The 249,315-nt window shown below is 53.0% G+C and overlaps 5 protein-coding genes, 2 long non-coding RNA genes and 1 pseudogene across 9 annotated transcripts; 6 read left to right on the top strand and 2 right to left on the bottom strand.

The window, feature by feature from the left end:
- Positions 1 to 19,230: 19,230 nt before the first annotated feature.
- RAMP1 (receptor activity modifying protein 1) lies at positions 19,231 to 57,667 on the top strand. Its single transcript, XM_055300695.1, has 3 exons — positions 19,231 to 19,351; positions 30,016 to 30,154; positions 57,131 to 57,667. Exons 1-3 carry the CDS (start codon positions 19,300 to 19,302, stop codon positions 57,384 to 57,386), a joined length of 447 nt encoding a protein of 148 aa, XP_055156670.1. The 5' UTR covers positions 19,231 to 19,299; the 3' UTR covers positions 57,387 to 57,667.
- A 38,196-nt stretch (positions 57,668 to 95,863) lies between these two features.
- On the top strand, positions 95,864 to 150,537 carry UBE2F (ubiquitin conjugating enzyme E2 F (putative)). The gene is made up of 10 exons (XM_055300162.1): positions 95,864 to 96,006; positions 100,207 to 100,340; positions 109,447 to 109,476; positions 113,459 to 113,524; positions 129,847 to 129,914; positions 137,621 to 137,691; positions 141,916 to 141,973; positions 144,557 to 144,589; positions 147,045 to 147,107; positions 149,870 to 150,537. Exons 2-10 carry the CDS (start codon positions 100,223 to 100,225, stop codon positions 149,918 to 149,920), a joined length of 558 nt encoding a protein of 185 aa, XP_055156137.1. The 5' UTR covers positions 95,864 to 96,006; positions 100,207 to 100,222; the 3' UTR covers positions 149,921 to 150,537.
- Positions 150,538 to 151,275: 738 nt separating this feature from the next.
- Positions 151,276 to 159,133, bottom strand: LOC129493721 (uncharacterized). The gene is made up of 3 exons (XR_008661196.1): positions 157,487 to 159,133; positions 155,717 to 155,804; positions 151,276 to 152,888 (listed from the first exon to the last, which is right to left on the bottom strand). It is a non-coding gene; the product is annotated as an uncharacterized LOC129493721 (long non-coding RNA).
- Positions 159,134 to 159,920: 787 nt separating this feature from the next.
- Positions 159,921 to 201,554, top strand: SCLY (selenocysteine lyase). Of its 3 annotated transcripts, none has more exons than XM_055300160.1 (12): positions 159,921 to 160,062; positions 164,921 to 165,033; positions 171,957 to 172,057; positions 176,580 to 176,760; positions 183,178 to 183,305; positions 183,557 to 183,721; positions 184,556 to 184,662; positions 194,181 to 194,217; positions 196,749 to 196,832; positions 197,854 to 197,956; positions 198,925 to 199,000; positions 200,561 to 201,554. In XM_055300160.1, exons 1-12 carry the CDS (start codon positions 159,968 to 159,970, stop codon positions 200,712 to 200,714), a joined length of 1,344 nt encoding a protein of 447 aa, XP_055156135.1. In that variant the 5' UTR covers positions 159,921 to 159,967; the 3' UTR covers positions 200,715 to 201,554. The 3 variants fall into 3 exon arrangements, with proteins under 3 accessions (XP_055156135.1, XP_055156134.1, XP_055156136.1); XM_055300159.1 differs by having other exon boundaries at positions 164,918 to 165,033; XM_055300161.1 differs by lacking the exon at positions 159,921 to 160,062 and adding an exon at positions 171,440 to 171,537 and having other exon boundaries at positions 164,918 to 165,033.
- On the top strand, positions 162,057 to 163,802 carry LOC129493718 (eukaryotic translation initiation factor 4E type 2-like; annotated as a pseudogene).
- LOC129493722 (uncharacterized) lies at positions 165,594 to 173,490 on the bottom strand. Its single transcript, XR_008661197.1, has 3 exons — positions 173,253 to 173,490; positions 169,413 to 169,510; positions 165,594 to 166,731 (listed from the first exon to the last, which is right to left on the bottom strand). It is a non-coding gene; the product is annotated as an uncharacterized LOC129493722 (long non-coding RNA).
- Positions 201,555 to 202,546: 992 nt separating the features above from the next.
- ESPNL (espin like) lies at positions 202,547 to 227,048 on the top strand. The gene is made up of 9 exons (XM_055300309.1): positions 202,547 to 202,840; positions 203,825 to 204,015; positions 205,495 to 205,681; positions 206,312 to 206,494; positions 214,669 to 214,800; positions 220,276 to 220,387; positions 221,392 to 221,501; positions 222,219 to 222,413; positions 225,249 to 227,048. The coding sequence occupies exons 1-9, from the start codon at positions 202,547 to 202,549 to the stop codon at positions 226,857 to 226,859; spliced, it is 3,015 nt and encodes a 1,004-aa protein (XP_055156284.1). The 3' UTR covers positions 226,860 to 227,048.
- Positions 227,049 to 232,908: 5,860 nt separating this feature from the next.
- On the top strand, positions 232,909 to 242,855 carry KLHL30 (kelch like family member 30). Its single transcript, XM_055299934.1, has 8 exons — positions 232,909 to 232,962; positions 234,741 to 235,565; positions 236,898 to 237,033; positions 238,767 to 238,853; positions 239,364 to 239,519; positions 240,251 to 240,439; positions 241,143 to 241,288; positions 242,601 to 242,855. Exons 2-8 carry the CDS (start codon positions 234,792 to 234,794, stop codon positions 242,850 to 242,852), a joined length of 1,740 nt encoding a protein of 579 aa, XP_055155909.1. The 5' UTR covers positions 232,909 to 232,962; positions 234,741 to 234,791; the 3' UTR covers positions 242,853 to 242,855.
- Positions 242,856 to 249,315: the final 6,460 nt, after the last annotated feature.

The following is a 249,315-nucleotide window of genomic DNA, read 5'->3' as shown; positions in this document are numbered from 1 at the left end:
AAATTACCTAATCTCTGCATCTGAGCTTCCTCGTCTTATAATGGGAGTAAAAGTTCCTACTCCACAAATGTTGTGAGGTTTAAATGAGTTTGACACAGAAAAAAACCTTAGAAGAGTGCCTGCCACAGAAAATGCACTCACCTAATGGTAGCTATTACTGTGGTCTAGCAGTGATTTGGTTCTTTCTTGGAAATCTCATCCTTTCTGTGGTTTGAACTCACTTAAACTACTGGATCCCAAACTCGTTTGTGTTCAACAGTTATTGCATGCCAATCGTATACATAAACATTCTGGGCACATTCTGGGAAAGCAGCACTGAACAACACAGCGTAGAACTCTGTGTTCTTGTATAGTGAAACCTACTAATGTTCTGATGGGAGAGAGACAGTAGTTCTGTATCTTGCCCAGTCTGTTCATCTAGACTTTAAAGTCTCAGTTCTTCCTTTAGTTTTCACTTTTAAGGGATATATATAGTGGTTTCATACCATTTATAGCCTACTTGCATGGTTAATGGTAATTAATTAACCATTTTATCTGTTCAATTGGATTGTAAGATTCATAGGTGGAGGGGGTTCTGTTGTATATGACTAGTTTTCCTTCCATAGTATGTGGTCCAGTTCTGGGCATATAGTTTGTATTGACTACATATTTAGTAAATAAAATGTAGAATACTTATAATTACTATGTAAACTAGTGTTTCTCTGTCAGGTAAGAGAACTAAGCCTCCATGCTATAAGCCTAAGATATCCACTCTATGTAGTGAATTAACCCCTCTCCTGTGCACTGAGAATGGAACTAGTTACGTCCTATATTTAGAGAAATTGAGAAAATAGTTAACACCTGTGTTCTGTGGTTCAGATAAGTAATTCCAGTTGAGAAAGGCTAATTTAGACATAGCTTCAAATATTTTGCCACTGTTAGAAAACATGTGTGACTTTTTAAAAAAATATGGCTCTGAACATGGCTCAAATAAATCTACTTGGTATAAATAATCCCAAATCAAAGTAAATTTTGTAGGAACTTTTATTTTACCATTTGTAATTTTAAATTTTATTTTAATTAAGCCAAAGTATCTATTGGTCACTGATTTTAAGAAAACTTTAAATGTTTATTTAGGGTGTCAAGAAGAATTGTAAACAGATTGAATCAACTAAATTAATACCTGACCCACCTATTCAATTCATACCTCCAAATACATTGAATCTACGTAGCTTTACCAAAATCATGAAGAGACTGGCTGAACTACATCCAGAAGTTAGTAGGTAATGGCTGCAATTCTATTTTAAGTGGTTTTAATATTTTTATGTAAAAATATAATTTGGTGTGATAACTTACCCATATTTAGAATGTGTTACTTTGGAAAGAACAAGTGCTTATGTGTGTTTTTCTTTCGTACAGAGAAAATATTATAGATGCTCTTCAGGAAGTAAGAATAAATCATAAAGGTTTTCTGAATGGCTTATCTATTAATACCATTGTGGAAATGACTTCGTCTGTTTTGAAAAATTCTACTTCCAGTTTGGAATAAAGGAAGCAACAAGAGGTAAATCAAGTATATCTTTTATATTTAAATATTACTTAAAAATTTTAAGCTATTGATTTTTTCAAATAAAAAATAGTATTAAATTTAAGGTAACAAAATAAGTATAAAATTAAGAAGCAAACATAATGCATTAGTTAACTATTAATGCAAAACCTTTTGCCCAAAACTTAATTGCTTAAATGACATTCATCATCCCAGAGTTTGCAGGTCAGGATTCAGGAGTGGCTTAGCCGGGTGGTTTGCCCTTAGGAACTCTTGTGATGTTGCAGTCAAAGATGTTGCCTGGGCTGCAGCCATTAGAAGGCTTGGCTGAGACTGGAGGATGTGCTGCTAAGATGGCTCATTCACAGGGCTGTTGGCCACACAGGCCTCCATTGGGGCTGCTTAAGAGTCTTTACATTGTGGCAGCTGGCTTCCCCAGAGAGAGGGAACAATATGGAGGCTGCAGTGTCTCCGTGACCTACTCACACTTCATGGTTTCTGTCACATTTTAGGTGTGAGTCCTTGTATGCAATCCACACTCAAGGGGAAGGGAATTAAGCTCTACCTATTGCAGAAAGGTGTACCAACGAATTTGTGTATATATTTTTAATTATATGCACAAACATAGCATTCTTTGTTATAGTGAATGCGGATTTGTTTTCAGTTATTGCTATCTAGGTGATTAAAGCCAACTTGCTATAGAGAACAGCTAGAAAAGCTGTATAAATGTAAAGAATATCTATTTAAACAAGGCACTGGAGAGCCATCCAGGTAATGATGAATTAGTGGGCCATGGGACAGAGATGAGTCTCAGGGAAATATGCCCAATATTTGGGACCACTTTTCCCCTGGTATTACTTGCAAGACGGGTAGCTAGTTTAAGGAGTCCTTCTGATAGCACTGAAATGAGGGAGATGGGGCCTTGGTGAACTCTTAGCAATGGGTTGGAACTCAAGCAGGTTGTACTCTAGTAGTAACTATGAACCAGAAATACATAGTTCCTCAGAGGGACTGTAACTCAGCATTAGAATTTATTGCCTGAGTTGGAGTGAAATGATCTATGGTTATTTCTGACATGCACCTAGCAGAAAAGAAAAATTATCTGGAATAAAGTAATACCATTTTAGGCTTCAAATTATTTTTTACCAGTAATTTCACACATATTAGTTATTTGGTAAATAAGAGTGCACCATCAAAAATAACTAATACATGAAATGAGACCACATAAAGGAAAACTAGCGTAAATGCTAGACAATAGAAACTGCCCACAGGGACTCTAGATATTTAAGTTATCTGACACTTAAAAGAATAAATCGATAGACTGTTTGCAAAAATGGACATAATTACTCTCTTCCCTGCATTTGTGACCCTTTGCAATGTGATTTTGAAGCTCCTTTCATCAAGATGTAGAGTCTGTTTTCCCACCACTTGAATCTAGACTAGTGTTTTGATTCGCTTTGACAAGTTGTGCCATTTCCAAGTCTAGTCTTCAAGAGGACTTGATTACTCTGCTGTCTCTTGGAAATTTGCTGCAGCCACGTGAAGAAGCCCAGAAAGTCTGTCAGAGGATAAAAGATTACATGGAGCATAGCCAAGGCATTCCAGCCTATAGCCAGCTGCTGGTAAACATGTGACGGAACCTGGCATAGATCAGGAGGTCAACCCACCCAACCTGGCAGCTGTCCATAGAGTCATGAGCAAGCCCAACCAAGATGAGAAAAATCCCCCATCTGCCAGCCTGTTGCTAAACTGGCAGAATTAGAAGCTTAAATAGATGGTCATTGTTTTAAGCTATGAAGTTTTGAAGATGACTTACTGCACAGCAAAAGCTAACTGATTCAGATGTATTATATTCAGGGGGACAGAAGACAAGATTGAGAGTTTCAATATAGAACTGAAAATATTTTAAAAATGGAAATTCCATTAATGAAAAATAGAACAACTTAAATTAATAACTCAGTCAATAGGTTCTACAGCATTTTAGACAAATAGTTGGAAGTGAGAATTAGGTCAGAAGAAACTGTAGAATGAAGCACAGACATAGAAAAGGATAGAAAACAGAGAGAAGATGCGGAGTGAGAGGTATATGTATGCAACTGAGTTTTAACAAAAAGGGAAAGAAAATAGAACAAACATAATTTTAAAAAAAAAGATGGCTGAAATATTTTTTAAGTGTTGAGAAACATCAAGCTGCAAAGTCAATAAAACCCTTTCAGATCCCAAGCAGGAAAAATAAAAAGACATCAGTATATCAGAAAAAAAAAAAAAAACAAAGCTAAAAAGAAAATCTATACAGCAGCCAGAGAAAAAAGAATTTACCTCAAGAGTACAACAATTAGATTAATACCTGATTCTTAACAGAAGCCATTAAATAATTCTGCAAACCTTGGGTTCTATACTCACAAAGAGCCTTCAGGAATAAATGTGAAATAAGTATATCTTTACTCCATAAAAACTAAAATAGCTTATTACTTAGAAGAAAACTCACTATAGTAAAGAAAATACTCTCTAGGAAGAGTGTTCTCTAGGAAAAAGGAAAGAGTGTTCTCTAGGAAGAAGGAAAGTGATTTAGATGAAAGGTCAGAGGTGCAGGAGAAATGAAGATAAAAATGTGGTACATATCAATTAGTACTGACTGAATAAAATAAGAATAATGGCATTTTACAGGTCCAATAAAAATGTATGGTAATGGTAGGACATAATTTGAAAAAGTAGATTACTTACTATTCTAAACATCTTCTAGATTGGGCAGAGGTTAAAATGTACTGTTGGGCATCCCCAGTACTTCCTCCTCACAGGCTTTGATTCACTTGGAAAACTCACATGACTCAGTATATGGTTGTACATGGCTATGATTTATGACAACACAATGATACAAAACAAAATCAACTAAGTGAAAAACTACATGTGGTGCTGTCTAAAGGGGACCTTGCTGTTATAGGCTCCCAAGAGTCCTGTTCCAGTAGAGTCACACAGGGTGTGCTTGTTTCTCAGTAATGAGTTATGTATGACAACACATATGAAATGTTGTATACCAAGAAAGCACGTTGGAGAATCAATGCTCAATATTTTTATTGGGGGCTGATAACATAGGACCCACTGCCTAGCGCATACCAAAGTTCCAGACTCTAAGAAGGAAAGCAACTGTTCAACATAAGCCATATTGTTCATATAGTACAGTGAGCCACTCTTACCACTTCTGGGATTGGTGGAAACCCTTTCAAAATCCAAGTTCCTAGACTCTAGTCAAGGGCTAGCGTAGCAAGCAGGTCTTTCTAAGGAGAGCAGTCCCAGCTCTGCTGTGTTAACTCTCCTCCTACACATATATCAGTTGATATCAGACTTTGGTAAGTAAAGGATGCGTGTTGTAATCTTTGGGGCAATCCGTAAAAGAACAATCTTTTTTTTTTTAAGATTTTATTTATTTACTTGAGAGAGAGCACACACATGCTCAAGAGCAGGAGTGACAGAGGGGGAGGGAGAAGCAGACTCCCGAATGACTAAGTAGGGAACCCGATGTGGGGCTCAACTGCAGAACCCCAAGATCATGATCTGAGCTGAAGGCAGACACTTAACCAACTGAGCCACCCAGGTGCCCCTAAAAACAATTTTTAAAGCATACACAAAATGAAGTTGGAGCCTTAACCTACATACAGAAACTAATTCAAAATGGATCAAAGACCTAAACAGAGGAGCCAAAATTAAAAAACTCTTAAAACAGAGGAAAAGCTTCACAACACTGGATTTAGCAATGATTTCTTGGATATGAAAAGATAGATAAATTAAACTTCATCAAAATTAAAAATGTGCATCCTAGGACACTCTCAACAGAGGCAGCTCACAGAATGAGAGGAAGTACTTGTAAATCATTTATCTGATAAGGGTCAATATCCAAAATATATAAAGAATATCTACAACTCAGCAACAATTTAAAAAGCCATAATTTTAAATGGGAAAAGGATTTGAATAGATATTTCTCCAAAAAGATATGCAAATAGCCAATAAGCACATAAAAATATGCTCATTATCACTCGTCATTAGGAAAATGCTATCAAAACCACAACGACACAGCACTTTGCATCCATTAGGATGGTTATTACCAGAAAACAAAAACAAAACTCACCCCCAAAACAAAAAACCCTGCACAGAAAATGACAAGTGATAGTGAAGAAACTTCATGCATTGCTGGTGGGAATACCACCACTACTATGGAAGATAGTAAGGCAGTTCCTCAAAACATTAAACATAGAATTACTGTATGATCCAGCAGTTCCACTTCTGGGTAGCTGAAAGAACTGAAAGCAGGGATACAAACAGGTAATTTGTAGACTCGTGTTCAAAGAAGCATTATTCATAAGAACTAAAAAAGGTGGGAGCAGTCCAAACATCCATCAGTGGATGACTAGACAAAGTGTGATATATACATACCATGGAATATTATTCAGCCTTGATGGGAATGAAATTCTGACCCATGGAGCAACATAGATGAACTTTGAAGACTGAGAGAGGTGAAATAAGCCAGTCATAAAAGCACAAATACTGCATGAAACCACTTCTACAAGGGACCTGGAGTAGTCAAATTCATAGAGAGAAAAGTAGAATGGTGATCACTGGGCTGGTGGAGGGGGAGAATGGTGTTCCTGTTTAATGGTAAGAGTTTCTGTTTAGGAAGCTGGAAGAGTTCTGGAGATCGATGATGGTGATGATTGCCGAAAAGTCTGAATATACTTAATGCCAAAGAACTGTACACTTAAAAATGGTTGATTTTATGTTATGTATATTTTAGCCACAATATTTAAAAACTTACAATACCAATGCTAACATAGGGGGTATGGATTAATAAAAGTATTTTTTAACCTACAAAAGTATGTAATAAAGGAGAGTGAAAAGAACACATTAGAATAGGCAGAGCAAATAGGAAGCACTGAGTAAGATGATGAAAGCCCAGTTATGTCAATTTTTAAATATGAATGTGTGAATGAACAAAAAATTTTTATGAAAGACTCATATGAGTCTTATGAAAGACTCATAAGACAATCTTATGAAAGATTGCCAGATTGGATTTTTAAAAACCAACTATAGAATATCTCCAGAAACACGTCTTAAAAATATCAGGCTATCAAAACATAAAAGGATGGAAGGACACCTGGGTGGGTCAGTCAGTGAAGCGTCTTCCTTTGGCTCAGCTCATGATCCCAGGGTTCTGGGATGGAATCCTACGGGGCTCCCTGCTCAGTGGGGAGCCTGGTACTCCCTCTTCCTCTGCCCCTTCCCTGCTTGTGCTCTCTCTTGCTCTCTCTCTCTATCTCAAGTAAATAAATAAAATCTTAAAAGAAGAAGATAAAAGGATGGAAAAAGAACCATGGTATATTAATGTATTAGACAAAGTAGACTCTAAAGCAGTAAAATTACTGAAGAAATATTTAATTGGCCAAGAATAAATAACAGTTTGAAATTTGTGTGCATCTGGTAAAACACCGTGACGTATATAAAACAGATATTTCCAGAACTATCAGGAGAAATTGCCAAGTTTACAATTATAATGGGAAATTTTAACATACCTTTCTGGTAGAAGAAGCCAAAAAAACAAAAAACAGGGATAATATAAATGATTTGAACAATCCAAATAACCATCTTGACTTTCTGGACATCATATAGAATGTAAGGCACATCATAACTGCAACGTTAAGTCTCTTCGGGTCATCTGAAATATTTACAGAGTTTGGCCATATGCTAGACTGTAACGTAAGTCTCAATAAATACTAAAGGATTGAAAAATCCTTTGTTGTCTGCTTACAATTTAAATAACCTAGGAATCAGCCGAAGAAAGATAAATAGGGAATCACTATGTTTGGCAATAAATGTCTAAATAACCAGTGAGTGGAAGAAAAAAAATCACATAATGAAAACTAGAACATAGATTTTAAAGGATGATAATGAAAATCCACACCAAAACCTGAGGGATGCTCTTAGAGCTTGGTAACTTGACATGGATAGCCTTAAATTCCTGTGTCATAAAAATGACACAAAATTCATGAGCAGAGTCTGTTACTCAAGAAGTTAGAAGAAAAAACAAAAGCAATGGCCCCAAGGAAGTACAAGAAGTATGAAAGCTACTGAAGTAAGAACAAATATACAGTAAGGATGAATAAACCCAAAAGTTGATTGTTGAAGAAATATAATAAAGTTGAAAGACCCCTGATGAAACTGATAAAGCAACAACAAAAAAAAAAAAAAAAAGAAAGAAAGAAACTGATAAAGCAAAAAATGTAAGAACAAGGTAAAGAATATTTTTCACAAAAGAAATATCACTACATATCTTACGTCATGGAAGAGATGAGAGGACAATTGTGAGTGACTTTATAATATATTCAAATTTTTATGAAGTGGGCAACTTCCTAGGAAGATTCAATTTAACAAAAAAGTATAGAAAAATTTTACTAGTCTTGTATTTATTAAAGAAATTGAATCAAATAAAACTCTTCCCCCAAAATAAAATTCAGGCTCAGATGGCTATATGGCTATATTAATGAATTCCTCAAACATTTAAGGAAGAAGAAATACCAGTCTTAAGGTTGTCAGAGAAATCCATATAGTCATGATACCAAAACCAGACCAACATTACAAGAATAGAAAATTATAGAACAATTTCATGAACGTGGATGCAGAAATTCTTTTAAAAATATTAGACTGAATCCAACAATTTGTAAGAATAATACTACTTTATGGCCAAGCTGACTTTATTTCAGGAATGGAAGTTTCCTTTAACATTTGAAAATCAGTGTAACTTGCCCTGTGAAGAGAACAATGGAGGAAAATTACCTTATTTCAGTAGATGAAGAAATTGTTGATAAAATTCACCATCCATACGTGACCAAACTCTGAACAAGCAAGAAACAAAATGTCAAATCTTTTCTTCTCATGAGAACTCTCAGGGCCTTGAGATTTCATCTTACGTGCAAACTAATAAGTTCGCTTGCCATAGTTTCATTAATGCTGGCAAAAGACATGAGCCTCCTGGGACAGAGACAGAGGAGTTCTTTCCCTGCAGCAGTAGCAGTAGGCAACCCAGTGAGGACCAGGTGATGCCACACATACAGCGGGTTATGTTACAGGAAGAACCGCAAGCTTAGGGAACCCAAATATTTTAGTATGGGCTGCAGGCAAACCGGCCAGGCCTTCGCCGTGGAGGGAGATATCTGTATTATACTGGACATCTTTGTTTTAAAAATAATAAATTTCATGTAGTAGGAATTCATGAATAAACCAGTTCATGAGTCTAGCTGTATGATACTAGCTGAGGTACTTCATAGGGAGTAGAACAGATTTAACATCTCACGTAAGTGATTTTTTTTTGTTCACGACATTGCCACATTCTTACCACGACGATACCCGGTTTTCTCTGTTGAAACAGTCTGAATAGTTCTCTGTGGATATGATATCTGGTGGCCTGTTTGTTTTGATGCAGTAGTGTTTAGCGATACGCTTCATCAAGGGATAGAATTTAAATGAGTATTTTTGATATTCGTAAACATGAAAAATAAGTTAAATGACGATTGGTTTAGTAGCAGAGTGCCCTGATAAATAACTACAGTAGTCCCTCCCTGCTTCTCTTCCGGGGATACCTTCCAAGATCCCCGGTGGGTGCCTGAAACCACAGATTGTACCAAACCCTACATGTATGCTGTGCTTTTTCCTGTACACACAAACCTGTGATAGTTTAATCTGCAAACTAGGCACAGTAAGAGAGTAACAACAACCACCAATAATAAAACAGTTACAACAACATAGTCTAATAAAGGTCATGTGAATGTGGTGTGTCTCTCAGATCACACTGTGCCTAGCCTCCTTGTGGTGGTGTGTGATGGTAAAATGCCCCCGTGATGAGACGAGATGAGGGAGGTAGGTGACGTGGCGGTAGGTGACCACTGATGACCTCCTGACAGGACCTGAGACGGAAGGTCGTCTGCTTCTGCTCCTGGGCTCTGGTGGACCTCGGGTGATGAAGCCTCGGGAAGTAAGAGTGCAGAGAAGGGGGGACTTCTATAGATCTTTCTGTGGAATATTGGAGTTAGTATAATCAATATGTTTTATGATTGATTTCTCCTTTCTTTTTCTTGATCTATATAGACTTTCCTTGGAAAGGACGAGTTCCCTCCTACAGAGAATGTTCTGCAACACTTAGGAAAAAGTTGTGGTAATAGCAAGGTGATGTGATTAAATAGGCTTATTAATAAGTGGATTTAGCTGCAGATATTATTCTACTTTATAGCCGCCTCTTCACATCTAGCAGCCGTTGTTTCTACCTTATAACAATCTTCTCTATATTAAAAAGATAATTTTAATATTTATGAGCTTCATATTTCAGACTTATTATTTAGAGACTTCAAGCTGCATATTTTGGATTAGAGAAAATGGTCGTGTCTGTTTTTAAAATTAGTGACCAAGAGAAGGTTTATTGTTCGAGTCCATGAAATAATTTCTGCACATGAAGAATATAATTTACCTGAACCTCTTTGTTTCAGTTTTCAGTTGTCTTAAGACTCTTAGATTGGACCACAGGATAACATAAATAAACAATTTGATTTCATAGACACATAATATCTTGGAATGTGTATATTTTTAAACTTCCAAGATAATTAAAGTAATGCCGTGATATATTTAAAGCATTTTTTACTTCAGTATAAAACATTTGGATATATTTTCCCTATTTTCACTAGGAAGAGGAACCCTTCTGTGCTTTGGTAAAGCACTTAAATTTAAATAGTCACCACGTTGCTTATTTTTGTTTTGTACCAAGCTCTGCTTTGTTAGGTTAAAGTGTAAATAACAACAATTTTCCAAGACTAATTGTATGTCCTATAAATTTCTTTAATGGTTTACTTTTTAAAAGTCACATACTGTTTAAAGTTGCAGCTTTACCAATATTAAGATGAACATTTAAATATGTGTTTTCTTCAACTGTTTAAAATGTTGAAAGCATTCAGGAGTTGGTATTGCTTGATTAAAAGTTACTCATTTAACATTTATATTTGATGTATTTGCATTTAATAAAGGCAGAATTTATAGTACCATTGTAAATGTAATACCTTCTGCAGGTTTGATGGCATTTCCAAGTGTGAATGAGCCTCCGGGTGTTTATGTGGAATACACGTGGATGGGAAGGCTAACCAGCAAACTACTGGATATCAAAAGTTTCCTCCTTTAAGGGACTTTGGGTTTTTATTTCATAGATTACTTTATCACCAGGTATTGGCAGAATCACCCTACGTGTCTGCCAGGAATTGGGTTCCAGGATACAAAAGAATAATTTGAAAGGATTCTTAAATGAGACTTGAGAATCATTGCTTTTGGCCATATATCAAATTAATAGAATCCGAGAATTGTGGAGATTGTTTCCCATTTGTTAAGTCGCATGGTTATTCGTGTTAAAAGGCTGCATTCAGAGTTAAGGTTGAATCAAGTTGAAACAGGGACTAGACCTCATTTTCAGCCTGCTGGCAACAGTAAGGAGTATACCCCTAGTCATTTGTTTCCAAACAGCCCTGCTGAAGCAGAATCCCCTTTTAGAATACAAACAGACCAAGTTACTGCATTCAATTTGGAGGAAAATATAGAAGGGATCATTTGAGATTATAATTTTCAGGGTTTTTAAAAAATAAATATGTCCTGTTCAGAGACTAAAGGGAGGAGAACCCTGGGTGGTGCAGCGGTTTGGCGCCTGCCTTTGGCCCAGGGCGCGATCCTGGAGACCTGGGATCGAATCCCACATCGGGCTCCCAGTGCATGGAGCCTGCTTCTCCCTCTGCCTGTGTCTCTGCGCCTCTCTCTCTCTCTCTCTCTCTCTCTCTATCATAAATAAAAAAAAACATTTAAAAAAAAAGACTAAAGGGAAAGCTCAGATGACATTTATAGATTAAAAAGTTATGACCAGTAACTGATGACTGTTGTGAAGCCTCCCAAAGTAAGTGGAACAACTGGAGTCACTGGTGCATCTTTTGGAACAAGTGAAAAATCAATATTTATCTTACTTGCTAAAATCTCTAATTTGACATTAGTTAATTATGTAAAACTCTTGTAGAATTCAAAAGACTGTTTAAATTGCCCAAGTTTTCAAATATCTCAAACTAGCCAAGTTTCAGATAATTTTGGCATTCTTGTATTATTGGTCAGAATCACTTTTCTTTCAGACTATAGTAATTGGGATGACCAAGAGTGCTTTAGCTATGTCAACTAGAATATACAAATAATTATGTTTGGAGAGCATCAGAGGCCTGGAATGTTGCAGATGCCCTAGGATTATCACCAGAACCTCCCAGTGGGCTGTCTGACGCCAGTGTCGATTCTGGTCAAGGAAGATGAAGCCCAGTATAATCAGTAGTTTCTTTTTAAAGGAATAGTTCTCCAGCCAGGGTTCTGTGTCTATTAATTTTGCGACTTTTTCACTGTTATATCATTGTTACTTATCAGGTATTTATTTACCTGGCACATAAAATGCTTAATAAGTATTAGTTCCTGTGGTCAGCAGAGTAGTGAGCCCCGAGGCTGTCCTGTCCTCATCCCCCAAAACATGTGAATGTGCCACTTGGCAAAGGGAATTAGGATTGCAGAAGTAAGTAAGATTGCTAAACAGCTGACCTGGAAGATGATCCTGGGTCATCTGGGTGGGCAAAAGAGGAAAATCAGGGAAATAGCCTTTCTAGAAGCATCTTTACCTGCTCTTGCTGGCTTTGAAGATGGATAAAGGGAGCCAGGAGCCAAGGAAGGAGGGTAGCCTCTAGAAGCTGGAGAAAGCAAGGAAACAGGCTGTTCCCTAGAGCCACCAGAAGGAATGTAGCCCTCCCTGCCGACATCTTGATTTTAGCCTAGTGAGACCTATGTCGGACCTCAGATCTCCAGAAGAATAAGATAATAAATTTGTTTGAATCACCAAATCTGTGGTAATGTGTTGTATCAGCAATAGGAAGCCAATACGGCTGTAATTGTCACCTCTAGAAAACTGTCAGGAACTGTGTAAGATTGCTTTCAGGTTCCGTGTGTCTTTGCCTAAGTTTTTACTATTGGAGGGAAAGCAGTTGTGCATGAGCTGTGAGTGCTATAAAACTCCTCAGCTGCTATTATTTATGTAGAACTTATATCTTAGTAACAGCATGAAGTTAGGGCTGATAGTAATAGTCTCCCGACACCAGAGAATCTCGTTACTGTACTATGAGTGCCATAAATGACTTTGCATTCATTGCCAGGAAGCTGAAAGCCTCGTAGCGAACTGTTTAAGAATGCAGGCCCTGAAGCCAGGTTTCCTGGGTTCAGATTCCTGCCCCAACTCTGTTAGCTGTTTAGCCTTGGTCAAGGGAGGTAATCTCCCTGTGCCTCGGTTGTCTGGTGTGTAAAATGGAGGTGAGTGTCTTCCCCCGTAGGGATGGCGCAAAGTGAAACACAGTCCTTGTTACAATAAAACAAGCATCCAGTCGGTGTGCTGCTGATGGTGATGCTGTCGGCTAGTGGGGTGCCATGGTGCTTCTTTTTGTGTAGTAGCTTTACTCTGGCTTTGCTGTATCTCCTGCTGCTTTATTTTCATTTTGCTTTCTTGATTTATGTTTATTCTCTTCTATGAGCATCTGTAACCTGCCTCAATATGTCTTAGGATGAAGCAGGCCATAAGTTAGCATATTAGAGGATACTCCACTACAAATCATAAAAATACAAGTCTATAACAAAAGCAAAAAAAAAAAAAAAGAAGAAAAAGAAAAGAAAATCAGCTTATAATTGACAACTCCAGGAATGAATTCAGGCGTGGCTGGATCTAGAGGCCTCTGCCTTCATCTCTCTCTCTCTCTCTCTCTCTCTCTCTCTCTCTCTCTATCACACACACAATCTTGAAATAATTAAGAATGGTTGTAGCATTCACCAAGAACTTCTGGGAAACAGGCACATGGGCAGTGCTGAGAATGAGTACTTGGTAAACAACTGTTTGACTTTTTATCAGCACTTAGACTTACAGAGAAGTCGTGGAAATAGTACAGAGTTCGCGTGTGCCCTTCATTGAGCTTCCTCTGGGTTAACAATTTATTAACCATAGCAAAATTATCAAAACCAGGACATTAACATTGGCCCAACGTTCCTGACACAGATCTTAACTCAGATTTCACGAGCGTTTGCCCCTCGTGTTCTTTTTCTGCTTCAGGACCCAATCCAGTATTCCACGTTGCATTCTGATGTTTCCTGTATCCTTTCTAGTCTATATCAGTTCCTAAGTTCTTTCTTGTCTTTCATGGCCTTGATGCTTTTGATGACTGTTGACTGGCTACTTGGTAGAATGCCTCTTGATTACAGTTAACCAGCTGTTTTCTCCCGACTCGACTGAGGTGATGCATTTTTTGAAGAGTACACAGAAGTGCTGTGTCATCAGAACCTCGTGTGGGGGTACCTGATAGGTCTACAGGTCATGTCCTTCACTTGGTAGTGGTGGCCTCTGCTGCATTTCTCCACTGTAAAGTCACCAAGTTTCCTTTGCCGCTGAGGGAGATCTTTGATAGTATGAAAACCCCTGTTTCTCCTAAAACTTTTGTTCACTGGTTTTAGCATCCATCAGCAGAGCCTGCCTGAAACGAACAGTCTCCTGGTGTTTGTCTCATGGTTGTGTATGTCTTTCATTCCATTTATGTTTTTTTTTTTTTTTATGATAGTCACAGAGAGAGAAAGAGAGAGAGGCAGAGACACAGGCAGAGGGAGAAGCAGGCTCCATGCACCGGGAGCCCAACGTGGGATTCGATCCCGGGTCTCCAGGATTGCGCCCTGGGCCAAAGGCAGGCGCCAAACCGCTGCGCCACCCAGGGATCCCTCCATTTATGTTTATACTCAGAATTTACCTGTAAGGAAAAGCTGTCCTTCTACACCATTTATTTAGTCAAATATTTATATCCATGTGAACTCACTGATGTTTACTTGGTCTGTGAGTTAAAGTACAATACTGTCATCTCTTACTTCATTACTCATTATTCCATAAGGAATTGGGAGCCGTCAGCCCTTAGAGATGAGCTTTGTTAGGTTGGGTTCTGGCTCTCTGAAAACCGCCATCCTTTCTCAAGAGTTTGGCACCACAGGGCATGTTAGGCTCACCTTGTATTGTCCTGCCCTGGAATCAGCCTCTTCTCCAACACACTCCACTTTCTTTTACTGGAGAATGCTATACAGAAGCCAAGATCGGGTCAGCACGAGTGCTCACTGCTGTCGGAGTTGGCCTCAGGCCCTGTCCGCAGACAGAGCCGGGAAACGGGCGTATCTGTGAGTCCATGCACACAGACTCACCTCAGTGTGCTCATTCCTGGTATACACCTGAAGGCATCACAGCATTTCCAGACCATGGCCCTGTGAGAAGTACAGCATTTGCATACAGTGTCTTTAGCCTCACATTGTGCAATGAAAATATTGACTTTTCTAAATTTACTCAGGTGCGTCTTATTCCTGATCCCCTCCAGTGTGGTTATGTTATGCATTTGTAATAGAGTCTCACAGAGGCTGGTGGGTCCTCAGTTCATGTGTGTGAAATCTTATCTCATTTTCTGCGGTAGCTCTGGATAGATTGACTTTTCTCTTATCAATGTATATAGTATAGGGATATTTGGAAAATTGTTTTTATTTCTTGGAATGTTTTATGGACATTACGATTTAATCTTAGGGCCTTCGCCAGCCTTCCTCTCTTGCCCCCCACCCCCCTGTTCTCAAGCTCCCTTGGCTCACTGAGGGCAGATGAGGTGCAAGAGATCACACACTGGCATTTGGTGACTTTCCTCTAAGTTATTTTGCAGCTCTAAAATTCTCCAACTGATGCTGCCAACGGAGTTTTTACGCAGAATTTACTTTTCACTTGTTTTTTGTTTGTTTTTGGTGAGAGCATTTTGGGAAATCAGAAACTATGCAAGCACTTCTCAGCCACTTCCAAGTCCCAAGTGTTGGGGTTTTACCAGCAGGATTTCCTTGGGAGATTTGAAAAACTAAAGCTTGATGAAGCTAAGTGCTGCTGAGAAACAGCTGTTTTTGTTTAATGCCTTACAATCGTACTACGCAAACAAATCCCAGAACTCCGTTGTTAACTGCTTACAAACGTAACATTGGAACCACTCATTCATCACTGATGACTAAAACCTAACCACTAAAAGGCTAGGCTAGTGGTGAGGACACCAGCAAAATCTTCCCTTGTTTTTATCAGCAAATCATTTAAAAACTCTACAGAACTTTTGTTGGTTTTTCTCTTCCAGTACTTAACGCTGCCGCTCCATCCCCGTGTGGTTGGCCCTGTTTCCCCTGAGAACTCTCCTGGCATCTGGATCTGTTCCTCGGTGTGTAATGTGCTTGTCTGGCTGCTTCTAAGATTTTTTCTTTATTACTGATGTCGAGCACCTTGGTTGTGATGTGCCTTGGTGTGTTTTCTTCTCCATGATTCTTGTCCTTGCGGTCCATCCATGTCCTTGGATGTGTAGGTTCACAGAACAGCCTCCACTGAGTAGTTCACGCATTCCTGTCCCGCAGGACTCCCACTCACTCATGCAGTTGCCTTAGGGTTCCCTGGTGCATTGTTCCTTTTTTTTTTTTTTAAGATTTTATTTATTTATTCATGAAACAGAGAGAGGCAGAGACAGAGGCAGAGAGAGAAGCAGGCTCCATGCAGGGAGCCCAACGTGGGTCTCGATCCCGGGACTCCAGGATCAGGCCCTGAGCCAAAGGCGGTGCTAAACCACTGCAACACCCGGGGTGCCCTGTTCTTTAAGTGTCTGTTCTTGGAAATTGTTTGGTTTTGTCTGTCCTTGCAGGCGCTGCGAGGTGGCCCCAGGGCAGCCCGGGTGGCTTTTCCTGCCTACCAAGGCGGTACCCTGCTGGTTACCGGCAGACGCTCTGCTCACCCCCAGACTGGTGGGAGGCGCCATGTGCCCCTCGGTTGTTGCAGCCTGTGCCTCCCCGGGTGCTTCTCTGCCTCAGGTGGCGGCCTCGTGCGCCAGTGTCCGTGGGCATCAGGCTGAGGCTTGGCTGAGCGCCCCGCAGACCTGGCGATAGGCTGGAGCCTGAGCCCCGCCACCCTGGGGCCTTGGCCCTGTGTCTCCGCGCCGTGGCCAGCAGTGCCCGGGCTCCCGCCGCCCCAGGGTTTGGAAGCTCTGGCCCGAGCCGTTGGGCCTACCTCACTGTCCCCGCGTGTTCCAGTGTGACAGCTGTGGCGTCGGCCCCGTCCCGTGTCCTGGGTTGGGGGGCACATCCAGTCCCGGTCACTTCGTCGGCTGGAAGCAGAGGCCTTGTTCTGCTGATTTTGAATCTAGTAAGTTGAGCAGTTCTCAGTGAGTCCTGGAGCTGGTGCCTTCAGGTCGCCGCGCTGTCACTCAGCTCTCCGTCGTGCATCCTCCCGAGCGCCCCCTGCCGCCACTTGGAAGCAGTAACTGTTGCACAGACTTTAGCCCGGGCAGAGCCCCGACTCTGTGGTGTGGCAGCGGGGCAGGTGTCCCCTCGCGGGGGAGGGAGCCTGCAGTAGTTGCTGGGTGTCCCTCACCCAGACCCCGGGGCCGCGGGCCACAGGGTGGCGGCTGCACGCACAGGCCAGCGCACACGCACACACTGGGGCACTCTCAATGGTGAACCTGCGAAGTACCTGAACCGACAGGGCACGCATCTGTTGGGAGCACGCGAGGGCACACGGAGAGGGGACACCCGTGGTGCCCCACCCTGACCTCGCATCCTCTCGGGGGCGGTGGAGGTGCACAGACAAAATGTTGCCAGAAAACGCCTCGTGCTCAGCCTGCGGGTGACAGTGCGGGAGCGCCCAAGAGGTCGCAGAGAAGCAGCCGAGCCTGATGAGTGGGGGAGCCCCTGTCCGTCCCGGCGGCCGCGGGCCCCAGCACGGTGCCTTCGCCCGGCCCGAGACGTCCTACGGGTCAGCAGAGCCCAGGGCCCAGCCGTCTCGGCGGCTCCCGGCCCGGCCTCGGAAGCCCAAGTGAGGGGCCCGCGCGTCCTGGGGGCTCCTGCCTGTGAAGTGAAGGGGGCGGCGGCCGGGAGAGCCCGAGCCCGAGCCCGAGCCCGAGCTCCGCTGCCTCGCACCCGCCAGCCGCCCTTGGCAGCAGGGCAGGCCCCGCCCCCGCGCCCCGTGAGCCTCGGGCACTTTGAGCGCTCCCCTTGCCCTGCGCGTTGGAGGCGGCGCCCGCGCGGGGGAGGCCCGGCCGCCCGGAGAGCTTCACCTCCGCGGGGCCCTCCGTGCACCCGGGGAGCCCTTCCCCTTCCTCCCGCGACACCCCCGAGGTCTCCGGGCGCCCGCAAGCCCAGGTGGCCGCGCCCCGGGCAGGGGCAACGCCTCCTCTCCGCTCCAGAGGCGGGGGCCTCTCCAGCCGCCCTAGGGCGCCACCGCTGGGCCGCCTGCAGTCCCCCGGGGCACCCGGCCGGCGCCCCCCCGCCCGCCGTGCCCGCCCCTGGGTCCGCGCACTCAGCCAGTTCTCCCGGGGCGGCCTTTCCCGATTAGCTCGGGGCTCGGTTTGTCCCCGCGGGAGCCCCGGGGTCCGCCCCTCGGGGGAGCCTCGGGGCTGACCCCGGGCAAGGAGAGGAAGAGGATGGCGCTCGGGGTCGGACCCAGGTGCCCGGTGGCGGAGAGCCTCCCTGCTGGGCGACGGCGACGGCGGCGCGGGGCCTCCCCGGAGCTCCAGCCCCGTGCGCGCCCCGCAGGGAGGGCCCGCGACCCCCAGCTCGCTCTGCGCCTGCCCGCGGCGCGCACGCCCACCACCATCACACCATCACCGCCGCCCCGCAGGTGCCCGCCCACCACCATCACCACCACCACCCCGCACGTGCCCACCATCACCCTCACCCCCACCATCACCGCCGCCCGCAGTCACCCTCACCCCACCATCACCGCCCCGCCCGCAGGTGCCCGCCCACCACCATCACCGCCCCCCCCCGCAGGTGCCCGCCCACCACCATCACCGCCCCCCCCCGCAGGTGCCCGCCCATCATCACCGCCCCCCCCGCAGGTGCCCGCCCACCATCATCACCATCATCACCCCCACTCCCACCATCACCATCACCCCACCATCACCCCCCCCGCAGGTGCCCGCCCACCACCATCACCGCCCCCCCCCGCAGGTGCCCGCCCACCACCATCACCGTCGGACCCCCCCCTCGCAGGTGCCCGCCCATCACCATCACCGCCCCCCCCGCAGGTGCCCGCCCACCACCATCACCATCACCCCCCCCCGCAGGTGCCCGCCCATCACCGTCGGAACCCCCCGCCCCCCGCAGGCGCCCGCCCACCACCATCACCGTCATCACCCCCACTCCCACCATCACCCTCACCCCCACCATCACCCCCCCCGCAGGTGCCCGCCCATCACCGTCGGACCCCCCCCCCGCAGGCGCCCGCCCACCATCATCACCATCATCACCCCCACTCCCACCATCACCCTCACCCCCACCATCACCCCCCCCGCAGGTGCCCGCCCATCACCGTCGGAACCCCCCGCCCCCCGCAGGTGCCCGCCCACCACCATCACCACCATCACCCCCACTCCCACCATCACCCTCCTCACCCCCACCATCACCCCGCCCGCAGGTGCCCGCCCAGAGGTCCTCCCGCGGGGCCGCCCCTGGAGACCCGCCCCACCCCCGCCGCCCCCCCGAGCCGCGGTGGGCAGGGCCTTGCGCGCGCCTCCGCTCCCCGCCGCGCCCGCGCCCGCGCCCGCCCCCGCCCCCGCCCCCGGCGCCGCGGCGGCTCAGTGTTCGCAGGCGGCCCGGCTCCGCTGCGCGCCATGGCTCGGAGCCTGCGCGGCCTCCCGCGACGCAGCGTCTGGCTGCTGCTGGGTGAGTAGGGCCGGGTCGCTGGCGGCGAGGGCGGGGGCGAGGGCGGGGGCGAGGGCCGGCCGGGGCTGCCGGGCACCGCGCCGCCCCCCGCGCCCGGGAGCGCACCGGCCCGCACCTGTGCCCCCGCCGCGCCCCGACCCCGGCAGCAGGCACCGTGCGGGCGCCCCCCCCCCCCCCCCCCCCCCGGCTCAGGTGCTGGCGAGCGGTCGCAGGCAGCTGCGGACCTGGACCTGGACCTGGACCTGGACCTGGACCTGGACCGGGCCCCCTGGGACGTGTTTGCGAACACCAGGGCAGCCTCCAAGCCCGCTTGCTTGTGAGCTGGGGCCTCTGGCTCGTAGAAATTCAGGGAGGGACTCACCCTCGGTGAGGAGGCTTTCTGCTTGGAGACGGGCTGTAAACCGGGCCCCGGGCCGGGGCAGCAGGGGCAGGGCCGTGCACCGACTTCGCCCGATTTCGGCGAAATTGTCCTCACGGCTTTCCTGTCGCAGTGCCGGGAAATCTTTCCAGACCGCTCCGGCCGCTGGATCCATCTCCTGTGTGTAGGGCCCTTGAGGGGAGGAATCCAGCAGCCCCGGGAGGAGGGGGGTCAGCCTGCGGCTGCTTCCCGCACCTGTGGGCTCTCCCCGAACAGGTGATGTCGGTGATGTCGGGCAGAAGCACCTGCAATGCAGGTCCCCCCCCCCCCCAGTGCTGCTGCTGGTGGAGGGTGACCGCTGCGCTGGCTCCTGGGGGCCGCAGGGCAGATGGCCCGGGGCCACCTGAGGACCTGGGCCCGCAGGGCAGGCCGGCCGGCCAGGCTCGGCAGGAAAACCCTTCGCATCTGCTGGCCCCGTAACGACTGGTCTTGCCCCTTAAAATGTTTGGCTGAAATTCTGCATAAAGCAAAATCTTAAAATAGTATTCTGTCCTTATGTTGTTGGGATCCCTTTGGCTTGACGTGGGATTTAGATTTACCGTGTTAACCTCCTAAGAAATGAACGTTTCTCTGCTAACAGGGCAGGGAGCTGGCTTGTGTCATTTTTTTTTTTAAACATAACTGACCAAATACATACTCTCTACTGGTGTAGGAGGCTGCACCTTCTAAAGCCTGTGTAAATAAACACCACGTCATGAGAATATATATAAAGACCTTCCTTGTCGACCGGGAAAATGACCCACATTCTGGTGGAAGTCCAAAGTCCGATAATCTTAACATTAGTCTGAGGAGTCTGGCTGATGTGATAGCTTTATTTTTATTTTTTTTTCCAAATAAACACCACTCTTACGAGGTTATCAGTAAATTAATGTCATCAGAGCCCAGCAGCAATTAGTAGAATTGTGGAGCACGCAGGGTTTTCTTCCCGAGTTGTTCATAGGAGCCACGTCTCCTTGGCGGTGCAGATTTCGCTACCCAAAATAGCAATGTGGAATTTCTCTTTTCTTTTTTTTTTTTTTCAAGTATGCGAGTCCATAGGTTCAAGAACTTATCTGTAACAGTTTTACAATGAGGCTCTTGTAAACCTGGGCTTTGTGCATATTCTTCTGTTCACGGAAGACTCTGAAATGACCACATGCATCTTATAAACTCCGTATATAGCCACTGAAAAGTTTTTTTCTCCATCAGAAAAAAAAAAAAAAAAGGATGTTTCCAGAGGACCGGGGTGATTCTGTGATGGCCAGGTCTGTTGTGAACTCTTGTCGGGAGCCCGCCCCCCACTCAGGAGCGCTGGCTGTCGCTGCCTCCTGTGAGCTGTCCCCTGGCCCGGGGGACACGCGCCTCCCCCGCGTGCTGGGGCGTCGAGGCTGTTCTTGCGAGGCCGCTGTGTCCACCGAGACACGGGACTCTGCATCATGCACGTGTAACTGTGTGGGACCGACGGGGATGCCACGGGAAACGCAGTGCATGTGACTTCAGATGGTGGTGCTGGCTTCAGTCTGGAGGCTGGTCTCACCCTGGAAGCCAGATCCGAAGGATTCTTATTTATTTATTTATTTATTTATTTATTTATTTATTTATTTAATTTATTATAGTCACAGAGAGAGAGAGAGAGTCAGAGACACAGGCAGAGGGAGAAGCAGGCTCCATGCACCGGGAGCCCGATGTGGGATTCGATCCCGGGTCTCCAGGATCGCGCTCTGGGTCAAAGGCAGGCGCCAGACCGCTGCGCCACCCAGGGATCCCCAGATCCGAAGGATTCTTATTTGTTCGTCATCTCAGGGTGTTTGTTTGCATTCCCTGGGTATTCCCCTGTACAGAGAAATTTCTGGGGTTTTGTCTCCCTTCCACAGACGCTTGCTGGTCAGTCGTAGGCCAGAGCTGCTGAGACACGCTTATGTCCACACTGCAAGTGGGAGGGAGCAACAGGCCCAGGAAATGTTCTGGGTGGAACCCTCCCTTCAGGCAGAGAGCTATGTCTCTTCTGCACCCCCCGAGTTTTTTTTGTTTGTTTGTTTGTTTTTTGTTTTTTGTTTTTTTCTTCTCCCAGAATGAACCAATTCCACAACTTCTCTGTAGTTGAAATTTGGGTCTGGCCGAGTGTGGTTGCCACTTGTGATGTGAATTCCAGTGAAAATGCTGAGCCGCCAAGGGTGGAACCCCCAGGTTTGGCTGCCAGTGTCTCCCCCCCCCCCCGCCATCAGGGGCAGAGCCCATCCTTCCCGAGGACCCCCTGGCACGGTGGGCCTCCTCCCCGGGGACCCCAGCTCAGGCCTGGCCACAGGGCGGCCTCGGGGACGAAGGGGAAGCCCCGTCCCAGCCTGTGAGCCGCCGGCTGGGGGACCAGGACAAGACAGACAGACAGAGGTCTCCTGGCCCTTCTGGAGCCTCAGGGGGAGCCCGCGGGTGGAGGTTCCACCCCGTGAAGCCGCCGCCTTTGCAGGGCAGGTGGGGAGGGGCAGGAACAGGCCCCAGAGCCTCCTTCCCGCCCCGGCCTGGGCCCGCCCGCCTCTGCGTGGAGCAGAGGAGAGGACACTGTCCCCCTGACACGCACACGGAGCCCCCAGCGCCGGCCTGTCACCAGTCCTCCCGCCTCCCTGACTGGGCGACCGCGGCCCGAGGAACAGCTCCAGAGAACTCCCCGGTGCCCGGGACGAGGGTTATGTCAACTCCGGGCACCAGGGGGGCCCCCAACCCACACAAGACCTTATTCATTTTAACATAATGAGGTTATTGTTGCCCGTGGACGATTCTTTCGCCCTGACATTGTTTCATCTCCGTGTTCTCCTCGACACGGAAAGGCCCGGGCGGCCCGGTGGCAAGCAGCCCTGCGGAGCCGGGTCCCCGGGGGCCCAGCAGCCGGGACTCGGGGGGCGGGTGCCCGTGGGCCTCGGGCGGTTCCCACGGTGCCTCCTGGGAGCAGAGCAGAAACCAGCCGCCTGCTCTCCAGCCCTGGCCCCGCTCCCCCCTGCGCCCTGCCCTGCCGGGCCGCCCCCGTCCCCCCCCCCAGGTGCCTGCCTGCTCCAGGAAGCCTTCCCTGGCTCCCCAACCCCCCCGTTGTCCCTCAGGTGGGCCCCCTTCCCCCGCTGGTCACTCACAGGAGCTGGGGTGCAGCGGACACTCCGGGGCTCTGCACCCCGTGCCCGCAAGGCCCACCAGGGAGGAGTCTCCTGAGCCACACGCACCTGGGAGGCCGAAAGGCAGCACTGGACCCGAGCAGATAACTGGACGCTGATGACTGCCCTGTCACCCCTTCTGACCAGTCATCAGCCCGAATAAGAGCAGTCACGTATCCAAGAGCAGAACCCACGTCAGGGGAAGAGGTCTAGAAGGCATAATCCCTTAGGACCTGTGATGCTGACACCCACGGTCCGCTTTCTCGCTGCCTGCTTATTGCCTCTGGAAGATGCTGTGGGTCTGTCTGTGAAGGAAGATGCTGCTGGCTGCGTAGATGGGAATATCAGGGAGCTTTGGGGAAAGACTCAGCTATTTTCTTATTTTTGTGAAGACGTTATTTATTTATTCATGAGAGACCCACAGAGAGAGAGAGAGAGAGAGAGAGAGGCAGAGACCCAGGCAGAGGGAGAAGCAGGCTCCACGCAGGGAGCCCGACGCGGGACTCGATCCCGGGACTCCAGGGTCACGCCCTGGGCCGAAGGCAGACCCTCCACCGCTGAGCCCCCCAGACGCCCCCATCCAGGCACCTGCTGACGGACTCCCGGCTCGCTCCACCTTCCCGGCCGCTGTGACCACTGCTGCCGTGGCCACAGGTGTGCACGCACCCGTTGGCGGTCCCGCTCTCCGTCCTCCGGCGTGTGCGCCGGGACGTGGAACTGCTGGGTCACGCGGTGGTTCTGTGTCGTCACACGGTGTTTACCAGCTCGGGCGCCTGCCCTACCGCCTCCTGCCACGACGACAGCGGCGTGGGTTCCCGGCAGCGGCGCCCGCGGGTCCCGTTTCTCCACGTCCTCCCGACACGTGTCCTTGTCTGGGTTTTGGGCGGTGGCCGCCCTGACAGGTGCGAGGTGCCATTCGTGCCTTCTCAGGTGGACTTTAACTGCGTCAGGGACAACGCTGTGGTTTATCGCTTCCTAGTCTCGCGCTGGACGGCTCCACCGCCCACGCTTTGGATGTTCCGCGTCACTTAGTTTTATTTGTTTTAACCAGATTCAGCGTCCCGTCTTCTTATGGATTCGGGGACACTAACGGGTGCCCCCGCAGCCAGCACAGAGCGGGCGCGTCAAGGAGGGGGCAGGGAGGCGGGGTCCCTGGGCCAGCAGAGCAAGGGGACGGTGAGCGGGCTCCGCCCGGAGGGGCACAGGCCACGCGCGGAGAGTCTGATGAAGGCCTCGGCGCGAGTGGGGGATGCCAGGCCGTGGGCTGAGGGGACCCTTCCTCTCTCCCCTCGCCTGGCTGCCCACAGCGGGGCGGGAGCGGGAATTCCTCCTGCTGCGGATGGGGAGCCCCTGGGGCCTCCGGGGGTGGTCTGTGCGCCCCGTGGGGATGTGGGGAGGCAGCTCCCGACGGAAGCGCTCGGCTCAGGAGAACCAGGAGCAGCAGCCCCGGGACGCAGGAGCCGGTGCTGGGGCGCAGGGGAGCCCCTCCCCTCTGGAGCCCTTGCCTCCAGGCCTCCTGGCCCCCACCCGCCCTTGCGTCCCCGTCCCGTCCCCCTGTCCCCGGCGCTCCAAATCTTCCTTGTAAATGCTCCGCCTGTGCCGCCCCCGGGTGTTACTAAGCCACTTCCAGGCAGGCTTCCTCAGCTGGGAGCTGTGGCAACTAGTTTATAAAATTGTGAAAACCCTCTTGCCCTCCTCTGGCGGCAGCACGCGTCCCTGCAGGACACCCGGGAGGGCAACGAGGGCCACGGTGGAGCGCCCCCCACCCCTGGGCCTCTGTTCTCGGCCGCTGCTCCTTTGCGGGAGGGGTCCCCCCCGTGAGGGCGGAGGGGTCCTCCCTGGGCGGGGGGCGTCCTGCACCTGCTTCCCCCGCCCCTGCACGCCGCCAGGCGCCCCCGTCTTAGGAGCAAGACCCCCCTCGGCCACTCCTGGGAGGGGGGCCCCGAGAAAGCCAGGCTGCAAGGGGCCTCCCTCGGGGCCTCAGAGCCTGTGCAGAGGTCGGTCCTCCCAGGCTCGGGGGCTGTCGTCTCGGGCTTTCACGTGGCCGCCGCACGGTCCCTGCCGTGTGCCCGAGACGGCCGGCGTCCTGGCCGCACCACTCCTGGGACGGGTGCCTGTAGGCGGCGACGTCGCTCCCCCCCCCCCCCCCGCCCTCTGTCCCCCTCTACGAGATGAGAGCGTATTTGCAAGGCGCGAGCAGGCTACTGCCCGCAGAGGGCTAGGACGGGACTTGGGCCAGGCGGGGTGTGGCTGTCGACACCCTGGCAGCGTCCCCGGCCGGCAGCAGAGGGGGGCGGCTGGGGTGCCACCGACCCGGGGCCAGGTCTACATTCTATCCATCCGGACCCAGCTCGCTCCCCAAAAGGGCACGCACGGTGGCTCCTGACAGAAGCGCAGGCCCCCCAGCTGCCCAGACCCGCGCAGCACCCCCTGGGGGAGACAGCCGGCTCACGAGACCCCGGCTGAGGCCCAGACCGCTTTGAACTTTCTAGAAGCCGGAAGAAGCCTGAGAAGTCGGGCTGGCTGGCACAGGCGAGGCGTGGGAGGCGTCCCCCCAAATATTCGCTCCTTCACTTCCTGTGCAAACTCCCCGAAGCCTGCTGCGGGCGGGGGTGGGGGTGCACACGTCCCAAGGTCCTGCGGTCGGTCGGTCGGCGGCCCAGGACAGCCCCTGCTGGCGGCCACAACGGCGTCAGAGGAGGGCCGAGCGCTGGCCAGGGCGGGAGTTGGTGACAGCTTGTGGGGCCTTGAGGGCCAACGAGGCGTTTTTACTGGACGCACGAGAGTTTTGATGGTTTTTTTTTCCGTTGTTTTGGTTTTCGTTTCTGTTTGTCCAAATAGGCTGAGGGCAACATGTTCAATCGGGGTTCTGTGTCCGTCATTCTCCGGGCCTGCAGCTTCCTGGGGATTTGGCTCCCCGGGGGCATAACCAGGGCAGTCTTGGCGGTGGGTGCTTCTGTCCCCGCGGCCCGCGAGCGGGAGGGGACTCGCGCCTGCTGCAGGACCTTGGAGCGAGGCGTTTTCTGATGGGGAAGACCTGGACAGAGCACAGGGATCACACCTTATCAATTCCAGGCTTGTCTAACCCGTGGAAAACATGAAGGACCACAAGGCAAAAAAAGTCGAGATCGTCTAGAATCACCCCACTCACGGATCTTGGCGTTTCCTCCGCATTTATTGTGTTAAACAGCTTCACTGAGGTGGGACTGACAAGGAGTAAGTGGAATATACGGGACGTGCACGATCTGGAAGGTTCTGACACGTGTATACGCCTGTGCGGACTCAACAATGAGCGTATGTGCTCCCCCCCCCCCGCTGCTCGCGGCGCCCCTCCCCATCACCCCTGCTGGCCACCGGGGTCGGGCCCCGAGGGTCCCCGGAGTCCCTAAGGGGACATTGGCTCGTGTTGGAAACCCCGCGGAGATGGGCCGCCCCTCCTGAGGCAGGAGGGATCCCTCCGGGGACAGCGCACCCTCTGGAGGGCAGTCCCTGGGCCACCCGCCGCAGGGGTCTCACTTCACAGACGGGGGTGAAGGAGGCCGCCCTGCCCCAGGGGGCCTCCTCCGTCCGGGGTCCCTGGAGACTCCTCCCCCAGTGCTCAGGCACCTCAGAGAGGCTGAGGTGTCCCTTAGCCCCCCGCCACCGGGTCACCCCGTGAGAAGGCTCACCCCCGACCTGTCACCCCAGCCGCCTCCCCCCTGGGCCCCGGCTCTGCAGGAGTCTGGGCTCCTCTCCCTGCAAATACCAAATAGGCCACAGAGGATGGGCCCTTCCTGCCGATGTGCAGCCACACCGAGGACCCATAACGGGGGCTCATTTGAGGTCTCAGTGCAGCAGCCCCAGAGCCCCGATGTCCCCATGGGGAGCCCCGACGCCCCTATCTTTCCGGCTGCCAGTCGTTTGGGGGGTGTCTGAGGGATCCTGCCGCCTTGTGTGGCTACAGGCCACCACCCCCCCTCCTGCCAGGGCTGGTTTTCTGCTGTGGAGGGAAGGAGGGAGCTGTTTCTCTGAGCCCTCCCTGAAAGGACACCTAATTCCCCGAATAATGCACAGGCCCCGGAAGGCTCCTGCCCTGACACGCTGCCGAGGATGCTGCTGCTCCCAGCCCCCGCGCGCAGCCCTTTAAAAACACGAGTGATGAGTGATTACCTCTGCAGCCACGCGGAACGGAACCCACTGGGCCGCAAACAGCTGCTTTTAAAACTCCTGGCAATTTTAGTCGGTTTAAATAAAAATGTAAGGTACTCTCGTTCCGATGAAAGAAACCCCGTGAGACTCGTGTAAGAAGAACCTTAAGGGTCGTCCTCCCGGACGTGAGAAAGGAAGCTGGTTTCCAGATCCTCCCGCAGTCTGCCCTGCCCATCGCAGCTGCGGCCCGGCTGCCCTGGGACAGGACGCAGGGACAGGACGCAGGGGCGGCGGGGCGTGTGGAGGCCTCTCTGACCCCGGGGAGCAGCAGGTGGCTCCCGGAGAGGTGGGCGCTGAGGCACCCCGAGGTCCAGCCCAGACGCGGGCCAGGGTCCAGGCTGCCTGCCCAGGGAGGTGCAGCTGGCTGGACTGTGGCAGGGCCGGGGGCTGCACACGGGGACAGACCCCTGGAGGTGGGGACGGGGCTGTGCTCTGCAGCCCGGAGACGGCTGAGGGCACCCGCCCCGTATGCCCCAGGTGGTGGCGGACACCGCAGCAGGAGGGACTGTAGACGGGACCTGCCCTCTCCGCTGGGGACCACCCCCCCAGACTGGCTCTGCTGGACGGCGCTGCAGCCTCCTGCCCTGGCTCCGCACTGTCCCTGTCACACTCCCCCGCTGCTCACGGCAGTCGCGTCCCAGCCCAGATGCCCATTGGCCTTCATCCACCCTGAGCCTGACCTTTCCAGAACCGGCTCGGAGCCGGCAGCCGGAGCCCCGTGCTGCTCTCGCACGACGTCCACAGGCCTTCTGCTGCAGTCGGTGACTCGACGTCTGCGGGCTCCGCGTGCAGAGCTGGGGGGCGGGGAGTGCGAGAGGAGAGGCCGAGACCGTTGCTCTGAGGAAAGACAGCCGCTCCAGGCCCTGAGCGAGGCTGGCGGGGTGGGCTGGGGGCAGGGGACCCCTCGGAGGAGGAGGCACTGGCCACTCACAGGCCACGTTTGGGCCTGGGGTTCCCTGGGGAACAGCGTCTCTGGTGGGGAGACAGGCAGGGGCTGGGGGTGCGCGGGGGGGAACCAGGGGGGCGGGGGCGCGAAGAGGGGCCCTTGGACTGAGGCTGGACGGCAACTTGGGAATCCTGAGTCGGCGTCTGCACCCCGTGAGCCCCGGGGACCTCACCTGGCCACAGCAGGTGGGCTTTCTGAGGGGGCATCTTATGGGGCAGGTGTCACCCCTTCCCTGGGCCTGCCCAGATGGCCCTGGGTGTCCTCTGCAGCTGGTCCTCGGGGTGCGCTCGCTGTGCCGGGGTGGGCTCGTATGGTGCACTCCCGCCCGTATGTGCTCCGTGGGGCACACCTGCCTATGAGGGCTCTGTAGGGTACACTCACCATGCTCGTGTGGCTCCATGGGGCACACACCTGCCCGTGAGGACTCCATGGGATGCAAACCTGCCTGTGAGGGCTCTGTGGGGCACACCTGCCTGTGTGGCTCCATGGGGTACACCTATCTACCTACCCACCCGCCTATCCAATAACTAGCTCTTGAGCCCCTAGGAGGTACGTTCTGGAATGGCACTTCACAGCCTGCTGTCGTCACCCCATCTGTGATCCTCCATCACCCCCTACATCATCTGCCCTCTCCCCCAGGTCTGCAGCGAAAGACATGTCAAGTCCTCCACTGTCCTGTCCAGCGTCTTGCCTAGTCCTCAACCTCTTGGGACTGGGCATTGGCTGAGTGTGGGGCCCCAGGTAGTTGAGACGAGTTCACCAAGCCTACACCTCCATTGGTGCTGGGACCCTGAGTCAGCTTCTGAGCCCCAAAGCCTGTTGCCCCCTCTGGGAAGTGGACGATCACCCTAGGACCTGCCTCCAAGATACCTGTGCACGTGAAGACCTTTGGGTGGTGCTCATGTATCGTAGGGGCTGGAGTCCCAGCTCCTCCTTATTTTACTCTAGGAAGATGGAGGCAGGGGGCATGGGGCAAGCTCACTCAAGTACATACCCCCTTCTAGGCCGCGTTCCAGAATCTACACACAATCCGTGTCCCCAAGGTCGACCACCCTCTCCTTTTCCCCTGCCTTGTGGGCTCCCCAGGCCCGAGAGCTGCAAGGGGCAGCTGGGCATCCGCACATGTCCATGAGGCCCAACAAAGAGTCTAAGAGTTCCTGGTGTAGCCCTGGCTTCCCAGCTGCAGGCTTCATCCAGGAATTTGGAAAGGCCATGATGGTAGGGGTGCGGCTGGGGTGCCCTGCGGGCAGCGGGCCTGTATGGTCTGGGGGGCAGTAGGTGGGCCAGGCCTTGGAGAGGGAATGTGAAGGACCCGCCCCCTGGCCCTGCGTTGTCCCATTGACAGGCAGTGTAGGCACACGTTGAGCCTGAAGAGGAAGAGGAGGGAGGCCTAGGGGTGGGGACCCAGCAGCCACCAGAGCCAGTTGTGGGCTTAGGGGGAAATGAGTGTGTTTTGATTTGTGTGGTCCCTTCCTTGACTTTGGAGCTCATATTTGTCAAGTGAGAGCCGAGAGCACATTTCACATCACAGCCTGTCAGCTTGGTTTGTAACAGGAGAGGTGAGCTGGGAGCTCCTCGAGGCTGCAGCCTGAACCCCACATTCTGGCTCAAATCAGCCATAGGCCGGTGGCTTCGAGGCAGAGGAGAAGAGGTCCTCAGTGCAGAGGTCCTCAGTTTCCCCACATGGGACGTGGAGGTGCTGGGAAGTGCATCGGGGCCCGACGTGAGGATGGAGTGGCGCCTGAGCATCAGGCCCTGCGCCTGGCTCCGGTGGGCATCCCGCTCCTGATGGTCGGTGCCCACAGAGGGGAGTGCGATCCCCTGGCCCGTGCGCACGGAGCCCTGGGAGGCCCCACCAGGCCCTGTGGCAGCAGGCAGGGCCTTTGCTGGGTTGTGCTGGGATCCGTGAGCCCCAGGCTCCCTCTCCACGTGGGCAGGCCCCCATGCGGGCCCTGGGAAGACAGGGGAGGTGACGCTGGGGACACTCTCGTTGCAGTGCACCACCTCCTCGTGGCCACGGCCTGCCAGGACGCCGACTACGGCGCTCTCCTCCAGGAGCTGTGCCTCGCCCGCTTCAAGGTGAGCATGGAGGCCATCGGGAAGACGCTGTGGTGCGACTGGGCCAAGACCATCGGGTAAGTCTGTGTCCCTTGGCCGCAGGGCCTGGTGCCAGGAGTCTCTGTGAGGGCTTCTTCATCAAGGTCAAGGTGACAGAAGGTGGCCGTGGGTGGGGGACAGCCTACGGGTGAAGGAGGGCGCAGTGACAAGTGAGAGTGGACGGAGCAGGCTGTGTCCGTGATGACCGGGGCCAGGGTAGACAGTGGGCCTTGTCCGGAGGCGGCCCTGAGGTTGGAGGACTCTGTGTGGGCCGTGTCCCTCTGAGACGCTTGTGGGCCATCCCAGTGCAGGTGCTTGGGGGACAGCAGAGAGCTCCCAGGGGAGCCCGGCTTACAGGGATGCCACTGCAGGCTCCCACCGTCCCCGTGGTCAGGCTGAGGCCTCCTTCCCCCCATGCAGGCCTCCAAACTGCCTGGGATGAGGGTGCAGCCTGCCACTGGCAGGATGGCCCACGAGGCCCCAGGGACGGCTGGCACGAGCCCCTTCCCCTGTGTGACTCCAGTCTTCCCACTGGGCTGGTCAGTCCGCTGCCTCCCTGGGCCTCCGGGGACCCAGGCCCTCATCAGCAGGCCCGGGCTCTTGGCCTTCCAGAACCAGGACTGCGCTTCGGGTACCTTCCCTGGAGGGGGCGGCAGGTTGCTAGGATCACAAGGGCCTGTTCTTTAGGGTAATCCTCCTTCTGCTCCCGCAGAGGGATTGGTGTTTAAATTAAAGGACGCCTGTTAATAGGCTCCCGGGACCACACTGGGGAGCCCCTGAAGCAAAGCCTCTTCCTGCCTGTCCCGAATAAGCAACCTCGGACGAGTGTGGACAGCCTGCAGACAGGCGGCCCAGCAGTAGACAGGGTGACGGATGCCACTGAGGTCCCCAAAGATGCAGGGGTGACACGTTCTTAGAGATGGGAGTCGGCTCCTGCCCACCCCCTGTGGGCGACCAATCTCATTCGTTTCTGGGTCTTCCTTCTTGTGCTGCTTTTGCACAGGTGAGCAGGTGTGTGAATGTTTCTCTTAGATGCTCCTTACATGACGTATATCATACCATGGGTATTCTCTTACTGTGCTTACTACGCTGGACCATGCGGTAGATACTCTTATTTAAAGATTTATTTAAGAGAGGGGATCCCTGGGTGGCTCAGCGGTTTAGCGCCTGCCTTTGGCCCAGGGCACGATCCTGGAGACCCGGGATCGAGTCCCACGTCAGGCTCCCGGTGCATGGAGCCTGCTTCTCCCTCTGCCTGTGTCTCTGCCTCTCTCTCTCTCTCTCTCTCTGTGTGTGACTATCATAAATAAATAAATCTTAAAAAAGAAAAGAAAAGATTTATTTAAGAGAGAGAGCATGAGCCAAGAGGAGGGGCAGAGGGAGAGGGAGAAGCAGATTCTCCGGTGAGCAGGGAGCCCGACGCAGGGCCCCGTCCCAGGGCCCCGAGACGATGGCCTGAGTGGAAATCAAGAGTCGGATGCTCAACTGACTGAGCCACCAGGCGCCCCTGCGGTAGATATTCCTGTACGGCGCTATAAATGTTCTCATACTATTCTACGCTAAAGATATTCTTTCATCGTACTACACTGTGGATATTCTTATCCTATAGATTATTCTCGGACTGCGCTCTGCTGTAGATATTTCCTTTTTATTTAAATTCGACTTAATTACCATAGAGTGTATTATTAGTTTCAGAGGTAGAGTTCAGTGATTCATCCCTTGCATATAACACCCAGTGCTCGTCCCATCACCTGCCCGTCGCCCAGGGACCCCCATCGCCTCACCCCTCGTCCCCTCCGGCGACCCTCAGTTTGCTCCCGAGAGTTAAGAGGCTCTTACGGTTCGTCTCCCTCTTGGATTTCGTCTTGTTTTCTTTTTCCTTCCCCTCTCCTATGTTCACCTGTTTTGTTTCTTAAATTCCACAGAGGAGTGAGATCATAGGGTGTTTGTCTTTCTCGGACTGACTCACTTCGCTTAGGATAATACCCTCTAGTTCCATCCATGTTGGTGTAAATGGTAAGATCCCGTCCTTTCTGGTGGCTGAGTCATACTGTGTATAGACCACGTCTTTATCCATCATCTGTCAGTGGACCTCTGGGCTCTTTCCGTAGTTTGGCTCTTGTGGACGTTGCTGCTGTGAACCCTGGGGGACAGGTGCCCCTTCTCACCACTACATTCATATCTTTGGTGAAATACCAGCAGTGCAATTGCTGGGTCATAGGGTGGCTCTATTTTTAACTTTCTGAGGAACCTCCATACTGTTCAGAGTGGCTGCACCAGTTTGCATTCCCACCAACAGCGCACGAGGGTTCCCCTTTTTCCGCATCCTTGCCAACATCTGTCATTTCCTGATTGCTAATTTTCGCCATTCTGACAGGTGTGGGGGGGTGGTATCTTGTTGTGGTTTTGAGTTGTATTTCCCTGATACCCAGTGATGTGGAGCATTTTTTTCATGGGTCCGTTGGCCATTTGTAGGTCGTCTTTGGAGATGTGTCTGTTTACGTCTTCCACCCATTTCTTGACTTGGATTTTTTATTTTTGGGGTGTTGAGTTTGATAAAGTCTTTATAGATGTTGGGTACTAGCCCTTTATGTAGATACTCGTTTTGCACTTTTTTCCACCTACCAGTATATGCTGGAAGTCCATCCTTATTGGTGCATAGAGAGCTTCACCACGCATTTTTGCAGCTGGATAATTTTGCTCCGTGCATAATTTTCCAATTTTCCCAGCACTTCTCCATCAAGAGGCAGTTGGTTTTCCCAGCATTTTCCGATTTCAGGTAGTGTTGACAGGAAGGACCCTGCATGCGTGCGTGCTGTTGTTGGCTCAGCATCCCCAGGGCGGCTCCCTGGCGCAGGTCCACGGGGCCCCCAGTGGGAGGACACAGTACTGAGCACCACCTGTTTACCTCCAGGAGGGCGGGCAGCAGACCTAAGGGAGCTGCTTCCTCCACACCCACGGTGTCAGGCTGGAGTCCTTGCCGCCTGCTCAGCAAGGAACTGTGTCCCTGTGGTGTGTCAGCCTGCCTTTCTCCAGCGACCAGTCCATCTTCTGCTCTCTTTCCTGTGAACGTTTTGTTTGTGTCTTTTCCCATTTTCTGTAGGGTTTCTGGTCCTTTTTAAAGAGTTCTTTATTTTATTCTTTTTTTCAAGATTTTATTTTTAAGGAATCTGTGCACCCCAAGTGGGGCTCGAACTCGCCACCCCGAGAGCAGGAGTCATGCGCTCCGTCCCCCGGCCGGGCCAGCCGCCCACCCCCAAGAGTGCCCTGTGCTAAAGGAGACAGACCCTTGTCCGCCGTGCACGTGAGACCTGTGCCCCCAGCTCCTTGGTTGTCTTTCCACTTGATTCCAGTGTTTCTGCTGTGGTGTAACCTGTTTTCACGTGGCTGTATGTGTCGGGGTGTCAGTTACCCCCCGGCTCTGCATCACAGCTGGACAGCCCCTCCCCACGGGGGGGTTCGAGAGCAATCCACCCGTGGTTTCCACTCCAGGCTGTGGGTTTCAGGTGCCCATCCCAGTCTGTCACTGCTACGTCTTCATTCTGGCGTGAAACGCGCTAGGAAGCAAGTTCTGTCTTCCAGATGAGCTGCCCAGTTGTCCTGCATGTTCAGGAGCCTGTCTCTGCCCCCAGGGAGCCCAGATGCCACCCTGTCCCATGTCATCTCCCTCTACACTTTGCCCACTCCCCGTTTCAGACCTTCTTCGTATTCCCTGCATCTACAACATCAGTTTCTTCTCCAGAACCGTCCAGTGGGTCTTCACTGCCTATGAATGCTTACTTATCACTTGCCTCATTTTTTTTTAAGATTTTATTTATTTATTCATGAAACACAGAGAGAGGCAGAGACAGAGGCAGAGGGAGAAGCAGGCTCCATGCAGGAAGCCCGATGTAGGACTCGATCCCAGGACCCCGGGGTCACCCCCTGAGCCAAAGGCAGATGCTCAACCGCTGAGCCCCCCAGGTGGCCCTCACTCGCCTCATTGCAACAAGAGTTTACTATTGCAGCCAGCATTTATTAAGCACCTACTATGTGCTGGGCATTGTGCTAATCACTTAACATCTGTCATCTCCAGTAAGGACGCAGCACCCTCAGGAGATGGTAGGATGGTTGTAACTCCTACCTAATCTGCTCAGGGCCACATCTCTTTGGGTCCGAAGTCTCAGTTCTTGACACTCCCCAGGGACATGGGATGGCTCCCTCCTGATTCTCAGGAGAGGTGTGGGGATGCCCTGTCTTTATAGAAGGGGGAGGTGGATGACGGCCCCCAGTGGCCATCTCGGCCCCTGCCAGCATCCAGGGTGCCTGGTGGGGTCTGTTTGCACTGAGATACCAAGGCTGGTACTCAAACCCAACCAGACTTTCTAGAGCCTCCTGGAGCAGAAGAGGTCTGGGAAGGCTTAGGGCAGACAAGCTTGTCCAAATGATTGGGTGGAAAAGGAGAGAAGAGGGACCCAGAAGAAAGACGAGGCATGGCCAGGTGTGGAGGAGCAACGTGGATTGGCAGGAGGGCCACCACCGACAGAACAGAGTCCCACAGAGGACCCCAGGGTAGAGCATCAAGACACAGAGACCCAGGCAGCAGGCTGGTCCCAGGGGAATTCTCCAGCCTGGGGGGGAGGACGGCAAGCTGGGCAGATGTCTGACAAAGGGTGCAGGTGCCGGGAAGGACCCTGCCCTGAGCCAAGTGTAGCCACGGGGCTTGTTGGTGGGGCGAAGGTGGCACCCAGAGAGCAGGACTGGGCAGTGTCTGGGGTCTGGGATCCAGCCCTGGGCTGCAGCTGTGGGTGGAGAACTCTGAAGGCAGGAGGCCAGAGGTACCCAGGGCCTGCTACCTGAGGTCACGGCTGTCCTCGCAACTGGGTTGGGCCTGCCGGTAGCTCCGAGAGGGCAGCTGGGAGCTCCGGATTGCACTCCGAAGTCAGAGGAGACCTACCTTCCTACTGAGTGACAAATGTGAGGCCGCCAGTCTTCTGTGGGATACACACTCCAGACAAAATGGGGAGAAATGCAGTATAGGGCACTTGGGGGCTGCTGGTGCCAGCTGGCTCTCTCCACCCGGGCCACAGTTCCCAGGTCAGACCAGATGGAGCGGAGGGCCCTCATCGGCCCGGCTTCACTTGGGGCAGTGGCTGGAAACACGGCTCATTTCACAGTCCTCCTGGCAGCACTGGGCATCGTTGCTCAGGGAGGGAGACCTCAAGAGCAAGCAAGAGCTGACAAGAGCGCTCAGGCCACATTCCAGCAACAGGACAATGATCTGCCATGAGACGGTGGGTCTGCGTGGTTTTTGCATTTCAGAGTTTGTAATGGAGCTTTTCCTGGGGCCTTGGCTGGCCAGCACAGTTCTGCATTTAAATCGATCCGTGGTCCCCGGACCCTGACCCCTGCTCCTCCATCGTGCGGGTGGCTTGGGGGCTCCTCCCGAGGCTGTCTCGTTTGGGGATGCTGGGGATTTCTCAGATTCCCCAGGTGTCTGTCCTGTGTCTGCACGGGGTCCCCTAGGGGCAGATGGGCTCAGCAGGGCAGAGGCGCCCCCGCCCCCACCCGGCACCAGGCCGAGCCCATGACTCCCTGGGGCTTAGCTTGTTAAACTGCAGGCCTGGTCTGCTGGTGGAAATGTAACGTCATTTAGCGTATTAACTGGGAATAGAATCTAATTTGGGGAGCAGCAGAGAACATGGGAAAATGCGTCCTCAGAAACTCTCCTCTCCAGAGACGTTCCTGAGGGTTCGTCTCTGGAGACGACGTTCAGGGCGGGAGAGAAAGAGCAGAACAGAGGAGGAGGAGGATCTCGGCTTTAAAATGATGCGTATGGGATTTTCTGTCCAAGACAAAAAGTAGGGGGTGGATTGAGTCCCGAGAGGTGGCCCAGTCCCCGGGAGGGCTCTGCAGCCCTGGGAAGGGGGGGCAGCCCATGTGGTAAGTGGGGGACAAGGCGGGTGTTTCGGGCACCAGCGGAGCCGCGGGGACCTCGCCCAGGGACCGCCGACCTGGCCAGGGCACCTCGGCCCCCCGCGGGCTCTGTCCCGGGCCCCTGCCCTTCCCTGTCTGCCGCTGGAACAAAGAGCCTTCTTGTGTGTCTCCCTCCAAAGTGTCAAGTCAGGAAATTCTGCAGGACTGAGCAGCAGCCCGGAGCAGCTGCCTTTGTGATGAGTCCCAACAGGAACGAGAGGGAGGCAGCTTCTCCGGTGCCAGAGGGCTCCCAGGGCAGCGGGTCCTCCGTCCGCCCATGTGGCTGAGGCCAAGGGCCGGGCCTTGCCCAGGGTGCTCGGCTCGCCCTTCCCCGGAGCCCCAGGGCCGCCTGGCATCGGGGGGCCTCCCCGAGTGTCCCTCCCACACGGCTCCCCGAGCTGGCTCCTGCTCCCTCGCCGCCTGGGCCCTGGAACCCACCCCCTGCTCACCAGGGCTTGCCCCTTCCTGTCGGGGGGCCCCGCACAGCTGCCCAGTGCCCCACCCCTCTGCCCCCCCGCCGGCTGGGGGGTCCTTCAGGTGTCTCCAGAGCACAGGCTCATGCCCTCCAGCCCGGGCGCACAGGAACCCCAACTTTGGGGGCCTGAGGGGAGGGGCTGTGCCTGCGGGATGGCCCAGCCTGCCCCCCGGAGCCATCTCTCCTGCTCCCCAGCCTGGGGACTAGGCTGGGGTGCCCCGGCCCTGCAGGGAAGAGGTGCAGACACAGCTTCTCAGGGCCGGGGCAGGTGCTCCTGGGCGAGGGTGTCTGCTGTGGCCCCCCCAGCTCTCCGCGCCTCCCAGCTGTTCCACGTGTACCTCCCCCTCCGGTGCTCTGGGTGTGCAGACCCGGGGGGCGGGAGGTTCCCCCGAGGCTGGTGTCGGCGGAGAAGGACACCTGAGCTGAGCCCGGAGCCCCCGGCAGCCCGCCCCCAGCATGTGTTTGGCCAAGGCTGTGACAGGGAGGTGGCGTGGGACTCAGAGTTTGCTGGGCAGGCGGGTAGAGGAAAGCGGGGACACTTTTCGTGCCCTCACCCTCTGAAAGCCAGCGTCCTGAAGTCCCCGCCTAGGTGGCACCTTGGCCGAGCTGCTCCGGTGGAGAAGTGTACTGCGTGCACCACCAGGACCCCACAGCAGCCATGGAGGGAGGCGGGTCTGCGAGCGGGCTGTCCGTGGGGGCAGCGAGGGTGCCCTCGACCGTGTGTCAGGAGCCCAGCCGCTGACCTGGGGGAGCAGATGGAGGGCTGGGGAGGTGGGGCCAATGCTGTGGGAGCAGGGCGTGCTGGGGGAGGGAAGGAGGAGCTCTCGGGCTTTGAGCACCCAGATCTGTGCTTGCAGACAAGCCGGGGCTGGGGGTGGAAGGCTCTGGAAATCCGCTCTGCACACCATGCACCCGGATCCAGCCCCGGGCAGGTCCATGGGGGCGGGGGGGTCACCCACAGACCGTGGCTCACAGCCCCACACTGCCCCAGCTGCATCACCACCGCACTGGGAGGTACCCCTCTGGCTGTGCCCCACCGGCCAGGGGAGCTGTCTTCATTTTGGGGGGTGGGAAGTGCTCACGGGCGGCAGCAGCATTTTGGGGCCAGCATTTCAGCTGTGTGTCTGCTCCATGGGGGATTCTCATGATGGTCCCCCAGTGTCGGTGGATGGCCACCTGTGAGACTGGAGGCTTTTAGGGAACAAGGAGGAAGAGCCCCACTTCCTCCTTGAGGAAACTTCCAGAAACGTGTGTCTGCAGAGGCCAGAAACCCAGCATCCTCTGCGGTGGGGGAGGCTGGGAGCCAGAGAGCGGGAACGCTGGCCCTCGCACCTCCACGAGGCCTCGGCCTCCTTCACCTCCGGCCACGGCCCGGGTGCTTCTGGCCGCTGGAGAGGGCACGGGGGCTGCCCCAGACCCGCACTGAGCGGAGCCGCGGCACCGCGCCTGCTGTGACATCTTCCCGGCAAGTGATGAACTGGCCCCTGCAGCACCTCCTCCGGGTGAGGATGAAGCCAGGCCCGCGTGTCCTGGTGTAAAAAATCACCAGGAAGGTGACACGAAGCAGATCCTGGCTGGGAGCGGGGGTGCAGGCAGGTGGGACGCATCCTGCTGATGGTGACGCCCGCCCCCGCCTTGGACACGCCACTGCGACTCCTCGCTTCCCCACGGCCAGGAAAAACCCCGGAAACGTCCAGGCTGTGCAGACAGGAGGTGGCTGTCCAGGGAGGCGGGCCAGGCTCGCTCACACGGAGCTGCGCCGAGCCTGCTCCCAGGCATCTCCCCGGGGCCATCCACACCGAGGGGGCAAGGAGCCCGGGTGGGAGAGGTGCGAGGTGGGGGTGCAGCACCCCGTGTGTCCAGGTGGGCGTGGCAGGGTGGGGGTCACAGCAGCTGTCCCCTCCCACTGCTCACCTTCAGCCTGGCACGCTCCCACTGCCCCCACGGTGTCCCCGGACCCAGCTGGTCACCGGCTATTCTGTTGGTGGGTGCGTTTGGAGCACGCCGGGGGCTGGCGACACCCGGGCCACCGTGGGAGGGCCCCGGGGGCTGCGGTGCAGGTGGCCGTCGCCTCCCCCAGGCCTATTTCAGGAACAGCTTTCTCCCCCGGTGGCTCATAGGACTTCAGCCCTGGATGCTTAGGCACAGGGTGCCCTGTGGGAGTGGGACACGCTCCGGGACGGGTGCCTTTGAGGCCTGAATTCTCTCTTCTCCCAGCTAGAAAAACGGAGGGCCCACTTTCTTAAAAAATATACTCCCTTTGAGTAGCAAGAGATGAGGTTACGCTCGCAGCTCGGGCCAGCTGGATGCAGCCCAGCTCAGTGGCGGGAAAACCACATTAACACGTCCCGATTTTTGCAATCGTGTCACAGCGAGCCTTTGCCAGAATTTTGCTGCTATAAATGACGCAGCTATGAGAACTTCTGTACGTACAGCCTTCTTTTTTTGATTAATTTCTATGAACTGCAAACGGAATTACTACAGCACATGCCAGGAAATTCTGTAGTTCTTTTTTTTTTTAATTTTATTTATTCATGACAGGCAGAGAGAGAGAGAGAGGAGAGAGAGAGAGACAGGCAGAGGGAGAAGCAGGCTCCGTGCAGGGAGCCCGATGCGGGACTCGATCCCGGGTCTCCAGGATCACACCCCGGGCCGAAGGCAGCACCAAACCGCTGAGCCAAGTGGGGCTGCCCAAATCTCGTGGTTCCTGATCAGTTTTTGCCCAGTTGCCCTTGGATTCTATTTTATTACTTTATTTATCTTTTGGTGCAAAGAGGTGGTTCTATTAAAGTGTGGGGACAAGACCCGAGGGCAGGGAGAGCTGCTCTCCGCTTGCCACTTTAAAGAATTGTACTAATTTATATTACCAGCAGCATAGGAAACGATTTATTTCCTCATATGCTCCTGAGTATTGGGTTTGTAGAGATTTCACTTTTGCAGGTTGAATGAAATGAGATTTCCACTTGTTTAACTCGCCGGCCTTTGGCGGTTAGGAAGGTGAAGCTGTTCTTCTACAATTGTTTGCGATTTCTTTTTTTCTCAAGTGCACATTATCTGACCATAGCTTTAGCTCCTCATCTGTTGAGGCCTTGGGAGTATTATTAATCTTATTTTGCAGACTCTTAAACACGGTAGACGTTAGCCATTTGTCGTTTTGTTCCAGATATTTTCACGTTCCCTTTGTGTTTATTTTGGTGGTGTGTGTAATATATTAGTTATCTCATTTACACGTGTGCCCTGACTCACTCCTCGGAGGGCTGTGATTTGGGCACAGTCCTATCTGTTCCAGAAATTCAATTGTCGCAATTTCGAGGGAGTCATCTGGCCACGACATTATGTTCTGTTTCTTTTTAGCTGTTATGTGTTTTTGAAATAACACTTATCTTCTTAACCCAGTGAATATAGTTACATTAAGACATGAATTAATATTTATTTCCTTCCTACTTCAATTAGGCTAACATGATTTGTCAAATAATACTTCCTGCCTCTGCTGTTGGGTTGTGCGTAGCTTCATACATACTGCGTTTTGTGTGCATTAGAATCCGTCCAGGTAATTTTTACTTATATCCTGGGGCCATACCCCCCCTTCCCATCGCCGTGGCTCTATAATATTTTCTACAGTTTAGAAGATCTCATTATCTCGTAGCATGTCCAGCCTCATTCCATTTCACATTATGTTTTACTTCCTTTCTTTTTCTTTTTTTTTTTTTTAAGATTTTATTTATTCATGAGAGACACAGAGAGAGAGGCAGAGACACAGGCAGAGGGAAAAACAGGCTCCCCGTGGGGAGCCCGATGCGCGACTCGGTCCCAGGACCCCGGGATCACAGCCTGAGCCGAAGGCAGATGCTCAACCGCTGAGTCACCCAGGGGTCCCTATATTTTACTTTCTTTGATATGTTTTCTGCCTATTTTTCCAAAAGAAGGAAGAACCATTTTGCCAAGGTCCATGAGAAGTCATATCGAGATTCTGATCGAGATGGCCCATCTCCAGTCACCGAGGGAAGTTCCGCCTGTTGGCAGGAGTCCTTCCCCAGGGAATCTCTGGCGCCTGCGTCCTCCATTCCAGAGGAATGGCCAGCAGCTGGCCTGGTGGCCTGACGGCTTGTTACCTTCAGACGCTGTCTTGTAGCAGTTAGTACGAAGCTATCACGGTGAACAGAGCTCAAGTGGGTCTCCCCTCACGTGAATCCTGCTAATTCATCGCCGCTTAAACTCCCTGGGCCTCTGCGTCCTCCCCAGCAAAATGAGTAGAAAAGTGTTTGCTTCTTTGACATCTCCTGATTTCCCTACATAGACGTTTCCTTGACGTTTCAGGATTAGGGTCACATTCGCCTAATGGAATACATGCGCTTAGCTGACCAGAGGCGTCAAGGTGGGAAACCACTTACCTGACGTGATAATTATTAATTCCTTGCAAATGTGAATGAATTCATCACTGAAACCATCAGATCTGCGTGTCCGGGGGAAGGATTGCTTTTTTCCAGTTTCACTATTGATGAATTTGGGGGCTATTTCGTGTTTAATGTTTGTATTTCAGTGATGTTTGTCGGGTCTGTGTTCTTCGCATTACTCCCTAAGACGTAATGATGTAGAATATGGCCTTGATGTTTCGTATCTTATGTGTTCAAAATTCTGTTTAATCTTTGTGTTTTTCTCACCTTTTGTTGAAATGCCGCCTCGGTCAGCAGAGGGAGATGAGAAGGCCCACTTTTTTAGTTCACTGTGTGCATTCTTACAGGTCTTTAGAAAACTGGCTGGGGGCATCCCCGGTGGCTCAGTGGTTTAGCGACACGTTCAGCCCAGGGCGTGATCCTGGAGACCCAGGATTGAGTCCCACGTCGGGCTCCCTGCATGGAGCCTGCTTCTCCCTCTGCCTGTGTCTCTGCCTCTCTCTCTCTATCTCTGTGTCTCTCATGAATAAATAAATAATAAACAAAATCTTTATTTAAAAAAAGGAAAAGAAAAGAAAACTGGCTGGGAGGGTGGGCGCCTGGGTGGCTCAGTTGGTGAAGCGTCTGCCTTCGGCTCGGGTCACGATCTCAGGGTCCTGGGGTCGAGCCCCGCGTGGGGCTCCCTACTCAGAGGAGAGCCTGCTTCTCCCTCTCCCTCTGCTGCTCCCCCTACTTGTGCGCCCTCTCTCTCTCCTCCGTCTCAAATAAATAAATAAAATCTCAAGAAAACAGGCGACGTTTTACATAACAAGATCTTCTAAAAATGTTTTGGCTTTAACTTACATCATTCACTTTTCCCTCGTTTTACCTTTCTGAAGAAATATTTGTTCCATTCACGAGACAGAATTTAGGTGCTTATTACATCATCATTTTTTTCCTCATTTTTTTTCTTAACCTAATAAAGGTATATAAGGCCCCGTGGTTTCTCCCCAGGGGACCTTCTTTGCCACATCCTTCAGGTTTTGGGGTATCTGTGTTTTCATTGTATCAGACTTTTTTTTTCCTTAGGCAAGTCTATTTTCTTTTTTTCTTAAAGATCTTATTTATTTATTCATGAGAGACACAGAGAGAGAGAGGCAGAGACACAGGCAGAGGGAGAAGCAGGCTCCACGCAGGGAGCTTGATGCGGGACTCAATCCCGGGCCCCCAGGATCACGCCCTGGGCCGAAGGCAGATGCTCAACCCCTGAGCCACCCAGGCGCCCTGGCAAGTCTATTTTCATTCTCAAATGTTGTATTTCTGTTTGGTTCTTATCTCTTCTTCTCTCGACAGAGGGAGAGAACACAGAGTGAAGGGTTCCTGCTTTTGTGTCTCTGTTGAGATTCTCTTTGAGATCTCGCACACGATGACCCTCTGTAAACCCACCACCGATCCTTGAAAACGAAGCTTGTTCTGTTCGTTCCACCTCGTTCCCACCAAAACGGCCCCCAGCCCCGCACCGCTGTCACCCGCGCCCTTCCCATGTTTCTGATTTTCTGGGTACTCGATAACGGAGTGGGGGGTTCCTCGGGCCTGACCGCGCTGCCGTCCTTTCTGCTTCCTTTCTCTGGCAGGCGTCTATGCGCAGCTCTTGCCCTGTCCCTGTAGCGTTTAGATGCGGCGTTATCCTGCGGGTGTTACCGACCGGGAGCGGCGCTTCCGACCCTCGGACACGTGATGGTTTCGCCCTCCGTTATTCTTGGCCTCGCGTTAGCATCGCAACACGGGTCTGCACCGCCTGACGTTTGCTCACACGTCCCCTTACTCTTCTGCCGTCTCTTGCAAACAGCTTATTGCCGGATTTTGTGGTTCCACGGGGAGAGCGATGAGCCCCGTAACCGAGAAAATGACCTCGTATTGGTCCCTTGTGTTCAACCTTCATGCACTCCGGTGTTTTGTCCCTGATCTTGATCTTTTTCCAGTGATTTCTTTTCCCTCCGTGTTGTTGAAATGGGACGTCTCTTCTCTTTCAGCTGAGGCCGACTATTGGAAAACTCTTTTTTCACTCGAGCAGCCGTGAAATGTGAAACACAGTTCTGATTTCTGTGTTGGCTTTCTTACGTGTCAGACCGCACACTCTGGCCTCCCCTCGAGGAAAAGAACCAGAATCCCTGAGTTTTTGGATTCCTCGAATTTTGCTTTGTGTCTCTCCCTCTGTCTCTCTCTCCTGATTGATTTGAGTTAATGTTCTAAAACCTGCTTCTCCTTTCCATCCTCTATTTTGTTTTCATTTTTCACACCGCGTGGCTCGACTTGTGTCAGTAATAACCCTTGGTGCGATGGGGCTCTTGGCCACTCATCTTTGCAAATAGGCTCTTAATTCAAGCAGGTCTTATATTTTTAACCCATCATTCCGTTTTCACAGGTATCTTTTAAATTCAGGCAACTATTTCAGTAAATCCTAGAAATAAGCTGTATGATTAATAACCTTCTCAGCGTGGAAGACTTCTAGGTGGCTTTCCCACATGAGTGGCAGCTCGGCAGGACGATGCATCTGTGATGAACCGCCTTGTTTTCTGAAGTTGGTGTAGCTGGTGTCCATCGTCTCTGAGTTTTTATGTCCTCAGAGAAGGCAGAGAGCTTGTTCCTTCTGTTTTACATTATGACGTCTTCTTTCCCGTGTGGTGGCTTACAGGTTGCTAGAAGCAGAGACTGGGAAGGGGCGGCCAGGCTGTGAGCCCGGAAGCCCGTGACTGCTGAGGGGCTGCCTTCCGGGAGCCTTTGGGCAGCTTCCAGGACAGACCCCCAGGCCCTGGGCAGCCAAGCCCCCAGGGACATGGGCTGACACGCGGCACCAGGGCCTGACTCCCCTCCTCCAGCCTGTCCTGGTGCCGGTAGGGGGGGTTTCAAGACCCCTTCCAGAAAGCCAGGTGGTCTGCGGGTCCTTGGGACATGTATTTCTCTGTTTGCATCCTCCCCGGGGTGCTGGGCTTGCTCTGTGGTGTCAGCTTTGTCCCAGGCCAAGTGAGAATCACAGAGATGCAGCTGTGGCTGGAAGCTTCTCCCTTGCTGTGGGTCACAGCAGCTTCCCTTCCTGGGTGAGCACGTGTTCGCAGGGAGGTGAGCCAAAGTATTGCCGGGCCAAGCCAGGCCAGGGGTGGGCCCTGATTGTGGTTCTTCTTCAGAAAGTTAGGGGAGGGCACGTTGGTGCCATGAAGGAGTTCGGAGGATTGAGGATTTCTCAGGGGCTGGGTCAATGTTGTGGCTGGTGGGGGCCCAGGGGGCTGGACCCCCTCCTGCAGCCACAGCCCCATAGGGTTTAGGCCTCAGGACCTGCCCGCACCTCCTTCCAGCACTGTGGCTGCTGGGGAGCCTGTTTCTCCCTCAGCATAAGCCCCAGTAGCAGGGGGAGACTGGCCCCCCAGCTCCAACCCTCCACCCGGTGTCAGGTTCACCCACAGGAAGCTGACAAGCCCTGCCTTGTCGGCCGGCATGGCCTTCTGCCCAGAATGAGGACAGGGCACAGAGAAGCCACAGCCCTGAACCCTCACCTGGTGGTTCGGTCAGCTGACCTCAGACAGTGTCACCCTGCCTGGAGGTCACCTTCATGGGGAGGAATCTAGGCTCCCCCTGAGCCACTCGGCTGGCCCTGATGGAGTCATGCGCCCTTCACTGCCTGAGCGATGTCTTCATGGGCCAGGAAACCAATGGCCGGCTGCAGAGCCCGCTCCCTGACCCCGTGCCGGACCTCCTCACCTGATGTAGAAACCCAGACCTGAGCCCGGGACTGGCCTCTCTGCCTCCTGAAGACGGTCCCGGGCTTTAACCTGCAGTCATGCCTGCCTTTCCCGGGGCACCAGCGGGGTGTGTGCCTCAGTTTCCCAGTTGTCACTTCTGGCCCCGTGGCAGCCCCTCCTCCAAGTCGAGCCCACGGGTGCTGTGCTCCAGCCCCCCAGCCCGGGTTTCATTCCGTGGAGCAGGCCCGGGGCGGTCATGCTTTGCGCTCCTGTCCCACCAGCCTGCCATCCTGCACAGGTGACAGTGCACGCGGGGTGTCTCTGGCATTTTCTGGCGCTTGTTCTGTGCCAGGTGCATGTGAGGGTCCACGTGTGAGGGTCTTGTGCTGGCAGGTCTCAGTGGCCCCATCAAGTCAGGAGAGAGACAGAGGCCAAGCATTCCCTCCTTCCCTCGACCCCACCCCCTCCAGGGGTTCCAGGAGACAGATGGCGCCTGGCCCCCCAGGTCTTCCAGGCCAGAGGCAGGGGCTCCCTGACAGCTGTGAGGTCCCGATGGCCAGGGGCCGTGTGTGCATGGAGCGGCCACCGTGGTCTCAGCTTCGCCGGCAGCCAGGGACCACTGTGCCCCTCTGACAGGGGAAGGCACCGCACTCAGTGCTCACCGCCAGGCAGACAGCGCAGTGTAGAATGTTCCACGGCCCTGCCCATCCCCGTCCTCTCAGAGTCACCATGAGCTCCGAATTCAGTAGGACTGGGGCAGCAGAGGCACAGATGGCAGGGACCACCTGGAGGAGACAGTGAGTGGGTGGGATGTGGGGGCCCCTGCGGAGGGGGGGGCAGAGTGGGGTCCCTGCAGAGAGTGACAGAGGGTCTCCGGGGCAGGACGAGCGGAGAGCAACGGGACCAGGGTGGGTGGGAGGGCAAAGCCCCTCCCTCCGGTGGTCTACGTAGCTTCACAAGGATACTGTCCCCGGGTGTCGGTGTCCACGTATAGCCCCCTGGCTGTCCACCTAATCCCGGGCCTCAGACACGGGCACACCGCATCGCAGCGAGGGTGGGAGTGGCGCCCCCCCCTCCCAGACCTGGTGTCTGCACGGAGGGTCCCAGACCTTCCCGGGGGGGGGGTGACAGGAGGACCAGCACGGGGGCACAGCTCACTGATCCCCGCAGCTCCCTGGGTTTCTGAGACGCCTGCTGAGTTTTACAGCTGCAGCTTCATCTCCCTGAGCTCAGGGCCCGGAGCCTGGTTCCTGCCCCAGCCTGTTCGCCTGCCCGGTGGGCCCTCTCCGTGGGGAGCCTGCGTCGGCGGCACCCCGGGTCATGTGTCTGGTGCCAAAGCAGGCTGCGCACGGAGCCAGGAATGGATTTAGAAACCTCTGCTTCCCCCCCGGTGTGAGCAGAGGCACCAGAAGCTTCCAGGCACAGAGCCATAGGTCGGGAGCGGTGGAGGGAGGCTAGGCCAGGCCCCGGGTGGGGACGGGGTGGCCAGGCTGCCTCCTCCCCACAAGGGGCTTCTGGGGGCAAGCAGGGGAGGCAGCTGCCTACGTGGAAGAGCAGACATGGGACCCCTGGGCCATCACCCCCCCCACTGCCCCACTTGGGTCACCCACATGGGCCATCTCCACAGCTTCCTTTCCGTAAGGATCGGACGGGAAGGCCGGCTCCTGAAGCTGCTTCGAGGAGGAGCATGTCCGTGGGACGTGTCCTAGCGCCTGCTGTCCTGCGAAGAGCAGAGCCGGACCGTCAGCCCTGGTGCCCTCGGCTGCGGGGCGCGTGTGGTCCTCTGCCCCAACCTGAGTGGGTCCCCGCTGTGCATGCCCACAGCTCCCTGGATGGCTCCCGTGGGGGTGTCCATCGCTCCCTGGCCCCCACTAGGTCCCGGCTCTGACACCGGTGGGTGTGTCTGTGCAGGCTCTGCCTGTCGAGGAAGCTGGGGGGCTGGTGAGGAGCTAGAGCTGTGTGTGCAGACCCCGGCGAGGAAGAGGTTCAAGCCATGCTGTGGCCTGACTGGTGCCAAGCTCAGGAAGCCAGGGCAGGGCCTAGAGCCACCCGGTGCGGTGGCAAAGCTCTGGCCACCAAACTCTGCGTAAACCTTCCAGAAACAGGAAAACGCTGGTCTTCCTCTGTTGATCGTGGTTGCTTTGAATGGGGCTTCCCTGCCGGGCCTGGGGTGTGGGGGCCTCATTGTGCATTGGCTCCCTGGTCTCCAGCTGGGCCCCAGGGGGTTCTTCTAAGTGGAGATGCCACAGCCCAGACGCCGAGTCTCTTGCCCAAGGACACACCGCACAGCTTGGCGGGTCGTATCCTGCACGGGGCAGCTGGTCGGGGCGCACCCTGCCTGGAGGAGGGGACACTCTTCCCCGTCCCACACATGGCCCCACGCATGGCCGTTGCCCCACACGTTGCTTCCAGGTGGCCCCAAGCAGCCTGGACGCAGAGCTGAAGAATCTTCCCAGGGGGCCTCCTCCCTGCACCCCCAAAGTGCTGCTCTGGGTTCCAGGCCCAAGGGCAGGCTCCGGGGCTAGCACAGGAGCCCTGGACTGCGGGTCTGGGGGCCTTAGGGCCGCTGTGGACCCCGTATCCAGGCAGGGCCCCTCCGTCCACCTGGCGCCCCAGGGCAGCCCAGGCTGGGAGGAGCAGTGCCCTCCAGCACCTCTCCCTCCCTGCCCCGGCTCAGGGCCCGGGGGCCCGGAGTCGCCCTGTGCACGCAGGGGCCAGGCGTCCACAGGGAAGTGAGAGGGAGGAGGTGCCCTGCGCTCCCCGCGGCACAGTCCGGCAGGAGCCAGCCAGCCAATGTGCAGCTGCAATTGGATGAAGAGGGATGGGGTGAGAGGAGAGGAGGGGCGCCACGGGGCCCCGAGTGCCAGGCCTGAGGCCTGACTTTGAGGAAACGAGTCCACAGGCGGGGGGCTGGGGGCGGGGAGGCTCGGGGGGAGAGCCCAGGGCCCCCTCCACGCTGCCGGACAAGCAGGGGTGGAAGCAGCCACTCCTCTGCAGAAGAGGAACCGTGAAACCCTTTCCGGCCGAGAGGCCAGGGCACAGGCTGTCCCCGAGTAGGTCTCGAGAAGCAGCCGCACCCCAGAACGTGTGAGGGGCAGGTCAGGCTCCCCAGGCTGAGCGTCTGCCACGTGCTGTTGGGGCGGGAGTGGGGGGCAGTCCCCGGGGGCCGTGTCCGTGCTGTGTGGCAGGGCGATGCCCCCCCGACAGCCTCCTCCAGGGCCAGCGCCCGCGAGCCGCAGTGGAATGACCCCAGACCCCCTTCCTGCCGTTCTTCCTCCTGGAAACATCTCGGGGGGCGGGAGAGCAGGCTGGCTTCAGGCCAGGACAAGGGAGGCCGGAGGCCCAGTGGGGTGGGAAGGGGGCCTGGCCGAGGAGGCCCCAGAGGCTGCCCCGTTGGCCGGAGTCCCCGGTCTGCCGGCTCCCCCTGCCCCCCTGCTCTGTAGGAGCTGCCGCACGTCCTGGGGGGGCTGCGGTGGTTCGGAGGAACGGCGGCCTCGTTGCTGTCAACAAGCCGGCCCGTTTCCATCTGCCTTCCTCTTCTTCCCCGGAGCCCTCCCGGGGCCGTTTGTTCTCTGTTCTGTTCATAATCGTCACTTTCTGAGAGAATGTGGGCGCCCGGTGCTCGGGGAGGTGCGGGGCAGCCGGGGAGCTGGCCCACGGGCGCGACGTGGGTATTACCTCCTCCATCAGCGGGCCCGTGTGGGAAGCCCGTCGCCTTGTCTCGGGTCTTTATTGGCCGGAGTGTTGGTGGGACCTGGTGGTCTGTGCAGGTGAATGCTGCGGGCCGCTCCCCGGGGACACGGGTTCGCCAAGACGCCCAGGGTCCCTGTGTGCAACATCAGGAGATAAACTGCCGTGGAAACCTTGAGTCTGCGTGAACGGTCACGCTAACGTCAAAGCCGCCTTGTCTGGGCGCTGCTGTAGGTCGGAGCCCTGGGGTGTCGTCGGAGCCCTGGGGTGACGGGATCTGTGTGACCTGCCTGGGTAGGGAGGGCTCCGGCGGCGACCCGCAGGCGTGTGGAGCGAGTGCAGGTGCACGGCTGGCCCAGCAGCCCCAGAGCCACGCCGCCCGCTCCCCGGGCCCAGCACGTCCCCGGGCCGATGCCCATGAAGCATGTTTTTGATCATTCACAAGACTTTCCTGTGTCTCCCAGCATCAAGGAAAACAAAAGCTGCCCTGTGCCCTGGCCCCCGGCGCGCCTGCCCACGGTCCTGCCCACAGTCTGCAGGAGAAGCAGGGCACATGGGCGTGGTAGCCCCCGCCAGGGCCCCGGCCCCTCCTGTCTGTGGTCAGAGGCCCCTTGCAGGGATGAGCGGGCCTGGCACGCCAAGCCTCATGCAGGCCAGGCCCGGCCCCTGCGTGGCTTTCTGTCCCCAGAGGAAGTAGCCCCAGCAGTGGCCGGCCCCGCCCTGCCTTGGAAAGTCTCCGCGTGACAACCCGGTCTCGGGTGGGAGCCCCGACCCCTGAGGCGGAAGCCACAGGGGAGCAGACCGACGTGACCGCTTGAAAATGAAGTAAGCGGATTCCGGCCTGGAATGAGAATGCCCCCCCCCCCCGGGTTCCCGTGGTCCGCGGACGTGTGCCAAGGGCACGGGAGAGGGTTTTATCCCATTAAGAAAAGAACCTCTTCGTGGATTCACGGGGTTGTTTCTTTTCCATCAGAAACAAGTGTTGAATTTTATCAAATGCCTCCTCGGCGTGCACTGAGACGGCCCAATGTCACTTCCCGCTGGCAGCTTGGAGTGTGATTTTGTCGCTAGTTCGAAGCATTCCTGAAGTAAACCTGGCTCCAGGGTGTTCTGTGCGCCCGGCTTCAGCCTGCTGGCGTCCTCCTGGCACTTCTGTGTGTGTTTATGGGTGCGGGGAGGCCACCTGCGCAGGCTGTGGCTCCGGCCGGGCCTTGCCGCCTCCAGGGGGTGCGGATCAGGGTTTTGTTAACTCTTTAAAGGACCTGGGGAGCCGCTCGGCTGCTCCTCTGAGCTCCAGGATTTGAAAGAACTGCCTGAGTCTAGCATCTCCTTTTTTTTTTTTAACATTTTATTTATTTATTCATGAAAGATACACAGAGAGAGGCAGAGACACAGGCAGAGGGAGAAGCAGGCTCCACACAGGGAGCCCGACGCGGGACTCGATCCCGGGACCCCGAGGTCACGCCCTAGGCGGAAGGCAGACGCTCAACCGCTGAGCCACCCGGTCCCCTTACCTTTTAAAAATAGTATTGCTCTTGCGTTATAATCATCGCATGTGAGCAAACCGTCAAGTTCGCGCTTGACCTCAAGGTTCTACAAGCGACGTGATATTAATTTCTAGAGATGTGATTTTTTTTTTAATTTCTCCTTTTCTTACTAATTTCTACTTTTTAATATTGTAAGAATACTGGCATAGAATTTCCATTTGGGGAATGTGTCATTTTTCTTTGTTGTCTAAATAGTGGCCTTTGAACAGGTTGTTGATTCTCTGTGGAGCAGACACTTCACGTGCAGTCACTGAATCCGGCTTAATTCACTTTATGCTGGTTCTAAGCTGCTTAGCCCTGAAAGGGGTGTTCAGGTCTCCGACGTGACGGTGTGGTCGACTCCATCTGGCATGACGCGCATCCGCGGGCTCTCCGTGTACCGTGGGGCTCTCAAAACACCATCGGCCGTGAATGCCCCACTTGCTCTGCACTGGGCCCGGCCGCGCTGCTGAGGCCGCCCCTCCTGTGGGCCTCCTGGCCCACCTTCACTCTCCCTCCAGCGCTGGCTCCCCTTGGCCTTTGAGGTGACCCCAGTGAGCAGGGTAAGTGGGATTTTATCTTCATCTTACGCAGTCCCCGTCCTCATGGAGTTTGCAGGCTAGTTGTCGAGACCCACAGCAAGCGAATCAAAGTACAAAGTGAGACGTCTGTGAGGGGAACCCCACTTTACCAGGAGGCCAGCAGGCCTTTTTGAGGCAGTGACATTTGAGAGATGAGCAGAGGTTGGCCTGTGGAGATGGGGTTAAGAGCCTTCCAGGAGAAAGAGCGGCACGTGCAAAGATCCTGAGGTAGACGCATCGACCGGCACAGCTAGCCTGTGGCCCGTGAGAAGGAGAGGATGTGCTTGAGGGTGGGGGCCACACCAGGGCTTTGAATTCAGCCCAGGGGAGCATTGAAGGTATGAAGCAAGGTGCTAAGATGTGAGCGGCACACAGGGGGCTGGGGGGTGGGCAGGGGAGAGGCAGCCAGTAGTGGACTGCGCACAGCGGTGCAGGGGAGAGGAAAGCAGGGAGGCCTTCGATGGCTGCTCCCGACGAAGCCGAGAGGCGGGCCCCAGAGTGGGGGAGGAGAAGAGGTGCAGAGAGGCCAAGGCCCCCGCCCCAAACTTAGCGCAGAAAAGTGGAAGCTGGTGTTAGCAATGTGGGTTGTGATAACCCACCGAGACACGTCACTTCTTCCTGTCCTGGGCAGACCCCTCTGGAGGAGTGTGGATGGCACACGGGCCGCGCAGGGTCTCCTGGGGGCTGGGGCAGGGCCAACCTGGAAGCAGGTGTGTTGGCCGCCAATGTGGACAGGTCCCCGCTGCACGTGGGGATGAGGAAGGTCACCACCAGCCCAGGGGGCAGGGAGCCTGCAACCTGTGGATGCCCCACCCTCGTAGGGGGGCGGAGGGAGGACAGGGGAGCCTCAGGGTGCGGCAGGCCAGGCTGCTGATGGAGGGGAGGGCCCAGGAGCCCAAGGGAGGGCCTGCCCCCCCGCCCAGGCTGCAGGGGAGGAGGCGGCGGGCAGGAAAAGTGTCCTGTCCCGGGGGAGGACACCAAGGGGAGGCAGGGCCCCGGAGCGGGGGCGGGGGGGAGGGGCCCTCTGGTGGCCTTGCCCTTCCTGACCGGCGGCCGCGGGGGTGCCGGGAGCCTGCAGGAGAAGGTGCACACGGAGGGAGGCCTGTCGAAGCGGTGTCTTTCACCAGCGTCCAGCCGTTGGCTGCTTCTCATAATTACAAACCTGCAGTGAGCGTCTCCTTACATTACTTTTGTCTACACTTGATGTTATTAATTTGGGATAATCCCCCAGAAGCAGAACTACAGGGCCAAAGGGTATCCCCGACCATGAGGGCATCGACCCGTAGGGCCGAGCGGCTTTGTGGAAAACGTCCACCGGTTTATCTCCTGTTAGCGATGACACAAGTGCCTGCGTCATTTCACTACGCCTCCGCCAGCGCCGAGCGGTCTTACGCTTGAAGCTGGATGTCTGCTGCTTTTCTTTTTAATCCCGAGGTTGACCTTCTCAGACCCGCATTGGTTGTTTGTATTTGCAGAGGAGCTGCTTCACCAGGAGCACCGCGGGCAGCTCTCTGTCTGCGTCTTGCACCCACCCACACACCTCGCCAGCTCCCTGGAAGCCTCCCCCCAGGTCTGCTGGCGTGTTGACAGGCCCCACCCGTCAGCCTGGCGGTCACGTCCCCCGTTGGCCGCTGGGACTGCCAGGCCGCCACCTCCCCTCCCCACGGCCGCGTGCAGAGCCACGAGTGGTGCGTGGCCCTGGGCAGGTGGAGGCGGAGCCTGATGCAGGTGGACTCGGCCTAAGTCCAAGAGTGGTTCCTCCTCAGGTGTTGGAGGGCCCGGACGCACGCTGCCTGGTCGACTTTTGGTCGAGTTTATTATAGATCAAGAAGTGCCTACTTGGCGAGCCACATGCCAGCTGTCTGGAAGAAGCGATGAGATAACCTCCACTTATTGGGCACCTGCTGTATGTTGGGCCTTGACCTCATTTAACTTGACCCACCTCGTAACCCTGCCGGGTGGTCTCCCATTTGACTCTAAAGAGGCCCGGGCTCGCTCGCACAGGGGACATGCGATTCAGACAGGGGCCCTGAGATCCCCAGGATCGCTCACGGTAAGCGGTGGAGCTGGGATTTGAATCCAGGTCTGTGGATGTCAGGCCCCAGGCTCAGGTCCCCCGCATCAGGGTCGGTCAGACCTAACTGAGGGGACACCACGGTTGTCCCCAGAGCAGACAATGTGCCTGGGGCATCAGTGGGCATCGGCCCTCTTGTCAACATGCGTCATAGGGACCCAAACTTATTGGAAACTCCCACCATAGCGTTCGGGAACATTCCAAGAAAAGTTTGCTTAAGGACCCAGAATAGAAAGTCTCAGCTTAAAAAAAAAAAAAAAAAAGGATAATTGCTTGGTTACGTGAGAACTGAAAATGGAGAGTTAGGGGAAGAATATTTGTCATGATTATTCTGGGCCCTTCAATCAGTTCGATGTTCTTCTCAAGAGAAGAACGCACGCTGAGGGAAATTCTCTTATCACACCCTTGCTGACAGGGCTCAAAATATTTATTGAAAGTCTCAGCTGTCACTTCTGTATAAATAAACAGGATATGGATGGCCGACTGCCTGTTGGAGATATTTTTAGACGAGGGTGGCTCTGCAGACTGGAGGGATAATGTTTCAAGGAGAAAGCGCCCGATCCCAGAATAGTCCCCATCAGGCCCAGCCCCTGCGTGGCCTGCGCGTGGGGCCTGTGAGTCCCCGTTCCCTGGGTCAGGGCCTCCTCCCCGTCCTGCTGGGCCAGCCCAGAGAGGGCAGCACCTCTTCCCAGAGACATCCCAGCCCCACACCTCAGGCGCAGAGGATAAGGGACCGTGTTTGGGATCAGGGTCTGTCACTGGTCCCGCCGTGAACACCACAAGTTAGGCGGGTCTGGTGGACCTGAGGCGGAGGAGAAGACAGCCACTGGGACCAGCGCTTGTCACCCGTATCCCGTGGCTGGTCAACAACCAGCCCAGGAGGCTGGGCTTCGGGGTTTAACAACGTGCGACACATCCAGCTCTTACCTGTGCCAGGCACCTGATACATGCTAGTGAGGCCCGGCCGGTCACGTGCCTCTTTCCGCTTCTGTTTTTACTTGAAACACGAGTCCTTGTTCACTTGGGAAAAGCGTGCACCCCGGAGGGCACGGGTCCCACACACGCCTGCTGCTGGGGCCTCATGCACCCCACGCACCCTCCCACATGGACTGAGGGGGGCCCGCGGTCCCCGTGCACTCAGGGAGGGACCCAGAGAGCAGCCAGGGCAAGAAAAACAGTGACTTAGTGATTTATGCTTTTTTAAAAGACTTTATTTATTTATTCATTCATGAGGGACACAGAGAGAGAGGCAGAGACACAGGCAGAGGGAGAAGCAGGCTCCCTGCGGGGGGCCTGATGCAGGACTCGATCCCGGACCCCGGGGTGACGCCCTGGGCCGAAGGCAGATGCTCAACCACTGAGTCATCCAGGCTCCCCTGACTTAGTGGTTTAGAGGCCATATGACAGGAGTGGTGGTAAGGGGGGTAAGGGGCTCAGGGGTGCTGGAGACCCCCGCCTCTTCCGTGCAGCCTTTCCAAGCCTCCGTGGGTAGCTTGTTGATCTGTGGCCTCTGCTCCAAACTCACGTGTGAAAGCTATTTTTGCTGGGCACGGGATCCTGGGCAGACGGGGCTGTGTTCCCACCACTGCTGCCAATACTTCGTCACCCCATTGTCCCCCAGCCTGCACGGTCTCTGGTAAGAAGTCTGCTGACATCCTATCATTGCTCCTCCCTAGGTGTCTTTTGTCTCCACAGACCCTGGGGGGTTTTTTGTTTTTGTTTTTGTTTTTTTGACCCTGGAATTTTTTCTCTTGGATTTTCTTTTTTTTCTTTATCTTTGGTGTTCAGCTGCTTGTTTGAACTTGACGTGTCTAGGTGGTTGTTTCTCGGCTGTTGCTGTTGCCTTGGTGTTTGCCCCGTTTCGGGTTCCCTGACTTCTTGGGTGTGCAATCTGATATCTGGCTGTTTGGGGAAAAATTTTTCAGCTATTATCTCTTCAACTATTGCTTCCACCCCATTTCTTCTCCCTCTTCTGGGACGCAGAGTACAAGTTGGAGCTGAGACCATTGACAGTGTTATTCATTCACCACCGGGATGCTCTCTTTTTTTTTTTTTTTCCTCTTTGTGTTTCTGTTTGAGTAATTTCTACTGACCCACCTTCAGGTTCACTGATTCATTGCTCGGATGTCAGGTCTGCCGAAGAGCCCATCAAAGGAATTCTCTTCGATACTGAGACTTGGCTTTATTTCTAGTATTTCTCTTTGGCTTTTGTGAGCGTGCATCTCCGCAGAAATTCCCTGTTGCTGTATGTCATCTGGCTTCTCCGCCCGGACCCTTTATCACACTCATCTGTTTGGTAGTCCCAGCATCTCAGTCATCCTGGAGTCTGATTCTGTTCATGGATTTATCTCTTGACAAGGGGTTGCTTGGTTTCTGTTGCTTTTCAATGAAAAGCTCGTGATTCTGTACTGAATACTGAACTTTCGTGTAGAGGACAGCAGAGCCTGGGGTAACTAGTGTTCCTATCTGGAAATGGGTGGCCTCTTCTGCGAGGCTGTTAGGGTGGGGTTTGAGTCCATCTTGTCGGGACTTACTGAGCTGGGTTTGGGGTTTGTGGCTGCCATGGTTGCCTTCAGAGCACCACAGGCCTCCCTACCTCAGGCAGCGGGCTGCCATTGCCTTGTGCTCGGGGCCGGGGCTGGTGAAGTGTCCTCAGTGCAGCGTCCCACCCCGCATGCCTGTGCCCCAGACCGCGTCTCTCTCCACCTTGTCTGGGCAGCAACAGCTCCTGCTTGCTATTCCATGCCAGGTCCGTATGAGCTCAGACAGGCCCTGTGTCTCCGAGTGGCCAAGCCCTGCCCTGTACCTGTGGGGTCTTGTCTGGCAGATCCCTGCCCCTCTCCCAGTGACAGGAGACCTCTGTTTGGTATCATGCAGGGTCCTAGGCCCAGGATGCATTCCTGCTGCTCTCCCAAGGGAGAAGAGTCTTTCCCTGTCCTTCTGTGGGCCACAGAGCATCTTGCTCGTGCCCTGGGGCCGACAGGCTGACCATCCCTCTGTCAGCCGCTTAAGGGGTTTGCTTTCCAGGAGATACAGGGCTGAGAACGTCGGAGGGGCTAGGGTCTGTTTGTCACCATTCACTGCTCTTCCTCCAGCCGTCTAAGGCTCTGCAAAGTATTCAAGGAACATGTGGTGTTTGGGCCTGGCCCCAAGCGGCAGCTCATCTGCTCGCCCCCCATCTTTCTCATGAGCTCATGACCCACTGGAGCCTCATGGGAAAAACGGGTGAGTCACAAAACCGCCAGCGTGTCTAGGGCCCCAGAAATTCCAGGCTGACCTTCTAGCCCACAGTTGGCCTCTGGCAGCGTGTTAGAAGTGGATTTCTCCTCACGACTGGTATGGCGGCTGTGTCTTGTTCCCACGCTCTGCCCCAGGTGGGGCCGTCCCTGCGTAGCTTCTCCTTGAGATAAGTCACGTCACTGCTTTGCAGCCTCTGCTCTCTGATGGACTCCAGGAAACAAACCCTTCTGTAGTTTCTCTGGCGTTTTTTGTTATCGTTCAGGTAAGAGCAACACTCTTTGCAGCAGAGGGTTCTTCTGCAGTTTCCAGGAGCAGAAGCGACTCACCTACTACATTTTAATTTCCCCCAGTGCTGAATCTTGAGTTATTAAAAAGTGATTTATCTCAGAGTATTAACCATAGATCCACCGTATCCGGCAATTACGCTTCGGGGTGTACGCCCAAAAGAATTGGAAGCAGGGTCCTCTATGCTCAGGGAAATAAACCTGTCACAAAGAGACAGAGATTCTGTGATCCCACTCACGCGAGGTCCCTAGGGCGGTCACACTCGGAGACAAAAACTGTGGAATGGTGGGTGGGGAAGAGGGGGATGGGAAATCAGTGTTTCCTGGGGACAGAGTTTCTTTTTGGAAAGATGAGAAAGTTGTGGAGATGGACCGTGCTGACGGCTGCACAACAGTGTGAATGTATTCAATGCCACGGACCTGTACACGTAAAAATGGTTAAAATAGTAAAACAACATTGTTATTTAAATTTTACCACAATTAAAAAAAGAGAAAAACCGATTTACCGGTGCCTGCCCATGTCAAGTACTCTTCGCTGCCCTGGCATTACAGAAGTGGACAGAAGAGACCAGGTCCCTGTCGTCGTGGCATTTAGAGCCAATAAATAATATAAATACGTCACTCTGTACAATGAGGGGTGAAGAGCACTGTGGGAGCGCCAGTGCGGGTGGAAGGATGGGGCCCGGGAGATAAGGCCTCAGGGGGAGTCCTACCTCCTAGGCTGAGGGGCGTGCATGGGGTAGGGGGGGTGGACAGGAAGGGGCTGGAGAGGCCGCGGATCTGGGCACAGACCAGGCCGCCGTCTGTCCCCCTTTTCGGCTTCCCTTGCATGTGGCATCCCAGTCCCTGGAATCCCAGAAGTGGGGAGGGACGCCCCTAAGGCCCAGCTCACTCTCTGGGACATCTAGGGAGCCCCCACAACACCGTCGAGGGTCTCCCCCTCCTGGAGTAGGGCCGCTGCCGTCGGGCCTGGACGTCCAGGGTGCTCGGCACGGTGGGGGACAGGGTGAGGAGCCCCGCGGGGTCCTGCCTCGGGCCCCTGCTCGCCGCAGGCTGATGAGCGGCCTTCCCATCTGCAGGAGCTACGGGGAACTCACGGACTGCACCCGGCACGTGGCGGACCAGCTGGATTGCTTCTGGCCGAACGCCGCCGTGGACAAGTTCTTTGTCGCCGTGCACCAGCGCTACTTCAGAAACTGCCCCGCGTCCGGCAGGGCCGTGCGTGACCCTCCCCGGAGCATCCTGTGCCCCTTCATCGTGGTGCCCATCCTGGTGACCCTGCTGGTGACGATGCTGGTGGTGTGGAGAAGCAAGCGCCCCGAGGGCATCGTGTAGCCAGGGTGTGGCCGCCCGCCGAGGGGGAGCCCTGGCCTGGCCTGGGGACAGCTGCTGCGCCCTCATGGCAGAGCCGGGCCCCGTCCCCGTACTTCTCCCCAGAAGGGCCATCAGGAGTTCGGTGTTAACCTGAGAGCCCCTGGCTGGGGGTAGAAGTGACGGGGGGGGGGGGAGCATCGCTGGCTCTGTTCCCGGGGAGGGTCCCGGGCTCTGCCTCCCAATGTTCCAACCTCAGGCCGGACTGTGGCCAAGTAGTTTGTGATTAAAAGGCCGTCCTCGGAGGTGGCAGCGTCTTTATTTCTGGGGGTGGGGCTGAGAGAGGAGGCGGCGGGAGAAACACTCGCCCATCGGGCTCCACGCGCCATCCCGGGGCCTCGGGAGGGGTAACGGACGGCCGAGCCCCGAGTGGCCCGCAGATGCCCCCGCCACTGTCACCTCAGCGCGGGTGCTAGGACCGCGGCTCACAGACCGGGGAGGCCCCTCCTCGATGCCCGCCAGCCGTCGGGGCGGCGCGCGCCTCCCTGCTCTCCCCGAGGGCCCACCGGCTGTCTCCAGGCCCCTGCTCTCTCGCTCACTATTTTTTTCAAACTCTGCTTACGACCGCCTTCCGGAAGGTTCTGAATCCCCAAAGGGAGCTTCGGCCCTCTTCCTCCCCATGTCTTCTGAGTCCAGGCCTCTCCTCTGAGGTCCTGGCAGCCTCCACCCCGCCCTCCCCTCCAGGGCCTCTTGGCCGCGGCCCTGCCCCTCCAGGACCACGGACCCGACGGCCCGTCCACACCCGCGGCCTCGGCCTCTGCCCTGTGGGCCAGCCCACCCAGGCCCTGGGCCCGGCAGTTACCCCTGGGATCTTCGGGGGCACCCAGCACCCCGCTCAGCTGAGCAGACCCCACCCCCGTGCCGGCCCCTCCCTGGCACCTGCTGTCGCACCAGGGCCAGGCCTCTGGTCTGCTAGCGGCTTCTGTGATGGCCGTCCTCAGGCCTCTGCGCCGAGCCACACCTGGCAGGAAAGGAGCCCAGGCCGCCCCGACGGCGGGGTCGCCACCTCAAGGACCAACGGGCGCCCGCATCCACGCGTCAGGACGTGGGCGCCGCTGCGCAGGCTGCGGCGTCGGGCCCGGCTCCCCTGGGCCCTCGCGTGCTGTGCGCCCGGGGCCACGGGAGCTGGGAGGACACGGCGGTGGGCTGCGCTGGCCCGCGTGCCCCGAGGAAGCTGTGGCGCAGGCACGTCGGGGCGAGGGCCCGACGCAGGAGGCAGGAGTCCCGGTGCCGCGGATGGCCCAGATCTCGGGAGCAGCGGGTGGCGGGGAGCAGACGCTGCGGGCCCGAGGGGGGTCTCCATAGACACCGTCACCGAGAGCAAAGGCGACAGGTGCCACGGGGCCGGGGACAGCCCAGCCTGACCTTGCCAGTCAGTGGTCCCGACGTCAGTGACTCTGCCGAAGGCACCGGCCTCGTAAGCCCACGGGTCCCGCTCCCCTCAGTGCTGCCCAGAGGCCATCCTCACTGGGTCCCTCTGGCCCAGGTCACACCCCTGGCGGCAGGGCCCCGGGACCCCAGCTGCCGGGGTGCCCCGTCGTCTTCAGGCCCTGCAGCTGGTCACGGCCCCACGCAGCCACTGCCTCACCGGGGACAAGGCCCCCTCTTCATCCGAAGTGCTCTGCCGGCCTGAGGGGTGTGTGTGGTGTGTCTCTGAGGTATGTGTGGGCGGGGATGGTGCGTGGGTGCGTGGGTGCGAGATGTGGATGTGTGGCGTTTGTGTACTCTGTGTGCACTTGTGTACATCAGTGGTGTGTGCGAGGTGTAGGGGGTGTGTGGGGTATGTGGCCTGTGGGATGTGAGTGGGGGTGTGCAGTGTGTATGGTGTGTAGGATGTAGGTATATGTGTAGTGTGTGTGTGGTATGGGTGTCTGGTGTGATGTGTGCCGTGTGTGGGTGTGTGAATGTGAGGTACGTGTGGATGGGTGTGTTGTGTGAAATTTGAGTATGTATTGTGTGTGTGGTTCTGTTGTGGGGCTGTGAGGTGGATGTGGGGCTGTACGGTGCACGTGGTGTGTATGTGATGTGAGTGGGTGGGTGTATGGGAGGTGTGTGTGGTTTGTATATGAGGGGATGTGGGGGGATGTAGATATGAGGTGTGTGGTATGGGGGTGTGTGGTATCTGTGTGCATGGTGTGAGGAGGTGCGTGGTGTGCATGAGGGGGAGGTGTTTGAGGTGTGCACAGTGTGTGCGTGTGCGAGTGCATCTGCGAGTGCGAGCGCCCAGCACGGGCCGCAGGGCGGGCCAGTCCCCCGGGCGTCAGCGAGGAGTCGGGGAGCTGGGCTGGTGGGACCCGGGTCCGCTCTGCGGGTTGGCGCCGCTGCTCGCGCAGCCCGGCGCGCGGGTGCCCTGGAAACACCGCCACGTGCCTATTTTTAAACCTTCAAAAAATGTGTTTCGTGTCACCATCGCTGTGAAGAAATAATTGCGGGAACCCTGGGGGAGCACCTTCCCACCGCCCGCGCCTCGGCCTCCTGGGGGCGAGATGGGGCCACAACGGGGTCTCCGCCGAGGGGGCCGCAACAGCCGCGCCGGAGGCCAAACCCGGGGGGCTGGGGGTGGCCCAGGCGCCCTGAGCTAAACCCCGGGCCAGGCCGGCTCGTGCGCACTTCTTCGACGGCAGCGCCTTCCGCCCTTCCGCGGGGCAGACGCCGCCCCCGTTAGCACTTGGAAGTCCCTCAAGCTAATGGGAGAGAACAGGATGACTTCTCAGTATTTGGGGGGTGGGGGGTGGGGAAGCTGTATTCAAGCGCACAAAATTGGGTGTTGACTTGAGACAAAATCCTTTTTTGCTAGATAATTTCTTTATATGTTATTTATTCTAAGATTTTATGTATTTGAGAGAGAAGAGCGCGGGAGAGGGAGAAGCAGACTCGTCGCACAGCAGGGAGCCCAACGATGCAGGACTCGATCCCGGGACCCTGAGATCATGACCGGACCCGAAGGCAGACGCTTCACCGACTGAGCCACCCAGGCGCTGAGATAGTTTTATTTTTTATGATTTATTGGCACTTAACGTAAGGTCTACGGCCCTGACGCATTTTAAGAGCAGATACAGGAGAGCCGCCGTAGGTCCGTGTTGGGCGGCAGAGCGCGGGCACCTTAGTCCATCCATTGGGGCCTCCCTTGTCCCAGGTGGTGGATAATTTTTTGATATTTAGGTTTGACTTTGGGACGTGTGTAAGTACATTTGAGGAAACGTGCACCTGATCTGGAAGTTTCCTTCCTGTGAGACAGTTGTGCTGTGAGGGAGCCAGAGAGAGCGCTCAGGTGGCCGCGCTTCCTCGCCGGGTCGCGGTCCGCGGGTGAGGCCAGCCGGCTGGGATGGGAGCAAAGCCCGCTGTGGCCAGGCGCGGGCCGCCCCGTCTGGGTTCATGGCCCAGCGTCTGCACGTCACAGGGCGAGGCCAAGAAGCCAAATGCCGGCAGGTAATGTGCTCAGTTTGGATGACGAGCGGCAGATTTTTTATAGCATCGGCACGATTGAGGCTTCGTTCTCAATAAACAGCTAAATAAAAAATAAAAGACTTTGGTGATTACCCTCTTAGGGCGCCTTTAACAAATTGCCACAAACCAGGTGGCTTAAGGCACAGGCCTTGTCCTCTCGGGGTTCTGGACCCGCGCTGCTCCGAAGCTCTGGGGGGCGTCCCTCCGGCCTCTCCCGGCCTCTGCTCTTTCGGGCACTCCCGGGCCTTCGAAGGCTGCCTTCGCTCGGGCTGCACACCCAGTCTCAGCTGGTTTCCTCCGTCTGTCATGTGAGATTGGGCTCCCCCTCCCCCCCCCCGATCCCCCGAACCCAGTAGACTTCATTTCAATTCGAAGAATTGTATCTGCAAAGACCCTGTTTCCAAATACAGTCACGTTCTGAGGTTCCAGGTGAACACGAATTGGGGGCACCCCGTTCCATCCGGTGCACTCGGCAGACTCAAGACGGGGTGACGCCTCGGCTCTCCCCTTTGCACAGGCCATGACGTGGGACAACTTTGGGAACCGACAATGACCCGCCACAAAAGCTGTTTCCAGAGCCCCCACCGGTCGGGGGGCAGAGCGAGGCCAGAGGTCTCGGGAGCTCCCGGGAAAAACGCTCTGTTCCCAAAGCTACACTGTGGGCCGTTGTTCCCACAGACGGTCTCAGTTCTGGGTTTGTGATTGATGATTGATTGATTGATTGATTAGACAGAGAGCATGAGCAGGGGGAGCGGCAGGGAGGGGGAAGCAGGGAGCCCGATGTGGGACTCGATCCCAGGACCCCGGGATCATGACCTGAGCCGAAGGCAGACGCTTCACTGCCTGAGCCCCCCAGCCGCCCCATGGGTTTGCCTTTTAAAGCCAAAACCAGGTCTGTGTGTGTGTGTGTGTCTGTGTGTGTCTGTGTGTGTGCGTGTGTCTTCACACCTGGGGGGTGGGTGTGCACATGTGGGTGCCTGTGTCTCTGTGTCTGTCTGTGCACCCACGTGCGCACCCGTGCGCCGTAAGAAGAGGCCTCTGGCAGCCCCGTCCTGGGCCCTGGCCCCCCAAGGCCAAGGAGGGCCCCGTGCTCGCTGCGGGCGCAGTGGCTCTCAGCCGTCTGTCCCAATCCCTGGGCGCGGGGCATCGCTAAGGACACGGTTGACACCTACAGGACGGGGTTTCTAGGATGCCTGGGACATCTCTCAGGGCCGCAGCCTCCGGACACGGGCAGGCGGGAGCGAGGGCATCATCGGGCATCTGGCCGGCGGTCGCAGGAGGCCCACGAACCGAGGTCGCGTCCAGGGACCAGAGGCCCCAGGGCTGTCGCACACAGCAGCAGCGGGCCGTGGTCAGCTGACGGATGGCGTGGAGCTCCTCGCCCCGACCCCCCCCAGGCTGCCCCTCCAGTCTGAGGATCTGCTCTGCGGAGGAGGGGGGGGAGCAGGAGCCGAGGGGCTGCTCAGGCCCAGGGTGACCCAGGGTGACCCCGGCTGGGCCCCACGCTCTCTCTGCCCGCCCACACCTGGCCCGTCCTCGGGAGTCTGCCCCAGGCTGCCTGGCAGGTACCGAGGGCCGGTGGCCGATTGGGAGCCCGACACGCGCCACCGCCCTCCCTGCGCCCTCATGGAGGTGCCCGGCGGGAGGGACCCGCGGGGCCGGGGAGGTTGGGCAAAGCTGCCACCCTCCTCTGGGCACCCCTGACGGTCCAGGGCGGGGAGCCCACAGAGGGCCGGCCTGGTCACGCAGCGGGTAGGGGCTGGTTGTTCCCCGCAGCCCGCGTCCCCGTCGTGGCCTCGCACGGCCCTCCCTGCCACGGAGTCCCGTCCCCGCGGTCGTGCTGCACTCACCCCCACTCACCCCACTCACCCCACCCCCACCCCCACCTGTACTCACCCACATCCCCACAGTCACCTGTACACACTCACCCCCACATATGCCACACTCATTCACACTTCTGCATGCATAGCCATGAACACACTCACCCCTGCACACTCACACACCCACCTGTACACACCCCACACCACTTGCACTCATACCGTTGCACACACTCGCACATTTACCCCCACCCTTACACTCACACAAACTCATTCACACACACCCTGCACACTCCCACGCAGGCTCATACACACACTCACCCCCACACACTCGCCCCGCCCCCACCCCCACATACTCCACACAATCCTACTCATGCACACTCCCACACTCACTCCCATTCTGTCACACTCACATACGTCCCCACACTCACACATCTACACACCCATACATTCACAGCCCCCACGCACGCACTCACACACACATGCACACTCACACACTCATACACCACGCCCCAAATGGAGACAATCTTCCTTTCCTATTTTGTAACCTGCCTTTTTCAATTAACTATACTGTGAGAAAAGTGTCTTAAGTATTTATTTTTAGGAAACTCTCGTCCCGTCATCCGGATGTAATCGAACTGCGCTGTCCACAGCGGCTGCTTCCACTCGTTTGCTCTCATAGATTGACCCTGGCTGGGTCCTTGCACGGCGCTGAGGAGGGAGACTACTGGGATAAAGGATAAACCTGTAAGCTTGGCAGCGCGTGTTTCTGACCCGTCCTCCGTGACGACTGTCCTGGCTCTGGCTTTGGACGAACCCGAGGAAATTTCATCTCGGAGGAGACTGGGTTTTCCTCCAGGAGTGCCAGGTGCCAGCCGGGGTCCCCAGCCCCAGCCCCCCCACAGTCTCTCCTCTGCCTGCCCCCTCCCTCCCCGCAGCCTCCCCCTGCCTCCCCACAGCACTCTCCTGTCTGCCAAGAGCCGCCCTTCACAGCCGCCTGCACTTTTACCCTGATGGGCTCATTATAGGAGCCACTCTGGGAACAGTACAGATTTGGCAAAGTGTATTTCCCAAGTCCTCTTCCCTTGGGTATTTTTGGGGGGAGGTTGACTTCCAACCAATTCTTTTTCTATGGATTTCCATGACAAAGGTCTGGAGAACGGGCCCTTTCGCCAGCTCAGGACACAAATAAAACTAATTAATCTTATTTTTCAGAGTAGAGCTGTTGTCAGCTTCCCCAGCCAGCTTAGCGGGGGTGGGATGAGTGGGGGTGAATGTGAGGGTGTGGGTGAGCGAGTGTGGGTGGGTGTGGGGAAGCGTGGGAGCTAGTGTGTGATTGTGTATGAGTATGTGGGAGTGTGGGGTAAGTGTGTAAGGTGAGTGTGCAGGTGCGTGAATGTGGGGGTGTGTTCAGGTGAATGTGGGGGTGTAGGTGTGTACAGGTGAGTGTGGGGTGGGGTGTGTATAGGTGAATGTGGGGTGTATGTACAGGTGAGTGTGGGGGTGGAGGTGAGTGTGTACAGGTAAGTGCAAGGGTGTGGGTGACTACAGGTGAGTGTGTGGGTGTGGTTGAGTGTGTACAGGTGAGTATGGGGGTGGGGGTGAGTGTGTGAGTGTGTACAGGTGAGTGTGGGGGTGGGAGTGTGTACAGGTGAGTGTGGGGTGGGGGTGGGGGTGAGTGGGGGTGAGTGCATGTGTGAGCACCTCCCCGGGCCCTCCCACCTGGGTAAGGTCGTGCGGTAGGACCCCCAGGAGCGGTGACCAGGCCACAGCATGACCGCGGGGACGGGACTCTGTGGCAGGGAGAGCCACGCAAGGCCACAACGGGGACACGGGTTGCTGGGAACGACCGGCCCGACCCGCGCATGACTTTTTTTTTTTAATACTTTTATTTTTTTTTAATTTTTGTATTTATTTATGATAGTCACACAGAGAGAGAGAGAGGCAGAGACACAGGCAGAGGGAGAAGCAGGCTCCATGCACCAGGAGCCCGATGTGGGATTCGATCCCGGGTCTCCAGGATCGCGCCTGGGCCAAAGGCAGGCGCCAAACCGCTGCGCCACCCAGGGATCCCCCACGCGTGACTTTAACCGGCTTCTCCGTCTGTCTCCCACACGGTTTTCCGTAGTTGGCAGGATGGCCCGGGGGTCACGCGCCCCGGCCCCGTCCCTGGGTGCTGCCGCAGCTCCGAGGGGCAGGCTGGTGGCCAGAGGCCTGGTGCGTGTGTCTGGGGAGCGGCGAGGGAGCTCGCGTGCAGGAGGACGACACGCAGTCGTCGGGGCTCGAGAGGGTGCGAGGAAAGAGGCTTCAGGATGCTTTCTCTCCGGCTCCACAGAGAACACACTTAGGGAAGACCTCCGTCCTTTTCAAGGCGTCGTTGGAGGTGGCCTGGGATCTGGCTTTGGCCTGGTCTTGGGGGGGGCCACGCCGACCCGCGAGGTTGCTGTCCTCGGGCAGATCGCGGAACCGCCACCTACAAAGGGCGCCGGGCTGAGGGCAGTGAGCAGCTTGCGCTCACCCCATCCCTCCGCCCTCCCCTCCCCACGCACACAAGCCCCATCCCTGAGCTGGGGGGGCCACCCGAGGCCCGAGACACACACACCCGGACTGTTTTCTGGGGTGGGAGGCCGGCGGCGATGGCACGTGGCCACTGCTTTTCATCCAGCGTATGACCCGTGGTGCCGCCACCCAATATCAGCACCTGCTCAGGCTGCCCAAGGGCGCACAAGGGGGTCACCCAACTCTCCCCCTGGCACCCCGTCCACACAAGAAATAGTTCCACGTTAAAAGAGAAAACCAAGCTGCCGCCTGAGGCCATGGCACCACGTTCCCGGCCCTGTGATGACTGGAGGTGCTGCAGGGGGTCGGTGTGCTCCACACACCACCAACACTTAACCTGGCCCCGATGATGCACGTTCGTGCAGAACCAGGGACCCCGGTGGCTGCGCCGACCGTGACAGCCCGTCTGGGTTCCTATCGTGTCTCTTGGTGTGGTCCCCACCCCATCACACAGAGGGCAGGAGGCGAGTCCAAGAGACAGGAGTGTGCTGATAGGAATAGGGAGCACTCAAGTGGGGACATTTGGGGATCCTCTCCCATTCCTGGGGCCCATCCTGGGCAGCACAGAGCAGGGCTGCTGTAAGGACCACAGACCCGGCACCTGGACAGCAGACAGGGCGCTGTCCCTCTCAGTCCTGGCGGCTGAAGTCCAAGGTCAAGGTGTCATCGGGCTTGGTTTCTCCACAGGCCTCTGTCCTTGGCCTGAGGATGGCCGCCTGCCCCTGTGTCCTCACGTGGCCCTCCCACTCCCACTGTGTGTGTCTGTGTCTCGTCTCCTCTCCTTACAAGGGCCCTGGCCACACGACATCGGGGCCCACCCCGGTGACCTCATTCCACCCTCATCACCTCCTTAACGACCCTGTCTCCAAATAGTGTCACATTCTGAGTTTCACTGAGGGTTCGAACTTCCCCCGGGACTGACCGGGAGCAGGGACCCGCTCGGCCCACAAGAGCCCCCCTCCGCCAACCCCTGAACAGCCCTCCGACGGCGGCCTCCTTGTGCAGCCCACCTGAGCTGCAGGGTAAGGAAAGCGCTGGGACCCACCACGGGAATAGGAGAGTGAGGAGAGAGGCGGAAGGGAAACATCCCGTCCTGGCTGAGAGAGGACAATGTTAAAGGGACGGACGGGACTGCAGAGCCAGGCTGCTGCGAGCTGGGGGGTTGGGGGGGGGTGGCTGCACGCCAGGCCAAGAAGGTACGTAGCCCACGGACGCTCACGGACTTCCCTGTGCTCTGCTGGCCTGCACCTGCACCGGAGCTCCTGTCCATCTCGCAGATATAGAGACTGAGGCACGGAGAGGCAACAGCTCATGCCCGGCAGCTTATGCTCAAATGTCCCCAAATGTGGGTGCCAGAGCCAGGGCTTGAAGCCAGGGCCCTCTGACCCCCCAGACCTCCAATCTCCCACTCACCAGGGCTGCTCTCTTGGTCCCCCAGAGTGGAAAACTCAGGAACTGGGGGTCCGAGGAGGGTGAGGGCAGGGAGAGGCGGTCACCTCCAGCCATGTGTGGGTCCAGGCAGGTCACAACGGGTGTTTACAACTCCAGGTGTCATAAGTCCGGGCAGGCTTCCCTCTGTGCATCCTCCAGACCAAGCCGTCCTGGGCCACCTCTGCCCCCGTGGGGTGCCCGACGCAGCAGCCTCCCAGGACTGATCCCTTTGGGAAGCCACCAGATGGAGACCCAGTTGGGGAGCCCCTGTCCCGTGCTCTGGTTCTCCACAGCCGGTGGGGTTCAGGGGTGGCTCTGGGTCTTGCCTGGGGGGAGAAAGTGGGCCGGGGGCTGGGGGTGGTCCTAGAGTCCTCCACTCTACCTTTCCCCAGAGTCGACTGGAAGGGAGTGGGGTCTCTAAGGCCCCCGCGGGCCTGACTCCTGCCTCTCGGCCTCAGGTGCCTTCAGGAAGGCTGTGGGACTGAGCCTTCCCCTGGGGCCGCCAGGACGTCCCATGCTCAGGACTGTCGCCTTGTGTTCCCAGGCCAAGGCCTGAGGCCCCAGGCAGAGCACCACAGACCCCGGGGCCTGCTGCCTCTCAGCTCCCACCTCTGCTGGGCTCACAGCCCTCAGCCTTGCCAAGGCTGCCGACAGCAAACCAGTCTTCCCAGCACCCTTCTCTCTCCCCAACCTCACTTTTTAATTTAAAAAAAAAAATTCGGGGCGCCTAGGGGGCCCAGTGGGTGAGTGTCTGCCTTTGACTCAGGTCATGATCCCGGGGTCCTGGGATCGAGTCCCGCATCAGGCTCCCTGCGAGGAACCTGCTTCTCCCTCTGCCTGTGTCTCTGCCTCTCTCTGTGCATCTCTCATGAATAAATAAAATATTTTAAAATAAAAAATTTTCAAAACTGGTCCCAGTATGGCAATGAATTCCTATTGCTGGGTTTGGAAGGAGGATTTTCTTAGTTCATAGTTTCTTTCCTCCTGATTTTTAAAAGGTACCTGCTTTCCAGGGGCGCCTTGGTGGCTCCCTTGGCTGAGGGCCCCCGACTCCTGATGTCAGCTCAGGTCATGAGCTCAAGGTCATGAGACAGCCTCTGCTTCTTCTGGGGCTCTGCGCTCAGAGATTCTCTCTCCCTCTGCCCCTCCCCCTGCATAAATAAATAAATAAATAAATAAATAAATAATAAATAAATAAAATAAATAAAATCTTTAAAATAATAATAATAATAACTGCCTACTAGTTGTCAGGTCCTGGCCCCAGGGAGAAGGTCACACACAACTGGAAGTGATTTTCTGGATTAAGAAGTAAATCGGACAGATGCCAACCCAGGCGGCTCCCAGTGCCTAGGGCGCCTTTCCCGGCCCCCTTTTCAGCCTGGAAGGCGCTGGGCTGTCACCGGCTGGGCTGGGTCCCGGAAGGCTCTGGAAAGAATGACGGGGTGCAGCTGAGCCAGTGCCAGGAACCCGCGCCCCGGGAAGACCTTGCAGCAGGCGCTCGGCCAGCCACTAGGGGCGCACGCAAGTCAGAGGCCCAAGAGAGGAGGCTCCCAGCGGCAAGAGACAGGGCACCTGCCACCTGCCCAGCCCAACACCGTCCTTCTTTCTCACACCACTCCCTCTCCTTTTCACACGGACAGCACAGGATGGCCACAGAGCTCCCTAGTGCTCAAAACACTGCCCGCACGTGGAAGCTATTGGAAGGGGTTTACTGAATTCATTCACTGTACGTAATAACTCCATGAACTGACTTCATCAGCCAATCCTCTTTTATTAGGCATTTAATTTGTTAGCAGTTTCCCTCAATTTCTTTTTTTTTTAAGATTTCATTTTTAAGGGATCCCTGGGTGGCGCAGCGGTTTAGCGCCTGCCTTTGGCCCAGGGCGCGATCCTGGAGACCCGGGATCGAATCCCACGTCAGGCTCCCGGTGTATGGAGCCTGCTTCTCCCTCTGCCTGTGTCTCTGCCTCTCTCTCTCTCTCTGACTATCATAAATAAAAAAAAAAAAAGATTTCATTTTTAAGTAATCTCTGCACCCAATGTGGGACTTGAACTCACAACCCCCAACTCAAGAATTGCATATTCCTCCGACTGAGCCAGCCAGGCACCCCTCCCTCCATTGCTTATTTTCATGCCAAATGCTATTTAAAAATAACTTCTTGGCCCCTCTCTTCCTCGGGGCTGCCTGCGGAGGGGGCAGCCATCTGTTCCTGGGCGTCACGGCCGCCCTCAGACCTCTGGTGAAGCCCAGGATGGCTAAAAAGAGGACCAGGAGGTTCATCCGCAATAATCAGACATCCACATGTCACAATGAAGCGCAACGGCAGCAACCCAGGGGCACTGACAATAGGGTACGCAGAAGACTCAGGGGCCACATCTTGATGCCCAACGCTGGTTACGGGAGCAACAGGGAAACAAAGCCCGTGCTGCCCAGTGGCTTCTGGAAGTTGCCAGTCCACAGCGTCCAGGAGCATGAGGTGCTTCTCTTTGCAACAGATCTCACTGTGCAGAGATTGTTCACAGCGTCTCCTCCAAGAACCACAAAGCCACTGTGGGAAGAGCAGCCCAGCTGGCCATCAGAGTCCCCATGCAATGCCACGCTGCACAGCGAAGAAAATGAACAGACGGCTTATGTGCACATCATATTTGTGTTAATAAAACCATAAAACTACAATAAATACGGGCACCTCAGTGGCTCAGTTGGTGAAGCATCTGCCGTCGGCTCAGGTCATGATCCGGGGTCCTGGGGTCTGCTCAGTGGGGAGTCTGCTTTTTCCTCTTCCTCTGCTGTTCCCCCTCCTTGTGCTCTCCTGCTCACTTGCTCTCAAATAAAAACATTATTTAAATTATAGAAGTAAACTAGACACTGTAGAAAATACCGGTAAACAAAATAAATAAGAAGCATTAATTCTTACCATTCAGATAATTTTTAACATATAGTATATATGGTATACAGTCTTCCAAACCGCAATTTATACCTAGAAACATAAATGGTAGATTTTAAAAAAAATGGCTCATTCTGTTTTGTAAGTGACTTTTCCAATCTAAGAAAAGTCACTTTGAAAAAAAAAAGAAAAAAGAAAAAAAAGTCACTTTGAAAAATAACCATACACACACACACACACACACACACACAACTGCACAGTCTTTATCAGCTCCTAAAGGCAGTGGTTTTGTCTGTTTTGCTTATTGCTGTATATAACGTTCTGATGGGCCCATCCTTATTTTCTTCCTTAAAAACAAGTGCTCAGAAATGGAATTTTTGGGGTAAAGGGATCCATAAATGTTCTTTCAATATTGCTAGATCCATTATGAGCGTGTGCATCCCTCCCACGCACCAGCACACACCAGTCTCTGCTTACTCACACTGCTGTTTGTGTTCCAGACATCTGATTACAGAGAAGCCAGCCTTCCCTCCTCTGGATTCTGGCTAGAGGTGTCTTCTTCACATTTCCGCACAGGCCCTTTGTCCATTAAGAAATTATTACACTCTACCATAGCACTCTGCTTGCACGATTTGATGGGATACACGTGTTCAGGGATGTATTTTCTGCACAAAAGGCTTCTATTTCCTTTTTGCATGTGTACTCATAAATGAGTCTGCAGTTTTTCTCTGGAGTATCCTCTTTTCAGGATTTTGTGAGCTATCAGGTTTTTGTGTTACCCTTGTAAAATGAACTGGAAAGCTTCCATCTTGTTCTACGCCCTGGGATGGTTTATAGAGCATGAGAAACCCAGAGAAGGAAAATGGTAGTGTATGAATAAACATGAAAAGATATATGACAAATATAAGTATAGAAAAGACGCCCTTTCTCAAAGCAATCAGGGAAATGCAAATTAAAGCAATAATGAGATACCTTTTTTTTTTTTTAAATATCATGCTGGCAAAATTTTAACAGTGGTAAAATCCAGGATGACGATATTAATGGAGATGTGAATAATTATAGGCTTTGGGGAGAACCTATTAAACTTTTCAAGTCACCATATAATCTGGAAATTCCGCCCTGAGGGGTGTGTGTGTGTGTGTGTGTACTCAAGAGAGCAGAAAATGTATATCCTTGTAAATACCCGTGCATGAATGTTCATAACAGCATTATCCATAATAGCCTAGAAATGGAAACAATGCAAATGTTCAGCAAGTCGTGAACGGATAAACAAATGGGGCATAGCCATCCATTACCATGGACATTATTCACCCATAAAAAGGAACGAAGCACTAATTATCTGCTACAACGGAGACAAATCTTGAAGGCGTGCTAAGAGAAAGAAGTCAGACACAAAAGGCCAAATGAAAAGGATTTCATTTATATGCAACGTGCAGACAGGCCAATCCATAGAAACAGAAAGTAGATCAGTGGTTGTCAGGGGTTGGGGGAAAAGGCGAACGGGGAGTAGCTACGAGGGCGTGCAGGTTTCTTTTGGGGGTTATAACACAAATGTTCTAGAATTGGTGGTGGTGGCTGCATAAAATCGGGGCTATACTAAAAGAAACTGAATTGGAAGGGCGCCTGGGTGACTCAGTTGGCTAAGCTGCTACCTTTGGCTCAGGTCATGATCTCAGGGTCCAGGGGTCAAGCGCCCGCATCGGGCTCCCTGCTGAGCAGGGAGCCTGCTTCTCCCTCTCCTTCTGCCCCTTCCCCCTGCTTGTGTTCTCACTCTCAAATAAATAAATAAAATCTTAAAAAAAAAACAGAAAAGAAACTAAATTGGATACTTTAAAATGGTGGGTTTTATGTTAAGTGGATTGTATCTCAATTTTCAAAATTGCAAAAAAAGAAAAAAAGACAGCTAATGGTAAAATAAAAGTCACTTGACAGTAGAGAAATCTGGCAAACAGCAGGACAGCCAGGTGGTCACTGTTAACGTCATAAGTGCTAAGTCGTGTTGATAGCATGTACTGTCGGTGTGACATGCCAAGAATGACACTTCACCTCTGTGGTCCTCCTCCCAAGAAACCACAGCCTCTGTCTAATCATGGGGAAAACACCAAGCAAATTCAAATTGAAGGTCATCCTACAAAATATATGACTGGTCCTCCTCAAAACTGTCTAGGTCATCAAAAACAAGGAAAGTCTGGAAAACTATCCCGCCAAGAAGAGCCGCAGGAGACACGACAACTAAATTCATGTGGTGTCCTGGGTGGAATCCTGAATATAGAAAGGACATCAGGGGAAACTAAGGCAATCTGAACAAAGTAGAAACTTGAGTCATTGCTGATACGTAGTCGTATTGGCTCACTAATTGCCAGTACAGCACACTAACGTGGGATGTGAGGAACGTGGTTGACAGTGCGGGGAAGGTGGGAACTCTCTGCATCTCTTTGCAGCTGTTCTGTAAATCTCAAACTATTCTAAAATAAAAACATTTATTTTAAAAAGTTAAAAACAGTGGCTGCCCATCTCCCACCCGTCTTTGTGAGTCAGTGTCCCTGTAGATTGTCAAATGAAAATATCCAACGCAGCAATTCAAATCTGATGGCAAGAGATGATGGTGGAGGTGGTTCAAAGGAGAATGATTTAAATATCAAAGGGTTGAGAAAGGCACCGTGGAAAACTGATCAAATACTGCTGCAAAAATGATCCTCTTTCTTGGCAAAGTCGAACCAGCAGGGCAGGACGTCGCATCAAGCTAGCTGTCCTCTGGGCTTCTGAAACCCCACCCCCGCCCACCCCCGTCAATACTTGATGGATTCTTTGTTCTAAGAATCAGCATGTGGCACCAGCCCTGGAAGAATGACGGGTCCTAGTTCCTGGAGCTAAACCTGCGACAGCCTGGCAGCCCGAATCACTTGAAGCCATCCCGGGCTCCCTGTAGGAGGGACACCAGGGCCCCAAACCCCCACGGCTAAAGGATGGCTCCAGACTCTGAATATACAGCCAGTCACGACTTGAAGAAGAAAGACTTCTCTGTAGATTCTATAAAGGCTTTCTCTGGCTCTCTGGGGAGTGAGGGAACCTCCATAGTTACGAGTGAACCCCACCTGGGGCAGGGAAGAGACTGGACATATGTGTGTGTGTTGAGAGGGGAGGACGGGGTGGGGGGGAGATGGGAAGGGATGGAGCTGTCCATCCTATGCAAGTAGCAAGCAGATCTCTCTCTCTCCATCCCCCCTCCCTTTGTCTCCCCTTCTCTTTCTCTCTCTCTTTCCCTCCACCCCCCACCCCAGCCTCTCCTCTAGGATGGAGATAATCAGCTCTGAGGTAGCCTGTTTCTGTGCTTTGGGAAATCCACTACCACCACCTTTGGTTACAAAAGCCTCAGAGCTGCTCCTGAAATATTTCTTGGATATTAGCCCGGCCAGCAGGAGCCTTACTTACGGGTGCTGGCGTCGGGTGGGCTCAGGTTTGGCTGAGCTGGAGCTGTGTCTCGGGTGTCTTGCTCTCCTTTCCCAGGTGAGGGTAGATGCTGTTGGCTGTGTGTGCTCTGAGACAACCTTGACCTTTTTTTTTTTTAATTTTTTTATAAATTAATTTTTATTGATGTTCAATTTACCAACATACAGAATAACACCCAGTGCTCATCTCGTCAAGTGTCCCCCTCAGTGCCCATCACCTATTCACCCCCACCCCCGGCCCTCCTCCCCCTCCACCACCCCTAGTTCATTTCCCAGAGTTAGAAGTCTTTATGTTCTGTGTCCCTTTCTGATATTTCCTACCCATTTCTTCTCCCTTCCCTTATATTCCCTTTCACTATTATTCATATTCCCCAAATGAATGAGAACATACACTGTCCTTCTCCGATTGACTTACTTCACTCAGCATAATACCCTCCAGTTCAACCTTGACCTTGAACTGTGGTTTGTTCTGGAGGATCTTTGGAATGTGACTCCCAGGCAGGGTGAAGCCGGGAACACACAACCGCCCACACAGCCAACCATGAAGCCACTAAAATGAATTGGCAGATGCATCAGTGCTGATAGGAATGGTCTCCACCACCTTCTGCTAAGTGAAAAGTACCTGATGGTGTGATCCCACGTGTCCACGGAGAGTTTCTAGTAGGTCAAGCCAGAAATTTAACAGAGGCTGCCTCGGGAGAAGGGTACTGAGGACTCGGTTAGGAAGGAAGCTTGTGTACCCTCTTGAACTGTGCGGATTTTGACTGCACTCGTGTGTTATATGTTTGTGTGTTGCCTAACATTTCGTGCCTTACCCTGTGATTTTTAATGGCTAACCTAACCAAACTGGGTCAAAAAGTTACAATAACAATCCTTTTCACACCAGCTAACTGTACTATAGCATTCCAAACAAATATCCTTGTCCATAAGCCAGGTTCCAGCCTTGCCTCCCCCTGCGACTGCTGCTGCTGGGGCCAATCGTGGGTCCCTAGGTAGCCTATGGATTTTAACGTTCCGTGATTCCCCGTGCACCTCCAAGACACCCCAAGTAAGCACATAGCAGAACACAGGATAGCACGTTTACCACCTGAAGACAAGTCCCCTTCCCTGCTGAAGACAATTTCTCCTCCCAAGGGAACTATGCTCCCGAGAGCCCCTGCACTAGTCATCTACTGCTGTGTAGCCAACTAAACGAACTCAGCAGTTTAAAACAACAGACGTGTCTTATCTGCCCAAGAGTCCAGGGACGGCCTGGCCGGGGCCTCTGAGGCCACAGGGTCTCGCAAGGCCATAACCCAGGGGTTGGGCAGGCTCACTCTCCTCTGGAGGCCCAACTGGGGAAGGACCTGCTTCCCAGCTCATTCAGGCGGCTGTCAGATTCATCCTCTCTCAGCTGAGTGACTGAGGGCCCTGGTTGTGGCCTGAGGTCCCCCTCTGGTGCTCGCTAGGTTCCTTACTACGTGAACTCCCACAACACGGCTCCTTACCTTATCAAGCCAGCCAGGAGACTCTCTAGTGTGTTAGTGCGTGCTAGTAAGACGGAGTGTGCTTGCTTGCACTCTCTCTCTCTCTTTCTCTTTCTCTCTTTCTATATATGATAAGGTAATTATGAGAGTGACATCTCCTTACCTTTACCATATTCTGTTGGTTATAAGAAAGTCACAGGTCCACCACACTCGGGGTGGGGAGGATTACGTATTACTAGGTTATGAACATGGGGCCATGCCTCAAGAGTCTATCCATGCACCCAAGGGTCTGTCTACCATATCCCCCAACGAGGAGATTTTGGAGCTGTCACCGGCAGGGCCCTTGGGCTAGAGTGGTAGGGTGCCACATTGCCAGGATCAGGGGAGCCTTATAGGGTTTGTGTCCTGACAGGCTCTCAGATTCCCAGTGGCTAGTCCAGAGAGACAAAGGTAAAGCCAAAGGCCACAACCCTAGGCAAAGCTTGGCCAGGTATGATTATGTATGACATTAATGGTAGCCCTTATTTGTGCAGTGCACACCTGCACAACTCTACACAGCAGCCCTGATTCACACCTGTGGATGAGAGCCTTCTTCTGGGCAAGATGTCACTGAGGATTAATATCTGGTGCAACTCTAGGTCCACCAACAAACCATATGTCTATGCAGCAGAGTTGACCTTACACTATACCTTCCTTCCCAGCTATTCCTTGACTTTTCTATTCCTCAAACACATCCAGAATGCTTGCAATATTTTCTCTGGAGTTTTGTTTTTGGGTTTTTTTTGTTTTGTTTTTTGTTTTGTTTTGTTTTTTTGTTTTTACTGTTTTCACCCGAGGCCATTTAAAGTTCCTATCTTTTGGGACTTGTTTGTTTTCCCACGATGCTGGGTGGTCTCTAGCAACAGAGTATCCAAGTCAGCTGGGGTTTCAGAGGAGACCCTGGTCCTTCAAGGGCAGTGACTGTCACAGCTGTCACGTGGTGGGGACAGCCTGCCCACTACATCTCAGTTGCCAAGTCATAGTTACACATCATGGACACACCTCTGACTATTAAACAAATTCCCAGACATCTTTGGCACAGCCCAAGACATAGAACAGAAGGTACTGAATTTCAGAATAGCTATCATTTATTTTGTGTCGTTGCTAGCTCTTTTTTTTTTTTTTTTTGAGAGAGAGAGAGAGAGAGAGAGAGCACAAGTATGAGTGCAGGGAGGGGCAGAGGTAGGGGAGAGGGAATCCCAAGAAGGCTCCTCACGCAGCACAGAGCCCCACACCGGGCTTACCCTTATGACCCGAAGTTCATGACCTGAGCCAAAATCAAGAGTCAGTTGCCCAACCTACTAAGCCACCCAGGCGCTCCTATTGTTTATTCTATAATTCATAATGCAATACCATCTGTTTATTGAGCACTTTCCATGTTTTACATATTTCACCCATTTGCTTCTTCTCACAGTCCCCTGAGGCAGGTACTACTATAATGATGCCCAACAGAAAGAGAAAAAGAAAACAACTGTGGATTGGAGCAGCTTACACCCCTGTCAACTAAAGGTCAAGCTGGGATGGCACGGTCTGCCTGGCACAGAAGCCTGGCTGTCACATGTGGGACACAGATACCTGTGAGGTGTAAGTGAGAATCCCTCACCTGGACCTGTCGGGGACACCCTCAGATTTCACTACTGTTCACAGTGCCTGTGTTAATGCTCGACCTGTGTCTCTCCAACACAATAAGTCAGCCATAGGAACTCGCCCCTACACACAGCCAGTCGTGAACCATGGGAAACCACAGGGAATGCCTTTAGCTTTCATGAATTAATGGTGCCTGCTTTGCATTTCCTTGTACGATGACAGTCTACCACTGCTTACTTCCCTTTGGCATGTGTGATGCCGAATGGAAACAGGCTCAGGAAAAAAGCAAACCAAACCTGGCCCTCAATTTCCCAAGCGAAATTTCCATTTTAGTTTTGCCTAAGTGGACTCCTGGCCTTTCATAACTTTTGTGTGGTTGTCTTTGACCTGAAGACAGACATGCTGATGGCCGACAGGGCCGCCGCCACCATGCCCCCTCCTCTCCTCTGGCAGATTTCCTCCCCCTGGCCGTGGGGTGCTCTCCCTTTGGTCTGCAAGCCCACTCAGTCCTTGGCTTCCACTCATCTGATTCCTCTCCCACTTTTGAGAAGGGAAAGGAAGACTCCCATAGAGAATCCCAAAATAGCAATTCCTTGAGCCTTGGCCTTAGAAAAGAAATGAATTCTGTGCTCAAAAATGTCTGCCTTGCCATATGTCCAGTCTTATAAAACCAGGCATCCCGAGGAGGGCTGTCTGTGCCTCCCAGAGCTGTGGTTGGGAGCCAGTCCTCTCTTGGAGTGCTCTGGAAGTCTTCAGTCCTGCTCACCTACCCACCTGCCACAGGGTGATGATTCCACACCTTCTACTCCCTTCTCTACTCCTCCACCTCACTCTCAGCTGATGGCCTTGCTTCCTATGATGCTGACAAACAGAAAGGAACTTCCACGTGCCCCACCCCTGCATGTGCCACATGCCCTGCCTCCTCGTCCTCCCCCCACAGATATACTATCCATGCTCCTCATCAAAGCTCCACCTCTCGTGTCAAGGACATCCCGTAAGCAATGACCTTCTACCTCTCTCTGGTATCATCAGCATTTCTCTAATAGGATGATTCCTTCTAGCCTACAAACACAATATAAAACCTCTACTCTTAAAAAGACCAAACCCCCTGGATCCCTCCAGGTACCTCATTCCTCTGCTATCCTTTAGAGCGAAATCCCTCAGAAATGTTATCTAAATGTCTGTCTCTGACTCCTGTCTCCTGTCTCCTGTTTTCTCTTGAATCTGGTGAGGCAGGCTTTCATCCCCACCACTCTACCTGCAGGGGCACCAATGGGCTCCCTGACGCCAAACCCGGGGCCAAGGCTCATGGCATCTCACCTGACCAATCAGACACCTCCAATGTGGTTCCACTCATCTCTGTACACTTTCCTCCTTAGGCTTTCTGCCGTCGCAGCCTCTTGTTTCTTGTTTCGTTGGTCACTCTGTCTCAGTCTTCTCTCCAGGGCCCTCCTCAGCTCACCACCTTCTAAACTTCGAAGTGATCTGCGGCTTGGTCTTTGGTCTTCTCTCAGATCCACTCTCGGTGGTGATCTCAGCCATGCTTATGGATCTGCTGAAGACTTCCAAATCCGTTCTCCTGGTCTGGACTTCTTCCCTGAATTCCAAATAAGCATGTCTAGCCATCTTCTCAATATTTCCACTGAGATGTTTGCTGAGCATCTCAGGATGCTTCTGGCCCTGGCCGACAAGTAGTAATGAGGACCTGATTTACACTGCTCCCTGGAACAACAGAAACAACAAAATCAGACAAAAATCTATGAAAGAATGGTTTTCAAGACATAGGACACCAGAAAACAGGACAGTGAGCTCTGAGAGGTGGGTAGAAAGGAGATTACCTGCGCCCTACACTGTCCTAGCTGTCTGCCTGGAGAGCTTCTGAGCTGCTGCCCAAGAAGAGGCCCTGCAGCAGAGCCTGACAGATGCCCTGAGGCAAAGAGATGGAGCTGAGGGCCTGGGGCGACCATGGCAGCTGGCATTCTAGGGACAGAGCACCGGAGAGGAGTGGGCTGCACTGTGAGAGCTCCAGACATCTGGAGGTGGGAGAGAGGCAGAGGGAGAGAGAGCCTGAGCAAAGCAGTGAGTGCTCAGCGCATGTGTGTGAGGAAACTACTTGCCAGAAGGATTAGAGCAAACAGAGCCGAGAGCTCACTTTCACCTGGGAGTAGCACCTGTTCCCGCCAGCAGGACTGGAAAGTTTCGACTCACAGACACAGCAGAGAGTACACAGAGGGTTTTGCTTAGAAGCGGAAATAATTAGCCCTAAACAGCACACTGTTCTGGTGCAACCAACACATCTTCAAAACAAGACCCAAAAGAATCAAACTGTTTCCAACTGACTTCGCTGCATCCCAGAACAAAGTTCAAGGACATTTATAGGAATACAGATAGCCACCCAAGCAAAAACTACCAGGTGCACAGAGAAACGGGAAAATATGACCCACGATGAGGACAAACACTAATCACTTCAAACTAATGGAGAGTTGACACAGATGTTAGAATTCACAGACAAGAACATTCAGGAAGTTATTATAATTGATGCTAGTAACCAACTTATCACCTCTCAGTCCCAAATTCACCCTTCAGTACCCGCTCTGTGGGAATGAGGTGAATTCCTGTAAGTCTTTCCCTGGCAGTGAGTGCAATGATAAGCTCTCACAGCAGAGCACACTGGAAGGACATTTCAAGCAGAAGGGTTTCCCTACTGTGTCCAGCTGCTGCATGGTGGGTCAGTGGGATGGGTGTGAGAACACGTGGGTGTGAGAACGCAGCATGTGTGCCCAGAACCCATGGATTCTCAATGCTCTTGCAGTCTGACATGGTGACAATCTTCCTATGACCTTTCTGACACAGACATTACACACTCCAGGCCTCCTGCCTGCACCAGCACCCCGCTTGCCTCTGCTCATCTCCATACCTAGCCCCCAACTGTGGCTCACCTCCATCTGCCTGCACAGGCCACCACTCCTTCCTCATGCCTATGTGCCTGAGCATTGGCTGATGGCCTATTCCCAGCCTGAAGTCTAGGGAATGGGTTTCTGCTTAGCCCCAGTGGCTATAGACCAGGTCTGGCCAGGATGAACCAGTAGACTTCTCTGCTTTCCAGTGGGCTGTACCTACAACCTCTCCAATAAGGTCCAGACCCTAGCCTTGGAGAGGGTTCTCCTAGAGCCCTCTCCCTTAGCCCCAGAACACCATACAGAGCCTTTTTGTATTTTATAATCATTCTTTTATCAGAATTTAATACCTCTTTATACTAAACTTTCCCTGTTTAAACCACTGGGTGTTTTATATATACTATTGAACACAGACTGATATGTAACCAATTCCATATGTTCAAAAAGCAAAGTAGTGGCATGGAAGATATTTTAAAAGACACAAATCAATGGGGTACCTGGGTGACTCAGTCAGTTAAGCATCCAACCCTTGATCTCAGCTCAGGTCTTGATCTGAGGGTCGTGACTTCAAGCCCTATATCGGGCTCCATGTTGGGTGTGGAGCCTACTTTAGAAAAAAAAAAAGACACATATCAAACTTTTACAGATGTATATCACACTGTAGGAGATGGAAAATATACTGAATGGGATTCACGGCAGATTTGACCCTGCAGAATAGATGATTAATGAACTTACAGACATAATAGAAACTATTCAAAATGAAACAAAGAGAGAAAAGATTTTTTAAGATTTATTTATTTATTTATATTTATGTATTTGAGAGAGAGCACAGGGGAGGAAGGGGCAGGGTGGGAGGGAGAGAGTTTCAAGCAGACTCTGTGCTGAGTGCAGAGCCCAATGAGAGGCTTGATCTTGACTCTGAGATCATTCACTACCCAAGTGCTGAAACCAAGAGTTAGACATTTAGCCAACTGCACCACCCAGGTGCCCCAGAAAAGAGAATTTTTTTAATTTTATTTATTTATTCATGAGATACAGAGAGAGAGAGAGGCAGAGACACAGGCAGAGGGAGAAGCAGGCTCCACGCAGGGAGCCCGATGTAGGAATCAATCCTGGGACTCCAGGATCATGCCCTGGGCCAAAGGCAGGTGCTAAACCGCTGAGCCACCCAGGGATCCCCAGACGAGAATTTTAAAAGGTGAGCATCAGTGTGCTGTGGGACCAACTTTAAGTAACCTAATATATGTGTAATTGGAATCCAATGGAGGAGAGACCAGGGGACAGAAAAACTCTGAAATAATAGCATAAATGTTTCCAGATTTTATTATAAATCCACATATCCATGCATCTCCACAAACTCCAATTACAAGAAACATGATCAAAACAAATGATAAAGAGAAAATCTTAAAAGCAGCCAGAGGGAAAAAAAAGACATGTTACACCCAGCGAGAGAAGGGAAGGCAAATTTTTTACCAGAGACAATGCAAGCAAGAAGATAGTGAGCAACATCATTAATGTACTGAACAAAAATATTGTCAACCTAGAATTTTGTGCCCAGAGAAAATATCTCCAAAGTTAAGGCAAAATAAACACATTTTCAGATACAGAAAAATTAAAATAAGTCATCACCGGCACATCTACTCTATAAAAAATGTTAAAGGAAGGACAATTATACTGATGGATTGGGTGTATGGACCCACACAAAGAAATAAAGAATGTTAGAAACAATAATGATGTGGATAAATATATAAGATTTTTGCCTTGTTTTATGTATATATAATTTGCAGTTTTGCTACTTAAAAAAATCACACAGCTCATCCTTCTTCACCTGAGAATTTGGAAAGAGGATATGAATCCCTATAGCTGTGACAGGGGAACTCTGTGTTAGTAGCTGGATGCTGACTGAGGATCCTGTGTATTATCTTACATTTTTAAATGTTTTAGGAGCCTTGATTTTTAATGGTATGGCCCTTTGTTGTTTTATGATCCCTTATTTAAAAGGGTCTGCCTCTGTTTTTAACTTCATAAGAAATTATAATAAAAGGTATTTTCTTTTAAAAATGTATATATATTTTTAGGCTATATTTTATAACCTAATATATAGGCTATAATTATAAAATATATAACATAATAATATACTGTATTAATATAATGTATTATATAAAACTATATAACATGACATAAAATTATATAATTACATATTATAATACTAAAACATACAATATATGGTCATATAATCATATAATATAAAGATATATATCTTTACAGGTGCCTGGATGGTTCAGTTGGTTAAGTATCCAACTCTTGATTTTGACTCAGGCCATGATCTCAGGGTTGTGAGATCAAGCCCCAAGGTGGGCTCCATGCTGGGCATGGAGTCTGCTTGAGATTCTCTTTCTCCCTCTGCCCCTCCCCCTCCTCTCTAAAAAAAAGACATGTATACATTTTTAAAATATTTTACTTATTTATTTGAGAGAGAGAGAGATCACAAGCAGGGGGGAAAGGCAAAGGGAGAAGCAGAATCCCCACTGAGCAGGGAGCTCAATAAAGGACTCGATCCCAGAACACTGGGATCATGACCTGAGCCAAAGGCAGATGCATAACCAACTGAGCCACCCGGCACCCATGATTTATATCTTTAAAATGTGATTTTCTATGTAAAAATCCCAAAGAATTGACAAAAAGACTCCTGGAACGAGTTAGTTGATAGCGAGATTGCAGGATGCCGGTTAATGTCCACGAGTCACTGCTCCCCTACAGGTGTTCTCACTGGGGAAGCTGTGGGACCCCAGGAGAACACAGGCTGTGACCAGAGGATCTCACTGCCCCAAGTGCCTGAAACAGCCCCACTGAAGTAGGTGGGGGATAAGGTGCTGAGCTGAGTCACATTGGGCATGAGACTAGAAGTGAAGGCACATAGATTCTGGAAACCAACCAAGTCAACGGAAGGCAAATTCTCCCTGTTGAAATGAGAGTTCACACAGAAGCAAGAGGAAGAAGCTAGAACCGACCACGTGGTGGTGGGTCGGGCCGCACTATGAACTCATGCTCAGTCTAACATAAACCCAGAGGGCTACAAATGGAAATAGCTATAGGTGCCTGCTACCGGCGACACGTGTGACACAGGCCAGTATAAACACACGTGTTTGTTCTTCCGTCAGCTGACGGGGTCTAATGGAAGCAACACCCAGTGGCAACGAGCAGGCTTAGCACCCAGATGTTGGGCTCTAATACCACCCACCCTCCAATCAGAAGAAAAAAGCTTTTCGGTTACACTAGTGTTTGCCCCCACGGCTATCTATTGCCTCCGGAAGTAACAACCAAAATATTTGCCTGTACATACTTGCCGCGATGCCCCTGCATAGTGGCCTTGGCACTGGGTGAGGCCCAAAATAAAGATCAATCTGTTGAGCTGGTGTTTCAAGGAGTCACCAAACAGTTCAGGTAATAATCCTTCGTGAAGGAGGTCTCTCTTCTCCCCCCGCAGTGTGGGCTGTTATTTTTGTAGAAATCAACAGACCAACCCAAAGAGAAGAGCGAAGGCTTCTTTTGTCAGGACTTACTCTGGCAAGGGAGTCAGCCACCATCCGCTGGGTTTGGGCAGAGACTCGCAGGCAGGCAGAGGAGTGGGAGAAATGGAAGGTTCCAGGTGTGCCCTGCTGGGAGCCTGCGGGCTGGGGAAGCTGTAGGCGGCCAGCTAGATGTGGGGTGTCCCATGTGACCAGTTAGTATGTTTTGGCCTCTCTGGCTGGTCCTAACCTGCTGGTGGGGACAAGACTTGGAGAAGGGGTCAGTGTCCAGTCCCAGCCATTCGAGGCAGAGAGACTATTAGAGAAATAATACATGCTGGAGACAGCAGTCTGGCTCCCTGCGAGTCTGCCTTCCAGCAGGCCGGCCTCCTGGGTTGAGCGTGGTCGGTAGAGGTTAGTGTGCTGGGCAGGCGGCAGCAGCTCGTGGGGCAGAGTTCTACCTGCATGCGTGGTCTGGCCGCTGTCTGTGTTTCAGTCTCTTATTTCCAGGCCGCTGCTGGGTTGGGAGCAGGGGATGGGACCAGAGTAAGTTATGACATTGCAGGGTCTGCTGTTCTTACGACGATGCAGCTGCTCTTTGATAAGCCCTTTCCTGAGTTCTTGCAAATCTTTGGTTAACTTCCGGAGTTCCAACGAGTTGACTCTGTTTTCACCAGTTTTTTATTGCTTTCTGAAAGGGACAGAATTTCAGAAACCTTTACTGCAGCTTCACTTGTGTCACTTGCCATATTTGGTGGGGGGGGCGGTTTGTAAGATTTTTATTTGTTTGAGATAGAATGCGCAGGGGGAGGTGGAGGGGCAGAGGGAGGAGCAGGCTCTCAGCTGAGCAGGGAGCCCGATGCGGGGCTCTATCCCAGGACCCTGGGATCATGACCTGAGCTGAAGACAGATGCTTAACTGACTGAGCCACCCACGTGCCCTGCCATATTTGTTTTTAAATGGTACAAAAAATGCTCATTTTATAAGTGGAGAGAGGTTATTTGCCTATCAGCTGACTTCTGCTTTCCCATCTAATTGTGTGATGCTGGGTAATGAGTTCCCTCTGGGTTTGTATCCCCCCAGGGATTTGTATGCGGATAATCTAGTCCTCTGCGATTCCCATCTAGGGCTGCCCAGATCCCATTAAATTGTAAACTGCCTGCCCCCAATGCCTTCGACAAGAGCGGAGCCAACCTCGTCTCTTTATCAGCATGGCTGTTGTGCCTAGCGCAGTGTGGCACAGGGTGTGCTCTTAATCAATTGGGTGGATAGATAAACACCCTCTTGGCTGACCCAGCACCCACTGGTCACTTGGATGGTCGTGGGAGCAGGGAGGCGTTCCCAGGCTTTGCACAAGCAGAGGGAGCCTGAGGAAAGGGAGTGAGTGATAGAGAGAGGCAGGGGTATGCGAGATCACGAGGGTGCCACGTGGCACCCAGAAATTTCCTTTCCTGAATGCCTTCCAGAATCCTGACCCTTGCCACCAGACCTGCCCCTAGTTAAGAGATGCCAAGTTTGGAGCAAGTTTGGAGCAAGTTTGAGAGGGTTTCTGTGTGCTGCTACCAAAGAATTTTGACCACAGCAACATGGATTGATGGCGGGGAGAAAAAAAGGGCAGAAGTGTCAATACTCTGCATGGCCCAGAGGGGAGCCGTGTTGGTGTTCACGCATTATTGTCTGCCCTCGGATTCACATGCTCAGACCCTCGAGCCCCCAGAAACTCCACCTTCCCCTCTCCCACTGCTAATGCAATGGAATAATTGAACATGCACAGAACCAGTATGCAAGACGACCACACATGGGGGTGGGGGGAGAGGTGGGTGGGAGTGGAGGTGGAAGGTTCTGGTACAAAGGAGGCACTTGATATGCTGACAGGAGAGGGCCGTACCCCCCCCCCATCTCAATTAAGCCAACTGGTAGATAAAGAGAATCTTCTGGACTCTCAGATGCCTGCTTCTCTGAATCACTTCCAAGAACCCGGGTTGTGCAAGAAGACAAAGGGAGCTCTCTCCCACCTGAGTCAAAACCATGGGGCAGCCCGGGGGGCTCAGCAGTTTAGCACCGCCTTCAGCCCAGGGTGTGATCCTGGAGACCCAGGATCGAGTCCCACGTCGGGCTCCCTGCATGGAGCCTGCTTCTCCCTCTGCCTGTGTCTGTACCTCTCTCTCTGTGTGTCTCTTATGAATAAATAAATAAAATCTTAAATTAAAAAAAAAACATGTGAGCAGCCTTCCACACACAACTCACACACAAGATCACTCTAGTGTCAAGGGAGACAAAGCCGTTTGTCCAGCTAAGAGTCAGGGCTTTGTCACGGAGAAGGAAGAGAAGGATGGATGTTGGGGTAGCAACTAACGTTGTCCCTGCCCCGCTCTGCTCTGCGCATCTGTGCGCAGCGCCCTCTGCAGCTGCCCGCCGGGGAAAGCGTGCCGCGAGTGTGCATCTTCCGCCTGGAAGACTGACCCAGGCTGCCCATGCCCTCTCCCTTCTAAGGCAGAGCTAGCCACTCGGCTGTGCCCACAGCCCGCGAGCCATACCAGGCATACGGCCCCCACTACCGGCAGGGCCGGGAGGAACGTTAGGGAGCATCACCGCCTCTGCCGGCGAGGGCAGTGTCTCCCTATGTGTGTGTATACAAGAGACCTTCAGGATCTGTTGCTAGCTGGGAAAAAGGGGGGAAAGCCAGCTGCCAGGCGTATGTAGAATGTGATCCCAGAAATGTTCTGATGCGGACGCAAGGCTGGATTCATCTGCTCTGGGTGCTGTTGCAAATGACCACAAGCCTGGTGGCTTCAAACAACGTTTAATCTCGTACGGTTCTGGAGGGGAGAGTCTAACATCAAGGTATCTACAGTGCAGGCTCCAGGGGAAAATCCGTTTCCTTGCCTTTCTCGGCTTCCAGAGGCCACCTGTATCTCTCGGCTCATGGACCCTTCCACCAACTTCAAAGCTAGCAGCAAGGGTCTTCAAATCTCTCTTTCTCTCTGACTTCTGCTTGCATCTTCACAGCTCACTCACTCCGACTTCAACCCTCCGGCGTCCCTCTTATATTTATAGTTAGAGCCGAGTTGGGGCACCTGGGTCGCTCAGCTGGTTAAGCAGCTGCCGTGGGTTCATGTCATGATCCCAGGGTCCCTGCTCAGTGTGGAGTCGGCTGAGTCCTCTCCCTTTGCCACTCTCCCTGTTTGTGCACACTTTCTCTCTCTCTCTCTGTGTGTCAAATCAATCAATCAATCAATCAATCAATCTTACAATTAGGGCCCATTTGGATAATCCAGGATAATCTCCCCATTTCAAGATCTTTCTCTTAAAAAAAATCTTTTTCTTAATCCCATCTGCAAAATCCCTTTTGCCATATGAGGCAACATATTCAGATTCTAGTGATTAGGACGTGGACATCTTGGGGCATGTGGGGGAAGCATTATTCTACCTATCATCATGCCTATAGAAACTTCTGGAAAGGTTTGTCACACAGTTGGGAGGACTGTTCTAAAAAGTACAATCAATTATGACCACAAAGTTTGGGATAAAAGTAAATATTATTTAGAACAAGAAAGCAAATTGCAAATACCAGAAAACATGAAAAAAAAAACAGAAAAAGATATGTCACACATATAATTTTATTTCACATTATGTATTATATATAATATTATATGATCACATTTTTCTGGGTTTTGTCATATTTATAGTATTTATTATTTCTTTCCCCACTCTAGATAAATACTTTCATCTCTACCTCTGTATTCTTTGAGTATATTTTGAATAGTAATTTTATACAATTGAGTATAATCTTTCTTAAAGAGAGGCCCCCCCATCCATATGTCAAGACTTAGACCCCTAAAAACCTGGATCTGTCCCAGACTAGAAAATATTTTTCCAAAGAGAATATAATTGTTTTCTGAATTAAGTCAAGATCTGCTATGTCATTCAATTGAAATCTGCTAAAAATCCGGAAAAAAAAAAAAAAGAACTAGAGAAACCAATTCTAAAATTCCTGTGGAAGAGTAGAGCTCCTAGAACAGCTATTTCTGGGGCAAACAGGAATAACGGGGTTTGTGCCACCTGAGTTCAAGATTTATTAGCGAGGGACAATCATGAGAAAAGCATGTGTTGGTGGAAGAAAAGAGAAGTAGCTCATCGGAACAGAACAGAGTCCAGAAACAGGCCTAGGCACATTTGGGAACTTGACATATGGTTGCCATGACATCACACCTGGGCGGCGGCAGGGGGAAGAAGGGACAGCTCCTTACAATACCACTGGAACAACTGGTTTTCTGTATTTAAAAAAAAAATTGCAGTTATATTCCTACCAAGCAAAATACCCCAAAGTAAATGCCAGATGAATGGAAGGATTAAACACTCAAATATTGAGAATAAAACTATTACCAAAAAATAGGAGAATTTCATGTATGATCTCAGGGAAGAGGAGCTCTTAGTGAAAAAGCTCAAAAAGGAAAAGACTGGTGGATTGGGCAGCCTCCACATTTAAAACTTCTCTATGGCGAAGAAACCATAAATGAAGTATTACCAAGCCACTGACCAGAGGAGATTTCACACCCTCTATGATACATCTGGCATATCTGACGTAGGATTTGTTTCAGAATGTATAAAGAACTTCCACAAATCAACAAGAAAAAGACAGCTCAAAAGAACAATGGGTAGGGGGATCCCGGGGTGGCCCAGCGGTTTAGCACCTGTCTTTGGCCCAGGGCATGATCCTGGAGTCCCTGGATCGAGTCCCGCGTCAGGCTCCTGGCATGGAGCCTGCTTTTCCCTCTGCCTGTGTCTCTGCCTCTTTCTCTCTCTATGTCTATCGTGAATAAATAAATGAATAAATTTAAAAAAAAGAACAATGGGCAAAGGGTATGGACAGGCATTCCCAGAAGGAAAACTCTGGATGGCCAATAGATGGGGCGGTAAAGCACAAATTGGCCATTCAGGGACATGCAAATTAAAATCAAGGAGAAAGATCATTTTGTTCCCACCACATGGCAAAAGTCACTGAGTCTGTCGGTGCCAAGAGGTACAGGGAAACGCAAACTGTCAGGTACAGTTTGTGAGCATGCAAAGTAGTATGAACGCCTGGAAGTCCAATTTAGCAAGGTTAGCAGAGTGGAAAACGAGGTACCCACCAGCCAGCAATTTTATTTCTGGGGATCGGCCTTGGAGAAACTCCACACCTGGGTCGCAGGTGGCTTTTCCCAGAGTGTTTGCTGTAGCAGCACTGTTTGTAATAGCAAATAATCGAAAGCAACCTAAATGTCCAGCCACAGGTAACTGGATAAACAATTGTGAATTATTCTTATGAAGGAATAACATGTGCCTATTACAGTGAATGCTGTGGGGACACCTGAGTGGCTTAGTCTGTGAAGTGTCTGCCTTCGGCTGAGGTCATGATCTCAGGGTCCTGGGATCCAGCCCTGTGTTGGGCTCCCCGCTCTTGTCCTTTATAGTTAGTTCATCTCCCTTATTCCCTTTTAGTTTTCAGTTTCCACTTGGATGTTCCCAGGAGCTGATCTCACTGTCTCATTATGTAGTGGTCATGTTGCCTCCTCTTTTCTTTTTTTTTTAATATATTTCTTTTTTTATTTTTATTTTTATTTATGATAGTTACACAGAGAGAGAGAGAAAGAGGCAGAGACACAGGCAGAGGGAGAAGCAGGCTCCATGCACCGGGAGCCCGATGTGGGATTCGATCCCGGGTCTCCAGGATCGTGCCCTGGGCCAAAGGCAGGCGCCAAACCGCTGCGCCACCCAGGGATCCGTGCCTCCTCTTTTCTAATAATCCCATTCTATTTCTGGTGCCTGCCTTATTGAGTTAGCCAGGACTTCCAGAATAATACTAGGTAAGCCGGTGAGGGTGGGTATCTTTGGATCTGTCTTCATCCTACTGTCTGTGGCCCTTCCATCCTGTTTTCATCGTAATCTGTGCCAGGGGACCCCAGGGTCATGCTCCCAGCCTCTCCGATGGAGGTACTGTCTGCTTTTCCCTTTAGTGTGTGTTCGCGGACTGCCGTGAAGCAGACTACATTTCCTGTAGAAAATGTACGTTGTGGGGCACCTGGGTGGCTCAGTCGGCTGAGTGTCTGACTTTTTTTTTTTAAGATTTTATTTATTCATTCATGACAGACACAAAGAGAGAAACAGAGACATAGTCAGAAGGAGAAGCAGGCTCCCTGTGGGGACCCTGATGCGGGACTCGATCCCAGGACCCTGGGATCACAACCTGAGCCAAAGGCAGACACTCAACCGCTGAGCCATCCAGGGGTCCCCGGTGTCCGACTCTTGATCTCAGCTCTCAGGATCTCAGAGTTGTGAGTTCAAGCCCCGAGTTGTGCTTTATGCTGGGTGTGGGGCCTGCTTAGGAAAAAAAAATGTACGTTCAGAATTCCATCAGGTGGACCTGAATGTACGATAGTGCATGGAGGGGCAGTTCCACCGCCACATGGACTTGACCTAAAGCTAATCTATCATCTCCATCAGTCACCATTCGGTTCAAAGTGACTGTGTCTTCTGGGAATTCAGAAAGGCTTTGGAAGCATGGTATGGATCACCTGTTATTTAAATATTGTCTAGGGACACCTGGGTGGCTCAGTGGTTGAATGTCTGCCTTCGGCTCAGGGCATGATCCTGGAGACCCAGGATCGAGTCCCACATCGGGGTCCCGTGCATGGAGCCTGCTTCTCCCTCTGCCTGTGTCTCTGCCTCTCTCTCTCTCTCTCTCTCTCTGTCTCTCATGAATAAATAAATAAAATCTTTTAAAAAAACTGTCTAGCTAAGAAGTTATGCTTCTTTGTATTTGTTTCTATAATGAGTAGCAGCCTTAAAGCCACTTAGTTGGTGAGACCTGTGCTCCAAGTGAAGGATTAATCGTGTTTAAAGGAGACCTTCGTATTGCTATGAAGACAATAAGTGAAATAAATGAAAGCTTAAAAAAAAAAGGAAAACTCAAAGTCCTACGACCTTGACACAAAAATCATGTTCATTTTTGTTCATTTACAAAATGAACATCTATTTGTCTCTGCCCATCTATTTGTCTTTTTTAGAATTACAGGCATTGAATTTCTACAGTCTCTACAATTCGAGCATTGTTTGCTTCATTTAATCAGTATGTTCGTGGTTCTACGTAATCTGCATAATGATCAAGCTGCACCGCTGGGTCAGTTACCAGTTCCCTAACAGAGTGTGTGAGGTCGCTTCCAGGTTCTATCATACGCGCACGGTGACTATTTTGTGCCAGGGCTTTTTCTGTTTTGGAATTACTTCCTCAGGCCAATCTCTAGAGTGGAATTCTGCATCTAAGGAAGGTAAGTCTTGGGGCTCCTGGTGCTCAGTTGGTGAAGCATCTGCCTTCAGCTCAGGTCATGATCCCAGGGTCCTGGGATGGAGCCCCACGTTCAGGGCTGGAACGAGCCCCTGCTCAGGGTTGGGGGTGTCTGCTTGTCCCTCTGCCTCTGCCACTCTCCTGCTTGCGCTCTCTCTCTCTCTCTCAAATAAATAAATAAAATCTAAAAAAAAAAAGGTAAGCCTTGTAGGACTTTCATTACCCTCCTAAAGGGTTGTGCTGGGTCCTCTGATGCCAGCAGAGTCAGAAGCGGCCCAGGTCCACTCTGAATGGTGGCTCCTTCTCTTCACTCCTAGGTGTCACAGCATTGTTGTCACCAGAGTTCTGGAATAGGGTTTTAGTTATGATGGTTTGGAAAGGAGTCACCGTCACCAGAATGTTAGCTCTTCACTCCGGTCTCCAGCCAGAGAGAGCTGTGGCCACGAGGGGAAGGGCTCGACACGGAGATGAGACTGCCTTGGGTGACTCCAATGTGGTCCTAGGAGTTACAGCCCGCGATGCAGAGACAGAGCGCGACCCTGGACTCTTATAAATGCTCAGAATGTTGTAAGTTTGCTCCTGATCCTATTGCTGCCTTGTCCACTGGAGTGTTTATATAGACTCTAACAAGTAAACACTTTCTATTATGTTTGAGGGAAAAAAGTGTTCTGTAGCGTTTTGCCTGGAACACTCACCGAAGTGGACAAGGTCAGATACCTAAAATAATGAAAACTAGAGGTACGCTACAAAATATTAAGTCAAAGGCAGCAGGACTTCACTGCAAGGGTGGGTTCAGCATTCTGACTCCCTGAGGATGTGCCATGATGAGCCCTGACCTGATGGCACCCACCTTGGTCATATCTGCAGGGTCCATTTCACCATGTAAAGCAACACATTCATAGGTTCCAGAAACTAGGACGAGGCTATTATTTAGTCTACTGTCCATGGGCACACACCAGCCACACCCGTGCATGCACGCAGGCACACATTCCTACTATTGAAGTCTTCTACCAGAAGTAACTATTTTTTAAAATATTTTATTTATTTATTCATGACACAGAGAGAGGCAGAGACCTGGGTAGAGGGAGAACTCAATCCTGGGACCCTGAGATCACGCCCTGAGCTGAAGGCAGATGCTCAAGCACCGAGTCACCCAGGCGTCCCCAGAACTAACTTTAGAAGGTAGCACTTTGCATCAGCGGCCTAGAAACACCTGAAAATATGAATCAGCCTTGGTAAGGGACTAATACAAAAGAATATGAAATGATATAGGCTGGTGGCCATTTCCGTACATTTCAGCAAGAAATTATAAGCAAAAGGCTTTGGAGGAAGTCAGCTTCACTCTGAGCTTTGCCAGCTTTGGGGCCTGATCTGATGGGCAGCCTGGAGGCGGGAAGAATCACATGAGCACAGCCTGCAGGGGCAGCAGGGGGGCCAGGGGATCCTTTACAAATGTCTCCATTCCAGGGGCACCTGGGTGGCTTCGTGCTTGAGCGTCTGCCTTTGGCTTAGGTCATGACCCTGGGGTCCTGGGATCGAGTCCCACATCGAGCTCCCCGCAGGGAACCTGCTTCTCCCTCTGCCTGTGTCTCTGCCTCTCTCTCTCTCTGTACATCTCTCATGAGTAAATAAATAAAATCTTAAAAAAAAAATGTCTCCATCCCAGTCACAATGCACAACCCCTGTTAAAATGTGCCCAGTGTTGCTTTAGGGTGAATGAAGAAAATCTCAATCCTATAATATTTAAAACACTACTCTGTCTCAGTCCTTTTCCAGGACAGCTGTCACAGACCCGTTTTATTATATTTCGAAGGAATAAAAGGAAACTGATGTTCTCCCTGGGGGCTAGTTATAAGAGCAGTCAAAAGTTAATTATACCAGATATGTAATTAATGTCACAGTACTTAGACTCTAATTGTCTGCTGTCTGGATACATCATCATCATCATCATCATCATCAGAGCTCCCATCTGGCCCAAGGGCATGGAGCCTGCCCCCTCCCTCATGCCACGGAGGATCCCAGAACTGGGTCAGCAAAGCTGCCCATGGGTCTTGGTTAAGACAACTCGCCCAGGTCCCCATAATCACTTCTAGCCACTCTGTCTGAGCTCATCTCTGCCTCAACTTCCCCTCTCCAGATTAGACCCAGGGCATTTTCACCCTGAAAGCCCCAATAAAGCTTTTTAGAAACATGGAAGCTGTCTCTAAGTACCCCTGGCTCCACCGTAGGCAACAGAAAGCACCAGCAAGGCCTTGGGTTTTGTTGTCAGCCTTTGCAGCCTCTCCAGTTGGATTCCAAGGCAAGGGGTATGGTCAGCAGAGCTGCTCTCCAGCATTCTCCTCCCATTAGCCTCTAAAATCCAGTGGGACAGACGGGTCTCCTTCATGCAGAGCAAACCTCAGGCATCGGTTAGACACCTCCCCCCTCCCATCTGTGGTATTTACCTACTAGTAGTTCCCTGGGGAGCTCATGCTTTGGGGGACCAGGCTTTACAGTTTTACGCTGTCCTTTTCAGGCTCTCTGCCCTTGATAGATGCTCATCATATAGTTCTTGACCTGTTGGAATAGATTTCAGAAAACCCATAGGAACAAAGGGCCTGGGACGCCTGGATGGCTCAGTGGTTGAGCATCTGCCTTCAGTTCCGGGTATAATCCTGGGGTTCTGGGATCGGGTCCCATGTTGGGCTCCTTGTGAGGAGCTGGCTTCTCCCTCTGCCTGTGTCTGTGCCTCTCTTTCTATGTCTCTCATGAATAAATAAATAAGATCTTTAAAAAAAAATGAACAAAGGGCTTGTGTGTGTCAAGGCCTGCTCTCTAGTGCCCTGGGCTTTGCTCCTGGGGGAACCAGGCCTGGCTGCAGGGCAGGATGCACACCTCGGAGTAGCCTGGAACAGCACAGAACAGGTTGGAACAGGTATCAGCTAAGCGCTCAGCTAGACCCTTGCGCCCACATCTACTCCATATCGAGTATCTCCAGGGCTATTTCCCAAACCAGGCAAGGGGCTGGCTTGGGAACATTGTGAAGGTCTTGCCAGGACAGTACAAGGCAGGAGAGCAAGAGCTCTGGACCCCGTGGGCCTGGCTCTCATGTCAACTCATCCAGGCTGTAGATTTTACCTCTTATGGAAACACAGAGCCAGGAATGTCTACCCCGATGGGGTACCGCTGATGCAGGAGAGCCCTGCTCCATCCACAGCAAGTGAGAAGAAAACATGGAGCTGGCGGCTAGGGAAGGCTGCCCCTCCGGGGCTCTACCAGCAGAGGGCCCTTCTCCTGCCCAGGAGGCCTCACACCCCCGCCCTTGCAACAGGCGTGGTTAATCAGAGGGCACACTGCCCTAGGCTGAAGGGTGCCCAGGTCCCTGGCTTGCCAGCGCTGTGTCGTCCAGGTCGGTGAGCCGCAGGCCAAGCCAGGACAGCCTCTGGGATAGCCGTGCAGCCTGTATGTCCAGAGGCAGGCCCAGCTGAAAACAGAGGGCGGACAAAGGGTGCAGGGGGTGCGAAGGACACCTGGTGAATTGTCTACCTGGTCTTCCTCTGGCACCTGCTCCCCTCTGGGAGGCTCTCAGCAGAACCTCTGCCCACCTACCAGCCAGTCTTCCCAGAGAACATGAGATTGGAAGGAAGGAGCGGCCCCTTTCATGGCCTGGATTGTAAAGGTGTGTCTGAGGCCAGACCCCAGCTCCAAGGAGGCCTCTGGGAGGACCTGGCCAGCCTCCAGAGGCCAAGAGTCAGATGGAGCCACTAGGAACAAGAGGCCCGCACAGGACAAGCTCCTCATGCTGCCCCCAGGTCCCCAGAGCTGGCCTCCCCGGCTTCTGTGAGCACTCCAGTCTTCTCCAACTCTTGTGCTTAAGCTAGTACACATTCCATTTCTGAAGCAGCCCTGGATGATGACAGGTTGCTTCTTCAGGAAGCATGCAGGTCAACTTTACGCCCTTCCCGCTGCTAAGGGGCGTGGTACACTGGTTGGGGGCAAATCCCAGCCCTTCCATGTCAGGCAGACTGCTTCTGCGCCTCGGTTTCTGCATTTATGAAACGGGGATACAGTAGTCCCCCCTGATCTGCAGGTGATATGTTCCAAGACCCCCCCCTGAGACCACAGATTCTACCAAACGATGCATAGACTGTTTTCTCATACACATACATACCTAGGATAAAATTTCATTCATAAATTAGGCACCGTAAGGGATTAACAACTGAGTACAGGAGTTAACAATCCAGTAGGCCTGAAATAAGCATCAGGTGAAGGCAAAAGGCAGCCGGTGACATGGAGCTAGAAGTGGCTGCGTTTACCACAATGGTGGGATGTGGAGCACTGGGTGCTGGAGCCCGTCCTGCATGGAGTGGCCCCTTGGTGAGTGAGACAAGCCTTCGAGTCCTTCTAATTGCACCTTCACCTGCTGCCCTGCTCCAAGGTCTTATCTTCTCTGGCCAGGACTCCTGCAACAAGTGCCTGCCATACTTATCAAGCTGATGGGTTTTGGCCACCTGTTGTGTGACAGCCTGGGGGAGGGGGAGGGGATAGAAGGATGGGGACCATGGCAGAGGAGGAGCCCCGGAGCTGGACTTAGGGAAACAGGCAGTGGCAGGAGTCTCCACCCCCACTAAGGGGGAAGCATACAACACCAGTGAAGCCGCTGAGGGACACCTGCACCTCCCAGACTGTGGGGCCTCTCTGAGCAAGTGGTGTCTAAGTTTAGGAAAACAAGAGCTAGCCAGGCGGAGAAGGAGGGCAGTGTTCCAGAACAGAAGGAATACCATGGGTTGGTTCTTCACTGGTCTTCTTGACTCCCTGCCTGGCTCCCCTCCCACGAGCTCAATGAGAGCCAGAAGCTTCTTTTAGAAAGAAAACTTAGTCACTCCCCTCTTTAAAACCATTCAATGGAGCTTCTGGAAATAAAATTCTAATTCCTTGGCTCCTTCTTCCCGGTCCACGTGGAGAGCCTCATCTTTCAGAGGGCCCATTCCTCCAGAAGCCTCCTTGATTCAGTCCCCCAGCCCAGCGCCTATTCCAATTACAGAGATACCAATGGGCGTGATATCTTTTTTTTTTTTTAAGAATGTATTTATTTATTCATGAGGGGCACACAGAGAAAGGCAGAGACACAGGCAGAGGGAGAAGGAGGCTCCCTGCTCCCAGGACCCCAGGCATCACGACCTGAGCCAAAGGCAGATGCTCAACCACTGAGCCACCCAGGTGTCACAGGACGTAAGAATCTGTCTTCAGCCAGCTAGAGATAGATAAAGCCCTTTGCAAATGTGCAGGAGGCGAAAAGAGGAATAAAAAGCCTTGCAGGGAAGCCCAGGGGGCTCAGCGGTTTAGCACCGCCCGCAGCCCAGGGCGTGACCCTGGAGACCCAGGATCGAGTCCCACGTCGGGCTCCCTGCATGGAGCCTGCTTCTCCCTCTGCCTTGAATAAATGAATAAATAAATAAAAATCTTAAAAAAAAAAAAAAAAAAAAAGCCTTGCAGACAAGGTGAGGAAAGGGTCCAGGCACTCCCGCGGGCTGCCCCAAGCGCACCTGCGGGAGCTCGGAGGCTGCTGCACGCCCCGCCCCCACCCGACGCCGGGTCTCCCGCACCCGGGGCTCCGTGCGGCGCACACTGCGGGCGCCCCAGCCACCGCGGCGGGGAGCGCGGACCCAGCTGCTCCTCCAGCGCCCAGCGCCGGAGCCGCACATGCAGGCGAGGAGCACCCCGCAAATGAATGGAGGTACGAACGCAGCTCCGAGCTCCCCCAACGCGCGTGCGCAGGCTCAGGAAAAAAAAAAAAAAAAAACTACCCGGGGCGACCCCGCCCCCGACCGCTACCCACCAATCAGCAGGGGCGGCCAGACTTGGGCCCGCCCCGGGCCGCGCCCTCTGCCAATGAGCGAGGTCCGGGCGGCCCATGCCGAGCCCCGCCCCGGCCGGCGCACGCCGCTGTCCGCTTGTCAGGATCCAAATAAAGTTCGCCGCCGCTTTGAATCTTTTTTTTAAAGCGCCCGCTGCCGTCGCGGCCGCGGCGGGCGAGAGCGGCCGAGTCCCCGCCCCGCCACTTCCGGTCCCGCCGCCCGGAGCCGGTGCGGCCGAGAGGGGCCGCGTCTCCCCGCCGCCGCCGCCGCCGCCGCCGCCGCCGGCCGGGCATGGTGTTGGGCGCCGGGCCCGCCTCGCCTGTCTCGGGGAGCCCAGGTGAGCAGCGGCCGCGGGCGGTCCCGAGGGCGGGCGGGCGGGCGGGGCCGGGGCCGCGTCAGGCCGGGCCCCACGGCGGGGCTCCCGGGGCCGCCCGCCGCCGCCCGCGCTCACGGCCTGGCTCGCGGGGGAGCCGCAGGGAAACGGAGCCCAAGGTCACCAGCCCGGCGGGGCCGCGGGGCCGCGGGTGGGATCCTGGGCGCGGCCCTGCCCGCCCCCGGCTCAGTTTCCTCGTTTGTCACATGAGCGCCCTCCCCCACCCCCCGCATCCCCTCCCCTCCCCCGCCCCCCGCATCCCCTCCCCTCCCCCGCCCCCCGCATCCCGTCCCCTCCCCCACCCCCCGCATCCCCTCCCCTCCCCCACCCCCCGCATCCCCTCCCCTCCCCCGCCCCCCGCATCCCCTCCCCTCCCCCGCCCCCCGCATCCCGTCCCCTCCCCCACCCCCCGCATCCCCTCCCCTCCCCCGCCCCCCGCATCCCCTCCCCTCCCCCACCCCCCGCATCCCCTCCGGCCCTGGGTGCGGGCAGGACCGGGCCCAGCCGCCCGAGAGTCCGGGTGGGAGCCCGCGGTTGCCCCGAGGACCGACTAGGAAGCGGGCGGAGCGCAAGGAGGGCAGGCCGGCCCTGGGAACCATCAGGCTGAGCAGAAGCTTCCAGAAACGGGCAAGGTGGTGCCTGGGGATGACGGGGGTGGCGGGGGACACATGGTCCGTCAGCAGCCTGGGGGGTGCTCAGCGGGCGGCTGGAGGAGCTCCCCCCACACTTACCTGCGGCCCAGGTAGTAGGTGATGCGGGAGGGGCCAGGTTAATGATGCCAACAAGGGTCGGGCTCCCCAAGGGTGGGGCAGCCAACTGGGGCGACTCCCCGGGCGGTGAGGGAGGTTTCTAGGCCGCCGCCGCCGCCGCCACCACCACCACCACCACCACCACCACCACCACCACCACCACCACCACCACCACCACGGCCTCGCCTTGTAAAGGACGGAGCTGAGTGGACTTGTGTCCCTATAAGGGCCCCTTTGGGTAGGGACGGTGGTTGCCCCCTAGTGACCCGCAGTTCCATATTCTACCTCTTAAGCAGGAAGACTTGCAGATGCGGAGGTGCTCCCCGGCCCCCCTGGGATCCCTGCACAGGTGACACGGCCTGAGGTCGCCGAGTAAATATGAGTAAATATCATCGCTTGACGATGAGGCTAGCAAACAGCGCCCCGCGCCCATGGGAATCTTCTCTGGGACGGCCGGAAAGCAGGAGGTCCCACCCAGAGGAGGAACTTAAACGGGCCGATTGGGGCCTGTGGGATTTAGAGACTGAGCATGCTGTCTGATGCAGCCCGTCTGTCCCCAGGAATGCCGCCCTAACACGGGGTGGTTTGCAGGCAAGGGGCAGCTCCCTGGTAAAGCCTGGTCTCGGCGGGTGAAGCGTAGTAAAGAAGGAAAAGGGAATCCCGGAGCAACCGCAGGTGTTCGGCGGACCCGTTGGCGGCCTGAGTAATCCTCCTTGTTTGGATCTCTCTGGAGAGTCAACAGCCGCCGCGTCGTTTCCGCGTTAGGCCTGTAGGTTTATCCCCACAGGGGCCCGCAGTCATGATACACACGGAGGACAGATAGGGGGTCATCATACGCTTAGATTTCTCAAAACGCTGGGGAAGTTAGTTTAGTATTGTCCTCGACGGACAGCAAGACACGAGTGTCACTGTGGTTTAAACCTTGTACTCAGTGCCCCCGAGTACTTATTAAGGGCACAAACTTGTTGAAGATTTTGCAAAGCCAGGAATCTATCTGGCTGGTAGTGGAGTTGAGTACGGGGCATATTCTCCCGCAGAGAAGACTTCAGTGTGGGGTAGGGTCATAAAAGAATAAGCAGCAGGGCTTCTGGGTGGCTCGGTGGATTGAGTGATTCCTGGTTTCCACTCAGGTCATGCTCCCAGGGTCTTGGGCTGCGTGCTCAGCAGGGAGTCTGCTTGGGGTTCTGTCTCCCTCCACCCCCAACCCCACCCACCCAACACCCCAAAACCCCAGAATCCTCAGCTTGCAGTGACACAGAGGAGTGTCTTGGTGTGAGCCTTTGTTACCAGGTCTTGCCAGCACTCTCTGAGTGGCTCCTTCCGCGCAGGCCCTCAGGGAGCTGGGTGGTCACCAGGCATGTGCCCTGGCACTCGCTTCTCCGTGGGGCTCTTTGTTACGACTTTCCTAGGGTACTACCTACAGAGCTCTCTTTGCTCGTGCTGGGCTTTTGTTTTATTTTTTGCCCTATTTGTATTGCCAAGGTCAGCTAGCGGATAAAAAACAATTGGACTTTGTGAAGGATGCATGTCTTGGTCCATGTCTAGGCAGCCTCACCACGTGGCAGGACTGATGTGCGCAAGCCTGGGTGTGTGGCGGTGGACTTGGCTGCAGCAGCAGACGCTGGTTTGTGATCCAGATCTGCTTAAGGGATTCCTGACAAGATCATTCCAGGTCGGGGCCCAGGTAGGGGCTGAGCAAGAGAGCCTGGCTCTGGATGGTGCGGCTGCTGTCTCTGGTAGTTGCAGGCTGGAGCCCCTGTGGGTGTTTGACTGTATTCCCACCCCCAGGCCCAGCCTCGTGAGGTTACCGCACCAGTGCCTCCCTACCTGGGTAACACTGAGATGTGTGCTGGTTACGGTCCAGGCCGCTGTGTAGGCCTGGGGAGATGGCATGGTCGAGTGGCAATGAAGATGGTAGTGTTGGTTGGTTTTCATATTGGTGTCAACTTTATTGAGGTAGGATTGAGGTCCATGAAACTGTATATATACAAAGTATGCAGTTAGATTAGTTTTGATGAGTATACTCCTGAAATCCTCGCCACACTCATGATGAAAATGTTCACATCATCTCTAGGAGGGAAACTGATGTTTCTGTGGTGACTGCTTCTGGCAGCTGAGTGGCCTCAGACAAGCCAGTTCCTGGACCCCCATCATCACAGGATCTACATCAGTAAATTAAAAAAAAAAAAAAAAAAAAGAAAAAGAAAGAAAAAATGGGAATTGGGGGCTGGAGGGGGGAAGGTCCTTCCCAGATTTGAAATTTTAGGAGCTTGTGAATGGTAATGTGTAAAAGAACCATCTTTTGAAGCATTTAGACTGTGATTCTTAAAGGGATTAAGTTTGTTTGTTTGTGGGTCATATATAATGAGAAGATCATATTCAATTTGTTGGGTTTTTTTTAATGGCACAAATAATAGAAAATCTGACAATCTTTGGAGAAGGGGGAGATACACAGAAGAAGATGGCGTGAGAAGCTATGTGAGGAACAGGGTTAAAAATGGGTAAAAGTACCAATGGGGAAGGGTATTCTTATTTATTTTGGCTTTCAGGACATTGCCCTCAAACTAAAAGTTTTGTGTTTGGGTCAGGTTTTTCATTTGGAAGTTTTAAATCGTTTTCTTTGGAAAATAGAGTAGTATTGAAAGGAAACAGTATGAAAGCAACAATGAAATTACGGAAATACTGGGCTGGTAACCAGTTTTTTTGTGTGTGTTTTGTCTTTATTGTCCTTCCCAGTGAGTTCCGGGGGTGCCTGAAACACAGATGGGTTGGAAGCAGCCAGTGAAGAGAGTCTAGCGTGGGGTATTAATTATAACTTAGTATCGATGTTGATATTGCCTAAAAAATGTAAATAAGACACAGCATAAATAACTGCAAAGATGCTTCTTAAGGTTCCAGCCACACCTTTGTTAAAGGAAGAAGGAAAGGAAAGCATTGTGTTGGTCCCTCCTCACCAGGGCTGATGCTGCCCTCAGTCTGCGATGGGCTAGGTGCAGGGGACGCGCGCACACACACACACACACACACACACACACAGGAGCGTGGTGCCTGCAGCAGAGAGGGGCACACTTCGCCGGCGGACAGTGGTGGCCCGATGTGGAACCCCAGACCGTGAGCTTCCCTAGACCACTGGGGCTTTGTCACCACCGTGTCCTAAGGCCTGGTGCGCAGTGAATGTTAAATGCACGGCTCTCCCTTTTTAAAATTTTCATACTTTGAAAAATTAGACTTACGGAGGATGGCATAGAGATTTCCCAAATTAATTATAAAGAATCCAGTCTTATGAATGTACCTTATATGCTGAATTTTTCTGTAACTAAATTATAGGAAAAAGTTAAGCACCTTTTATCACTGTCTTCAGTTTCCGGTCATTGTCCAGAGACGTGTCCGTGACTCTGCTTTCGGTCTCTTTCAGGGTAAAGGTAGCAGTGATGCTGACGCTGGCAAGCAAGCTGAAGCGGGAGGACGGTCTCAAAGGGTCCCGGACGTCAGCCACAGCCTCCGACTCCACTCGGAGGGTGTCTGTGAGAGATAGGCTGCTTGTTAAAGGTAATGCCATCCACGTGAGCTGTTTTCTCTCCTATAACAAGATGAAGTCTGATCGGAGGCTCTTTGGGGATATGAAGCAGCCAGCTGCTGAGTAGAAATACTTACTTGAAGATATTTTAAAATATAATAACTTATCACTTACAAGGGCTTTGTACTGTGGGAATGCTCACAACAAGAAAACGGTGTGTCTTACGCACTTGGAATATGCTCTGTAGGGGCTGCCAGGGTGCTGGTGGGAGGATTATGGTACTGACAGCCCGCACGCCCGAGACTCTGCTCCCGGTGCTATCAGCATCTGACTGGGGTGCGTAGGAGGGAGGGTCTTCCATTCTCGTGCTCGGTCACTAGGAGTTCCAGAGTCCCTCTCCCAACACCTCAGCGCTGGTTTCTAGTCTGTGAAGGGAGGGAGTGGAATTCAGTAATCTCTTAGGATCCTTCTGTACTTTATTCAAGTCACAGCCTGAGGAGAGCCTTGTACAAAATTAGTTCCCTTCACAGAATTGATAACAGAGTGTCCTGGAGCTGCAGTCTTTGCAGGTGTGAGTGTGTGTGCATATGCATGCATTTGTATGGAATTCTGGCGTTCATTCATTGATCAAGCCTACAACTGTCGGGCGCAGAGGCAGTTTCCTGGGGTCAAGGGACTACAGCAGACGAGGAAGAAACAGTTCCTGCCTTAAGGAGCTTAGAAGTTGCAGCACTTTTTACTTTATAAAGGCGTGTGTTTACACTTCTTAAGTGAATAGGAGCTAGGAAGCAAAGAAGGGCTACACAGTTGGTTAGGACCACCTGTGTTTGTGTCATATCTGGTAGACACCATGAGCTTGCTGGCACTTGTACGTCCTGACACAGTCCTAACGGCAGGAGAACTGGGGCGGGTGTATGCACTGCTTGTCCTTCTCGGAAAGGCAGCACCACTGAGCTTGGCAGGAGTGGGACCAGGAAGGTCTCAGGGTCAGAGAGTCTTCAGCGGTGCGCTCTTCCTTATTCTCTCCCTGTCTCTGAATCTGGCCTTGGCTCTGGTTTATCCAGCTCAATGGATGATTGGCTAACGATCGAGTAAGAATTATTTCCTATGTGTTGACATTACCCACCATGCCAGATTGAATTCAGAATTTGTGATGGCACTGCAGGGGTCTGAGTGTGGGACCTGGGCTGCAGCTCCTCACTCGGATGAGCCTGATAGGACTTGAGTGTCTTTCCCAGGTGCTCGCTCAAGGGTTCTTTTTGTGGAGGAAGCCAGGAGCCAAGCAAGCCAGGGAAGGGGTTTGATGTGTTGACGCAGTCCTTAAGTGGAGGAGGGTGTTTTAGTGCCTGGGAGTTACAGTGAGGAAGGCTCAGGTGCTGGCTGAGGAGGAATAGCTGGGAAGCAGCGAGTAGACTGTCTCATCCTCTTCACCATACCCTTGTCATAGTTAATAGCAGCTCTTACACATGGAGCACTTGAGACCAGGCGCTCTGTTGGACACTTCATGGGGCAGTTCTTGTTTGCTTTTGGCTAAGCCTTTCCAGGTGGGTGCTTTATTCTGCAGCTGAGGGACTGAGACCCAGAGAGGTTAAGAAACTACCCAAATTACAACTTTATTGTAGCAGCACAGCCAGACCCACATTCTGGGGTGGGGCAGGCTCTTGGGGGAGCAGACCCAATAAGCAAAAACTGAATGAGCAGAACGGAAGTGCAGGTCCACTGGAAAGAGCACTCAGGAAGGCGCAAGGGCTCCTGCACACCTTCCACATGCTCAGGGGATCACTTGGCAGCTCTTAAATGGCTCTTGGGCCAGATGCAGCCCAGAGGAGCCCATGGAGGCTCACAGAGCTAGACTCCAACCCGGTTCCTCGGACACATGTGTTTGGCTGGGTCTACAGGGCCTTGCTAAGGTCCTTTGGCTCTCTCATCAGAGAGAGGTGCACAACCACCTCCTGGGGTCATCTGTTTCCATCCTCCAGGGCACTGGTGATTATCAGGTTTCTGGGGGTGGTTGTGGGCAGCAGGGCTCAGTGTAACACCCACCTCATGTGGCCTACTCCCTCCTGCCTCAGGAGGCTGTTGGACCCGGCTGGGCTGGCTGAGTGGTGAGCAGTTTGGGCATGTGGTAGAGAGTGGGTAGAGAGCAAGAGTGGGCCTGACCTGAGAGAGGGAGCTGTGAAAAACAGGTGCATAATGAAGGATGCTCTGATGGTCCATGATCTCCTGGCCTGCACCTACAGCACTCCTTTGCTTGGGGGAGGTCTTCATTCTGGGGATTTCTGATGGTGGAAGTGGTGTGTGGAGTCCAGGAGTTTGTGGCCTTGTGGGGCACTTGAGGGGTGATTATGGTGAAGTCCTTTCTAGGGGAAGCCCCCTGTGGGGACTCTGAGAAAATGTTGAATTCCAGATTGCTATAGTCAGGACCATCATCCTGCACTGTGGCTTTGGCTCATGTGGGAATGTGACTCTTGAGTATCATTAGGTTGGAGAAGAGTATGTTTCATGTGCCTAGGGATTCGGTGCCATTGCTGGAGTCCTAGGAGTAGGGGCTTTGGTGTTGGGATAGTTATAAAGGAGTGTTCCTGGGACTGAGATCAGTGGAGGGAGATGAAGGACTCCGGAGCAGACAGAGCAAGAAATCGAGCTCCGGGGAAAGCCCCGGACAGCCTCTGCTCAGGGCAGGTGTAGCCTTCAGAGCAGCCCCCAGTCAGGCGAGATGGTCAGGTTTTCCTGCTCTGCGTGGATCATTTTTTCACAGGGGCTGCCCTGAGAGGGGTGAGGAGCCTGGGGTGAGGGGGTCTGTGCAGCCCACAGCCCCTGGAAAGACAGAGCTGAAGGCTATCTGCTGAAAGCCCTGTTGGGGTGGGGTGGGACAGGAGGGCTGTATATCCCATAGCCCAAAGGTGTGGGATCCAGCTTGGTGCAATGGCTATAGGATTGAACTGTTGGGTGAGGGCGATTGAAGGTTGGCAGGGACAGTTGGTGCTCGTGGTGAGGGCCAGTAGTGGTGCAGAGCTGTAGCTCCTGTTCCTTTTCTTCCTCTGGAAGGCTGGAGTCCACTCTCCTTGGAAAAACCATAGCCTGCCTTGGAGCAGCTGGCCAGGGGAGGCCTCTACTGTGCTGGCACCTTGGTCACACCAGATTTTCATTTGCACCCCTCAGGTAACTCAAGGATGTCCTCCAGACTGGAACTGGAGAGATGCTTTTAGCAGCAGCCCCTGGAGGGTATAGAACCATCCTAGGAGCTGGGGCCACTGTGGAGAGTCAGATCTGGGCATGGCTGGGCCTAACTGGGGAGCTATCACAGGTATTTTTAGCCACAGGGCAGATGGTGCAGAGTTCCTGGTGGACCTTTGTGGGGCCACCGAGTCTATCAAGTTCTAAGTCTGATGGTGCTCCCCACCTACCACAAAAAGCCTAGCAGGGTCCTGGCTAGAAGCAGCGTAGCACTGTAGTATGATGGGAGTGTGTGTGTCTCCTTGTTCTTTCATCTTTTCGTTCAACAGACATTTTAGTCCCTGCTGTGTGCCAGCCTACTGTTAGTGACCCCTGAAGACTCCAAGGAGCTCCAGGCTCACTGGCAGGAGCAACCTTTCACCTGTTAGTCTTCTTTAGATGTGGAGACTTGATCGACCTGCGTTCGGGGTTGGTTCTGGAATCAGGAATAAGAGGGAATGAGTCTGTGTGTACCTTTACCCATACTAGCCCCTGCACCCCGGGTGGTTCCTGGTGTTCTGGGGCTGGGCTATGTGGCACTCCATGCTCCAGGCCTGGAGCAGAGAGCCCTGGTTGCCCACACACGTGTGCTTCATACGCAGTGCCCTGGGTCCAGGTGCCTCCTCAGGGGAGCTGCTGTGTCCACACGAGCAGTTCGGTCATGGGATGGGCTAGGAAGGGCCCCATTCCAGTGCAGTTCCTGGAAGAGTGGGGGAAAGAGAACTATTTATTGTTCTCCAGAGCTGCTTTCTCCATGCCAGGTCCTGCCGAGGACTCTGGGGGGGGGGGGGCGGGGGGCTCAGGGCTTGGCTTGCCATGTGGGCAAAGTATTCAGAGCACTTAGCAGCATTGCTATATGTATTTTAAAAACTTGAGGGGCCCCTCACTGACTTAGTCAGTAGAGCATGTGACTCCTGATCCCTGGGTCGTGAGCTCAAGCCCCATGTTGGGTTTAGAGCTTACTTAAACATAAAATCTTTTAAAATAATAAAAATAAAATTAAAAGCTGGAGCAGTGGCCTGGAGAGGAAGAGTCCTGCTAAAATGGAGTTAAGGCAGCTGGACCCAAGGTTAACCTTTAAAAAATGCTTTGTTGAAAGGTTAAATACCAGTGAAGCTGCCCAGGAGACTTGGTGGCCCCACTTAGGTGTACCCAGTAGCCCAGTGGGGCAGGGAGGATTGTGGAAGGCAGACAGGGTTTCAAGCTGACCTTGTCAGCTCCTTTTGAAAGTGGGGGTGGCATGAAGCCTTGGGTTCCAACCCTATTGATAAGTCTCTGCTGTAGCAGCTATGCTGGCTTTCAGGGTTACAGCCTTGCTCCCTCACAGTGTGGAGGGGACCATGAGTGCTCTGGGCCTGCACTTAGCAGTGTGCTGCTAAAAGGCCCCTTGCCTGAGTGGAAGGGCTGATATGAGGCTCTGTGGGGTCTTCAGGCCTCAGCTCTGACAGTGCTGTCTCTGTGGAGGGGCTGATGCCCTTAGTTCAAGTGTATCCTGGATAAGAGCGCTGTACATGGAAGCCGAGAGTGCAGAAGGGATGCTCAGTGCATAAAGACAGGCGGAAAGCTAAGAGAGAAAGTTCGAGTCAAAGGAATCTAAGAGGTAGTGGTTCAGGTGGAAGGAGGTACAAGTCTTCTGGGAAGTAGCTGCCCTGCCTAATGGGGCTTGGAGCTGGCCCTTGCGAAGAACCATCTGTGTCTGTGATAGACTCTTTGTCTTAGCTCAGGTTGTCATAAGCAAATACTATAGACTGGATGGCTTGAGCAACACACATTTATTTTTCACGTTCAGAAGGCTGGGGAGCCCAAGATCAGGGCATCAGCAGATTCAGTTCCTGGCAAGGACCTCTTACCAGCTTGCAAGCATCTGGCATCTCTTCTTATAAGGGCACTAATCACAATGTGAAGGCCCCACCCTCATGACTTCAACTAACTCTAATCACTTCTCAAAGGCCCCACCTCTGGATATCAAATGGGAGGGGGAGCAGGGTTAGGGCTTCTAACATAGGAACTTTGCCAGGGAACACACTTTAATGGCTACTGTGGAATACATCAGTCCCATACTATACAGAGAGAAAGGCTTCTCACGTCTCAGGACATGCATAGCAGGAGCACTGCCAGCTTGCTGGCGCATGTACTTAATTTGTCAAGCATTTCCTGAGTACCCTGTGTGTGCTAAGCCCAGGGCCAGGTACTCGGGTTGCAGGGCTGAGTTAGACTGTACTACCCTACCATGAAGAGTGTGCAGATTTGAGTGGCAGGCAGTGTAGAAACAGCAAGAGTACTGTGTTGTGAGCAGCCTTTGGCAGAAAGAGGTGAAGATGTGCCATGTGGGGGCCACTGTGGTCATCAGTGGATTTTGTAATCTGATATTTCAGTGCAGTCATGCTTCAAGTGGGCTCTGTGGTTTGCTCTTTAGTTAGAAAGGAAGAGAGTCTAATTTCTCAGAAGGAAGTTGTGCAGCTACGGAATTGTGAAAGGTGCCCCCTAGAAAGGCTGGGCCAGTACGGGGTAGAGGTGTTAGCATCTTGGAATAGGTGAGACTTTAGCAGGCTAAAAATATCTGAATTTCTCGCTATTTGACAGGTAGGGGTTGTGTCTTGCAGGCAGTGAGGTGATACAGGGAAGGACTGCTGCTTTGCAAGGAAGCCTGTCAAGCATATGAAACAATTTGCTTGTTTCTTTGGTCAGAGACTTCTTGTACGTAGATTATAGATTCTAAGGCAATATCCACTGATATTAATGAATTCTTATACACCATCATTTGACATACAGAGAAACTGTGTGTCATTTGTGACAACTCCATTAAAATATGTGGCTTATTATATCTTCTGCACTGGACTGAACTAAAATGTTGAGTATCTTTATTGAAATTCTTGTGCTCCCAGGATTGTATTTCTTGCCTGCTCTTGGACCAGAAGCCTGCAGAGGCCCTGACTATGGTGGGGCTCTCCTGGCCCTTGTCCACTTTCCTTGACTAACACTGAACCTGGAAATGCAATCATAACTCTCACCTTTGGAGTTTAGTTCTAGAACACAATGTGAAGTCATTAAATCTGTCTATGTAAATAGCTGTGTGTGGGTATTTTAGCATGGCCAAATATTCAGTTGCTACTAATACCTGGGGAGAGTAAAAACTTCAGAGGTGTAGGCCCTATGTAAAACTTTCCGTGTAATGGGTCTGCACAGGACTAGTTGGGTTTGTTTTGTTTTGTTTTAATTCATTTTATTTTTTATTTTTATTTATTTTTAAATATTTTATTTATTCATGAGAGACAGAGAGAGAGAGAGAGGCAGAGACACAGGCAGAGGGAAAAGCAAGCTCCATGCAGGGAGCCTGACGTGGAACTCGATCCTGGGTCTCCAGGATCACGCCCTGGGCTGAAGGCAGGGCTAAACCGCTGAGCCACCCAGGCCACCCAGGACTAGGAGTCTTAAAAGCTTAGCAGGTACTAGATTCTGGTGATGAGTGCACAACTCCAAGTTTTACTAAAAATTATTGAATCATATGCTAAAAGTGGGTCTATTTTATAGTAAATTGTACCTTACCAAACCTGTTTTTAAAAAGGTTGGGGGATGGTGGGAAAACCAGCAGAAAACTCCCTGGGTGATTGATGTGCAGCTAGGGCAGAGATTCCCTGTCCTATAATAAGGCTTCCTCCGGCCATAAGCCTCTTTTCCCCATGTCCCATCCCTGTGCTGCAGGGGTCTGGTTCTGTTGCTCGGTCACCACCACGCCCCTGGTCAGTGCCTTGCCGTCCTCCTGTGTCCTGACCTCGCTCTTTGCCGTCCCGTGGCACTAGATGGTCTTCTCAAACATTTTGCTTCTGTTTTGTGGCCCCTTCCTCCTCAAATCTTCTGGGCCTGTTTTTTTTATTTTACTGGGTTTTTTAAAGCTGGACTAGAGAATTCTCACAATTGTAGGCAGGACAGGCTCACCAGGCAAAGTCCATTCTGACATCAGTCTCTCAAAACAAGGGCCCCCCAAGAACAGTTTCTTCTAAGTTCTCACCAACAAGCTAAGTAATAGTGTAATAAAATATGTAAATGCAGTTTAAAAACATACAGTTTAATTACATAGGTAACACTTATTTTAAAGTGATTAATACGAATGACTTCTCTGAGTGCCCTTTCTAAATACCTGGACCCCAGAGCGAACACATTCAGTGGGTCACCGGTCTGTACCCAGATTCTCGAGCAGCTGTCTTAAAGGCCGTGGGTCTCTCAAACCCTTGGCCTCAGAATGGAGCCATCTGCCAGTCTTCCCACCAGCGTACTCCGTGTTCAGCTGTGCCGTGTCACGACCTCTGCCGTCCCCTTCCCCTCCCCTGCCCGCCGTTCTGTACTTGACATGAAGGAATTGTCGTATCCACGGCTTCTGTATTCTGGCTCCCCATTTACTTCGTACTTTCTGTAATCTGGTTTCCATCTTGCCACCTGCCTTCCTGTTTCCAGTGCGCTTGGCAGCATCAGATCCACATCCGATGGCCTTGACTGGGGACTCATTTCCCTTGGACCAGTCTGTCCCCTGAATCACAGTGTTCCCCATGTATCTCCTCCTTTTCTACCTTTTGTCGTGAGGGGCCCCCTAGCCTTTGTCCTCTACTGTCTGCCGAGCTTCGTTCTTTTCACCAGTCTCCCTTCTGTCAGTCTCAGACTGGTGGCATCACCTCAGGGACTCCTGGGCCCTGGCCATGCACCCAGATTTCAGCTTCCTCCTCCCAGGACTGCCCCAGCATGACAGCCCCCTGCTGTCTCTGACCCTCCCGCCCCACATAGCCGGCAGACCCGCTTGTCCTCTGTGTGCTAGGTCACTCCAACTCTCCCTGCCTTTGCTAGGTCCTTGCTGCCTCACGGAGTGCCCACCTCACAGGTCACCTGACCTCTGCTTTGCCCTTTCTAAAGTTGTCTTCTTGAAGAGAGTGTGGAAACTTTTGTTCAGAAATGTCCTTCTGCTCTCTCTTGCTGCAGATTCAAGATTAGAATTCTAACCCATTCACCCAGAGCCCTCTGAGATCCTGGCCCTGTTTTTCTGCCTTGTTTCCTGTTGCTCTGTTTTGTACCCATTGCTCTGATTGCACTGCATGCCTTCTGGGTCTGTGCTTGTCTGTGTTCTGTGTTTTTGCACGTCACTAACAGCTTCTAGGAATGCTTTTTTTCTGCTGCTGCTGGACATCATCCTACTTACACTTTAAAGCCTGGCCCATAGATCTTCTTCCTCTAGTCTCCACAGCTGGGTGGAGTCCTTGTGCCCCTAGAACCCCAGAGCATGTTCTGTTATGTCTGACAACTTGCCTGTCCACTTATTTCTGGGTACCCCCAGACCTCAGCTCTTAATAGCTGTAGTGGGGGGGTTTGCAGCCTTGTCTTGACAGAGGGATGGTGGGTTTAGACAGTGAGTGATGATACAAAGACCAAGGCTCTAAGCCCCCCTTCATTGGGCAGGTGTTTACAGATAGTGGGATAAGAGCAGAGCCTGGGGCCCCCAGCAGGAGGCAGAGTTTTTTTCTCACTGGAAAAGTTCAAGCACACGCTGGACGAGCCACACAGGAAGACGGGTCTGAAAGAACTGGAAGAGACACAAGGTGCGTATATAAATCAGATCCCAGGAGCAGTACTTCTGCTATGTGGGGGAACAAGACTTTCAAAAATACTTCAGTGACTGTTTACCTGTGGGGGATTTCTATGTGAATTTTAAATGATTTTCATTTATGCTAAGTACATTTTCAGGGGCCTGTGACTATATTTGCTGGCATCCTGCAAGTCTCTTTATATATTGAAAACAATTCCATGGCTTGAAGTCTAAACATTAGACAAGTGTAGGTTTTAGTTACTTCAGCGTTCTGGGAGAAGTTGCCAGGTTAGAGCTGGTGGTTTTACCTAGAGACTTGACTGATACTAACAGCAGTCTTTTTGTTTCCACAGAGGTTGCGGAGCTTGAAGCTAATTTACCGTGTAAGTATAGCATCCCCACCCAGACAGTAAGTGCTGCAAAGTAACTGCATGGAGAAGCTTTTTTTATGTTTTAATAACATTGCATAGCCGAAAGCCCGTTTTTCATATGTGTTGGGAGTAAGTTTTAATTTTGTGCAAACAGGTAACAGAATTTTGTCGAATCTCCGGTAAGAACTAGATATTTACCATCTCTGATTGTAGCATGAAGGTGCCTCCTCTCTCCTTGCTGTGGCAGAGATGGTTTGGTTGGGTTTTGTATCTCTTCCACAATGTTCTGTCCTGCATCTTTTTTGAGGGAAAAGACCTATAAATCAGTGACAGATGGTCCTGTTTTCATGAGGGACAGTACTACTTTTTGGTCTGGAAAGCGCTTGCCTGTAATGTATCTCCATGCATGAGCTGGGGTGACCACACTGCCCTTAGTTTACTAGGTGTCCTCACCTTGTTTCGTCCTTCCCACTCAGACACATAGACCCACCGTGCAGTCCTCCAGCTCACCTACCAGGCAGTTAATTTATGTGATGTGTCAAAGGTTCTTTTTATTTATTTATTTATTTATTTATTTATTTATTTATTTATTTATTTATTTTTATCATCATACTTGGTTAAAAATAATTTTGAGGCTGAGGATGTTTGTCAGTGTGAGTGAAAATATTTTATACGTGAGTCTCCTGGTCTGAGTGAATGCTCTAGAGAGCTTGGTCTCTGGTCCACCTGACACAGATAAGCAATGGCCCGTTCCTGCCACCAGCTAAAGTTAGAAGGATGATAGTGGGTGTGACCCTTAAGTGGTTGTGAAATCATTTGAAAGGGTAAGTACACATAGTTTCTTGAAAAATTATTTTTAATGTATGGTATTTATCTGTGGGTGTGGTGGCTTGTGGTATAAAATAGGTTCCTTAGTGTGGCTCTTAAAAATCCCTGAATTGCTTGATCTCAGTTTTCTTCTAGTCAGAACTGGAAGGAATTGTCTTGGGAATCTCTTAAAGGGTGGGTATACACACACACACACACACACACACACACACGCTTATATTTAATCAAACACCACAAAAACGTGCCACTTACACATGGTTCACTTTGTCCTTAAATGTGACTCTTACAGAAATTGTTAATTTTTAGCTCATAGAAGATAGTTTTAACTTTATCTAAAATTTTGGTTTAAAAACAAACTTTGGGGGTGCGGCTGGCTGGCTCAGTCGGTGGAGCACATACTTGTGAGCTTACTTAGGGTCGTGAGTTCAAGCCCCATGTTGGGCAGGAAGCCTACTTAAACCAAACAAACAAAAAAAAGTGAAAACAATTAAACTGTGTAATTGACTCTCAAACCAGGATTTTAAAATCTTTTTTTTTTTTTAAGATTTTATTTATTTATTAATGAGAGGCACAGAGAGAGAGGAAGGCGCCCTGTAGGGAGCCGGATGTGGAACTTGATCCTAGGACTCTGGGATCATGCCGTGAGCCGAAGGTGAATGCTTAACCGCTGAGCTACCCACGCATCCCTCAAACCAGGATTTTGACTAAACACTTTAGTTTTGAAAAAGGCATCTCCCTAGCCTTGATGGCTAAGATATCCGATTAAGAAGACTACATACTATCTGTCTCTTCTTACTTTCTCCCCACCCTCTGGGCATCAGAGTGGGTGGGAGAAGTCTAAATTAATTCATACCAGTAGGCCATGCTTCCCAAAAGTACACAATTCATTACTCTAAAGAGGAAATGAGAAGGCACCAAAGAATAAATCTTTAGTATCTGTTTAATAACCTCTCTAAAGTATTAACTAAGGAAAAACAAGATAACTTGCCATGTAGCAGAGTGCTGCTCAGTAATCATTCAGAACTAGTTTGGAACTCTGTACATGCAGGTTTGTAGAAGTTTCTCTCTTGGCAAAAAATACATCTTTCAGGTAGATGGAAATCCAAGATGTAAGATGTTAGCCCATGCCTGCAGGCCGAGGAAAAGCTTTGAAGTAAAGCAAAAACCTGACTTTTAACTTGTTACTGTTATTAGACTTTGAGCTTTAAAATGTTTAGTTCTTTTCAGTAGTTGTTTGTTACTACCTTGATAGCTTCTTTATTATTGGTGGGCCAAACTATTCTAGAGAGGCAGATTTCTGTATCTATCCCTTCATTGAAACAAAGGAGAAAGAATGAAAACAAAGGAATGCTGCCAACTTCAGCTAATCAGTGAGACAGTTCCCAAGCCCTTGTGCTATGTTTCTGTTGCATATATCTTACTGAAAGATAGCACTTACCATTTCAAGTCAAGATTAGGAAAAATGAAACCCATTCTGATTATTCCAAATACAGTTCACATGTGTGGTTTGGGTAAAAGTCTTGAACTCCATGGCTCCCAGCTTCATTAATTGTAAAATAAGTGATGTGACAATGTAGTCACTAAGACCCCTTCTTGCTCTTCTAGATTGTTACCTTTTACTCTACAATGATTTTCTGAGGGATTGGTAAAAAAAAAAAAAAAGAAATCCCGTGGCTTTTATGCATCACACCTGGCATGTTCATGAAGTAATGAAATGAGACATGATGTACGGAGAAGAGTCATGAATTAGTCTATAATTTGAGAACAAAATCTTCTGTTGATAACCTGTGTGATCCTGGGCTGGTCGCTGAACCTCTCTGCGCCTTTGCGTTATCTCGTGTTTGAGGACACTGAACTAGATGATCTCTAACGGCCATTTCTAAGTCTAAATTTGAATCATCCTTATTTTTTATGAAATTTCATACCATTGTAAAACTAGGTAAATCTTTTCAGTGGGACTGAAAGGCAGTAGGTAACCCAAGGAGTTTAGCATATTTTCTGAATTTATAAAACATGGACAATTTCTACATATATTCTTTCCCGATTTAGTGCATATTTATTCCTTGTGTATTTACCGTTCTTCAGTGTCATTGTTTTGAAGGAAGCAGATGTAGGGTGTAGCTACCTTTCCTTTTCTGTACCACTAGCCATTAGCTCTTCTCCGAGTGAGAACTCCTTGTCCTGATTTACCAGACCCTTCTGGTGTGGTACAGTGGGCATAGGGTGTTGCCATCTGAGCAGAGCATCATTTCACCAACAAAGCTAGCTGAGCTACCAGTTGGGTTGTGAAGGCTTCCCCTCCCCGCCCCCCGACCCTCTTTTTCTTAATGCCGTGGTAAACTCTGGGCGTGAGTTAACTTCATGGGCACCCTTATTTTGAACTTCTGTTGACTGTGGTGGGTATGAATAAGTATGGTAGTGGGTGAAGAGCTCAGAAGTTTGGCCTGGGTTCTCCTGGTTTTGCCATGTTTAGTTAGCCTTACCCACATGTATGAATCTCCTTGAGATGTAGTTTTCTCTTTTCAAAGTAAAGTAGCATAATTCTTTTTTTTTTTCATTTTATTTATTTATTTATTTTTTTATATAAATTAATTTTTATTGGTGTTCAATTTACCAACATACAGAATAACACCCAGTGCTCATCCCGTCAAGTGTCCCCCTCCGTGCCTGTCACCCATTCACCCCCACCCCCCGCCCTCCTCCCCTTCCACCACCCCTAGTTCATTTCCCAGAGTTAGAAGTCTTTATGTTCTGTGTCCCTTTCTGATATCTCCCACACATTTCTTCTCCCTTCCCTTATATTCCCCTTCACTATTATTCATATTCCCCAAATGAGTGAGAACATACACTGTTTGTCCTTCTCCGATTGACTTACTTCACTCAGCTAAAGTAGCATAATTCTTGAAGTTAATGGAAAAATCTTAATAGTGACTATTTAAGGGATGAAAGAAACCATCTCAATTTGGAATTAACAAATAAAAACCCGTTTGGCAAAATTACAGATTTGCAGTTTAAGCACAGTGGCACAATTATTGTCAAACCAAGAGCAAGGAGGAATCTCTAGACTCCTGTAGCACCTTCATCTCCATGTGTATTTCAAGGTTAGCCTCCACGTAAGGGCTGCTGCTAGCTGTCAGACTTTCCTGATGTGCTGTTTCTTTTGCAGGTACATGTAAGGTGCATTTTCCTGATCCAAACAAGCTCCATTGCTTTCAGCTAACTGTAACCCCAGGTAATATTCTTACATACTTAAGTGTTAAAGTGATTTTCCAACAGCACAGTATAAAGACTGCCCAAATCTAGAATCCTTGGCTTGATTTGTCCTCTCACTTTGAAAGTTGTGACAGTTACAACTATTGCACCTGAAGACAAGATCTGTGCTTTGTAGTCACGTAAAGCAGAATAAAGAGAGTCTGTGGCGTTCAGTATATACTCCAGAAACGAAGTGCAGACTTCAACAGCTAGAACGAAGGGCCACAGAGGCTGTTGGTATACCATGAAGAGTGTGAGCTTTGAAATCATAACTGAGTTCTGATCCTGCTCTGCCATTTTCTGGCAGTGTGATCGTGGTTCAGTTGCTTCATAACCTCTTTGCCACAGCCCACCCCGCTAGAAAGTGGGGATCAAATAGAACCTATCTCATGGGACAGTTACAGTGATTAAATAGATAATGTATGAGAGGTATTTCAGCCCAGGGTCTGGCACAGGCAAGTAAGCAGAATACCAGCTATCTTCATTAGGACTGGTAAGTCTCCAAGGTCCAGGTGCTTGGGAATGGTCACCTGTACCTCCTTGGTCAGACTGGGCTGCAAGAAGGAAGACTTGGGTTTTTTCTTACTGCAGTGCAGCTCTGAATGTTGCAGATTCCAGCCCGGCACAGACCACCAGTGTTTATGTTGGGCAGAGGGTGCTGTGCTGTGAGCAGCCGGTGCTGCTGTGGAGTGGGTGGGGAAGGGAATGTGAGGAAATGGAGGGTGTTGTTTTACTTGGGGGATGGAAAGGGAATGAGAAACTGAGAATAATGAGTCACTAGCTAATTAGAAAGTGAAAGAGAATACAGAATTTCAGTAGGCGATAATGAACCCACAAATAAGACCTGGCAATTGTCTCCCTGCAGGTAGGATATATTATTTTCTGTGGAAGATGTTTTATAATAACAAGAGAAATCCCATTTTCAAAATGTGCTTGAAAACAAAAGCTCGGTAAATCTGCTTGGTGACATCTCTGGACATGACTGTAAACTCAGTCTGGTACCATTTGAACAAAGAAAGCACCAGGAGGGAGTTCATATTCAGAGCACAATCAGTAGAAATGGGGCATTCCACGTGCCTGACATGGAGAGGTAGCTGAAGCTCAGGACGTTAAGCTGGGAAATGATGAAAATTATAACCCTTCGTTAGCCACCTCCATAAAACATTGTACATTGTGCTGTTTTTAGCAAGGGGTATTGAGTACACTTTAATGTTTCTTGGTGACTCAGGGTCACCATTCTGAACATCATATACTGTTACTGTTGAGTAATGCAGAGTATTTTCAGAAATTACTGTGGTGATTGAGATTGGTTCTGTGTATACTAAGTGGCCTCAGACTGTGTGTTTGTAGTAGAAATGTTTTCTCCAGTCTGCTTTTCCAGGGCATTTTCAGTGTCTGGCAGGGATTCTGTGCTCTGCCCTCTGCCCAGGCATGGGCTCCATGGTCCTTCCTAGCCACTCAGAGACCTTTGTTGAATTTACTGGGCTTGTTACCATCTTACATGGCTTTGTGTTGGGTCCAGCCTCTGAATAAGAATTTCTCCTTTGTTTTTTCTTTTTCTAACTGATTTTTTTTTTATGGAATTACATGGATGTCATGTTACTAAGATTATGTACATGACACCATCTTTGATGTTCTTATTCTTGAAGGTGGAACACAGTTGTTAACAGTTTTGATATTCACTGTTCCATCAGATAAAAAAAAAAGTTAACCTTGTGTTTTGGTGCCTGTAACTACTTCATACCTTAGTATTTATATTTGTAGTGAGCGCACATCAAGGACGCGATGATCACACTGAGCTGTGTGCTCAGCAAGCACTTCAGATGCTATGTGTATGCCCTTGTTTTGCGGTATTAGTGAGTCGAAAAGCTGCTGTGGTTCCTGCCCTTTGTTTTTAAGAGAAACGTGGCAGAGATCTGCCATCCCTAAAAACTTGTCTAATATCATGGTCTTAAAACAACTTTTGGAGTCATGCTCCTCTTAGTATTGGGAAGAAATGATAGAGATACACCTAACTGATCAAAGTTTTAACCATATGTGAAGCAGATGGTTTTGAAACTGGCTCATTGACAGCAACCAGTAGTCTGAACCCTCAGTATTTAATAAGATCAAGATATTTCGGTTGTCAGGGTGGGAGAACTGTATCTGTATTTGAAGCTCAAAGCTCTTTTTTACCTGGCTCTTGGCAAGAAAGTTCCTGTTCATGCTTGGTAACATTTTCATAGTTGTGTTTTTAGAATGTCCCTCATGCTTGAGAATCATTGTACTCTTCAGAGAAAAGATGGAAATGTGTTTTGGTAATAGAGGAAAAGAAAATAACTGAATTTAAAAAGGGAAAAAAGTCTCTACATCAACTCAAAAATAGGAAAAAATACTAGTAAGTGAAATGTATCAAGACAGAGCCACTTAAAGACTTGCTGAGATACTTCCTTGGAGTCTTCATTGAAGTCGGAGGGATAGTTTGAAAAACCGGGCCAGGTCGTAGTTGCCCAGCTGACTTGTGAGGGTCCCCTCAGCCTGCCCCACTGTAACGTAGAGCTTTTAGGCAGAGGAGAGCATGGACTTCTATAACTTTTTTTTTTATTTTAGTTTATACTTTAAAAAAAAATGAACAAGGGGTGGTGGAAAGGGAGGTGGGCAGGGGGTTGGAGTGACTGGGTGATAAGCACTGAGGGGGGTGCTTGATGGGATGAGCACTGGGTGATATGATATATGTTAGCAAATTGAACTCCAATTAAAAAAATTTAAGATTTTGTTTATTCATGAGAGAGACAGAGAGAGAAGCAGAGACATAGGCAGAAGGAGAAGCAGGCTCCCTGTGGGGAACCTAGTGCAGGACTCAATCCCTGGATCCTGGGATCACAGTCTGAGTCAAAGGCAGACACGCAACCACTGAGCCACCCAGGCCTCCCTAGTTTTTACTTTTTAAATAAATTTTACTGAGGTATAAAAAAACAAAATGTACTAATTTGGACTGTTTGGCTTAGTAAGTTTTGAAAAAAATGTCTACACCTGAGTAACCATAACCCCACTAAAGATATTTCTGGCATTTACAAAATTCCCTTCTGCCTCTGCAGTCAGCTTCTTGCCCCTTGGCTATCTACCCCAAATTCCTTTTTGATTTGTTACCATGAATGACTTTTGTCAGTTCTTGAATTTCATGTAAATGGAATCTCTTATGTATATTCTTCTCTCTGACCTCTTTCATACAAGATGATTCTAAATTCATATGCATATATCAGTGGTTTCTTTTTGTTTTGTGACTGTGCCATTAATCCTCATTTTCCTATTCATGGACATTTGAATTCTTTTCAGCTTTTCACTATTATGAATACAACTGCTGTTAACATTTTCATACCATCCTTTTTATACTCCTATTTTTCATTCATTCATTTTCTTTTGAATTCCATTTGAGTGAAACTTGAGTCACAGGAAGATCTGTTTAGCTTTTTAAGAACTTTCTGAATGGGTTGTACTATACACTGATCAGCAGTGTATGAGAAATTCCAATTGTTGTACATACTTCTCAGTATTGTGATATGAATAGTATTTCACTCTTGGTTTTAGTCTGCATTTCCCCAGTGCTGGGATTTTGATTGAGACATTGTTGATCATATAGGTCAGTTCTGCAAGAAATGACACCTTCACAGTGTTGTCTTCCGTGCATGAGCATGTGAATGTCTCCACTTACTTAGATCTTCCTTACTTTCTCTCAGCAGTGTTTTGTACTTTTCAGTGTAGGTCTTGCAAATACTTGTTGAATATGACACCAAGTATTTCACGGTTTCTAAGCTGTTGTAAATGGTATTTTTTAAATTTCCATTTCACTTGTTACTAATTATATAAAAATATAATTTGTTTTATATATTGATCATGTGTCCTATTATATTGCTAAATTCACTTAATAAATTCTAGTAGCTTCTTAATATATTCTTGGGATTTTTATTTTTTTATTTTATTATTATTATTATTATTATTTAAAGATTTTACTTATTCATGAGAGAGAGGCAGAGACACAGGCAGAGGGAGAAGCAGGCTCCATGCAGGGAGTCCAGTGTGGGACCCAATCCTGGGACTCCAGGATTACGCCCTGGGCTGAAGGCAGGCGCTTAACCACTGAGCCACTTGGGTGTCCCTATTCTTACGATTTTTATATCCGTGATCATTGTATCCGTAATAAAGACGTTTTTACTTCTTTGTTACCGGTATGTATGCCTTTAATTTCTTTTTCTTATTGCACTGGCTGTGACCTCCAGTATAGTGTTGAATAGAGGTAGTGAGAGCATTCATTGGTCTTTCCTTTTTCGTAATCCTAGGGGAGAAGCACTCATTATTCACTGAATATGATGTTAGTTATAGAGTTGTTGATTTTTTAAAAAAATATGTGCTTTATCAGGTTGAAGAGTTACCTTTTTTCCTCATTTGCTGAGAGTTTTTATCTTGTATTTGTTTAATTCTTGTTAGTGCTTTTTCTGCATCAGTTGACATGATCATATGATTTTTCTCCTATATTTTGTAAATATGGTAAATTACGCTTAATGATTTTTGAACATTAAATCAACCTTATGTTCCTGCCATGAAACCCACTTGGTCATAATACATTACCCACCTTCTTTATACTGGTAGATTAAATTTGTTAATATTTTGATGTAGAATTTTATGTCAGTATTCTTGAGGAATGTTGATTTTTATTTTTCTCTTCTTATGATTATTTTGTCTGGTTTTGGCATCAGAGCAATGCTAGCCTGGTAGAATAAATGAATAAGTGTTCCCTCTTTGCTGAGAGTTTGTATAGGATTGGTATTATTTCCTATTTAAATATTTGGTAAAATTCACCAGTTAAATAGTCTGGACCTAGAGTTTTCTTCTGGAAAGTTTTTACTTAGGAGTTCAAAAATAGACACAATCATTCACCTTCTATATTAAGTCAACTTTAGTAATTTTTTTTTCTTCTAAGGAATTTGTTTCACATAAATTCTAGAATTTACTGATTTAAAAGTTGTTCAGGGTATTCTTATTCCACTCTTGTATATAAGATCTGTACCAGTGTCCCCTTTTTCATTCCCAATATTGGTAATGTGGGTCTTCTCTTTTTCTTGATCATGTTAGCTTAGGGTTTAGCCAGTTGATCATTGCAAAGAACTTTCGTTTTTCTCAATTATTTGTCCATTTCATTGATTTCTGCTCTTTGTTATTCCCTTCCTTATATTTTTAGTTTAATTTGCTTTTCTTTTTCTATCTACTTTTTTAAAAAAAGATGTTACTTATTTATTAGAGAGAGTACTTATGTGCACTTATGAGTGGGAGAAAGGGCAGAGGGGGAAAGAATCGTGACTGTGTGCTGAGCACAGAGCCTGACATGGGATTCCCATCCCATGACCATGAGATCATGATCTGAGCTGAAATCAAGAGTATGTCTCTTAACCAACTGAGCCACCCAGGCGCCCCCTTTTCCCACTTTTTTCTTTTTTAATTTTTAAAAAATTTTATTTCTTTTCCCACCTTCTTAAGGTGGAAACTTAGATCATTGATTCAAAGAACTTTTTGAAAGCAGTATTGGGTGAAGTGTAAGTCACACGTTTAGCATAATGCTTTTGAATTTCACCTGTGTTGCATTAATAGTATTTATTATCTTTTTTTGATGAGTTGTAATTCTGTTTGAGTGTATACCAGTTTATCAGTTCACCAGGTGATAACCTGTGTTGTGTTGTTTCCACATTAGAACCATCATGTGTAAAGTTGCTGTAGAAACCTTTGTGTGGGGATCCCTGGGTGGCGCAGCGGTTTAGCGCCTGCCTTTGGCCCAGGGTGCGATCCTGGAGACCCGGGATCAAATCCCACGTCGGGCTCCCGGTGCATGGAGCCTGCTTCTCCCTCTGCCTGTGTCTCTGCCCCTCTCTCTCTCTCTCTGTGACTATCATAAATAAATAAAAAAAATTTAAAAAAAAAGACACTGCTATATAGTTTTCCAGAGTGTAAGTATATTTTGCAGTCCTGCTTGCAGTGAAGAATTCCATTTACCTTACATTCTTTCTGACAACTGGTATTATCAGTCTTTTCAATTTTAGCCCTTTTGGTGGGTATGTATTTCATTGTGACATTATTTGCATTTTTCTAATGACTAATGGTGTTGAGCCTCTTCTCCTGTGAGTGTTTGCTATTTGTGTATCTTTCTTTGTTCAAGTGTCTGTTCAGATATTTTTCCCATTTAAAAATTGGGTTGTTTGTCCTGTTATTGAATTGTAAGGTTTATATAACTGGATATAATTTATTAGATTTATTGGGGGGGGTTTAATGGTTAATAGCATCTTTTTTTAATCAGATTTACATATAAAAATTCTGATTACAGAATTCTATAGCTTCATGGTAAATCTTGTATTGTTTGTGTGTGTATTCACCTAAATTTTTCCTAAATGTGTTGTTAGATTGCATTTTCTTAATTTGAACATTTAATTTATAAAAACTCGCTAATTGGGAGGGTGTCTGGGTAGCTCAGTCAATTAAGCGTCTGCCTTCTGCTAAGGTCATGATCCCAGGGTCCTGGGGTAGAGCCCTACATTGGGCTCCCTGCTTAGTAGGGAACCTGCTTCTCTCACTCTGCCCCTCCCCACTGCTTACTCTCTCCCATATAAATAAAATCTTAATAAAAAAACAAAACTCCCTCCCCTGTCCCCCCCCAAAAAAAACCCCACCAAACTCCCTAACTGGTACATGACAATAAAAGTGTAGCTTACATTGAGTAATAAAATTTTATCTGTTACCCCTATTAATGTTTGGTTAATGGTCCCTTCTTATGTTTGTTGCAGAGCTGTGGACTTATAGAAAGTTTCTAAATGTGAAATACAGTAAGATCCCAATTTCTGAACAAAGGAATATGGTTGATAAGCCTGAAACATGGGTTTCTTTCCATTTAGGAATATTTGGAACAACATTTAAATAGTCATGGAGATTTTAAAAGATATTGAGATGGAGCAGAGCACTGAAGCAGGCCCTTTGCCTTGACTTACACTGCAATCCTATAGAACTTTCTTGGTCGTTTGTGGTTAGCACATCAAGGTTTCAGACCCAGAACGTACTCTCCCTGGTTCTTTCTAGATTGACTTTTAATTTTAATATGGAGATAACCATCTTGAGGAGATAAATTTGAAGAGGAACAGCCTTTTCCTGGTAATGTCTTCTTTTAGATAACCCTAGAAATACAGGTGGCAATTCTTCTCTTTTTACGTCTGAAAGAAGAGCAATGTGAGCTTTTAAATACTGTCAGTTAGAAGCTTTTGCATCATCGGCTAACCTTTGTTGGGAAAACATTCACTGCTCTTTTCTTGGCTGCCTCTAGGAGCTGTGTTGACATGATGCTTCTTTGCTTACCATCCTGTGTGTCTGCTGCACACCATTCTTAGGCTGATTTCTGCCCCCTGCCTCACACATAACTCCGAGGCACATTCTTTCCCAGGACACTCAGATTTTCTCAAGTGGCCGTGAGATTAAATGTCTAACTTGCTGTTTGTTTCTTAAGATTATTTATTAATTTATTTATGAAAGACACACAGAGAGAGAGGGAAAGAGAGAGGCAGAGACACAGGCAGAGGGAGAAGCAGGCTCCATGCAGGGAGCCTGACCTGGGACTCGATCCCAGGTCTCCAGGATCAGGCCCTGGGCTGAAGGTGGCGCTAAACTGCTGAGCCACCTGGGCTTCCCTAAGTTGCTGTTTTTAAAGCTGTCCATTATTATGCTTGAAGTATATTCTGATGGTCACCAGTAAAAAACATATATAACGTGTATAAAACTGTTTAGCTTTTTCGCATTGTAAAAATTGCCATCACTCTTGGTTTCCTGTCCCATCTGTTAGTGCCTTTCATGTGGCATAGGCCTTTTTTTTTTTTTTTTTAATCTTTTTCAAAAATCATGTGTAGCAGAGGTCTGATTGACAGTTCACTGTTCTGGAGTGTTCTCTGCATCTTGACAAACACAGTGTGTAACCACCAGTACACCCCAGACACAGGAGGTTTCCATCAGCCCAGGAAGGTTCCCCTGGCGGTCGTTGTTCCTGTCGTGCTATATCAATAGGCTGAAACAATATGTAGCATTTTGTAAATGGCTTCATTCACTTAGCACAGTGCTCTGAAGAGTCCGACATGTGTCACCATTGCCATTGGCTGCCACTGAATTTGAAGATGGAGCAGGAGCCTCTTGAAGCTGGAAGGTGAAGGACAAGGATTTTCCCCAGAGCTGCCTAAAAAGAGCACAGCCGTGCCCACTCCCTGACTTTAGCCCCCTGCCACCCATTCTTTTTTCCCCATCTATAGAAGTTAATAAATTTGTATTGTTTAAGCCACTGATTTTGTGGTGGGTCATTATAGCAACTGTAGCTTCCAATTATATATTGGCTTGTGAGCCAATACAGAGAGTCTGCCTCAGGTGATCCAAGAAATTCAAAGACCTCCTGTTTTGTTTTTTAAAAAGTAGTTTTTTAGCTTAAGGTTTTGCAGTTTGTTCTGTGATCCATTTTTAGTTCATTTTCTGTATGTTGCACAAGGGTCTAGTTTCTCCCCCTCTGCTGCTGTCTCCCAGAATGAAGGGGGATGCTATGTGAAGAGTTACGATCAATTCTGTCCTCAGCAGTAGAATTCACCAGGGAAGCCACCCAGCTCTGCAATGTCATGCTTTGTTTTTATGGGAACATTTTAAGCACGAATACAATTTCTTCAGTAGGTAGAGGGCTCTTTTGGCTATCCATTGTCGAGTGAGCTTTGGTAATTTGTGTCTTTGGTGTTGTCCTTATTTTCAGACTTTCTGATATAAAGTTGTTGTTAATTAATATCTTGTCCTATACAGTTCTGTAGAGCCTGTGTTGACATCACCTCTTTATTTTTATTTTTTTAAAGATTTTATTTATTTATTCATAGAGATGCAGAGAGAGAGAAAGAGAGAGACGCAGAGACACAGGCAGAGGGAGAAGCAAGCTCCATGCAGGGAGCCTGATGTGGGACTCGATCCCGGGTCTCCAGATCACGCCCTGGGCTGCAGGCGGCGCTAAACCGCTGCGCCACCGGGGCTGCCCGACTTCACCTCTTTAATTCCTATTGAAAACGTTTTCTGTTTTCTTGATCAGGTTACCTAGAGGGTTGTCGATTTGAAGAACCAGCTTTTGGCTGCACTGATTTTCCCCTAACATTGTTTTCTGCTCATATCTTTATTACCTTCCTTAGGCTTGTTTCCAGTTTAATTTGTTCCTCTTTTTCCAGTTCTGAAGGTGGGAGCTTGGACAGATAACAGGATATTTCCATTTCACCCTAGCCTTCATCTTAGAGTTCTCACGACTCCATTACATATGTTGTAACTCAGCTTTAGACAGTGCTTTCTATGTTTACCAACATACTGCCCACCAGTGACCTTCATTCCTTGTTGGAAGTTTGAGTTTCCATCTGTTATTTTTCTTCTGCCGGAAAAAACGTGCATGGATTTGTCTATAGTGCAGCCCTCCTGGGTGATGATTTCAGCATCTTTGGGACCTTATTCTGATGCTTCGTGGCTTGTATTCTATCTTATAAGGAATTAGTGCTGATTCTTTGTTCCACACTATGCAATGCATTTTATTTTCTGGTTGCTCTTGAGGTAGTTTGTTTATCACATTTTTAGCAGTTTGACTATGATGTGCTTTGATGTGGTTATTGACCTCACCTAGGCTTGTTGAGCTTTCTGGGTCTGTGAATTTGATTTTCATCAAACTTAGAAATAGTTTGACCAACATTTCTTTAAATATTTTTTCTGTAACCCCTTCCTGGGACTGCAATGATCTGTATTAATATCTCTTGCATATATAATACCTCTCTATAGAAATTATATCTCCACTGGTCACAAGGCTGTGTTCACTTTTCTCTGCTTCATGGTGAGTAATTCCTATTTCTGTAGGGTCCGATTCACTGTGGAGCTCATCTGGTGAAGTTTTCATTTCAGATATCATGGGGGTTTTTTAGCTGTTGATGTTCTGTTTGCCTCTTTTTCTTCTTTACTGTTTCTTTCCTTGTTGTGTCCATGGTTTCCTCTAAACCTCAGCACCTTTTCATAACAGCTGACTTAGTGTCTGTCTGTGGTTCCTCGCTGGTTCCTGACCCCATGGCACCACCAAGCACCTGTCTGCCTCTCCGGCTTGGCCCCTGGCCTCCCCGTGGCAGTCCTGCCTGCGACTCTGATCCCACTCTGCCTTCCTTGTGGACACAGTCTCTGTCTTCGCCTCCTGCCCTGCTAACCCTCCGATCCCAGTGAGACAGCTTGATTGGACGTGGCCATGCCACCTACTAGCCGTGAGGTGTAGCTGGTTACTTACTGCTTGCGCTCCAGTGTCTTCTTTGAAGCAGTGCTGTTGTGCAAAACGCACCCACTGCATTGTGGTGACTGGGTCAGTGAACGTGTGCATGAGTACAGGTGACTGCATGAGGTCCACGGTCCATATTCTCACATGTCAGTGTGCTTAATGTTGTGGCGGGTGTTCTCCAGATTTCCAGATACACCCAGGCTTCCCCTTAAATAATCCAGCCCACACCAGCTTCCCCTCTTAAATGCGCTGACCTCATGTGTATTGTGTTGCAGTTTAGGACAATTTTGTCTTTGTGTATTTTCATGTTGGGGTGGGCACACTGAGCCCCATCTCAAAAGTGAGCCAAATCCCACTTGGGCCAATTTTTCTATGGCCCTCAAGCTGAGAATGACTTTTACATTTTCAAAGGGCTATGAAAAAACAAACAAAACAGAGTATGTGACAGAGACCGGGGGCCCAAAGCCTAAGGTACTTACTCTCTGCCTCTTCACAGAAAAAGTTTGATGACCCCAGTCTATAAACTCATCTTGGCCAGGGTGGTGTTTTCCCTGACTTTTAGGTTTAAAATGTGCATAGAATAAAATTTCCAGTGTGCTGTAAATATTGACATTTAAAGATAGAAGTATTATTATTGCTCTTTAAATGTTTCCAGCAGAATCTAAATAGCACGGATACGCCCACTATCATGCATTTTTGTAGAAGCATGCACAAGCTCTGTTGCAGTGGTTGGAAAATGTTCATTGCTGCCTTTTCTCCCTGTATTCAGTTTTATTCTACTTGTCCTATAGAATTTTATCCTAATGTAAACATTTTTATGCTAAATATTTTGTCACCCCGTTATACTATTCTGTAAATATATATATATACACATGTGTATATACTCACAAATTATTGTAAAAGTTTCTTTAGCTATAAGACTCTTAGGCCTTAAGCATTTTCTTTTGAATGGTACCAGTCATTGTTTGTACCAACTCCTGGCTCCTGGTTTTCCTCCACTGGTGCCAGCTGCCCCTCTATCTCCTCTCCCTACCCCTCCCGGTGAGGACCCTTCAGACTCTGTCCTGTCCTTGGACCTCCATAGTCAGCTCCTGAAATCTGATGTGCTTCTATATACTGAACAGCTCCCAAGAACCCCCATCCAGCCCCAAACTCCCCCATGCTCCAGAATGATCTGTCCACTACTGATCAATACCTCCACTTGAATGTTGACATGAAACTTCAGATTTGCATGTCTGACATTAAACTTTGTACAGTGGTACCCCTCACGGCCTTTTTATCTTCCTGCTGGCAAACCTTCCCTTTGGATTGCAGGATCAAAGAACTCAGCTCTTCTGTGGCTTCTTTTTTTTCCTCACCCCTCACCTAATCTGTCAGCAAGTGCTGGTGTTGCTTGCATCAGAGTGTTCCCATTTCACTGCTTCTAGCCTGTCCCTCCTCTGTCCAGACCTCTCTTGTGGTTCCCTGTCTCACTCTACATAAAAGCCAGCATTCTCACAGTGGCCTCTTCGGCCTCAGCTCCTCCCTCCCCTGCTGTGATTCCAGCCTCTGTAGTATTATTCACCCACTGAGCCACAGGGGCTGCCCAGAATGTAAGCTTTGTAAGGGCAGGCACATCTCTGGCTAATGTGTCACCAGTGCCTAGAACAACGCCTGGCACATCATAAGCACTTGCCAAATATTTGTTGAGTGAATAGTGACTTTATACAATATGTTGCAAGCTTTGATGGTTATTAAGCATAAAGTAGCGTTTCATCTGGAGGATCCCTGGGGCTCAACGGCTTAGCGCCTGCCTTCGGCCCAGGGCATGATCCTGGAGTCCTGGGATCGAGTCCCATGTCAGGCTCCCTGCATGGAGCCTGCTTCTCCCTCAGCCTGTGTCTCTGTCTCTGTGTTTCTCTTGAATAAATAAATAAAATCTTTGGGGGAAAAAATAGCATTTCATCTGAAATGTATCTAAGAATGATGGGGTTATTACTATTAGCATTTAGTTGATGTATTTGTGAATGACTTTGTGGTAGAAAGAAGGGTTCAGTATCAGTTTTCTTTCTTCATTTTGTTTTATAAATGTAGACACTGAGAACTGCTTGTTCAGACAGGCCTGAAAGGTATTTTGTTACAGCTATGACATTCCATCCTTGGATGTCAAAGTTAGAGGCCAAAAATCATAGGAGATATTTTCTTGATCTTTCTGTTGATTACTAGATTAGGGTCCTCCTTCTGTTTTGTTGAAAGCTGAGAATTGGAACCCACCTGACTTGGAAAAGACATTCCAAACAGTCATCAGAGTCCCTTAGCATCAGTTTCCGAGATGTTGACAAAAACCACTTTCTCAAGACCTGTCAACTGATCATTAATCATACCTTTCTCCACTTGGAAACACCTCATTTTATCTGAAATTCTCAGCAAGAGTTGAGTATTTTGTGATATTATTGATTTTGTCCTACCCTTACCAATATAAAAACTTATGCTTTATATTTCCTCAGAAGCTTGAAGCTGCAGATTTAGCTCCTTCAGTTCATCAGAACTATCTATCTAGTGCATTAATAGGCAGAACTAGTTCTAATTGTTAGCCCAGTCAGCAGTCAGACTCACTCTCAGGGTGAGTCTTACTTATTTCTAAGATGTACCATCAACCACCTCTCTTCTGAGTGTAATTCCTAGCAGGTAGGTGAGGCATGGAGCCAGTTACCTGGGCGGAAGATCGTGCTGTGCCTGTGGCTTACTGGCTCCGTTTTGTTTCTCATGAGGACAATATGTTCTTTTACATTAGTCTAGGGATTGAAGTTGCTAAATGGAATTTTAATCATCCCTGCCATCAGACTCCACAATGTGTCTGAATTTAAGGCATTCAAAATGAACTGGGATGTCTTATTTATAACACCGTACTTTGCCCTTAACAGAACTGAGTGTAGGATAGGGAAAGCACAGCCCTGCCTTGTACCTCCATTCAGAGGGCTTTCCTGTGATGTTTGCCTTCTGGGATGTTTGTGCCTGGGGGCAGTGCACTGTGGTAAGAGGAGAGCTGAGAGGTCAGCCTTCTGCTCCCAATGGGAGCAGCTGTGAGAAGGGAAGGGGAAGGATGGGGCTTGCAGGACTTCTGACCTCTTGAGACCATCAGGGAGCTTCACTGTAGGAGAGAATGCATGTGGACACTGGCCACCTAGGACTGGATTCTCTGGAAGCTGTTTGGATCCTCCTACTCCTTGGACAGTCTCCTCCCAGGAATCCCTCTAACCTGGCTAAGAGATAGTAGTGTGTGATTCCTAGAAGGCAGGAGGGAATGAGTTCCCAGATATAAGAGGAGGGAAAGATGGCTCTTACCATTATAGCCCTGGGTGGCCTGGATAGGCTGGACCAGTGAGACATGGATGCCAGGAACTTCTACTGCATTTCATCGTTGTATGTGAATGCCCAGTTATCTGAGAAGCAGGATGTTTTCAGCCACAGCACCCATGGGTAGTGATGTAGTGGGCCTGTCCCAGACTGGGATGTGGTGCACACTGGGTTACAGACATTCTAAATGACCCCCCTGCCCACTGGCTCCAGAGTTGTGTTGGTCCTTCTCAGTCTCCACCCCGTCAGGTGCCAGCTTGGGAGCCAGACCCGAAAGATGGATCAACAGGGACTCTTCACTGGGGCCTTTGTTAAGAAAATCACAGGAAACAAGAGATGCTCTTGAGTTTCCTCTGGGTCCAGTCTGCTCCCTGGCTGCTTTTTAAGCGGGACTATGGTATTTCTAGGCAAATTCAAAACCAGGGCAGATCCAAAAGCTATTTGTACCTTAGAAGAGGAAAAAAGTAGTACTAGCTCAAAAGCTGATCGCTTTCCTGAAAGATGTATTTCATAAAATAGAAAAAATTTAGAACTCTCTGCTTGTTTTCTTATTTTCAGTGGGTTCAGAGTTGATATAATTCTAATGATTATTAGATGAGAATTTGACTAGCACAGAGGAATATGGTAAAATCAAAACCCGGTTAGACCAAATCATAGTTTCTTTGAAACTGGTTGATAGTGGAGTTGAAACTATATATTTGTGAAATGGAAAGGCAGCTAGAGAAAAGCCACAGCGGTATGGCAGGATGGAGTGGCTGGAGCACAGCTTTGAGGAGCAAGAAGAGAGGCGAGCAGATGGAGCACTGCACCAGAAGCCAGGGCATGGCGCGCAGGGCATGGTGCACAGGGCATGGCCACACGGGTTGCAGAGCCCAGTGCTAGGCCACTCTGCTGCAGTGACTGCTGTGCAACACGGGAGCCTCGTGTCCACAGAGCTTCTGGAGAGCAAGGGTGTGCTCTGATTATTTCATACCTAAGATGCCACTTGTTTGGAAAGTTCTTATATCTGGAGGTAATCTTTTTCCCCAAGAAAGTCTTTTCCAAAGACTCGATACCGCCAGGCACGAATCCAGGTGCACTTGGAAGCACTAGAAATGGACGCGTCAGATAAGTGAGGAAGGGTAGAGTAATAAATACTATGCGATGTTAGGCGAGCAAGGAGAAAAGACACACCACCTTATGAGTGTAGTGGATGAGCTGATGGAACATACGAAACCACAAGATCGCTGAGAGAAGACCGAGAAATCAAGTGTTTCTATAATCTTGGTTGGGAAAGATCTCTTTAAGCGTAATACCAAAGACAGAAACCACAGAAAGACTGGCTTCTCAAAAGTGAAAACTAGTTAAACCACAAACTCAAAAGACAAACAGCAGACTAAGAAACATTGTAACAAATATAAAAGTCAAACATTAGTCTTCTTAAGAGCTGTTTCATATTGGTAATGAGAACGTGGGTACTTCAGTAATAAAAGGATATTTAAAGAACATCAGTTACTTCTCATTTTAAAAACGACTTAATATGAAATTAATTTCAGCCTCAACTACTTTTCTTCAGCTGACTGTAACGTAAAACAAATAGCGTATTTCTCTTCTGTCACCCTGGCAAGGAACAGAACCGTTGGGGTCCAGGCAATGTTAGTTTTACCCGCTGGGCAATGTAAATGTTGACACAGTCTCCAAAACGTCTTTTTAATGATGATTTATTGAACACTAACAACTTCCTATTAAATGTTCGTTTTATGTCAGTAGCTGAGGGAAGCAGCAAGATGTACAATGGCTGATTTGTTCACAATGATAATATTTGGGAGTGAAGTTGAACTTTGATTTTAAAGATGATGTTAATTTTGTCAAGTTGTGAAGTTCAGAGTTCTTCAGGGCCCGGGTGCCAGGTTCAGGTTCAAGCACCTTTGTGGTGGAGCGCCCTCTGCTGGCGGCAGCGCCAGGAGCGTTTACAAGGCACCTGCAGGCCAGGCTCACCCCAGGGCCCACCCTAGAAGAGGCTGAGTTGGGACTGCACTGGGGGGTCTGACCCAGTGCTGCCCTGACCCCAGACATCTCCTGCATGTCCACCAGCCCTGTTCCAGAGGGCCCGCTCTGTTGAGAAGGCTGCAGCCGGCACTCAGCCAGCCAGCCCGCAGGTGTGACTGTGGACTCGCTGAGGCAGGGATTCCGTCTGTGTGCTCCACTGCTTGTCTCCAGGCCCTGGAGCACCCCTCGGAACGGACGTTCTCGTGGAGTGACCAGCAGCGAACAGATGATCCTGCAGCTCAAACTGGATGGTTACCTGTCATGAGATGTGTTTGGAGGGGGCTCACGGGTGCTGTGATGTGGAGCGGGGCGGGCCGAGGTGAGAACAGGGCCCCTTTGACAGGTGCTGGGAGACTGAGCAAGAGGAACCAGCTCCCTCGAAGGGTGCTGACACCTCCCTAGGGAGCCTGGCTAGTGGGGTGACAGCAGGCAGGCCAGTGGGGAGCTGAGTGGAGTTCATCATTAGGGCAGGGGCAGGATTTGGTGAAGTAACAAGCAGCCCTGCAGTCCTGTCATTTAACTCTTGATTCTCTGTATTTGCCATATCCTAACATAGTGTTTGCTTTTTGTTTCCTTTTTTTTGATTTTAAGGATTTTTTTGTTTTGTTTTGTGTTTTTGATAGATGAGGGTTACTACCAGGGTGGAAAATTTCAGTTTGAAACTGAAGTTCCTGATGCATACAACATGGTGGTGAGTAGCTTGCGTTTGAGCCATTGTTTCCCCTTCGCGTGGCCCGGTGGCCGTCACAGGGCCCAGCACCCTCCTGCCCCGGGTCCCCCCAGTCCTGAGGCTGAGTACAGAATGGCCCATATTTCTGTGATTAATGGTACTCATTGGCAGTATTCAGAGCCTTAGGAGAGAGATTCATTTCTCAACAAGCACTTGTGAGTGCTGCGTGTCGGGCAGTGTGCACTGGGAGTACGGCTCTGCCGAGGCTAGGGCAGCTGTCCCAAGGCTGGCACCCTCACTGGGGGCTGCCTGAATAGTTCATGTCAGTTTCTTCGTTAAATTCTGGCACTGGAGAAGAAAGCATTTTATTTAAACTGTAGTTTTGTTTATGGTGTAACACCAAAATTCCCAAGGTGTAATTTTACAATTTTAGAAAAGAGGAATGACTCATAGTTTTAAACCATAAGTAATTTATACCCGGAGCTACATGTTAATCTCTCAGAGACCTACCTAGGTAATAATTATACCAAGTACTGTCACATTCTATCCTTACTTTTAAGGAACTTACCAATTAGGAAGGTGAGAAAAAGTGTAGAAAGTTACCCTAAAATGATAAAAGCCATAAGTAGCAGACAACAGAGATACAGAGCAGTGCCAGGAAACTAATATATGGGAATTCAGAGAAGGAAAGGAGAGAATCACTTTGGGAAAGGGGTCAGGCCAGTTGAGCAATTCAGGAGATATAAGATTGGAATTGTCCTGACTTGGGGTTGACTCTTAGATGACCTTAGAATCTCTGGAACTGTGTTAATACGCACCGAAATGAGAACTAGCACCCTGGGTGTGGTGGATTGACCAAGTTGACTTGAAGGAAGAATCGGGGTTGAGGAGTAGTGAGGATGAATGAGCAACTCAGATTTGAGGGTTTTGGGCACTGAGAAACCAGGGACAGATCTGAACAACTCCACAATTACGTATATAAATATGTTTATATGTATAAGCAACCCCCTAATGTTTCCCCCTCTAGGCCTATCAGATAGCAAAATAAAATCTGATGATAAAATCAAGTCTCTTGTTAACCTGAGGCTGTGGGTACGGGGGACTCCCACGTGCCCCAGCAGTTTGCCTGCAGTGACTGTTCTTACTGTCTGACAAGTGAGATTAGGCTCCCCTGCCCCAGGCCCTGGCCCCACCACCAGGGCACAGTTCAGTGGCTGTTACACTTTTTTATTTAAAGCCAAACTTTTATCTAAGGAATTGGTCTTTACTAGACTACTACATTAAAAGTTCTTTCTGAATATAGTTTATGAGGGTGGGAAAGAGTTGGCAACCTCAGAAGAAAAAAATTAATTTTTAAGCAAAGACGGGAAAATGTGCATTTCAGGTCTTGTCTGTCCATCCATCCAGCTCCCTGCTCACGTCCTCTGTGCCCCTAGTCACACACTGAGGGGTCTCACTTGACAGAACACTGGGCTCCCTCAGGTGAGACGCACTTGGAGAGGTTTGGTTTCAGTACAGATGCTTAGAATTCCAGGGGCTAGTTTGATGTTTTCTGGAAACAGCCAGCCATACGGCAGGCACTTAAAATTCCAGACCTTTCCGTTGTCTGGACGTTTGCCCTCTCTAAGGACTCGTCATTGGAAGAATGCTAACGGGTGGTGAGTATGTGACACCGTCTTTTCTTCGGAGAGGCAGTGAGTGTTTGAAGAGGGGGATAGCTCGGGGAAGGGCTTAGCATGAGCTGGCCGACTTGTGAGATAAGGCAGGAATCTGAGGACCCCTGATTTTCAGGTACATTAGGCATCATTTAGTTGGCAGGGCCTCTCGTTCCCAAGAGAGCAGAGCAGGAGAAGGAAGACACCAAGGGAACCGATTTTTGTTAGGAGCTTTTATGTGCCAGGTGCCCCCACTCACTCCCCTCATGTCGTTCTCCAGTAGTTCCCTGGGGACGTGAGTGCTCCCATGTTCACACGTCAGGAAGTTAGGGTCCAGAGAGGTAGAGTTAAGGACGAACCTTGTTAGCTTTGCCAGAATAAACGGCTCCATTGCTGAAGCGGATTCTTGTCCAGGCCTGCCCAGCTACCTGACGGGCGACCTTCCCCCAAACCAGTGGCCACTTGGTGTGAGAACACGTTTGTCATGTTGTCCTGTCCCTGTGTGACTTCTTCAAGAAACGGAGAGGCAGGATAGAAAACCACTGAGCCTCGAGGACATGTTTCTTATATTAATTGGGGACTTACGATGGTTTTACATTCTTATATTTAGTTTCTGTCTCCTATGGGAAATTTCTAAATGATACACTGGTTTGATTTCATCAGAAGCGAAACCCGTGTTCTCACGCCAGGGGCACTGAGAGGCCAGCCCCTCTGGAGTGGACCCAGACCCTGCCCTGCCACCGTTAGGGCCTCTTCCACTCCATGCTCCTGCGGCCCCTGCCTGCCCTCTCCGCCTCCACGTCCAGGCTGAGGCCACACAGCAGCCTTACTGCCAGGCCGGCGACTATCACTAGCTCACGGCAAGGAGTGGGGGGTGGCACCGTCCCTGGGAAACCATGTGACATGGTGCCTGACCCATACAGAGGTACTTGTGTTTACCTTTTTTGTAGTTGGATCTCTGCTGGCATCCTCAGTGTCCCTCTCCACTAGACTGGCAGCTGCCTGAGCGGGAGCCTGGGGGTGTCTTACTTAACGCTGCATTTCCAGGGCTCTGAGAGCCTGCTGCCCCCACACACAGTACACATTTGTCCAGGGGTTGGCACTCTGTACCCCTGCAGACTTACGGTGTAGAAAATGAAACCAGCATACGAAAATGCATAGGTTGCAGGCATTTGAGTGAACTTTAGGCGCCTGTGTTTCATTTGCTGAGGAGAGAGCCGCCTTTTAGAAGGTCAGCCTGAGAATGCTCTGGGGCTGTCTCGGGCTCATTTGTGTTTATGCCATAACTTTATATGATTTTTGTACTTTGTAAGGACTCTCTAAAAACTCTTGACCCTAATAGCTCCTTCAATTAAGGTCACTTATTGAGAGTGTCATTCTGAAAAACTTTTGCCCGGTAAAATAGATCATTATTTTAGAATAAACTTTTTTTAAAGATTTTTATTTATTTATTCATGAGAGAGAGAGAGAGAGAGAGAGAGGCAGAGGCACAGGCAGAGGGAGAAGCAGGCTCCATGCAAGGAGCCCGACGTGGGACTCGATCCCGGGTCTCTAGGATCACACCCTGGGCTGAAGGCGGCGCTGAACTGCTGAGCCACCCGGGCTGCCCTAGAATAAACTTTTAAAAGAAAGAAAATACCTGTTTGGTATCCTTACCCCCTCAATGCCCCTTCACTTCAGCAGCTAAAGTTGAGGTTTTCCTTTGGCTCTTTGTCCTTTTGTCCCTGAACTTTACCTCACAGCCTCAAGCCTGCCTTGTGATCCCTCTAAGACATTGGCTGAAATTATTTCGTGACATGAAGCAAGTTTTCAAAACGTGTGAGGTTTTGTGTCAGACGCTGGCCTTTTAAGAACCCCAGTCTCCTGGGGGACAGCACAGACACAGTGATGAGCCAGGGTGGTGACAGGGCAGTGGGGATCCCTATGCGATCAGGATGCCCAGAGGAGCAGCAGGGCCTCACGTGGTGTCGTAGTCCCAGGGTCCTGTGATGCTCCCCTGCCATGTCGATTGTGCGTTGGTTGGTGGAGCCGTGCGCTAAAGCAGGAGGAAGGACACGGCTTTTTCTTCTTTGCCTCTAGTTTCCTCCTAGAAGTGACACGTTACGTCCCTTCAGGCATATTTTTAAAGATTTTATTTATTTATGAGAGAGAATAAGAGAGTGGGGGGAGGAGCAGAGGGGACACAAGCAGATACCCTTCAGAGCATGGAGCCTGACACAGGGCTGGATGTCAGGACCCTCAGGATCATGAGCTGAGCCGAAACAAAGTCGGGCACTCAGCCTGCTGAGCCACCCAGGCTCCTCTCCCCTCACACATTTTTGATAATATAACCAAATCAAGAGACATGGTCATGACCAGCCCCAGAGAGGGTAAGGGGGGAGCCAGAGATACTTCAAGTGAACTGAATGAACTCCCACTCCCCTCTTCCTCGAATGAAACGTATCCTTTTAAGATACTGAAGTATGGCTGTGCCGAAATGAGATATTAATCACCTGTTACCTCTCCACTGAGAGATGCTCACCACTGACTTTCTGATGTATATTATGGGTAACGTACATATAAAAGGGACCGTGCTACGCATAACTTGGTGACTTGGGGTTAAGATTACAACGTGATGAACAAATGTTCTCATGTCAATTAATGTATCATTACATCATCATTAATAGGAACACTTCACTGTATGATCCATCATAGTTTTAAGTCAGTCCTTTGTTGTTGGTCACTAGTTGACCAGTTTTTGACAGTATGAACCAGACTTTCTGTAAATAGTGAATATTTTAGGCTTTGTGAACCATAAATGGTCTCTATCACATATATGTTTTTTCTTCCACAAAATATGTGAGGTTTTTTTAAACAGTCTTTTCAAAATGGAGAAACCATGATTAGGTCCTATGCAGAAACAGCTCACATCTGCATTTGGTGCATAGGCTGTTACCCGCTGACTGCGGGTGTAAGCAGTACTGTTGTGCACGTCCCAGACAGCAGCTCGTGCACATCTGCCTCTGTCCTTTGCATGAATCCATAGCAGTGGAGTTCCGGGTATGGAGTAATTAATGCTAATTTTAAAGCTCTTCATCAGTACTAGTAAATTAGCCCCCAGAGAGGTTATTACACCAGTGGCTTCCTCACCATCACTATTTGAAAATGCCCTTTTTCCTCACGAAGATGGAGTATTTTGCTTTTCTTTTTGCCATTTTGGGAGGAAGTAAATGGTATCTAATTGTCATTTGAGTTTTCATTTCTTAAGTAAGTAGAATACTAAATATATTTTCCTATTTATTGCCTTTTTGTGTTCTTTATGACCTGTTATTATGTCCTTAGTCTTTTTTCCATTGGGATATTTGTTATAAGAGTTCTCAGCTAGAATTTATATAAACTTTTTTCTTTTTTTTTTTTTTTAATAACTATATTTTTTTTTGAATTTTATTTATTTATGATAGTCACAGAGAGAGAGGCAGAGACACAGGCAGAGGGAGAAGCAGGCTCCATGCACCGGGAGCCCGACGTGGGACTCGATCCCGGGTCTCCAGGATCGCGCCCTGGGCCAAAGGCAGGCGCCAAACCGCTGCGCCACCCAGGGATCCCCTAAACTTTTTTCTTAATTTTTTTAGTTGTACTGTGAAGATTTTTCTGTTTTTCCTTTGTCTTTTATTGTTTTTATTTTGTAAACCTTTGGGTTGTTTTTTTTTCTTTTTGCTTCACCACCGTACTAAAATCTACTTGTCTTTCATGAGTTTTTCTTGGTTGTGAAATGCTTAAAACAGGCCTTCAGATCCCAAAGTAATTCATCTGCATTTTCTTCCAGTACTCTTATAGTTCTGTATCATTTGTGGTTTGTGCATCTGGAGTATAACTTTTTTTTAAGGTTTTATTTATTTATTTAACAGAACACAAGCAGGCAGAGGGGCAGGCAGAAACAGGCTCCCCACTGAGCAAAGAGCCCAATGCGGAGCTTGATCCCAGGATCCCAGGATCACAGCCTGAGCCGAAGGCAGATGCTTAACTGACTGAGCCCCCCAGGCACCCCTGCAGTACAACTCTTACGTGGGGACCTAACTGTGTTTTTCCAGATGATTAGCCAGTTGTGCACTGAAGAATCCCTTCTTCCCTATTGGTTTGCAATGCAGTGGCTGTCATATATTAAACTCTTCGCCTGTGGTGGGGCAGGTGGCGATGCCAAGTAGGTGGAGCTGGGTATTTCTTGTCTGTCTTGTTGAGCGGTGAGGTCAGGTCTATGAGTTCTGTTTGGAAAGTGTGTGTCAGAATCTGGGTCCACGGTTCTGATCTGTTCTCCTGCCTGGGGACCACAGGTAGTAAGAGGACCACTGACAGGAGAGATGTCTGTGCCAACATCTGACTACAGAGGGTGTGAAGGGGCAAGGAAGAGAGGGGCATATACAATTGGATACTTGGAGATACAGTGAATGCTAGGTGGGTGACAGGTATGTCACAGGCACTCTAGAAGGGAGGGAGATAGAGCCTTCAGGTTCTCTCCGAAGCCAAGTTGGTGATTCTGTCTACGCAGTATGGAAACTGTATTGTTGCTTAGGGAGGTTCATACAGCCCTGCAGTGCCGGCCTTCCCTCAACCCAAAGGCCTTGCTGGAAATGCACAACTAGCGTACTTTCTATCAAAGCCATTCCCATTTACTTGAAGGAAAGCAAAGTAGAGCCTAGTAAATTAACTTAAACTCACTCTGAACCTAAATTCTGTACTCCTTGGACACCTACATTCATACTTGGATTAGTGATCTGGGCAAGTTTCTTGATGTTATGGTGTCTTAAAATCAGTAGGAAACTTAAAGAGTGCAGGAAAAATGTGTCTGTTTTGTGCAAATAAAATGATGAAAAGATTCAAGTACTACAAAAAGTGCAGGAGAGTCTGAGTGGTTGGTAACAAAGACAAAAATTTGATTACTAGGACTTTACAGAAGAATAGCATCATAAATGCAAATTAATACCAAATGATAAACATGGAAAACATCCTCCCCTCCCCTCCCCGCCCCCAACAAAGAATGTCTGTGAGATGACATGTGTGTGAGACTTGGCCAGACAATGCTTGTGTGCCCTGACTAGCAGTTTCTCTACCTGGGCTTCATCCCAGGAAGATCTTTCCCACAGAAGTGAGCAGAGATGAGCGCGCTGATTTAGTCCAGTCCGTGGTAGAGGGGGGAGGCAACCTAAATGTCCAGTAATAGGAACTGCCTGTGAAATGCTAGCGTTGGTACCATGAAGAATGAGAAAGCCCAAAGCCATCTGAAGTGGTGACAGAAATGAGCCTGAAGAGATGGAGAGCACGCATCCCCACTCCCATAAAGAAAAATGGATGTGCACGCACACACACGCATCTCTGGGGCCTCGAAGACAGGCTCACAAGATGTGTATCAGCTGTTCATAGAAATTATTTCTGGGTGGAATTATGTACAACAAAAGGAAAGTCAGAGATCTTGCCTTGTGTTTTCATTGTCTTTTTGTCTTAAATGAGTGTGGATTGCTCGTATTTAGAGTCACTTTAAAAGATCAGCTTTATCTAAACATGCCTCATGATAAGCGATTATCCATGTGCCTTACTCCCACATACTCATTTTCATTCTCTCTCCCTCCTGTAAGCATAAAGCAGACTCAGACTTGGGTGTGGGACAATGTACATGGCAGTAGCATCTTCAGAAGCACGTGCACAGGGACCCAGCTACCACTGCTAGGAGCAGTCACATTCAGCCACGGCTCCGCAGCATAGAGCACAGGCATCTGTGGATTGGGCCTGGAGCTCAGCTTAGGCTCCTGCACAGCCCTGGCGGGGTGGGTCAGAGGTGGCCAAGGCCCAGCTGCCAGCCCCACACAGCCTCAGGCCCTGGGATTGTAGAAGGGTCGTGTTGTGTTAGGGGTACAGGCAGGCTTCGTGGGGCTGACTAGCACCTGTGGATGCAGTGTGAAGACACTCCCTTCCAAACTTGAAGACTGGCTGGCCAGTCAAGCTGAGTGCCAAGTAAGCAGTGCAACGAGGGGCTGGATGGGGTCTGTGGCAGCAGGCATGATTTGGAGAGCCTGTGATCTCTTTCTCTCTGTGTTGCAGCCTCCCAAAGTGAAATGCCTGACCAGGATCTGGCACCCCAACATCACAGAGACAGGCGAAATATGTCTAAGGTGGGTTTCTCTTCTCTCCTGTCTTCTGTGTGAGCACTCTGTGTGAGCATCCTGCTTTCTAACAAAGGACCTCCACTGAGAGGAGATTCTGAGGCTGGCCAAGATTAGGGAGGGTGGGGAAGTCACCCTCAGGGCTCCCGGGCTGCACATCCCACCCCAGCCTGCCTCCACCCCCAGACCCGCGGCCTCCTGGGCCCTCTGGTGGCCAAGACTTCTGCCTGTCCTTGCTCCAGGGCTCTTATCCTTTCTTGCTCCTGTTGTAATGAGAGGCTGCAGTCCCTCCATGTGGCTGATGTTTGCTAAGAAAAAGTATGATTTATAAGATCCAGGGACGGGAATGTAGGTGGCAAGTTTAAGACCTAAGCATTTGTATTTAAGATGTCCTCTCTTTACTGCAATAGTCCTGCTGTGCATAGAGCAGGACAGCTTTCCCAGAGCTTCATGTCCCCGGTGGCCTGTGTGTCCTCCCACTTCCTGAGGCTGCTGATCCCTGATGTAGGGAACTGGCGAAGGTGTGTGATTTGTTGTGGTCAAGTAAATTTAGCACTTGGGCTTTATCTCTGTGTCTTGTCACTTTGGTAAGGCAGCCGTGGAGTTGCACCAGTTCTGGTCCCAGACTGCCTGGGCTGGGAACCAGCGCCACCGCCAGCAACAGCACCACCGGCAGCCAGGTGACTTTGGCAGGTTATGTAACCATCAGCCACAGGGCCAAGAGTAGGCATTAGCATTGGCACCTTGTTCTGCTTCATTCCTGTGATGATTCAGTGTCATCTCCCCTCCCACCCCACCCAGGGAACACCAGCCCCTGCCTGTGGGGAGGAACTATACACTGACTGCCCTGTGCCTGCACAGCTGGACCTTCGTCCCTTTTTTTTTTTTCTTACGGTTTATATACCTATTTGAGAAAGAGGGCATGCGAGCTGGGGGAGGAGCAGAGGAAGAGGGAGACTGCTTCTGAGCATGGAACCACTGAGCATGGAACCCAAGGTTCAGCTTGGTCCCAGGACCCTGAGATCACGACCTGACCTGAAATCAAGAGTCAGCTGCTTGGGACGCCTGGGTGGCTCAGCGGTTGAGCATCTGCCTTCAGCTCAGGGTGTGAGCCCGAGGTCCTGGGATCGAGTCCCACATCAGGCTCCCTGCAAGGATCCTGCTTCTCCCTCTGCCTGTGTCTCTGCCTCTCTCTCTGTCTCTCATGAATAAATAAAATCTTTAAAAAAAAAAAAGTCAGATGCTTAACTGACTGTGCCCCCTTTTCCTTGTTAAGAGCACAGTTAGCACCCAGCTCCCAGTTCAGCCCCTGTTCTCATATCCGCCTCCTTTTCTGTCGGCAGTCACAGATGTACTTATGAGAGCCACCTTTTCCACATCTGGCCTTTAAGTATCGTGCTCATAAAATCTGACTCCTCCAGCTTCAGCTAATAGATGGCATTCGCTCCTGCCTTCTCCCCCAGGGCCATCGCCGCTGCTGCTCGCTCTCCTAGGCATCCACTGCACTCCACCTCCCTGTCATGCTCTGTCTTCCACCAGAGTTAAGGCCAGAGCAGGATTTATCCTGTTACTTTTGCTGTCTTCAGAGAAATCAGGTCATCAGCAAAGTGTGAGGAGAACTCAGCAGGGGCAGCCAGCAACAAAAGCCAGAAACCTTAAAGGAAAATCATTGATTTAGCCACATTAAAATTAAATATACAAAACACAAAAAGTGAGAGAAAAGATCAGCTAGGTTACATCCTTCATATGTAAAAGGTCTTTACCAATCAGTATGAAGAGGATGGATACGTCCACTAGGAAGGATGAGCACCTCTACACGTAGTGACTCGGGAGATTTACAAGTGGACGGTAAGCACTGAGGGATGTTCCGTCTCAGTGGTAGCCAGAGAAAGGCTCTTTGCTCGCCACTCCTCAAACCGCCCGGTGCAGAACAAACACCCAGTGGGATGAGATGTGTCTGTGCGGGTGCGGGGGGAGAACAGGCTCCCTCGCATCACGGGAGGACACGCATCTCTCTATATCTGTGTCGGCCCTTCGGCTCTAAGGTCTGCATTTACCTGGTACTTACCCTTGGACTTGTCAACTACTTGTAGGGTTGTTTTTTTTTTTCGGGAAATAATGTGCTAGATTAAACTCCTTGTTTGTGAAAAAAATAGACATTGTCCAGCAGGGGCTTAGTGTACCACTGACTCACGGCATCTCCTGAATAAAGAGAAAGACACACCTGAGCCGGCTACTCCTGGTCTGCAGGGACCGCCAGGCAGCATCTGGCTGGGTTCCTCACTCGGCAGCGCTGACCAGCGCCTGGTGCTCTGCGGGGTCTGCTCTAGTACAAGGGTACTTACCTCTCTTCGTGAGGCTCACCGTGCTCCCACCAGGGCCCCTCCCTTGCCCCCCGCTCTCAGCTCAGGGTCAGAGGGCAGAGGTGCCATGTCTGTGGAATGAGAGGCCCTGGGGTCAGGACCCCGGTGGTTGCACTTGACACTTTCTCCTGGGGTCCTTGCTTCCAGGGTAGTTCCTGAGGCACCCTGTGATCCCTTGCCTGGTGCCCTCCCTGATGGCCTGTCACTTGAGCTCCTGCAGGACTGCAAGCTGCTGGGGCTGGGCTCGAACCTGCACAGTGACTGTGTTCTCACCACAGTGTCTCTGTGCCCAGACTTGTGCTCTGCAGATTGGGAACAGCCTGCCTGATTATGGGCACCACCACCAGCCCTTACCTGGAGGGCCTTGCCCTGGGTGGACACACCTGGTCTCCAGGTTCAGAACCCTGTGCTCTGGCTGTGCTGCTGACAGCTCAGCCTGTTAAGCTGGCTCCCTCCCTCCCTCCCTCCCCTAATGGTGGCTGAACCCAGAGGTGGTGGGGGCAGTTGGTATTCCTCGCTTTGTGAGGCCTGCTGACTCCTAGGGAGACGGGCACTGAACAAGTGATCAGATAGATAGCTAAGGATTGTGGCGAGGTCTGGAAAAGAGAAGAACAAAGACAGAACTGATTCTTGCCTCCGGGAAGAGATGACCTGGCACATGGTTCCCAAACACTGCAGAGCTTCTGTGTCCGCAGGGCCTGGGCCCTCTGCAGGGTGGAGACGTCTGTTTCTTTCTCCTTCTCTTTTCAAGACTCAAAGTAAGTCATAGTGGCCAATTTCAGGTTTTATTTCTTCTGACTGATCTCTATGGGGAATTAAGATCATAGCATATTTCTGTTTTCTCCTGATCCTAATTGAGTTATGTGAATCTGAACCTGTTCTGATCCAAAACTTCTCTTCACAGTAGGAATTAAGGCGCGGAGAGCCTGATGCTGCCGTGTGAGCTTAGGAGCTGTTACGTACACATGAAAGCGGCAGCGGGATACAGCTCAAGGATGCCAAACTAATCTTTCCCTAGAAGGAAACTTGGCAGTAAACTGTAATTTTTCAGAGCATGAAATAACCATTTCTGTGAGAGTTTGTGATGTGCACGTACAGCTGATAGAACAGTGATGAAAATGACCCTGGGGTCCAGCTTAAGAAACAGGACCCCACAGGACCTCCAAAGTGTGTGCGCACCTTCTCCAAACGTGGGCCTCCCACCCACTCGTGACCACCATCCAGAATTTTGTGTTAATCTATCCTTATAACTTCATTTTTCCCTTTTGAGCTTTTTTTAAAAAAACAAACAAGATGTTAAAATATGTGCTAGGAGCTGTCATCCGTGTTCACCCGCAGTTCCTGGCAAGCTGTGCGGTTCGAAGGGCCGTTCGTCAGGCCCGTGCCCTCCGGCGTGTTGCTGCTCTGTGCCTTGCTTTCTTGCCTCCGTTAGTTGGAGAAATGGCAGCGCCTCCCTCGTGGGTCGTTGAGGCTTTGAGGAAGGTTAGGATCGTGCTGACAGCACACATAGGAAGCTCTCAGTGTCGGTTGTCCTTTCTGGATGTCAAGTTGGCCAGTGTTCTCTGTGGGTTATGTTAAGCACGCTTTCTCCCTGCTTAAAACTTGATGTGGTGCAGGATTGAAGACCTGGCTGTCCACGCAGTAAACGTGGTGCAGGACACGAGACGAGCATGTGTACAGCCTTGGGGGTAGAGACGGCCTTCTGCTGGGAGTCGGGGGGCCTGTGAGGCCCGGGGAGGGGGAGCCTGGGGAAAGTGGGTGTCCTGAAGAGGAGACATGGGCCCAGAGGGCGTGGCGGCAGCGGTGGGCACACCTGTGGCTCACACGACGGGAGGCTGCCCTTGCTGACCGCTGTGCCTTTCTGTTTCAGTTTACTGAGAGAACATTCGATTGACGGCACCGGCTGGGCTCCCACGAGGACATTAAAGGTAGAGTGCAGTGCACTTGACCACACCCCGGCCTAGAGGCCTCTCCCCCCGGGAACCAGTCTCCTTGCTATCCTGCCCACCCAGGTGGCTGGGCACCGTGCTCCCGCCTGCCCACCTGAGGCTGCTCGGCTCAGTGCTTGGCCGGGTTGGTTCCTCTGCCTGCAGTTATCTCTGCTCCCCTCTGCTCCCTTTGTGCTCCAGGTCGTTTAGTTTCTGTTCTTTCCTTCCTCTGTCCCCCAGTCTCGGGTGGTGCCTCATTCCCAGAGGAGGGGAGTGCTGCCGGGGTGAGGCGACAGGGAGGAGGGAGAAGGCAGGATGGCCCCCGTCTGTTCCGAGTTACTTGGAGCTAGCCAGGGATGCCCTGAGGGAGGACGCCACCCCAGGGGAGGGCGATGGAACTGGGAGCCACCAGGACTAAGCAGGTGGCCCCAGTTTCTTCTGTGGTGTAGGCTCCAGTGGGTTCTGGGGGAGCACGTCTCTGGTGCTGCATGAGGCCGCCAGCTGTGGCCCCAGCTCAGGGCTTTGCTGCCATAGTTTCCGTAGGACACCTACAGGGTCTTCATGCTGCCTGACGCTTTCATCAGGTAGTGTCGGCTAGTGTCCACTTGATAGTCACCTGCCGCCTGACTCCTGCCACTGTTTCTGAAGGGTAGCGAGATAGTCCCACGCAGTCTTTGTGGCCCTTGCCCTTCTTGTGCGGGTCCAGGCGGCCCAGAAGAGCGCGCCTCCGGTCCTGGGTTCCCGGCCTGTGCTTCTGTTCAGCCCGGGACTCAGCACAAAGGTGTGGCCACCTGGGCCAGACCCATTTTCTCTGGTGACCGTGTCCTCCTCCTCTGCAGCTGACAGTCATACCAGGTCCACTTCAAAGGGCTGTGGGTGCCGAATCAGCCTGTTTGTGAAGCTCACAGACTGCCTGGCACACTGCACGATGCCATTTCCATCTCTGTCTCTATCTCAGGAGCAACAGTTTTGCACGTGTGTTAACTTTGGCTCAGTCATGCATGGATTACAGAAGTCAAACTAAAACCTTTGGAGGTCAAGCTCTGTGCCAAACACTCAAAATGAGCGTGGCTGGTAATGAAGATGCTGCATTGGGTGCTGTCCTCCCCGTCATAAGGGGGAGCCTGAGCAGAAGTGGGCGGGTCTCAGCCCTGCCCTGCACACATGCCAGGCTTTCTCTCCCCACTGTTCTTCACAGTTTAACCCTGTGGGCCCTGCCTTTGAAAAGAGCTTCTGCAGATAAACTGTCCTCATTTGTTAAATGCCAGCTTACTGGTTCATCTCTTAGAGACCATCCTCAATCCCATACCCTGCTCTTGGGCAGCCCCACTGCTCTTAGAGAAAGACGTTGAGGCCCAGAGAGGTGTGCACGGGTCATAACGGCCCACAGGGTACTGCACCAGTCCTGAGCCAGGTCTAGTTCTGTACGTGGACACACTCCATGGGCAACAGCTGCCAGTTGCTGTGTAGGCGCTGTCCTTGGGTATCACCAAGTAGGCACTTGGGGAAAGAACACGGGGAAGGAGCTTGGAGCCCTGCCCCAGAGTCAGAGAACACTGCAGACTCTACAGGCCTGACTGGATTCTCTCGAGGTGGAGTCTGTCCTGCCACGGGCAGCCTGGCCTGTCTTCTCGCCACACCCTGGACATGTCCTGCCCACTTGAGACTTAGCTCCTGCACGGGGTGCCTCTACCCTGCAGGCCCCACCTCCTCTGGGAACCCCCTCCTCCCTGCTGGGTCCTCTGGGGGAACACTTCTGTGCAAGGTCTGTTCAACATGCCTGTCTGTCCAGCCTCTCCACCAGACCAAGAACATGTATTTATCTCCAGCTCCAGCCGTAGGTCTGGCTCACCCCAAAAGGACACAGGTGGATGGCTGAGAGAAAGCGGAGGGGCAGTTAAAGTGGCCAACTAGCACAGTATCAACTGGGGCAGAGAATCAGCCTAAAAAAGACAAGACTCGAGCTGATGACGAGGAAGGCTGAGAGAGAGTTAATTTGTGGTTAAGTCACAGATGGCAAGTCAGTCCAGAGAGAACACATTAATTATCCATTTTATTTTAATGAGAATTTCTGATCTTTGGATATTAGGAAATGCTTATTAGTCTTCCACTTTTTTTTTTTTTAAGTAATTAGAGCAGAATTGTTAGGAGGCCTTTGGGACCATGGGTAATTAGCATCTGCAGTCCCCAAAGGCCACAGACACAGAAACAACAGATTTTGTCATAAAGAGGACTCTTCAGAAGTTCCCAACTGTGCTTGGAGGTGACGAGGATGAGGTGACATAAGGTGGGGTTCTCCTGAGCAGATGTGCCTGTGGGCTCCTTGGGCTGGGTGTCACCCGAGGGCACTTGAGGTCCTTGAGTCTGTATTTACTACCCATGACTGTTCATCTCCAAATTTCCCAGAGCCTGTTGTCATTGGAGAGAAGTTGTTTAAAGTTTCCGTCTTGGGAAAAACAGAGCATGCTAAAGATAAATTCTGACCTGGCGCAGTACGTAACTCTTGGTCGCGGGTTTGAAACACTAAGTGCACAGGAGCCTGAAACTTGTTTTCTTTCTTTCTTTCTTTCTTTCTCATTCCAGGATGTTGTCTGGGGATTAAACTCTTTGTTTACTGTAAGTATATTGACCAGAAGCCCAAGTTTTTCTTGATTCCTCTGACTACTGGTCTTAGATACCACATTAAGGATAACCTAGAGGGATTAAGAACGGCACCCTGTACATGCCGAACCCCTCCTTTCTGTCACACTTGATGAGGCCGAGGAACAGTGACATGGATGGCACCTGAGGAGGCCGTCAGGGAGGAAAGGGCTGGGGCCTGGCCGTTCTCGGAAGCCGCCTTCCCGTGGGCGGCTGTTCCTCTGGGGGCACCTGGCCCAGCCCTGCTCCGTGTCTGCCCTCGCCAGCAGCCCTCTTCCCTCCTGGTTTGGGTGAAAGCGTACGTGGCCCCCGACCACTAGGCCTTTTACAAACTCAGAGCCTTAGAACCATTCTCTCATCGGTGACGAGTTGCCCACATTTGCTGTCCAGAGAAAACAGTGCGTCACAGGCCGGAGGGCAGGAAGGGGCACACGGAGAAGCTAAAAGCTGGTATTTGGATTTTATAAAAGTAATACACTTTTGAGTTTTTACTTTTCAATCATAAAAGAGCTTTTAAAGTAATAAGCTTCAGGGATGTGTCCCTGGGAGGGAAATAAGGCTGTGCTACTTTTAATAAAACTTGATCCTCCATGAAAATGAGCCCCGCGGCCAGCTCACAGGACGACGTGGTCGTTGGAGGGGCAGCTTCCTGGCCCCCGGCACCCGGCCAGGCTGCTGTCCCCACACTCACATCTGAGGTCACAGTGGTCTTGCTCTTAGGGGCAGCAAAATACAAAGCACAAGAGCCTCAGAATTAGACGCCCCCCAAGCCCCAGCCTCCCTTTGCCGTCTCATCTGTTGTCCAGGTGACCCCTGGGACAATGCAGCACTTCCTGTCTTCTGGCCCCTGTTACTCACTTGGGAAGGTAGTGCCATCGTTTCGTTGTGATTCTGGTTTGGCTTCTCATGGATGTGCACAGTTGTGCTTCTGGAGCTGTGGAAGATAGAGCATAATTTAAAATCTGCCCAGCACGTTGTGCTTCTTTTTCGTTGATTTGGCTTTTAATCTGATCTGGTGCCGTGTTCATCTCTCCAGTGCTCCAGATTCTAGAGAGTCAGCCAGAATTGTTGATTAAGGCTGTAATGGTCATTCCCGCCAATATATTCCTTTAGGTCAGGTATATGGTAAGGAAGGTAAAGAATTTTGTGCGTCTGGTGATTTTCATCTGCCCTGGATATCTCATCTGTATGCTTTATATTTTTGCCTGTTTCTAGGACTTAGAGTCTAATTATTCTACTTTACCTTGATCATAGAGATCTTAGAGACTTGAGTTTTCCTTGCTGTATTTGTAATGTATTGGTCATACCCCATGTTTATTTCCACATCAGAAATACAGTCCCCAAATTTAACATTTCCAGTGACCATCTATGACTCTGGAAAGCAGTGACTTCTCATAAGAACAAATCTCACCACCCCGGTTTTTAAGAAGAGGAGTAGGCGTATAAAGATAAGGCATGGCCTCTGATTTGCAATCCATGGTGTGTCTTTTAGGGAGGTGGGAGTGGCCATTCCAGGGTTTTCTTTTTAATATTTTATTTTTTTAAAATAATCTCTACACCCATAATGGGGCTCAAATCACAGCCCGGAGACTGAGAGTCGCACATTCCACTGACTGAGCCAGCCTGGTGCCGCCACCTCCCCCCACCCACCGCACCCTGGGTTTTCTAAGGTAGAAAGGCCTGGGGGACCCGGGCCTCCTGGGGGAGCTGTCCCACGCTCACTCGGCCTCCACCCACCATCCCTGCCGGCTATGAAGGGATGCTGTGAAGGGGAATAAAAAGATAAAGAGAAGATCTGGCAAAGGTCAGCATGGAAACCACAGACTTAGGCAAGGATGTTCCTCACAAAGTAAAAGAAGAAATGAATTTTTGAGGAAAAAAAGAATGGGATTTTTATTTGGAAATGCTCATAATAAGACTGGTTCTTTATCAAAAATAGCATTAGAACTTAGTGTGATCACCAGACTTTGGACAGTCGTATGTAAACATCTCGATCTTTGACCAGCATTCAGAAAACCCCCACACAGCCCGTGCGCTTCCATCACAGGAACCATGATCCGTGATAGAATCGCTGCGCTCTCTGGGTTCTCCTATTTGCTGATTAGAGTTCTGTCGCCTGGTTCATAAAATGAAGACTTAAAACAGCAGAAAAGGGCATCCCGGGTGGCTCAGCGGTTTAGCACTGCCTTCGGCCCAGGGTGTGATCCTGGAGACCCGGGATCGAGTCCCATGTCGGGCTCCCTGCACGGAGCCTGCTCCTCCCTCTGCCTGTGTCTCTGCCTCTCTCTCTCTGTCATGAATAAATAAATAAGATTAAAAAAAAAATACTTGGTTCAGAGCAAAACCAAAGTCTGTTTTAAAAAAAAACAGCAGAAAAACAGTCTTTCCATTGTTCTTTCCACTGTTTACTTTGAGTTTCTCTCTTTTTAAGGATCTTTTGAATTTTGATGATCCGCTGAATATTGAAGCTGCAGAACATCATTTGAGGGACAAGGTGAGCTACTGATCACATCCGAGGTTGATGGGTGTGGTAAAAAGATGACCCGCTCTTGCTCAGATAAATACGATGCTGAGAACGGTAGATCCAGGCCCGGGATTTAAAGCAGTTGATCAGTGATGTGTTGTGATAAATGTGAGTAGTCTCGGTAAAGTATTTGACCCGAGGTCAGACAGAAGTGTTTATATTAGATGTGATTTCCTAGTAGAATTCATTCTGAGGGACTTAAACAGGCCACTGCTACTTTACATGATTAACGGTGTGGGGATACAGTGCTCACACCCCAGGTCCTTCCAATGTGCCGATACACTCGCCTCCCCATTTGGTTTCTGTCCAGAATAATGGGATCCTATTTATTATTTTTAATCCTCGGTTCCTTTTTTTTTGTTGTTGTTGCCAGCTTTTTTCTTCCCAATAAACCATCACTCACTCATTTTAGGAGCAAACAGTCCATAAAGTGGCTCTACCATACTTTTCTCAACCATTGGCTCAGTGGTGGGCAGGCACTCCGATTTCCCCCATGAGGTTTTTTTTTTTTTTTTTTTTTTTTCCACCTACAGAGGATAATGCAGTAAATATCCCTTTTACACACATCCTTAAAAGTACACGAACAAGGCGTTAGGGGTAGCAGTCTGGGAGACGGCCCTGTGATTGGAACAAAGCTGTTGGATGAGGTTGTGCAGCTTCACTTGGGGCCGGGCTGGTTGGCCAGTTAGGTCTAAGCAGACAGCCTTGTGGGACTAGCTTGGTTTAGTCAGAGCCTTGACTTTCATTTTCTGAACCAGATTTCCTGTGAATCCTCACCACCCCAGAAATCAGCCACCCAAGGCTAGTACCCAACAGCTAACGTGAATCTATAAAGCTCTAAACGCCATCAACCTGTTTCTAAATATCATGCTTAAGAGCAGGTGCTTTTGCTTGGTAAGACGTGCTCTGTGCCAGAGTGAGGGGTGTTTTAAGTGTGCTGCGTGAGGCGTAACGAGGGGCACAGGTACTGCCCTGGCAGGGCCCCCAAGGGGGGCAGAGTACCTGCGAGAGCTGCGCCGCCCAGCACGTACCCTGGCACAGGTCCAAACACCATGTGGCAGGCGCAGCAAGGACCAGTGAGTCATGCGGTGGGGCTGCGGGGCCACTGGGTGCATCCGGTCAGGCAGAGGAGGCTGGGGCCACCATGGAGGTAAGAGACTTGCTGGGAAGGGCAGAGCCCAACATGTGAACCCAGGCAGTCTGGTCCCAAAGTCCTTGGGCTTCATGTGGGCTCTGCTCTGTGGGCCTGTGGGGTGGGAGGCAGCAGAGGCTGAGCACGAAGACTCTCGGAGGCCATGGGCTCCGGGCTTCATCCGGGGCAAGGGGAGAGCAAAGGAGGTGAGACTGAGCAGACGCACCTTTGGTCCTGAGGGCAGGACTGGGGTGGCAGTGCCTATGGGGTCTTCACATCCTGCAAGCAGTGGCTGAGGCTCCTTAGGAGCTGGCGGTACCATTGGCTTCTGGGTACTGTGGAAATGGCCAAGTCAGGGCTCCTGTCCGCAAATGCAGGCTCAGCAGCTCCCCACTTCCTCACTTAAGATGACAAGCAAGTCACCAAATCATTTTCAGACCCTTAAATCAGGAACCTGCCCTGACCTTGAACGGGTTACCGTGTGCATTAAGTGTGGCAGGAGAGGGGGTCTCCTGGGTGCTCCACCCACTTCTAGCTGCTTCCCCTGGAAGAGGCGCCACTCTAGGCAAGGACTGGCCCCAGGAAGGCACAGCCAGTGCAGCACCTACCAGGGGCTCTGCTGTGCCCTCTGCGTGTGCTGGGGGCCCTTGGTGTTCCCTGTCACGTGATGGGACCATGATGGAACTGAAGCAGTGTGACCCCACGGCCAGCAGTGACCTAGCAGCTGTGTTGTAGGAGTAAGAGGGTTAAGTTCCACCTGTCAGATCACAGTGTCCTGAATGCTGAATGCATGTGTTCTTAGGTGGGCAAGCTCCAAGTCCCTCCTGGTGCCTGTGGTCCCTGGGGCCCTTGCCTAGTCCTGCAAGGCCAAGGAACTTAGGTCCTAACGTTAGACCCAAGGGGCACACCTGGGGCACTTCCTGCCCATACTGGCTTGGAGACCCTGAGGGCCACACCACCTCTTCACCAGAGGAGTTGGGCCAGGTGCCCAGGTGGCCTCTGCTCGATGCCTGCAGAGGGAGCTTTGCAGCAAGCCCTCTGTGGGCAAGGTCATCACCATGAGAAGTGGGCATGTTTTGAATAGTCTACAAGGTCTGGGGGGTGGTTCTAGGAAGATGATCTGGACATAGGGGTCTCTGGAGAACAGCAGGTATGGCTCATCCCCAGTTGAGGTCAAGAGCCCCGTCCTGACCTACATTGTCACCTGCACCACACTATGGGCCTCACTTTCCACATCTCCAAAGCAAGCAGTCTCGGGTTCTGTTCCGCTCAGAGCTTCTGTGTTGGGTCCCCACCCCAACCCTCCCAGCACAGTGGCACAGCGTCCTGCACGCGGCGTTCTGCACACAGCAGGCACCTGGAGGAGTAGGGAATCAACACTCCACTCCCTGGGCCTCTGATGGTCCTACAGCCCCAGCAGCTGGGTTGGGGTGGGGGGTGCAGTTGGAGTCCTCGTCCTTCCTAAGCTCTAGGCTCTCGAGAGCTCAGCGGCTCCTCAGTGGCTCCTGGGCTTGGGTGGGTCCTACTTGTCTGGAAGTGTTTCGTTGCTAACTCGCTCCCCTTTTCCTTCTCTCCCTGATCCCCCTCTCCCGCTCCACAGGAGGACTTCCGGAATAAAGTGGAAGACTACATTAAGCGTTACGCCAGATGATAGGAGGAGGAGACGGTGGGGCTGTGGACTGTGTTGTAGGCTTGTCTCCAACAACCACGAGGGAGCTCCCGTCCCCAGTCCTCGCGCTCCCCTGAGACCCACAGGGTCATCCGCATCCTGTGACCATGCTGTCCTGAGGAAGAACCTCTTGACGACTGCCCATTGTAGATGGAGAGTCCCACATAAATACAGCAAGAAAATGCGTTTGGGGTTCTAAAGAGTTGTCTGCTTACCTTAACATGTTTACTTTTTGGAAACTGTACTGTATAGGCTATTGATGAGATTCCAGAAGTTGTAATGAACTCAGAATTGAGGCTAGCGCTTGCTTCTTCCCCTTTTCCCAACCAAAATCCTCCCCCGCACAAGTGATGATGATGTGTTCAGTGTAGCTCGCGGATGGGCCCTAAGAACCCTGCTGCATACTGTGATTGGATGCACATTCTCTTAGCTCCTCCACGGATGCCGGCCCCGCCTAGGTGTCCTGAAGCTTCCCAGAACGCACAGTCATTCACTGTAGATCTCTTACTGAAATGCGTATTTTATTTAATGTAAGTATATTTTGGAACAGATTTGTAATTTGTACAATTTAATGCTTTAATTATTTTTTTCTATTCTCATTTAGTTTGTATTTTCATTGTATAGAGCAGACAGATGTTGGGTCAAGCAACTATTGAAGAGAAATACAAAGAAAATATGAAAGACCCATTATTCCTTCTGTCCAACTGAAACAGGAATTTGGCTTTTAAAAATCAGCTCTTGCTTTTGGGTCCAGATGGGGTGAGGAAGTTTTGGAACTCCTTGAAGCTACTAGCTCTGTCTGATTTTTTAAAAAGAAAAAGAGAAAAAGCAGGGAGCCCTTTCTCAGCTGCTGGCCCGAGGAGACTGGCTGGAGCCCCACCAGCCGGGGGGGGGGGTGGCGTTTCCACAGCAGCCCGTGGGGGAGCCCAGGGAGGGCAGAGGTACCGCCAGTCAGCCCTCCGGAGTCTGATGCCGCAGACCGCAGATGTGGCCTCGGACTCTGCTGCGGTTCGGCGTCCGTGGGGAGCCGCCCAGGCCGGGGATCGGCGGTGGCACGTAGCACAGTCAGGCCAATGCACTTCAGAGTAGGAGCGCTGAGCAGGCAAACGGATTTACTCTGGCATTTAGACGTCTGAACCAGTGAAATCAAATGCACAATAAATGTTTGTGTGGTTTCCACCTGCTGCCTGCCTGGCACACCCACCTTTAACTGACCGCCTCCTTTGGCCTCTGGATCTCCCCTCTACCCAGTCTGATCTGCGGTTCTTAATTTATAATACAGTTTTCTGATAGGAGATCGGCAGGGGAGGAACGTAGGCCATGCTTCCCAGGTGTCGTCAGGGGTTGTGCCTGTTAGGTTGCGGGGAGCCCTGACCTCAGGGATATCTCTGGTGCACAGAGCAGGAAGGTGGGGCTGGAGCCAGGGCACGGTGGCCTCTTGGAGGCTCAGGGCCCACGGGGGAACAGTCCCCTCACCTCCTGAAGCCCGGGAGGGGCACGGCAGCTTACACACTTTTAATTGGAGCTCTGCCCAGGGCCACAGGACACGGGTCAGCTGGACACGGGGCTGGCTCGTGCTGCTGGGGTCAGCAGACCAGCCGCTGGCCTGCCCACATGCCAGGGTTCTGCCCCTGGGACCCAGGGCACGTGGTTCTCTGCCTGGGCAACCCCGGGCCTGAGTCCTGGCACATCTACAACTGTCGGGCAGCTCCCAGGCCGCACAGCTGGTGGTGCAGGTGGAGGTGCAGCAGTGATACCAGGCCCACGGGTGAATGGAAACACGCATATTGTAGGTAAAGGAATGTGCCTTCTGGACAAGACTGGGACGGACAGCTGTGAATTCTGACCTCAAAATGTAGAGAAATACACAGTAGAGAAATACTTTATCAGAGGTCAAGTAATTTCTTCAAAAAACCTTTTTCCACATTACAGAGTCATCCCTTTCTGTCCAGTGGAAATCCCTCAGAGCCCTGCCCCCCTTCCCCTATCTTGTTGAGCACACACCCAACCTGGCCCGTCGCCGTGGAGAACCGGTACTGTGCTGGCTACTTGGCCAGCGGGGCTCACGGCTTCTTCTGGTGGCTGCAGAACCCTGGTTTCCAGGCCTTTTTGGTTTCTTGGCGTCTCCGCACTCTGACCCTAGTCGATGTGCCCACCACCCTGGTGATAGTGGATTTCCCATCTGCCAGGGGTGGGTATACTGAGCCAGCCCCGGGGCCAGATAGGAGTGGAGAAAACCCCGGGGACACGAAGCTCCGGGACTTTTCCCGTATCCACTTGGGTCCCCATAGCTCGACCGCTTCAAGTTTGCTATGTCAGCAGCATGTTTTCAAGCTCACAAGGAAACAGTCCCAGGATAGACTTGTCAGAAGGAAGAGGCTCACATCCCCCCTCTGACCTTCCTTCAAGCACACCACCTACCACCTGGGAGTCCCCTCCCTCTGCCGTCTCCGTGAGGGACTCCCGTGTTAGGTGCTGCTCCGGCCGTGCTCCTCGCTGCTCGTCTGTGTTATCTTCACCCACTGTGTTGGGGCTGCTGCAGGGCTCTGGCCCAGGTGCAGTGCCTCGGCTCCTGCTCAACAAGACCCCCCCCTTCTATCCAGCATCCTCTGCAAGCACTGAAAGCCTTAGAGGGCCGTTCCTGATTCCTACTAACCACAGACTAAGCCAGGTGGTGCGCCTGCTAGAGAAGTCGCTGCAATCCAGAAGTCCATGAAGAAACTGGAGAGGCTCATTCCGACCATTTGCAGTTGCTAAAATACTCTGAATATATAGTTTTTAAGAGGAACATGTACCTTAGCCTTTAGGTATTTATTTTAAATAAGCATCCTTCCCCGTGACTTGGCTGCAGCCAGACCAGTTGGCGGAGTCTTGGGGCACCTGGTGGCAGAGCTGGTGCGTCTTCCTTGAATGGCAGCAGGAACAGACTGAACAACCCTTCTGCTGGGCTCTGGAGTTTAGCAAAAAAAAAAAAAAAAAAAAAAAAAAATCCCAGAGGGCAAACTCTCAGACAGTGGTGACCACTAAGATGTGTTACATGTGTCCAGAGGACACGCCCCACTGTTCCCTAGGGCTGCTCTCTTACCCCTCACTCTCATTCTCTAAAGACCCACTGTGGAAAAAAAATCATATTCCTGCTAAATAGGACTTTGTGCAGGTTTATCAAAATCACCCAGAATTTTTTTAGTGTAAAATCCCAACTTCTTGTAAAATTGATGAGCCACCAGTTGCAGCCTTTAACAAGACTCTTCTTTTCCAGCTACCACAGAGGTGAGCAAGCCACCCTTCCATCAGCTGCAGCTGCCGAGTCTGAACAGCCTGCTTTGCTTGAGTAAATGGGACTGTGAACAAATACTGCAGGGAAGAAAAGATGTCAGGCAGACAGGATGAATTGGATGCTGGAAATGGACTGTAGGATTAAAAGAAAAAATTTCAGGCGGGGGTAGGGGGCAGGGAAACACGTTTAGGAAAATGCAGTGAACTGCATCTTTGACTTGGAATCAAGTCCTAAGGGGGCAACAGGCCAAAAGGAAAGGACGGTAGGATGGAACCGAAGCTGTGGCAACACCTCCACAGCAGGGCAGGGCAGATGCTGGAAAGATAAAGATGGTGTGGGGACAAACTGGATAAGTTCTCCCGCCGTGCAGGAGAGCCACAAAGGAGCCATCAAGGGAAGGAACAGGCAGAGGGCACTTGCACCAGCCTAAGATGGGCTGACAGCGCTGGGGAGCCCTCCTATTCGAACAAGCGAAACCCGGACAATCTAGACGGTACTACAGTTTCCAGACATCAGATCCCAGACTGAGCAGGACAGCGATCCTGAGGGAGACCTGCCCGGGAAGGGGAGACCCAGGTGGAACCCAGCTTGAGACGGAACTAATTACGTAGCAAGGCCAGGGGAGCTCGAGTTCCCAGCAGAGGGGGCTGCACAGAGAGGGAGCTCCGGAGACCTGCAGCGGGTCCTCTCAGGCCGGCCCCCGGGTACTGACTAGCAGTGCACCCGGGAAACTGCCCGACAGTGGGGAACAGCACCCCCCGAAGAGAAGAGAAAATGCCCCCTTGAGTTGATACAAGGCCAGGACTAGTCTACATTCCCATGAGCCAGAATGGATTTGTGATCCACCTGTGATTCACGGTGAGCTGGGGAGACGACTAGCACAGTAACAGTTAAAGGCCGCACTCGTCCCACCCAAATATCTTAAAAGCAAGCCTTAAAGTGATCCAGTTATTTCAAATGAACTGCATCCCAGAACAAAGACAAGAATTTTAAAAATCCAGAACCTGGGTCGCTTGAGTGGCTCGGTCGGTTAGGGAGCCAACTCTCCATCTCAGCTCAAGTCATGGATCTCAGGGTCATGGGAGAGGGCCCTGCATCAGTATCCACACTTAGCATGGGGTCTGCTTGCGATTCTCTCCTGTTCCCTCTGCCCCTTCCCCTGCTGGCACACACATGGAATCTCTCTCTCTCTCTAAAATAAATAAATCTGTTTTAAAAAATAAAAATACAAATAAAGGAGCACCTGGGTGGCTCAGTGGTTGAGCATCTGCCTTTGGCTCAGGGCATGACCCTGGGGTCCTGAGATGGAGTCCTGCACTGGGCTCCCCACAGGGAGCCTCCTTCTCCCTCTGCCTGTGTCTCTGCCTCTATGTGTGTGTCTCTCTCATGAATAAATAAAATCTTTAATACACAAAAAAAACAAAAAACCACAAGTCGGAGTGCCTAGGTGGCTCAGTGGGTTAGGCATGTGCCTCTAGCTCCAGTCGTGATCCCAGGGTCCCTGCTCAGCATCTGCTTCTCCCTCCCCCTCTGTCCCTCTGCTCCTCTGTCCTGTTCTCCCCACCCCTGGCTCATGCTCTTTCTTTCAAATAAATAAAATCTAAAACAAAACAAAAAACAAACTGAGTGAAGTCATACCAGTAGATTAGCACTAGGAGAAACTGTGAACGACAAGACAGAAGGAATATGATCCCAAATGGCAAGTAGACGCACACGCCAGGGGCTCACCCTCAGCACTGTGACCTGGTGGCCAGTCCTGTGCACTGGAGGGTATTAGTGGCTTCCACTCACTAGATCCCAGAAGCACCTACCCCCTGCCCCGTTATGATAACCAAAACATCTCTAAGGCATTGCCAAATGTCCCGTGGAAGGAAAAGTCACTCCCCTTTGAAAATCGCTGGACTGCATAGATTTTTCTTTTGAATTTTTCATCCCTTTGTGCTTTTGAACAATCATCTAAGAGAATTCTAAGGCTGGGGCATTCAGCTCAGTAATTTGCCCTTTGTGGCTATTCTGTTCAGCCCACCTATTGTATTCTTTTTAATAGACTTTATTTTTTATTTTTTTATTTTTTTTAATTTTTATTTATGATAGTCACACACACACACACACACAGAGAGAGAGAGAGGCAGAGACACAGGCAGAGGGAGAAGCAGGCTCCATGCACTGGGAGCCCGACGTGGGATTCGATCCTGGGTCTCCAGGATCGCGCCCTGGGCCAAAGGCAGGCGCTAAACAGCTGCGCCACTCAGGGATCCCTAGACTTTATTTTTTAGAGCACTTTTAGGTTCACAGCCAAACTGGGTGGAAAGCAGAGCTCCCATATACCCCTGCCGCCGCCGTCATGCGTGACCTCTCCCACTGCAGACATCGCACAGATGCAACATTTGTTACACCTGATGAACCTCCATTAACACATCATTGTCACCCAAAATCCAGTTTTTCGCTGGGGGTTCACAAATATATACTAAAATGTACCCGTGGTGATAGTACAGGCTTACCTCCAAGATACTGCTGGCTTGGTTCCAGAACGCCACAGTAGAGCGAGTATCGCAATAAAGGGAGTCAGATGAATTTTTTGGCTTCCTACTATAGATAAAAGTTACATTTTACGCAACGCTGCAGCCTGTCAGCTGTGCAACAGAACTAGGTCTAAAAAAGCAATGTCCACACCGTAACTGAAAGCCACCTCGCTGCTATAAAATGCTGGCCCCGGGATCCCTGGGTGGCGCAGCGGTTTGGCGCCTGCCTTTGGCCCAGGGCGCGATCCTGGAGACCCGGGATCGAATCCCACGTCGGGCTCCCTGCATGGAGCCTGCTTCTCCCTCTGCCTGTGTCTCTGCGCCTCTCTCTCTCTCTCTGTGTGTGTGTGTGACTATCATAAATAAATAAAAAAATTTAAAAAAAAATGCTGGCCCCATCGGAGCGCCCAGCGAGCCGCTGTCCCTGCACCGGAGCAGGTCCCGCCTCGATGTCCCTGCCGCCGAGGGCCCGGGTGGGGCCCAGGCCGTGGCGTGTGGCGGCTTCCTGAACTCAGACGACAATTTGCGCGTGGCTTGACTTCCCCTCGCGGCCTCCCTGGTGCGTGTGGCGCTGCTGGACGGCGCTGCGCCTGCAGGAGAACGTCCTCCGGGCCTGGAGCCCGGCTCTGCGACCGCCGCTCTGTCCCCGGAGCGCAGGGAACCGCGGTCCTCCGCCGTCACCACAGCGGCCTTCCCGGTGCGTCACCCAGACGGATTCCGTCTCGGGAAACCACCTTCCCTGCTTGTCCGTGGGAAGCAGCTGCTCCCCGTCACGCTGTCCCATGGGAGGGCGTGACCTGGGCCCAACTTCAGGCTCTGCTTGGAACCCTGGTTCCCCTACTGTCCCTCCCGCCCGCCAGCACCCCCCTCCCCACCTGCAGTGACTTCCCCACCAAAGGCTCAAACCTTCGGTTTGTATAAACAGCAAAAACAAACCTGTTATCTGAGAAACACAATAAATCGAGAAGTAAAACAAGGTACGCCTGTATTGTTCAAAACACTTTCACAGCCCTAAAAATCTTATGTTCTATTCCTTCTTCCTTCCACCCGTCCCAGGCGGACTATTTAAAACTTGATTAGCGGGCAGCCCCGGTGACCCAGTGGTTTGGCGCTGCCTTCAGCCCAAGGCGTGATCCTGGAGACCCGGGATCAAGTCCCACGTCGGGCTCCCTGCATGGAGCCTGCTTCTCCCCCTGCCTGTGTCTCTGCTTCTCTGTGTGTGTCTTTCATGAATAAATAAATAAAATCCTTAAAAAAAATAAAACTTGATTATAGTTTTTGTTCAACATCTATTTGTTTCATAACTACCTTTAAGAAGAAAATCCCAGCAGTGCACTTATCTGTTGGAGACCAATTCTGGAAGCTCCGCTACTTTTGCCCTCGGGCATGAGTTGCTCTTTGGATCTCGTTTTCATGGAGATCGCATTCCTCAAATGTTTGATCTTTTTAAGATTTTGTTTATCTGACAAAGAGCACAGCAGAGAGAAGCAGGCTCCCTGCTAAGGTAACCACCACCACCCCCATCACCAAATGTCTGGTCCTTTTTTTTAAAAAAAAAATTATTTATTTATTCATGAGAGACACACACAGAGAGGCGGAGACGCAGGCAGAGGGAGAAGCAGGCTCCACGCAGGGAGCCCGACGTGGGACTCGATCCCGGGTCTCCAGGATCACGCCCTGGGCAGAAGGCAGCACTAAACCGCTGAGCCCCCGGGCTGCCCCAATGTCTGGTCTTTATTGAGCACTTACCTTGGTAATGACGACTTCCTGCGGCAGGTTGGAGCAGCCCTCGAGGAAGAGCGTGGTGGTGGCTCCGTGTTGCACCACACAGCGCCTTTAGTTGCCTCAGCAACGGGCCCTCCGTTCTTTCTAGGCCTCTATCCCCAGCCACGTGGGCACTATCTTCTCTGACTTGTCTCAGACTCCACGACACTCACTACATCCATCCAGAACCACAAACCCTCTAACTACTAATTGGCGAATCACCTGTGAGCCGTGCCTGGGCGCCCTCCAGCTCCCATCCACACAGCCCTCCCTGCAGATCTGGAGAAGGAAACCTGCCCCCTACCTTCCGACGTCCCCCACCCACCCTTGCTCTTCATCACCTGCAGGACCTTGGCTCTCCTCTCCTATCTCAGGGGCCTTGTGAGCTCCCCCTCTTCCCCCCTCCCCGCCCCGCAGCATATAAACAAGTTAGTGTTCTACAGCATTTCCCTTAGTCGTGTACTCCTCTCTCCTCTTTTCGGCTCTTTCTCCGCTCATCCTCTGGGATAGAGTTGACCACAGTCCTCATTCTTTCCTGTCCCATTCACCCGGCAACTCAGGGCACACTTTCCTGCCCTCTCCTCACTGCTGTCCTAAAGCTTCTGGTACTAAATGCACCAGTGCCCCCTAGTCCCCCTATAAGGAAGACACTTTCCCACGTCATCTCAGCTGCACTTTACACTCTCATCTGTTCTCATTCTTTCCTAATTCCCTTTCCTTTTCTCCCCTATGGATTATCCTTGAGCTCCTGTGGAGCTCTTGGCTTCTTAAACTTTGGTGTGTCCTTGGGATTTAAACATCGGACCCTTGGCCTCATTCAGGTCAGGATCTGAGGGTTGTGGGATGGAGCCCCAGGGGCTCTGTGTTCAGTGGGGAGTCTGCCTGAGATTCTCACTCCCTGCACCCCTCCCCCACTCACACTCTCTCAAATGAATCAATAAATCCTTTAAAAAAATTTTTTTCAGGGCAGCCTGGGTTGGCTCAGTGATTTAGCGCCTGCCTTTGGCCTGGGGCCTGATCCTGGAGACCCGGGATCGAGTCCCGCATCGGGCTCCCTGCATGGAGCCTGCTTCTCCCTCTGCCTCTGTCTCTGCCTCTCTCTCTGTCTCTGATCAATAAAATAAAATCTTATTTTTTTCAGTGTGTCCTTTGCTGTGGTCGCAACTGCCAAGTCACTGGCTCGGTATGCAAGCAAGAATGAAAGGACAGAAGGAACCAGAAATGCAGACACTTGCAGAGCTGGAAGAGACAACTCCTGGACCCCAAAAGGAGCTCAAGTCTTTCAAAAGCCGATTACAATTCAGCTTCTTGATAAAGCATTCCTGAACTCAAATTCTGGCTCCTTCATCGCCGTGTGAACTTGGGGAAGACGCTGAACCCCTACAGTCTCGATTTCCTCCCAACAGTGCCCACTCGCGGTTTACCACGGTTAAGTTACTCAATGCGTGACGGTGCTTACCGCGGGGCACGTGCTCTGGGCTCCGAGACGGCGGGGCGACCGGCAGGCCGGGGTCATGCTGCACCTGTCGCCCGCCCAGGCCCTGCACCGTCCCCGCTCGAGCCCTCCTCCGCAGCACCCCACCCCGCGCTCCTCCGCCCGCCCGGGGTCCGCTGCACCTGTCGCCCACCCAGGCCCTGCACCGTCCCCGCTCGAGCCCTCGTCCCTGCGCCCCCACCCGCGCTCCTCCGCCCGCCCGGGATCCGTTGCACCTGTCGCCCGCCCAGGCCCCTGCACCGTCCCCGCTCGAGCCCTCGTCCCTGCGCCCCCACCCGCGCTCCTCCGCCCGCCCGGGATCCGTTGCACCTGTCGCCCGCCCAGATCCCTGCACCGTCCTCGCTCGAGCCCTCGTCCCTGCGCCCCCACCCGCGCTCCTCCGCCCGCCCGGGATCCGTTGCACCTGTCGCCCGCCCAGATCCCTGCACCGTCCTCGCTCGAGCCCTCGTCCCTGCGCCCCCACCCGCGCTCCTCCGCCCGCCCGGGGTCCGCTGCACCTGTCGCCCGCCCAGGCCCCTGCACCGTCCCCGCTCGAGCCCTCCCCTGCAGCCCCACCCCAGGCCCCTGCCCCGTCCCCAGCTCGGGCCCCCGCGCACCCTCCCGCCGCCGGCGCGTCACCCAAGCCACAGACCCCCGCGGAAGCTGCAGGCGGGGCCCCCGCGCCCTGCGACGCCGCCGCCGTGGGTCAGCTCCGGGCCCGGGGTCCGGCGGGGACCGACTGGCCGAGCCGACCCGCGCGGTGCAGCGCTCCCGGGAGCCCGCAGTCCACGCCGCCCCCGCCCCCGTGACGCAGCCCGTCACCTGACCGCGCGCAGCCAATCGGCAGCCCGCCTGGGCCAGCCGCGTTATTGGTCTGGGTGCGGGGCACAGCCAATCCGGAGGCGGCCCGGCCCCGCGGCCCCGCCCCCTCCGCCCGGCCTGCGGGAGGCGCCCCGGGAGCCCGCGCGGCGTGTGGGTCGCGGCGGGGCGGGATGGAGGCGGTGGCGGCGGCGGCGGCCGGCAGGGACGCGCGGGGGCGCGCGGCGAGTCACCCCCGCGGCCCCGGGGAGAAGAGCCCGCCCGACAGGTGTGCGCGGGGGGGGGAAGCGGCCGGCGCTCTCCTCCGGGAAGCCCTCGGGGCGCCGCCGGGGGTCGGACGGGGGCGATGGGGGAGGGGGAGGCGGGGGGCTCCGCGGCGGGGTCCGCCCGGGGGTCGGGGTCGGGGTCCGGCGCGGGGCTGGAGGCCTACGCGGGGGCGCGGCCGGGGGGGGCTCCGCGGAGGTGCCCGGGGGGAAGAGCGGCCGCCCAGGCCCGGGGCAGCCCGCGGAGCCCGAGCTGGGGACGGACTCCGCGACGCCTTCCAGGGGTTCGGGGGCGGGGGTGCGGCCGGAGAGGCCGCCGGAGGCGCTGGGAATCCTGCGGAAAAGTCTGGGAGGCTGCCCAAGTTTCCCAGCAGCATTTATTGGAGAGACTCTCCTTTTTCCAGGGCAGAGTCTTCCCTGCTTTGTCGGATAGTAGTTGACGGCCCATTTCTGGATGGTTTCTCTACTCTGTTCCACTGATCCATGTGTCCGTTTTTGTGCCAGTCCCACCCTGTCTTCATGCCCACAGCTTTGTAATTAATACAGCCTGAAATCCGGCATTGTGATGCCCCCAGCTATGGTTTTCTTTTTCAGTTTTCCCCTGGCTATTCGGGGTCTTTCCTGATTCCACACTAATCTTAAGATTATTTGTTCCAACTCTCTGAAGAAAGTCCGTGGTATTTTGATAGGGATTGCATTAAACGTGTAAACTGCCCTGGGACAGTCTCTTCAATAAATGGTGCTGGGAAAACTGGACAGCCACGTGCAGCAGAATGAAACTAGACCACTCTCTTGCACCAGACACAAAGATAAACTCAAAATGGATGAAAGATCTAAATGTGAGACAAGATTCCATCAAAATCCTAGAGGAGAACACAGGCAACACCCTTTTTGAACTTGGCCACAGCAACTTCTTGCAACACGCGTCCATGAAGGCAAGAGAAACAAAAGCAAGAATGAACTGTTGGGCTTAATCAAGATAAGAAGCTTCTGCACAGCAAAAAAAAAAAAAAAACAGTCAACAGAACTAAAAGACAACCTACAGAATGGGAGGAGATATTTGCAAATGACGGATCAGATAAAGGGCTAGTTTCCAAGATGTATAAAGAACTTATTAAACTCAACAGCAAAGAAGCAAACAATCCAATCATGAAATGGGCAAAAGACATGAAGAGAAATCTCACAGAGGGAGACATAGACATGGCCAACATGCACATGAGAAAATGCTCTGCATCACTGGCCATCAGGGAAATACAAATCAAAACCACCAGGAGATCCCACCTCACACCAGTGAGAATGGGGAAAATGAACAAGATGGGAAACAACAGATGTTGGAGAGGATGTGGGAAAAGGGGAACCCTCTTGCACTGTTGGTGGGAATGTGAACTGGTGCAGCCACTCTGGAAAACTCTGTGGAGGTTCCTCAAAGAGTTAAAAATAGACCTGCCCTATGACCCAGCAATTGCACCACTGGGGATTTACCCCAAAGATACAGAAATGCCGGGACACCTGCACTCCAATGTTTCTAGCAGCAATTTCCACAATAGCCAAACTGCGGAAGGAGCCTGGGTGTACGTTGACAGATGAATGGATAGAGAAGCTGTGGTCTATGTATACAATGGGATATTCCTCAGCCATTAGAAACGACAAATACTCACCATTTGCTTCACTGTGGGTGGAACTGGAGGGTATTATGCTGAGTGAAGTAAGTCAATTGGAGAAAGACAAACATATGGTCTCATTCATTCAGGGAATATAAAAAATAGTGAAAGGGAATAAAAGGAAAGGAGAGAAAATGAGTGGGAAATATCAGAGAGGGAGACAGAACGTGAGAGGCTCCTAACTCTGGGAAACCAACAAGGGGTGATGGAAGGGGAGGTGGGTGGAGGGATGGGGTGACTGGGTGACGGGCACTGAGGGGGGCACTTGACAGGATGAGCACTGGTGTTATGCTATATGTTGGCAAATTCAACTCCAAAAAAAAAATATACAAAAAAAAAAAAAAAAAAGGTCTGGGAGGGAGAGGCAGTGTGTGGTCCAGAGCGCTGGCAGCCCGGGCACAGAGAAGTGGGGCAGAGACGGGAGCAGCGGGACTGGCAGGTGCACTGCTGAAGGTGGGGGGACGGAGGGAGAGGCCTCCCAGCCCCTGCCCGAGCGGCAGGAAAGCAGGCCAGTGGGTAGCTTCAACCCACTGGAACCATGCATGTTCCTGTCGGTGAGAGGTTCTCGCTCTTTCCACCAGAATGTGAGGAGTGTGTGTGTCTTTAACGTTTGGGTCCAGGCCTAAATCTGAGCATTTCTTTCAGGAGACAGTCTGCTCTGGTTGAACCTGAGCATGGGGAGCTGGGAAAACGCCCCCGAGGGAGACAGCGAAAAACAGTCACTCTATCTTCTTACATTTTGGTTATGAGCATTATAGTCTAGCTTTCCCATCCAGTATTGGCAGCATTCTAAGGAAGAAGCAAATAAGGGAGCCAAGTTACCTATAAGATGTTGATCTGAAATTCAAGCCATAAATGTTTCAATGTGCCAGCAGATTGCAAAGCTGTGTTCGCAGAACGGACACTAGCAGCTTGAGGAAACGGGTCCTTCTAGGAAGGGAGAGCAAAAGTGAGGGCACCTGTGGATTTAAATCACAGCAGGACCCCTGTGCGGAAAGGGCCAAGGGTGCCCAGAGGCAGATCAGACTTCCCAAAGCCTTCAACCTATAGGGTGACCTACCCCCGCTATAGCCAAGATGTTGCATTTAAAGCACAGTGTGGCCCGGCGTAGCGGAAGTCACTCCATGAGGCAGTGGCGACGGCGGCGGTGAGAGGATGAACAAGTTCGACGCATTGAAAGATGATGACAGTGGGGACCATGATCAGAATGGAGAAAACAGCCCACAGAAAGATGGTGAGAAGGAAAAAACGGAACGAGACAAAAGTCAGGGCAGCAGTAAGAGGAAGGCTGTTGTCCCTGGGCCGGCAGAGCATCCCCTGCAGTGACCCTCCTTTCTGGTCTCCAGAAGAACCCCCGGCCGTCCCACCAGCTCACAGAGCTATGGACAGACTATCAGACAGATCGGCACCTTTGCCTCTGTGGAGCGGTTCTGGAGGCTTTACAGCCACATGGTACGTCCCGGAGACCTGACAGGCCCAGTGACTTCCATCTCTTCAAAGAAGGAATTAAGCCCATGTGGGAGGATGATGCAAATAAAAATGGTGGCAAGTGGATTATTCGACTGCGGAAGACTTGGCATCCCGTTGCTGGGAGAATCTCATCCTGGCCATGCTGGGGGAACAGTTCACGGTTGGGGAGGAGATCTGTGGGGCTGTGGTCTCTGTCCGGTTTCAGGAGGACATTATTTCAATATGGAATAAGACTGCCAGTGACCAAGCAACCACAGCCCGCATCCGGGATGCCGTTGGGCGAGGGCTTAACCTACCTCCCAACACCATGATGGAGTACAAAACCCACACCGACGGCATCAAAATGCCAGGCAGGCTGGGCCCCCAAAGGCTCCTTTTTCAAAACCTCTGGAAGCCGCGGTTGAATGTGCCATGACCCTCTCTCTCCCTCTCTGGATGGCACCATCATTAAAGCTGGCGTCATCGGAGTCTCTTGTTCTGTTGGCGTGCTACCTGGAAGATCCTTCTGTCCTGGACAAGAGGAATTGGAAGAGCATTTTATGTTTTAAGAACAGGCTGATACACAGCAGCTACAACAACAGCTGAGATCACTTAATAAATGGTGCTAAACAAATAAAAAATAAAACAATGTGGTTTAAAAAAAACAAAATTGTATTTTAACAGCCATGTTGCTAATTGTATTTGAATTTTTGTGTGGCTTTGTTTAAACACTGTTACTGGTTTAAAGATCAGGTAAATTAATAGTATTTAGGCAGGACTACCTACTGTGTGTGTATATATATGAAAGCCTCTGAAGGTTTCTGTTATTGGTAAGATGTACAGATACATTTTTACTTAGGAGGGATCTTTCAGGAGGTGTGCTTTTCTGTGACATTTGGCTCTCCCGTAAACCCAGCCCCTGCTGCATGCCGGCCCTTGCTCTCAGTGCTGGTGGCGGAGCAGTGAGGGCAACTGGCAGAGCTCTGAGCCCCTGGAGCTGACCCATTACTCTCTACTGAGGTGGACAGTAAACAAGGCTAGTGTGTCACACACCGAGGCATGCCTGGGGAGACAGAGGAAGGAAGAAGGGGACTGGTGGCTGTAATTTTACTTAGAGCTGTGGGGAGCTTCACAAGAAAGTCAAGATGGAGCAAAGAAGGAAAGTGGGGTAGCAGGGTGCGGTCACGCTGGGCATGGGGAACTGAGGGAGGGAGGAGAAGTAGGCCTGTCCAGGCCCAGGGAGCACACAGGAGGGCCTGGCGAGGAATGGGCGGCCAGATCGTCTGAGCCTTCCCCCAGCCCAGAAATTACAGAGCAATAAAAAATAACTACCGATGAAATTAGAGAGCCCTCGGGAACATGGGGCTCCCTGGTCATGCATGCTTCCCCTCCTTCCACCTGGAGGACAGGAGGCACATCTGTCCTTCAGAGCAGTCAGGTAGGCTTCAAGGCTCAGGGGGCCATGGGTCCTACCAAGGGGTGGAAACAAGTTTTGAAAACCTAAGTGGGTGCTCTAGGGATTATAAGGGAAACTAGCAAATCTTAGATGATTGGAAACTATGCATACCTTTTCCATAATTCATGAAGATTGGGAGATCTCCCAAGTACAGTTGCTAGACGGCTGCCTGGTGTTTCTGCAGAGGAGCACCCTGCCCTTGACCGTATCTGCTCCTACTGGGGTGACAGTGAAGCTGTGTGTCCACATTCCATCTCCCTTTCCTTAATGGGCACATCTGTGTTTTCTTTCCAGCAGGAAAGTTTATATGGACTATAATGCAACCACCCCCCTTGAGCCAGAAGTCATCCAGGCCATGACCGAGGCCATGAGGGAAGCCTGGGGAAATCCCAGCAGTCCTTACCCAGCAGGTAATCCTAGAAGGCGCTCACAGATCCGGAGATATGGGGGGCAGAGGTGCTCTTAGGGAAATTGTACACCACACATGATCACTTGGTTTTGAATAGATTTTCTGTTAACTGCAAACCTGAGGTGTAATTTTTGGTTGGCTTTCAGGGAAGTCCAGACTTGTACATTGAGTCTGTTGATCCCATAACCTTTCATTTTCAACACACTCTCCTGTCCCCTTTACCCAGATGAAAAAGATGTCTTATTAAGAGCCATCTGTAATAACACTACTAATTAAAACCCTTTCATGTCTGGCTCTCACTTGATCCCTACAAAATTTGCAAAATAGATCTTTTAAATCATCAGGATTGCATATAATCCTGGCCTTTTTTTCTCATGAGATAATTACATTCAAATTCTTGATTTTCATTATAATAAAAATATTCTTATTTCCCATGTATTCTTATTTTCATGTGGATTATTCAATTGACCGTTTTGGAAAACAGTTTGCTTCAAATCAGTACTTTTACGTCATGGTTACATTATGTTTTTCAGATGGTAGGCCAATCGTACCTTGCTTATTTGATGCATATCAAAGATAATCAAGATAAAGTATCTTAACTGTAGATTCTGATGAAGCAAAAGAGCTTTCAGGGGGAGACTGTGGGCAAGCCCCAGGATACTTTGATACTTACATACAACTTTACAGGCTTTCATGGGGTTTCAAACCTATTTGGTATAAGCTTCATAACTAAAAGCTCTTCCAGTATCAGGGACTAGTTATTCATTAACTTATTTATTGGTTTATTTGGTACATGTATTTTGGCTTATCTTCTGGACATTGCCTTGTATCCAGTAGTAAATTGTACTCTCTGATGCATTGAACCTGAAAATATGGAGGACAATTAAATGCTAATAGAAAACATGTCTCATAAACAGGTTTAGGAATAACCCCAAAGGAAAAACTCCCCTTCTTGATCTGATGAAACCTGTCAGTGGCTTTTAGGTTGCCCTGAAAGCCTTCATTTCTTTAAGAATCAGAACTAACGTATGCATTGCCATTCCCTGGTTGGTACTCAAGTAGAAGTGGGGAAAAAAGATAGAAAACCACCTTAATGATAGAATGGCTTAATTATTTTCACTATATTATGATTTAATAATGATTATAATTCCCCCAGGAGAATTTATTTTAGGGAAAATGTTAAGGACGTGTGGGAAGAGTTTAGATACCCAAGATGTTTATCACTACCTTGCTCATCATAGTAAAGAGCTGGAAATAACCTCAGTGTCTATCGGTCAAGGACTGATCACATTAAGTATGCTGAAGCCCTAAGTGGACTTCTGGAGCCTGTCAGAGCCATGGTGTAGACTATAGCGATGACCTAGAAGCAAAGTAGCAGCCCCTGGTTCAAGTGGGAAAGGCATGTTATAAAACATGATGTGCAGTATGGTTCCTTTGTTTCTCATACCCACCCCCTAAAGACAAACTAGATGAACAAATGTGGAAAATATGTCGTTTTGCTGTGAGAAACAGAAATCCCCCAAGTAACAGTAGCTTAAGCAGGTTGAAGGTTATGTCTTTGCCAGCCTAGGGCCCAGGTAGTCACACAGCCATTACCAGGGACCCTGATTCCTTCTATTGCCTCCCATGTTCCACGCACTCTTTCCTCTTGGGGTCACAATGGCTGCTCCAGCTCAAGCCATCACATGAGTACTCCAGCCTGTGGGAAGGGAAGAGAGAGGAGGAGAAGGGGATGTGTGAGGCCTCCATAACACTTCTGGAAGTTGCGTGTACCACTCTGGCTTATAACCCACTGCCAGAGGTTGGTCCTGTGGCCATGCCTTGGCATTCCAACTGCAGTGGAAGTTAGGAAATGAAATCTTAATTCTTAATTAACCTGAGAATTTCTTACTGTAGATGTGGTCTTCATTCAGCCAGGAGCCAGCTGCAAATGTCACCGTGGTAGGAAGGGAGAGTGGAGGGATCCCTGGGTGGCGCAGCGGTTTAGCGCCTGCCTTTGGCCCAGGGCGCGATCCTGGAGACCCGGGATCGAATCCCACGTCGGGCTCCCGGTGCATGGAGCCTGCTTCTCCCTCTGCCTGTGTCTCTGCCTCTCTCTCTCTCTGTCTCTCTCTCTCTCTCTCTGTCTCTCTGATGACTATCATAAAGAAATAAATTAAAAAAAAAAAAAGGGGGAGAGTGGAAGAGGAGTGGACAACCAGCAGCACCAGCACAGATGAGATGCACACCAGACACTTCCACCACAGTTATTTTTGAGAGAATTGTGGGAGGTTTTGAGTATTTTCTTTTCGTGAGGTGGACATGGGAGTCTGAGAGGTTCAGGGGACAATGCCATGTAGGACTGTAGAGGCCACTGTGAATACCCAGCTTACATCTGACAGGCGCAGTATCCAGAAGACTCTGAGCAGAGGAATGATATGGTTCATCCCCGCAGTTCTCCAATTTTCGGGGTCACAACCCCTTTACACTCTTAAGACTTATTAAGAACTCCAAAGAGCTTTTGTTCATAAGTACTATATGTGTAGATACTAGAGCGTAAAATTGAGAAACTTTAAATAAATATGTATTTATGAATTCATTAAAAATAACAATAAGTCCACTACATGTTAACATCTCTATGAAAAGAACCTATCCTTTCCCAAACAGAACAAATTTAGAAGAATGTCATTGTTGTACGTGTTTGAAAATCTCTTTAATGTCTGTCTAAACAGAAGACAGTTGGATTCCCATACCGGCTCCTGCATCCAATCTATTGCAATATTCACATCATGTAGCCTCTGGAAGGCATCACTGTATACTTTCCAGAAAATGAATATAAAAACACAAGCGAGGCCTTAGTCTTATGATGAAGCCAGATTTGACTTTGTGGACTCCAGAAAGTACCTGCCCCAAGAGCTCCCCAAATGACACTTTGAGAATAGCTGATTTCACCAGTATTGGTTGAGTACTTACTTCATGCCAGGCCCTGTTCTGGCGAGCTATAAAGCACAGGGTACGACGTGTATTGGGTTGTCAGGGCATGACTTTGGCCACTGCCTGGAGAATGGACCACGGTGGGGACAGTGGAGTTGGGAGCCTGCTAGGAGAATATTTCGGCAGTGGCCTTGATGGGGCTGTTGTCTGGGCAGTGCAGAGGTGGGGCAAGATTCCGGGCATTTTTGATGGCAGAGCTTTACAGGATTTGCTCATGGGTTGCATAATGCGGTATGAGAACGGCAAGAGCCAAAGCTTTTGGCACCAGGCCCCTGGAAGGACTCACCATTTATTTACTGAGATAGAAAAGGCTGAGAGGAACATTTCGGGGGAGAAATCATGCATTCGGCATGGAACAAGTGTAGTTTCAGATGCTCTGGCTACCCAGGTGGAGCGAGTGGAGTCTGCAGTGCCACCCTGATTCTTTAGTTTTGAGTAGATGAGGGAGGGAGGGAGGACGTGGCCTGAGCTTGGGGCTGTCTGCCATCTGGATTTGGAGCCCCGCCCAGCAAGGGACTCAGAGGAGGAGGGGGAACAAAGGAAGGAGGGGGAAGAGGAGGAGCAGGAAGGGGAGAGCCACTCCCCTTCAGGGAAGGAGGTGGGGACCTGGATCTAGAACACAGGGCCCTTGGGCAGAGTAGGTTTGGGAGGCCAGCAAGCAGAACACCTGATTGCAGGGAGTTCAGAGGCAATGGGAAGAGGGGTGGAGATGGGAAAGGGAAAGGAGGAACAGGCCATTGCTGGCAGGGGGGTAGGTAGAGGGGCTCTGGTGTGAGGAACGGCCAAGTGAAGAGGGGTTGCTTTAACGGATCATGGGAGCCCCGTGCGCCTCTTACTATCCGTCCTGCATCCTGAAAGCCAGGAGTTCAGAGTCTTCTCTAATGTCAGTTACAGTTACCAACCACCCTTTACATTTAGTTACACCAACAACTTCAAACATTCCAGAAATTTAAGAGTAAGAAAACGGACACCCAGGTGTCTCCTTCCTAGATCCAACAGTGTTGCCCTTACCTCGATCTCTGGTCTCTTTCTTTCTAAATGTACTGCTTTTTCATGAGCCTTTGAGAATGAGTTGCAGGCAGCGTGATAGATTATCACCTATGTGTGTGTGAGAGAAAAGGGACTTTATCGCATCACATTACCATCATCAAACCTGAGAACCTGGCTCTGAAATTCAGGCCATATTCCAATTTCCTCAATTGAGGATATTACTTTTTTTTTTAATTTATTTATTCATGAGAGACAGAGAGGCAGAGGGAGAAGCAGTCTCCCTGTGGGGAGCCTGACGCAGGACTCGATCCTGGGACCCTGGGATCATGCCCTAAGCCCAAGGCAGACGCTCAACCACTGAGCCACCCAGGCGTCCCAAGAATATTACTTTTTAAAGAGAGAAGACTAGATGATTACCTTGGACTGGGGGAAAGAACCACTGCCAGCAAACCTATCATGGGTTGGTTGGTTTCTTTTAACTCCTTGTGCCCAAGTTCTATTTTGGAACATAACACCTGCAGGAAAGTTGAAATAACAGTATAAGGAGCACCTGCATTTCCTTTACCTGGATTTCTCCAGCATTACTACTCTGCCCCATTTATTTGAATCATTTGAAAGTACGTTGCGAACAGACTTCACTCCTAAATACCTAAGCAGTGTCTTCTAAGAACAAGGACATCCCCCCGCCCCAGGGACTGAACATTAACCCAGGGACAGCATCTCATTCCCATTCCCATTCTAATCTCCTTGCATATGCTTCTGGTGCCATTAGATCCCTTTTGAAAATACAAATTGTAAGTAAATGAAAAGAGCAACCAGAGGTCATTTCTGGCAGTTCTCCTGCCTCCAGAGTAGACAGTGTTCCAGTAGCTCATGTTCCCAGGACTCAGTTTACTTCCTCCGCACCAGTGTGGAAGAGACACTGCAACACAGACCCCGTCCCCCTCCGGCAGCCTCGGTGGGGTGTGATTAACGTACGTGGAACCACAGAGGCAAAGTTACAACTTGATAACTTCGAAATCATCACCAGGAGAGTGAACATTGCCACGGACCCCCAAAGTCCCCTGGGATTCCCTTTTGTAATCTCTCCCTGGACCATCCCCAGGCAACTACTGGTAAGGATTAGTGTGTGTTTTCTATATTTTCACGGAAATGGAATCTTACAGGGCTTTTTGCCTGGCTGCTTTCAGCCAGCATAGTTATTTTGAGATTCAGCCACGTTGGTCACAGTGCTCCTCTGTATGGATGCACCAGTGTGTTCGGACCTTCCTCTGTTGCTGGACCTTTGAGCTGTTTCCAGTTTCTGGCTATTCTAAGTAACACCACTGGGGTAGCCAAGCTGCGGACACCTGCTCTCTTTTCTCAGTAAATAATAACTGTCATAAATACCTAGGACCAGGATGGCTGCGTCACGTGGCAGGTGCATATTTGACTTTTTAAGAAACCGCTGTCCTCTCTCCACAGTGGCTGCGCCATGTCCTGTCCCCGCCGGCGGCGTCCTAGAGGTTCAGTTCCTCCAAGGCCGCCTGAGTGCTCGGACTGGGCAGTCCTCATGTTGACTCCTCTCCTGGCCGCGGAGTGCTGGTGGGGCAGCCCTGTGAGCCCTCATCTAGAAAGTTCTCTAAGACTCATTGATTAAGTGTAAAAAGGGAAGCATTTGCAAAATAATAGGTGACTTATGAAACCCATTTTTGAAAAGAAAATCCTGTGAGGCACTTATGTGAAGGTCTCCAAGGGTGTTGGAGAAGGTTTTGGGGGGTCCTGTTCCAAACAGCAGCAGTGATTGCCCAGGAAGAAGGCTTCCTTCTTGCAGGAAGCCCAGAAGTGAGTGTGTGTGGAGGACAGGGCTCCAGCGGCACCCAAGAAGCGCTGAGGGTGGCTGCTGGGCAGCCTCCCGCCCACGTTGATCGACATTTCTTAGAGTCTTTTTACACATCACCAGAATGACTAGATTTACCAAACTCCACACACCTTCACTACTTAGAAGTAAAACCTATACAGTAGTCTTAAGGAGTATGTGAATCACTCTATATGTTGATTTTTACCATGTACCACGTGATTTTACATTTCTATTTATGTAGGATGGATGGATTGATTTGGTGGTGCCTGCTATCAAAAAAAAAATTTTTTTTAACAAGTAGATCTGAATAGTCAACAAACTTTGGAGACTATTGATCCAATAGACCAAGTAAGAATTGACATTGACATTGTCAGAATTCCCACCTGAAGTCTTCCTTTCTCTGCCACACACAGTTTGATCCCTTCTTTCGTGCCAGCCAGTGAAACTGGGTGATAGATGGGGTGTGTGGCCCCGTGTGACAGCAGATCTGTCCCTGAGGCAGTGACCTCCCATGCACCCAGGGACCTGCACTGAGAGATGCGGCATTGGACCTTGTGTTGAGGAGTCATGAGCATTCTTTTTGCTTATTTTTGTTGTTTTGCAGCGTGATCTTAAGCAAATTATTTCATCCCTTCACCCTCCTGTCTTGATGAATGGGGAGCAAGGCAGATGGCCACAGCTTCCCCTCTCCTGTAGCATCCGGTAAGAAGAAGACCACATCTTCGGGGATTTTAGGGTTCCCGGGAGTCCCCCTGTATTTGCTTCCACCTTTTACTAAGTCTCAGTAGGTGTCACTGAGTTGGTCCTATCTTGCTGCTGCCCCTTCACCAGCATATTCCTAGGTTGTGGCCTATTGTATTCATGTTAATGGGACATGGGTTGTCTTAGAATTGCCCAATTAGAGTTTTCCCTTCATGTCTGGTTCTTTTTTTTTTTTTAAGATTGTATTTTTAAGTCATTTCTAAATCCACTGTGGCTCTCAAACTCACAACCCTGAGATCAAGAGTTGTACGTTCCATTAACTGAGTCAACCAGGCGCCCCTTGTCTGGTTGTTCTTTTAAAATGTGTTTATTGGACTTAGTGAAGCGACATTAATGAGTTTCCATTTTGGTCTTTCAAGGTAGGAAAGCCAAGGACATTATTGACACAGCTCGGGAGAACATTGCGAAGATGATAGGTGGGAAACCTCAGGATATAATCTTCACTTCTGGAGGCACCGAGGTAAAGTTTCTAAACAGGCTCACAGTCTTTTAACTGTTAAGTTATATGAAAAAATAGAACATGGTTCCCACCTTGTTTTGTTTTGTTTTTTTTAAGTCATGCTTTGTCTTGGTCTTTCTATTTTTCAAATTAGCTTCATATAATTAGCCAGTATTTATCTATAAGTAAATTCCAGGTGGTTAATAGGATATTTGTAATATAATGTGTAAATTAACTTGCTTTGCATTATTTCAACAAAAAGAGTTTCCTCTTTATTTTGTCCTGGAATTATTCAATTAAATCCCTACTAAGTTGTTTGTCTTACAAAGCTTTTGAGGTTTGACTCATTCCAGATGTACTTTTAAATTAATAGAAATAATCAAAAACAGTGGGATGGTGTCGAGGCTTCTGCTCAATTAGTAATAGTGTCTCGCTTTCTTTCTGGGAAGGAAGGCAGGACTGTCCCCCAGAGGTGATGTGACTGTCTGCATAGATTTTCTCCCAAGAGAATCTGCAGCTAGATTATTAGAGTTAATAAGAAAATGTAGCAGTTATTAGATACAAAAATCAGTCATGTTTTTATGTACCAGTAACAATCAGGTGTGTTGTCAAAAATTGACCTTTCTGCTCTCAAGTCAATATGTAACACAAAGACAGAAGATTGAAAGTTGTATTACTTTGTAGGCAAAGGAGGCTGCAGCAGGAAAATCATGCCTTCAAAACTGCAAACCCACCCAGGTAAAAGGCTGAGGGATTTTATAGGAAAATACAGCATCCAGGTAGTGTTGATAGGAATCTGGTGCATGTTACCAGCCATGTTCATTATGTCTTCATTGTGGTCTTATGACCAGCATCAGTACCGGCCATCCAAGGCCCATTACTAAGTATCGATACTGAATTCCTGGAACAAAAGATTACAGAAAAACAAGTGAAGGGGTGGAAAGCTTCAAGAGTGAGAGGGAGAAAAATGTGTTCAGTTTAAAGTCAAACCTTGCTGGAACATTAGTCTGTTCCTCTTAATTTCCAACCATCCCTATATTTCTATAGTGATTTCGGGTTTTTACCAGAGCATGAAAAATATCAAGTACTTAGGAAATAAACCTAATAAAAAAGAATTTGTAAAACCTTTTTAATAGACTCTGCCCCACCAGGAAAGTCATAGAAGTATTAGTGTATACCACTTTCAAAGAAATTCTGAAAAAATAGAGCAACTCACCATGTTCCCAGATTGGAAGACCCAGTGTTATAAATACATCAGTTCTTCCCAGTTGATCTGTAGATTCAATGCAACCTCCGTCAAAATCCTGAAACTTTTTTTGGTGGAATCTCAGAAACTAATTTATATGGAAATACCAAAGGCCAAGACTTGTCAAGACCTCTGGAAGATGAAGAACACAGTGAAATGACTTGCTCCACCAGATATCCAGCCTTTTATAAAGCTCTGCTGATTAAGGCAGATGGTCTTCAGGCAAGGACAGACAGTAGACCAGAAACAGCACTGTGCCTATAAGGGCACTTGTCATGTGACTTGGGTAATCGTGTATCCTGGTTTGCTCAGGACAGTCCCAGGATATGCCTGTTGTCTTGACATAATTTTAATAGTGCTCTCTTAATTCTTAAGTTTTTCTGGCTCAGATGCTAGATTATATGATCGCCATATATGACTGAGGTAGCATAAGAGAGCAGGAAAAAAGCATGGTCTCTAGTAAACAGTGCTGGGACAACTGTAGGATTCACAAAGAAAAAGGAAATTGATTTCTGCTTCACAACATAAAATAATTGTCACAACTTCAGGTGTAATAAATACCTAATTATGAAAAATAAAATTTAGAAAGCCTTCACGTGACAAGTTTATTATATCTTTGTGATAGTTAAGAGCAATGAATTTGTTACATATGATACAGAAAGCATTAACCATAAAGGAGAAGGCTGATAAATTGTACCACCACCACCACCACAAAACCAACTTTACTTCATCAGAGTCCTATGAAGAAACTAAAAGACAAGCTAGACAGTAGGAGAGGTTTGCAAAATGTAACTGACAAAAGACTAGAATCTAGAATATAAAGGCAGGTAACTCAATAGAAATATGGTCAAGAAACTTGAGTATGCTTTTTACAAAGCATGTGAAAAAGTACTTGCTTTCATTTTCAGAGTAAAAAACATTGAAATACCTCTGCACACCTCAGAATGATAAAAATTAAGAATTACAAAAGTAGTATAGATAAAGGACAGAGCGGTAAGCGCTCACAGATGCAAAGCATAAACTCAAATGCCATTTTGGGAGTGGGTTGGCATTATCTGAAGTCAAAGACGTGCATACACTGTCAACCAGCAGTCCCACTCACAGGGCACATCCTGGACAGGTGAGGCACATGTGAACCTGGGGACAGGTAGACTGCTCATGATAGCCAGAAACTGGAAACAATTCAGGTAGACCAATGTTATTAGGTTGTGATGCACTCCTACACAGCGGAATGTCGCACAGCTACCTGCAGCAGTGCATGGATCTTGAGCTGTGGAATGAATGAAGTCAGTTAAAGGGCCAGTTGAGCCCAGTCTGGCTGAGTGAGGGATCAGGGAGCTGCCACCATACCCCTAAGCCCATGCCCCTGGGGCCAGGCTCTCAGTGGCCCACAAGAAGCTAGCTCAGCCCCAGCTGCCTGGTAGGGCCCAACAAAGGCTCTGAAAGTTAAGAAAGCAGTGCTGAAAAGGCGTGCACAGTCACAAAAAAAAAAAAAAAAAAAAAAAAAGATCCGCATGTCACCTACATTCCGATGACCCAAGAGTCTGTGTCTCCAAAGGCAGCCCAAATATCCTTGTAAGAGCACCCCCAGGAGAAACAAGCTTGATCACTATGCCCTCATCAAGTTCCCCCTGACTACTGAGTCAGCCATGAAGAAAATAGAAGACAGCAGTACACTCCAGTTCACTGTGGATGTCAAGGCCAATACGCACCAGATCAAACAGGCTGTTAAGAAGCTCTTCCACATTGATGTGGCCAAGGCCAACACCTTGATCAGGCCCGATAGAAGAAAGCATGTGTTCGACTGGCTGCTGACTATGGTGCTTTGGATGTTGCCAACAAAATTGGGATAATCTAAACTGAGTTCAGCTGGCTCAAAATCTAAATATAAATTTTTCACCAAAAAAAAAAAAAAAAGAGTTGCTTGCATAGGAAAAGCAGAGAAATGATTCCCAGACACATCAGGGTGGTAGTGGGCTCCATGGGGATGGGGAGGAGGGGACTGTGATTGAGGGGAGCCTGGGGTGCTTCCACGTGGGGCCGTGTCCACTGTCTTGATCAGGTAACAGTTACTCAGTATTCACTGCTATACTTCTATTAAACTTATGTTTGTATTTTACACACTTTTCTGTATCTACAATTTAAAGTAAGAGAAAAGGTTTTTTGGGGGAGTTTTGTTTGTTTGTTTTTAAAAAGACTTCTACTCTGAACCTTTCAGTTATCCACTCTGCCTACAGGAAACCAATTTCATTAGCTTCCTGGTGTCTTCCAGAGTCTATATGTTAAAAGCAAATAAGTGTTTAGATTTTATATATTCTTATATCCTTCCATATTTACCATTTCAAGGATTTTTTTGCACGTATAAGCCAATATGTGTGTATTTCCCCTTTTTTATACAAATTGGGTAGAGTACTGTATATATAACGTCTGCTGCCTTTTTAAAAAGATTTTATTTATTTATGAGAGAGAGACAGAGCATACGTTGGGGCGGTGGGGGGCAAAGGAGAGGGAGAAGCAGACTCCCCACTGAACAGGGAGCCCAAGGTGGGGCTCAACCCCAGGACCCTGGGTTCATGACCTAAACCGAAGGCAGACATTTAACCAACTGAGCCACCCAAGCGCCCCTACCACCACCACCACCACCACCACCTCCTCCTCCTCCTCCTCCTCCTCCTCCTCCTTCTTCTTCTTCTTCTTCTTTTTTTAATTACTATTTAGCAAGTCTGTTTGTATTTGAGATCTTTTTATCTCTGCACATAAAGTGTTTCCTTGGTGTTTGTACCTTGGTATCTGTTGAACAGTGTTGCATGACTTGTTTAACCAGTCCCCTTATTGGTAGACCCTGAAGGGCTTTCCAAGGTCAAGCTGTTACAAACCGTGCTGCACCTAATAAGTGGCCCATCTGTACATCATTTTGCTTCTGTGGAAGTGCAGTGGTGGGATCAAGTCCAAGGGTCAGAGGGCTTATGTCAAATGGCCCTTAATATGGCAAATTATACTCCCATCAGTAGAGGGTACCTAGGCAAAACTTTCTTTTTTGATAGATTTATGAAATGTAAAAATTCATAACATTGCTTAATAAGACAGGTATAATTGACAGCAAATGAATTCTGACATTTTGGAAAGTCTGAAACCCCAAGTCTTTGTTATTGGGCAATCAAAAGGTGCAGCTCAGAAGTTGAATTTCTTTGGGACCATTTTGTCCTCTAATCATTAGCCACGTGGAAAATGAAGTCAGAGAAACTGCCTCTGTGGCTGTAGCTCAAGTATTATAAATGCCCTTTCTGTTCTCTGCAGTCCAACAACTTAGTGATCCACTCGGTGGTGAAACATTTCCATCGAACCCATGCATCAGAGGGGACCCAGGCCGAGCCGAGCGGCCCCCTGGTGGGGGCCGTACCCCACCTTATTACCTGCACCGTGGAACACGACTCCATCCGCCTGCCCCTGGAGCACCTGCTGGAGGAGCAAGTGGCTGGTGAGTGACCAGCCTGGCTGAGTTCCCACAGGGCAGCTCCACTTGCCCCCACTAACCGATTCCCAGGGGAGGAAGCCGTCCCAGCCCAGGTGAATCATTTACCCTCCACACACAGCCTCCCTGGCTGTCATCCTCAGGTGCAGGGGTTACCCAGCCAGTTCCCACATGGCAGTCAGTCAGCGCTGCCACTTTCTCCCTCAGGGAAAACATGGGCAGTCAACATGTAGATCTGGGCTCGTCTGCATCCATCAGCTGAACAGTATTTCAGATTCGTGCATGTGATAGAGACACACATTGTTCATCTGTTTGTTTGTTTTAAAGATTTATTTATTTACTCATGAGAGACACAGAGAGAGAGAGGCAGAGACATAGGCCGAGGGAGAAGCAGGCTCCCTGTGGGGAGCCCGATGTGGGACTCGATCCCAGGACCCCAGGATCACACCCTGAGCCGAAGGCAGATGCTCAAGCACTGAGCCATCCAGGCATCCCTTCATTGGTTTTTAATGATTGAACCTTGGCAAGAACAAGGGTCAAATAGACATCATCAGCTTTGGGGGATAAACACAGGAATAAATGTGCTCTCACTGTACGACTTCACCCCCACATAAGAGGGAGGCCTCGCTGGGGGGCTCAGGGGCACAGGCTCATGGGGAGGGGAGGCACTCAGGAGTGCAGGCTCACCAGGGTCTGAGGGGTGCAGGATCACCCGACTGGGGGGTTCAGGGGCACAGGCCTGCCAGGGGGCTGAGGGCTCAGTCAACCATAGCCAGCAGGGCAGCGGCTCTGACCTTCCGCTCTTCCTGTGCTGTGGAGTCTCAAGACACGGGGCACAGATCACAGACTTTTGAAAACTATGAGCCCTTTTCCTCCCCAAGACAGCTGAGGTGCATGCTTTCCTTTAAACAAAGTCACTTTCCTCTCAGCCTCTCTAATCTGCCTGGAAATCTGAAGGTGAATCAAGGGCAAGTATTTTTATCATAAAGATAAAGGACTGTAGCACAGTACTCTGACTATGAAAGTTTTTTTTTTTTTCCAAAGAATTTATTTGAGACAGAGGTCATGAATGGGGAGGGAGGGAGAAGCAGACTCCCCACTGAGCAGGGAGCCCATGGGGGGACTCGACCCCAGGACCATAGGATCATGGCCTGAGCCCCCCCAGGCACCCCAACTATGAAGCTTTTCTATTGCTTTTTCTGTTTGCCTACTACAGGGTTTTTCTCTCTCTGGTCTGACCTAGATGCACTATTTTAACTGAAAAAAAAAATAGATCAAGTCTGACCTTCTTATTTCAGCTCTTGTTCCTTTCCAACTTGTTGCCTTTCTCCCCCCCCCCTTACTTTCTGTACTTACAGGGAAGAGCGACACATCCTTCTTAGTTGCTATTGCATTGACCCTCCTGCTTAAATTACACAGATTTTTACAAAGTACAGACACCCAGGCTGTGGAAATAATTTAAACCCTATAGAAAGGGATAAAGTACAGAGTGAAGGTTTTTCCCTTGGTGTACCCCAAGTCCGGCTTCTCAAGGCAACCACTCTTTACTTTTGCCTGAGTTCTTCTGGTGCTTAGCATCATCATTTTAATTACTTCCTACTTAATCACGTGCAAACATAAGCTCCATTTCTTGGTTGATCAACTTAAGAGTCTGTCCATTGACTCCCTGATGTAGAATGAGGACTTGGACGGTCCCCTGACCCCTCCCCCATTCCCTGGTCATGGCGGCTTTGTGGAGACGTAATTCACACACTGTTCAGCTCAGCCATCTGAAGCGTTCACACTGTTTGGTGGCCCTTAGTTTATTCACCAAGCTGTGCAGCCATCACCGTAATCAGAACATCTCATCACCCCCGACAACCTTGTGCCCATCCACTGCAATTCTCCATTTGCCCCACTCCTGGCAACTGCGAATCCCTGTCCTGTCTCTGTTGCCCTATTTCCTAGGACTTTCTCATGAATGGAATCATAGAATATGTGATCTTTTTGACTGATTTCTTTCAACTAGCATGTTTTCAAGGTTCATTCATGATGTAGCATGTACCAGTACTTAATTTCTTTTATGGATTTATAATATTCATTTTATGTGAATTCCAGTTTATATAAAAAGTATTCACATTATTTATCCATTCATCAGTTGATGAACATCTGATATTACAAATAATGCCATTATGAACACTTGTGTACAAGTTCTTGTGTGGATGTATGTTTTCTCTTGGATTTATACCTAGGAGAGGAATAGGTGGGTCATATAGTAACTCTGTTTAGCCCTTTGAGGTGACCTTCATATTCCAAAGTCGCCGCACCCTTTTATGTTTCCGCCAGCAAGGCACGAGCGTTCCAATTTCTCTGTATCCTTGACAGCATTTGTGAGTGTCTGTACCTCTCATTATGGCTGTCCCAGTGGGTGGGAATTGGCATCTCATGGTTTTGATCTGCATTTCCCTGATGGCCGATGATATTGGGCATCCTTTCATGTGTTTACTAAAAAGACAAGTAATCCTGTCCAGGGCTGCCTTTCTTTTGCTCTCCTTTGAGTCTTGTAATGGATACGTGAGCTCTACCCTTCTCTTGCTGGCCCCTACCCTGTCCCCGGCAGCCCTCCCAGGCCTGCCATCCTCTCTTGGGCATGTGCTGCTCTTTCTCAGTGACAGCCGGTGCTTCTGCCACCCACTCACTGGGTATATGGAGGGGGTGCTAGGTCATCACACCCAGCCCCTGCCTGCCTCCACAGTTGCCACTCCACGCTCCATGCTGTGCACGCTGGACATGGATGATCACCAGATCCTTTCACACTTTTCACCTATTACTATTCTGAGTGTTTGTTTCCTACTCCTGTTAATCTAATGCCATAAACTTTCTATATTCTGGGAATTCCTCAAAATTCCTTGTCCACAAGTGATATCCCTAGTTTAGAAAATAACTCTTCTCTCATTTCAGTGGGTCCTTGAGAAAGTAGGTGCATTTGTCTCATACCGTTTTGAACCAAATCTTGATTTAGTCACCTTCACTTATTATCTGTCTCCAATAATGAGATTATAAGAGCTTGGAACAGTGCCTACGACACAGTAGGTGCTTAATGAATGTTTGCTCAAGGTTGAACGAGTGAAGGTTGAGTACTTGGTACATTAAGGTGTTCTCATGAAGATGGATGCGTAGGAAGATCCTAGGATCACCTCGCCCCTTGGGTACATCCAGATAACATCCATATCAGTGTAAATAACCCAAAAAATGACCTGAAGCCTGGCATAACAAATTCTCCACAGCTAAATGTAGAGAAGAGGCCACATCAAAGAGGGTAGGAAGGGTGGAGACATGGTTGGAAGCCAGATGCACCCATGGGACTGCACATGGGGGCAGGACACCATGGGTGCAGAGAAGGAAGAGGAGCAGACCCCATCCAGGAACCTCAGGTGTGGGGAACCTGCACAGGGAAGACAAATCCCCATACATCTCCATGTTGGCTTTGGAAACCAGAGGGGCCTAACTTCATGGGTTCTTATGATCAGTGTGGCTTAACACCTGGAACTTTGAAAACTTAATGGGCTTGGTTCTGGCAGAGCTGGGAGACCAAGAAGAAACTGGCCCCACCCTTACAGAGACAGTACAACCAACAGCCCCATGGAGATACAGCATAGAAACAGCAGTTTGATAAATACCTTGGGTATAGAGGAAGGAGATTTATTTACTTATCTCAGAGCATGTGCTAGAGGGGCAGGGTATCTTTGGGAGACTTCTCCAAAAACAAAGGAGCTAGTGGGTGCCATCTCCCTTCTCCACTCCACAGCCTAGGTACATGGACACCCGTGGGAACCAGTGCAGTGCAACACTCCACCTAGCTTGTAACAGTGTGCCCCACCCCACACTCTTCTGTGGACCCACACCCTCCATCCTGGCCTGGGCAGTTTTCCCAGGTAGGTGCAGGTCCGTTCCTACAGGGGACTGGCATGGACCTTGCTGGTTACCGCATGTCCCACCCACTAACAACACAGGGACCAAACCCTGCCTACAACAGGCAAAGACAACCATTGCAGACAACTACACTGAAGGCAAATGCCACAACAGTAGAGTGCACACAACACACATAGGCAGACACCCCTGAAGCTCTGGGTTCTGGTGAACAGGGAACATTGCACGGCAGGGCACTATAGGACCTTGTCTTCATAAGGCCACTACTTTCAAGAGCAGGAGATGTAGCTGACTTTTCTAACACATAGAAACAGACACAGAGTTAGAAAAATTAAGAAGACAGAAGAGTATGTCTGAAATGAAACAGAATAGAACCCAGAAATAAACCCTCAATTATATGGTCAATTAATTTTCAACAAAGCAGAAAAGACTAGCCAGTGGGAAAAAGACAGTTTCTTCAACGAATGGCACTGGGAAAAACAGGACAGCTACATGCAAAAGAATGACACTGGACCACTTCTTACACTGTATGCAAAATTAAACTCAAAGAGAATTGACCTAAACGTAGGACCCGAAACCATAAAAGTCCTAAAAGAGAGCAGTCAGTAATTTATTGACATTGGCATTGCAGCTTCTTTCAAGATATGTCTACTGAGGCAAAGGAAAACAAAATCAAAGTAAACTATTGGGAATAGATCAAAATATAAAGCTTTTACACAGCAAAGGAAACAATCAACAAAACAAAAAGACAACCTACTGAATGGGAGGAGATATTTGCAATAATATCCAAAATATATAAAGAACTCATGCAACTCAACACCAAAAAATCAAATATCCAATTAAAAAGTGAACAGACATTCTCTAAAGAAGAAGCCAGATGGCCAACAGACACATAAAAAGATGCTCAACATCACTTATCATCAGGGAAATGCAAACCAAATCTACAATGAGATCACCTCATACCTGTCAGCAAAGCTAAAATCAAAAATACAAGAAACAACAAGTATTGGCAAGGATGTGGAGAAAAAGGAACCCTCATCCACTGTTGGTGGGAATGCAAACTAGTGTAGCCACTGTGGAAACAGTATGAAGGTTCCTTTAAAAATTAAAAATAGAATTACATATGATCCTGTAGTCATACTCCTGGGTATTTACCCAGAGTATGAAAACACTCACTTGAAAAGATACATGCTGTTTTTTGCGGCATTGTTTACAGTAGCAAAGACATGGAAGCAACCCAAGTGCCCACTGATAGATGGAAGAAAACAGGGGACGTATATACAATGGAATACCTCGGCCAAGGAAAGAATGAAATCTTGCTTTTTGCAACAACATGTATAGATCTAGAGAGTATAATGCCAAGTAAAATAAGTCAGAGAAAGACAAATACCATATGGTTTCATTCATTTGTGCAGTTTAGTTAAGAAAACAAGCAAATTTAAAAAGAGACAAAAAACAGACTTAACTCTAGAGAACACACTGATGGTCACCAGAGGGCAGGTGAGTGGGGGGGATGGAGGAAAGAGGAGATGGGGAGTAAGAGTATGTTTACTGTGATGAGCAGTGAGTAGTAGATAGGAGTGTTGAATCACTATATTGTAGACCTGAAACTAATATAACACCACATATTAATTATACGGGAATTTAAAAAAATTTTTTAATTTTTTAAAGATTTTATTTATTTATTCATGGCAGAGAGAGAGAGAGAGAGAAGTAGGCTCCATGCAGGGAACCCAACGTGGGACTCGATCCCGGGTCTCCAGGATCACACCCCAGGCTGAAGGTGGCGCTAAACCGCTGAGCCACCGGGGCTGCCCTAAAAAAAATGTTTTAAGGATGCTCTCATGAACTAAGAGTATATTACTTCCTCATGGGCCCCTCATCAGCAAAAAACAAACTCAGCAACTGGAGCTGCATTAATGGAGCACTCATGTTGGCTGAGCCCGTGTGCTGGGTATGATGGGTGATTTATATTCCTTAGTTTTCTGAATTTTTACAATAAATTATTTTTTAAGATTTTATTTATATATTTATTCATTAGAGACACAGGGGTGGGGGGCTAGAGACACAGGCAGAGGGAGAAGCAGGCTCCATGCAGGGAGCCCGACGTGGGACTTGATCCTGGGTCTCCAGTATCAGGCCCTGGGCTGAAGGCAGCGCTAAACCGCTGAGCCACCCGGGCTGCCCATAAATTACTTTTTTAGGGATCCCTGGGTGGCGCAGCGGTTTGGCGCCTGCCTTTGGCCCAGGGCGCGATCCTGGAGACCCGGGATCGAATCCCACGTCAGGCTCCCGGTGCATGGAGCCTGCTTCTCCCTCTGCCTGTGTCTCTGCCTCTCTCTCTCTCTCTCTCTCTCTCTCTCTCTCTCTGTGACTATCATAAATAAATAAAAAAAAATTTTAAAAAATTACTTTTTTAATGTGGAAAATACTTTTGTTAAGCTATATCTAAATGAGCTTTCCAAAAAGGTTGTTCTATAAGAGTAACCTTGGCACATGTGTTTTTTTCCTCAGCGGTCACCTTTGTGCCAGTGTCCAAGGTGAATGGGCAGGTGGAAGTCGAGGACATCCTGGCAGCTGTCCGCCCAGCCACCTGCCTTGTGACTATTATGCTGGCCAATAACGAGACTGGCGTCATCATGGTGAGTTATTTATCCTTTTAAGAAAATGTAATGAGGAATAAAGGTGGCCCAGGCCCTACTTGATATTCTCATGTGTCTCACCTGGGACCTCTTCTTTTTCTTCATCATCTTCTTCCTCCTCTTCCTCCTCTTCTTCTTCTTCCTCCTCTTCCTCTCCTTTCCCTGTCCTCATTAATGACTCCTTATTTCTTTCATTCAGTTTTCATGAAATCAAAGCAGCATACTCAACTGTTTATTTTTCCCTACTGCAGCCCATCTCTGAAATCAGTCAGCGAATTAAAGCCCTGAACCAGAAGCGTGCTGCTTCTGGGCTGCCGGTCATTCTGCTGCACACAGACGCTGCGCAGGCCCTGGGGAAACAGCGCGTGGATGTGGAGGACCTGGGCGTGGACTTCCTGACCATCGTGGGGCACAAGGTGTGCACATAGAGCCCTCCTTCCTTCCGGGAGCTCAAGGCTCCCATAGAGCAGAGCCCATCCATTGGTCATCGATTTGTTGTCCAGTAGGGCAACTTGAAGAAGGGGTGGCCAGGCAGGGTCGTGTGGGGGCATGGAGGCCTCAGGTGAGACCTAAGGCAGTGGCTTCAGCCAGATACTGCATGTCCTCCGCCGTGGGCAGAGAGTGCCTGCAGACCCCTTGTCAGCCCTCTTGTAACCCCCTCACCCAAGAATGGAAGATGTGAGATTCAAGATGTTGCTTTCTCTAACTTGATTTAAAGTACAGCTCCTGAATGCAAAGGTTTGGTTTTAGCAGCTTTCTCTTAAAGGTGGAAGAGAGGAAACATTAGTAGTGAAGACCCTTCTGAGACTTGACTCCCTTCTGGCAGCTGATTAGAACATGAAACATTTTTAGGCCTCTGTTTTGAAGCATGGTGCTCAGCTAGTTTCCAAAGGAGTATGTGTGCTGACCTGACACTGTGGCACTTAATGGTTTTAGCTAAATGTCAGTTTGAAAACCTGGAGTCAAACCCAGGAAAAACCCTTGGCAATCTCTAGCGCCAGCCCCTCTTCTTTTACAAATCCTGTTCTGCGATGTGCAGTCAAGCTTTGGTGCCACTGGGCTGGGGACAAGAGTACAGGCTCTGCCCTGCACCCCCAGGCTTCTGTGACTCAGATGTGTCCGGAGTGGTGACAGCACAGCTGTGGGGCCCTGACAGTACAGAGTATTTCTCTGTGTGCTCTAAGCACTTAACATGCTGACAGAGTAGGAACTCAGGCTCTTTTAAATAAATGATGGACTTTTTGTTTCAGTTCTATGGTCCCAGGATTGGAGCACTTTACATCCGAGGGCTTGGTGAACTTACCCCCCTGTACCCTATGCTGTTTGGAGGTGGACAAGAACGGAATTTCAGGCCAGGGTAAGGTAGAAGGTTAATGAAGTTTCTGACCTACTGGCCTCTTGTTGGTCTGTAGAGCAGTAACTTTTCTTTGTTTCTTGGGAGAATTTTAATAGCACATTCTGCATCACTACTGAGTCAGAATTCGCTCTACTGATGGATTCTGCAGATTCATAGATCTTCAGTCTCTATGGAGATGATTCCAAGCTGGAGCCTTCCTGGATGAGATGTGCTGCCATTCTCATGATTGTGGGATACGCAGGGTTGCACAGAAGCACCTGGCTTTCTTTCTGGTAGTTCCTGTGTCCCTGTGATATACAGTGGTACTTTAACCAGGGAATGAGGTGATATCAAGATCACACCTTTTATTAGAAATTCTAACAAGAGGGAGAAACAGGAACAACATGGTAGTGGGTTCCCTGGCTTTTCCTTTACCTCATTTATGCCTGACTTAGAGCTGATGAAGCCTGCAACTCAGAAACACCAATGAGGACAGAAAAAAATGTCCAACCAAAGCCAACTCTCTGCAGACAGTGGGCCAAAAATAGGACAGCCTAGCAAGACAGAGAACTTTTAGTTCAGCTTTTACTCCAGCCAATCACCACATGGTAAAATGTTGCCATCCCAACCCTTGCCAGCAAAAGGAGAGTAGAGAGCCCAGACTTCCACCTGCACAGCCTGTAACAAGATATCCCCATACCCACACCAGGTGTGTCAGAAAGGGCCTAGTAGGGATCGAGGACCTCCATCTCGGCCAGCCAGTAACAAGGAACCCTTACAGTGGTGTCAATGGAGACCACTTGAGCTTCCACATACACCTTTACTGAGAAGGTGTGTCCTCCCCTTGGGTGTCCACACAGGCTGAGTAGGGAACCTAGATTCCTACCTCCACCTGGCAGCAACAAGCTGGCATACTCCTTCCCCTGCTAGAACAGTGTCAAAACAAGCCAGCTAAAACAGAAAGGTTAAGTAACATCCAGACTCTCATAACATAATATGAAAATGTCCAGGTTTCAATTGAAAAGCACTCATCAAGAACCAAGAGGATCTTAAACTGAATAAAAAGAGACAATAGATTCCAGCACTGACAGATGACAAAAATGTCAGAATTATTTGACAAAGATTGTAAGGCAGACACAAGAAAAATGCTTCAATTATGAACATACCTGAAACAAATGAAAGTGTCAGCAAAGACAAAGAAGATAGAAAGAAGAACTAAGTGGAAATTTTAGAACTAAAAACTGCAGCAACTCAGTGGATGGGCTCAGCAGCAGAATAAAGGCAACAGAGGAAAGAATCCGTGAACAGAAAGAGAACAATAGAATTACCTAATCTAAACAACAGGCAAGAATTAGACTGGGCAGAAAATTGAACCACACCTCAGGGACCTTGTTTGACCATAACAGAAGATCTAACAATCATTTCATTGACATCTCAGGAAGAGAGGAGAAAGGGTGAGATGAAAAAGAACTTGAAGAAATAATGGCTGAAAATTTCCCAAATTTGGCAAGAAACATGAACCTACAGTTTTAAGAACCTGAACAAACCCCAAGCAGGATAAACCAAAAGAAATCCATGGAGGCCAGAAGGAAGTGATGCAATATTTTGCAAGCATTGAAAGTACTGTCAAGCCAGAATCCTATATACAGCAGAAAGAGCCTTCAGGAATAAAGAGGAAATGAAAACATTCTTGAATAAAGGAAAACTTAACAGAATTTGTCACCAGAAGACCAATGCTAAAAATGACTAAAGGAAGTTCTTTAAAGAGAAAAGCAACAGTAAAAAAAGGAAACCTGAAACATCAGAAGAAACAAAGCAAAGTATGGGTAAATAAAATAGGCTTTTCTCTTGAGTTTCTAAATTGTGTTTGATGGCTTAAGCTAAACATTATAGCACTGATGTGGTTCAAAATACATGTGGAAGAAAATGTTAAGATAATTATAAATAAGGGAGGGCTAGGGCAGCCCCGGTGGCACAGCGGTTTGGCACCGCCTATAGCCCAGGGTGTGATCCTGGAGACCTGGGATCGAGTCCCGCATCGGGCTCCCTGCGTGGAGCCTGCTTCTCCCTCTGCCTGTGTCTCTGCCTCTCTCTCTCTCTCTCTCTCTCTCTCTCTCCAAATAAATAAATAAAATCTTAAAAAAAAAAATAAGAGAGGGCTAAAAGGATGTAAATGGAGATAAGGTTTCTGTTCCCTTGAACTTCTGAAAATGGTCAAATAGCCCACAGAGAGGTAGGGAAAAGAAAACAGAGAAATTAAAAAAAAAAAACAGAACAAACCAAAAAAAATTTTAATGGCAGACCTATGCCCAATATTAGTTACACTAAGTATAAATGGTCTAAATACAGCAGTTAAAAGAGATTGGCAGAGTGAATTTTTTAAAAAATTGACCCAACCAAGATGCTTGGATCACTCAATTGATTAAGTGTCTAATTCGTGGTTTCAGATCAGATCATGCTCTCATGAGTTGTGAAACTGAGTCCCGCAATAGGCTCCACTCTCAGCAGGGAGTCTGCTTAAGATTCTCTCCCTCTGCCCTTTCTTTCACTTGTACTCATGCATGTGTGCTCTATCTAAAATAAACAAATCTTAAGGGAAAAAAAACCTGACCCAACTACAGTTGACCCTTGAATAACATAAGGGTTAGTGGAGCCAACCCCCTGCACAGTTGAAAATCTTGTAACTTGTAACTCCCCTAAAACTTAAATGCTAATAGCCCACTGTTGACTGGAAGCCTTACTGATAACATAAGTTGTCAGTTAATGCATATTTTGTATGTTGTATTATTATATGCTATATCCTCACAATAAAGTGTGCTGGCAAAAAGAAAATGTTAAGACAATTATAAGAAGAAAAAAATACATTTATAGTACTGTAAAAAATCTTCATGATTTTTCATGATTTTCATGAATCCATGCAGTTCAAATCTATGTTCAAGGGTCAACTATATGGGCTAATTGATCTCGAATATATTGATAAAGGGAGCTTGAAAGTTAAGAATGGAAAAGTATGTATCATGTGAACATTAGTCAAAGAAAAGAGAAAGGAGACTCCAAATAGAGAAAATTACCAGAGACATGGGGACATTATATAATGATGTAAGTCCACCAAGAAGTCCTAGCAATCCTAATGTCAGTGCACTACACAACATGCTGCGAACTATGTGAGGCCAAAACATATTGAACCAAAAAGAGAAACAGACAAATCCATAATTAAAGATAGAGACTTCAGTACCCTTCCCTCAACAATGGATGCAACTAAACAAAAATCAGCCAGAATATAGAAGAACTCAATAACAACCAACAGGACATAATCGAAGTGTTAGAACATTTCACCCAACAACAACAAAACACGTATTCTTTACAAGTGCTACAGAATATATACCAAGATAGACCATGTCCTGTGTCATTAAACAAACCTCAATACATTTGGAGAACTGAAATCATACAGAGTGTTTTCTCATCACAGTGGAATCAAACAAATCAATAACTGGAAGGTAATTGGAAAATCTCCAAACACTTAGAAACATGCACACACTTCTGCATAAACCATGGGTCAGACAGGAAGGCTCAAAAGAATTAAATACATAAAGATGAATGAAAATGAAAATACAACTTTCCAATATTTCTGAGACAGCTAAAGCACAGCTGAGAGGGAAATTTATAGCACTGAATGCATATGTTAATAAAGATGATGACTCTCTGGACACCTAAGTGGCTCAGTGGGTTAGGCATATAACTCTTGATTTTGGCCCAGGTCATGATCTTAGGGTCATGAGATCAAGATCCACATCGGGTTCCGTGCTCATTGGGGAGTCTGCTTGAGATTCTCTCTCCCTCTCTTTCTCTCTCCCTCCCTCTCTCCACCCCTCCCCTGCTCACTCTTTCCAAATAAATAAATCTTTAAAAGAAGGATGATGACTCTGAAGTCAATAAGCTTCTACTTGTAGAACTTAGAAAAAGTAGAGCAAAATAAACCCAAAGCAAACATAAGGAGATACTAAAGATAAGAACATAAATTAGTGAAATTGAGGGGCACCCAGGTGACTCAGTGGTTGAGCGTCTGCCTTTGGCTTGGGTGTGATCCCAGGGTCCTGGGATTGAGTCCCACATCGGGCTCCCTGCAGGGAGCCTGCTTCTCCCTTTGCCTTTGCCTCTGCCCCTCTCTCTGTGTCTCTCATGAATAAATAAGTAAGTAAATAAATAAATAAATAAATAAATAAATAAATAAATAAAATCTTTTAAAAAATGAATTAGTGGGCGGCCCGGGTGGCTCAGTGGTTTAGCGCCTGCCTTCATCCCAGGGCATGACCCTGGAGACCCCGGATTGAGTCCCACGTTGGGCTCCCTGCATGGAGCCTGCTTCTCCCTCTGCCTCTCTGTCTCCTCTCTGTGTATTCTCATGAATAATAAATTTTTTTAAAAAATGAATTAGATTGAAAACAAAAATCATTTTTTAAAGATTTTATTTATTCATGAGAGATAGATAGAGCAGAGGGAGAAGCAGACTCCATGCAGGGACCCTGACCTGGGACTTGATCCCAGAACTCCAGGATCACGCCCTGGGCCGAAGGCAGGTGCTAAACCGCTGAGCCACCTGGAATCCCCCCAAAATCATTTTTTAAAAGATTTTATTTGTTTTTAGGGGGAGAGAGAAAGAAAGCAGAAAGAGGGGCAGAGGGAGAGGGAGGGAGGGAATCTTTGCTTAGTGCAGAGCCCATTGAAAGGCTTGATTCCAGACTCTGAGATCATGACGCGAGCTGAAATCAAAAGTTGGGTGCTTAACCAATTGATCACCCAGGTGCCCTGAAAAAATAAAAATAACTTTTTAAAAATAATTGAAACAAAGAAATAGCCTTTTAAAAGTATTGATAAAACTGACAAATCTCTCACTATATTATATACCTGAAACTAATACAACACTGTATGTTAAGTATGCTGGAATTAAAAGAAAAGCTTGATTTAAAAAAATACCCCAAGAAACCTGTAGTAAGACTGACAAAGGAGAAAAGGAAAGAAGAAACAAATTGCCAATATCAAGAATGACTGCAGACGGGATGAACACTGGGTGTTATGCTATATGTTGGCAAATTGAACTCCAATAAAAAAAAAAAATACAAAAAAAAAAAAAAGACCCTTGCAGAACCTACAGACATCAAAAGGATAATTAGAAATGCTATGAACAACCTTACACACATGAATTTGAAAATTCAGGTGAAGTGGACTATTTCATCAAAAAACAAAGTACTATAACTTACCTAATATGAGATTAGGTCATTTAGATAACTTTAACACTATTAGGAAAAGTAAATTAGTTTTATCATTTTAAGACTCCCCCAAAAGAAATCTCCAAGCCCAGATAGTTTCACAAGAGACTTCTACCAAAGATTTAAAGAATTAACACTATTTCTATGCAGTCTCTCCTAGAAAAATAGGAGGGAATGCTTCCCCAATTCATTTTATGAATTTATACCAAAACCAGAAAGATGGTACAAAAAAATAAAACTATGGACTAAATATCTCTCATGAATTTAGATGCAGAAATCTTTAATATTAGCAAAAGGAATTCAGCAACACATAAAAATAATATCTACACCATGATGAAGTGGGAGTTTGTTCCAGGGATGCAAAATCAGTGTAATGTAGCATATTCAAGAAGAAAAATTGGGGTACCTGGATGGCTCAGTCAGTTGAGTGTTTGACTCTTGATCTCAGGGTTGTGAGGTCAGGCCCCATGCTGAGCTGCACACTGGGTATGGAACCTATTTTTTTTTAATTTTTTTTTTTAATTTTTATTTATTTATGATAGTCACAGAGAGAGAGAAAGAGAGGCAGAGACATAGGCAGAGGGAGAAGCAGGCTCCATGCACCAGGAGCCCGACGTGGGATTCGATCCCGGGTCTCCAGGATCGCGCCCTGGGCCAAAGGCAGGCGCCAAACCGCTGCGCCACCCCAGGGATCCCTGGAACCTATTTAAAAAGAAGAAAAAAATAACATAATTTAACATAGAAAAAGCATTTAATAGAATTCAATATTCATTCATTAAAAACTCTCACAATATGACTAGAGGAGAACTTCTTCAGCTTGAAAAGGGTATTTACCAAAAAAACTGACACCTAACATCACACTCAACAGCGAAGGCCTGAACGTTTTACTCCAGTGATCAGGGACAGGCTGGGGAGGTCCACTCTCACCTCTTTTCAACAGTGCTGTAAGTTCTAGTAGGCAAGAATAGGAAATGTAAAGAAAGGAGACAGAACTGTCCCTGTTTGTAGATTACATGATTGTCTCTAGAAAATCCCGAGGAATGTTAAGAAAGATCACTGATATATGAATTCAGCAAGAACACGGGTTATAATATAAACATACAAAAATTGTTTATATTCCTATATATTGGTAATGAATATATGAACAACAAAATTAATGCCATTTATAATCACTCAAATACTCAGAGGACTTATAACCTGAAAACTAATGTGGATAAAAGAAAGCAAAGTTCTAAATAAGTGGAGAGACATACTATGTTCATGGATCAGAGGACTCAGTATAGTAAAGAGGTCAGTTCTCCCCAAATTGATAAATAAACCCAATTTCTATTGAAAACTTAGCACACAAGGGCACCTGGGTGGCTTGGTCAGTTAAGCCTCTGCCTTCAACTCGGATTATAATCCTGGGGTCCTGGGATCAAACCGCACGTCAGGCTCCCTGCTTTCCCTGGAGCCTGCTTCTCCTTCTCATCTCTGCTCATACTCTCTCACTCTCTCTCAAATAAATAAATAAATAAATAAATAATATTTTTTTTAAAGAATTAAAAGCTTACCAAGTAGACCAGTGGAACAGAACAGATACAACCAGAAATATGCCCAAATGATTCTTGACAAAGATATAAAAAAGTACTTCAGTGGAGGAAAGATTCTTTTTCAACAGATGGTGCTGGAGCAATTAGACATCCTCACACAGAAGACAAACCTCAACCTAAGTCTCACCCTTGATAAAACGCAGGATACATGATGAACTTAAATGTGAAACATAAAGCAATAGAACTTTTATGGGGAAAAAAAAATGGGAAAACCTCTTCTGGCTCTCGCTTTGGCAAAGAGATCTTAGACTTGATACCAAAAGGGTCCATACAAGGGAACAGTGATAATTGAACTTCATCAAAATTTAAATCTTTCGCCCCACAAAAGAGGATATTAAGAGGATAAAATGACAAGCTGTGCAATAGAAGAATATATCCTCAAAGGATTAGTATCTAGAATATAATACATAAAGAACTTCCAAAATTCAACAGTCAACCTCCCAAACAATTCAAACAATGGGCAAAAGACATCACACCAAAGAGGATACACAGATAGCAAGTAAGCACATGAGTAGATACTGAACATCTTTAACTATTAGGGAAATGCTAATGAAAGCCACAATGAGGCATCACTCCACACCTACCAGAAGGGGTCACACAAAAACCAGGGACAACACTGAATGCTGTTGAAGATGCAGAGATGCTGCTTCACTCACAGATGGCCAGTCAGGGTGGAAATGGTACAACTGCTCTGGAAAACAGCTTGGCATTTTCTTTTAAAATTCAATACGCACACACCATACAACCTGGGAGTGGCACTCCCGGAACACATATCCCAGAGAAATGCAGACAGACGAAAATGCTCACAAAACCCCGTATGCAAGGGTGTCTAGCAGCTTTCTTTGCAATAGCTACAAACTGTAAGCAACCCAGATGTCCTATAACGAGTGGCTGGCTTAACAAGCTGTGGCACATTGTGCCATGGACACCACTCGGTAATGAAAAGCACTTAATGATACACGCAACAGCCGGGAAGGAATCTCCAAGAGAATTACGGTGAATGAAAAAAGCCAGTACCCCCAGAATTATAACTATGATTCCATTTACAGGACATTCTTGAAATGACAGAAATAGAGGTGGAGAAGAGACTAGCAGTTGCCAGCAGGCCAAGGAAAGGGTGGGGCCGAAGGGGAGCAGGTCTGGTTATGAAAGGCCAACAGGAGAGGCCTTCGTGGTGGTGGAAACGTTCTGTATCTTATCAGTATCCTGGCTGTGATCTTGTACCCTAGTGTCACTGGGGGGAAGCTGAGTAACCGGTACACAGAATGTCTCTGTTATTTCTTATAAGCACATATGAATCTACATGATCCTTTTATTTAAATTTTTTTATTTTTGAGTTTTATTTATTAGCATGAGCAGGGGGAGGGACAGAGGGAGAAGCTGGCTCCCTGTTGATGTGGGGCTTGATCCCAGGACCCTGGGATCAGGACCTGAGCCAAAGGCTTAACTGACTGAGCCACCCAAGCACCCCTAAATCTACATTATCTTTTTTGAAAAGTTTAAAAAAAAAAAAAAACGCCAAGAGGCATAACATCAGGTGCTTGGGGAGCCATAATAGTTCACTGTATGGACTGTGAGTTGGAAGCAGGGTTTGCGTGACTCCAGATGGAGGAGGCAGCAGACTGGATGCTAGGAGGGAGGGGTGGGTGGAGGCGGGACAGGCTCCAGCTTCCACATAGGGTCCCGGCTCTTCCACCTGGGCAGCCCCTCCAGGCACTCCCTGGTCACAGACCTTGAGAGGTGCCCTTGGTCGGGCCGTGCTGTCCGACAGCTGAGAGGTGTGAGCCCCATAGAGGAGGTGTCATTAGGATCTCACCGTGGTCGAAGAGCTCGGGTGAAGACAAGCTCAGACCTCCGGGTCCTCTACGCAGAGCTCCTTGCTCTTGCCTGACCACCCGCAGGTGTCAGAGCCAGTCTCTGTAGACAGAAGTGACCAATAAACTTGTCAAAGGCAGAGCTGCAGGATCACGTTACGTGTAATGCCCTGCGCTTCGTGTTCACTTATCTTGTTATCTTCGGGTCAGCAAGCAGCAGCCAGCTCCCGAGGTTTCAGAAAACTTCAACTAAAATTCAAAATTCAGAAAAGTATTCAGTGAGTGATTTGCTCTGTTTTTCCTGAAAATAGACTGAGGAGTTCTGTTTTCAGCTCGTTGGAGCTGAGCGAGAGCCACCGGTCTCCAGGGGGTCCTGCTGCCCCTTGCTTGCACGCACACAATCTCTAGTAGCAAAGGATTCGTCCCTCGAGACAGTTGAGAGGCTTCAGCTGAAGGGAACCCAGTTGAGCTGAGGTCTATGGGCCCCCACCTGGTTCGACAGTGGGGCCCTGAGGTCTGCCGTTGGAGGAGGGCTTTCTCCTGGGTAGGAAGAAGGTCCAGACACAATTGTCACTCTGGACACCCAGCGAGTACTGCCCAAGGCGGGCCGTGTCCCCCGTGACTGGGCGGAAGCTTCGCGGGGAGGGTTTGGGGGCCTCCAGCTGCCGTCGAGGCAAGCTCATGGCAAATGACTAGGAGAGAGGTGGGTGTGATTCTGGTTTTGTTTTTTTGTTTGTTTGTTTGTTTTTATTTTTTTTTTATTCTCTTTTTGTCTGAACTCCTGACTTTCACGGACAGGATTCTGTCCTGGGGCATCTGTTACTTGCTTTGCATGGAAATGGGATTGAATCCCTTGTGTCTTACAGGACGGAGAACACCCCGATGATTGCTGGCCTTGGGAAGGTAAGCCTTGGGAGCTCGGACAGAGCGAGCAGGTGCTTTGTCTCATGTGCTTCGGGATAACCGGAGTCTTCCTCCAGGGGAGTCTCTCCTCCCACAGGACCGCTGTGCGCCCAGCACTCCGACACCGGGTGTGGGTGTCAGGGCGGCGATTTCCACTCAGAACCGTTCCGTGACACCAGCTGGGTGTCCTGCAGTCTAACTCAATTCAGACCCTGCCTGCCTGGACACAGTGTCAGACCCCACAGGTCAGGGGCTCAGGCTCACAGGACTGCCCCACCCGGCCCCACTTCAGGCACCAGTCGGAAGTCCCAGTTGTCACCTGTGCTTCTGCTGGCCAGCTCTGCCTGCAGTTCCCATGACTCTGCCCCGGGTTCAGTGAGTTTGCCAGAACAGCTCACAGGACTTACAGAAACACTTGTCCCAATAGATTCCAGGCTTATTGTGAAAGGACATGATAAAGGAGAGATGACCATCGGGACTGGAAGAAATACGAAATACGTTGGGCAAGGTGTGGGGCGGGGCACTACCCTCCCAGTGCCCGCACATGTTCAGCAACCAGAAGCTCTCCAAACCCATGCTGTTGGGGGTTTTGTGGAGATTTGACCAATCACCAACTCCAGGTTTAGCCCCTCTCTCCTCTCTGGAGAAGGGGGAGGGCTGGGAAATTCCCAGCTTCTCATCATGCCTTCCAGTGCCCGCTCCATCCGGGAGCCCCCGCAGCGTCACCGCTTTAGAACAAGACACTGCTGTCTCCCAGGAAATTCCAAGGGCTCTAGGAACTCAGCGTCAGGAACCGAAGGCCAAATACCAGAACAAGAGGTGCTCCTGGTGGTCTTATCCCTGCGGCAGTTACGGGGGTTTCGGGAGCTCGGCGCTGGGCCCCGGGCGGAGACCTGTGTACTTCTGTCATCCTGCAGCCCATTCCCCCAGCGGCTTTACCGGGTGGCCAGGCCTCGGGGAGACCGTGTTCACGAGCCCAATAAATGGACTGATGTTAGAAGAAGCCTCCAATTGTGTCGTCATCCCCGAGGTGTACTTTCTGAGGTCTGTGGAGTGGCCTGCAGGTGCTTAGCGCTGAACGGGAAATGCTCTCGAAGCCTCTGCTAATGTGGGAAAGGCGGCGATGTCTGTACCTAGAGACCACCTGACAGGCCCACGGATAGCCTGGGCCGGGGCCTTCTCTCCAGCCCGAGCCCTGGCCGTCCCGCCTACAAGATGCAGCTTCCCAAAGCGATTTCTCATGACGGCAGCTCCCCGGCACGCTGGTACCTTGCCTGGCTTCTGTGACCTGCCACCACCGCCACTGCCTGGCCGCCCTCCATGCATGCACTCGCGCCCTTCACGCACTCAGCTTCCCGAGGCCCCTCCCCGGAGCAACGTCCCAGGCCATGGCCAGCTGGCCAGCGTCTGCCAGGCTTCCCGCCACCCCTTTCCCTGTGTGCTTCCTGAAGAGCACCTCCTGCCCATATCCTCTCCATTGGAATGTTCCAGCCTCCACAGGCCTGCACCCCCCCCCATTCCTGACACCCAGGTTCACCGATCCTCCCTCCTCTCCCCTGGATCCCGCAGGGGAGGCCCAGCCCCGTGGACCAGCACAGCCACTGCTGGCCCGCCCACCGGCCAGCTCCTTTCCCTTCCACCCCTGCCAGGCCTTCACCTCCTCGCTGCTGGCCGGCCTCCCGGCACCATCCCAGCCTCCTCCGCATAACTGCTCCCTGGTGGCACTCATCCCGGCCTGCGGCTCCACCAGCAGCCTGTGCTCAGGGCAGGTCCTGACCCTTCTTTTGAGGGGCCCAGGTGCTTGACATTCTGCTTGGGCCCACGTGTGCATCTCCTCCCTGGCTCCCCTCGCCCCTCACGGTGCCTCCCACCACCCAGGACCTCATTGGGAAATCTGGGAGGTGCCCACCTTGTCCTTGTCCCCTGTACCTGGCAAGCCACCAGCCAGTCCCATCTCTACAATATATGGAGGTCTGCATCTTGTGTGTCTCCGTGGCTGCAGACTCTGGGCCAGGACACCTGCCATGGTCCCTTCCATTCTCTGCACAGCATCCTGAATGACTATTGCACATGCAAATCAGGGCATCTCACCCCCTTCTCAAAACCTCCGTGTGTCTGCACTAACCCTGCCTGTCGGAGGCCCCAAGGCCCTGTCCCCCTGGGTCACCTCCTCCAGGCATTTGGCCCTAAGCACCTGGCTCTGCTCTGCCCCCTTCACCCTGTGTGCCCCTCGCCCTGGGGAGCGCCCTCCCTGCCTCCCTGCCTTCCTGCTCTGTGGACTGGCTGTGCCTCGGGCATCAGGAGTGCCCTATCTCCCAAGACCTGATAAAGTGAATTCCTGTTGAACAAGTGAGATAACTCTTCTCAAGCACTTACTGTGGCCCCAGGCACCTAGTGGTGCTCAGTGAATATCGTCTGTTCCCCATGTTCCAGGAAGAGAGCAGTTTGAAATCGGGCAGTCTCACCTCTACTCTTCATATTCTCCTTTGTTTTATCACCATTAAACGTGTTTTCTTGCATTGTGTCCCCAGGCCGCTGAGCTGGTGACCAAGAACTGTGAGGCTTACGAGGCCCATATGAGAGATGTTCGTGACTACCTGGAGGAGCGGCTGGAGGTGAGCCTGGGGTCTGCAATGGGGAGGTAAGGGGGGACCAGGGGGTGAGCGCGAGCGAGGTGGGGAGGAGAGCGATGAGCCTGGGGTCCACGGTGGGGCAGGAGATGGGGAGGTGAGGGGTGAGTGTGGAGTGGGGAGGGGGTGATGATCCTGGGGTCCACGGTGGGGCAGGAGATGGGGAGGCGAGGGGTGAGTGTGGGGTGGGGAGGGGATGATGATCCTGGGGCCACAGTGGGGCAGGAGATGGGGAGGCGAGGGGTGAGTGTGGGGTGGGGAGGGGATGATGATCCTGGGGCCACAGTGGGGCAGGAGATGGGGAGGCGAGGGGGTGAGTGTGGGGTGGGGAGGGGGGTGGTGAGCCTGGGGTCTGGGTTGGGGATAGTAAGGAGGTGAGCATGGGCAAGGGGGCAGAATGGTGAGCCTGGGGTCTGGTCCACAGTGGGGCAGGAGAAGGGGGGGCGGTAAGCCTGGAATGATCCCTGGTGGCAGGGCCGGTGGTGGGGGGAGACATGAGGAGGTGAGCCTGGGGTCTGGGTCTGGGGACAAGGAGGTGGGCTTGGGATGGGGGGCGGAGTGGTGAACCTGGGGTCCATGGGGGTGAGGGTGGGGTCTGTCCCCTTCTTCCTCGATTGAGCTGAGGGTGGGGGTTGGCACCCCCCCAGGCAGCAGGCCTGGGGTTGATTGACTGGTGGTCCGGGGACTCTGGGGATGCTCAGGGGAGAGGCTAGAATCCTGAGTCCGGGGACCTCCCCACCGCCATGGGCTCGAGACCGAGTGGTGATCGTCAGGGACAGGATGGAAATGCAGCAGAGCTAGTGGCTTGATGGCTGTACTGAAGAGAGTTATGCGTATTCGGAAGTTTTTCTCCTAATTACCTTTGCTTTCCAGTCAGTCCCCGTAATGACTAATGTAGATGCTCATTGACGAACTAATTATTCTATGTGTTGAGGTTGAGATTTGGGCTCGAGGTCAAACAGCTGGGGGAGTGCGGTGTGCTCCGAATTCCTCATTGACTTTTCAGGCTGAATTTGATAAGCAGAGAATCCATCTGAACAGCCGATTTCCAGGGACCGAGCGACTCCCCAACACATGCAACTTTTCCATCCGGGGACCCCAGCTCCAAGGTGACGAGGGTCTCCCGGCCTGCGTGTGGGGCGGTGGGCACCGGCGGGGCGGCTGTCCCCAGGAGGCTGTGGCCGCCTGTTGCGTGGTGTGCGGGGCGCATGGGGCATCCCCAGCCGCCGTGAGCACCAGGCGTGGCGCCTGCCCAGAGCTGATGGGGAAGGAGAGGAAACAGCAGACTTGAGGCCAGCTCGTAGCTCGGCCGTCTCCGTCAGCAGGTTTGACGTGATGATGTATGGGGAGCGGGAGAGGAGAGGCGGTCAGCGTCAAGGTCTGGCTCAGGTGGGGGCACTCGAGTTCCTGCGGTAACTGCCTCCCGGCTGCACACCGTCCGATTAGCGGGATCCAGAAAGTAAAACGTGGCTCCCCCACGGCCCTGGGGCTGAGTCCAGGGGGGAGCCGGCCGTGTTTCACGGAGAGGAGATTCCGTGTCCCCCGAGTGTGGGGTTGGCGCGGCCGCAGAGAGGCGGTGGCTCCCTGGATGTATTCAGTGAGACCCGTGTTCATATAAATGAGGCAGGTTCTTCTCCCAGTGAAGTCAGCGAGCGGGTTTGTTCCTTTCATCTCCGGGCTTGGGACAGAAGAGCGAGGTGCCCTCCCACTTAGTACGGGCAGCTCCCGTTGCCCCCACCTCTAGAAAACACAGATGTAAGCTGAAGTGTTACCCGGACCACAGATGACGCAGTAAGGCAGCTGCTGGGCGTCCTGAGCGTCTTCCTAGGCAGGTGACCGGAAATGGCACGTTCGAGGCCAGTTTTATGAGCCAGAATCATACCTAGGAGGGACCATCTTCTCTGGATCCTGTTGCTCTGTCACTGAGATGAGAGAGGCCTCTGCCCTGGAGACACCCCCCCCCCCCCGCAGGTGGCACAGGGGACAGAGCCTCAGAACCTGCAGCAGGGGAAGAGGAGAGGTGGAGGCGGGGCCCTGCGTGCACTCTCCACCTCACACCCCTGCGGTGTCTCCCCAGGCCGCCTGGTGCTAGCACAGTGCAGGACGCTGCTGGCCAGTGTGGGGGCCGCGTGCCACTCGGACCATGCAGATCGGTGAGTGCTCCACGCGGGGTCCGGGGTGCATCCAGCAGGCAGCCCGGCCTGGGCTTCCAGAGCTAGCCAACAGGGACGCAAGAAGCGACCAGACAGACTTGCAGGCCCTAGGGGAGAAGGGGAAGCCCCAGCCAAAGGAGGCGTGGGAGGGAGGGGAGGGGAGGGGCAGGGCGGGCTGCAGGAGCTCCCTCTGTCCTCAGAGAGTGAGAGGCTTCCGCAGGGTTGTGACAGGCCAGGCTGGTTCCTGGTGGCCCCCAGGGATTACAGGCCAGGCCCCCATGGCCGAGGCAGGAGGGGAGGGTGTGGGGCCCGGGCATCCCTGGCAGTGGCCCGACCCTGGTGGAGGAGGAGCAAGGGTTCACTGTCCCCCTGCTGTGAGCGGGGGTCCTGCAGGGGTGGGTGCAGTGCCGGATAAGGCAGCCCGGGCCCCAGAGAGGGCAGAGCTGTGGTCACGGCAGGCTGTCAGGGTCTGTGGCTGGCGCCGCGGTACCCCGAGGGCTGAGGCTGGGTGGGGATGGCAGGGCCTCCTCGGGCCTCAGAGCTCCGCAGGCTGCCCGAGGGCGGGAGAGGCCAGGAGCAGGCATGTGGCACCAGAGTGGCCGTCAGGAGCCGTGAGGCTGGGACCAGGCTGGAGTGCAGGAGGGTACAGTGCCCCTGGCCGCCGCTCACGGAGGGCTGAGTGGCCCGTTTCCCAGACGGGGAAGCCCAGGCACGTGCGGTCTGGAGTCTTAACAGCCACAAGATGAGGGAGAGGGGAGGAGGGGCTGAGGAGGGGACAGGTGTCCAGTGTGGCCCTGTTGGCGGTGGGGCGGGGGCTGTGGAGGCAGACACTCAGGGCTCTCGTGGGAGGCGGGGGCGCCCCTCTGGGATAGGAAGTGAGGCCACGCACTGGGGGAGGGCCAGGGCCCAGGAGCTGCGGCCATGTCACTCTCGCCTGCCCTGCAGGGGCCTCTGGCACAGACCCTCGGGAACCAGAGGTGGTGACAGTCCTGCCCCGCCCAGTCCTGGGCTCCGGAGGGCGTTTATCGGGACGGCTGTTAGGAGCTCTGTCGTGACAGTGACCTCTGCTGTGCTGTTCCCCCCACCCCGGGCCTGTGTTGGGGGTGAGGGCGCCTGAGCAGTGAGCTCCCGGGGGAGGGCAGGGCTCTCGAGCTGCCCCGCGGTGGCTTCACAGAGCCTGGTGTGTGCGGAGCCCGGCGCCCGGCGCAGGTGCTGTGGCAAACACATAAGTGCCAGGTGCGCCTCCACCTCCCGTGTGAGCTGTGCACCTCCTCCTCCTGCTCACTCCGTGTGACAGGCCTCGGCCTCGCCGACACGGTCCCGGCGGTCTTGCCAGGCCCTCGTGGAGCCGGGGCAGGGGCCGTGCCAGAGTCGGAGCTGACACGGGGGCCCCTGCGGACGGTGGCCCAGGGGTGTTTGGCAGAGACGGGAGCTGGAGGGTCTCTGGAGCCCCAGCTGGGGAGCTGGCCCGGAGCAGAGGGGGCGGGGTCCCTTCCCCACCCCTGGGGAGCTCGAGGGCCTTCCCTGGCCGGCAGCTGAGCGGCCCCCTCGCCCCTGCAGGCCGTCCCCGGTGCTGCTGAGCTGTGGCATCCCCTTCGACGTGGCCCGGAACGCACTCCGGCTCAGCGTGGGCCGCAGCACCACCAGGGCCGACGTGGACGTCGTCGTGCGGGACCTGAAGCAGGCCGTGGCGCGGCTGGAGGGCCAGGCCTAGCGCCAAGGGCGCCTCACGAAGGCCTTCCGAGGGCTGCACCAGGAGGGCTCTCTTCTTGAGTTGCCCGAGTCTCGGTTTTGTCCCCGCAAGTGCTTAGAGGGCCGGGTGGGGGGCGGTCACCGCTGCCCATGGCGCAGGTTGGAGTGCCGAGTCAGTGCCCCCCTGGGAAGTGGGGTGACCTGCTGTGCGTGCCACCCTCCCGGAAGGTGACGTTTTTATCCTGAAGACAAAATGCTACTATTGACAAACGACTGTCAGCTGCTGCCATGGAAATAGGAAACCTGACTTTGCTGCCACCGTGGCCCCCTGCCTGCCGGCGCCTCCGCCGGCCGCCTGCCCGCCTGCCCGTGTGCTGTGCGCTCTTGCTCCCCCCGCTTCTCAAGCCCTTCCTCGGCCAGGGGCCACCGAGGTCACGAGGTCAGGCCCCGCTCCCTGCTCCGGCCCCCCTCCCAGGGCCGTCCTCGCTCAGCCTGTCCCGGCCACCCAGAGCCACCAGGCCCCGCCCGCCTTTTCCTTTTGGTCACTGACTCAGGGCTCCGGCTCGGCCGGGGAGTCACGGGCGGCTGGGCACAGGTGACACCGGGTCGTCCCTGCGGCAGGAGATCACCTCACCCCTGACCCCGCTGGCGTCACAATGTCCACAGACGGATTCCTCCGTCTTCACGAGTGCTCTGTGGCGTTCTGACCCACCTCGGAGGGAGGCACGTAACATAGGAATGATTTCTTAACTGCCGGACATTTTTCATGTGTGGTTTTAAGTGCAAAGAACTACATGGTGATGTTGAGGAAATGATCGTCAGAAACGAAATGAACTAATAAAATATTCCAGGGCTGGTCTTAGACGTTTTATGGTTTCTCTAGCGGATGCTTCTCTGGGGGTCACCGATGTGCCTGGGCCGGCCGCGGAGATGGCGTCGGAGGGGTGTGTAGTGACCCCAATTTAATCGCTGTGCGATTAGGCTTCACCTTAAGAAATTCAGCCTAAGACCGTGTCTCTGGGACTCCCTAGACAGTGGGTCCATGAAGGCGGCATCCTGCTGCTTCCAGGCAGAGGCCATGCCGATCCCGGGGTGCCCCGCCCTACTGAAAAGAACAGTCTGGGGAAAGATGTGGGGCAGCCTTGAGGACCTGGAGACCCTCACTGGCCTCAGAGGCCTTCCGTCCACCACTCGGGCCCCGAGCCCATGGCTGGCTCGGCCGAGCGGCTGCCGCCCAGAGGCTTACGGAGCCTCCAAGGCCTGGGCCAGCTGAGGGCCAGGACCCAGCATAGGTCTCCAGGAGGCAGGTGGGCCCTGGGCTCCCGGGGTGGAGGCCTAGCCATAGCTCCGGCCCGCGTGGTGGTCAGTTCCCCCAGGAGGGCCTCCCCTGAGTCTCGGGGGACCTCCCCCTGGGGCCAGCACAGCCTCGGGGCTCCTGCCTCGACAAGAGGAAGCAGATGGAAGGATGCTGGTAACCGTAACACCCACCAGATGCGGGCAGTCCCTCTTGGGATGAGACAGCACGTCCCTTGGTGCTTGCTCCGAAGCAGGCCGAGGCGCGGTCCAGCCACGGGCAGACCTGCCAGCCAGTGCCCAGCCCTGACCCGAACCCAGCGCAGACCCTCCCCCGGGCCCAGGCCTTCTGCCACCGCAGCTCTGGGCCCGGCAGGAGTGGCTGGGGTAGGACTTCGAGGCCCAGTCCCCGGGGCCCGCCCCGTCCCCCCCCTGCCGCCTCCCATCTGCCCTGAGCGCCGCTTATCGGGTAACCGGAGCCGGGAGGCGCGTCCACGCCTGAAACAGGAAGCCCAGGCCCGTGCGTGCGCCACGACAGCCACCGGGCAGCGGGGCTGGAGGATGGAGGGGCAGCGGGCACTCACGGCCGCCCGGGCCGGGGACCTGGCCACCCTGAAGCAGCTGCTGGATGCGGGTGCCCTGGGCCCAGGCATCGTCGACTCCCTGGGGGCGGGCCTGGTGCACCACGCCACCCGGGCCGGCCACCTGGCCTGCGTCAAGTTCCTGGTGCGGCAGGCCCGGCTGCCCGGCAACCAGCGAGCCCACAACGGGGCCACCCCGGCGCACGACGCCGCTGCCACCGGCGGGCTGGCCGAGCTGTGCTGGCTGGTGCGAGACGGGGGCTGCGGGCTGCAGGTGAGCGGGGGCGGCGGGGGCATGGACCATATGGGGCCCTCACCGACGAGAGAGCGGGAGCTGTGAGCCGGGTAATCGGGGCCCCTTGGGCCCCTGGGGCGCCGCAGCCCTGGGCTGTGTTTCGGGGACGCGCTCTGCAAACCCCCGCGGCACAGGTGGTGTCTGTGCCCCGCGCCTGCCTCGCCCCGAGCAGCACAAAGCCCATGAAAGCCAAGGCCACCCCCTAAGCCACCGCGTGTTCCTCTGTGCGTCACAGGCAGCCACATGCCCTCCCGCGCCCTCCCCCACGTCGGGGCGTCTGGCCTTGCCCGGGGAGGGGGGCGTGCCAGTGTGCCCATCAGGCCGGATCCCCGGGGCCTGTCTCCCAGGGGGCCTAGGACGGGGTCCGTAGAGAACCAAGTGGGCTGTGGGCACCTGCTCGTACGACCGGACGCCTTGGTGGGCGACAGCACGGCCCCGCGGGGGTGGCGGGGGGTGGAAGAAGGGCCTCCAGGGCCCAGTGACCACCTTGGCAGTGGCCTTTCTACCCTCCGAGAAGTCGCACCGGGTCCCAGACAGGGAGGACTCAATGGTCACAGCTCGGTGTGCAGCTGGCCCCATCGGCTCTCCCCACAGCCCGAGGGGCAGCCGGGGGGCAGGCAGGTAGGGGCGCAGCCGGGGTAGGAGGCAGAGGCCCCACGGCGGGGCCCAGGGCCTGCCGTGCGTGTGGGGGGCCAGTGGGAGCCGAGCACAGGCGAGGGCCAGGCCTGCCAGGAGGGAGGGCCCGGGTGCAGCAGGATCGGGGCTCTGGACCCAGAAGACCTGGACTTGTGTCCCACCACCTCTTCCCTCCAGCAGGCACCTGGCTCCTCTGCAAGGGGAAGAGCAGAGCTGTGGGGGCGGGGGTGGGGGCACAGGGCAGGCTGGGCGGGCGGCTCCGGGGGGGCGGGGGGCAGGGGGATGGGGGGGCGGCCCGCACAGGCTCACCGCCACCTGCCCCCGCAGGACCAAGACGACTCGGGCGTCTCCCCGCTGCACCTGGCCGCCCGCTTCGGGCACCCCCTGCTGGTGCAGTGGCTGCTTCGGGAGGGCCACGCAGCCGCCCTGGAGACGCTGGAGGGGGCCCTGCCGCTGCACCACGCGGCCGTCAGCGGGGACCTGACCTGCCTGAAGCTCCTGGCCGCCGCCCACGGCAGGTGAGGGGCTGTGGAGCCGCCTGTCTGCGTGGGAGCACTGGGCGTGGGGTGGTGGGGCAGAGGGGGTGGGCTGGTGGCCTGCGAGGTGGGCCCTGCAGGGGCCTCGCGGGGGGGGGGCAGGGCGTGGGCAGAGGGCTGATGAGACCCAGCAGGGCGGGGGACGCACATACCAGGTGCCATCATCTAGCTGCGCCCAGGGGCGGCGATGAGAGCCGGGAAGCTCCCTGTGACTGGGCAGGACCCCAGTTCCCCTGGCTGGGAAGCTGGGCACCCCCAAGTGCCCTGAAAGGAGCAGAGGCCCCCATCAGGTCACCCGGATTGTCCTGCCGCCTCGTGCCCTCCCTGCACTGTCGGGGGGCCCCGTGCCACTGCCCAGAGTGGGTGGAGGGGCTCACAGGGAGTGGCAGCGTCCGGATGGGCCCGGCTGGGCGGGGGCAGCCTCTCCTCCGGTCCTGAGCCTGCACAAAGGGTGCCGAGTGCACAGTGACGGGCCTTCTAGGGAGCCTGCCTGGGGCCTCCCCACAGCCTGTCCCCAGGGCTGCTCTCCTGGCCAGGTGTGGGCCTAGTGTCCACCCCACGCCGGACCTGGCCTTTCCCCCGAGCCCCCTTTCCTCCAGCCGTGCCTGCCTCTTCTCCCCCGGGGGGCCTCTTGCCTGGCGGGAAGCCTGGCTCTCGGGCTGCCCCACACTTGCTGCCCGACAAGGCCAGTTCTGTCCCTGGTCCTCCCGTCCCCCCTTGGTGAAAGGCCTGGCCCCAGATTCCCGGGGGCGCTACAGTTTTTACAGTAGTTTCCACCATTTAAAACCCGTAGACTTCACATCAGAATGCCCCGTGTGCACGTGATGTGTCCTGCCCTAGCGCCCACAGGCCCTGGCAGTGACCACGGCAGCCAGAGGTGACGTCTGCGCCACCCAGGGATGGGATCAGCCTTGGGTAGGGGACAGTCTCTCCCTGCAGCATTTCACCCAGCAGGGCGGGGGACACGCAGGCCAGGAGCGCACCCGGCCCTGCGGCAGCTCAGAGGCAGAGCAGGTGGGCAAATCCCATGACCTCAGTCCGTCCACGCCAGGGCCTGGAATGCAGATGCCCAGCCTGGGCGCTCAGGGCTAGCGTCCTGCTCGCGGTGCCCCCGTATGCAGAGCAGGCCTGGGCTCTGGAGGTTCGATGACCCGCCTGCCGCAAGCCCCGCTGGGCTGTTCACCTCCTAGCAAGCCCCAGCTCCGTGAATTGCCGAAGGGCTTGATGAGCGTGTGCAGAGCTGGAATCCAGGAGGAAGTGCTGCTGGTGCCCTTGGGCAGTGCACACCCTGTACAACCCTACAGGCGACCAGCCAGAGGCCCCTCAGCCAGTGAGGGGGGCTGAGCACAAATAGGCCGGCCAAGTGCTCGGACTCCCCTCCCCTTGGCCTTTGGTTAGAGCAGCCTCTGCCTCCTGCAACCCCCCCACCGAACACCCCCTGAATCTCACCTTCCCTGACAGCGGCGTGAACCGGCAGACATGCAATGGGGCCTCCCCGCTCTACCTGGCCTGCCAGGAGGGACACCTGCATCTGGCCCAGTTCCTGGTGAAGGACTGCAGTGCCGACGTGCACCTGCGTGCCCTCGATGGTGTGAGTGTGCTGCACGCTGCCGCCGCCCGCGGCCACTACTCACTTGTCGTCTGGCTGGTACGTGGGGGTGTCGGGGGGGCAGGAGGCTCCAGGAAGGCTGGGAGCTGCTCCTTCCTCAGCCCCAGAGCTGCCTCCGAGCAAGCAGGGCCTGGCTGGGGTGGGGCTCTGCCTCTCTGGGCTCAGTCCCAGGGAACCTGGGGACCCACGGGGCCGTGGGGGGCGGGATGTGCCTGGCTGTCACTCTGAGCACCCGTGTGTGCCGGCTCAGCCTGGGGCTGCAGGTTTGACTGGCAGTGGCCCCGCAGCACAGCGGGGATGCGCAGCAGCGCCCCCGGGGATCTGGGGAGCCTGCCCCCAGGACTCCCGCTGGGTTTCCTGGTGCTTGCTCGGAAGCCACACGGGGCACCGGGCACCGGGCACCTGCTCCTGGCCCTGACCTTTCGGCCACTCGCTCCTGCGGCACTGCTCAGAGCCCCCGGCCAGTCCCCGCTCTCTTCCCTCCTGGACCCATGGAAGGCTCCTTCGGGCCTCTTTCTGGAAGGAAGCCCCAAGACCAGGACACAGGCTGGCCCAGGGTGGGGGGCGCCTCCCACTTCTGTGCCAGGCCCCCTCCTTGCCATGTGCCCCGCCCAGGAGGCCCAGGAGCGGTCAGCGCCTCAGCCGGTGGTCCTCCCCCACGTCCCCCAGGTCACCTTCACCGACATTGGCCTGACGGCTCAGGATGACGAGGGGGCCACAGCCCTCCACTTCGCGGCTCGAGGCGGCCACACACCCATCCTCGACCGGCTCCTGCTGATGGGCGCACCGGTCGTGACGGACTCCTGGGGTGGGACCCCCCTGCACGATGCAGCAGAGAACGGGCACGTGGAGGTAAGGCGGGCGAGGTGGGGGGCTGCGCAGGGGCCCTGGAGCCCCCGGAGCTGGCAGGCCTGAGGGCTCCCCATGTCCGCGCTTCCTGGGAAAACATCCAACCCGCTCAGCAGCCCTGCGGGAGAGCTGTCATGGGTCCCCCTCCGCAGATGGGCCAAGTGAGGGAACCAGACTGTCTGCCTGGGAGCCAAACCCGTGCCTGCCTGGTGCGCAGCCCTCCCCTGCGCAGAGGCTCCGGCCTGCGTCGGGATAGCCCTGGGCCGCTGCGCTCTGCGGAGAGCCCGGGAGCAGGGCCGCGCCGGGGGCCGGCTAGCCCTTTCCCATCACCCAGGGATCCGGGGACTCAGGTGGCCCAGGCCCTTAGGAACCGGACTTGGCAGGGGTGACGTTTGAATATGTGAGGTCCGACACTGAAGGGAGGTAGATGCAGCCACCGGCCCCCGGCCCCCTCGCGCACTGACCTCACACAAAGGCAAGGCCAGATGGAGAGCAGAGGGCGGGGCTCCTCGGCCTGCGCACCCACGGGGCACCGTCTCCCACCTCCCCGGCCCCCGGGGCGCAGCCTGCTGCAGCCCTGAGCCACGTGCCAGGCAGGGCTCGTCACGAGGGAGGGTTTTACTGAGATGCCACTGAGGGCCCTTGGGGTCCAACCCAGAGCATGCCCGGGTCCCGGCGGCCCAGCATCAGGGGTCAAATAGGGTAAAGCGCAGCAGGAGAGTCCGGGAAGGCACTTGCTCCTTTTGAAGAAGGCAAAGGAGCCCCATCAGGCTCACAACAGCACTGATGAGAATGGTCCCTCTCTGGCTCTCCATCCTCCCCACCCTCCACCCCAGCCACCCTCCCTCTCTCCTCCTTCAGACACCACTCAGCCCTGCAGGCTCGCTCCCTGCCCCCCCCCCCCCCCGGACTCCCCACTTCCCACCCCTACCTAGACAGGGAGGGGGGCGGCGGGAGGGAGGGCGGGGTGAGCCTCAGGCGGGGCTGGGAGGAGAGGGTGAGTCTGCACACGCCCCTGCAGCCGCACAGCTGTTTGTCCTGCCACATTAGGACAGGGACCCCGAGTCCAGAGGAACCTGAGGAGCCCCAGCCCAGCCAGAGAGCACGAGGTCTACATGCCCCTCGGCCACCACTCCCTCTGCCGCTGTGTCATTTAAGAGCAAGCCAGAGATGTCAGCACTGTTTTATCTAGAAACACTTTAGCAGACATCTCCAAGAGATAAGGGCTCCTTTTGTTTGTTTTTGTTTTTTTAAAGCAGTTCTTTTTTTTTTTTTTTTTTTTTTTTTATTTATTTATGATAGGCACACAGTGAGAGAGAGGCAGAGACACAGGCAGAGGGAGAAGCAGGCTCCATGCACCGGGAGCCCGATGTGGGATTCGATCCCGGGTCTCCAGGATCGCGCCCTGGGCCAAAGGCAGGCGCCAAACCGCTGCGCCACCCAGGGATCCCATGTTTTTGTTTTTTTATCACAGTTTGAGGCCATTATCACACCTAAACACAGTTCATAGTGAGGTCCTGCTGTCATCTCAGGTCCAGCCGGCTGATTGTGTCCAGCATCCGCTTCCCTGATCGCACCATAACCAGGGGGCTGAACAGGAGCCACACACTATTGATTTGTCTGTTGAGTCTGTTAATCCATCAACAGTTCCAGAAATATACTTCGTCCAGGAAACCTGGACCATAACATAGGATTATGCTTCCCCCGCAACTTTATTTTTTTTTAAGATTTTATTTGTTTATTCATGAGAGACACACAGAGAGAAGCAGAGACACAGGCAGAGGGAGAAGCAGGCTCCCTGCGGGGAGGCCAATGCAGGACTCTATCCCGGGACCCCGGGGTCACACCCTGGGCCAAAGGCAGGTGCTAAACCACTGAGCCACCCAGGGATCCCATCCTCCACAACTTTAAACTCTTGTTTTAGAATAGTTTAGGATGATTTTAGATTCGTGGAACCACTGAGACACTAGTACCAGGCAGAGAGTCCCCCTAGACCCGCATGCATTTCCCTCTATCATTAGCAACTTAATTACCATGGTATATTTGTCACGATTGATGAACCAAAATTGGTACTGTATTTCTTCTTTTTTTAAAAAAATTTATTTATTTATTCATGAGACACAGAGAGAGGCAGAGACACAGGCAGAGGGAGAAGCAGGCTCCCTGCAGGACTCGATCCCAGGACCCCGGGGTCATGCCCTGAGCCAAAGGCAGATGCCCAACCACTGAACCACCCAGGTGTCCCTGGTACAATATTTCTAACCAAAGTCCATACTTCATTCAGATTTCCTTCGTTTTTTAAATATTTATTATTTATTTTATGGGGGAAGGGGGCATGTGCTCAAGAGTGAGCATGAACAGGGGAGGGGCAGAGAGGGAGGGACAAGCAGCCTCTCCACTGAGTGTAGAGCCCAACTTGGGGCTCAGTCTCATGACTCGTACACCAAGACCTGAGCCAAAATTGAGTTGGACGCTTAACTGACTAAGCCAGCCAGGCGCCCCCAGATTTCCTTAGTTTTTACCTAATATCATTTTTTTTTTAATATCATTTTTTTCTGCTCCAGAATTCCCTCCAGGATACCACACTACATCGAGTCCTCAGGTCTCCTTAGCCTCCTCGGCTGGGACAGAGTCCCTTCATGTTTAAGAATAAAATTTTGGAATAAAGAGCTTGTGTCCTAGCAGCTTCCAAAGGGAGCAATGATTGTTTAGCATGTTTTTGTTTTATTATGTCACAGTCTTTATTCTTTGAATGGTGTGAATTATGCCAATTACTTTTTTAGTTGAGGTAAAAAATATGTAACATAAAATCTACCCTCCTGGGGCACCTGGATGGCTCAGTCGGTGAAGCATCTGCCTTCAGCTCAGGTCATGATCCCAGGATGGAGTCCCGGATCAGACCCCCCACTCAGCAGAGAGTCTGCTTCTTCCTCTGATCCTTCCCACTTTTGTGCTCTCTCTCTCTCTCTCTCTCTCTCAAATAAATAAATAAAATATTAGAAAACAAAACAAAAACCTTACCCTCCTAAGTGTACAGTGCAGTGATGCTAATTATGTGAACATTGTTGTCCAGCACAGCTCCTGGTTCTCATCTCTCAAAACCGAAACCCGGGCCCCATTAAACATCCCCCTGCTCACCCCTCCTCCAGCCCCTGGCGTCCACCTTTCTACTTTCCGACCCAATGAGTTTGGCAACTCTAGGAACAGCATATGAGTGGAATCAGACAGTATTTTTCCTTTTATGACTGGCTTATTTCACTCAGCACCATGTCCTCAAGTTTCATCTGAGTTGTAGCGAGGCACAAGATTTCCTTCCTTTTTTTAAGGCTGAATCATATTCCATTGTGTGGATGGACCTCATTGCCTCCATTCATTCATCCACCAGGGGACACTGGAGTTGCTTTTACCTCTTGGCTATCGCAAGCAATGCTGCAACGAATATGGGTGTGCAAATATCTCCTCGAGACCTTTCTTTCTACTCTGATTACTTTTAAAAATGTTGAACCAAACTTGCATTCCTGGAGTAAACCCAACCTGATCATGAAATGTTACTTCTTATATATTGCTGTATTTAGTTTGCTAACATTTTGTTTGAGATTTTAGATGCGGTGCATGATGCTAGTGCAGTGGTTCTTAAAGGTGTCTGGATGCGGGGAATCTGCAGGACAGGTTGAAAAGAACCCAACACCCAGGTTCCACTGGCCCAGAGATCCTGGTTTGATTGACCCTGGGTGGAGCCCCCAGGTATCAGGACTCTTTACTGCTCCCCAAGTGATTGGGATGTACAACTTCAAGAAGTATCTGTGTGAATAGCATTAGCTGAGCTAATCTAGAAAGAATTCATAGAGATGATGGTTCTTACAGTGGTGATTTGAACATGGGAAGGAGTGGGGTTTCTGTTCAGAGAAAGAGAGCTAGACATGGTCAGACTCTAGAGCAGAGCAGAGAGCAGGAGCTAGGGCTGGCAGTGAGGGGTCACTGGTGACAGCATGGAATTCGTTTTAATGCTGCATCAGGAGGCTGCTGTGAGATCTCGAGAGGAGGGCTGTTTGGAGGAGGGCATACTGGAGGAAGTTGCCGTAAGATGGGGTGTGGTCTGGGGCTCTGAAGATGAAGTGGAAGAGGAAACGATGGGAGACAAGTGTAAATAAGGTTCTCTCAGGGTTCCGATAAGTGGTTTTAACTCATCAGTGGTTCTCTACCTAACTTAACGTTGCCGCTAATTCAAGAAGCAAACTTACCACTGAGTGTTGTAGGAGTTCCTAGAGGCATTTGGAGTATGACTGCCTCAGTTGACTTTCTGCTCCTATGACAGGTGCAGGTGAGTGCTGGTTTATTCATCAGAGCCTCTGATGTCTGTTCACTCTTCTCCATTCAGATACTCACCCATCCGACACAGTTATGGAGCACTTGCTCAGGACATGACCAAGGATTCAAGAACCACAAGAGTATATTTGGCTCTCAGGGCAGTACCCTGTGCAGTGGGTGTTGGAAATTTCAGGGCTGTTTTTTGGTTGTTACAGTAATTGAGGAGTACATGTCGTGGAGGGGACACCAGGGAACCTGCTATTCCCCAGGCGGTCCTGCAAATGACAGAAGAGTCCCATGCCCCACACAACTTCCCAGTGGATCAGACATGCACGTAGGTGGAAAACCTGTTTATAAAGACCCGAGCTTTGAACCCAACTCAAGTGTACATGATTATCTAATTTTTGGACCTAAATTTAATTATTATATACACACACCTTAATATTTGTCATAGTGTCATAAGACTTTACCAAGAATGGTCATGCTGTATATGTTGAGGGAAGATCGTACTTTGTTTTTTATTTTCTTAAGGTTTTACTTATTTATTCATGAGAGACAGAGAGAGACACAGAGACACAGGCAGAGGGAGAAGCAGGCTCCATGCAGGAAGCCTGATGTGGGGCTCGATCCCAGGACCCCGGGGTCATGAACTGAGGCAAAGTCAATCACTCAACCACTAAGCCACCCAGGCATTTCAGATGGCATTTTGTTTTATTTAGCATTTTACCATGAACCATCACTCACTGTGTGGCAAAATGGCATCACCAGTGGCATCACCAGTCTCCTGCATAACTCTCAGATTTGCAGTGATTCTACAGACAGTACACTAGAGGATGCTTTTTCAAAGTGCTTGTAACCATGATGATCATTTAACTATAAAATGAGCCTGTGTCAAAGATTTTTTATTTAACTCATTAAGAAGAAAGCAAGTAAGTCATATAACCAGGAGTAAACAAACGAACATTTCACAGGTAAGGAATAATGAAGTGAATTCACAAATAGATGCAAAACCAGTCAGTATTGACAGGGACACAGCTGACTGCACTCCACTGCACACATTTTGTGTTGAACCTTTCTCTGGACAAGAGTCATTTGTAATATGAACATTTTGGGGCAACTTGCAGAGTAGTTGGCTCTAAGGCAGTGAATGAAGGGGGAAATAACCAGAAGCCTCAGCAGGACACTCAGTAATCCATTTTGTCCACTTGAGTGCCTGGATTGTCTTGGCACAGCCATGCCCAAATACTCACATAGTAAAATGCATGCTTTTTAAATTATAAATTATTTTTCTTTTCTCCTTTATATTTGAGTATAATAGTAAGTATTTAAAAATTGCTTGGACAGGCAAATTTCATTATCAATGGAGTTTGTGTTAGAATAGTGAATGGGCTGTCTGGAAATATTTCTAATAAAAAGAGGGCATTGGGACTGATGGCAGGGAGGACCCTGAGCCAACTTACCCTCCAGATGTCTTCCAGCCCTGCATTGTCCTGTGATGCTCCTCTGTCGAGGGTGCCAGTGAAGATCATAGGCTCTTACAGCCATTGCTCTGAATCCAGGAGGCCCCACTTCCTAGCAGCATGATCTTGAGGAGGCTTCCTGTCCTTCTCCGTGCCTCATTTCCTCTTGTGTAATGAAGGCACAGTAATAAACCTCACAGGGGGACATTGGGACTGAATGAGTGGTCCTTGTGTCACTCCAGAATGATGCCTAGTGCAGTGAGGTGCATGGGAAGGGCTCGCTTCCCCATCTCTTGGACAAACCTTCTCCAGGGTGTGAGCGGGGTGGTCTCCAGCAGCCCCCAGCTCTCTGTGTGATGGACTTGAGCTTTGCAAGGTACAGCGTAGAGACCAGTGGCAAGAAAGGGAGCAGGAAAGCTTGCAGGGTGGGGATGAGGCTGTAAAGGGGATGGGTTCACCATATTTAATGTGTTTTATTTCTGCAGTTAAAAAAAAAAAACATCTGACATGGTTGTGTTCCATTCAGTCAAGAAATAAAGGCTTATTTAAACGTATCTGCAAATTTACCACTTTGTCATCTTCATTCCTCCTGGCATCTCTGGCCTTCCATATGGAATCGCTTGCCCTCAGTCTGAAGCCAATGCCTCAGCTCTTTCCTCAGTGTGGGTGTGTTGCTGGCAAATTCTTTGTTTCCTTTTGTTTGCCCGGAAGCACCTTTATCTCATTATCAGTATTGAAGGATATTCTTGCTGGGTATAAAATTGCTGCTTGGAAATTTCCACTTATTATCCTTTAGTGCTGGGGAAAATGTCATTCATTCATCACCTTGTGGCTTCTACGAAGAAGTCAGCTGAGAGGGGCCACTGTTTTGAGGAGAATCATTTTTTCTCTTGTCAATTCTAAGGTTTTTCACTTTGGTTTTCTGCAATTTCACTATGGATATGACCTGAAGTGGATTGTTTTTTATTTCTCCCACAAGGGATTGCTTGAGCATCGTGAACTTGTGCTTTAGTGCTCCCATAAGTATTGAAAAATTCCCAGCCAGTAGCCCTTCATATGTGAATCCTGCACCCATTCTGTTTCTCCTCTCTTTCTGGGGTTACTATTATATGTATTTCAGACTGTCCTGTGTCAACGGGTGTTTCTGCTTTTCTGCTTTTTATTTATTTATTTATTTTGGTCCATGCTGCACCTAGTTTGCTGCCTCTGACCCATTTTCTGTTCACTCATCCTACAGCTTCGATTTTTAACTTGGTTGTTATTCATATGTTCCTGACCTATACTAATAGTCATTTTTCAAATCTACCGTGCCACTTTTCAGAGTGTATAATTCCATGACTAAATTTTCAAGCTGACTTTTTTGCCTTGAAAGCAGTAAGCACAGTTGTGTTCTATCTGTTAGTGCTTGGGTCTGTGGGTCTATTTCCTTGTGGGTTGGGTCTTCTGGTTCTTTTTCTGGTATCTTCTTTCTTTGTGCTTCTGGCTTCATCTGACCATATGCTGGAACTTGTATTTGATAAACAACTTTTAGGAGTCTTGTGAGGTCCTGGATGATATCTTAGTTGCTTCTGATTGTCAGGTACACATGGGAACTGTGAGAATGGGACCTTCTCAGTCCACATTCCAGGGTCAAGGTTCCTTGGGCCCCCGAGTGAATGAAAGGAAGCAGAAGGTTGGATGGCTTCTGGTTTACCTTTACTCTGAGGGTAGAGCCCTCAGCCCCCCAGTGCTAGGTGATAAATCAGAGCCCACCTTTGGAGGACCCTGAGCTTTTCTGGTCTCCCTAGTCCCATGAGGCTGTCAAAAGAACCGCTGAGGATATAGCGATTTCTCCTGCATCGGCCTTCTCTTAGGACAGAAACACTTCTGAGCGGTGGGTTTATCCCTCCAGATTTTCCATGTCTTCTGAGCTTGGCCTGGTCATTCCTCACTTCCTTGTTGCCTCTTTGATGCTTTAGGAAGGTGAATTTTACATTTAGTCCACGTTTTATGTTGTCCTTTTATGTTGTTGGGTTTGTTTCTCGACTCCCTGATGGGGTCCATCTGCCCACATGTTTTGCTGCTGGCACAGCCACCTCACAGATTTGAAGACTTAAATCTCAGTCATCTGTAATCATCCACCCCCTGCTCACAAATCCAGCAGTAATCAGGCCATATAAACAGAAGCCAGTTCTGCATTTAGAGCCCAGGGCATAGACTACTAAGGCAAGGTCAGGATCAGGCTGCCTAGCCAGGATGCTGGCCGTACCACCTACTTACCAGCTGGGCCTTGGGCAAGGTCCTTAGCTGTTGGTGGCCTCAGTTTCCCATCTGTGAGGTACAGCATGGCACCTGCCCCCCATCACAGCTGCTGGATGCCATGGGCATAGGCAGGTGGCACAATGGTCACAGGTATGCCCCTCCCTGCAGTGCTGCCAGACGCTGGTCTCCCACCACGTGGACCCTTCCCTACGAGATGAAGATGGTTACACGGCGGCAGACCTAGCAGAGTACCATGGACACCAGGACTGTGCCCAGTTCCTGCGGGAGGTTGTCCGGCCGGTAAGCGTCATAGTCCCCACCCATCCCCGGAGGCTGGGGCAACGGGGCCACCTGCTGCCCTGACAGCCAGGTTATGGAGAAAGCTCACTGAACATCACGCTATTCTTAGGAAAGGGCTCTCGGGCCAGAACAGAGCCAGTGCCTCAAGTCAGCTGGCTGAGTGTGGGACCGGCCAATGGCAAGGGCTGTGACAAGGGTCATGACAGAGCCATGATGGGGCTGCAGCAGGAGCTGCGATGGGCCATGGCAGGAACAGTGGCCAGGCTGTTCCGGGACTAGGGCTGGGCTTGTGGCTGGACCTTGGCGGGAGCGCCTGGTGGGGGACACTGTCAGATGGAAGCTAGCCCGGGGGTGGGAGCAGGGCCCTGAGTCTTCAGTGAGGTGACCCCAGTAAGACAGGGCCAGCCCCCTAGCCATCCAGAAGGCAGCAGGTTCCAGTCTTGGTGCTCCCATCTTGGTGTGACCCTCATGGCTCCATACCTCGCTAAGCCACTTCCCCATCCATAAGGACAAGGATTTCATCTGTCCTGCTGGCCCCACCCCCAGCACATGACAGGTCACCACAAGCATGTGTTTGATGAAGATGATCAAATGGGTGTGTGAGCAAATGGATGAACACAGACAAGTGGGTGGGTGGACGGGCGTTCTTGTGGGTGAAGTCAGCAGTATGGTCTGCGTGGAGCCAGTCCCCCAGGACCCTCACACCTGTCCCTGTCCTCAATCTAGTCCTAGGGAGCTCCTATGACAAATTAGTCCCAAGCTGCCACCCTTTTGGAAAGTGTCCCTGGGATCACATGGCCCCATTTCCAGGTGAGAGCACTGAGGTCCACAGAGGAGACCCCTGCCCCTTGCCAGATCTCACTGGGGGGCTGCTGTGCCTCTTTTTCCCTCGAGAGCATCCAGGACCAACTGAGGCAGAGCTGCAGTCCTCCATGGTCCTAGGCCCGTGGGACGGTCGTTACCCCACTGCTGGCTAGGGCCTCTTGTCTACATTACCCGAAACCCACATAGTTTTGGCTCAGGTTTGTGGAGTTTGTGAGACTCAGTGGGTTCCCAGTGTAGCGGGCAGAGCGTCACGGGCCACAGGCTAGGAACGTCCCGGCCCCCCTGGGTCCCTTGAGGCCCCTGTGCCGTCACGGGGCCCAACCTGGAAGCTGAGATCAGGAGGCGGGGTGGGCGCTGCTCTGCTGCGCAGCCTCCATCCCCAGGCCCCGGCACACCTGCTAAATGCCCCTGGCCACGTCGCTCAGCTTGGTTGGGGGGCCGGGTGCTGGGTGCTGTCCTGACGGCCCATCTCAGGCTGTCCTCGCTGTCTCCCCAGTATCACCATGGGATTGAGACAGCATTCTGTTCTCTCAGGATTCTCCAAACCCGTCTGGGCTGACCATATGGCCCCTGCCCCAGCCTGCAGACCGGCAGTGCCCAGCCCGTCCACACACCCTGGGCTCTGGAGGCTTCCTGCTGCATCTGCAGGGGGCTTGGGGAGCCTGTGTGGGACTCAGGGTTATGCCAGGCCCTCACCACCGGCTGGCATGCCACGCCGCCCACCCCGCCACCTGCCTCATAACGCAGGCTTGGCTCTGCGGGAGGGCAGGGTGTCAGCTGTGGGTGCCCGGGCTGGGGAGGGGGGTGCCGGGCGCTTAATGCAATATTGATGGAAATGCAATATCCAGAGGTCGCCGTGCCGGCCTCTTCCCACGCTGCACTCAGGGGAGGTGGTGAAAGCCACACACCACAGCCCACACCTGTCCCCGGGGAGCGAGGCCAGACGTGGTGGTGGGACCTGCCCCGTGGGAGGTGCCCCGTCACAGGTGGGGCTGCAGGACCTGCGTTCACCTGCTGTCCGGGGTAGGCCCTGCCCGCGGCTCAGGGAGGCCAGGCCCTGCCTCGACCGCCCCACCTTGGCCTTGGCCACGTCTTCCTGCTCCCTGGCCCTCAAGCACCCCTCTGCACAAGGAGGGGTTTGGCCTCTCTGACCTGGGTGGGCAGGGGCTAGGGGGGCAGGCGCCTGGCGGCTGGGCTCCTGGCCACAGGGCCGGGTTTCAGTGAGGTCCTGGCCAGGGGGTGGCGTTTGGGAACAGCCGCCCTGGATGGCGAGCACGGCCCTCCAAACGGGGGGAGCCAAGCCCCCCAGCATCTCCCACAGCTTCCAGGCTGCCCTGCCTGCCCTGAGGCCTGTATGCACGCCCACCAGGGTAGGAGAGGCTCTTCTGGGCCGGGGAGTGCTGGCGGGTCCGGAGCGTCTCCGAGCCTCAGTTTCTCATCTGTGAAACAGGATTGAAGAGTCTTGTGGCAGGAGATGCTCATCAGGCACCCATCGGGTGCTCATTCCCTCCCCTTGGTCCAGAAGGGCTCTGGGACCCTTTCATCTTAGCTGGGGAAGCAAGGCCCCGAGAGGGCAAGGGACTCCCCTGGGCAGCCTCCTCTCCAGAGGGGCGGGGCCGGCTGCGGGGCCAGTAACCGAATCTCAGCAGTGGGGACCGGCGCCCGGCGCCCATCTGTGGGTCATGATTTTCTCAGCCCGGGTGGCGTTACAAGCCTGTAACCCGGCTCACCAAGCTGTCCTCGATGTATAATGCATGGCGGGCCCGGCGTTGCTCAAATCTCACCAAAAACACAGGAAAGGAGGCGGCGGGCCACAGGAAGGGCGCCAGCCGGGGCCCAGCTCACCGCCCACCTCGGGGCAATTGCCCGATTTGGGGGGCAGCACACACCGAGCCGTCTGGACAGTGGTCGGAGCCCAACACCTGAGCTCCTTCAGCTCCTTGCAACGTGGCGAGGGTCAGGATGTGGGACACGGCAGACAGGGCCCGGTTAGGATCCCAGGTGAGCACCACGCCAAGGAGCCCGTGAGGTCTGAGCCCCACCAGTGCCCAGCCCTGCCAGGGAGCCTCCATGATTTTCCTCTTCCTTACAGGTGGGGAAACTGAGGCCCAGCGGGTGACTACCCCGAGAGGGTGTGGAGCAAGAGAGTGGCCTGAGGTCCCCCAGGCTGCAGGGGCGAGTCCATCCCCCTGGGCCCCAAACCAACTTCCTGCCTCTTGGGTCTCCCCCCCGTCGGGTCCCAGCGTCATGCAATTTGGGTCCAGGTGGCTGCCGCGCTCATGGGAGGTCCGTGTCACAGCTGAGGACCACTGAGCTGGGGCACCCGCGTCGGTTAGTGGCCAGTGAGGGCCCTCGGGGTCCCTCCCTCCAGATGCAGCCCTGACGGACATGTAAAGAGCAGCCGGGGCTTCGCGTCCTTGGTAGGAGTGCGAGAACCCCCACCAGTGCCAGGCCCCCCCTGCCCCAGAGGCCCAGCCATCTGCCCCCCTCTACTGCTGATGCCCCTGGACCGAAGGAGCAGTGACTCGAGGGGCTCCCGGAGCAAGGACTGGGGTCTCAAGTAAGATTCTGACCCAACAATACCACTTCCCAGCTTTGGGGTCTTGAAGAACCCTGCTGCCCTCTGGAGCCCTGGTCTCTCCGTCTGTGTCCCAGGGGCTACGCCGTGGGGGACGCACCTCTGCCAGTCCCTCCCTCTCCCATGACCCAGGGGTCTCAGGTCTCGCCCACATCCCCAGAGGGTCTGCTCACCTGGCCCCTGCACTGTGGAGGGTTAAGGTGCCACGGTAAGGGATCCCGCACCCAGCCCCAAGCCCGCCGGGCCACCTGATACCCGGCCTTCAAATATTAATGCGACACCTCCCATTCCCAGCGGCGGCAGCTGGGACAAGCCCCGACAGCCCGGGTGACTGCAGCCCTGCCTCTTTGGGTCCCCCCGGCCACAGGGCGCCGGGGCTCCTGGGCTCCCAACACGGACTCCTGGAAGGACTGGGCCGTGAGGTGCGTGGTGGCCAGGCCGATGGGGTGTCAGGCGGTGCTCCTGCCCAGGGGCCACAGTGGGCGGAGGGTCCCGGTTGGGAGACAAAGGGAGGGGCTGAGGCAGTGGGTGCAGGTCAGGGGTCCTCCTGAGGGCACCCCCGAGTTGGGGTGGCCACCTAAGCTCTGTCCTCCTTGCCGGGAGGTGGGACAGAACGAGGGACACTCAGAGAGGCCAAGGGGCTTGCCCCAGCAGGTCGGGCCCTGCACGCCAAGGGCCAGGGCAGGAGCACGCGGGCTTCTTGTTCAGAAACGATGGAGGGTTTCCGACGGACGCAGCGGAGCAGCACCCTGCGCAGCAGCACGGGCCCCAGGCTCCCGACGCAGACAGGCCCACCGCCCTCGGCTCCGGGCTCCCAGCACCGGCGCAGACGTGGCCCTACGAGCTGGGGGTGCAGGCCGGAGCAGCCACATGTCGGAGGACATCAGAGTGACGGTGGCGCGGCCAGGACCCCGCGAGTCTACCCGCCAGGAGATGGGTTGGCTGGATTTCAGCTTTCAGCTTTAAACCAAAAAGTGACGAGCCTGGCTGGGTGTCCGCCTGGAGAATCCCTGCTCCCTAAGGAGGGACAGGCTGCGGCGGGAGGGGGCACAGTCCCGCTGCTGACAACCCCCGCGGTGTCACAGCAGCCTGACCCGACGTCTTGCGAGGCTCTCGGAGCTGAGCTGGGGAGGACGCCCAGGTCAAGGGCTCCTTCTGGCTGCGACCAGTCGGTGCCCAGAGGCCGGGGGGTGGTGGCCAAAGTCAGGTCTGTGCCTTGCCCTGACATGGGGCAGCGTGAAGGGGTGAGTTTTGGGAGCCCCTGCAGTGCCGGGGGGTGATCTTGGTGATCTCTGTTTCCAAGTGGCCTCGGGGAGGGAGCGGCCTGGACGCTGAACGATGGTCCTGGGCGCAGCACCACCGCTCTGAGGTGTGGCCATAGCCACACGGCCCCTGCTTGGGGGTCCCTGCTTGGGGTTCCAGGTGTCTCACCATGCTCCCCATGCCCGTCGGCCGGACCTCTGCTCTGTCAGAGGGGGCCGTTCCCCAGGCGGTTGGTCTCAGCACAGAAGTCGGGGACAGTGAGGAAGGGTGTGCACGTGCACGAGTGTTTATTTGTGTGAGCGTGTATGGGTGTGTGCAGTGCACGCATGTGTGTTGCACACATGTGCACGTGTGTTGTGTGTGTATACGAGCATGTGTGCATGTGCATGTGTGTGTGCACCCATGTCTCATAAGACCAGAGAGAGGTGAGCACAAGCTGGACGCCCGGCCCTCACCCAGACCTGGAGCTGCCGGGTTAAGCTGCTTCCAGAGAAAGGCTGTGAGCGAGGCCTTTACACGGGGGTCACCTGGCCGTGGTGCTGGCAGCACAGTGAGTGATGGATCGCACACTCAGGGGGTGTGTGAGGGCCCTGGTCACTGCACGGAGGGGGTGCAGAGACACAGGCGGACAGAGGGAGAGCACCGTCCTCCCTCCTCACACTTACCCCTCTCCAAGCTCTGTTCCAAGATACAGTCTCTGCCCCCACCCGGGAGACCGGCCAGGACTCAAGGCCCCCCACCACCTGCCAGTAATGCCGCTGCCCGAGGCCCACCTGGGCCCCCTGCTGACCGGCTCTGTCTGCCCCCAGGTGCGGCTCCTGATGACACCGCCGCCGCCGCCCTTCCCCCCTCCTCCGCTGTCAGCCGCGAGGGACTCCCCAGAGGACAGGACAAGGGGCTCAGGGCTCCGGAGCCCCACCTGTGAGTACACATCTCCAGGGAAGACCGGCCTGGACCATGGGTGCCAGGAGTGGGCGCTGCCGGCCTCACGTCTGAGGTCCCTCCAGGGGGTGGGCCGGGGGAGCAGCTGACTCCAGGAGCCCGGCACGCAAGACAGGGCAGGGCCGGAGGCATCCTCCATCACGCAGCCCCAGGTGCTCCCAGATTTCCTTCATTGCCTCGGTTCCTTCTTTAGAGTGAGGATCCACATTTTCCATGATGGACACTTGTAATTGCAATTAAATGGCCCCCTGCTCCGCCCTGCGGGGTCCCTCTCTGAGCCCTGAGCCCCCAGGGCCTGGCTGTCCTGCGGGGCGCTCATCCCCTCTCTGGGCTTGGGCTTGTCCAGAGGTAAATCTCGAAGGTCAGGTCCCTGGGGCCCCCAGCAGCTGGAGCACCCATGGGCCAGCAGAGGCAAGCAAGTCACTGGCTCTTAGGGAATCCGGACCATTTTTAGCAAAATGAAATGGAAAACCATAGGAAACATCAGCGGCCACCATATCCGGGAGGGTTAGAGCCTCTTCATGGCCTGGGGTGTGGTTAGACTCCGAGGGGTACTGTGTGTGTGTGACACGCAGGACGTGTTTCTCCACTGCGGTGTGGCCCCGCTGTGCATGTTGGCAGTTGGGGGAGGGGCAGGAAGAGGAGAGCTCTGATCTTTTGCCAGTGGGGCTGCATTAGGTCCCTAGACCCCCGGACCCTAATCCTTCCCACCACCCTCCAGGGACAGGGTGCAGGGTGGGCTGGAGGGTAAATGCAGGCTCTCTAACTGGCCAGGCCCGGGGAGCTCCACAGGTGCCCAGGGACACCCAGCGATGAGTAAGTCTGCCCGGGGCCCCGGGCACTTTCTGGGGGACTGGCTGGGTCTTCGCTCCAAGCCTAGGGGCCCTTCTGGAAGCCCAGTGCTGCCCCAGGTCCAGCGTTTTCTACCCCTTCCCCTGCTTTCCTGGGGAAGCCCTGTGACTCGACTGCCCTTCCCTCAGCAGTAGTGACTCCCAGCCCCTGGCCTGGCCAGCCTGACCAGCCTCTTCCAAGGGAGCAGACGGTCGGAGCAGCATCCCCACGGGTCAGCACCAGCACCGTGGCCGTCCCCACGGTACGCCCCCACCTCCACATCCCTGTCTCCCCGTCTCCCCAGCCAACCCTCAAAGCCCCACTGGCCTCCCAACAGAGTCCTGTGGGGTCCAGGCCAAGTCACCTCTGGGGCAGAGATGCAGATGTCCGGGGGGCGGGGGGCCTGGAGTCTACCTCCCTCGTCCCGAGGGGCTCCCACCCAGACCAGGATCCACTGGAGGAGGCCAGCACCCCTTTCTCCTTTTCTTTCTGGGCATGAGGCCATTATAAATCCAAGCCATCATTTCCTTGAATGGGTCCCAGGAACTCTCAGTCCCTGAGATGTTCTGTGCAAGTCTGGGAAGTGCTGCAAAGTGCTGCCTCTCTTGGAGAGTTACAGCGCACACGTTAAAGGCTCTGACAAGTCCTGCAGTTCAGAATTGGCCACGAGACTTTGTCTGTGTAACTGTACCCCAAACGAGTTTGCCCGTCCACATGGCAACCTCCTCTCTCTCTGCCACGTACATAAGGGGAGGAATCCCCGGGTGCATCTCTGAGCCAGCGATCCCCCCGCGCACATACCTGGATCCCACAGCCCACACGGGGAATCCTGGCCTTCAGAGGCAGACGCATACCAGGCTGGGGCCTCTCACCGCTACGCCCTCCTCCCTGGGCCTTGCTCACCCCGTGTGGCCCTCTGCACCGGCCGGGGGTGGGGGGTCCCCTGGGGGCTCTGAGTGACCAGCTCTAGTCTGCACAGGGCGAGGACATGGCGGCGGGGGACGCCCCAGACTGCCTGGCGGCGCTGCAGCTGCACAGGCTGCCCTCGGGCGACCTCGACGGGCTGGTGCCCACGCGGGACGAGCGCGGGAGGCCCATCCCCGAGTGGAAGCGGCAGGTGATGGTGCGGAAGTTGCAGGCGCGCCTGGGCGCAGACCCCGCCCCCCAGGCCCAGGTGGGGCCCGCTGGGGCCGGACGGGGCGGGAGAGGGGGCGGGGCCGGGGAGGGGGAATGGGGCGGGGGCGGGGCTTGTGGGAGGGAGGGGCGGGGCCGGCGGGAGAGGGGGCGGGGCTAGTGGGAAGGGAGGAAGAGGGGCGGGGCGCGCGAGAGGGGCGGGGCCGGGGAGGGGCTTGTGGGAGGGGAGGGGCGGGGCTAGTGGGGGGAAGAGGGGCGGGGCCGGAGGGAATGGGGGCGGGGCCGGCGGCCGAAGGGCGGGGTGAGAGGGGCGGGGCGCGCGCGAGGGGGCGGGGCGGGGCGAGGCCCTGGGTAGAGTGGCAGCGGGCAGGAGGCTTTGTCCGGGCAGGTAGAGGTGGAAGGTGGGGAGACCCAGGCGGCCCACTGCGTGCCTCTCTGCAGCCCCAGCTTCCTCCTCTGGTGGACGGTGAAGCTGCACCCGATCAGGGAGCTGGGAGCCTCTTCACCTGCGCAGGTGTTACGGCCACGTGTCCTTTTGTCTAACGCTTTTCATCCCCCCTCTACCTTGGGCCAGGCCCTGTTCCAGACAGCGAAGGGGACCGGCCCAGCCCTCCCGGCCCGGCCCGTATATTCCAGCAGGAGAGACAGGGCGATTGAGCAGCCGCACTGGGTGCTTGGGGGCGGGGCAGGTGATTCCAGGACTCATGGAGAGAAGCAGAGCCCCACAAAGAGGAGGAGGTGTTCCTTGTGGGTGCTCAGGGGCAGCCTCTCTGGGGAGGTGACCTTGAGCAGAGGCTAGGAAGAAATGAGAGAGGACCCTGTGAGAACCTGGGGCCAGTGATTCCAATCAGAGAGAACAAGTGCAAAGGTCCTGAGGCGTGAATAGGCCGCCGGAGGGAGGACCAGAGAAGGCTGGTGCCTCGGAGCAGAGTGAGCGGGGTACGATGGGCAGAGGTGAGGTCAGAGAGAGACCAGGCGGGTATTACAGGACTGCTCCCCATCAGGCCGCTAGGGAGCCTTTGGGAATCTGAACAGAGAAGCTGTGATTTGACTTGAGTGGTAGCAGGTCCCCCTATAGCTGTCGTGGGACCTAGAGGGTGGGATTCCGTCTGAATGATGTGTGTTCTACAACCCTTGGTCTAGAGCGGCCCTGTCCCACCACGCATGCCAGCCACCTGTGGCCATTTCAATTAATTAAAATGAAATAAAAGTCAGGCTCCCGCTCCTCAGTCGCCGCCACATTCCATTTCTGTAGCCGCAGGGGACTGATGGCTATGCGACATCTGTCAGCCCCGAGAGTTGGACAGTGCTGACCCAGTGAGAGGGAGTGGGGTCCCAGCCTTTGGATCCCTGCGGCTCTGCCCAGGGCCCTGGGCCTGCTGGGCCAAGGGATCAGAACATATCAGGGCAGAGGACTGCCCGGCACCAGGCCGACCCAGGCCTCCCTCAGGGGGCTCTGAGGTGTATCTGGGGGCTCTGAGCTGTATCAGGGGGCTCTGAGGTGTATCTGGAGGCTCTGAGCTGTATCAGGGGGCTCTGAGGTGTATTAGGGGGCCCTGATCTGTATTAGGGGGCTCTGAGCTCTATCAGGAGCTCTGAGGTGTACCTGGGGTCTCTGAGCTGTAATCAGGGGGCTCTGAGGTGTATCAGGGGGCTCTGAGGTGTAATCAGGGGCTCTGAGGTGTATTAGGGGGCTCTGAGCTGTATCCGGGGGGCTCTGAGCTGTATTAGAGGGCTCTGAGCTGTATCTGGGGGCTCTGAGCTATAATCAGGCGGTCTAAGCTATATCAGGGAGCTCTGAGCTGTATCAGGGGCTCTGAGCTGTATCTGGGGCTCTGAGCTGTATCAGGGGCTCTGAGCTGTAATCAGGGGGTCTAAGCTGTATCCGGGGGCTCTGAGCTGAATTAGGGGGTTCTGAGCTGTATCTGGGGCTCTGAGCTGTATCTGGGGCTCTGAGCTGTATCCGGGGGCTCTGAGCTGTATCTGGGGCTCTGAGCTGTATCTGGGGCTCTGAGCTCTAATCAGGAGGCTCTGAGCTGTATCTGGGGCTCTGAGCTGTATTGGGGGGCTCTGAGCTGTAATCAGGGGGCTCTGAGCTGTATCTGAGGCTCTGAGCTGTATCTGGGGCTCTGAGCTGTATCAGGGGCTCTGAGCTGTAATCAGGGGGTCTAAACTGTATCCAGGGGCTCTGAGATGAATTAGGGAGTTCTGAGCTGTATCTGGGGCTCTGAGCTGTATCTGGGTGCTCTGAGCTGTATCAGGGGCTCTGAGCTGTATCAGGGGCTCTGAGCTCTAATCAGGAGGCTCTGAGCTGTATCAGGGGCTCTGAGCTCTAATCAGGAGGCTCTGAGCTGTATCAGGGGGCTCCGAGCTGTAATCAGGCTGGCACAGAGCCTCCGCCCAGAGAAGCCCAGCTCAGGGTTCCTCTGTGTCTGTCTGTCCCCTGGGCCGTGACATGGAGGGCAGGGCTGGATCCTGGAGCCAGGGCAGCCACGAGGAGACCCCAGAGCAGAGTGGTAGAGGCTGCCCTCTTTGGGGGCTGCTCCCCAACCACAGAAGGCTCTGGAGCCTGGTGGGAGGGCCTGGGAGGGCTCTGAGGAGACAGACCCTTTGGACTGAACAGTGAGGACATGAGACTAGGGGGATGAGAGGACTGGGCCCCACAGGGCGAGTGGCTGCCCTGAGCCCCAGGCTCGGGACTGAGGCTGGCCAGTCTCCTCATTTATACTGTAAGTCCAGGCAAGGCCCAGCTGGTATTTGGGGGCTGGGCTGGGGTCCCCAGGAGCGCCTGCAGCCAGGCCACCCTCGGGAGCCCTCTCCCTGCGGCGATGCTACGTGGGCCCCAGCCCCTCTGACCTGACGTCTCTGTGCCCAGGGTGACAGCAGGAGCGTGGGCCCCACGGAGCAGGCGGCCTGGCGGTACTCGCAGACCCACCAGGCCATCCTGGGCCCCTTCGGGGAGCTGCTCACGGAGGACGACCTGGTGTACCTGGAGAAGCAGATCGCTGACCTCCAGCTGCGGCGCCGCTGCCAGGAGTATGAGAGCGAGCTGGGCCGGTTGGTGGCTGAGCTGCAGGCCCTGCTACCCGCTCCCCTGGTCAACATCACAGTCAACAGCCACCTTCTGCCCCGGGGGCCGGGACCAGAGGGTGAGGAGGCCCCGGCCCTGGTGCCCGAGCCCAGGGGTCCCCCGGGGGCCTCGGGGGCCCAGCCCGGTGAGCAGCCCCTGCCCTTCTGGTGCGGCCACATCGCCCGGCTGGTGCGCAGCATGTCTCTGCTGCTGAAGGGCATGAACGGGCTGCTGCAGAGCGAGGAGAAGCCGGCGGGCCGGGCCCCCCAGGAGGCGTGCACGGAGGCCCCCGCCAGCGCCCCCCGGAGCGCAGCACAGCGCGAGATCCAGGAGTGCGGGGTGTCGGTGCAGACACTGCGCGGCCACTTCGAGGCAGCTCCCGGCCCGCCCTGCGCCCCAAACCCAGGCCCCTGTGAGGCAGGAATCCCGCCTGGCCACTGCCCGAGAGGCTGCTGGCCCTCAGCCCCAGCCCCCAGCGGCAGCGGCGGCCCAACGGGAGCGGCACCCGGGCCGGGCGACGCCGAGGAGGCCAGCGACTCGGGCATCAGCTGCGAGGAGGCCCCATCCGAGGCGGGGGCCGTGCCCAGCCCCGACCTGGCCAACCTGCGCAAGGAGCGCATCGTCATGCTCTTCCTCAGCCACTGGAAGAAGTCGGCCTACACGCCGGCCCTCAGGACGGCGGCCTGCAGGACCCTGGACGCCCGCCGGGCCAGGCCGCAGGCGCAGGAGGTGGCCGGGGGCCCCGGGGGCCCCTCCCCGCCGCCCGGCTCGGGCCCCCGGCTCGGCCACCTGTGGCAGCAGCGGAGCATCATCGCGCACCTGCTGGGCAACTGGAAGGCCATCATGGCCCACGTGCCGGCCCGGCAGCTGCGGCGCCTGAGCCGGCGGCCCCGCGGGCCCCTGTCGCCCGAGCAGTTCCTGCCGCACGTGGACGGGGCGCCCGTGCCCTACGGCAGCCTCACCCTGGACCTCTTCATGCTCGGCTACTTCCAGCTCCTGGAGTGCGACCTGCCGGCCGAGGAGCGCAAGATGCGCCACCTGCTCTGCTTCGAGGTCTTCGAGCACCTGGGCGCCCACGGCTGGGAGTCCGTGCGAGCCTTCCACAAGGCCGTGACCGACGAGGTGGCCGCCGGCCGCCGCGCCTGGACCGACGGCTTCGAAGACATCAAAGCCCGCTTCTTTGGCTCCAGCCGCGGTCCCGCCTGGGACCCCGAGCCTGGCCGCAAGTCGGGCCTGACGCCCCTGGGGCCCCTGCCTCCCGCCGCCGCCAGCAACAGCCCCGAGCCCCCCGCGCAGAGGCCCGGGTCCGGCGGCCAGAGGCGCAGCTTCAACAGCGAGGACATCTGCGGCTACATCGACCGGAGCTTCGCCTTCTGGAAGGAGAAGGAAGCCGAGATGTTCAGCTTTGGAGAGTGAGACAGCCGGGTGGCTGTCTCGGGGAAGGCGACGGGGGTGGTTTGGGTTTTCTCTGCTCTTTCCTCTCTGTCACCCACCTGGTGGCCAGGTGAGCCCCGTGTGCTAACGCCCGCCTCCAGCTCCGCCCCGACGGGCCCCTCCTCCGCTGGGCGACTGGGAGTCAGAATCCTCACCGAGAACCCAGGAGGCCCCGCCTGCCCCCCAGGGGGCCCTGGAGTTAGAGAACCCGCCTCCCAGCCCCAGGGCCCCGCCTTGTCCTCGGCACCGGGGTGCTAGCCCGCTTCCTGGGGGCCTCCCTCCAGCGCCCAGGCTCCTTCTCTCCCACCCCACGGTTCCTCCAGCGCTGGTGCCCCCCACCCACAACAAGAGCCTACGTCTGCCTCCCCCACCCCCGTGACCTTGGGCCATGTCCCTTCACCTCCCCAGGCCTCTGTCCCCGTCTGTCCCCATCTGTGACGTGGGAGAGCTGGGGGTTGGCGAGATCGGGATTCGATGGGCGGCGGCCTTCCTGCCAGGCCCTCCCAGTCTCTGGGCCGCAGCGAGGCCCACACTGGCGCACCTGCAGTCAGTGCAGCCACTTGCTGTCACCTGCTGTCAGCTCTGCTGCTGTGCCCTGCTCCCACTCCAGAGCATCTGGCCCTGAAAGGAAGGCTCCGTGCGGGCCTCCTGTCCTGTCCCCCAGGGCCCCACCTGCAGGCTCAGGGGACGGGGCGTAGGAGCTCTCCCCAGAGAGGCAGGGGCCAAAGGGCCTCTGAGCTGCTGGACCCAGAGAGCACGTGGCAGGGCGGGGGGGACATTGGAGGGCGATGAGGTACGGCCCCTACTGTGGCTCCTGGACGTCGTCCACCCCGTCCACGAGGGACCAAGGAAAAGACATAGAGTGAACAGGGCGCTAGAAGCACAGGGACAAAACCCGAATGGTGGCCACGGGATGTGGCTTGTCCCCCAGCCCCCACGAGACCCAAGAGGATGCCCCCCCCTTCCAGGCTGGGACGGATGATGCGGAAAGCAGGGGGCTTCAGGGGAGAGATGTAGGTGAGTTGTGCAGTGGCCCCACCAGGCAGGGTGTGGGGAGGAGCTTCCAGCATCTTCCCCCGGGAACCCCTCGCTGCAACCGTGGTCCCTTGGGACAGGGGTGCCCTGCAGTGCCCTCCCTGCCCGCAGAGCTTGGAAGGTGGCACGCAACTTGTCAGATGGAGCACAGAGCCCTCCCAGCCAGCTGCGAAGGTGGGGCTGTGGGGTCGGGGCTGCCCGGGCCAGGAAGGGAGGCGCCGTGCCCTCCGTAGGGCAGTTGGCTACTCAAGACCCCTGGTCCCAGCCAGACTTCACGATCGTGCTTGCTGGGCATGGTGGGCGCCCGGTCCCCAGTCCTGGCCACGTCCTTGGCCCCGAAGAGCCGCCACATCCTCATCTGCAGAAGGGTAGCGCTGCCCTACTCCCTCCCAGGGCCACGGAGCGGTTGTGCGAGGCCCCCCGGGAGGGGCTCCGTCCCGAGAGGGAGCAGGTTCTAACAAGCGGGGTGCCACCTCCAGGCTCTTGGACCCCAAATGTGACTGACGGAGCCAGATGAGGGCCGGGCTGCCCAGCACTGTCACTGCCTGGACCCGGCCAGTGTCACAAGGTGCCAGACACCCCGAGGTCTCCTTCGCTCCTCGTATGCCACCTGTAGGACCATGTTGTTCCCAGGGCCTGGCAACAGGGTGGCCGGGGGGGGGGGGGCGGCAGCGGACTCAGGTCAGAGGTGGTGCGGGCCCAGGGTGCTCAGGAGAGCCCGGCACGGGGCCAGTGCAGCTGACTTGGGGTCACTCCTTGTGGCCTTGGCCACGTCTCTCCAGGGCCTGGGGGCCTGGGTCTCCCAGCGGCGGGGTGAGAGCAAGGCCAGCAGGGGACACCCCCCACCATCCTGGGTTCCAGGGAGACCTGGGGTCAGGGTGTGCTGCCAGGAGAGGGGTGAGGTGGTGGCTCAGACCCAGATTTGAGGCCTGGGAGGTGGGAGAGGGCACCTCTGCTGGGCACCCCGGGGTGATTCCCCAGATGCCCCTCTGCAGACTCTGCTTCCCAGGGGTCTTACAAAAACATGGTGTCTGGGCAGCAGCCCCAGGAATTCCAAGTCCCTCAGCCAGGGCCTCTGTCCCCATCTGGATGGGGGTCCTGGGAAAGCTGGGGTGTTTCTCTAAGACTTTCCAGGTCCTGGCCACCCCCAGCCCACTAGGAGCTCACCTGTGGGCAGCAGGTGTTCCTGCAGGAAGGAGTCAGAGGCTGACCCCAGCAAGGCCACACTCTCAGCTCTGGGGCCTGTTTGGTGCCTGCAGGCCTGTCGTCCCGTTGGCACAAGCCCCACAGCCCGTTCAGAGGCGCCCAGAGCCGCAGACTTCGGTGAGGGGACCGGGCACGGGGAGGTGAACTTGTTCACGGGGCAAACGCAGGAGCCTCCCCCAGCAAGCTGGCAAAGCACCGGGGAGGGATCGCGTCTCTGTCCCTGGCCCGTACATGTGTGCGGGACACACGCAGACAAAACGAAAGGGGTATCAAAGGTGCTGAAGGAACGTCACCGTTTTCCTCGTGACTCGAATAATAGTGGGGCTCTTCGATTCCCACTGCACAGGTGAAGTGCAGACTCAGTCTCTTCCTCCTCCTTTTTTTTTTAAATGACTCCGAAGTTCATTTGCAAGGAACAGTGAACAAAGACAGCCAAGGCCCCCAGGGCCCCCGTCCTGATAGCACACCCATGTGCACCTCCCGCCCCATACGGCGGCATTCGACAGAAGTAGGCAATGAAGACTCCCATCCTCCTCGCTCACTAATCGCTGGAGAAAGCCCAGAGCCGAGCCGGGAGCGGCCCCGCGAGGGAGGCCCGTGCGGGGAGGAAGTGAGCCTCCCGCCCCAGTCCAGCCTTCGGATGACAACTGCACTCCCGCCGACCCCACAGCACCCACTAAGGACAGATCCCGAGGCAGAACCACCTGCGAAAGTGCTCCCTGAGTCAGGAAACTGCCCGAGATCACAAGTGTTGTTTGAAGACACTAGACTTGGGGCTCACTTGTTACGCAGCGACAGATAACCAATACAGCACACGGGATGCTTGAAGTAGAAGAGTCACAGAGAGGCATTTCAGAAAGGGAGACGTCAGAATCGTAGAGCAGAAGTCCAGCAAGCACGGTGGTTCCGACCCCCAAAATACGTGTTGCTCCGACCAACACACCAGACCCCGGAAAGCTGAGATGCTTCACACAGAAACCACTGCCCTCAGAGAGGTGCCACCGCGAATCCATGGTGGAAAGAAGGAATTTCAGTAACATTCCCGATAGTGCTGGCAAACTATTTGGCGGGGGTGGGGTGGGGTGGGTATATGACCTCATGGCAGCCCCTGCCCAAAATAAGTCCCGGATGGAATAAGAGATATTGTAAGCAGACGACGGCGAGGGGGTGGGCAGGTCAGGTGTGCTGGACGGCCTCCCAGCCCGACGGTGCCAGGATGGGTGCAGGGGACTGTGTTCCGTCCTGCCAGGGGAGCTACCCCCGTCCTCTGTGCTAGGCCACCCTGTGGTAGGTGCATCGAGCTGTAAGGACGAGCGCACACTTGGACTTGGTGACTTCACCCTCTGAATCTGTGCCGGGGAAAGAATCACAGAGGCGGCCCCAGATTATTTATCATCGTCCCAAATGACACAACCCGAATGTCCATTAATAGAAGTGACGGGATGTCCCTTCGAATTCTTAAGGTGTGATACATCCCCAGTATGATGAAATTTAAGATCGTATTCTCAACAACCGATCGCGTCAGAAACGCTGGAGATGCACCATAGAACGATAAAATAAGACGCACCCGCGCACCCGCAGCCGCCCCAGCATGGACACGGGTGAGACTGTTAACGGTGATTGTCTTTCTCTGGTCGAAGTGTTCGGCTTCATCTTTTCCCGTGTTTTCCAAATGCTCCACAGTGAACATGTCATTTTTATCATCATAAAAAGAGACAAACAGCGTATTTTTATTTATTTATTTTTAAGATTTTATTTATTTGTTCATGAGAGAGAGAGAGAGAGAGAGAGAGAGGCAGAGACACAGGCAGAGGGAGAAGCAGGCTCCCTGCGGGGAGCCCGATGTAGGACTCGATCCCGGGACCCCAGATCACACGCTGAGCCAAAGGCAGATGCTCTACCGCTGAGCCACCCAGGCGTCCCTAAGCAGCGTATTTTTAAAAACTGCACCACTCGTTAGCTATCTGTGGATAAAGATGTGTTTTGAGCGCCTGGTTTTGAGTTTCCCAAACTGACGAATCATGGGAGGCGCTAGGCCTCTCCCGCGTCCCTGTCAGCAGAGTACCCTGTCCTCTCGCCTCCCGCCTGCGCTGGGTACACATTAGCGCTTCGTGTTCTGGCTACAAGCACAGGGGCGGGGCGGGGCGGGGCGGGAATGACGACTCTGGTCCCCCCAGGGCCTCCCCACCGTGGTCCTGGACGAGTGGGAGCTGGAGACGTGAGGCTGATGCTGGAGGCTGGGAGATCCTGGGACTATCTGAAACGCGGGCGGCGGTGCTGGGCCCGGACTGGGCCGGGCTGAACTGGGCTGAGCTAGGATGAACGGGGATGAAGTGGGCTGAGCTAAGATGAACGGGGATGAACTGGGCTGAAGAGTTGGGCTGGGCTGAACTAGGCTGGGCTGAACTGGACTGAACTAGACTGAACTGGGCTGAGCTACGATGAAGTGGCCTGAGCTAGGATGAACTGGGCTGAACTGGGCTGAGCTAAGATGAACGGGGATGAACTGGGCTGAACTGGGCTGAGTTGGGCTGGGCTGGACTAGGCTGGGCTGAACTGGACTGAACTAGACTGAACTGGGCTAAGCTAGGATGAACTGGGACTGGCTGAGCTAGGGTGAACTGGGCAGGCTGGAAAGGGTTGGGGTGGCTGTGACTCAGCGGGACAGGCCGGGGAGGGCGCGTGAGCGAGCAGAAACGGAAGCACCTTGCGAACTGGTGACTGATTAGCTAGTCGGCCGCGGCGGTGATCCGTGTGAGACCGAGCTGTAACCGTCCTGTGCCCGTGGTGAGAACAGGGACCGAACCTCCCCGCTCACACCCATCTCCTCAGGGCCACGCTGGCAGGACGGGGCCACTGTCGTGCTACCCTAATGCCCTGGGGAAATCAGCTAACTTCGCCAGGTGGGGGGCCGTCTCCCCGGGAGCCGCCGGGGTGTCTCTGTGCTGGGGCAGTGTGGGGCCGATCCCCAGGGACCACCGAGGCCTCCGCCCGGCTCGGCCTCCCTGAGCCTCCACATCCCAGCACCCTGGCCTCCCCGGGCTGCGGGCTCCTGTGCACCCACAGGCCCCTGGCCGGGAAGCTGCGCCCTGACCGTTGCATAGGGCCTTGGGTGCCACCGTGGCCGAGCGCCAGGTGGGACGGCTTCCCCTGTGGCCGCAGGGAGCGAGGCTGCAGGCCAGCGCGGCCGTATTTTTAGATGACCCCATTTCTTTGCCGCCTTTGGCTCCCATGACTAATGGTGACGCCAGGGCTGCCCCAAGGCCAAAGCCGCGGTGTGACCCGGAGCCTCCGGATCCAGGGTCCCCGTCAGCAGCCTGCTGAAGCCCTCAGGGACGCCTCCTCCGTACCTCCCTGGGCGCCACTTTAACCACCAAAGATGTCCCCACCGCCCCCAGGGACCCCGAGTTTCGAAAGCCTTTGCTCACCAACCTGCATTTCCCCGCGAGAGTCACCTTTCCCCGGTTGGCAGGTGAACGAAAGGCCACTTGGGTACCTGTCAAGAACCCTTAGAGAAGCCAGGACACCAGGCCCTGAGCTGGGCCTCCACGTGCCCCCGAGCCTCCAGCTCAGGCTCTACAGCCCCCCCCCAATGCCTCCCGGTGTCCGCCCTGGTCCCTGGGGGCCGGAGGCCTCGGCCTCCCTGACGGGGCCAGTGTGGGCCTTCAGAGCGGCCGCCTGGGAGGAGCCGCACCTCCGCCCCCGCAGCCCCTCCCTCCCAGTGCAGACGGTGCTAAAAATACCCTCTGCCCGTGCCCACGTGGGGCCCAGCCCAGCCCAGGCCAGCCCAGCAGGCCCTCCGTGGCCTGAGTTCTCTCTCAGAGGTCCAGGGGCCAACGGAGAGGTAGGGTCCCAGGGGCTGGGGGGGGGGGTTGGGCACCGGGGAACGGGAGGTGGGAATTGGGGCAGGAGCAGCGGGGGGGGGGGGGGGGGGGGTTACGGCGGGATAGCCGCGGGCTGCAGAGATCACAGCTGGGGACACAGCCCCCGCCCTGGGCAAGCCGGGCTCAGCTGGCACAGTCCCGCCGGTGTCCTGGCCCGAGAGGTGGGCGCGGGGAGGCCGGGCCACCCCTCCAGCCGCACCAGGACCCCAGCGTCCAGTCGGTGGCCGCGGCTGGCTCCAGGCTGCTTGTGTCCCGTCTGCTCAGGCCCTGCTCACTCCCGGCCTGGGCCAGAACCAGGCCGAGGCTCAGACCCTCCAGAAGCCCCCGCCCCATCCGTACTGGGACCGCAGGGGACAGGTGTCAGCAGGCACGGCCGAGGCCCTGCGGGCAGCTGGGGGGCACTCTGCCCAGGGGGCCCCGAGGCTCTAGCAGCTGGCACAGGGGGCGCCAGGAATGTGACGCCGCGGGCGCGGTGGCCGGGGGCTCATCTATCGGCGGCCTCCCCGGGAGGGGGTCAGGCCCGGGGCCCCGACCTGCCCTGTCCTGGCTGGGCTCCTGGGGCCCGTCCCGCTCTGGCGGGGCGCCGGGAGGGGAGGGGAAGGGGCCCGGCCCCCACCCCCGCCTCGGCCCCAGGCTCGGCAGGGCCCTCCCTGCCCCTTGGCACCCACAGCTCCACTTCCCGGGGCTTTCTTACTTAGACCACACTGATTCCGCCGAGTGTCTCGCTCCCCAGAGGCCCCGCTGGCCCCTCTTCCCGTTGATGGCCCCGGAAGGCGCCCCCTGGTGGACAGACCATTTCCCGGGGGTGCAGCCTTTTTGCAGTTGTAAGAACGGGGGTGAAATTTGGGGCAGCTTTCTTGGGGTGAAACGTCAGGAGTACAGAAACGAAGGTGCACGTGATCAAATAAGCCAGCAGTGGATTTGCTGAGTCGGATGATACAGACACTGATTCAAAATCACTCTCCAGAAAGTTCCCCTTCATTGCAACTGCCTTTACCAACCTGCACCCTGTAACCTGGGGGTTCAGTGCGTGGACCCCGAGCCTGGCTCCCCCACTCCCTCGCTGCGTGACCTTGGACTAGTGACTTGAGCCTTTTGTGCTCGTGTTTCCCACCTTTACGTGGACCCTAGGAGCCCCCGCCTGTGGGGTTGTCGTGCAGGCCCGGTGGGGAGAGCACATGTCCCCCTTGAGACGTGGGGAGCGCTGTGACCACAGGGCCCCCTCCCCCGCCAGCCTCTGGATCTGCAGTTGAGGAAACCGGGACCAAGGTCACCCGGCAAGGTCACGGCAGTCCCAGGCTCCATGTAACTGTGGGGGGTGAGGATCGGTGGGGCAGGAAAGCTTTCAAAGGCCTTCATCACCCTCCCCAGCAGGGTCAGATCTGGGAGCAGAGGAAGCCACTTGGAGGCGGGGGCCCACAGGGATCCCCATGCTCCGGGGGTTTGTCCTGCGTCACCCAGAGTCCTGGCGGGGTCCAGCTGGCCTCGTCCCACCCTGGTTGCCCGGCCAGGGGAAGGTCTCTGGCCCTCTCTGAGCCTCAACGTTCTCCTGTAAGACGGGACCAACACCGAGCCAACGCACCGGCCCAGGGGCGGGGGAGGTGAGGTGCCGGCGGGGCGCTTCCACATCCACGATGCTCAGCCCGTGGTGGCTGAAGATGGATACGGCCAGACGGATGGGCGACTCGGGCTGATGAGCCACGTGCTGCGCCGCTGACCCTCCCTCCTGTCTCCGCAGGACCAGGGTGCAGGTGGGTGGCAGGGCCCCACGCCGGCGGCGGCCGCAGCCATGGTGCGCACCGTGGACGACCTGGACTTCCACCTGCCCTCGCACGCCCAGGACATGCTGGACGGCCTGCAGCGGCTGCGCTCTCAGCCCAAGCTGGCCGACGTCACGCTGCTGGTGGGTGGCCGCGAGCTGCCCTGCCACCGCGGCCTCCTGGCGCTGAGCAGCCCCTACTTCCACGCCATGTTCGCGGGCGACTTTGCCGAGAGTTTCTCGGCGCGCGTGGAGCTGCGGGACGTGGAGCCGGCCGTGGTGGGGCAGCTGGTGGACTTCGTGTACACGGGCCGGCTGACCATCACGCAGGGCAACGTGGAGGCCCTGACGCGCACGGCCGCACGCCTCCACTTCCCGGCCGTGCAGAAGGTCTGCGGCCGCTACCTGCAGCAGCAGCTGGACGCCACCAACTGCCTGGGCATCTGCGAGTTCGGGGAGCAGCAGGGCCTGCTGGGTGTGGCTGCCAAGGCCTGGGCCTTCCTGCGGGAGAACTTTGAGGCCGTGGCACAGGAGGACGAGTTCCTGGAGCTGCCCCAGGACCGGCTGGCCACCTGCCTGGCCAGCGAGCTGCTGCAGGTGCAGCCGGAGCAGAGCCGGCTGGAGGCCCTGCTGCGCTGGGTGCGCCACGACCCCCGGGGCCGGGCCGCCCACCTCCCCGAGCTGCTCAGCCTGGTGCGCCTGGAAGCCGTGCCCAGGGCCTGTGTGCAGCAGCTGCTGGCCACGGAGCCGCTGATCCAGGAGTCAGAGGCGTGCCGGGCGGCCCTGTCCCAGGGCCACGATGAGGTGAGCGAGGGGCACGGAGGGGAGCCCTGGAGGCCCCACCCTGCACGGGGATGGAGAGGACAGAGCGCATGGCCCCAAAGGGGCCCTGAGCCTTGCAACTCTACCTGCCTCGGGCTGATTACCTGAGAGGGCATCGCGATTCACCCCCTGTGCTCCCGTGTGTCCCACACCCTGGACGTGGGAGGAAGGGGAACCCAGGAGCGCTTGTTTCCACCCCGGGTCAGAGCCCACAGCTCGCTGGGGACAAACCTGAGAGCGGACCGAGGGCAGCATGAGAAAGGCCAGAGCTGGGCTGGGGGCATCCCGGGAGGGGTGGCCAGTCTGGGAGGGCTCTCCAGAGGAGGCGGCTTCTCAGCCTGGCCCCAGAGGAGGAATAGGAGCTTGGCAGGAGGGAAAACCATCCAGGAAGATGGCACAGCTTGTGCACAGGTGAAGAGGCACAGATGGGCATGGCAGCGGGCCACCACCTGCCCCTTAGGAAGCTGCTTGAACGTTCATGGGGTGCAATTTCCTATCTGCTGGCGGCGAGCCTGGCAGGCAGGGCAGCTCTGGACACGCTGGATGTGACCGAGCATGACAGAGCCAATGAATCCGTCTGTGGCTGGGCAGCCGGCTCGGGGCCTTGCTCTGGAGGAGTCCTCAGGGGTCAAGTCTGCGGACAAAGCTGTGGCTCAGGCCAGGCTCGGGGTGGGTGGCGGCAAAGTACTACCGGGTGCTGCTGTCAGGCGTCACGGGGCACAGCGGGCTGGCCTGGGGCTGGCGCCAGCTTGGGGCCCTATCCCCGCGAGGCGGACCCCTTGGAGTTGTGGCCATGGGAGGTCCAACCTTGTACAGGGGGGAACAGGCACGTGGGGGAGCCCTGGGGTCCCGGGAGCTCGGGGCAGTGGCTCCTTACCAACCCGGTGGGAACCCTCCGGCATGTCCCGCCCGGCCGGGGTCATCCTAGCTCAGCAGCCGCATGCTGGCCCCGGGGAGGCACCGGGGGCGGAGTCGGGTTGGCTCCCGAGTGGGTGCAGGAACGGCTCTGGCAGGCCTGCGGGGGCTGCTGGGAGGGAGTGGCCCTCAGGTTCAGGGCACACGTGCACCTGCTGCGCCATCTCCCCCGGTCCTGAGATTTTGCCACCATCCCCGGCCCCACGGTGCTCACACACATGTGCTCACACACACACGGGCACAGACACTCCCACCGCCCCACGCGTGTGCACCAACACAGCTGCACCCCAGAAGTCCTGCCTTAGAAAATGCCCCCGAGGCCTGGGAGCACCGAAGGCCCCTCGCGGGGGGATGCAGTCACCTGCGCCCTAACCCCGCCTTCCTGCCCCCGCCCCCCAGGCGCTGCTGGCCCTCCCGCAGAAGCTGGACGAGGTCCTGGTGGTGGTGGGCGGGCGGGCGCTGGAGGAGGACGAGGAGGGTGCCGAGGAGCCCACCCTTCACCCCAGGAACTTCGCCTTCTACAACACCAAGGCCAGTGAGTACCCCTCACGCTGTCCCCGCGGCCCCACGTGAGCCACCCCTGTCCCCTGTGCAGGGGGAGGGAGTGACGGGCACAGAGAGCAGGCCGTCACGGGGAGGGGAGGCGGGCAGCGGGGCTCTGTGGGCCCCTCACCCTCCGGCCAAGGCCCCAGTTTCGGCCTCCTGGGCCCTGGAGGGTCTGCTGCCCAAAGCGCCCTGGGTGCCCGGGAACCCTGATCCCAGAGACAACAGGCAGCGGGGCTGCAGTTGGCCGCAGGGTAGGAGCCCGGGCACGAGGTCAGCTCCAACAGCCCCCAGCCGCGGCCTTCCAGCAGGTCATCCTCGCTGTGGAATGGGCTCCTCGCGTGGCTGGAATGAGGACCCCACGGGCACTGGGGTCCCACCCCAGGGTCACCCGGGTAAGGGGGGGTAGGAGGGTAGTGGAGTCTCTGGAGGGGCCACGTCAGCCCTTGGCAGCTCCTCCAGGAGCTCTGATGAGCCTCCGCTGGTGCCCCGGGGCCACCGGGCCGGTCACCAGCCACCCCCGTGGCGTCAGCGGCTGGCGGGTTCCAGGACGCGTGAGGCCGGCTGTCCCAGGCCAGGGGCTGACGAGGGGATTTGGGCGCTGACGTCAGGAGATGAGCTCCGCTGGCTCGACCCGGGAGCAGCTGTCCCTCCAAGCCCGAGGGGAGGACGGCAGGGGGCACACTGACAGGCAAAGGCCTGGTGACGGCCGGGCAGGCCTCACCCTGGGGTGACACACACATGAGTCAGGGGGACATGCAGTCCCTGCCCAGAGGGCAGGTGCCCAGCAAGGCCCGGAGATCTGCACGTCCTAAGACGGTTGTAAACAGTCCACGGCCGCTTCCCAGGGGACCGCCCCACGCCGGGTCTTCCTCAGGCCTGACCTGAGCACTCAAAATGCGGCCGTTTCGTCGGAAAAGCATTTGCTCATCTCTCGTCTCAGCTTAGGCTCACGTAGCTCTTTCTTGAAGCTGGGCCCGACGTGGGTGTGTGACCCTGCCCGTGGCCGTAGTGACAGTAGTCCCCAGGGACCAGGACGGACCAGGTCCTCTTCTATGCTCCCCCCGCCTCCCGGTGAGGTGGGAACCACCCCCTGCACAGAGGACCGGGCGGAGGCTCTGGGTTCCCCGGGCCCACACAGCGGCACGCGAGGGCTGGGGTCTGGACTCGCCGTGTGTGCTGCAAGGCCCCCGGCACCCTGGGTGACCCCGGCACCCCCACCCGCACACAGCGCAGAGGGTGCTCAGGGCGAAGGAATGAACGATGAGTCGGGAAGTGAATGAACGAATGGTGGCCGTGTTCTAACCCACTAGTGACCAGAGGTCAGGCCCTTTGACCCGCTACCCCGTCTGGCCGGTGAGACCCAACCCAGGGGGTCAGTGAGGTCGCCTGCAGGTCAGAGCGAGACCCGGCCCCCGGAGCCAGGGCAGCCTCCCCGCACAGCCCGGGTGCAGTCCTGTGTCCAGTCTGGGTGCCGGGCTCCGGGGGCGGCGTGGGGTGGGGGGCGCCGGGAGGCCGCACCAGGCCTGGTGGGGGCTTGTGGAGCAGCCAGGGTGTCCCCCCACCACCCTGCAGCCGGTTGAGCCTGCCCCTCGGCCCTCCCCGGCGGAGGGAACAGCCCTGTGCCCACCGAGCAGGAAGAGGCACCGGGGGTGGGGGTGGCAAGGGGACGCCCCAGCAGCAAGCTCAGCCACCCTGACCCCTCTGCCCGTCTCTTCCGGCCAGAGAGGTGGATGGCGCTCCCCGACTTCCCCGACTACCACAAGTGGGGCTTCTCCCTGGCGGCGCTCAACAACACCGTCTACGTCACAGGTGCGCAGGCGGCGGCTCGGTCGGGCAGCTGACCAGCGTGACACCCCGAGACTCCGCTCTCCCCTTCCGCTCCATCAGGAAACTTCCACACTTTTCTGTGATGTGCAAACGAGGAAAGTTAAAATCCACGGGTGCACACGTGGGCACAGGGGACCGTCCCCCGTTCTGTGTGGCATGTAAAGCCAGGGCGGACTCGCCCCTGCACCCAGGGCCCCCCAGGGGGAGCTCCCTCTGCTCTAGTGTATCTTGGAGCTCGGGGGCCGGTAGAAAGGCTGGTTGGGGAAAGAGCGGCCGCTGATGAAGATCTGGAACCACCGATCCCGTCCTCCTTGCTTACAGGGCAGGGAGGGACCGTCCAGGTCACACAGCTGCCCTGTGCCACCTACAGCCCCCCACCCCACCCCGGCCCAGAGTCTGGCACCGTGGGGACCCAGCAGTGGGGGGAGGCAGCAGGACGAGCCTGGAGAGCCCCGGGCTGGGGGGCACTGAGGGCACAGACTCTCTCTCCAGGGGGCTCCCGGGGCAGCAAGACGGACAGCTGGTCAACCACCCAGGCCTGGTGCTTCCCCCTGAAGGAGGCCGCCTGGAAGCCGGTGGCACCCATGCTGAAGGCCCGCACCAACCACGCCAGCGCCGCGCTCAACGGGGAGATCTATGCCATCGGAGGTAAGGCCTCCCCCCCTGCGCCGGCGGCCTCCTGCTCCCGGAGCCCCTGGGAGCCTCCCCAGCCCATGGCCTCGCCGGGGACCAGGTAGCCCCGCTGGCCTCGGGGGCCGCAGAGGCACGGCTCCCCATGCTGCCCTCGGGAGCTCGCCGTCGGCGGTAAGCACAGCCGGGCTGTGCCCCCTGCGACCTGGGCGTCCCGGGGGGAGGCTCGGGCATGAGCCCCCAGAGCCAGCTCCAGCGTGGATCCTGGAAACAGAGCGATGGCGGGGCGCACTGCAGCCTTGAGCTGCCGGCAGAGACGAGCACTCCCATCCCCAGAACCTTCTGCTCAGGGTCACCCCCTCTGTGAAGCCCCTGGGGGCAAGAGACCCACAACGGCCCCCCCTGCTGTCCCCCCCGCTCCCGTCGCACCCCCGGCCTGAGCACAGAGGCCCACCTTGTCCCCTCTTGCCTCCCAGAGCCGTGGCAAGGAGTCACCCCGGGGACCCTTCCAGTTAGATAAATACTGAAAAACAAGAGGACCGGCTGAGCAAGCGCTTGCCGAGGCCTCTGGGTGACAGACCGGCCTTGAGGCCACTGCCAAGAGCCCCACCTGTCCCGGCCAGCCCTGTCCCCCGCGATGGCTGCCGAGCCCACCCCGAGGGCGGGAGAGGACATGGACACCCGGGGGCGTGAGCCCAACCTCCAGCATCCCCCCAGCCCCTCGCAGCCCTGACCCCCCAACCCCGCAGGCACCACTCTGGACGTGGTGGAGGTGGAGACCTACGACCCCTTCACAGACACCTGGACGCCCGCCAGCCCCGCCCTCAAGTATGTCAGCAACTTCTCTGCGGCCAGCTGCCGGGCCAGGCTGTACCTGGTGGGCTCCAGCGCCTGCAAGTACAACGCGCTGGCTCTGCAATGCTACAACCCTGTCACAGGTGGGGGACATGGGCCCCGGGGCGCGGACAGGCAGGGCCACCAGCCCTTGCTACCGTGGCTTGGGGTCGAGCGGCAGGGGACACAGGCAGGGAGCCGCGGGCCCCCACCCAACCCCTCCTTGCAGGCCACAGTCCCACTCGGCGGGCAGGCGGGTGGGGGCCCCGAGGATGGGTGGGCCTGGGGGTGCAGGGAGCCGCCAGTCACAGGCCTCTTACAGATGGCCGCAGCCCCATCAGAGCGGATGGGGCAGGGGAGGGAGGCGGGAGCCCAGGGGCAGGGACCCAGGGGGTGGGTCACAGGCACAGAGCCATGGCCCCCCCCCCCAGCCTTGGGGTGCGGGGGCCGGGAGGCAGAGTTCCCAGGGCAGGTGACAGGGAGCCCATCTCAGGTCCTGAACGCCACCTGGCTGCTGTGTCTGCCTGGAACTGGCCCCACGGGCCCAGAGCAGTGGCCGACCTGGAAGTCTTGGTGGGCGCCCGCCTGGGCTCTGGGCCCCGGGGCCTGGGTAGGGCTCAGCTGGGCTCTGTGGCTCAGTGGCCTCCTGGCCCTGCCCCTCACCCCCTCATCCCCGGGATGGGGGACATGACCGTAGAACCCATTTTGCAGGGTGGGTGTAAGGGTCCCCAGGGCCGGTGGGGCCCGTAGCCACCTGAGCTGTCCAAGCCCCCTGGTGAAGGTGGGCCCCGTGCCGTGTCCCCGCAGATGCATGGAGCGTGATCGCCTCGCCCTTCCTCCCCAAGTACCTGTCGTCCCCGCGCTGCGCCGCGCTGCAGGGAGCACTCTACCTGGTTGGCGATAACACCAAGAAGGTCTACGTGTATGACCCCGGGGCCAACCTGTGGCAGAAGGTGGGTGTCAGGCTTGCCTCCCAGGGCGACACCACCTCCCGCCCAGGACTCCTGACACTGCAGAGCAGAGAGGCCCTGGGGACGCTGGGGGCTGGGGGTGTCACCACGGGAGCCGACAGTGAAGGGCTTGCTGAGGCCCAGGGCCCGGGCTGAGCCCCCGTGAGGACAGGAGAGCCAAGGACCAAGGGCTCCTGGTGCCCAGGGGTGCTCTGTCCCCAGCACCCCAGGGGTGGGCTGTTCTCTGGGAGCAAACCCAGGCTGAGCCAGGGGTGCTTTGGGGACAGCTGTGGCTGAGAAGGCCCTTCTGTCCTGGTTGGCCGGGCCCCATGGGGGTGGCCATGCAGGGAGAGAACGGATGGTGCCCAGAGCCTATGGCGGTGGCCTCAGCACTAGCCCGACACCCCGGACCCGCCCTACCTGCCTTACGATTTCCAATTCCTAGAGGCCCGAGGAGGTGGCCCTGGCCGGCTGGCCTGGAGCAGGGCCCCTGCCACCATGCTGCCTGCAGCTGTCCCCGGGCGTCAGCACTCAGCTGCCCGGAGGCCCCCATCACAGGGACAAAACAGGTGCAGGGTGGCCCCTGCCAGGCGGGCACTTTCTTTCTTTCTGGGCCCTCCCAGCTGGGCCATGGCCAGGCCTCTGCAGGGCCCACGCCACTGCTTCGGGGAGCATCACAGCCACGACGGGCTCCGCTTTGCCCTCCGCAGGCCTGGCGGGGGGTGGGCTGCCCGTTAGCGTCCTCACGTGGAGGCCACCGCCGGGCCTCCTCCTTCCCGTGCACACTGGGCTCTTCCAGGAGGGCCCACACCTGTCTGGCCTCTGGCTCTCACCTCACAGGCCCCGCCCAGGGCACCTCTGAGGCCAGGGCTGAGGTAAGAGGTACGGGGGCCAAGTGAGGGTCCCAGGGCCCCAGCGGCTCCTCGTGTGTGTGTGTGTTGGGGGGGTTGGGGTCAGAGCTGCGGCCACACCTGTCCCGTCCCAGAGAGGCCCAGCCCTGAACCCGCCCGGGGATGCAGGTCCAGGCTCAGGCTTCCATGTCCCCCTCGCCCTGCCTGACACACCGGCTTCCCCCACCAGTGAACTGGGGCCTAAGAGACCACGGGGCCTGGAACAGCGTCCTGGGGTTGTGGGCCAGAGAGGAGCGCAGCGGGCTCTCCCCACTAGCGGGGCAGGCACAGGGAGCCTGGCTGAGCTCCCAGGTGGCAGGAGTCCCGGCGTCCCCGCGTCCCCGCAGGGCGTCCCTGTGCCCCCCCCGAGCCCCCCCCGCGCCCCGCCGCCACCCCACGGGGCCCTGACCACGGCCCACCCGCAGGTGCAGTCGCTGCACAGCCTGCACGAGAACGGCGCGCTGGTGCCGCTGGGCGACGCGTTGTACGTGACGGGCGGCCGCTGGCAGGGCATGGACGGCGACTACCACGTGGAGATGGAAGCCTACGACCCCGGGCGCGACGCCTGGACCCGCCACGGCTCCCTGCCGCGCCTCTGGCTTTACCATGGGGCCTGCACCGTCTTCCTGGACGTGTCCAGGTGGACACAGCCCTTCGGCCCGGCCCAGGAGCACTGAGCAGGGGCCCGGCTGTGCCCCGACCTGTGTCTGGTTGGGCTGGGCCCGGCCCCCGGGGACGCCAGGGAAGCCGCCCGGGTGCCCGCAGCCACCGCGCTCACCGTGCAGCGAGGCGAGGCTCCGGCCCAGGCCCTCTGACGTCGGGCGGGAGCCCAGGGGCCAGGCCAAGCACTGCAGGACCCTGCACTCTCCAACAGTGGCCGTCCCCCTGCGTGTGTCCCCTCGGGGCTCCTGAAGGACTTGCAGCACACAGCCAAGGTCCCGGGGTGCGTCGGCCCGGGCCCCTGGGCCTGCCTGGCCCACAGCTGTGTGACCACGGCTGGCAGTGGCCCGTCTCTGGGCCTCAGGCTGCACGTCCCCCCGGCCCCGGGAAGGGAGGAGGCGGGTCGGGGCCAGGAGAGGGGGCGCTGCCTGTGTGGGGGTTGAGGGGACCGAGGGTGAGCAGAGGGGGTGCTCTCCGGCCAGGAGTTCCCCTGCTTCTCCAAGGCGACAGTGGAAGTGCCCAGCGCAGGCCCTCGAGGGGAGCGGAGGGGGTCCTGCTGCGGCTTCTGGGGAGGCCTCTTGTTGGTGCTTCGCTCCCCGTGGCCGCCTAAGCGAGGGGCGCGCCCAGGGGGCTCCTCCTGCCAGCACGCGGTGGGACTCTGGGTGCCTCGCGTCTGCCCCAGAGCCCCCGAGTCTGACTGGGGTCCCACATGGACCCGGGTCAGCGCCCCTGCTCCTTCTCAGGGTCCGTGACGAGGTATCCCACCGAGGGGCTCTCACCGGCTGCTGCGAGCTGCGTCAGGGACACGGGCTCCAGTCGGGGGTCCTAGGTGCAGCCCGCCTCCGGCCCTGGCCCTGCTTGTGCTCGGGACCTCCCCGTCCCTCTGGACTGAGTTTCCTCTCTTGAAGGCTCTTCTTCGAAGCCTCCTGGGGACCAGAGGGGCCTCTGACATCCCGCATTCTGAGGAGGGAGTCCCTGGGTCCCTCCACAGCCACCTTGTCACAGACCTGCCTCCTCTTGCCCCTTTCTTGTGGAAGAATTGAATTTGCCTCCCCCTCCCACCCCCCAGGGCCTAGAGCAGGGCCTCCCGGGGGGCTGCTTCCAAAGGAGCAAGAGCCCCAGATCTGAGGCCGCCTGGTCAGCGGGTGGAGTGGATGAAAATGAAGGTGATGGTTTCCGGGATCCTCGAATCCTTCCGTCCGGACATCTTCTGTAACGTTTTCTAAACAGTTATTGAAGGGACTCAGCCAAATACCGTTTCAAAAGACTCGACGTGTCAATGGACTCCTTTTTTTTTATCGTGAATGGGTAGTTGAAGGGCGGTGTTCTAGACTATGGCCTGCCTCTGCTCCTGCACACCTCCTGGCAATGGGGGGCGGGGGGGCAGTGCCTGGCTGGGGTGGGGTGGGTGGGCACATCCCACTCCAGGGCCTGCTCCTCACCTTTGGGTGCCAAACTGCCCCTCGTCTGATCGGCTGAGCCGCCCCTATTCAGGGGCACCCGGGTCAGCCCCATCGTGCCCTATGGGGTCCCAGAAGGAAGCAGATGACCCGTGAAATTGAGTAACGGAGGACAGTCTACCAAAGGGGCTCTTCCAAGGTGTGGGCGGGTGGCAAGAATTCAGCAGGGCTCAGGAGGCTCCCAGTGGGGAACCTAACGACAGTGGGGAGCTGTCACCAGCCCCCTGCCCTTCTGTGTGGGAAGGAGTGGCCACAGCCTCCGGAGAGCTGGAGGGAGACGGTGCAAGGATCTGGGGCCTTTGCTAAAGGAACACAGCCTGTGCCCCCGTCACCTGCGGCCCAGTGGGGACGATGTAGCAGAGCAGATGCCCCAACCTCACTCTTTCCTGCCCCCCAGCCTCCTGCTGGTGGCTCCCTCTGGCCAGACCCAACCAGAATCAGAGGGAGAGAGCAGGCCGTTGGCAGGGAGCAGGTGAAGGGTGGCCAGGGCACCAGGACGGGCAAATGGAAGATTTCTACCACACTAACTGGACGCTCAGGGGATTCTCACAGAAGACAGACACCCGTGGACATTCGCACAGGGAATGTCTGTGGAGCGAGCCAAGCCACCCTCTTCCCTTATCAAAGCCCCCTGGTTTGGGAGCTAGTGTGGGAGTCTAGAAAGGAAAACGTATAACCTTGGAACGTGTGCAAAAGTCCACCGAACTCTCAGGCCCACAGGGGTGAGACCACCCGCCCAGCCCCAAGGAGCTCATGTCTGCCAGGCGGGCGGGTGCTGTCTTTCTCACAGACAGTGGTCGGGTAAACTGAGACCCCCAGCAGACCTCAGAGCTCGGTGGGCAAAGAGTGGCATGCAGGGCCCTCAGGAGCCAGGCCCAAGGCAGTCAGCTCGGGCTCCGCTCCCTCTGCTTCCCAGATGAGCCAGGCACAAGGATGCTTTGAGCCATTCCCGTTGGACTTGGGGTTTCCAGTACCTCCCAGACGAGACCCTTCTCTTTTTTTTTTAAATTTTATTTATTTATTCATGAGAGACACAGGCAGAAGCAGGCTCCCCGCAGGGACTCGATCCCCAGACTGGGACCACACCCTGAGCCAAAGGCACACGCCCAACCACTGAGGCACCCAGGGGTCCCACGAGACCCTTTTCTTATTGAGCATCTTCCCTGTACTAGGCAGGGACGGTGACCGCTGGAAGCAAGCAGTTGACAGTCCCGGGTAAATATCTGTCATTAACGAGCTGGTCAGACGACCGTTCACCGTAGTCAGTTCATTCCCCGGCTCTAGCTGCTTGGTCGACCAGTTGGCTGAGCGGGAAGTAGGCGTTTTGACCAAGACTCTATCTGTGACTGAGGAAGGGGAGGTCACAGCCACATTCAAGGTAAGGACGGCCACTCCTCCGGGGCCTTGTCATTCATCTTTGGTCCCCGGTGCCACTCGGCCTGAGGTGTGGCTACCGTGGCTGCCTGCACGGCTGATTGCTCCTGGGACCCCAGGAAGGCGGCCAAGCGCGACGCGGATTAATTGAAGAAGGAAGTGGGAGCTTCCCTGAGAATCTTCACGGAGGACGTCATTTCCTGTTTGGAATAAGCCCCCCAGGAGCCAGGAGGACTTCCCCAAAGCTGAGTCAGCCCCAGGGCTTTTCAGGGCAGGCTCTTCCCCTGTCAGATCTGAAGTTGTCCACGGACCTGTCCGGGATGCGCGGGGCTCACCCCCTGACCCGCGGCTGGAACGAGTAAACGTTCACCCCGTGAGCCTGCTGACTCCAAGTTGCAAAGGCCAGACGCGTAACCTGGGCCAGTCCCAAGATCTCAGGCTCAGTTTCCTCATCTGTGCAATGGGGACAATCACACGATTTGAGAATTAGATGATGTCATGTGTTCGGAAGGTTCCAGGAAGCAGCGAAGGTCGCCTGCCTGGACATTGAGAGGCCACACAACAAGTTGACTTCAGGCTCCCACTGTTTTCCGGGGCAAAGGGAGCTTTTATTCCCATGACTTCATCGGCAAAGGTCCTTCCTTTGGAGGAAAAGAGAAGAGTGGGAACAGCTTGAGTGCCGCAGCCGGATGGGAAGCCAGGGCTGAGGCCGTGACAGGCAGGTCCAAGAATGAGGATTAGGTTTCAGCCAGGCATGAGGGTGCATGGGGGAGGCCGCCTCGGGCTCCCTCGGGTCCCCTTCCGTGGCCACTCATCCAGTACTTCTACCCTGGGTTCTATGACCTCAGCCCCAGACGCTGCCCCCGCTCTGACCCCAGGGACCGCTGCTGCAGGGGACAAGCCGTGGTGCCACCAGAACCCGCTTTCTGCTGGTCCCTGACCTGTGTGATTCTTTGCTGAGCCCCGCCCTCCTCCGGGTGGACTTCATTTTTGAAATGTGACCCCAGAAACATGCAGGGAGCCCCACCTGAAGGCCCCGGCCCTCCGTGCTCTCCGGCCCCAGAGCCAGGCTGCGTCATCACCTCGGGACAGCTTTATGGGAGCCTGTACCGGCACCAGAACCGATTTGATTTGGGTCCTCCGGCAGGGCCCATGACATCACTGGGATTGTTCACTGTTTGGGAAAATAACTGGTTTTCACATGGCAACAGCTCCTGTCCTCCAAGCTGGCGTCGTGCGGGCTGGGGCCCCCACCGTGAGGGGGAAATGAAGTCACGGGAGCATCCTAAGGATCCCATGCCCCAAACTGGATCCCTCCATTCCCAGAAGGCACCAGTATTGCCAAAGGTGACAGCCTGAGCATCACCTTTCCACAGGGTAGGTTGAGCCAAATGGCATCTGGCCCTGAGGGTGGCACGCACCGCGTCCCCGCTGACAGATTCCAGGCCGGCCCCCAGAGGGGGGACCCACAGCAGCTGGGCCTCTGCGCTGAGGGTGAGCATCCCCGGGCACCTGCCTCCTGGTCTTGCTTGGCCGGCTCACACCCCAGCAGCGGGAACCCAGGGAAAGGCTCAGGGGCAACAGCCACGATGCCCACTCTACAGAACGGCAAACTGAGTCTCAGAGGGATGAATGCCGAAAGGCCCCAGGTAGGCCTCCTCCAAAACCAAGTACGACCGTTGCTCTAGATGGCCAAGCAGGAACCAGGTGTGCCGAGCAGACCCACTGCTGGGGCGGTCTGCCCTGTGCCCCCATCATGCTCTGCCACATGACCAGGGCTGGAGCCTCTGTCTTCACGTGGCCCTGAGGGCAGTCCCTCCCTGCTCCCCCGTGACATGGTGTGATGGCCTGAGGCCAGGGACCTTCCCCACTTAGGCAGCCTAGAAGGCAAGCAGGCCTCCACCATGGCCCCACGCAGTGCCCACTGTGACCTCGGCTCACCGTAGAGCAGCCCCTGGGGGCACGTGTGCGTGGATCCCAGCTCTCAGGCAAGGAAACTAGAAAAAAGCCTCTTAGGAGTTCTGGGACAGACTGGCCACCATCAGCTGCGAGGCAGAGCCAGGCCTTGAAAGTGGCCCCCAAGAGAAGCCTCTTTCCTCCCACCATGTAGGGCTGCCCCCATGGCTGGGGCGCTTTGTGGGTGAGCCCGCTGGGTTCAGGAGCGGCCAGCCACCTGTGTTCCCCTGGCCTGTCCCCACAGCCACAGCCCACGGGCACCCCGCACCACAGGGACCTGCTGGCCTTAGGGAAAAGTCTGGGCCGCAGTTTCACCCGTAACCTTCCAGCTCACCATGGAGCTCATCCTCCCCACCCGCTAGACTAGGAAGGACCAGAATGGGCAAGACTTCTGGCTGTGGAGATGTGGCCATGCCCAGGGGGCAAGGGGGCCTGGGCCTGGCCCCGGGCCCGGGCTGTGTGTCCCTGCGCAAGCCCCCGCCTCGCCGGGCTAGTCGGCGTGGCCCGGGAACAGCGGGAGAGGTGCTGGGTGTGGACGTGCTTTTTCAGAAACGCGCAGTGACCGTTCGCAAGCTGCATCTCCTGGGGCCAGGAGCCTCTCTCCACCAGCAGATCGGCAGCGACAACACACCCCACACTTGGCGTCCCACAGCCCCAGATAAAGTCTTACCGAATAAATGAAACTGAACAAAACGTTAATAGTGAAAGCGCGGAGGCCCGTGTCCCGGCCCAGACGTGTCATTGCAAAGTGCTCCACACCCAGCTTCTTAACAGACGTTCCCTGTGGGACCAGAAATGAGAACCCACCCGAGAAATCCCTGGTCCTTCGAAGGCTTTACAACCGCGGATTTGCTCCTTACCAGGAATGTCTGCAGATGAAAGAAGTTCGCGTGTTTTGCTGAGTGCCTGTGACAGAAGCCAGTGTTCACCAAACGTCTTCTTGGGGATCTGCAGTTTCTAGGGGAATCCCAAATCGTTTCCTTCTACTGATAATTTTTTTAGTATTTCATTTATTTGTTCATGAGAGACACAGAGAGGGGCAGAGACACAGGCAGAGGGAGAAGCAGGGAGCCCAACGCGGGACTCGATCCCGGGACCCCGGGGTCACGCCCTGAGCCAAAGGCAGAGGCTCAACCGCTGAGCCACCCAGGGGTCCCCCTTCTACTGATAATTTAAAAAAAAATTTTTTTTCAAGATACGGACAGAACTTCTCTGCTGCAGCCTTGCCTCCGAAAGACCTCGCCACAGATAAGTCTGTAGGACACACACTGCCCCTTGGGGCAAGACTCTCAGGGTAGGTGGGGTGTTTTGCTTATTTAAACACTCCCCCACCAAAAAAAAAAAAAGGAAAGAAGAAAACCCCAATTTTATCACCATACTCACCTCCTACTGGAAAAGAGGCAGAGTCACAGAATAATGAACACCGAATACCAGGCTTTATGTAAAGCATGACATATTTCCTGCGTCCCCGCACCTGCGCCCCGTCTGGCACAGAGGGCAGCCACCGAGTGGGGGTGCGTGAGTGGGGGCTCCGGAGGTCTACCCGCCGTCCCCCAGCCTAGGGAGGGTACCACCTGCTTTCAGTCCTCCGTGCCACACTCCCAAATAGGACAGGGGGAGGCCTCCTGCCTTGCCAAAAGGGGGAAATCATCTCTGGGTGTGGGAGGCAGACCCCTGGCAGGTGCACTCC

Source organism: Nyctereutes procyonoides, unplaced genomic scaffold (assembly GCF_905146905.1).
Source record: "Nyctereutes procyonoides isolate TBG_1078 unplaced genomic scaffold, NYPRO_anot_genome, whole genome shotgun sequence".
Taxonomy (NCBI): domain Eukaryota; kingdom Metazoa; phylum Chordata; class Mammalia; order Carnivora; family Canidae; genus Nyctereutes; species Nyctereutes procyonoides.
Note: the sequence above shows the minus strand (reverse complement) of the source record. Positions and strands in the feature narration are given on the sequence as shown.

Excerpts from the sequence above, each read along its gene's own strand:
- RAMP1 (XM_055300695.1), top strand. The coding sequence starts at position 19,300 with ATGGCTCGGAGCCTGCGCGGCCTCCCGCGACGCAGCGTCTGGCTGCTG. Across the intron at positions 19,352-30,015 it reads CAGCGTCTGGCTGCTGCTGG|TGCACCACCTCCTCGTGGCC; the intron begins GTGAGTAGGGCC and ends CTCTCGTTGCAG. Across the intron at positions 30,155-57,130 it reads GACTGGGCCAAGACCATCGG|GAGCTACGGGGAACTCACGG; the intron begins GTAAGTCTGTGT and ends TCCCATCTGCAG.
- UBE2F (XM_055300162.1), top strand. The coding sequence starts at position 100,223 with ATGCTGACGCTGGCAAGCAAGCTGAAGCGGGAGGACGGTCTCAAAGGG. Across the intron at positions 100,341-109,446 it reads AGATAGGCTGCTTGTTAAAG|AGGTTGCGGAGCTTGAAGCT; the intron begins GTAATGCCATCC and ends TTGTTTCCACAG. Across the intron at positions 141,974-144,556 it reads CTCCCACGAGGACATTAAAG|GATGTTGTCTGGGGATTAAA; the intron begins GTAGAGTGCAGT and ends TTCTCATTCCAG.
- SCLY (XM_055300159.1), top strand. The coding sequence starts at position 159,968 with ATGGAGGCGGTGGCGGCGGCGGCGGCCGGCAGGGACGCGCGGGGGCGC. Across the intron at positions 176,761-183,177 it reads GCTGGAGGAGCAAGTGGCTG|CGGTCACCTTTGTGCCAGTG; the intron begins GTGAGTGACCAG and ends TTTTTTCCTCAG. Across the intron at positions 183,722-184,555 it reads TGACCATCGTGGGGCACAAG|TTCTATGGTCCCAGGATTGG; the intron begins GTGTGCACATAG and ends TTTTTGTTTCAG.
- ESPNL (XM_055300309.1), top strand. The coding sequence starts at position 202,547 with ATGGAGGGGCAGCGGGCACTCACGGCCGCCCGGGCCGGGGACCTGGCC. Across the intron at positions 204,016-205,494 it reads CTGGCCGCCGCCCACGGCAG|CGGCGTGAACCGGCAGACAT; the intron begins GTGAGGGGCTGT and ends CTTCCCTGACAG. Across the intron at positions 220,388-221,391 it reads AGGGCTCCGGAGCCCCACCT|TAGTGACTCCCAGCCCCTGG; the intron begins GTGAGTACACAT and ends TTCCCTCAGCAG.
- KLHL30 (XM_055299934.1), top strand. The coding sequence starts at position 234,792 with ATGGTGCGCACCGTGGACGACCTGGACTTCCACCTGCCCTCGCACGCC. Across the intron at positions 237,034-238,766 it reads CTTCTACAACACCAAGGCCA|AGAGGTGGATGGCGCTCCCC; the intron begins GTGAGTACCCCT and ends TCTTCCGGCCAG. Across the intron at positions 238,854-239,363 it reads CAACACCGTCTACGTCACAG|GGGGCTCCCGGGGCAGCAAG; the intron begins GTGCGCAGGCGG and ends CTCTCTCTCCAG.